A 257,452-nucleotide genomic window follows, 5' to 3' on the forward strand; every position below is an offset into this window, starting at 1 on the left:
AAACAATCTTCCATCATAATGAAGTAGGCTTCATCCTGGGGGTGCAAGGATGGTTCAATATAGAGAAATGAATCAATAATCTACCTTATAAACAAATTCAAAGAAAATATACACATGATCATCTCATTAGATACTGAGAAACCATTTGACAAAATTCAACACTTCTTCATGATAAAAGTCTAGAAAAGATCAGGAATTCAAGGCCCATACCTAAACATAGTAAATGCAACATACAGCAAACCAGTAATGATCGTCAAACTAAATGAAGATAAACTTGAAGCCATCCCAGTAAAATGAGAGACTAGACAAGGCTGCCACTCACTCACTGCCTATTCCATATATTACTTGGAGTCCTAGGCAAAGCAATTAGACAACAAAAGGAGGTCAGAAGATAGATAGAATCTGCCATAGTCATGGATTGACAGAATTAATAGAGTAAAAACGGCCATCTTGCTGAAAGTACTCTACATAGTCAATGTAATTCCCAACAAAATTACAACTCAATTATTTATAGAGTTAGAACGAGTGATTTACAGATCAATTTGGAAGAAAATAACCCCAGGATACTTAAAGCTATTCTCAACAATAAAAGAATTTCTGAGGGAATCACTATCTTTAACCTCAAGCTGTATTAAAAACTGTATGGCATTGGTACAGACACAGGCAGGTAAATCAAAGGAATAGAACTGAAGACCCAGAAATGAACCAATACATTTGTCACTTGATTTTGACAAAGGAACTAAAACCATTCAGAGGAAAATAGACAGCATTTTCAAAAAATGGTGCTGGTTCAACTGGAGGTCAGCAGGTAGAAGAAGGCAAATTGATCCATTCTTATCACCTTGTAGAAAGCTCAAGGTCAAGTGCATCAAGGACCTAAACATAAAACCAGATACACTGAAACAAAGAGAAGAGAAAGTAGGGAAGTGCCTTGAACACATGGGCACAGGGAAAATTTTCCTGAACAGAACACTGAGGCCTTATGCTCTAAGATCAACAATAGATGAGCTCTCAGAAGTGTGGATAATCCTGAGAGCTCTGGGGAGACCACCATTTATGCTCATATTTCCTGGACCAAGAGGACTGTGCCTAGTGCCGTCTGGATACAGGAACATAGAAGCAGACAAAGGCAGGACCCTTTCAGTTTCTGCCTGATCCCAGATCTAAAGGCCAGTTGCCAAGAACACTGACATACCTGAGAATAAAGGTAAAACCAACTATTTTGTTCCAAGCAACCTACTTGGAGGCTTCAGGACCCAGAAACCCAGAAGCATTCTCTGTTCCCTGATCCAGTTGAAAGAAAACAGGTCAACAGGAGTGCTGACACACAGGCTTACAGGAGTATAAAGACACTGTCAGAAAAAGCAAGATAAACTAAGACTAGAGAAAACCTGATAGCGAGAGTTAAGCACAGGAATGTAACCAACAGAAACCAAAACTACTTGGCATCATCAGAGCCCAGTTCTACCACCAAAGCAAATTCTGGATATCCAAACACACTGGAAAAGCAAGAATTGGATTTAAAATCTCATCTAATGAAGACAATAGAGGACTTTAAGAAGGACATAAATAACTCCCTGAAAAATAAAGACAACACAAGTAAAGAAGTAGAAATCCTTGAAGAGAAAACACAAAAATCCTTTAAAACATTACAGGAAAACATAACCAAACAGGAGCAGGAGTTGAACAAAACCATCCAGGATTTAAAAATGGAAATAGAAACAATAAAGAAATCACAAAGGGAGGAAACACTGGAGATAGAAAGCCTAGAAACGAGATCATGAGTCATAGACATGAGCATCACCAAAAGAATACAAGAGATAGACGAGAAAATCTCAAGGGCAGAAGATACCATAGAAAATATTAATACAACTGTCAAAGAAAATGTAAGACACGAAAAGCTCCTAACCCAAAACATTCAGGAAATACAGGACAGAATGAGACTAAACCTAAGGATAATAGATGTAGAAGAGAGCAAAGACTCCCAACTTAAATGGTCAGTAAATATATTCAACAAAATATAGATGGAAACTTCCCTACCCTAAGGAAAGAGATGCCCATAAACAGACAAGAAGCCTAAAGAAGTCCAAATAGATTGGACCAGAAAAGTAATTGTTCCAGTCATATAATAGTCAAAACAGCAAAAGCACAAAACAAAGAAAGAATATTAAAAGCAGTAAGGGAAAAAGTCAAGTAACATAAAAATGGAGACCTGTCAGAATTACATCAGACTTCTCAAAAGAGACTATGAAAACCAGAAGATCCTAGGCAGATGTCTTAGAAACCCTTACAGAACACAAATGCCAGCCCAGGCTACCATATAGAGCAAAACTCTCAATTAATATAGATGGAGAAATGAAGATATTCCCTGACAAAACCAAATTTACACAATATCTTTCTACAAATATATCCCTAAAATGGATAATAGATAGAAAACTCCAATGCAAGGAGGGAAAATGCACCAAAGAAAAGGCAAGAAAATAATCTCACTGCAAGTGAATCAAAAAAAAAAGAGATCCACACTAACATAATACCATCTCTAACAACAGAAATAACAGGAAACAACAATCACTATTTCTTAATGTCTTTTAATATCAATGCACTCAATTCCCCCAATAAAAAGACATAGACTAACAGACTGAAAAATTAAAGAGGACCTAGCATTTTGTTGCAAACAGAAAACATACCTCAGTGACAAAGACAGACTCTACCTCAGAGTAAAAGGCTGGAAAATATTTTTTCTAAGCAAATGGTCCCAAGAAACAAACTGGAGTAGCTATTCTAATATTGAATAAAATTGACTTTCAACCAAAAGTTATCAAAAATAAAAGGAAGGAAGGACATTTTATACTCATCGAAGAAAAAAATCCACCAATATGAACTCTCAATCCGGAATATCTATGCTCCAAATGCAAGGGCAACTATATTCATAAAAAGAAACCTTACTAAAGCTCAAAGCGAACATTGCACCTCACACAACAATAGTGGAAGATTTCAACACTCCATTAGCATCAAGGGACAGATCATGGAAACGGAAACTAAACAGAGACATAGAGAAACTAGCAGAAGTTATGAAACAAACGGATGTAACAGATATAAAACATTTCATCCAAAAAAAAAAAAGAAAGAAGAAACTACCTTCTTCTCAGCACCTCATGGTATCATCTCCAAACACAACTACATATAACAAAGAAGGCCTCAATAGATACAAGAATATTGAATTAATCCTATGCATCCTATCAGATCACTATGGATTGAGGCCAGTCTTCAATAACAACAAAAATGACAGAAAGCCCACATATACATGGAAGTTGAACAATATTCTACTGAATGATAAATTGGTGAAAGAAGAAATAAAGCAAGAAATTAAAGACTTTGAGAATTTAATGAAAATGAAGGCACAACATACCCAAAATAATGGAATATAATGAAACCTGTGCTAAGAGCAAAACTCATAACTCTGGTTGCCTCCAAAAAGAAACAGGAGAGAATATACATTAGCAGCTTGACAGCACACATAAAACCTCTAGAAGAAAATGAAACAATTACACCCAAGAGGAATAGAGGGCAGGAAATAATCAAAATCATGGCTGAAATCAGCCAAGTCAAAACAAAAAGAAATATACAAAGTATCAACAAAAGCAGGAGCTGGTTCTTTGAGAAAATAAACATGATAGAAAAAACACTTAGCCAGAATAACCAGAGGGCACAAAAAGTGTATCCAAATTAGCAAAATAGGGAATGAAAAGGGAGTCATAACAATAAAATCTGATGAAATTCAAAAAAATCATTAGATCCTACTACAAAATCCTATATTCAAAATAACTCGAAAATCTGGAGTAAATGAATAATTTTCTAGACGAATACCAGGTACCAAGGTTCAATCAGGATCAGATAAACCATGTAAACAGTCCCATAACTCTTAAAGAAATAGAAGCAGTTACTAAAAGTCTCCCAACCAAAACAAAACCCCAGGACCACATAGGTCTAGTGCAGAATTCTGTCACACCTTTATAGAAGAGTTCATACCAATATTGACCAAACTATTCCACAAAATATTTACAGAAGGAACACTACCCAATTCCTTCTATGAAGCTACAATTACACATATAACTAAACCACACAAAGATGAAAAAATGAAAGAGAAATGCAGACAAATGTCCCCTATGAAAATCAAAACAAATGTACTCAATAAAATTCTGTCAAAAAGAATCCAAGAACACATCATAAGGATCATCCATCATGATCAAGTATGTTTAATCCAAGGGAAGCAGGGATGATTCAATATATGAAAATGCATCCAAGTACTTGACTATGTTAACCAATGCAAAGAACAAAAAAAATTTAAAAATGATCATCTCATTAGATGCTGAGAAAGTATTTAAGAGTCTTGTAAAGATCAAGAATTAAAGGCCCATACATAAACACAGTAAAAGAAATATACAGCAAACCAGTAGCCAAAATCAAATTAAAAGGAGAGAAATTTGACATGATGCCACTTAAATCAGGAACTACACAATACTACCCACTCTCTCACTACTTATTCAATATAGTACTGAAAGTCCTAGCCAGAGCAATCAGACAAAAAAGAAGGTGAAAGGGATACAAATTAAAAAGAAAGAAGTCAAATATCACTATTTGCAGATGACATGATAGTATACTTAAGTTAGCCCAAAAGTTCCACGAGAGAACTACTAAGCCTGATAAACATTTTCAGCAAAGTGGCTGGGTCTAAACTTACTTCAAACAAATCAGTAGTCTTTCTCTACTCAAAATATAAATAGGCTGAGACAGAAACTAGAGAAAACACCATTCAAGATCATCACAAATAATATAAAATACCTTCTTGTGACTCTAATCAAGCAAGTGAAAGATTTAAATGACAAGAATTTCAAGTCTCTGAAGAAAGAAATTGAAGAAGATCTCTGAAGATGGAAAGATCTCTCATGGACTGGCAGAATTAATAGTGCAAAAATGGCCTTCATTACAAATGCGATTTACATGTTCAATGCAATCCCCATCAAAATTACAACTCAATTCTTCAAAGAGAAAGAGCAATTTGTAAATTCATCTGGAATAACAAAAAAAAAAGGAGAATGAAACTATACTCAACAATAAAAGAACTTCTAGGGGAATCACCATCCCTGATCTCAAGCAGTATTACGGAGCAATAGTCATAAAAACTGTATTGTATTGGTACAGAGAAAGGCAGGTAGACCAGTGGAATAGAATTAAGTACACAAAAATAAACACACACACACCTATGGTCACTTGATCTTTGACAAAGAAGCTAAAACCATCCAGTGGAAAAAGGATAGCATTTTCAACAAATGGTGCTGGTTCAACTGGAGGTCAGCATGTAGAAGAATGTAAATTGATCCATTCTTATCACCCTATACAAAGCTTAAGTCCAAGTGGATCAAGGATCTCCACATCAAACCAGATACATTCAAACTGATAAAAGAAAAAGTGGAGAAGAGTCTCAAACACATGGACACTGGGGAAAATTTCCTGAAAAGAAAAACCAATGGCTCATGCTCTAAAATCAAGAATCGACAAATGGGACCTCATAAAACTGCACAGCTTCTGTAAGGCAAAAGACACTGTCATTAAGACAAAACAGCAACCAACAGATAGGGACAAGATCTTTACCAATCCTACATGTGATAGAGGGATAATATCTAAAATATACCAAGAAAGCAAGAAGTTAGACTCCAGAGAGCTAAATAACCCTATTAAAAATGGGGTACAGAGCTAAATGAAACATTCTCAGCTGAGGATTATTGAATGGCCAAAAAGCACCTAAAGAAATGTTCAACATCTTTAGTCATCGGGGAGATGCAAATCAAAACAACCCTGAGATTCCACCTCACACAAGTCAGAATGACTAAGATGAAAAACTCAGGTGACAGCAGATGCTGGCAAGGATGTGGAGAAACAGGAAAGCTCCTCCATTGTTGGGATTGCAAACTGGTACAACCACTCTGGAAATAAGTTTGGAGGTTCCTCACAAAATTGGATGTTCTATTAGCTGAGGTCCCAGCAATACCATTCCTGGGCATGTACCCAAAAGATGCTCCAACATACAACAAAGACACATGCTCCACTATATTCATAGCAGCTTGATTTATAATAGCCAGAAGCTGGAAAGAACACAGATGTCATTCAACAGCAGAATGGATACAAAAAAATGTGGTACATCTACACAAGAGAATACTACTCAGCTATCAAAAACAATGACTTCATGATATTCATAGGCAAATGGAAGTAAATAGAAAATATCATCCTGAGCTGGAGCCCGAACATCACTGATCCTGGCCCACAGCTCCCTGCACCCAAACCCCATTGGAGAGAGAGCTCACCTCCCAGACAAGTCGGAACTCCTGAGACTGCACAGCAGTAGATACCACCAATACTGCACAACCTGGCCCACATCCCTGGTTCAAGAGGAAACTGTATAGGGCCTCTGGGAACATGAAGATAGGGGCACTCAAGCAGCAGACACCACCCAGATCTGAAGGGAGCCAGTCAACAGCTCCCTGCAGCAAAATCCCTTGGGAGGGAGAGCTAAATCTTCAGAGGGGCAGAAACGCCTGGGAAGCCAGAAGAGACTACACTCTGCCCACATTTCTGACTCCAGAGGAAAATACCTAATGCCATCTAGGACCCCTGTGCACAGGGGACCCAGAAAGAGGCGGGGCAGGCACTTCTGGTTGCCGACATCACAGAGAGCTCAAATGCAGCCCCCCAGAAGTGACTTCAGCCCAGGTACCAGAGGTAAGACTAACTTTTCTGCTCCAAGTAACCTGCCTGGTAGACTCAGGAAACATGCCCACAGGAAAAGCTGAAGACCAGGAGACAGGAAAGACTACACGCCTGAAACCAGAACACTCTGTTCCCATAACTGGCAGAGAGAAAACAGAAAAACAGGTCTACAGCACTCCTGACACACAGGCCTATAGGACGGTCTAGCCACCATCAGAAATAGCAAAACAAGGTAACACCAGAGACAACTTGATGGCGAGAGGCAAGTGCAGGAACCCAAGTAACAGAAACCAAGACTACATGGCATCATCAGAGCCCAATTCTCCCACCAAAGCAAACACTGAATATCCACACACCAGAAAATCAAGATCTATATTTAAAATCACATTTCATCATGATGATGGAGGACTTCAAGAGAGACATAGAGAATTCCCTTAGAGAAACAGAGGAAAACATAAATAAACAAGTAGAAGCATATAGAGAGGAATCACAAAAATTCCTGAAAGAATTGCAGGAAAACACAATCAAACAGGTGAAGGAATTAAAATTGGAAAGAGAAGCAATAAAGAAAGCACAAAGGGAAACAACCCTGGATATAGAAAACCAAAGGAAGAGACAAGGAGCCATAGATACAAGCATCACCAACAGAATACAAGAGATAGAAGAGAGAATCTCAAGAGCAGAAAATTCCATAGAAATCATCGACACAATGGTCAAAGATAATGTAAAACGGAAACAGCTACAGGTACCAAACATACAGGAAATCCAGGACTCAATGAGAAGATCAAACCTATGTCCAATAGGTATAAAAGAGAGTGAAGACTCCCAGCTCAAAGGACCAGTAAATATCTTCAACAAAATCATAGAAGAAAACTTCCCTAACCTAAAGAAAGAGATGCCCATACACACAAGAAGCCTACAGATCTACAAATTGATTGGGCCAGAAAAGAAACTCCTCCCATCACATAATATTCAAAACATCAAATGCACAAAATAAAGAAAGAATATTAAAAGCAGTAAGGGAAAAAGGTCAAGTAACATATAAAGGCAGGCTTATCAGAATCACACCAGACTTCTCACCAGAGACTATGAAAGCCAGAAGATCCTGGACAGATGTCATAAAGACCCTATGAGAACATAACTGCCAGCCCAGGTTACTGTATCGTGCAAAACTCTCAATTAACATACATGGAGAAACCAAGATATTCCATGACAAAACCAAATTTACACAATATCTTTACACAAATCCAGCGCTACAAAGGATAATAAATGGTAACGCCCAACATAAGGAGGCAAATTACACCCCAGAAAAAGCAAGAAACTAATTGCCTTGGCAATAAAACAAGGAGAAGAGAAGCACACAAACATAACCTCACATCCAAATATGAATATAAGAGGAAGCAAAAATCACTATTCCTTAATATCTCTCAACATTGGGGTCTAAACTCCCCAATAAAAAGATAGATTAACAAACTGGATATGCAATGAGAACCCTGCATTCTGCTGCCTACAGGAAACAGACCTCAGAGACAAACACAGACACTACCTGAGAGGAAAAGTCTGGAAAACAACTTTCTAAACGAATGGTCGGAAGAAGCAAGCTGGAGTAGCCATCCTAATATCGAATAAAATTGATTTTCAACTAAAAGTCATAAAAAAGATAAGGAAGGACACTTCATATTCATCAAAGGAAAAATCCACAAAGATGAACTTTCAATCCTAAATATCTATGCTCCAAATACAAGGGCACCTACATACATAAAAGAAACCATACTAAAGCTCAGAGCACACATTGCACCTCACACAATAATTGTAGGAGATTTCAATACCCAACTCTCATCAATGGACAGATCATGGAAACAGAAATTAAACAGAGACATAGACAGACTAAGAGAAATCATGAGACAAATACACTTAACAGATATTTATAGAACATTCTATCCTAAAACAAAAGGATAAACCTTCTTCTCACCAATTCTTCATGAATTTTTCCAAAATTGACCATAATTGGTCATAAAAACAGGCTGAACAGATACAGAAAAGATAGAAATAATCCCATGCATCCTATCAGACCACCACGGCTAAAGCTTGTCTTCAATAACAATATGGGAAGAATGCACTCACATACATGAAGTTGAAATAATGCTCTACTCAATGATAATTCCTGGGTAAGGAAGAAATAAAGAAAGAAATTAAAGACTTTAGAATTTAATGAAATGAAGGTACAACATACTAAAACTTTCAGGACACACGAAAGCAAAGAGGAAAACTCCATGCTCTGAGTGCCTGCAGAAAGAAACAGGAAGAGCATATATCAGCAGCTTGACAGCACACCTAAAACCTCTAGAACAAAAAGAAGCAAATACACCCAGGAGGAGTAGAAGGCAGGAAATAATCAAACTCAGAGCTGAAATCAGCCAAGTAGAAAAAAAAAGGACCATAGAAGAATCAACAGAACCAAAGTTGGTTCTTTGAGAAAATCAACAAGATAGATAAACCCTCAGCCAGACTAACGAGAAGACACAGAGAGGGTGTCCAAATTAACAAAATCAGAAATGAAAAGGGAGACATAACGACAGAATCAGAGGCAATTAAAATAATCATCAGATCCTACTACAAAAGACTATATTCAACAAAACTTGAAAACCTGCAGGAAATAGACAATTTCCTAGACAGATACCAGGTACCGAAGTTAAATCTGGAACAGATAAACCATTTGAACAATCCCATAACTCCTAAAAATAGGAAGTCATTAAAGGTCTCCTAAGCAAAAAGAGCCCAGGGTCCAAAATGGGTTCAGCACAGAATTTATCGACCTACATAAAAGATCTCATACCAATACTATTCAAACTATTCCACAAATGAAACAGATGGAGCACTTCACACAATTCTTCTATGAAGCCACACCATTTTATACCTAAACCACAATAAAGACCCAACAAAACAAAGAGAACTTCAGACCAATTTCCCTTATGACTATCAACACAAAAATACTCCATAAAATTCTGGCAAACTGAATCCAAGAGCACATCAAGACAATCATCCACCATGATCAAGTAGTCTTCAATCCAGGCATGCAGGAATGGTTTAATATCTGGAAAAACCACTTAATGGATCCATTATATAAACAAACTGAAAGAACAAAAACCACATGATCATTTCATTAGATGCTGAAAGCTACACAAAAAATTCAACACCCCTTCATAAAAGTCCAAAAAAAGAAGAACGGCAGATACTTTTAAAATACTAAAAGCCATATACAGCAAACCAGTCACTAACATTAAACTAAATGGAGAGAAACTTATAGCAATACCACTAAAATCAGAGACTAGACAAGGCTGCACACTCTCTCCCTACTTATTCAATATAGTTCTTGTAGTTCTAGCCAGAGCAATCAGAAAACAAAAGGAGGTCAAGGGGATACAGAATGGAAAAGAAGAAGTCAAAATATCACTATTTGCAGATGATATGATAGTACATTTAAGCAATCCCAAAAGTTCCACCAGAGAACTACTAAACCTGATAAACAACTTCAGCAAAGTGGCTGGGTATAAAATTAACTCAAATAAATCAGTAGCCTTCCTCTACACAAAAGAGAAACAAGCTGAGAAAGAAATTAGGGAAACGACACTCTTCATAATAGCCCCAAATAATATAAAATACCTCGGTGTGACTTTAATCAAGCAAGTGAAAGATCTGTATGATAAGAACTTCAAGCCTCTGAAGAAAGAAATCTAAGAAGATCTCAGAAGATGGAAAGATCTCCCATGCTCATGGATTAGCAGGATTAATATAGTAAAAATGGCCATTCTACCAAAAGCGATCTACAGATTCAATGCAATCCCCATCAAAATACCAATCCAATTCTTCAAAGAGTTAGACAGAACAATTAGCAAATTCATCTGGAATAACAAAAAACCCAGGATAGCTAAAACTATCTTCAACAATAAAAGGACTTCTGGAGGAATCACTATCCCTGAATTCAAGCAGTATTACAGAGCAATAGTGACAAAAACGACATGGTATTGGTACAGAGACAGACAGATAGAAAAGTGGAATAGAATTGAAGACACAGAAATGAGCCCACACACCTATGGTCACTTGATTTTTGACAAACGAGCCAAAACCATCCAATGGAAAAAAGATAGCATTTTCAGCAAATGGTCCTGGTTCAACTGGAGGTCAACATGTAGAAGAATGCAGATCGATCCATGCTTATCGCCCTGTACAAAGCTTAAGTCCAAGTGGATTAAGGACCTCCACATCAAACCAGATATACTCAAACGAATAGAAGAAAAAGTGGGGAAGCATCTGGAACACATGGGCACTGGAAAAAATTTCCTGAGCAAAACACCAATGGCCTATGCTCTAAGATCAAGAATCGACAAATGGGATCTCATAAAACTGCAAAGCTTCTGTAAGGCAAAGGACACTGTTGTTAGAACGAAATGACAACCAACAGATTGAGAAAAGATCTTTTCCAATCCTACAACAGATAGAGGGCTTATATCCAAAATGTACAAAGAACTCAAGAAGTTATACTGCAGGGAGACAAATAACCCTATTAAAAATGGGGTTCAGAGCTAAATCAAGAATTCACAGCTGAGGAATGCCGAATGGCTGAGAAGCACCTAAAGAAATGTTCAACATTTTAGTCATAAAGGAAATGCAAATCAAAACAACACTGAGATTTCACCTCACACCAGTGAGAATGGCTAAGATCAAAAACTCAGGTGACAGAAAATGCTGGTGAGGATGTGGAGAGAGAGGAACACTCCTCCATTGTTGGTGGGATTGCAGACTGGTACAACCATTCTGGAAATCAGTCTTGAGGTTCCTCCGAAAATTGGACATTGAACTACCTGAGGACCCAGCTATATACCCAAAAGATGCTCCAACATACAACAAAGACACATGCTCCACTATGTTCATAGCAGCCTCATTTATAATAACTAGAAGCTGGAAAGAACCCAGATGCCCTTCAACATTATGTATTTGCTGTATTCTGGCTGTGTCTCTCAGGAGAGATCAACATCCGGTTCCTCTTGGCCTGCACTTCTTTGCTTCATCCATCTTATCTTGTTTGGTGGCTGTATATGTATGGGCCACATGTGGGGCAGGCTCTGAATGGGTGTTCTTTCCACCTCTGTTCTAAATTTGCCTCCCTATTCCCTGCTAAGGGTATTCTTGTTCCCCTTTTAAAGAAGGAGTGAAGCATTCGCATTTTGGTCATTCTTCTTGAGTTTCATGTGTTCTGTGCACCTAGGGTAATTCAAGCATTTGGGCTAATAGCCACTTATCAATGATTGCATACCATGTTTGTTTTTCTATGAATGGGTTACCTCACTAAAGATGATATTTTCCAGTTCCATTCATTTGCCTATGAAATTCATAAAGTCATTGTTTTTCAACTGACCTAAAGCAGTACTACAGAGCAATAGTGATTAAAAAAACTGTATAATATTGCTAGAGAGACAGGCAGACAGACCAGTGGAATAGAATTGAAGACCCAGAAATGAAGTCATACACCTATGGTCACTTGAGTTTTGACAAAGTAGTCAAAACCATCCAATGGAAAAAAGATAGCATATTCAAAAAATGGCACTAGTTTAACTGGAGGTCAGCATGTAGAAGAATGCAAATCAATCCATTCTTATCACCCTGTACAAAGCTTAAGTCCAACTGGATCAAGAACCTCCATATCAAACCAGATACACTCAAACTAATAGAAGAAAAACTAGGGGCCCAGAAGTGAACTGATACCATTCCACAGTTCCCTGCACCTAAATCCCATGGGTAAGAGACCAGGCCACCCAGGAGTGCAGTCATCTTAAGATCACAGGACAGACTGCCACCTCTGCACACTTCTGCCCACATTCCTGGTCCTTAGGGAAACTGCACAGTGCCTCTGGACACAGGGATATAGGAACAGACAGCCGCTGGTATGTGAGGTTCTGGTCTGTGCCCAGGACTGAACTAAACTGGCCAAACAGCTCCCTCCACCCAAATCTCATGGGGGAGAGAGCAGGACTGTCAGAAGTGTGAATACTCCTGAGACCTCAGAGGAGAATACCCTCTGCCCACAATCCAGCACCAAGAGGGAATCTAATAGAGCCAACTGTGCCCACTGAGTGCAAGGACCTACAGGAGCAATCAGGGACAGGCCCATTTGATTTCTGCCAGTGCCTAGAGCTGGAAGACACTCTCCGAGGAGCACCTACACACCTGAAATCAGAACACCTGTTCTCAGGAAAGGCTGAAAGAAAATAGTTCTACAGGAGTGCTGACACAGAGGCCTACAACAGGGTCAAGTCACTCTCAGAAACAGAAAGAGAGGCAAGCACAGGAACCTAAACAACAGAAACCAAGACTACTTGGAGTCATCAGAGCCCAGTTCTCCCACCGAAAAAAATACTGGATATCCAAACACACATGAAAAGCAAGATTTAGATTTAAAAGCGCATTTTTTGATAATGATGGAGGATTTTAAGAAAGACATAAAGAACTCCCTTAAAGAAATGCAGGAAATTACAAGTAAACAAGTAGAAGCCCTTAGAAAGGAAAAACAGAAATCTCTGAAAGAATTACAGGAAACACAACCAAACAGGTGAACGAATAGAACATGAAAATAAAAACAATAAAGAAAGCACAAAAGGAGACAACCCTGAATATACAAAACCTAAGGAAGAGACAGGGGGACATAAATACAAGCATAAGCAACAGAATACAAGAGATAGAAGAGAGAATCTCAGGAGCAGAAAATTCCATAGATATCATCAACACAAAGGTCAAAGAAAATGTAAAAAGTCTCTCTGCACCCAAATCCCAAAGAACAGAGGCACAAGGAATACTCATTCAGAGCTTGCCACACATGTGGCCCATACATATACAGCCACCAAACTAGATAAAATGGATGAAGCAAAGAAGTGCAGAGACAGGAACTGGATGTTGATCTCTCCTGAGAGACACAGCCAGAATACAGCAAATACATAGGCGAATGCCAGCAGCAAACCACTGAACTGAGAACCGGACCCCCGTTGAAGGAATCTTAGAAAGGACTGAAAGGGCTTGAAGGGGCTTGAGACCCCATATGAAAAACAATGCAAAATAACCAGAGCTTCCAGGGACTAAACCACTCCCCAAAGACTATACATGGACTGACCCTGGACTCCAACTGCATAGGTAGCAATGAATAGCCTAGTAAAAGGCAGTGGAAGAAGCCCTTGGTCCCAAGTCGAATCCCAGGGGATCGGGATTGTTGTGGGAGGGGAGGCAGGAGGAGGGATGGGGAGGGGGAGGATTAAGGGTAGCTTGGTTTGCCAACTAGGAAAGGTAATAAAAAATTGAAATGTAAACTAAGAAATACACAATTTAATAAAGATGGATTAAAAAAGGACAGCAGCATAAAATAATTTCCAATATGCTAAGTTCAAGTAGTGTTTTTCCATTCATCTACAGGATGGCAGAGTATTCTCATGAAAGACAGACATAGCAAAATAATCATTTTAGATATTCTGCACCCTTAAATTATTCTTTGACTTCTTCACAGGACTGGTAGAAAAAACACTTCAAATAGAGTAAAAGCAAAAAAATAATTTTAATAATATTTAAAGATGTATTTATCTTTGCATATAAATGTTGTACCTACATGTATGTCTGTATGCCGCATACATGTCTAGGGCCCACACCTCCCAGAAAAAAATCACTGCGTCGTTTGTAACTCTAGTTACAAATGATTTTGAACGAACATGTGGGAACTAGGAATCAAAGTCAAGTCTTCAGAAGGAGCAACGAGTGCTCTAAACCACTGATCCGTCTCTTTAAACCATAATTTCAGTATGTTTGTGTATACAAAGCGTTTTTCCATTTATCCACAGGACGACAGAATAGCAAACCCAGTAAATACAGATGAAGCAAAATATAACTTCAGGTTTCTCTCACCCATAATAATTCTTTTTTTTAAACTTTTTTCCATAAATTCAGTCTTTCAAAGTCCACATAGCATTTTTCTAGTTGTCCACAGGAGGGCAGAAAAAGCCCATCAAATGCAATATAAGTAAAAGTAATTCCAATATTTCTATGTCCGAACTGCATTCCTCCCTTGTGTATAGAATGACAGCATTATGTAAGCCTATCAAATACAGTTAAAGCAAAAAGTAATTTCAATATTTCTACATATAGAAAGCATTCATCTACCATCTACTTCACATGAAACAGCAAGCTCGAAGTACAGTTAAAGAAAAAAATCACTTATTTTATGTGCATCAAGCATTCTACCATTTGACCACAGGATGGAAGCATGAGAGCATCAAATATAGAAGCAACACAATTTCAATTTTTCTACACTGATAAACCACCCCCATTGAAGAAAAGAGGCCTTGTAGCCAAAATGGGAGGTCAGTTCTTCTTGCTCCTGCTCATAACACAATAGGGCATTCAAAAGACAAGTCCAGACTGACATGGATGAATCATTTGCCTAAATGTTCACAAATTGCAAGCCATGCTATAGAGGCTTACCCCACAGAGTCAAATTTTAAAGGCCTACTTAATTCCCCTTCAGGAAACAATCTTTCAAAATGAGTTGGTGTAGAGTATAAGTAGTAATGGGTGTTCCAAGACTGAACTTAAGAGTTTCCATTGTTAATAGTACAGTAGCTGACAACAACTCATGACAGCATATAGTCCCTCTGACAAAGGGTTCCAAATGCTTTTCACAGAGGCTATGTGTTATCAAGAACTCTGTAGTGATCTCTTATCTTTGGTGATATCCAGTTCAAAAGGCACTTAACACATTATTACTGACATGGTTATACAACAATTCCTGTACAGATTATTGATGTAATAATTATTCTAATTCCTATATTCATCTGGGGAATCTAAAAAGGCAAAAAAAAGAAGTGTTGTACTCTTTTCTAATCTACACCATACAAAGAATTATCTTGGGCCACTTATCATATACATAAACATTAATGAAAGGAGTTGAGGAAAAATGGAAGATGTATGTATGGATTTCACATTAGGAAAGTACTCATATGATAATCCCAATTATAAACTATGCTATTCAGAGAGGTTTTTAAAAATCATTGAGCAGTCCAGGATGGAGATAACTAATATAGAAAATGAATCTGCCCCTAACCTGATATAACTGAGAGCAGAGGTAAGACCACCACTTCTACTCAAATACCTGACCTAAGAGGAACCCAACCAGAGCCCTCAGAACACAGGAACCAAGAAAGAGCCCAGAACAGGACCCCACCAGTTTCCATCTGCACCATGGTGCTGACCCTGTGCGACAGCTCTCCATACTCAAATTCTACCCTCAGAGAACTAGTCTCCCAGGAATGCTGAGACAAAAGATTACAGGAAGACACAAGCCATAGTCAGAGAAGGGAATACCAGATAACACCAGAGGAAACCAGATGACAAGAACTCAGGGTAAGAACCTAAGCAACAGAACCAAGGCCACATAAAACATAAGAAACCAGTTCTCGTGGTTTCTAGCTGAGCCCCAACCTGCTGATCCCAGCCCACAGCCCTGCTCCCAAACCTGTGGGTGAGAGAGCTCATTGCCCAGACAGGTGGGTACTCCTGAGACTACAGGGTAGGAGAGACCTCGAGTACTGCCCACCCTTGCCCAAATCCCTGGCCCAAGAGGAAACTGTATAGGGCCTCTGGGAACAGGAAAAAAGGGGCACTCAAGTTGCAGGAACGCTGTGGTCCAGGCTATGGTCCAGACTGTGCCCAGATCTGAAGGGAACAGGTCAAACAGCTCCCTGCACCCAAATCCTGTGGGAGGGAGAGCTAGACCTTCAGAGGGGCAGACATGACAGGGAAGCCAGAGGAGACTACACTCTGCCCACATTTCTGACTCTAGAAGAAAACGCCTAGCGCCATCTAGGCCTGCTGTGCAGAGGGACCCGAGAAAAGGCTGGGCAGGCCCTTCTGGTTGCTGGGATAATGGAGAGTTGAAACACAGGCACCTAGGAGCAACTTCAGGCCCGGGAACAGAGGTAAGACCAACTTTTCTGCTCCACGTGGCCTGAGTGGTAGACTCAGGACACACAGAGGCAAAATTCCCTGGGACCGGACAATTCTGGTTTCTAGCTGTAGCCTGAACCTCGCTTATCCCAACCCACAACTCCCTGCTCACAAACCCCATGGGAGAGAGAGTTCATCACCCAGACAGGTGGGCACTCCTGAGACTGCAGGTCAGAAGAGACCACCAGTACTGTCCACCATTGCCAACATCCCTGGACCAAGAGGAAACTGTATAGGGCTTCTGGGGAGAGGAAGATAGGGGCACTCAAGCTGCCGGTTCCCTGCGGTCCAGACACTGCCTGGATATGAAGGGACACAATCAAACAGCTCCCTGCACCCAAATCCCATGGGAGGGAGAGCTAAACCTTCAGAGGGGCAGTCATGCCTGGGAAGCCAGAAGAGACTACACTCTGCCCATATTTCTGACTCTAGAGGAAAAGGACTAGGACAAAACGGCAACCAACAGATTAGGAAAAGATCTTTACCAATCCTACAAATGATAGAGGGCTTATATCTAAACTATACAAAAAACTCAAGAAGGTAGACTCCAGAGAGCCTAATAAACCTATTAAAAATGGCGTACAGGGCTAAACAAAGAATTCTCAGCTGAGGAATATCAAATGGCTGAGAAATACCTAAAGAAATGTTTAACATTCTTAATCATCAGGGAAATGCAAATCAAAACAACCCTGAGATTCCACCTCACAACATTCAGAATGGCTAAGATAAAAAACTCAGGTAACAACAGATGCTGGCAGGAATGTGGAGAAAGAGGAACATTCCTCCATTTTTGGTGGGATTGCAAACTGATACAACCACTCTGGAAATCAGTCTGGAAGGTCCTCAGAAAATTAGACATTGCACTACCTGAGGACCCAGCTATGCCACTCTCGGGCATATACCCAAAAGATGCCCAAACATATAAAAAAGACACGTGCTCCACTATGTTCATAGCAGCCTTATTTATAATAGCCAGAAACTGGAAAGAACCCAGATGCCCTTCAACAGAGCAATGGATACAGAAAAGGTGGTACATCTACACAATGGAATACTACTCAGCTATCAAAAACAATGACTTCATGAAATTCATAGGCAAAAAAATTGAACTAGAAAATATCATCCTGAGTGAGGTAACCCAATCACAGAAAAACACACATGGTATGCACTCACTGATAATTACTCAGACACCAGAGAGCCAAATAACCCTATTAAAAATGGGGTACAGAGTTAAAAAAAGAATTCTCAGCTGAGGAATATCGAATGGCTGAGAAGTACCTAAAGAAATGTTCGACATCTTTAGTCATCAGGGAAATGCAAATCAAAACAACCCTGAGATTCCACGTCACACCACTCAGAATGGCTAAGATCAAAAACTCAGGTGACAACAGATGGTGGGAAGGATCTGGAGAAAGAGGAACACTCCTCCATTGTTGTTGGGATTGCAGACTGGTACAACCACTCTGGAAATCATTCTTGAGATTCCTCAGAAAATTGGCCTTGTTACTACCTGAGGACCCACCTATACAACTTCTGGGCTTATACCCCAAAGATGCTCCAACATACAACAAAGACACATGCTCTACTATGTTCATAGCAGCCTTATTTATAATAGCCAGAAACTGCAAAGAATCAAGATGCCCTTCAACAGAGAAATGGATGCAGATAATGTGGTACATTTACACTATTCAGCTGTTAAAAACATTGACTTCATGAAATTCATAGGCAAATGGATGGAACTAGAAAACATCATCCTAAATGAGGTAACCCAAACACACATACACACACACACACACACACAAAACATTATATGCATTCACTGATATTAGCCCCAAAATTCAGATTACCCAAGATACAATCCACAGACCACTTGAATCTCAAGAAGATGGATGGCCAATGTGCGCATGTTTCCATCCTTCTTAGAAGGGGGAACAAAAATATTCACAGGAGGAAATACTGAGACAAAGTTTGGAGCTGAAGGAAAGGCCATCCAGAGACTGCCCTACCTGGGCATCCAGGACATATATATACAGCCACCAAACCCAGACCATTTGCTGATGCCAAGAAGTACATGCTGACATGAGCCTGATATAGCTGTCTCCTGAGAGGCTCTGCCAGAGCATCACTAATATAGAGGCAGATGCTTTTGGCCAACCATTCAACTGAGAAGAGGATCCCCAATGGAAGAGTTAGAGAAAGGACTGAAGGAGCTGAAGGGGTTTCCAATCCCTTAAGAACAATACCAACCAACCAGGATGCCCACAGACTCAACCACCATCCCCAGAGTACACATGGATAGATCTATGGCTCCAGCTGCATATGTAGCAGAGGATGGCCTTGTTGAGCATCAATGGGAGGAGAAGCCCTTGGTCCTTCCAAGGGTTGATGTCCCAGTTTAGGGGAATGTAAAGGCAAGAATGTGGGAAGAGGTGAGGGGGAGACCCTCATAGAAGGACAGGAATGTGCAATGGCAAAGGCAGGTTATGGATGGGAAACTGGGAAAGGGGATAACATTTGAAATGTAAATAAAAAATAACAAAAAAAGAATCTACAAATGGGACCTCATAAAATTCAAAGCTTCTGTAAGTCAAAGGACACTGTCCTTAGGACAAAATGGCAACTAACAGATTGAGAAAAGACCTTTACCAATCCTACATCTGATACAGAGCTAATAGCCAATATACACAAAGAACTCAAGAAGTTAGACTACAGAAAACCAAACAATCCTATTATAAAATGAGGTACAGAGCTAAATAAAGAATTCTCAAATGAGGAATATTGAATGCCTGAGAAGCACCTATCAAAATCTTCACCATTCTTAGTCATCAGAGAAATGCAAATCAAAACAGCTCTTGGATTCCACTTCATACCAGTCAGAATGGCTAAGATCAAAATCTCAGGTGACAGCAGATGCTGGCAAGGATGTGGAGAAATAGGAACACTCCTCCATTATTGGTGGGATTTCAAGCTTGTACAACCACTCTGTAAATCCTTCTGGTTGTTCCTCAGAAAATTGGACATTGCTACCTGAAGACCCAACTATACTATTCCTGGGCATACACCCTAAAGATGCTCCAACATATATCAAGGACATATGTTCCACTATGTTCATAGTATCCTTACTTATAATAGCCAGAAGCTGGAAGGAACCCAGATGTTCTTCGACATAGGAATACCTACAGAAGATGTGGTCCAGTTACACAATGGAGTACTATTCAGCTACTAAAAACAATGAATTCATGAAACTCTTAGTCAAATTGATGGAACTTGAAAATATCATCTTGAGTGAGGTAACCCAATCACAAAAGAACACACATGGTATGCACTCACTGATAAGTGGATATTAGCCAAATGCTCAGAATACTCAGGATACAATTTATAGACCACATGAAGCTCAAGAAGAAGGAAGACCAATGTGTGTGGATGCTTCAGTCCTTCTAAAAGAGGGAACAAAATTCTCATTGTAGTAAATACAAAGTGTGGAGCACAGACTGAAATCAAGGCCATCCAGAGACTGCCCCACCTGGGGATCCAGCCCGTGTACAGTCAACAAACCAAGACACTATTGCAGATGCTAAGAAATACATGCTGACAGGAGCCTAATACAGCTGTCTAATAAGAGGCTCTGCCAGAGCCTGACAAATACAGAGGCGAATGCTCACAGCCAACTATTGGACTGAGAACAGGGTCTCCAATGGAGGAGTTAGAGAAAGGATTGAAAAAGCTGAAGGCATTTGCAACCACATAGAACTAACAACAATATCAACCAACCAGATACCTCAGAGCTCCCAGGGACTAAACTACCAACCGAAGAGTATACATGGAGATACCCACAGCCCCAGCTGCATATGTAGCAGAGGATGGCCTTGTAGGGTATCAATGGTAAGAGATGCCCTTGGTCCTCACATGGCTAGATGCCCCAGTGTAGAGGAATTCCAGGGCAGAGAAGCAGGAGGGAGTGGATGAGAGCACCCTCACAGAAGTTGGGGAAGGGGAAGTGATGGGGGTTTCTGGAAGGAAACCAGGAAAACATATAATAATGTAAATAAAGAAATGTAAATAAAGAAAACCAATATAAGAAATGAAAAAAGAAAAGAATCAAAACAGCTACTCCTGGAGATATAGCCGCTTCATGGAGTGCTTGCCTTTCATGTACACAGTCCTGGGTCCCATTTCCAGTACTGCACAAAAGGTCCACTGAGGTACACACGTGTAATCACAACATTGGAACATGAAAGCAGGAGGACAAGAGGTTTTAAAGTCATCCTTCACTATATGTATTTTTTGCCAGCCTTGTTTACATAGGATCCTATTTCAAATCAAATCAAATCAAATCAAAACGTTAAGCAGCAAAAAAATAAAAATAAGAATAAAACAGTGTTACTCAACATAGACGAAAATCTATCAAAGGGAAAACTTGAAGAGTAAGATTAAACAAAGAGTGGAGTAGGAGTGCAAGATGAAGGAAGGACTATGAAGAGGGACAACTAACACTAAAAGCCATTGGTAAAACAATATTGAAACATATATATATGAGAGGAATCTAAATGGAGACACCAAATAATAGGGGAGAGGTTGCCCTAACTAGACTCTTAGGCTATGAAATAAACTTTCCAGTGCCAAGTATAGGTTACAGCTCATTGACTTGTTGTCCAAAGGACCCTACGAAAACTTTAAACATCATAGGCTATTGGTTACTCTCTACAACATGATGGTAAGGCCCTATTGATAAAGACAGAACTTACAGATGTTATCAAAACAAAGCTGAAACTGGTGCCTAACTAGGAGCTTCATTCCTAATGACTATTGATCATAGTGCTGGAAGGTTCTCTGCACACTCTCAGAGGAGAAAAGCCATAACCAGAATCGCCAAGCTACAATCCCTGCAAGCTATAGCAGTTACCTGGTACAATACTAGCACAAATGTTTAGGCTCAGTTTGTTCTTCGAGCTTAATATTATTGTTGACTTAGAACAAGGATCCTATCATATCTTAGAGTTTTATTGTTATGAAGGAACAATATGACCAAGGTAACTTTTATAAAGGAAAACATTTAATTAAGACTGGCTTACAGTGTCAGAGATTTAGTCCGTTATCATTTTGGCTGGAAGCATGGCAGCATGCATGCAGACATGGTGCTGGAGAAGGAGCTAAGAGGTCTACATCTCTACCCAAAAGCAGTCAGGAAGCTTTTTTCATACTGGGTGGAACTCAAGCACTAGGAGAACTCAAAGCCCACTCCCACAATGATATACTCCATCAAGGCCACATTCGAACACATGGGGGCCAAACCTATTCAAACTACTAAGTATCATAATACATTTTAACTACTCTAAACCTTCATGTAGAATGTTGTTTTACACTTTGGTAATGAGAAGAAAATGGAGATCCAAATGGAGTTTGTCCGTACAGGAAACAGCACAGTGGTGTGTGAGTTTTCTGCATTGATTTTTATCCACTGAGCAATTTTAGTCAAAGACTCTTTCCACCTCTGGTTCACCTATTGTCACGGATAAACCACTGCTTCCTATTGTAGATGACAGAATTCTCTGAGACATGAAACAGAAGCAAACACCTCTGAAACTCATAGAGCTAACAGAGTTTGATTTTCTCAATCTATAATTGTATTTTGGGATTATGAATATTCTGCATATTCCATCAATTTACTGAATATCTGGGGATTGTCAAAAATACTCATTTCTTTATAGTTTCCTTTAGGAAAATGCCCAAAAGACATACAGATATTCTCTTAGTTGTTCTATTGCTGTGAAAAGACACCATGGTCATGGCAACTTCTATAAAAGAAAGCATTTAATTGGACCTTATTTTCCGTTTCAGTGGTTTAGTTTACTATCATCACAGTGGGAAGCACAGTAGTACGCAGGCAGACATGGCACTGGAAAAATAGTCAACAGTTCTACATCCAAATCCACAGGCAACAGAAAGAGAGACTCTAGTCTTGGGATGTTTTGAACCCTCAAAACCACCTGAAGTGGCACATTTCCTCCAACAAGGCCACATCTCCTAATCCTTTTGACTAGTGTCACTCCCTAGTGACCAAGTATTAAAATCTATAAGCCTATTGGGGCCATAACTATTCAAACCACCACATTTCACTTACTGGCTCCCATAGGCATATAAACCATATCATAATGCAAAATGCAACATCGAAACCTCAAACATCCATCATTAAAAGTCCAAAATTCAATCTCTTTTGAGACTCAAGGCTATCTCTGTTTTTTGTTGTTGTTGTTGTTGTTGTTTTGTTTTTTTTTATTAACTTGAGTATTTCTTATATACATTTCGAGTGTTATTCCCTTTCCTTTCGGGCAAACATCCCCTCCCTCCCCTTCCTTTTTATGGATGTTCCTCCCAACCCCCCCCCATTGCGGCCCTCCCCCAACAGTCTAGTTTACTGGGGGTTCAGTCTTAGCAGAACCCAGGGCTTCCCCTTCCACTGGTGCTCTTACTAGGATATTCATTGCTACCTATGAGGTCAGAGTCCAGGGTCAGTCCATGTATAGCCTTTAGGTAGTGGCTTAGTCCCTGGAAGCTCTGGTTGCTTGGCATTGTTGTACATATGGGGTCTCAAGCCCCTTCCAAGCTCTTCCAGTTCTTTTCTCTGATTCCTTCAACGGGGTCCTATTCTCAGTTCAGTGGTTTGCTGCTGGCATTCGCCTCTGTATTTGCTGTATTCTTGTTGTGTCTCTCAGGAGCGATCTACGTCCGGCTCCTGTCGGCCTGCACCTCTTTGCTTCATCCATCTTGTCTAATTGGGTGGCTGTATATGTATGGGCCACATGTGGGGCAGGCTCTGAATGGGTATTCCTTCAGTCTCTGTTTTAATCTTTGCCTCTCTATTCCCTGCCAAGGGTATTCTTGTTCCCCTTTCAAAGAAGGAGTGAAGCATTCACATTTTGATCATCTGTCTTGAGTTTCATTTGTTCTAGGCATCTAGGGTAATTCAAGCATTTGGGCTAATAGCCACTTATCAATGAGTGCATACCATGTGTGTCTTTCTGTGATTGGGTTAGCTCATTCAGGATGATATTTTCCAGTTCCAACCATTTGCCTACGAATTTCATAAAGTCATTGTTTTTGATAGCTGAGTAATATTCAATTGTGTAGATGTACCACATTTTCTGTATCCATTCCTCTGTTGAAGGGCATCTGGGTTCTTTCCAGCTTCTGGCTATTATAAATAAGGCTGCAATGAACATAGTGGAGCACGTGTCTTTATTATATGTTGGGGCATCTTTTGGGTATATGCCCAAGAGAGGTATAGCTGAGTCCTCAGGTAGTTCAATGTCCAATTTTCTGAGGAACCTCCAGACTGATTTCCAGAATGGTTGTACCAGTCTGCAACCCCACCAACAATGGAGGAGTGTTCCTCTTTCTCCACATCCTCTCCAGCATCTGCTGTCACCTGAGTTTTTGATCTTAGCCATTCTCACTGGTGTGAGGTGAAATCTCAGGGTTGTTTTGATTTGCATTTCCCTTATGACTAAAGATGTTGAACATTTCTTTAGGTTTTTCTCAGCCATTCGGCATTCCTCAGCTGTGAATTCTTTGTTTAGCTCTGAACCCCATTTTTTAATAGGGTTATTTGTCTCCCTGCGGTCTAACTTTTTGAGTTCTTTGTATATTTTGGATATAAGGCCTCTATCTGTTGTAGGATTGGTAAAGATCTTTTCCCAATCTGTTGGTTGCCGTTTTTGTCCTAACCACAGTGTCCTTTGCCTTACAGAAGCTTTGCAGTTTTATGAGATCCCATTTGTCGATTCTTGATCTTAGAGCATAAGCCATTGGTGTTTTGTTCAGGAAATTTTTCCAGTGCCCATGTGTTCCAGATGCTTCCCTAGTTTTTCTTCTATTAGTTTGAGTGTGTCTGGTTTGATGTGGAGGTCCTTGATCCACTTGGACTTAAGCTTTGTACAGGGTGATAAGCATGGATCGATCTGCATTCTTCTACATGTTGACCTCCAGTTGAACCAGCACCATTTGCTGAAAATGCTATCTTTTTTCCATTGGATGGTTTTGGCTCCTTTGTCAAAAAATCAAGTGACCATAGGTGTGTGGGTTCATTTCTGGGTCTTCAATTCTATTTCAAGGCTATCTCTTACTAGTAACCCCTGAAAAATCAAAATCCAAAAGCAGATGGCATACTTTCAACATACAATGTCACAGAATATACTTTACATTCGAAAAGGAAGGAAAGGGAGGAAATACTGGAACAAAGCTGGACAAATTCCAAACTCTGTACCCCCATATCTGATGTCAAAGTGCTCTTCGATTTCCAACTCCTTTGAGCTTTGTTGACTGCAACACACTTCTTTTTGTGGGTTGGTTCAATTGCCTGTTACTAGCTCTCCTTGGCAGGTATCTCATGACTCTGGCATCTCCAGTAACTTGGGTTCTCCAACATAATACAGGTTTCACTTTCAAAGCTTCATGAAGTATCCTTTCTTGGCTTCCATGCAGGGACACCCCTAACACATGCCTGGCCTCAGCAGCTTTTCCTTAGCCACTATGATTGTTTAAATAGGAATGTCCCCTATAGGCTCATAGATTTGAATACTTGGTCACCAGGTAGTAGTACTATTTGAAGACAATAAATGAGTATCAGACCTGAAGATGAATTATGACCCAGGTAAAACGTAACTAATTTTTTTCTACCTTCCTTATAATGTATCTCACAGAAAACTAAAATAAAGATATTTTTAAGTAATCAATCTTTTTATCATTTTTAAATAAGAAATAAAGCTTTGTGTGTATATCAAGGTTTCCATCTGTCTTAGACAAGGTTTCTATACCTGCACAAAACATCATGTCCAAAAAGCAAGCTGGGGAGGAAAGGGTTTAATCAGATTATACCTCCACATTGCTTTTCATTACCAAAGGAAGTCAGGACTGGAACTCACACAGGGTAGGAATGTGGAGGCAGGAGCTGATGTGGAAGCCAAGGAAGGATGCTGCTTAGTGGCTTGCTTCCCCTGGCTTGCTCAGCTGTCTTTATTACAGAAGCCAGGACCACCAGCCGAGGGATGGCACCACCAAAAATGGCCCTCCCCCTTGATCACTAGTTGAGAAAATGCCTTACAGCTGGATATCATGGAGGCATTTCCTCAACAGAGGCGCCTTTCTCTGTGATAACTCAAGCTTGTGTCAAGTTGGCACACAAAATCATCCAGTACACCATCACTGAATCAGATGACCTTTGTCTATGTCATAACGATGCTGACCTGTCTTTTAAATAAACAGTGGAAGAATAGACTAGAAGACAGTGCATCTTGACTTTCTTGTGATCACAGGAAGACCTGGGAAGTAGGCCATATCTGTGAGGCTGTGGATCCACTGGCAATGAGTAGGTTTCAGTCTGTGGTTGAGTAAGATGTTACTCAGAGACAGATGTCTATCTACTGAATCAAGTGCTTTGTTATTGTGTTAAGTGATGTGTATGGGCTCTGGCACCTAAACACTTAGCAGAGTAAATTGTGTAGACTCTCCAGTGTTACTATGATCATAGCAATTTTTCATGAATAAGTGAATATCAAATTCCCTGCCACTAAGAATGCATTAATTTGGGGATATCGTTTTGGAGGGGGTCCAAATAAACCACATCTTTGTCCCCCAATAAAAAAATGTATCTTTATACACAATCATTTGTCAAAGTTGGCCTATTACTGGGGTATGCCTTACATTTGACAAGTTCCACATTGCTATGGGATGGTGATGGGTGTGACTTAGACAGTCTCTGGCTGTCTAGGATAAAGCTGAAGTTTTGGCTGTACCCCCTAGATGAATCTAGGCCAAATCAGAATTAAATATGTTGGATTCAAGGGCTGAAAGGCCAGAACAAAAGGTTCAATGTGCACAAGAGGAAGCCTAAGGAAGACCACACATTTCCTTGGCCTCCCAGATAGCTGTGGACAGGAACTTTGTACTAGCCACAAGAATCTCTGCAGGAGAATGCAGTACACATCCATTAACCTCATCCATACAAAAACAACCCAGTCCACAGCTGTTTCTAGAGCAGTCAACATTTGCAGAACCATCATTTGCCCTGGTGCCACACAGCAGGTGCTTCATCTTTGAGATCAAGGAGTGGCTCGTTGTAATGCTGCTGTCAAGTACTTTTTACAGCTTCTAAAATATCATAAGGAGTGGTTGAGTTTTGTTACCATCTTCAACGTTGAAAACTGTGTAATCACACAACAGCCCTTCATGGGATTTTTCCTTGGGTTTGAAGTAACCACACAGTCATTCTTGGCACATGCAGTATGCTGCCTGTAGAGGACCAAAGGGCCAAATAGATATTACAGGGTTCAGCTCTCACCTCACTCAACATCCTATAACCTTATATTCTGTCTACTAAAAATTAGAACGTGGAGCCAAGTGACATGCACTTTGTCAAATGTAAAGATCTGTTTTGTTCTTGTTTGTTTGTTTTTTTTCTCTCTTTCTTTTCAAACTTTTCATTCCACATTTTCTCTTCATTCATTTTCTTGCTGAATGCAAAAAAACTGTCTCACTCATACTTTGGCTTCTTCAGGCTTTTTTTTTGTTTGTTTGTTTTTTGTTTTGTTTTGTTTTGGTTTTGGTTTTTTTGGTTTGGTTTGGTTTGGTTGTTGGGTTTTTTTGTTTCTTTGTTTTTTCTTTTTACTATCTCTACCAGCCTGGTGTAGTTTGTCATTATTTTAAGCAACACTGACCCTTCTATTTGCTACTCTATGCCCCCACTCCTCATACTCTTAAAGAGAAAATTTACCTGTGCATCATAGCTCATTTGTTTCTAAAGAAAACCAATGGATCATATTCAGAATATGAAATAAATTTCTCCTAGCACCTGTGTAGTTCCATGCTCACAAATCTCAGATTTTTATTCACAATCTAGCCAAAGAAAGGGAGAATAAAAAGTCAAAGTAAAGTTAATTTTCTCTTACAGCCTCTACACTGGGAGTCTGAGTTAAGATTAGATATATTATAAAGAATCTATTTACAGGGCATGCCTGTGGGCATTGAGTTCCACACTGTGTGAAATGTTTGAAAACAATCATTTATGGGCTAGGAACAGTGGTATACACCTTTAATCCTGCCATCCAGGAGACAGAAGATCTCTGCTAGTTCAAAACCAGCCTGGTCTACAGGTCAAGTACCAGAACAGCCAGGACTTAGGAACCCTATCATAAAGCAAGCATCTTATGGGTACGTTTTGTATAGCTGTCTCAATCATATATGTTCCTTTATGCTCTCTCTTTTTTTTTTTTTTTTTTTTTTTTTTTTTGGTTTTTTGTTTTGGTTTGGTTTTTCTACAGTGTTTCACTTTGGGTGTCCTGGAACTTGCTTTGTAGACCACGCTGGCCTCTAACTCACAGAAATCCACCTGCCTCTGCCTTCCAAGTTCTGGGATTAAAAGTGTGCACCACTGCTACTACCCAACCCTTTATGTCCTTTTAATGAATTGATGTTCTTGCATTTAATTAGTGAATGGATGTAAGCATTCCTGTGATGAAGGCTGTCTCAGGGCTTTACTGCTGTGAACAGACAAAATGATCAAAGTAACTCTTACAAGGACAACATTTAAGTGGGGCTGGCTTACAGTTCTGAGGTTTAGTCCAGCATCATCAAGGCAGGAAGCGTGGCAGCATCCAGGAAGACATGGTGCAGGCAGAGCTGAGAGTCCTACATCTTCATCTAAAGGCTGCTAGTGGAAGACTGACTTTCAGGCAGCTAGAATGAGGTCTTAAAAGCCCACACCCACAGGGACACACCTTCTCCAACAGAGCCATACATCTAAATGGAGCGACTCCCTGGGCCAAGCATATTCAAACTATGATATTCCACTCCTTCTCCCCCCATATGCTTGTTTCAACACATGAGTCTATTGGGGAGGTATATCTATAGCATAATTAAAATGTACATTTAGTCCAACTTCCAAAAACCCCATAGTCTATAGCAGTATCAACAATGTTAAAAGTACAAAGTTCAAAGTCTCTTCTGAGATGCATCCAATCATTTAACTGTAATCCTCTGAATCAAGACAGGAAACCAGCTGGGCAAATTCCAAACGTTGCATATCCATGCCTGATGTCAAAGCAGTCTTCAGATCTCCAACTCCTGTTTGATCTTTGTTGACTGCAAAACACCTCTTCTCCTGGGCTGGTTCCACTTCCTGTTAGCAGCATTCCTCAGAAGATATCCTATGTCAAAAATATTGGGGTCTCCAAAGCAATTTCAATGTTACAGTTTCTTGTTTCAATGTTTGAAATCCACACATGATCGTTTGGGTTCCTCAAAGGGGCTAGCATCACAGCTCCAGCTCTGCCCTCAATGGGACTCTAAGCTTAGGTTAATCCATTCCATGCTGCTGCTGTTCTTGGTGATCATCCCATGGTACTGGCACCTCCAAAACACTGGGGTCTTATCCTGTAACTAGGCCTCACCCATAGCCTCTCATAGGCTCTCTTCATGGTACCAAGCCCCAAAACCTTTCCATGATCCCTTTAGTTTTAGGCCATCAACTACAACTGAGGCTGTACCTTCCATGGCCTCACAGTGCCCAGACTCAGCTGCTCTTCATGACCCCTTCATGCCTTCAAAACCAGTACCACAAGAGTGAATCTTACACATTACCAAGTCCAGCTGCAGCATGAGCTTGATATCTCTGAACACAGCTTCTTTCTGTTCTCAGAAAACACTTCCCAGAAGATTTCACCTCTGTGATGCTTGGTCTCTTCTTAATCATCTCTAATTGCTTAGCTGCAGTTAACCAGCACCAATTGTCCAATAGTCCTTTCTATTCTGGACTCTAAAGCCAGAACCACATGGCCGAAACTGCCTAGTTCTGCTGCTTACAGGAGCTGGAAGATGGCCCCCTTATTCTAGTACATTGTCACTAGCTTTCAGTTTTATTGAGTATTTTTGTGTCGATATTCATAAGGGAAATTGAAGTTCACTTTATTTCCTAGTTCTTTGTATGGTTTAGGTATAAGCATAACTGGAGCTTCATAGATATTGTTCCTTCTGTTTCTATTTTATGGAATACTTTAGACAGTATTGGTATGAGGTCTTCTATGAAGGTCTCACAGAATTCTGCACTAAACCTATCTGGTCCTGGGCATTTTTTGGTTGAGAGACTTTTAATAACTGCTTCTATTTATTTAGGACTTACGGGACTGTTTGGATGGTTTATCTGATCCTGATTTAAATTTGGTACCTAGTATCTGTCTAGAAAATTGTCCATTTTATCCAGATTTTCAGGTTTTGATGAGTATAGGCTTTGTAGTAGGATCTGATGATTTTTTCTAATTTTCTCCTTTTCATTTCTGATTTTGTTAATTTGGATACACTCTATACTCTGGATAGTCTAGCTAAGGGTTTATCTATTTTGTTGGTTTTCTCAAAGAACCAGCTCCTGGTTTTGTTGATTCTTTGTATAGTCCTTTTGTTTCTACATGGTTGATTTCAACCCTGAGTTTGATTATTTCCTGCCCTCTATATTTCTTGGGTGCATTTGCTTCTTTTTGTTCTAGAGATTTTAGATGTGCTGTCAAGCTGCTAATGTATGCTCTCTCCAATTTCTTTTTGGAGGCACTCAGAGCTATGATTTTTTTTCCTCTTAGCACTGCTTTCATTGTGTCCCATATGTTTGGGTATGTTTTGCCTTCATTTTCATTAAATTCTAAAATGTCTTTCATTTCTTTTTTTCTTATCTCTTCCTGAACCAAGTTATCATTGAGTAGAACGTTGTTCAACTTCCATTTATATGTGGGCTTTGGTAATTTGGTATTTTATTTTATTTTTTGGTATTGAAGACCAGCCTTAGTCCATGGTGATCTGATAGGATGCATGGGATTATTTCAATCTCCTTGTACCTGTTGAGGCCTGTTTTGTGACTGTTTATATGTTCAATTTTGTAGAAGGTCCCATGAGATGCTGAGAAGAAGGTATATCCTTTTGTGTTAGGATGAAATGTTCTATAGATATCTGTTAAATCCATTTGGTTCATAACTTCTGTTAATTTCTCTGTGTCTCTGTTTAGTTTCTGTTTTCAAGATCTGTCCATTGCTTTGAGTGGGGTATTAAAGTCTCCCACTATTATTGTGTGAGGTGCAATGTGTGCTTTGAGCTTTAGTAAAGTTTCTTTTATGAATGTAGGTGCCCTTGTATTTGCAACATAGATATTCAGGATTGAGAGTTCATCTTGGTGGATTTTTCCTGTCATGAATATGAAGTGTCCTTCCTTATCTTTTTGGATAACTTTTGGTTGAAGGTTGACTTCATTAGATATTTGAATGGCTACTCCAGGTTAGTTGATTTTCTTGGCCTTCCTATGGAGTTCCTATCCTCTTAGGGACTACAATCCTTCCTCCTATTCTTCTATAAGACTCCCCAAGCTCCATCTACTCTTTGGCTATGACTGTCTGCAAACTTCTGAGTCAGTTAGTGGGTGAATCCTGTCAGAGGACATCCATGCCAGACTCCTATTTGCAAGCATAATAGAGTATCATCAATAGTGACAGGGATGTGATGGGTCTTAAGTGGGGCCAGTTATTGGTTGGCTATTCCCTCAGTCTCTGCTCCATCCCCAATCCCTGTATTTCTAGTAGATAGGATAAGTTTTGGGGTGAAAGTTTTATGGGTGGGGTGGTATCCCTATCACTTTACCAGGGTTCGTGCCTGGCTATAGGAGGCAGCCTCCCTAAGTTCCATATCCTCAGTGCTGTGAGTCACAGCTAAGGGCACCCCTCCCCAATGATTCTTGGCTGCCTCTCCTATCCCGGGTCTCTTCCTGGAGATTCCCCCTACATCCCACTTCAGTTACAGATTTCCATTCATCCTTCATTGCCATCTGGTCATCCCCCAGGCCCCTTCCCATCCCCAACTCTGAAACCCCCCTTCCCTCCAACCCACTTTCACTCAGTTCCCTACCTCCATCTGCCTTCCTTGACCATTCCATTTCCCCTTCCAAGTGAGACTCAAGCATCCTTTTTTGTTCCCCTCTTCCTGTCCAGACACCTTGCATCGGTGGAGTATAGAATGGACATCCTGTATTTGATGGCTAATAGCCACTTATAAATGAATACATATTGTGCATGTCCTTTTAGGACTGGATTACCTCACTCAGGATGACATTCTGAAGATCCATCCATTTGCCTGCAAAATTCATGATGTCTTTGTTTTTCATAGCTAAATAGTATTCCATTATGGAGATGTGCCACATTTTCCTTATCCATTCTTCAGTTGAGGGAAATCTGGATTGCTTCCGGCTTCTTGCTATTATGAATAAAGCTGCTATGAACATAGTAGTCCATGTGTCCTTAGGGTATGGTGGAGTATCTTTTGGATATATGCTCAGGAGTGGTATAGCTGTGTCTTCAGATAGATCTATTTCTAGTTTTCTAAGAAACCACCAGATTGATTTACAGGCTGGTTGTACAAGCTTGCAATCCTACGAGCAATGGAGGAGTGTCCCCCTTTCTCCATATGCTCATCATGGTATGCTGTTGCTTGAGATTTTTATCTTATAGACATCCTGGTTGGTATAAGGTGGAATCTCAGTGTTATTTTGATTTGCATTTCTCTAATGCCTAAGGACTTTGAACATGTCATGATACGTTTCTCTGCATTCAAGATTCCTCTGTTGATAATTCTTTGTTTAGCTTTGTACCCTATTTTTAATTGGGTTATTTGGGATGCTATTATTTAACTTCTTGAGTTCTTTATATATTTTACATATTAGCCTTCTGTCAGACGTAGGGTTGATGAAGATCTTTTCCCAATCTGTAGACTACTGTTTTGTCCTTTTGACAGTGTCCTTTGCCTTACAAAAGCTTTGCAGTTTCATGAGGTCCCATTGATCTTTGAGCCTGAGCCATTGGTGTTCTGTTCAGGAAATTGTCTCCTGTACCAATATGTTCAAGGGTATTTCCTAGTTTCTATTCTATGAGATTTAGTGGATCCAGTTTTGTGTTGAGGTCCTTGATCCACTTTGACATGAGTTTTGTGCAGGGTGATGAATATGGATCTGTTTTCATTATTCTACATGTGGACATCCAGTTAGACCAGCATCATTTGTTAAAGATGCTTTCCTTTTTCCATTGTACAGTTTTGGCTTCTTTAACAGTAATAAAGTATCCATAGGTGTGTGGGTTTATTTCTGCACCTTTGACTTGATTTCATTGATCAACGTGTCTGTTTCCGTACACATACCATGCAGTGTTGATCACTATTGCTTTGTAGTACAGCTTCTGGTTAAGAATGGTGATTTCTCCCAAACTTCTTTTATTGAACTTCAAAACTGTTTTTGCGATCCTGGGTTTACTATTATTTTTTCCATATGAAGTTGAGAATTTCTCTTTCAAGATCTATAAAACAATTTTGTAAGAATTTTTATGGGGATTGCATTGAATGTGTACCTTGCTTTGGGTAAAATATCTGTTCTTTTTTTTTTCTCCATCTTTATAAAATTGGGTATTTCTTAGTTACATTACAACTGTTATCCCCTTTCCCAGATTCCAGGTCAACATCCCTCTAACCGCTCCCACTCTCCTTCTATATGGGTGTTTCCCTCCCCATCCTCCCCCGATTAACGCCCTCCGCCCAACAATCAGGTTCACTGGGGGCTCAGTCTTGGCAGGACAAAGGGCTTCCCCTTCTACTGGTGCTCTTACTAGGCTATTCATTGCTACCTATGCAGTTGGAGCCCAGGGTCAGTCCATGTATAGTCTTTGGGTAGTGGCTTAGTCCCTGGAAGCTCTGGATGGTTGGCATTGTTGTCATGTGGGTCCTCAAGACCCTTCAAGCTATTCATTCCTTTCTCTGATTCCTTCTAACAGGGTCCCATTCTCAGTTCAATGGTTTAATAATGGCATTCGCCTATGTATTTGCTGTATTCTGGCTGAGTCTCTCAGGAGAACTCTACATCCAATTCCTGTCAGCCTGCACTTCTTTGCTTCATCGATGTTATCTGGTTTGGTGGCTGTGTATATGTATGGGCCACATGTGGGGCAGGCTCTGAATGGGTGTTCTGCCTCTGTTCTAAACTTTGCCTCCTATTCCTCCCAAGGGTATTCTTGTTCCCCCTTTGAAAGAAGAGTGAAGCATTCACATTTTGGTCTCTTTCTTGAGTTTCATGTGTTCTGTGAATCTAGGTTAATTCAAGCATTTGGGTTAATATCCACTTATCAATGAGCACATACCATGTGTGTTTTTCTGTGATTGGGTTACCTCACTCAGGATGATATTTTCCAGTTCCATTCATTTGCCTATGAATTTCATAAAGTCATTGTTTTTGATAGCTGAGTAGTATTCCATTGTGTAGATGTACCACATTTTCTTCATCCATTCCTCTGTTGAAGGGCATCTGGGTTCTTTCCAGGTTTTAGTTATTATAAATAAGGCTGCTATGAGCATAGTGGAGCATGTGTCTTTGTTATATGTTGGAGCATCTTTTGGGTATATGCACAGGAGATGTATAGCTGCATCCTCAGGTAGTACAATGTCAATGAGGAACCTCCAGACTGATTTGTGAATGGTTGTACCAGTCTGCAATCCCACCAACAATGGAGGAGTGTCCTCTCTCTCCACATCCTCACCAGCATTTGCTGTCACCTGAGTTTTTGATCTTAGCCATTCTCACTGGTGTGAGGTGAAATCTCAGTGTTGTTTTGATTTGCATTTCCTTTATGACTAAAATGTTGAACATTTCTTTAGGTTTTTCTCAGCCATTCGGCATTCCTCAGCTGTGAATTCTTTGTTTAGCTCTGAACCTCATTTTTTAATATGGTTATTTGTCTCCCTGCAGTATAACTTCTTGAGTTATTTTTATATTTTGGATGTGAGCTCTCTTTCAGATGTAGGATTGGTAAAAATCTTTTCCCAATCTGTTGGTTGCTGTTTTGTCCTAACAACACTGTCCTTTGCCTTACAGAAGTTTTGCAGTTTTATGAGATCTCATTTGTCAATTCTTGATCTTATAGCATAAGCCATTGGTGTTTTGTTCAGGAAATTTTCTCCAGTGCTCATGTGTTCGAGATTCTTCACCAATATTTCTTCTATTATTTTGAGTGTATCTGCTTTGGTGTGGAGGTCCTTGATCCACTTAGACTTAAGCTTTGTACAGGGTGAAGAGAATGGATCAATCTGCATTCTTCTACATGTTGACCTCCAGTTGAACCAGCACCATTTGCTGAAAATGCTATCTTTTTTCCAATTGATGGTTTTGGCTCCTTTGTCAAAAATCAAGTGCCCATAGGTGTGTGGGTTCATTTCTGGGTCTTCAATTCTATTCCACTTGTCTATCTGCCTGTCTCTATACCCATACTATACAGTTTTTATCACTATTGCTCTGTAATACTGCTTGAGTTCAGGAATAGTGATTCCCCCAGAAGTGCTTTTCTTGTTGAAGATAGTTTTAGCTATCTTGGGTTTTCTGTTATTCCAGATGAATTTGCAAATTGTTCTGTCTAACTCTCTGAAGAATTGGATTGGAATTTTGATGGGGACTGCATTGTATCTGTAGATTGCCTTTGGTAAAATGTCAATTTTTACTATATTAATCCTGCCAATCCATGAGCATGGGAGATCTTTCCATCTTCTGAGATCTTCGATTTCTTTGTTCAGAGGCTTGAAGTTCATATCATACAGATCTTTCACTTTCTTGGTTAAAGTCACACCGATATATTTTATATTATTTGGGACTATTACGAAGGGTGTTGTTTCCCTAATTTCTTTCTCGGCTTGTTTCTCTTTTGTGTAGAGGAAGGCTACTGATTTATTTGAGTTAATTTTATACCCAGCCACTTTGCTGAAGTTGTTTATCAGCTTTAGTAGCTCTCTGGTGGAACTTTTGGGGTCACTTAAATATACTATCATATCATCTGGAAATAGTGATATATTGACTTCTTCTTTTCCAATCTGTATCCTTTTGATCTCCTTTTGTTGTCTGATTGCTCTGGCTAGGACATTGAGAACTATATTGAATAAGTAGGTAGAGAGTGGGCAGCCTTGTCTAGTCCCTGATTTTAGTGGGATTGCTTCAACTTTCGCTCCATTTAGTTTAATGTTAGCTACTGGTTTGCTGTATATGGCTTTTACTATGTTTAGGTATAGGCCTTGAATTCCTGTTCTTTCCAGAACTTTTATAATGAAGGGGTGTTTAATTTCGTCAAATGCTTTCTCAGCATCTAATGAAATGATCATGTGGTTTTTGTCTTTCAGTTTGTTTATATAGTGGATTACGTTGATGGTTTTCCGTATATTAAACCATCCCTGCATCCCTGGGATGAAGGCTATGTGATCATGATGGATGATTGTTTTGATGTGCTCTTGGACTCGTTTTGCAAGAATTTTATTGAGTATTTTTTCATCGATAGTCATAAGGGAAATTGGTCTGAAGTTCTCTTTCTTTGTTGGGTCTTTGTGTGGTTTAGGTATAAGAGTAATTGTGGCTTCATAGAAGATAAGGAAGGACACTTCATATTCATCAAAGGAAATATCCACCAAGATGCACTCTCAATCCTAAATATCTATGCCCCAAATACAAGGGCACCTACATACGTAAAAGAAACCTTACTAAAGCTCAAAACACACATTGCACCTCACACAATAATAGTAGGAGATTTCAACACCCCACTCTCATCAATGGACAGATCATGGAAACAGAAATTAAACAGAGACGTAGACAGACTAAGAGAAGTCATGAGCCAAATGGACTGAACACATATTTATAGAACATTCTGTCCTAAAGCAAAAGGATATACCTTCTTCTCAGCTCCTCATGGTACTTTCTCCAAAATTGACCATATAATTGGTCAAAAAATGGGCCTCAACAGGTACAGAAAGATAGAAATAATCCCATGCGTGCTATCAGACCACCACGGCCTAAAACTGGTCTTCAATAACAATAAGGGAAGAATGCCCACATATACGTGGAAATTGAACAATGCTCTACTCAATGATAACCTGGTCAAGGAAGAAATAAAGAAAGAAATTAAAGAATTTTTAGAATTTAATGAAAATGAAAGTACAACATACCCAAACATATGGGATACAATGAAAGCTGTGCTAAGAGGAAAACTCATAGCTCTGAGTGCCTGAAGAAACAGGAGAGAGCATATATCAGCAGCCTGACAGCACACCTAAAAGCTCTAGAACAAAAAGAAGTAAATACACCCAGGAGGAATAGAAGGCAGGAAATAATCAAACTCAGAGCTGAAATCAACCAAATAGAAACAAAAAGGACTATAAAAAGAATCAACAGAATCAAAAACTGGTTCTTTTAGAAAATCAACAAGATAAGATAAACCCTTGGCCAGACTAACCAGAGGACACAGAGAGTCTGTCCAAATTAACAAAATCAGAAATGAAAAGGGAGACATAACAACAGAATCAGAGGAAATTTAAAAAATCATCAGATCCTACTACAAAAGCCTATATTCAACAAAACTTGAAAATCTGGAGGAAATGGACAATTTCCTAGACAGATACCAGGTACCAAAGTGAAATCAGGAACAGATAAACCATTTAAACAACCCCATAACTCCTAAAGAAATAGAAGCAGTCATTAAAAGTCTCCCAACCAAAAAGAGCCCAGGTCCAGTTGGGTTCAGTGCAGAATTGTATCAGATCTTCATAGAAGACCTCATACCAATACTATTCAAACTATTCCACAAAATTGAAAATATGTAGCGCTACTTAACATATCTATTCCTTTGAGATAGTGTCACTGTTCGGTCCTGGCTAACCTCAGACACACAAAATCCACCTGCTTCTTCCTCCTAAGTGCTGGGATTAAAGGAATTCTCCACAACACCTGGCTTTGGTTTAAATTTTATATTTTTTGTTTTTGTTTGTTTGTTCGGTTGGTTGGTTGGTTTGTTGGTTGGTTGGTTGGTTTCAGATTTGTTTTTGGTTTTTGACTTGTTGATTAACTTCATTTTGATAGTTGTCTTAAATCTATATCTTTCATAGGGTCTGGAGAGATTTCTCAGCCTCTGAGCACAGGCAGCTCTTCTGGAGGACTTAATTTCAACTCCTAGAACCAACATAGCATTTAATAGTTATCTATAACTACAATCCCATGGAATACAACACCCTCTTCTATCATACACATAGTTCATAAATATGTACATGTAGACAAAACATCCATACACATAAAATAATAATAAGTTGTTTTAAAATAGAATGTCCTTCATGTCACAATGTGCTCCCAATAGATCCTGTAGATCCTGTATCTTTTTTGGAGCTGGGGACCGAACCCAGGGCCTTGTTAGGCAAGCGCTCTACCACTGAGCTAAATCCCCAACCCCCAGATCCTGATTTTTGAGTAATGATGGATACATGGATGTCAATCATGGAATGTTTCAGGGAAGCAAACCAAGGTAATAATTTAAATCTTTAAGAAAGACTCCAGTTTTGGGGCTAGAAGGTAAAGAGCAATTGCTAGTTTTTTATAGGACCTGTGTTTGGTTCCCATTACTCACATGATGGCTAACTGTCTCTTCTAACCTTTGTGGGCACTGCGGGCATGTGGTACACAGACATAAATACAGACAAAACACTCATACACTTAAAACAAAAAAATTAATCTTTTTTTTTTGAAAATGAGACTCCAATTTTTTCAGTTGCAATGCTTTCTATGTAACTTGTCTCATCCATAGTAACACAAGCAAGACACAGCTTGTGGCTCATTAGAAGAATGATATGGACAAGACAGGAAACAATTGTGGTACACAGGATGATGGACTTTATATATTTGACCTGCTAGACTGTGAAGTTATTGCTCAGCAGAATGAGGTTTGTGGAAATGTCTTTAAAGACATCATATTGGAAATAGCTGAATTCATACATTCTACTGTAACCTACACAATGGTAGATGGTGAGGAGGGTAGCGATATCTCCCTTCAAAATGAGGAGAGTGAACTAGTTAAAGGCTGTTTATGGGGTAAATAAATTGACAATAAATGGGATAGTAAACAGAATTCCTAATAGAAAACCTCAATATTTTCACCAAATTACCACACAACACTTGCAGCTATGCCTGTGATAGCAGAAGTTCTCAGACACCAACACAAACCTCTGGCTTTACATCTCAGTTCTGTCTCTCCACATCCCTCTCACCCCTATCGCACTATTTCCTCCCTCCATTATCATTTTCATAACCATCATCACTTTCATTTCTCGACAATGGATCATTGCCGCTACCCCTTCCCCAACTACATCACCATGCAGTCATTTTCTGCAAGAAAAATGGCACAAACGTCCATGGTATGTGGCTAGAAATATAGTTCAGCATTTAAAAGTATTTGTTGCTCCTCCAGAGAAACTGAATTCAACACCCCATACCCATATGGTAGCTCACAATGTTTTGTAACTCCAATTCCAGGGGATCTGACATTCCCTTCTGACCTCTTTGGGCACCAGGCATAGACATACATGCAGGCAAAGCACCCACACATGAAAGATAATTTTTTAAAAAACTACGTGTCACTGTAACACTTATTTGTCTACTCCTTCAATGATCTGGAATCAACACATCTGATGTGCATGCTTCTGTCTGTAGGGCCTAATTCTGTATGCCTGGCAAATGGCTACATGATGTCCTGTCAGAACATTCCCATCTCAGCTCACATGGGCAAACTTCCATAAGAGCCAGTCCATGAGGGTCAGGTGGTTAATTTAAAGGGATTGTTTTAACTAAATATATCTGATTTTCAGAGCAATAAGGTTTCTTGTGAGTTTCAGAACCTGATTTATCAATGACTGTCAAAGGAAAAATGAGGATGGGGACGGTCTGGGGTCTTTGAAGAACAGGTTAGAGGTGAACCAGACAAAACCAGCTGTAATCAAATGGCAAGGTTGGTCCCATGAAGATAATAGCAATAAGTGCTAGTCACATTCTCATGGTGGACATTAAACCTACCCCTAGAAGCACACCAGTGTCACCCCTCAAAGCAGTCCTGCCAGCTGCCAACATCCTCTTCAGGTGTCTCTACATCCTATCCCTTGAGACCCAGCTTGTAATTCAAGATCGTGGAGAGTCCTGGGATTGGTTCTGTTTGCATGTCTCTGGCAGCAATGGATGCTGGAATACCAAATAGTTAACCTCTCTCCTTATAGAATGATGTGGAAGAAAATTCCCATACAAAAGAAGCTCCTAATGCTAGAGATGGGGTGTCAGAACTCTACTGAGATTAAAAATACAAATGGCCCCCAGGATATCTCTTTAGCATCTCCTTCAGAACACTGAGCAAGGTGAGTGTAGTCATTCAAGGAAGATGCATCAGTATTATGTAGAAATCACTAGGCAGCAGCTACCGCCAGCACCAGGGTCACATTATTTGTACAGCTTTGTTACCCCAAAAGTACAAATGCTAAAGTTTCACTACCTTTTGAGAATGCAAGAGTCCTAATGTAGATAAGATAGATGACACATAACAGAACTGCCTGTGATGTGTTAAGTGTTCATTGTTTTTCTATATATATACTAGAATGGTTTATAACCTTAATGCACGCGGCAACATTTCTGCAAAGAACAAAAGAGAAATTATGTGTATCTGTGTGTGTGTGTGTGTGTGTGTGTGTGTGTGTGTGTGTGTGTTGTATGCATACAAATGTACAGATGATTAGATTTTAGATTTTTTTCCTCTCTTTTATTGGATATTTCTTTATTTACATTTCAAACGTTATTCCCTTTCCCGGTTTCCCCTCCTAAAACCCCCTATCCTATCCTCACTACCCCTGCTCCTATAAGGGAGCTCCCCCATTCCCTCCTGCCTCCTCACCCTGGCATTCCCCTACACTGGGGCATCAAGACTTCACAGGACCAAGGACCTTTCCTCCCATTAATGCCCAACAAGGCCATCCTCTGCTACATATGCTGCTGGAGCCATGGGTCTCTCCATGTGTACTCTTTGGTTGGTGGTTTAGTCACTGGAAACTCTGGGGGTCTAGTTGGTTGATATTGTTGTTCTTATTGGGTTGCAAACCCCTTCAGCTCCTTCTGTCCTTTTTCTAACTCTTTCATTGGGGACCTCGTTCTCAAACTTTTTTTCCAGATAGAGATAGCTAATTCTTTTCCTCTTGTTTTTTTTTGTTTTGTTTCTGTTTTTATTTTGTTTTATTTTAATTTTGTAAGATGAGGTCTTAGTAGCCCAGCCTGCCCTTAAACTCCCTAGGTAGCTCAGACAGTCTGTGAACTCAAAGCAATAGCTCTGTCTCAACTTCTCTAGGTAGTATGACAGGTATGAATCACTGTGCCCAGCTACACTATCATCTTAACTGAAAAAATGGCAAGAACACAGCAATAATCAATCATAGCTCCAGGGAGTTATTAGGCTATGTCACTACTTGACACAGCATAGGAGGGACAGCTATATTAAAGATATGATGCACCCCCACCTTAGTGGCACTAGAAAAAGACTTCCTTCATACATCAGTGCTCTGATCCCAGTCCATCCTGTTGAACTTATCTCCTTCACCATCCAGACTTTCCAGAAGACCACTGGCTACAGGTTATTTGGACAGAATCCATGTCAAAATGGAGTTGGTTGTTTGGACAGAATACATGCCAAATTGGAGTTAGTCACAATGACTTTATTTAACTATTTTCTTAAGAATTTGGGTCTGGCACTTAAGCATTACAACTGGCCTTAGTAAAAGTCCAAGAGGTAATTAAAAGTCAAGAGGTGACACTGAATGTTCTAGAGGAAATTTTCCATGTCCAAGTTCTGGTGTGTTGTTTCTCACAGCATAAAGGCCATCCTCAGTGAGCTCCTCTATGGTGACCAAAGTGGAATTTGAAGGATGCTACATCTTGGCAGCACTGTGATAGGAAGGAAGGCAAGAACACAATCCAAAACAACAAGACACAGAACCTGAAAAACAGGGGTGTCTGGCCCCCATCCCATCCATTCAGAGATCCCCCTGGGCTTGGGAAATGGAGTCAACTTCCTTTATGTTGTGGGACCCAGTTGCAGTATGGATTTCAACAGTGCTAGCATCCGAACCTGAGGAGGAAAAGAGCAGGTTATGTTAGGGCTGAGGTTCTAGAAGATTTGGTCTTGTTTTGCTATCACAGGGTCACATGTAGACCAGGATTGCCTCAAAGTTGATATATATTCAAGAAGGAACTTGAACTTCCAAGCCTCCTGAATCCCCCTCAAAAGTGCTAGAATAACAAATATGTATCATCATATTCATTTTATATAGTGGTGGAAATTGAACTCAGGACCTCACATTAGCTAACCAAACACTGTACTAAGTGAGCAACATTGCCAGACTTAAACTTCAGAAAATGCTGCTAGTACTCAACAACAAAATGAGACTTTATCTTTCTTTTTCTTGAATAAAAGAAAGAATAAATGAATGAATCTTAGTCAAATATTAACATCTAATGCCAGGTGTAGTAGCACACACTTTAATTCCTTCATGAGAAGTCAGGCAAATTTCTATGGATTTGAGCCTAGTATACATAGCAAGTTATAGGAAAGCCAGGAGTACATACAAAGATCCTGTCTCAAAAAATAATTAACATCAATATTGCCTATGCATAAGTGTAAATAAAATGAGGGGGAAAAACCTCTACATCATCCCCGTGATTGTTTGTATATGCTTGGCTGGTCTAGGGAGTGGCACTATTAGAAGGTGTGGCCTTGTTGGAATAGGTGTGTCATTATGGGTATGGGCTATAAGACCCTCATCCTAGCTGCCTGCAAGCCAGTATTCTGCTAGCAGCCTTCAGATGAAGATGTAGAACTCTCAGATCCTCCTGCACCATATCTGCCTGAATGCTGCCATGTTCCTGCCTTGGTGATAATGGACTGAACCTCAGAACCTGTAAGCCAGCCCCCAATTAATCTTGTCCCTATAAGAGTTGCCTTGTTCATGGTGTCTGTTCACAGCAGTAAAACCCTAAGACACTCCCTTACTTTATTTAATCTATTCAGAGAAAAAAATGAAATGAACCCTATAGAATCATTTCAGGCAGCTGACACATGGTTCCAAGGGAAATGTGACAGTTTAATTAAGGTGCCCCTGGATCCTTGGATGTACCTGAGATGTACAAAGGACATAGTCCATCCACAGCAAGTTGTGATAAACAGTGGGATCTCCTGTCTGGCTACGTGCACTCAGCTCCAGAAAGCCCCAAAATGGAGCAATCTCTGTTTTCTGCAAAACTCGCTCTTGTCCTCATATACAGTGCCACCAGTTTTCTTTCACCTTGCAACCCCCATCCTTCAGCACACCAAACTATCTCTCTATCTATCAAGGGGCTGTAATTTAAACAAATATCAAGACACACAACAGCACATGCCTGGTAATGCTTTGCTAAGCCAGTTTTCTTGTTCTGATGATAAACTAGAGCCCTAGATACAATGAGTAGGGGACAAATGATGCTTCTCACATGGCATAGTACACACATCCAAATAATCTCTGAGTTATTTGGTGCTCATTTCATAGGAAGCTGAAGGAAGGAGACCTTTCTCTCTGGCCTTCATGTCTGGAACCTGTGAGCGTAGGAGAGGGAGAGGGAGAGGGAGAGGGAGAGGGAGAGGGACAGGGACAGGGACAGGGACAGGGACAGGGACAGGGACAGGGACAGGGAGCTGTATTTGTCTTCTAAGAGCCATTGCTAGGTTTTCTTCAGAATAATTAATTTTGTAACTTATCACATTCTCTCTTTAGTTTCCAGGTAAGAAGTTCAAAGAAAAATCAGTCACACAATTTGAGTAGCCTTGTGTGGCTCATTTCATCTGGCTTTCCTTGGATCCCATCATTGTTCTCTGGTCCTGTTCTATTTTTTTACTAATCAATTTCCCCTTTGTTTTAGAACGTGTCATGACTTACAGACAGCAGTCACAGCACAGTACAAAGGGTGGGAAAGTAAGCTCAATAAGAAAGGCAAAATAAAACATTCTCATCAATGGTCACTCTGCAGGTCTACTTAATCACTTGACTAGCACTCCTTCCTTCCGGATAGCAAAATCCTTTGGAACAATAGCAGACTTATTCTTCTGCTCCCAAAAATACCCAGAAGAACTGGCTCTGAGCCAGGGTAGGAACTGGGTATGGAAAATTCAAAGATGGAAGTAATGAAGCAAGGGAGCCTTTCCCCGTTTGCACAGGCAGTCTCTAAGCTCCACCAATGGACCTTGCTTACTTTTGTAGCTTCGCCTATCACTCCTGTCATCCCTCAGGCATTCTAATCTACCTCCTCCTCTCCTTCTAAAAGGTATGGTCCTGTCAAAGGCCATTCCACTGCTCTTTTTCTGCCTGCAATGCATCTTTGAACTTTCCCATGACTCTTTGTGTTTAATTTTGGTCTCAATTCAGAATGTTACCTCATCCACAGAGAAACTTCTGGGTTACCCTATCAAAAATACTAGTTCCCTACCTAACTTTCTTACCGATTAGCTGTTCCTATTCTTAATAAATTAGGTATTGAAGTCAGAGCCACTTACATGTTGAGCAAGCTCTTTTCATTTGAATTCTATCCCCATCACCCTAAAGAGTTCTAGTTCATCATATTTATCACTATTTGGATATCATATTACATAATCACTGTGGGCTTTCTGCATTTGTTTTCTTTCTTCCTCTAGAATGGAATACTCAGTAAACATATTGAGTGGATATAGTTGAGTCAATGCCTCAACAGCAGTGAGATGAGCCCTTGGAAGCTAGAGCAGCATTAACGTTGATGACCTATGGAAGGCAGGAAGAATAACAGTTTGAACAGAGGCAAGCACCATACTGAAGGAATACTCTAATGCACTTGGGTCACCCACTGTAGCCTGTTAGGGAACCAGCAGCCAGAACTTCCCTAGGGGAAGATGCATCTAAATGGATTCAGGCATGATGAACACAAAGTAAATGTGATCCCCTCAAGGAATCTAGAGGAAGGAATGAAGAAATGATGTTTGGCCATGGACCCTAGAGCCAGGTCCAGATTTTGAGTGTGGGTGCAGCCATGGGTAATAGAGGACAACCATCTGGCTAGAGTAGCCAGGGAGCAGCTGGAAAGTCTTTTAAGAGCTTCCAGAATAGCACTGCTGCAGGAGGGGCTGGCTGAAGGCACTTGAAAAAAATCTGATTCTCACAGGGTCAGCTGAACTATGAACTCATCTCGGGTGCATGAGAACTCATGTGGGTTTTTGTGGTTTTTGTTTTAAAAAGACCCAGCTGAGTATCATAAGGTGGCTTGTGATCAAGGTCTTTGCTGCGGATACTCCCCCATGACCTCACACTTGAGGACAAATTCCCATGGCTTTGTAAAGTGTCCGGTCTTTCACTCCTTACACCCATCTCCATGGAAAACAGTGATGCATAAGATTCTCTCAAAGGCAAAGCTGCAAGAATAAAACCACCTTCAGGTAGCTCCATTCATCCTAAGTCACACAAGGATTTGTGCTCTGGACTCTAGCAAGCCTGGATGGTCTTGGGGTTTTTTTTCTGCCTTGTAACGCTCCAAGAAGAGAAGGTGTTGACAGAGCAAGACTCTGGAGACAGTGCAGCATGGCTACTAGGGCATTGACTAGTTCTCTATTGATGCAAAGTCTGCTGATATCAGGTGACCATGACCTCATGATATCAAACAGTCAGCCCCCAGCAATGATGTTGTGTCATCACAAGCCCAGAGTAAGAGGACCAAGCAATAGTTCTTTTTATGATATAATGATATTTCATTAGATGGATATGCACCCTTTTCCAAAAACCTCCAAAACTGAAACATATTAAACCTTTCCTTTTAAAAAGTAGTTTTCTTCAGAAACTTTGTTACTGCACAGAGAAGTAACTAAAACATCACTAGACCATAAAGGACAATACTAACCAAAAGAGATGTGGAAATCTTTTTAAATGCACTATAATACCCTAAGAAGCAAAATACTTAAAGTGATTTAGTTTCTTCATAACAGCTTTCCTTGTTCTTTGCAGTTCCATGTATGCAAATTCCTGCAAAGAGCCACCATACAAAATGGTGGTGACTTTTTCTTAGGAGTCATTTTAATTTAGCTATTTTCAGGGTGAGGAAGTGTAAACTTAAGACCTTCACCAAACCCCCACTTCTTATACTTTTGCAGGAAATGTTTTGGTTAATTTTTCCTACTTACTCTGTGCTTGAAGAATGCTTCCAAAAAAAAAATAAATAACCCAGAAAATAAGCAAACAACACATCACTGTGGATTCTTAACTGACAGTTGCCTTTTCCTCTTTTCTTTGGATTAATTAATTAATTAATTAATTAGGCAGGGTCTGTTGTTTTCTTTTGTATATTTATAGTACAGGGGGGGGTCGAACTCGGGCCTTATACATGCTAGTCAAATGCTCTTACTGAGCTATACCTCAATCCTGATGACTGCCATTTTTACAAAAATTCTTTTTTCTTTTAGAAAGGTTCTCATTTGCTTTCCTCTACCTCCACATTTTTTCTCAAATCAATACTTCTGCAGGGTGGTGGTGTTGCAGACTTTAATCCCAGTAATTGGTAATCAGGGTGCTAATACACAGGGGCAGGTTCAAATTCTGTGAGCATGAGCCTAGCCTGGCTTACAAAGCAAATTCCAGGACAGCCAGGGTTTTGCACAGAGAAACCCTATCTTGAAAAACACCAAACCAAAACAAAAAATCAACATTTTCAATGATTAATTAATTAATTGAATAGAATAATAATTTAACTGTTTTGAATTTGTCCAATAAACTATAAGGGCAGGGATTATGGTCCTTGCTGCAAACCCATGACAGCTCCTAATACAGGGCTTGATGGAGTTCTTTACAGTCAATAGTAGTTGCTAGAAATTTTTCAGAAAATAAATATTTCCATACTGTAATATGTTATTGAGCCATAAAAGAACCATATGCTGATGTGTGCTACTGGATAAATCTTCAAATATTTAGGGTATAAAGTAAGACAGAAAAGGACAAACACCGTACAATATGATTATAGGAAATTTGTAGAACATTCATACACAGAAAAATTCGTGGCTGGCAGGAATGGAGAAGGCTGAAAGTGAAGCTCAGTTGATAAATTGCTTGCCTAGCAGGCAGAAAGCCCTAGATTCAACCCATCACCTTGTAAACTGAGCATGGTGGTATACTCTCTTAATCTCAGCACCTGAAAGTGGAAGCAAAATGATCAAGAGTTCAAAGTCAGCAAGAGCTATATAGTGAGCTTGAAGCCAATTTGTGATACATGAGACCCAGGAGAAGGGAGGGGGAGAGGGAGAATGAATAGGGGGAGTTCACGACTGTGTCCACAGCTTCCAAGTAAAGTTCTGGATTTATTTATTTATTTATTTAGGCAATGACTGGACAACTTCATGAATACACTAAAATGCACTAAACCTTTAAAGAATAAATTTGATGATATTTGAATTATATATCACAGTGGATTCTCTTCCCTACCCTACCCCCACCTCTGGACTGTAGAGGGGTCTCAGGTCTTCTTTACTCTGCCAGAACCTTTTCCTTTGCTTTGAAAGGAATTGAAATAGGATTTAGGGACATGGTTCTATTGTGTAGCAAAAAGTTGGCATTGGTAACATACCAGGTTACATTCAAAGCACTTAAAAAAAAGAAGCAAGATCAGCAACAAAGAAGGGATCCTAAAGACAGAAGTCATTATGAACAGTGGTTCTGTTTCCTGTTGGATCTTTGTGCATTGTTTTAAAGATTCTAAAAGCTTTCAGCCTGTGAGCAACAGTACTAGGCTGGACGGAATAGAAACAAGAAGGGTCTGATTAATGCTGTTTGAAGTGGTGGAAGGAAGTAGGGTGCAGGGACCAGATATAATGGGGTTTATTGTTATTGTAGAATTTTATTATAGTGTCAAAAATGGCTCAGCCATTTTGAACCATCAGGATGGGAATTCGGACACACATAAATAATTCTAGATGCAGCTTTTTACTCCTGACACCGTGGTATCAATAACTTGGCATGCTGACAGCAGTCTTAACTACTGGGGCAACATTAGAAGCCTAAAGGCTAGGGTGTGGCTGGAGCTGCAGCAATAGCCCAGCATAGATGAGACCCTGCCTACCACTGCAGCATAGTCAGAGAAAGAGAAAGTTCCTAAACACACAGTTTCTGTCATGTAGGTCCATCCAGGAGAGCTTCTCTGTTTCCTTTACAGCTCCCTAGTACAACCACACAATACCACCTCAGGACATCAGGTCATAGATTTATCTAGATGTTTTCTCAGCCAGACTTGTCCCAGGAATGAACCTTCTTCTGCATATGTGAATAGCAAGAAAGGCAAAGAAGATTGAAGTCCTCTAACCAATTCCACACATCTTTCCTCAAAATGTTCCTCCGTCTAGTTTGGTATAGTTTGTTAGGACTGTGAATTGTCTTTGGCTCTGTGTGTGTGTGTGTGTATGTGTGTGTGTGTGTGTGTGTGTGTGTGTGTGTGTGTACATGAATATCTATGTATCCCAGATATTATCATGTTCAAAAATGCAAGTTTCTTTAAGCTTTTGCAAAGGAGACATTTTTCTGACCCGAGGGACACTAAGCCCACAGAAGGTTTTTGTTACTGTGTAAAGAGTTTTGATTCTCACACTCCAGGGAGATGAGAGCAGAGAAGCTAATAAACACTCTAAAGTGCATAGCACAGGCAGCAGAAGGTAGAAGCAGCTAGCCAAGGATAAGGGATGCTGCTCTGAAAATAGTATATGATAAGGAGTATATGATATGATAGGAAACTAGACGTTTCCTATCCATTCTCTGTGGGCTAGCTGAGGATAGGCAAGATTGCTATGACGTTCCTGAGTAAGTTTGTTGTTGTTTAGATTTATTTTTACTTGTGTGTATTATGAGTACATGTGTGCATGTGCCCACCCAGACTAGAAGAGGTCATCAGATCCCCTGGAGCTGGAATCACAGGTGATTGTAGATCGCCAATATGGGTTCTGAGAACTAACCCCCTAAGTATTTTTAAATCTTTCTCCTTAGACTGCCAGAAAATTGTAGCAACCAACTAGCTGGACCTGGTGGTATGTTCCTGTAATACCATAATTCAAACAGCTGAGGCAGAAGGACTGAATGTTAGAAGTTAGCTTTTGTTTCATAGTGAAACTCTGTCTTAAAAACAAATGAGGGACTGGAGAACTGACTTAATCGTTAAGAGCACTGACTATTCTAGAAGAGTCCTGTTCAATTCCTGGCACTCACATGGCAGCTTGCTTTCAGTTCCAGGGATCTGATCCCACCTTTTGGCTTCCATGGGTACTGGGTATAAATGTGCTTCACAGACACATGCAGGAAAAACAACCATATGCATAAAATGAAATAGATTACTAAAAGTGAAAATATATAAAAAATGAAAAATGGAAGAGGAAATGCAAGAGTATAGTGACATGTAAGTTTCCCATCAGCAGCTCCCTATTTAATGGACTTCCAGGGAATTCTGGGACTCTGCAGTTCACTTTTCTTGGAATAAAGCATTACCTTCAGACAAAATACTCAGCACCTCATCAGAAGTGTGCCCCCCAACACACACCACCTTCCTGGGGTTTTGATGGGGCACACAGGACCCCTCAGGGGTCTGGTATGTGCCCTCAGCAGCTGAGGCAGTCATTGTTTCCCACTGAATCACCATCTTGGGAGGATGGACATCCAGGCTGCATCCTGTCCAGCCATAGAAGGCCAGAGACAAGAGAAGTCCTTGAGATGGATTCAATATCCCCTAGGAAGGAGGGCAAAAGAATACATTAAGGTCAAAGGAGTGTAGAAAAAGTGACAATCTTTAGTCACCATAATCATAAGTTCTATGCTGGTATGCCCAATAGACTGATCTTCCTCTGAAACACCCATACATATAAAATAAAGTAAAAATAAATCTAATAAAAAGAAACAAAAAAAGAGTAACAGTTTAATGCTGTGGAAAAAAACTTCAAACGCCTCAATCTCTAGGCCACAGTGACTTAACAGAGATTGCCTTACTTTTATTCATTCTTTCATTCAATCACTCACTCACTCATTTTGCAGTACTGAAGATCAAGCCCAGAAACCATTGTCACCAGGCCACATTCCAGCTCTAAGCCTGTTTAGTAATACAATGACAGAACATAGCATGGCAGTGCATGGGTTATAATGGTAGTCCATAAACATTGCACTGGTTATATATTTACACATCGTACTTTGAATGTTTTTTTTCCATATCAATTTTCTTCTTTCCTTTACAAGAAGAAAAATTCAGTCTAGATTAGCCTACCATAAACCATAAATCCTGGCTGCATTCTGATGCGCTTGAGCTCCATGGATATCTGGTTGCATTTTGCTAGTAAAATAAAAGACATTATTTAGATGATATTGACAACCAACTTGATGGAAAGAAATGATCCAGGTGAAGAAAGCAATTCAGTGAAATCTAGTGACTTTAACTGTGGTCTATAAGTGTATCAGTTCTTTGTGGCAACATTGATCACTTTTAGTAAGAACGAGTTGGCACCAAGACTTTAATTGAAACACAATCTTCTCTTGGTCTAATACAGACCTCAACCAATTCCGATAGAAACATTCCTCATCACATCAAGGTGTAAAGTTTAGCCCTGTATCAACCCAGAAACCATTCTCCATAAGAGAGGTAACCTTAAAGACTTTTTCTTTCCTTCCTTCCTTCCTTCCTTCCTTCCCTCCTTCTTTTCCTTCTTTTCTTTCATTTTTTGAAAAGTAACTTAACCTTTTGATGCCATTTTGATATTTTATCTGGAATTTGTGTGTGCTGGAGGATGGGGGAAAGACAGAAGGTAGTCAGAGGACATCTCTAGGAGTCAGTTCTCTCTTGTGACCTTGTGAGATGCAGGAATTAAATTCAAGTAGTCAGAGCTGAGCATAAGTGCCTCTATTGCTGAACTATCTTACCAATCCTGTGGTAGTTTGAAGGAGAATGGCTCTGTAAGCTCGTAAGTTTTATTTCCAGTTGGTGGGATTATTTCGGAGAGATTAGAAAGTATATATTTGTTAGAGGAGTGTCATTGGCAGTGAGCTCTGAGCTTTCAAAGCCCTATGCCATCCCCAGTGACCTTCTTTGCTCCCTTCTTGTGGATTAGGATGTGAACTCTTAGCTGCAGTTCCCAGACCATGCCAACATGCCTACTTCCATACTCGTTGCTATGACGGTGATGGACTCCTATCTTTCTGGAACTCTAAGTCCCCCAAAAACCTTTCCTTATATAAATTGCCTTTGTCACAGCATTTTATCATAGCAGTAGAAAAATAACCAAGCCCTTATGTGGGGTTTTAAAATGTTAATCTTTGTAGGTCACTGGAATGTAAAATAACAAGATGAATATATAAGCTGCAGATAATTTAGAACTCTCCTAGGAGGGCATTTAAATAAATGTCCCTGTGCCAGGGGGATTAATACCACAGAGATTTGCTGTGTTCTGTATGGTACTGATTCATTACTGTTTTTATAACAATCTTTTTGGGGAGAAGGCAGAATGGGTCTTTCCAAGACAGAGTTTCTCTATGTGACCTAGCTGTACTAGAACTTGCTCCGTAAGAGGATCTATGGTCAGTCTTTAGCACCCACGTGGTGGCTCACAAATGTCCGTACCAGCTGGGCACAATGCAACATGTCTTTAATCCCAGAGGCAGGCATATTTCTGGGTTCCAGGACAGCCAGAGCAACAAGGTGAGACTCTGCCTCCATCTTAAAAAACAAAAAGAATTGGTAACTCAAAGGAATCTGGGCATCCTCTTCTGGTTTCCTAATAGGCACATAGTGCATATACATATACACAACCAAAATGTTTATACATACAAAATAAACAATGTGAGTGATTGTTCCTTTATTTTGCTTAGCCTGGTGATGGGATGAAATATCAGGCGTGTATGGCTTAAATATTTGAAAACTGAACACATAGCTGGGCATGATGGTACATGCTTACAATCCCAGCACCTGGACAGGCAGAGGCAAGGGAATCAATCACTGAAAATTCGAGGCCACCTGAGTCTACATTATGTGTTCTGGGTCAGCCAGGGGTATATAGTGAGACACTATCTCAATAACAATAACAAAGTAAGAAGGAAGAGGAGGAGAGAAAAAGAAAAACTGGCTAAATCTTTCTTTAAAAAAAGAAAATTAAAACAAAACCTTGAACACTTCTTATTTTCATGGTATAATATATAATTGTCATTAAGGTTTTTAAAAAATATGACTTGCTGACCTATTTTCTGTTCATTTCTTGAGGGGATACCTTACATTGTCTCAAAGATTTTCCTTCCAGATTCTTTCCTTTGGAATTCTCACGTCACATTTTGGGAAGTAAAATAGCAAGTTGGCATATCCTTCTCACTAGCACAATCAACAACAAATACTAGAAGAAAAGTTACCATGCAATTAACACCAGCATTATTTTGAAAAACCGGGTCTTGATCACAGCCCCCATCAGTCTCTCATTCTCCGTATAAACACCTTTTCGTCCTTTCAGTAAAGAGGCCACTGTAGGAGTGTAGAGGAACATCAGACAACATTCATGACTTATAGTAACTCCATAACAGAGAAGAAAACCAAAGCAGATATGAACCTTTATATACAGCCAGAAAAGCATGAAGTAAAACCCATTACTGACAGTCATTACATTATTGCACCTGGTGTCCTTATAAACATGAAGGCCATACATATACACAAACACATGTACATATATACATATATATATACATATATACATACATATATATATAATTAGATACTTTCAATTTTAAATAACTTTTTATGTATGTGATACTAGTATGGCCTTATGCATGCTAGGCAAGTGCTCTACCACTACTTCAGCTTGACTTACCATGCCCAGAGAATTGCTGCATAACTATAGCTTCTCCCAGTGTGAACATCATGCACAAATGCAGGACTTTTGTACAACTGAGAAATTAACCCTGGTAATTCATTAATTGAACTCCTGATTTTATTAGTACTTTATTAAAATACTGTGTTTTTAAAGGCTTTTTTATCCACCCCAAAATAATATGCACTTATTATTTTAGAATATTGAAAAAGTTAATATTTCTCCTTACAGAGAAGTTAAAATAAATCTTTAGAGAAGAATTAATGATCCATTGTACCACCTCCATATATATATTTGAACATTATTGTATTTGGCCCAAGGCATGTCCACTTTCACTTTGATAAAACCACTACTTGTATATAATTTCTGAAACAAAAAAATCCCTATTTCCCCAAATGCAATAAAATACTCATCCAATTATAAGATTCCTGTACTAATAATAGACTTTAAAATTGATTTTATTAATTCTATAACCAAGGAACTACAGAGATACCTCAGTGGTTAAAAGCACTTCTGCTCCTGTAGAAAATGGTTTTGGTTCTAGTAACCCATTGGTAGCTCACAACCACTGGAAATTTCAATTCCAGAATCTGATGCCCTTTTTTGGCTCTCGTTATAATACTTGCCCATAAACTCAGGCAGGCACACATAAACATAAAATAGTAAATAAATAAACATTTTTCAGTTCAATCAACAGTTGATACTTCAGCATAAATAGTATTTTTAATGCCTACATTTAAAAGAAGATAGGAAACATTGCATCTAAAGTGTCAGTAGTTTATCACTAGTGATAGAGTTTAAAGCACTTTTCTTTTGAGATTTCTACAAACAACTTCTAATTCTTAAATGACCTTTCTTTGAAGATCAATGTACAAATAAATGCCTTAATTCACATTCTACCTAAGAGATGCACAGAAGCATAAGACAAATGGGCACTTACTCTGTCTTATGGTCACTTGAGGAGGTGGTAGGACTGAGATATAGGTCTCTAGTCCTAGCCATAAAAGGCATGTCCCTCTGGTGACCCACTACCTCCCTCTAGAGTTTTGCCATTGCAATGGATTTGTTTCCTGTGCTCCCACATCCTGCTTCCTGCATCTGACAAAATGCATAGGTCAGTGGGTGCATAGGAATGACCATAGTCCCATACCTCATCCTTCCTCTTATCTACCTCTTGCTCTATCTACTTCGTTGCCTCTGCAGTTTAAAATTCACCTTCAGTCCTTTATACTGAGGCAGACCCTGGAGGCCTAGCATGAAGGCTCAATTAAATTCATGGTCATTAGCTTAAGCAAACGTCCTTAAAACATGTGAAATAAATAAGTAAATAGGTTCATTTCACTTATTAAATACAGTCAGTTAGTCCAGCCAAATTCTGCCCCTGCCTTTTTTGTTTAACGTTTTTGAAAGATGTGTTTACTTTGTGTATATGTATACATTGTTACTGAAACTCCAGAAGAGGGCATCAGATCCCATTACAGGAGTTGTGAGCTACCATGTAGTTGCTGGGAATTGAACTCAGGACCTCTAGAAGAGCAGCCAGTGCTCTTAACCACTGTCTGCTCATGTCTTTGAAGAAAGATGAATAAAGTCAATTATCATCTGTAATTCAGAAGGAACAGCTGTATTTTTTTATGTTTCCAAGGCATGCAGATGTACTCAATGTCCATAAACCAAGAGTAATCCTCCCAAGATTTACCTGAAATCACTGTCTTGTGAAACAGGATCGGGTTGGCCACAAGGACAAGCATAAGTGGCAAGTATGTGGTGACATAATGGGGGATGGCATGGTCCAGGCCTCTCTCACACCTTAAAAGAAGAATATCAAAACATTCTCCCTTAAAGAAAACCTTTAGCTGAGATGGGATGCTTACCTGGAAGCTGGGATAAGAGGCTAGAGCAGAGAAGGAAATGCATCAGTCTGTTCCTGACTTTGTCCAAAGGTAATCTGACTTATTTTTCTTGTCTGAAAACAAGTAATGCATTACAGAGTGATGAAGGAGATGGGTCATATTCCTGTCTCATAAATGGCAGGAATGACAGAGCATCCCATTGGGGGAACCTTTTAAAGACCTTCTGGGAAAACAAAAGAATGCAAAAAAATTCTGGAGTGGTAGGTTCTCTCTGTACTGGGTCTCTTCGCAGTTACACACACACACACACACACACACACACACACACACACACACGCAAACAATTCAAGTGGAGGTGGAGACAAATGAACTCATTTAAGTACTAGGCTTTGAGTACTTGCTATATGGTCTTCCCCAGTAACATTAATAAAATCCACTCCCTATCCGTGAGCAACTTAGAAACTAAAAATATAGAAATTTAAGATTGGGCTGGAGAGATGGCTCAGAGGTTAAGAACACTGACTGTTCTTCCAGGGTCCTGGATTCAATTCCAACAACATGGTGAGTCATAACCATCTATCAGATCGATGCCCTCTTCTGGTGTGTCTGAAGACAGCTATAGTATATTTATATATAATAAATAAATAAATCTTTTTAAAAATGAAGTTTAATATTTAAAAGTTGTGTGATGGTGCAGGCCTTTAAACCCAGCACTTATGAGGCAGAGGCATCTTTGAGTTTGAGGCCAGCCTAGTCTACATATCGAGTTCCAAGACAACTAGAGCTATATAATAGAGATACCCTGTCTCAAAAAATAAGATTTAAAATTAAATATGTTCTTATCATTGATGACAAAACTCTCAGCAGTTCTTTTGGGGGCAATTAATAAGAATTTCTACAAAGTAATCACAGAAATCACTGGTCACTTTAACATGTAATGGAAGGCCATGCATTCATGTTATAAAGGTAGGATAGAGCTGAGAAATGGCTCAGAGATTGAGAGCACTTGTTGTTTTTGCAGAGGATATGGGTTCAATTCCTAGCACATATATATGTGTGTGTGTGCACATGGTATACATACATACCTAAAGCAAAACACTTATTTATATTTTTTAATCTAAAAAAAGAAGGTAAGAACTATCAGCTAGGACACACATGATGCAAGAGAAAAAAATAGCTGAGAAGTGAGAAGTGAAGCCAAAGTAGGACACAGGAGAGCTCAGGCACAAAGAGAGAGGTCAACAATCCCCTATGATGTCTACTTCTAGTATAAATGTTCTTCATCTTTGAAGGCTAAATGTGGTCTGGAAAGTCAGGGAAACAAGAGAAGGGGGAGAAGAGACTCTGACAGAAAGGTAGAAATAAAATGACAGATGAAAGCAAGGGCATACTTAAAGAATTCCAGGGTTCCAAAATGTGGGTAGCACAAGACTAAGAGGTAATCAAGAGTAAATCCAAGACATCTACCAAAAGCATTTGAGTACCCAGGGACTCCTTGCAAGCCCTGAATCAATGGAATTCTTGAGCTCACATTTTTTGGGGGGATTTTCCAGGTCCCACAGGGAAGTACATGAGAAAGGAAAGGATTTTTCAGTTAAATGTATTCTTCTCTAATAGATATACACTGTTGTCTGTTTGTTATAAGTTCTCCAGAAAGCAGACTACACCATGAGCCTGCACAGAACTCCCTGAGAGTACTCATAGTTGATAAGGTGTAATGGTTTAAATGAGAAATGTCCTTCACAGGCTCAAGTAGTTGAACACTTGGTTCCCAGTTAGTGTTCCTCCTTGCTGGAGAAAGTATGTCACAGGGTGGTCTTTGAGAGTCTATACCCTTGCCCTACTTCCAGTTCATTCTCTTTGTTTTATGTTTTTGGTTAAAGATGTGATATCCCAGTTTCTTGATCCTGCAACCATGGCTGCTACTTGCTTCCATGCTTTGCTGCCCTGATGGACTCTTACCTCTCTGGAAGAGCAAGCCCAAATAATCTCTCTTAAGTTACCCTTAGTCATGGCATTTATCATAGCAATAGAAAAGTAGTTAATAAAAAAGGCAACATCAAAGTGGAGGCATACATCCAATTAAGAAACTGAAAGCAGTCAGTTTCTATACTATGGGTCAGCGACTTATCACAGAGGAAAAGATGGTTCATATATTTCGACTTCAACTTCTGCCTGTAACTTCTGAGATTCTGTCTCTGTAAAATCAAAAGACAGCCACAGACAGCACACAAACAAATATAGCTGTGTTCCAATGACTTTATTCATGGCACATAGACAAAAGGGCAAGACTTGCATCAGGAGGGCTCTGCTGTACTGGGCCCTGGTTTAAACAATCGCTTAAGTCACGAGACACTGTTTACCTCTGTCTGCTTTTCCATGTAAATTTAGAGGTTTTCATGCTTAGACCTTGCAGGGCTTTATAGAGTGTCTTCCTTTTGTGGTGAAAGGGAGTAATCTCGAGGCCTCGAAATATGTTAGCAAAATTCTCTACCACCAAGTTACCTCCCCTGCCCCTCTCATTTTTTTCTAGATGGATTAGTTGTAACAGCTTTTCATTCCCTACTAGAGGCACACAATAGACTAGGAACTATGAGTAACTGGGCTTACCTGGACACAGAAGGGTAATAAAGCATGACTGCACCTTCCACACAGAGCAGCACAGGCAGGCCCCAGGCCATGATGTGGTACAGCAGGATGGTGCTAGGAGAAAAGAGAAGAGGGGTGGCAACAGCTAAGAGGCGATACAAGGCTACCCAGTGGAAATGACTAGATTAAGTTCTATTCTGTCCAGAGCTTCCTGTGCTATTGGTAAGGGGGTTGTTGGGTTTACATTTTTTGTGTTTTCCAAGGTGAAATTCACATCACATAAAATTTGTTATTTGAAAGTGAACAATTTCAAGATACTTTTTGCATATACACAGCCATGATGTTACGTTTAACCCATCAAAACTATCTAGTTTACAGAATGTTTAGATCACCATAAAATACCTCATTTCTCATTAGTAGTCACTGCCACTCCTTCTGAGACAAGGATGATTAATATATGCTCTGTCCTGTGGGAATTGTCTGACTTCTAGATATTCACACCGGTAATAAGACACTGCATGGCTTTACGTGTGTGGTCACACAGCATGTTTCTCACACCTGAGTAATACACCATTATATGTGGAAAGACCCCATGCTTCACCTCCATATACCCACCAATGAAAAGTTTAGACTGTACCTTTTGGCTCCTATGAATAGTGCTGCTATAGGGCATGTACACCTTCTTCAGCTATTTGAGTTCTGTTTTGATTCTGGTGTGTGTGTGTGTGTGTGTGTGTGTATGTGTGTGTATCCATGTGTGTGAAATTACTGGAGTTAAAGTGGTATCTTACGTGTTTAGCCAGCTGATGATGTCTTCTTAGAGTGTGCAGTCAGTTAGTTTCTGACTCAGCTGGACCCACAGGCACTTCATGTTTAACTGTCTATAATCCAGCTCTTGGGATCCAGGTGATTCCCTTTTTTGACTTCTTCAGGTATCTGTAGTTACTTGCAGAAGCCCCCAGACAGTCACACACATATACACACAATTAAAAATAAATAATAAATAAAGGGGAGGATGTACATCTTGCATGGAAATCAGACAAAGACTGCAATCTGAAGGCTCAAACCAAGACGCTGTATTTCAGGACCTGGTGGGAAACTAGACAGCTCAAATTCTCCAGGCAATCGAAGGGCTTCCTTTTCTTCCTCCCTCCTTTGCACTTCCCATTCCAGGCATAGCTCACATTCCTGCCATATCCTTCCTTTATGTTTATGCTTGCACATACCCACCCAGTCTTACTCCTGTAACCCAATCTCCCAGATTGTGGTGGCATGGTCTTCTAGGTGCTACCAGCAACTTTGGAGAGTGGCTTCACACAAAGCCGGCTGATTCCATGGAGCCAGTGGACAACATTCAAATAGATGCTACTTTGTGATTGGGTAAGCATGTTGGGCTCTGTCAGTCACACACACTAGCTGCCACTCAAGATTTAACAGGATATGGAACAAATAACATCCATGTCTGATTGAGATTCTGACTTTGAAGTCTAGCTATGTGAATGGAAAGTAAGCCCGTGAATCAGAACAGGAGACCAGCACCTACACTAAGCAGGGAAAGAAGCAGAGGCTGGCACACAAAGCTCCTAGAGAAGAACTGTTCTGTGCCATTTGTCTGGGAAAACACAAGGAAATGACTCCAGCATATTTTGTCTCCCCTATTGTTGCCAGTTCCTGGAGTGGCCATCCGCTGGCCTCACAGGGGCAGGAAGCTGGAGGGGCACAGCATCAATGTTAGTATTGCCAGAGGTCTAGGCTGTATGGAGTCAGCTACCTCAAAGAAACTCTCAATACAGGGGGACTGTATTGTTGATGGCAGCAGGATCTGCTCATTCCACCACACCCTTCCCATACTTAGGGCCACACTGGATGAATTTACAGAATGATGAATGAACAGTCCAGGATGAAAGACCAACCAATTCCGTGACCACCCACACTTTCATTTCTTTTGGCAACAGGTTCTCACTATTCAGCCTAAATTGTCCTCCAGCTACAGATCCTCCTGCTGAGAGGATCTGATCCTGCTGAGGTGCTTGGGGATTACTCAAGTGTGCCCCATGGAGACCTGTACTGTCATTTTCTTACAATACCATACCTTTAGTCCAAGGCCCTTTTCAAGATCTCAAGCCCTACCTAGGTATTGTTTGAAATCATGTATTTCCACAGAAGAGGCTGGTGGACAGCATCCAGAATTCAAGCTTCATCTATCTTAGTGCCTTTCTTGGGATACAAAATTAAAGCCTCTACCTGCCAAAAGAAATCAGTGTGTCCAGGATCTCAAGGGACATGAAGTTGGCAGCCACATTTGCCAGGATTGAGACCCTGCCTGGGAATTCTGAATACACTCCCCTACCAGTCTTAGTCTCTCAGTGGCCATCTGTAGAAGCAGCTACAACCATTACCCTGGACACCAGCAGACTCTTCAAAGGGAAGGATAGAGGATGGAAGCTTTGGAAGTGACACTCCCAAACCTGGTTCATTCCAACCAGTGAGAACACACCCACACATTGCCTATGGCTTCAAGAAGTAGGACTTGTACCAGGCACCAAGGTGAGACTCAGTCTCTCCAGAAACCTGGCATCTTTATTACCTATGCTATGCGCCCTGTTTCTCTATAATGGGGAGATCACTCCATTCCTAACAGTGTGTATCTTAACTCTGATGAAAACTTGCCCTTGTAAAGTTTTCTGGGGCTTTACATCCCATGCAGTAACTTTTTACATAATAGGGCATCCTCAGAAGCCTCCTCTGCCCAGGTCTTCTGGATGCCAGCAGCATCTTCTCCTCCTCCCTCCTCCTCCCTCCTCCTCCTCCTCCTCCTCCTCCCTCTATCCTCCTCCTCCTGCTCATTCTCCTCCTCTTCCTCCTCTTCCTCTTCTTCCTCCTCCTGCTCATCCTCCTCCTCCTCTCATCCTGCATGTGGGAATGAATGTTTGCCTCAAAATTAATACCAAAGCCCCTGAGTAGTAGGGAAAAGGATAAGATCCCAGATAATAAATAGGATAAAATTAGCGTGGGATGATATGGAGTGTGAGGCCTCTCACTTAGCATTCACTTCCAAATCTTACAAATATTTCATTTCTTCCTCCCTCACGTTTTGTTTGTTTATTTTGGTTTGGCCACTTGAATTGAACCCAGAGTCTTGAATATATTTGCTCTTCACTTGAAATTCCCAACAACCCCTAACTATTTAATTTCCCAAGTTACTCATTTACAAGGTTGTAAGAATCTTGATGTTTTGAATTTGCCATTGGTATCTTACTAAAGTGAGCTGTCCTCTGGGAATAGGGCCAAACTTCTATAAGAGAAACGCTCAGGAGGCAGAGGCAGGAGGAGTCTAGGCTCAAGGGACATCCTAGATTTCATAGTGAGATGAAGTGTTCAAAAAATGTTAATATAACAATGAGCAAGCATAGTTATTTCTGGATGGAAATCCAATTGACAGGCAGATATATGGTGTAAGCCACACTGTGAAGAACCTTTGAACGTGCAATAGTCTGTCCAAATTTTGCTCAAAGAACCAGCAAAATACCCCTTTTTGTGTTCCCAGTAAATAAATACCTCCGTCCTGCTGATCTCCTGATCACCAAGTATACATCAACTGCATAGCAGAAGAGCCACCAGAAGCAGGCACTGTACAACAGCTGGATCCACATCTATAATCAACAGGAGTTCAGCATCAAAGATTCAAGCAGCAGGCATGAGGTGCCCTACTCATGCCTAAAATGAGGAGCAGACACAAGTTTTCCTGGAATCATGAGTGAGCTATCCCATATGAACACATTCTCTGGAATTCAGAGTGGCTATGACCAATACAAGTATGTATGTATATAAAATATTTAATGTATTTTTAAATATGTTTCTCTAGAAAACCACATTCAATATATTTTTCTCTATAGCTGGCTTTGATTGAAACTGTGCACAAATTATGGAGAGGGTATATATGTGTGTGTAAGGGGAAAGCTTAGACACTGATTGAGTCACTCTTAGATTTCTGTGTCCATCTGTACTCCAGGTAGATTTAGCATCACACTGACTCCTGGTCTTCAGGTCCAGGGCAAGACCTGAGAATTGCATTCCTCACAACTCCCAGTGTCTGCTCTGCTGACTTTAAAGACCACCCTGTAGGAGGAGCAAAGGGAGGAAGGTGAACAAAGGAAGGTAACTTACTGCACTCCCGACACAGAAAGCAGTAGGCCAAATGTCTGTTCCATTCATATTGGAAATGTTTTCAATGAATTCTGGGTAGGCTATCACCTGTGGACCTGATAACAATTCCTGTATGAGGAAATTAGATAGGAAATCTACATGTTCTAATTCAAATCAAGAAACAATCTGGTTGCTTTTATTGGGAGGAATGTCAAAAAAAATAAAAAGAAAAGAAAGAAAAAAGAAAAACAGAGACATTTGCATAATGATAAAGAAAGAAAATGAAGGTAACAACTGATATATTATTTACTGTCAGAGTTGTCCCAAAAACGCTGATATCTAGTCAAACCATAAGCAGAAACAGCATTGTCCCTCCTTTGTTTGGTGATTAGAAATTATAGCATCACTAGCAGATCTATATTCTTCACCTGTATCTTTTAATATCCATGTAAGGTACTCATATAAGAAACTGGAGAGATGCATTTGTACTACCCATAACATATGTAATTCTATACACATGCACTGAGTAATGCACTACTGTGGGGTTCCTAAACACTTCAAGCCATATTGCCTAATCACTAAGCCAGTCCTAACTAAATAATTATAATAATAGTTTTTCTGAAAGTGCTAGAATTGTTGCAATCTAGCTCTTCTTCTCCATAAAGGTTAGGAGGAGCTAGGCATGGTATTGGGGATCACACTTTGCAGCTGAAGCACTCAGGCAGTGGCTCATGAGTCAGCCACACCAATGGCCTGTCTTGAACTAAAAACTGAACAGAAGGCCTGTGAGAAAAGCACTCATATTTTATATATTTCAGAAGAAGGGTCAGTCCTCAGCCCTCTCCTGACTTCTGTCCCATATCTTCCACCTCATTTACCTGATGTTCTGAAGGATGGTGTCCTTTTCCTACTCCTCAAGATATTTAGAGACCTCTGTAGTTCAAAATATTCAGGTTACAGGACTAAATTGAATTGATGCTGCTATCTACCTTGGGAACATCCTTAAGGAATCAAGAAAACACCAGATTGAATTATCCTGCACTAAAAATGATTTATCCCTCATGGAAAGAAAAATAGCTTTTCTAAATAAGAAAAAGTGACTTGGGATTTATAGAATATTCATCTGAACTCATACTCTTCAGTAAATCCAGTCACATTTTTGTGACTCTTGGCAATGGTATAAGTCAGGTCTGGGCCTTGGCACAATCAGCCACCTGTATCCAGGGATCTTCTCAAGGTGAAACACACAGGAAAATGAACACAGGACACAGAACCATTACCTCAAGGACAAACAGCAATGATTCAAACTTCAGTGGCATGGGGAGATCTTTCCATTTTCAGAGCTTCTTCAATTCCTTTTTTCAGAGACTTGAATTTCTTGTCATACAGATCTTTTATTTGCTTGGTTAGAGTCACACCGAGATATTTTATATTATTTGTGACTATTGTGAAGGGTGTCCCTAATGTCTTTCTCAGTTGAAAGATCTCCCAAGTTCATGCATTGGCAGGATTAATATTGTAAAAATAGCCATCTTATCAAAAGCGATCTACAGATTCAATGCAGTCCCCATCAAAATCCCAACTCAATTCTTCATAGAGTTAGAAAGAGCAATTTGCAAATTCATTTGGAATAACAAAAACCCAGGATAGGGAAAAATATCATCAACAATAAGAGAACTTCTGGAGGAATCACCATCCCTGACCTCAAGCTGCATTACAGAGCAATAGTCACAAAAATTTTATGGTATTGGTACAGAGACAGGCAGGTATCAGTGAAATAGAATTGAAGACCCAGAAACGAACCCACACACGTATGGCCACTTGATCTTTGACAAAGGAGGTAAAACCATCCAATGGAAAAAAGATAGCATTTTCATCAAATGGTACTGGTTCAACTGGAGGTCAACATGTAGAAGAATGCAGATCGATCCATGCTTATCACCCTGTACAAAGCTCAACTACAAGTGGATCAAGGACCTCCACATAAAACCAGACACACTCAAATTAATAGAAGAAAAAGTGGGGAAGAGCCTCAAACACATGGGCACTGGCGATAATTTCCTGAACAGAACATTAATACCACTTCTGGGCATATATCCAAAACATGCTCCAACATATAACAAGGACACATGCTCCACTATGTTCATAGCAGCCTTATTTATAATAACCTGAAGCTGGAAAGAACCCAGATGTCCCTCAACAGAAGAATGAATACAGAAAATGTGGTACATTTACACAATGGAGTACTACTCAGCTATTAAAAACAATGACTTCATGAAATTCATAGGCAAATGGATGGAACTAGAAAATATCACCCTGACTTAAGTAACGCAAACACACAAAAAAATACCATGTATGCACTCACTGATAAGTGGATATTAGCCCAAAAGCTCAGATTACCTAAGATACAATCCACAGACCACATGAAGCTCAAGAAGAAGGACAACCAAAGTGTGAATGCTTTAGTCCTTCTTAGAAGGGGGAACAAAAATATTCCTAGGAGGAATACGGAGACAAAGGTTGGAGCATAGAGTGAAGGAAAGGCTGTTCAGAGACTGTCCCACCTGGGGATCCAGCCCATATACATAACAGCCACCAAACCCAGACAATACTGCTGATGCCAAGAAGTGCATGCTGACAGGAGCCTGATATAGCTGTCTCCTGAGAGGCTCTGCCAGAGCATGACAAATACAGAGGCAGATGCTCACAGCCAACCATTGAACTGAGAATTGGGTCCCCATTGGAGGAGTTAGAGAAAGGATTGAAGGAGTTGAAGGGGCTTGCAACCCCAAAACAACAACAATACCAACCAACCAGAGCTCCCAGGGACTAAACCATCATCCAAAGTGTACACATGGACAGACCCATGGCTCCAGCTGCATATATAGCAGAGGATGGCCTTGTCAGTCATCCATGGGAAAGAAAGCCCTTGGCCCTGACAAGGCTTGATATTCCTGTGTAAGGGAATTTCAGCGAGGGAAGACAGGAAGAGGTAGGTGATTGGGCTGGGGGAACACCCTCCCCATAGAAGCAGTGGGGAGGGATGGGATAGGGGGTTTATGGACATGAAACCTGGAAAGGTGATATCATTTGAAATGCAAATAAAAAAATCCAATAAAAATACATATATGTAAGAAAGAAAGAAAGAAAGAAAGAAAGAAAGAAAGAAAGAAAGAAAGAAAGAAAGAAAACTGCAGTTGCCACATGGATACAGCACCATCAAGAAATTCAAAGCACAGACAGAATTTGTGTCTTATTTTAACAGTCTCACTATGGCAGACCATATAGGAAGCAAAATTGGTTTTAATTATTTTAAAGTGCAAGTGGCATTGGTGTTAAACTGCACAAATTTTTTAGGTCTTGTTTTTGCTTGTTTGTTTGTTTTTTGTTTTTTGTTTTTTTTTTTTTTGGTTCTTTTTTTTCGGAGCTGGGGACCGAACCCAGGGCCTTGCGCTTCCTAGGTAAGCGCTCTACCACTGAGCTAAATCCCCAGCCCCTGTTTGTTTTTTACTGGAACCTAACAGACAGAAGTGCACCAAGTCTGGAATTTGCTTCCAATTAATGCACCCAGGAAGGAGAAAAAGAAGGGGAGGGGGAAAGTCTGCAAAGGTGGGGGAGGGGCAAAGTCTGCAAAGGTGGGGGAGGGGCATCTGGGGATTCAGGATACTTCCTTATAATTATAGACTATCTTCATGTATATTGGACAATTTCCACACTAAGCAGATAAATACAAGTCTGGTTAAAGCTCAGTAAAAGTGCATTATACTCTAGTCGAAAAAAGGATAGTGGGGAATTCTGCTAAAACCAGGTAGTTAACTATAAATTTTGGTTTGGTTTTGATTTGGTTTTGTTTGGTGGATCATGGTGTCTATTTCCAGCTTTGTACTCTGTCCTAGCAGGGCTAACAGGGTCTCAGATCGGCAGATGCTGGACAGTGCTGGACTCGCATAAAACTTTATGTAAATTAATGAAGCACTCACATGCCATCAATCTTCTCTGGAGGAGCTGAAAACATTTTAAAGTGTTTTAAAGTGTCACTCTTGACAAAGGTGTCACAGAACATGCATCACCAGATAGCACTTTTTATACTTGAGGGGTTAGAGATAGAACTGCTTGGTAGAGCTTTTATCCAACATGCACAGGGCCTTGGTAATTTCAACAACAGCTCAAAAGACAGTTCTTTCAGATTCAAAACAAAAAACAAAGACAACAACAAATAAACACATAAGAAAGCACATGCATAATGATGACTGTCTGTTTTGCCTCACTGAGGTAACCATGAACCTGCTTTAGTTTTGTTTCTGTTTTCCTTTGTTTCTGGATTTTACATGCACCTGCATGTCTATGGTTTCCCTAATAAGCTCCACTAACAAATTCAACAGGATACCAATCACTCTGCATAATTCTCTAATACTATCCACTCACCAGGTTAATTGCTCCAGTCCTGCTCACCCAAGGGTCACTCACATATCTCAAGCTTTCAATTGTCCCCAAATTTGGGCTCCCCTCTGAGACCATCTCTTGGCAAGCAGATTTGAACAGTGAATTCTGTAGCCTGCATCCTCAAGCAAAACCAGATCCGAGAACCCTGCCATTCCACCTACAAGCTACATATTCTAGCCCGAAAACAGTTGGCTCTGCGCCCTTACCCAGGCAGCCAAGCAAATCACAGGCGGTGGCAGCACGAAGGATGTGGACTGAGGCTGCTGGGGTTGTCGCAGGCGCCCTGTGACCAACAGATCGGCGCCCTGTTAAGAACCTGAAGGGCCAATGGCTTGCCAGGCGGAGGCATACTTCTTAACCAGCACATGGAACACCCGCAGTTGGAAGGTCCAGGACCAGCTATTGGCTGCATCCACGAAGGGCAACAGAAGGTTCCCAGGCGCAGGAGCCGTGGTCTTGCTTGCTCAGGGGACCGGTCTCTGGTCTGCAGAACCCACAGCTTTTCCTGGTCAGGTGCTGGGCTGATGAGAGAGATTGGGCGTCATGTGCTCTGTGCCTCTTCCCGGACCTCAGCCCTTACGCTGCAAGGGCTCCTGGCTCCGTGGGGGCGGTGTGCCCTCCTCAAAAGCCACGAGGTCTCACGAGGTTAATGCTGGATATTCAGAGGGAGAGATGGGGGAGGAGCGCCAGAAATGGGCAAGGGGCAGCAATTTCTCCATCCACCAGGCCTTCCTTGTACTTTACCTCCTGAAATCCTGTAACCCCTAACCTGCCATTTTCGCTTAACTGGTCCCTCTTAGAGATATATTCCATTAATCAGACAGTTCCTGTTTCTGTGACATCTTCATGTGATGCCTGAGATACAACATAGTCATATTCATCCACTAAGACTGGCTTATCTGAACACATCCTTCCGAACAGAAACAGTATCCATATCCCACTTTCTCTGTGGCCCTTTCTCATGGAAACCCACAGAGACCTTCCATTTAAATTGGAGACATCTTTAGTCCATTTTAATTGGAGGCAAAGGCAAGCCTGCTCTGTGAGTTCACATCCCATCATAGTCTGCATAGTTGAGTTCCATGCCAGCTGATACTAAACAGAGAGATCTTGTCTCAACAAATATGGCAGCAACAACAAAAACTAAAAGGGATATCAAGCACCAACTAGAGTTTACCTTTATATTTTTGAGACAGGGGCAACTTTATGCCTCAGGCTGACCTTCCAGACCCCACACTTGAATCCATTTTGCTCTGTCAGGTAAAGCTAATTAAAATGATGTACTCAGGTTCCAAGAAGAAACAAAGGTATAGCATATGAACATAGGGAAGCAAAATAAAACAAGGAAATATGTGAGTATGAAGCAAATGCTTAGTCTCAGAGATGAGCAACTTAAAGGATAGATAGAAGCCTAAAAAGAAAGAAAAGAAAGATCTGAGTGCACTGGAGGAAAGAGAGGTCCCCCAGCATTTTTTCCTGCTTGTTCTTCCAGTATAATACACAGCTGGGTCCACCTTACCACATCCTGGTGGATACCAACTTCATCAACTTTTCCATTAAAGCCAAACTGGACTTGTGCAGTCAATGATGGACTGTCTGTATGCCAAATGCCTCCTTTGAGACACAACAAAACTGTGAGCCTCCAGTAACCTATAGTTGTTCAACAGGGAAGGAGTATCAGATGTGTTTCCCTGTAAGTCAGCAGATATCCATGTCAGCTGAAGACCTATAAATGATTATGCTTAGGAGGGTGTGTTAAGCTGAGAAGGAAACCAGAAGTGAAGTCATACACCTGTACTCCCAGCATTCAATAAACAGTAAAATCGGATTCAAAGTCAAAAAGAAATCTTGAAGATTAAAAATATCACACCAGGGCTGGAGAGATGGCTCAGTGGTTAAGAGCACCGACTGCTCTTCCAGAGGTCCTGAGTTCAAATCCCAGCAACCACATGGTGGCTCACAACCATCTGTAATGAGGTCTGATGCCCTCTTCTGGTGTGTCTGAAGACAGCTACAGTGTACTAATATATAATAAATAAGTAAATCTTTAAAAAAAATCACACCAGTGAACACATGAACAATTAATAAAACAAAAATGGCATTATTGTTGATAAGGATAACTTTTAGTGGTGTGAACAGGGATAAAAATATCAAAGTTGCTAAATATTCCCTTAATACAAAGTACATTAGAGAGCAAGGTCCTAACTCCTCAGTTCTGTGAATGTGAAGAAAGGGGAGGAAGCTAGAGGGAAAAAATAAGATTGAATCTTGAAGAGTTTGGATTATGAGGTTTAAGGAAAGACACCATCTCCATAATATGGAGCAGGTGAAGCAGTGAGTGCTGAGATGGAACTGTAGTAAGTTATTCAGGAGCTGAATGTAAGACAATTATTCAGTAACGATACTATATAGAATTTTCAGTGTGCACAATACATCCTTGTATCAGAAGACGATACTGAGACTTTACTACCTAGAGCAGAGAATCAATGTCTGGCTTCAAAGGAAAGACTGACTCCTACTATTGGTTTATAGGACTGGTGACCTCAAGCTAAAGGTAGTCCTAATATACATTTTATAAAACTCAAACCAGGAATATAGCTCAGTGGTAGAGTGTTCGCCTAGCACATATGATGTCCAAAATCTAATATCCAGTACCACACACACTTGAAGTACAAAGCCAGAGAAACCTAGGGCTAAAAGGTAAGACAGGAATGGGAACTGGAAATACAGAGAGTTTAATCACACTTGAATGATGTGCACATGATTTCTGGAGGTTTTCCAGCACTGCCCCACCACACACCAAAAAAATCCTAGGCCTCCTAAGAATTATATTAAATCCTTTCTGCCTATGTCTTAGAAATGAAATTTAAAAAAATAAATAAACCCAGATGACTGCACACCTGTTTTCAATATGGTTGATAAAAAAGAAAAATGGTACACTACCACCCTAGGCCAACTGACACTGTTCATTAATGATGAAAAAGGACCAAGATGATTACCAGAGGGATGGGAATTTTCCAAGTTAAAGCCTCATGTTTACTCAGGTTACTTCTAGTTTTGCTCTACCCAGGTTTATTGGTATATGCCTTTAATCCCAGCTCTTGGGAGGCAGAGGCAAGCAGACAAAGCCAGCTAGGTCGACAGAGTAAGGTCCTTAACCAATAGGGCTACCAAGAGACCTTACTCCAGGTCTCCTCCTTAAATCCCTCCCTGTACCTGCTAGGTCAGTGCCCTTTAAGAAGCCCCACTTCAGGCTGGAGAGATGGCCCAGTGGTTAAAAACACTGACTGCTCTTCCAGAGGTCCTGAGTTCAAATCCCAGCAACCACATGGTGGCTCACAACCATCTGTAATGAGATCTGATGCACTGTTCTGGTGTGTCTGAAGGCAGTGACAGTGTACTCATATATAATAAATAAATCTTAAAAACAAAAGAAAGAAAAAGCCCCACTTCACTCAAGCTTTGTCCCTCTAAAGAGCTCTTGATTTCTATCTCTCCAAAGTGTCCCAAGGTCTACAGAGGACAGTGCTCACTTGTCTCCACACACACATATCCCTTACACAACAAGCTCCATAAGCTAATGCACATGGCTTAATCTCTGACAAAGATGAAGAATCTGGCAATTTCCATACTTGAACTATAAACAGAGAGGTTTCATGTGGAAAGTGTACTGTGCAGAAAATAGCCACAGGAACAGAACATGATTTCTTTTAATTGGATTTTTTTATTTACATTTCAAATGTTATCCCCTTTCCTGGTTTCCTGTCCATTAAGCCCCTATCCCATTCCCCCACCCTAAGCTTCTATGAGGATGTACACACACACACACACACACACACACACACACACACACACACACACACCTCCCCACTTCCTGTCCCTGACATTCCCCTACACTGGGGGAGAGGGGTACAGCCTTGGCAGGACCAAAGGCTTCTCCTCATATTGGTGCCCAACAGAACATGATTTTTAACCTCTCCCCTTATGCCAGAAAAACTATCCAAGTAATGCACACAGTTAAATGATATCAATTTTATTAAAACAAATAATTGATGTTACACTGAGATTGGTTTTTATGTCCATGGCTGTTTTATCTTCTTGTATGTATGTACATCATAGGTGTGCCTCACCCTCATGAAGGCAAAATGATGGTATCTACCCATCAGATGAATGGCAGAGATGGTTGTGAGCTAACATATGGGTGCTGGAAACTGAATCTGGGTTCTCTGGAAGAGCAGCAAGTGCTCTTAAGTCTGTTTTTTTTTTCTTAAGATTTATTTTTATTTTATGTATGTGAATACATTGTCTTATACACACCAGAAGAGGACATAGAATCCTTTTACAGATGGTTATGAGCCACCATGTGGTTGCTGGGAATTGAACTCAAGACCTCTAGAAGAACAGCCAGTGCTCTTAGCCTGTAAGCCATCTCTCCAGCCTGCAGCAAGTGCTCTTAACTGCTGAGCCATCTATACAACCACTACATTAGGATTCTTAAAATACTTATACTTCAAAATTATTCTCAACTTTATAAATAACTTAATTCATATTTAATTATTACCTATACTATATAAATGTTCAGCTATAAATTGTAACTGTAATTAAATATTATTTTTATGTTCAATCATCTGTGATATATACAGTATATTTAAGGCACCAGTTTCCCTTACGAGGAAGGTAAAGGTTACAGGATCCATTGAGTAGAGGCAGAATGTCTTAGTCCCCCTTGTGTAGATGAAGAAGATCACAGATCCTTTTAAACAGACAGGAAAATCATAGCTCTCCTTAGGCTGAACCAGAAGGCCTGAGGCCCCCCCGGGGAAAGGTTACAGGATCCATTGAGTAGAGGCAGAATGTGTTAGTCCCCCTTGTGTAGATGAGGAAGATCACAGATCCTTTTAAACAGACAGGAAAATCATAGCTCTCCTTAGGCTGAACCAGAAGGCCTGAGCCCCCCCTCCCCCGGTCAAGAATGACTTCAGAGCAGTCCAGAAGCAGTCTAGATGGACAACAGGCTGGTGAGAAGTCCCCAGGTAAGTCTCTTCCTTGGGCTTCTGTTCAGATGCTCATGTCTGGGAATAAAAACAGGGCCACTCTATTTGTAGTGACCAGCTTGAGAGCAGATGGTGTGGGATCTAGATTCTGCTGGCTTCTCTTCGCAATCCGAGATCTCAAATCAAAGCAGTACATCTCATTTCTCTTTTCCTTTGGTGCACTGGCTCAGCTCCTTTAGTATCTCTTTGACATACTTGGAGCTGGGTAATTGAACAGGCTGTCTGGACATTGAGAGACAAAGATTTGGCTTCTCATGAGACCAAATACCAAGGAGCTCCTTAGTATTTCTTTGTACTGGTTCATTAATAAGTTGTGCTTCTTGACTGGATCTGTCCTTAGGTTCATCCACTAGCGCAGTCTCAGGGGCTGTTGTCTCTAAAGTAACATGCTCTCAGGACTTTGATGTTTGGAATAAGGACTTTCTTTCTGAGGACTATAGACACTGTTGGAGGGAAAACTCCCAAGACTTGACTGATGGCTGAGTTTGGTGCACCAGCAAAGCCACATGAAGTACTCAGGAACCTCTGTCCTTAGGTCCCACATGGGCCAGATCCACACTTGTGGACACAAGGCAACTTGGCAGCCATAGGCACCCCATGTTCTCTGAATAACTTTGGACACTCAGGACTGTCTCTTCCTTGGTTGCTCAAAGGATAGGGCGATGCCTGCTGACATAAGGACATTTATAGGGATAGCAGCAGTTGCAGGTGCCCAATGCAGCATGGATGACAAGGGGCATGCAGGAGGACCCTGTGACCTCATCTGCACAAACAAGACCCCCAATTAGTGACATGAGGACACTAAGAATGACAAGGAATACCCATCCTTTGTCCTTCCCTTTGCCTTTCCAGACACTGAGCTCAGGGCAAAAATCAACCTCTATTCATACACCTGACACTGACATAACAGGCAGAAAATAGAAGTGTTCCTTCAGATAGCTACTAACAGAAAGGCATCAGCTTTCATCATTATAGGCTTAGATGCTCTTAAAAGGATAAACAACTACTCTTTAGTAAAGATGATTGACATGTGTTGCATTTTGTCAGATGGAGATTTATGCCACTTTTCACATCTTTTTTGAGACATTCCAAATATATAGCCTAGGCTGGCTTGGAACTCTTTACCACCACTCTTGGCTCATCCTCCTGAAGACAGGGATCACAGGCATGTAATCAGTTATTAGCATCATGTAGTCATATTATCATTTTTTGCAGTTTAGACTTTAATGAAATAGCAAAAGCATCCAGGGTTTGTTTTACCATTGGAATTGCTGGTTTTAATAAGGCTATCTATAAATCTCAGTCTGCATCCATTCACATGGATGACTTCCTATACAGCCAATATCAAAATCAAGATGGAGCAAAAGATTGTGTGCCCCATCAGTCAAAGTCTGAGTGGTAAGGGCGGTAAGAGTTTAATGAGGCAGTGACAAAAGGGAGCAATTCTATCTGGACCAGTGTTTTGAGGCACAATGGAGAGCTAGTTGCTGATGCAGGACAATTAGATCACTATCACTGCCCACTCCCTGATAAATTCCATTTAGAAGGTGATTCCGTATCTAATAATTGTCACCACCCAGGAGATTTTGAAGACAGATCTTAAACAGTATTATTATTATTATTCTTTTAAAAATTTATCTATTTTATGTATATGAGTAAACTGTTACTGTCTTCAGACACACCAGAAGAGGGCATCGGATCCCGTTACAAATGGTTGTGAGCCACCATGTGGTGGCTGGGAATTGAACTCAGGACCTCGGGGAAAGCATTCAGTGTTCTTAACTGCTGAGCCATCTTTCCAGTCCCATGATTATTATTCTTAAGATGGTTTCATGATAACAATGTCACCAGGTAAAAGTCTGTTACCGTTAGGGATGGAATTTCTTATAGTTTTTAATTCTTCTGTATCCTATGATTTTGTTTCTCTCTGTGCAGCCTCATCTACGAGCAGGCTACTGGAATCAATCTGTCTGATTTTCCTCACCATAGATACCTAATATAAAGTGCTTATAAAGTAAACCATAAGAAGAGATTAACAGGTAATAATAAAATGCAATTATGACAATGTTCATAACAAAAATAATGTAAATGTGCTCTCTTGAAATATTGTATATGTGTACTTGGATTTTATGGTATCTGAGAGCATGAAAACGGAATCCTTAAAGAGTAGACTACTATTTTAGAGTGTTGCTTTGCACATGGATAACGTTTCACAATCTGACTTTGACATTACTGGGGAACTTCTGTACTCATTAAAAGATGTATGCGTTCTATTCCTAAAGCTTCTCAACTTTTCCATGAAGGACATTTTTGTCAACAGGCATCCTTTATTCCAGAGTCTTCACCTGACAAAACCCCACACTTCCTGCCAATCTCCAAGATGTTTGGGGCCAGCATGAACTACATAAGACCTTCTCTCAAGAAACCAAAAACAAATAAATAAAACAAAAGTGGGCAATAGCTGAAACAAAAGCTCTATTTTGTATCTTTATGTAGCTCTGGATGTCTTGGTTCTTGTTGTATAGACCAGGCTAGCCCCAAATTCACAAGAGATCTGCCTCCTTTTGCCCCATGAATTCTGCTCAACATATTCACTTATTTTTAAAATTCATGATTTTTTTTTTTATATAAAGTGTCAATATTAGCTCAAACTGGTCTGGAATTCAGATTGTTCTCAAACTCTGTATCCTTCTGCTTCCACATCTGGAGTACTGAGATTATAAGAATGTCCTACCTTGCCCATCTTCTATTTACTCTTTCCTAGTTGCAAGACAGGTAGCCTGTCAGTTGGGATCATTTTAAAAATTCATGTAGCTCACATTATATTTTTTAAAACAAAAGGGCTATGGCTTTATGCTCCCTAGGCTGTCTGTCATAAACTCTTGGACTCAAATGATCTTCCTGCCTCACCTTCCTGACTCACCTCAGGGGTTTGGCAACCAATCTGACTCACATATGTGACATATTAAAGAACATGCTGTGGAGGCTGGCAAACAGGAGGTTTTCATGATTTCTAGGACATCCCTAGGTCACAGCAGCAAACTCAGGGAGATTGGGTTATATTGGAAGATCTATGTCATCAACAGATCATATCTAAATGATATGGAATTGCAGAATCTCTAAGGGTTACCTGTTTTCCCATGAATGTTTAGGGTAAACATACCCCATCCAGAGAAATCTGTCAGTGAGACTACTGAATGGTGGCACTAGGCAAGCCTTATGTTCCCTTGAGAAAAACACGTCTTTCAGAAGAGGCCTGGGTGCTCTAACCAAAGCAAGTTATAACAACTCTCTGGGTCTCAATGTTTTTATTTGTACACTGGGGTGACAGATATATTCACATGTTTGCTAAAAGGTCTTGTGCACCATGTATCTTACATACATCAGGTATTCTGTGAAGTGAAGATAGTTTTTCCTTGTGGGGGCTTTCTATTTCAACACAGAGCTGGGCCCAATATACAAACTCTAAATGTGAAATGTGAAGTACCCTGGTGGTAGTTATGGACAGACTACATGGACCCTCTTCAGTCCACTGTATAGCTCCATAGCTCTCTACAGAGATTCATAAATATTGCAACTAACATGATTCTACGTGAAAGCCTTTCAAGATCTGATTGAGTAGATGAGGAGAGTATTTATGATTTTGTTTTATACTGACAGATCTGCAGCTAAGGTAATTCCAGTGTTTGCAATGATAGCTTGTAGAACCCTGGAGTAAGGTGACAATGGTCAAAAAGGATAGCTTCATGTTGTGGAAGTCTTCCTTTAACCGCCCTCTTACTTTCTGACTCTGACAGTTCTCCTGCCACTCTGAAATCATAGGAATACGGGGTAGATTAAAAAGAAATTAGTCTTGCCTTATATCTGTTTTTTGATATTAAGTTTCATGTTTTCTACCATTGACTTGCATTTCCAGCCCCCTTGTCTTATTAGATTAATTTTTATATTATGTGTATGCATGTTTGCCTGAATGTACATATGTGTACTATGTACATGCCATGTGGTCAAAGAGGCCAGGAATGTGTATTGGCTCCCCTGGACATGGAGTTATACATGGTGATGAGTCACCATGTGAGAACTGAGTCCTGGTCCTTTGGAAGAGCAACAGATACTCTTAACCACTGAAACATCTTTCTGGCCACTCTTGGGCAAAAAAATACTATATTAGAAATTGTTGTAAATAATGTAGCCATATTCATCAATTTAGCACTAAATTAAAGGACATTCGTAACAAAGTGTGCCATTCAGGCTGGAGAGATAGCTCAGAGGTTAAGAGCACTGGCTGCTTTTCTGGAGGTCCTGAGTTCAATTCCAGCAACCCTGCAGGGGTTGCTCACCAATCATCTATAATGAAATCTGGTGCCCTCTTCTTGTGTGCATGTGTGGGATGATGTCATCCTACAGGTGAAACTTCTACAGGATAGAATGGGCCTGTCATTGGGCGGGGAAAAGGAAGGATGGGTGTGAGAAAAAGTTTGAAGGGAAGAGGGAGGGAGAAGGGAACAGAAGAAGAAGAGACTGCAGAAGCGGCTGACAGAAAGAACATGGAAACTGATGTTAAGATTTCACTCTGGGTATTTACAGATTGTTATGAATGTTCTTGAGGGATGAATGTGTATAGGGCTTTGTATGTTTAGGTGGGCAATTATATCTTATCAATCGGATCAAAGGTTATTATGTTATGTGTTCTTTCATGTAGAGAATTGAATTTGGGAGAGTGTGTGGGATGCCATGGAGTTGGGATGTGTGCTTCTTGTGAGATATTTAGCAGATATCTTGGGGCACTGTGGTGCCGGACCCAGAGCAGGTAAAAAGACTGTTTTATTTTTTATAGTTTTACAACATGTACAGGCATATATGCATGAAGAACACTGTATACTAAATAAGTAAATCTAAAAAATTGTGGATTCTATGCTCAAAAAACATTTTGAGTATAGGTCTTCTTTGTTAGAAGAAAAACCTAAAATAAATTGAGCTTCATTTCATAAGGATTAGCTAATTTTAAAGTCTTAACATTTTTATTAATGTATATTAATTATGCAAAATAAATTAATTTATGACATGGGAAGAACAGTAATGGCGCCAGTCACAATCAAACTAGATGGGCCCCTCCATTCTTTGCACATCATTCTATAGACAGAGATCTATGAATACTGCAAGAAGATCCTGTGTGACGTCCTTCTGCCATCTGATTGGGCAGAAGCAGGCATTTAGTATGTTGTTTTATCACTGGTAGATCTGCAGCTAAATTAATTCCAATGTTCACAATAAACCCAGAGTAAAATGACATTTTCTTTCAGTGTTGTTGACTGACTCCAACACAATTCACTTGCTAGGAAAAGACTTCAGCACTAAGCTGTATTCCAGCTCCATTATCACATTTTCATATAGATTAACTATTGATTAAAGCCTGAAAGTTGGTTAGTTTGCCTTTTTTTTCATTTCTATGGACAAAGCAAATTATACAGAATTACCTAGGATTTCACCTCCTTTCTCTCAAAGAAAATAAATGTCAGAATATGGAAATGAAGTAGAAACTTGTAGCTCTTGCATCCATGGATGTAGAGACTCCTCCTAGGTTACTACCAGCAAACCAGAGTATATGCTTGCCTTTGTGCTTCTTGAGTAAACTCCAGAAGGAAGAAGCCAGAAACAAAATGTATCTCTCCCTTTCCAAGGGAAACTGAATGTATCAGCTAATACATTCTAACTTTAAGAATCCCAGTCAAATTGGGTGTCCTTGTGTGTGTTTTTTTGGGTGGGGGTTGCTACTACCAGGAATGTACAAGACTGATAAAAGTAGAGCAATGGGGGGGGTTGAGATTTAGCTCAGTGGTAGAAAGCACTTGCCTATAAAAGTGCAAGGCCCTTTGTTCAGTCCTCAGCTCCAGAAAAAACAAAAAAACAAAACAAACAAACAAAAAAACAAAACTAGAGCAATGGTTTCTGATTTCTGCTTGCACCCTGAGATGACCCAGTCCCACAGCTCTCTGTACCCAAATCCCATGGTGGTGAGAGCTGGACTCTCAGAAGTGCAGACAATCCTGAGAACTCAGGGTAGATCACCATGTCTGCTCACATTTCTGGCCCAAGAGAAACCTGCCTAGAGCCCTCTGGAAAGAGGAACCTAGGAGCAGTCAGGGAAGGAATCCTTCCTGTCACTGCCTGTACCCAGAACTGGAAGCCAGTCTCCAGGAGCTCTGACACACCTGAGAACAGAGGTAAGGCCACCACTTCTGCTCTGAGGAAACCGCATGGAGCCCTCAGCACACTGGAACCCAGGAGCAGTCTGGGACAAGATACTGCTGGTTTCCACCTGTGCCCAGAGATGACCCTGTAATACACAGCTCTCTTTACCCAGAGATCTGCCTGGGGAGAAAGCCTGTTCCAGGGAGTGCTGACACAGAGCTTACAGTAGGGGTTAGGCCACTTGTCCAGAGTACAAGGGGAAGCAATACCAGAGACAACCAGATACTAACAAAGGCAAGCACAGGAATATAAGCAACAGAAACCAAGACTACTTGGCATCATCAGAGCCAAGCTCTGTGACCAAAGGAAATACAGGATAGCCCAATAAACTGGAAAAACAATATTTGTATTTAAAATCACATCTCATGAAGATGATAGAGGATTTTAAGACCAACATAAATAACTCCCTTAAAGAAATATGGGACAACACAGGTAAACAAACAGAATCCCTTAAAGAGGAAACACAAAAGTCCCTTAAAGAATTGCAGGAAAACACAGCCAAACAGGTGAAGGAATTGAACAAATCATACAGGATCTAAAATGGAAATGGGAAAAAAATAAAAGAAATCACATGGGGAGACAACCCTGAAGATAGAAAACCTAGGAAAGAGATCAGGAGTCATAGATATAAACATTACCACAAGAGATAGAAGAGATAGATACAAGAGATAGAAGAGAGAATCTCACGGGCAGAAGATGCCATAGAAAACATTGATACAACCATCAAAGAAAATGTAAAATGCAAAGAGCTCCTAACCAAAAACATCCAAGAAATCCAAGACACAATGAGAGGACCAAACCTAAGAATAATAGATTCCCAACTTAAAGAGTCAGTAAATACCTTCAAGAAAACTTCGCTAATCTAAAGAAAGAGATGCCCATAAACATACAAGAAGCCTACAGAACTCTAAATATATTGGACCAGAAAACAAATTCCACCCATCACATAATAGTCAAAACACTGAATGAACAAAAGAAAGAAAGAATATTAAAAGAAGTAAGGGAAAAAAGGTCAAGTAACATATAAAGCAGACCAATCAATTTTACAACAGTCTCCTTTCACCCCATACAAAAAGGATGATAGATGGAAAACTCCAACACAAGGAGGGAAACTACACCCTAGAAAAAGCAAAAAAGTAATCTCCTTGCAACAAAACCAAAAGAAAAGAGCCACACAAACATAATTCCACCTCTAACAACAAAAATAACAGGAAGCAACAATCAGTCCTTAATATCTCTTGACACCAATGGACTCAATTCCCCGATAAAAAGACATAGACTAACAGACTGGATATGTAAACAGAACCCATCATTTTGCTGCATTCGGGACACATTCCTCAGTGACAAAGACAGACAGTACCTCAGAGTAAAAGGCTGGAAAACAATTTTCCAAGCAAATGGTCCCAAGAAACAAGCTAGAGTAGACATTCTAATATCCAATAAAATTACTTTCAACCAAAAGTTATCAAAAAAGATTAAAAACTTCATACTTATCAAAGACAAATTCCACCAAGATGAACTCTCAATCCTGAATATCTGTGCTGCAAATGCAAGGGCATCTACATTCAAAAAAGAAACCTTATTAAAGCTCAAAGCACATATTGTATCTCACCCAATAATAGTGAGAGATTTCAACACCCCACTCTCATCAATGGACAGATCATGAACACAGAAACTAAACAGAGACACAATGAAACTAACAGAAGTTATGAACCAAATGGATTTAACAGATATGTATAGAATATTTCATCCTAAAACAAAAGAATATACATTCTTCTCAGCATCTCATAGTCCCTTCTCCAAAATTGACCATATAATCGGTCACAAAACAGGCCCCAAAAGATACCAGAAGGTTGAAATAACCCCAGGCATCCTGTCAGATCACCACAGACAAAGGCTGGTCTTCAATAACAACAAAAACAACAGAAAACCCACATACACATGGAAGCTGAATAATACTCTACTCAATGATAACTTAGTCAACGAAGAAATAAAGAAAGAAATTAAAGACTCTTTAGAATTTAATGAAAATGAAGGCACACTTAAGAGTTCTAGAACAAAAAGAAGCAAATAGATATAAGAGGAGTAGAAGGTAGGGAATAATCAAATTCAGGGCTGATATCAACCAAGTAGAAAAAAAAAGGACTATACAAAGAATCAACAAAACCAGGAGCTGGTTCTTTGAGAAAATCAACAAGATTGATAAACCCTTAGCCAGACTAACCAGAGGGCACAAAGAGAGTATCCAAATCAACAAAATGAAAAGGGAGACATAACAATAGAAACTGAGGAAATTCAAAGATTCCTCAGATCCTATTTTTTTAAAAAAAAAAAAAAAAGCTTATATTCAACAAAACTGGAAAATCTGGATGAAATGGACAATTTTCTGGATAGATACCAGGTACCAAAGTTAAATCAGGATCATATAAACCATCTAAACAGTTCCATAATACTAAAGAAATAGAAGCAGTTATTAAAATCTCCCAACCACAAAAAGCCCCGGACCAGAAGGGTTTAGTGCTGAATTCTATCAGGCCTTCATAGAAGACCTAATACCAGTACTCTCCAAACTATTTCACAAAATAGAAACAAAAGGAACACCATCCAATTCCTTCTCTGAAGCCACGATTGCACTTATTCCTAAACTACACAAAGTCCCAACAAAGAAACAGAACTTCAGACCAATTTCCCTTATAAATATTGATGCAAAAATGCTCAATAAAATACTGGCAAACCAAAGCCAAGTCAAAACTATCAGCCATCATAATTAAGTAGGCTTCATCCCAAGAATACAGGGATGGTTCAATACATGGAAATTCATCAATGTTTAATCCACTATATAAACAAACTCAAAGAAAAAAAACCCACAAGATCATCTCATTAGAGGCTAAGAAAGCATTTGACAAAATTCAACACCCTTTTATGATAAATTCTTGGAAAGATCAGGAATTCAAGGCCTATACCTAAACATAGTAAAGCCCATATACAGCAAACCAGTACCCAACATCAAACTAAATGGAGAGAAACTTGAAGTAATCCCACTAAAATCAGGGACTATACAAGGCTGCCCACTCTCTCCCTACTTATTCAATATAGTACTCAATATCCTATCCAGAGCAATCACACAACAAAAGGAGGTCAAAGGGATACAAATTAGAAAGGAAGAAGTCAAAATATCACTATTGGCAGATGACATGTATACTTAAGTGACCCCAAAAGTTCCACCAGAGAACTACTAAGCCTGATAAACAACTTCAGCAAAGTGTCTTGGTATAAAATTAACTCAAAACAAATCAGTAGCCTTCCTCTACTCAAAGGATAAACAGGCTGAGAAAGAAATTAGGGAAATAACACCATTTACAATAGTCACAAATAACATAAAATACCCCAGTGGGACTCTAACCAAGCAAGAGAAAGATCTGTATGACAAGAACTTCAAGTCTCTGAACAAAGAAATTGAAGATCTCAAAAGATGGAAAGACCTCCCATGCTTAAGGAATGGCAGGATTAACATAGTAAAACTGGCCATTTTGCCAAAAGAAATCTACAGATTCAATGCAATACCCATGAAAATTCCAACTCAATTCTTCAAAGAATTAGAAAGAGCAATTTACAAATTAATTAGGCATAACAGAAATCCCAGGATAAAAAAAACTATCCTCAACAATAAAAGAACTTCTAGGGGAATCACCATCCCTGACCTCAAACTGTATTACAGAGCAATAGTGATTAAAAACTGCATGGTATTGACACAGAGACAGTCAGGTAGATCAATAGAATAGAACTGAAGACCCAGAAAGGAACCCACACAACTATGGTGACTTGATCTTTGATGAAGAAGCTAAAACCATCTAATGGAAAAAAGATAGCATTTTCAACAAATAGTGCTGTTTCAACTTGAGGTCAGCATGTAGAAGAATGCAAATCTATTCATTCTTACCATCTTGTACAAAGCTCAAGTCCAAGTGGATCAAAGACCTCCACATAAAACCAGATACACTAAAACTAATAGAAGAAAAAGTGGGGAAAAGCCTTGAACACATGGGCACTGGGGAAAGTTTCCTGAACAAAACACCAGTGGCTTATTCTCTAAGATCAAGAATCGACAAATGGGACCTCATAGAACTGCAAATCTTCTGTAAGGCAAAGGACACTGTCATTAGGACAAAAGGGCAACCAACAGATTGGGAAAAGATCTTTACCATTCCTACATCTGATACAGGGCTAATATCTAATGTATACAAAAACTCAAGAAGATAGACTCCAGAGAGTCAAATAACACTATTAAAAATGGGGTACAGAGTTAAACAAAAATTCTCAGCTGATGTAACAAAAGACACATACTCCACTATGTTCATAGCAGCCTTATTTATAATAGCCAGAAGCTGGAAAGAACCCAGATGCCTTTCAACACATGAATTGATACTGAAAATGTGGCACATCTACACAATGGAGTACTACTCAGCTATTAAAAACAATGACTTCATGAAATTCAGAGGCAAATTAGAAAATATCATCCTGAGGGAGGCAACCCAATCACAAAAAACACCCGTGGTATGTCCTCACTGATAAGTGGATATTATCCCAAAAGCTCGGATTACCCATGATGCAACCCACAGACCACATGGAGTTCAAGAAGAAGGATGACCAAAGAGTGGATGATTCAGTCCTTCCTAGAACAGGGAACAAAATTATTCATAGGAGTAGATATGGAGACAATGTTTGGAGCAGAGATTGAAGGAATGGCCATTCAGAGCCTGCCTTACCTCAGTATATATCCCATATACATACAGCCACCAATCCCAGACAATATTGCTGATGCCAAGAGGTGCATGCTGACAAGGAGCCTGATATAGCTGTCTCCTAAGAGGCTCTACCAGAGCATGAGAAATACAGAGGGAAATGCTCTAAGTCAACCATTGAACTCAGAATGGGGTCCTAATTGGAGAAGTTAGAGAAAGAATTGAAGGAGTTGAAGGGGTTTTCAGCCCCATAAGAAGAAAAACAATATCAATCAACCAGATCTCCCAGAGCTCCCAGGGAATAAACCACCATCCCAACAGTACACAGGGATGGACCTATGGCTCCATCTACATATATAGCAGAGGATGTCCTTGTTGGGCACCAATGGGAGAAGAAGCCCTTGGTCTTGCCAAGGGTGGACCCCCAGTGTAGCAGAATGTGTGGGTGGAGAGGTGTGAGGGAGTAGGTTGGTGAGTGAGGGAGAACCTTCATAGAAGCAGGGGGAGGGTAGATGGGATAGCATGTTTCTGGAGGGGAAACTGGGAAAGGGGATAACATTTAAAATTTAAATAAAATCCCGTAAAACAACAAAAAAGAAAAGAAAGAAATTTAGGAAAAAGGGATGATCCTTTAAAGGGCAACCTGACAATTAGTATATAATGAACATAAACTGTAAGGGACACTGGGTGTCGTGAGTCCCTCTTGTCATTCCAGTGCTCCAGAAGCAGAGGCAGCTGGGTGCAGAGTTGGATTACACAGTAAGTTCCAAAGTCAGCATGAGCTACAGAATATGACCTTATGTCAAAAGAAGATAAAGAGATGGAGGAAAAGGAAGAGGATCATGAAGATTTTGATGGCTCTATACAGTAATGATAGATTCATGAAAACACTGAAATCCCTGTGTGGTGCTTTGAATGAGATTGGCCCCCATAGGCTTGTACATTTGAATACTTGGTCTTGGAGGTGTGGCCATGTAAGAGGAAGTGTGTTACTAGGGCCAGGATTTATGGTTTAGGTTTCAAAACACTCCTGTCATTTCTGGTGTTTTCCCTCTCTGTCTTGTGGTTGTAGGTCGATATGTGAATTCCAAGCTGTTCCTTTAACTAGCCATTATGGACTCTATGGACTCTAATCCTCTAAAACTGTAAATCAAATTAAATGTTTTCTGTCATAAATTGCCTTGGTCATGGCGTTTTATCACAATAATAGAAAAGTAACCAAAACAGCTGGGCGGTGGTGGTTTAGGCCTTTAATCCCAATACTTGGGAGGAAGAAGAAGATGGATCTCTGAATTTGAGGCCAGCTAGCCTGGTCTACAGAGCAAGTTTGGACAGCCAAAGTTATACAGAAAAACCTCTCAAACAAACAAACACAGCAACAACAAATAATAATAAAAAGAAGATAGAAAATAATAATAATAAAAAAGTAACCAAGACATTCTGCCTCTGTTGTATGATGCTTCTGGTCTGTTTGAAAAACTGACTTGAGTTGAGCTTCCCTATCCTTCACAGTGAAAGAGCCTAAAGGTGTTCTTGGTCCAGTGTTCTCCTGGTTGTCCTTGTTTTCACCTCCCAGTACCATCATGTGCTAAAAGTATATGGATGGAACAGCCTCCAGCTATGCATACAAACATTAATGGAAAAAAATAACTTTTTCCATCTGTAAAGCATGTAAACTCCTATCAGTGTATACATTTCTAAGGTGGGCTAGTTTCACGGAAATGGAAAACCAGCAAAGTATTATTAGGCATGGTGGCTCATACCTGGAATCACAGCACTTGGGGAGACTCAGGCAGGAGAACAGAAAGGAATTCAATCATCTGAATAATTTCTAAAATTAATGAAAAAAATGTAAAGAGTAGCGAACTTTCACTAACTTCAAAGTACTAATTCTTCCTTTAGGGATATAAACGGAGAACACATTTTAAAAACTTGAGGCAAGATAGCTCAGCTGGGTTTGGTTCCCAGCACCCACACAGTGACTCAAAAGGATCAGTGACTCCAGTCCCAGGGGGTCTGATGTTTGCACTTTTTGGCCTCTTGTCTGGCACGCACATGGTGCTCAGACATACATGAGGCAACTCGCCTCCAAACTTGAGGCACAATTTTATGAACATAAAGGGTAAGGATTGAATGGGAAAAAAGGCCTCCTAAATTGTGACAAAAGTGTCAACCGGATGGATGCCGTTTATTATGTTTGCCTGCTGGTAGCACAGAAGGGAATTTGCAAGAGTGGGAAGGCCCTCAAAGGATGGGGTCCAGAGTCCTTTTGCTGCAAGGAATTGCCCAGAGCATTAACCTTAGGGCCAGAGTTTTGGGATGTGCCTGCGAGTGGCCTAGGGTCAGGCATTCTGCCGTGCTGATGGCTCTCAGAACAGCTTTTCCAGAGTCCTGGCGCTGGAGCAAAGGTGCGGCCATAAAGGACAACGGGAACACTAGGGCTTCACCTGTGCAGTTGCTGTTCACTGGCTCAGTAGGAGGCGCTGGGTCGATTCCGTTCCCAGTTGGAAGGGGCTGGCCTGCAGCTACTCTGTTCCCAATCGCCTCCAGGTCCCGCCTAGTCCGGTTTGGACACTTCCGCCACCTCACCTGTTGCACCCGGCCTCCCCGGCGGCGCCTAACCCTCCCCGAGCCCATCAGCGCCTCTAGAGCTGGGCGGGAGGGACCATGGAACCTCACGCCTGACCAGGTCCAGTTCGGGCAGGTTTCGCTGGTTCCGGAGAGCGCGCCCCAACCCCTAGCGGCTGGGCGCACAAGAGAAACCCCTTTGGACCTCAAGCGCAGTCAGTGCGAAAACCCAGTGTGCGCGCCCCCGCCAGTGCCGGCTCCCGGGGGCGCGCCTGCCCCTCCCCCTCCCCTACCCATGCTGAAGAGGAGCGCGCCTGCTCCGCCCCCTCCCCGTTCCTCTCCCCGCGCCGTTTTCCGCGCTCCCTCCTGGTCCGGCCCGCGCAGCGCTTTCCAAGTTGCAAAGCAAGTTCAGCGGTGGCCGGCGGCTGTAGTGGCGGCGGTGGCCCAGACGCCTGGAGGCTCCTAGGTGGTGGGCCCGTTCGCGCTTGCCGGAGTGCATGGGCGTGGACCTTAGCGACTGGAGGGACTGAGCGTGGAGGGGCTGAGCGCCCCGCGTCATGGAGGGCGCCGAGCCCCGTGCACGGCCCGAGCGCCTGGCTGAAGCTGAGGCGCGGGCGACCGACGGCGTCCGTCTGGTGGAGGTGCAGCTGAGCGGCGGTGCCCCTTGGGGCTTCACCTTGAAGGGCGGCCGCGAGCATGGTGAGCCTCTGGTCATCACCAAGGTAAGGCTACTTCGGGGTCTCTGCCCCGTGACAGTCCGGAGGTAGTCCGGACCCAGAAGGCTGATCGGAGTTTCGGGGCGCTGGATGGGACGTCCGGCTCGCGGCCTCGCTTTCTGGGTCGCGTCTGCCGGAGTCACCTGTGGGTACTGGGTTCTGTTCAGCCCTAGGTGTACGGTTCCAGCTCCATCCTAGCCGCCCTCGGGCGCTCCTAACATTGCTAGTAGTTTCAATGGCTCCTGTTCCGGGTCTCCTTCCCCTCCCCCTCTGGAAAGGGCCTGGCAATCCCCTGTAACTCCTGGCCTGTGCAGCGGTGGACCTACACCTGCAAGGCTGCCATGAGATGAAAGGGAAAAAATTTCCTGGATCCAGGGAGAGGGTACAGCTTTCCCAACTTTTGTTTGCTTGTTTAGGGTCTCCAGTTGTCACCCTTTTGATCTGTACCGGTTTTCAGTCTGAAACCCGCACTAGAAGCCGCTGCCAGGCAGCTTCACGATTCCCTAGAGCTCATCAATATTTGCTGACTTTCGGCTTCCTGTCCTACGTCCACGCGCTCTGGAAATCTACCAACACTTAAACTTTTCAGAGTGCTTTTAAAATAGAATTTAAGTTCTGATAGTAAGGAAGGATACCTTACTTGGAATTAGCAAGCGTGTGGGGTGTGTGTGTGTGTGTGTGTGTGTGTAGGTTGCTTTAGAATTGGTATTCTCTTAAAATCCATCTTGATACTTACCAACTAAACATGTATAAACCTGTATAAACAAACAACAAGCCAATCTCTCAGATGTTCTGGTTAAAAAGGGCCCAGTTCTCTAAGCACAGTTGAGTCTTACCAGTCCTAAGGGCAAAGTCTCCTTTAAAATGCAAATATTCCTGGCTCCTTAGAGGTGTTTGAAGGTGTGAAGGTGACTTACAAATTTCCTTATCTTCCCACCCTCACTAAAAGCATGAAGAGTTTGGTGGCTCCACTGCTCATGAATTTGAAAAGTGATTTTGGTCTTCGTGTTCAAACAGCAAAAGACCTGGCATGGATCAATCACCCCTCACCCTGTTACAAATTTAGCCAACATGTAATCCTTTATATCAAACTGGATTCTTTTTGTTTGATTGTGCCATTCGAGGGAATCAAAGCCCCAGGGCATTACACATGCTAGGCAAGTTCTGTGCCACTGAGCTACATACTGAGTCCGAGTCTGTGCCCTCACCCCCTTTTCTTTTTGGTCCTGGGGTTGAACTCAGCCTTGCCAGTGCTAGGCAAGTGCTCTTCTCCCACTGAGCTATTTAGAGCCCCAGTTTTTATTTTTGAGACAAGGGCTTACTAAGTTTCACCAGCTTACCTTGAACTTGCAGTCCCTCAGCCACCTGAGTGCTAGTATTACAGGGGTATACTACTACAGAGAATCTCATCTGTGGCTTTCAAAAATGCTTACTTTTGTTTCATGTGCATTGGTGTTTTGCCTGCATATATGTCTATATGAGGGTGCCAGATCCCCTGGAACCGGAGTTACCAAGCTGCCACATGGGTGAGTACTAGGAATTGAACCTGGGTCCTTTAGAAGAGCAGCTAGTGTTCATCTGTGCCTTTTAATTAAGGTTTTAGAGGTCATTGCTGATGTAGTTAAAAATATATCAGGTAAAATCTCTCCATTCTTTTACGTTTCATATTTTTTGCTGCTGTTGTTTTTGTCTTGTTCCTCCTCTGAGACAGTCTTTTGATCTATTCTTGATATGGCTTAGAGCTCTCAATCTTTCTACCTCGGCCTTCCAGTTACTGGAATTTCAGATATAATGGCTCCATGCTTGGCATATATTTGTTTTCTTCCCCTTTTGATTTCTTTCTTTCTTTTCTTTTTCTTTTTTGAGCTTTAGCCCCATGTATTCCAAGCATCTGGTCGTGAGATTTCTGTGTAGCTCAGAGATGACATTGAACTCCTAACCCTCTTGTCTGCTTTCCCATTGTACTGCCACATCTGGCATGTACTTTTAAAAAACAGCACAACAGGATTTCACATATCTCCCTCACACTTGTTTGTATACTAGATGGAATATGTTAAACATCACTTAGTATGAAATTTTAGGATTTTTAAAACAGTATTTTTAGATTTATATATTTTACTTATGGATAGTTTTACCTGAATGTGTATATGTGTCCTCTGAAGCAAGTGTTCTTAACTACTGAGACATCTCTCTAGGCCCTCCTAGCATTTGATCTTTCACTGTATAAGCGCAAGTTGGAGGTTATTTTAAATGGAAAGATTTGCTAGAGGGATTTTTGTCCTCCTTTATACAAGATAGTCCTTGTTTTACAAAACTCTGCATGTTTGGTGGCTTCCTGGCTAGGTCTCAGCTTTTTAGAAATGGAAGTAGGTGCTGGTCAAACTCAGCCATGCTAAGCTGTACTACTGAACTATATTCTTATCCATGCATAATTTCTCACATGCTTCATTATAACTGAAAAATTATAGGTTTGTTGCTTAGGATGGATAGGACTCAGAGCAACTTAGGGTTTTTGTATTTTCAGCTAAGAGTGAAAGACCACACATAAACAGTCATGTGCTGTTGCTCCTGTGTTTGTACTTTCACCACATGTTCTATTGTGTAGAATTAACAGTATTTCAAATATTTGTCAATTCTTTAATATTAAGAATATTAGTGGATCGGCCCAGCAAGATGACTCAACTCTTAAAGGCACTTGTCTCTAAGCTTGATGACTTGAGTTTGATTTCTGAAACCCCATGAGCACTGTGGTACACAAACACATAGTAACACCAAAAACAAAAAGATCATCAGTGGTGTTTGCTTACAGCATGAAATCTGGTAACTGTTTGCCATATTATTTAAAAATGATGAAGAGTTGGGTGGAGAGATGGCTCAGTAGGTAAGAACATTGGTGGTTTAACGTTCCATTTCAAGCACCCACTCACATGGTGGCGTACAACTTCTGTAACTCCAGTCCTAGGGGATCTGACACCTTCTTTTGGCCTCCACAGGCAATGTATGCATGTGTTATACAGAACATACAGACATACATTCAGACAAACATTCATACATGTGAAATAAAATTTCAAAAAAATGACAGAAACATGTCTATTTATAGCCACTTAGAAGTTAGAAATAGATTGTTCTGTAGATACTAGTAGAAAATTGTTCTTTGCTTGGAATTTACTTTAATCTAAGTTTTTACTTTTCTAGTAGCTACCGAAATGTCAATGAAGCCTATTAAATATTTTTTCTGAATTTTTTCCATTTAAAAAAATTATGCAATACTTACATGTTGGATCCTTGCTGTATCACAAGGGTTTTCTGTTTAATTTTCTGTTAATTAGAAATATATTATTTTTATAGTTATATTATTTATTCATTATAATTTTAATTCTGTTTATTAATAATTTTCTGTTTAGCTGATACTGACTTGGGAGTAGCTTGCTCTAATTTAAGAAGGCACATTCTTTTGATAATAATGTGACTATCACTTGAAGATCTCTTATGAGCACATATCTTAGAACTGGGACTGGCTGGAGATGTAGCTAGTTGGAGTGCTTACCTAGCCTATTCAAGATGCTGAATATGATCTTCAACACCGGAGGACAAAACAAGACTAGAAGAGATAGTAAAAATCAGGCTGATTCAGTACTGGTTTTTAGTTGGAGAGGTCTCATTGGTCCAATTGGTAAATTAACAGCTATGACCAAGTAAAGGTAAAATGGTAGACTCTGAGGTCACAGACATGGCAAGTCCTAGGCAGGACCTTGAAAGTCATACTCTGATCATGAATATCTGTCTTGTTTTCTGTCCAGCTGATGCTATCTGCTTGTGACTGAACTCTCTTGCTGTGTTATTTATACTGAGTAACTGGATGCCATCTGTAGGGTGACAATTTTTCCATCTTGGCACCATTGATATTCTGTTGTGGGGGTCTCTTCTGTGCACTATAGTCCATTTAGCTACTTTGTCTTCTACTTACTGAAGGCCATTGGCACATGTCTCCAGGTATAACAATCTGAATGTCTCCAGACATTGCCACATGCCCCCAGTCTTCAGTTATGAATCATTTGTTAGGCTCATGGTGTATCACCTTTTCTTTTAAAGACTTTGAATTTTTTTTTTTTAAATAGTGGCCTTTTGGTAGTGTGTTTGAAAGCTCTTGGCATTTCCAGTGTTTTCATGTAGGTCTGTTTTTCTTTTTGAGATGAGCTCTTGGCTTAGAGAAAAGGCTTTATTTACACAGTAAAATGCAAACAAGTACTTGCTTCATCTGCATTTTTGTAGTTGGAAAAAGGAAATAGAGAGCAGAGACTCCCCAGAACTGTGTGCTTTATGGGCAATCAAAGTAGATGCTGGAGGAAGTCTGATTTTTCTCAGGATCTGGTTTGAAGTTAAAGGACGTCAACTCTCCCAGAAGAGTAGTAGCATTTGTAGAATTTCAGATGTATGCCTGAAACTCTACAAGACCTCTGCTGAAAGATGGTGTTAGGAGTCATAACTTCTGAGTATATTTCTAACATTGCAGCTTGAAATCTTATTACCATTAGCAAAACAAAAACAATCAAAGTGTGTGTGTGTGTGTGTGTGTGTGTGTGTGTGTGTGTACTCCACAAAAAATGAAAACACATTAAACTTATTTTTTTCATTTTGATATGGCAGGAACAGGAACAACCTGCAGTTTCTAAGAGGTATCATGTCATGACTTGGTAATATTCTTTGAGAGTATTCATGTGTTCAGAAATTCTCAGGGCACCAGAATATTACACAGTTAATTTTCTATTTAGCTGACAGGCGTTTGTAATTAGGTGAGCCACTGGGTTGTTCTTATTCCTGGCCACCCCCTCCCCCTCCTGCCTTTTTCCCCTTACATTATGGAAACGGCTTTACAAGTGCTCTACCACAGAGAGACATTCCTAGGCAAGTCTTGCTGGTGTCACTTGTTTCTTTCTTTATCAGTTTAGCCACAGTGGGGGAGGAGACCAAGCTCATTTCTATGATGTCACCCACTGGAGATTTTCATCTGCCAGCTGGGTATCAGGAGGCCCCCTGCAACCTCAGGAATGTTTATCAAGGAAGAAGGAATGAAGCCCTGGCCCTGGCTATTCATCATTTATTAAAGGCCTCTATCCCCCTTAAGAATGCCAGAAATTGTTAAGAACACTTTCATCAGGGTCTGGCCTAGCTTGGCCTTCGTGGGAAGCTCCTTTGAAAACTTAGTTTTCAAATTGTCTTTGGGAATACAACTCTCTTGATGTGCATATTTGTGTATGTGTACTACAGTGGTGTAGGATACTTGGAAGTGTTTTATAGACAAGAACACGCAGATGGTGATGGGTATGTGTGTGAGGTCTACTGTGTAATAATAATACCTTAGTGATTGAAAAAGGAGTCCCCAGTTTAGAGGCAGTGTGCAGTTAAGATCATGGTGGCCTGAGACCAGAGATGTTAGAATAGTAGCCCAATGGTTGTTCCTTGTGCCCTTTTGTGTTGGTGTTTTTTTTTTAAGTTTTATTTTTATTTTATTTACATAAGTGTTTTGCCTGCATGTAGTGCACAGAGAACAGTGTCCACAGAGGCCAGAAGATAGGTGGATTGAGAATTACAGAAGGTTGAGAGCTGCCATGTGGGTAATGGGAATAGAACCTGAATTCTCTGCAAGAGCAGCTGGTGCTCTTAATCAGAGTCATCTTTCCAGACCGTGTTTATTGTTGAGACAGAGTCTCCATAGAGCCCAGGTGGACCTGAAACTTGGTATACAGAGAAGGATGACTTAAATTTCTTGTTCTCTTGGCTCCAACTAGGTCTTTTACAGTTCGGTGTCTCCACAGCTATGGGGTATGGTGCTAGGGATTTTGAGAGACAGTGAGGTACTTTACCATATGAGCAACATCCCTATTCCCTATGTTTGATTTTGAGTCAGGGTCTCACCAAGCTGGCCTGGAAATCTGTGTCAAATTGCTTGAGTCTCTGAGTGCTAAGATTATGAGCGTGTGCTATTATGCTTAAAAGTTTTTTGTTTTTTGTTTTTAGTGGTGTTTGTTTTTTGTTTGTTTGTTTGTTTGTTTGGTGGTGCTGGTGGTGGTGGGGTTGCTGGGAGTGGATCCAGAGCTTTCTAAAGGCATGAAGTTCTAGTTGAAGTTTTGAAAGTGGGAATCATTGAATTTAGCCGTGGAAAGATAAATGTGAACTTCTGTCTGGATCTTGGCTTATTTCTGTGTGCCACACAGTTCACAGCAGGCCAAACTACTACTTTGTTAGTGCTTGAGAGAGCTTGGTCTCCTCCCCACCTTCCACCACCACCACCACCCCCCCACCCCCCCACCCCCGCCTCCTCACACTAGGGTGCTAAGGTCGTATAAGTCCTCAGAATTGTAAAACCATCTCTATACAGTGGCAATCACAACAGGATTTGGAGTTATTAGGATGAGTGTAATTCTAAAGATCTATTTGTAGTGAAAATTCATAGTCTGGTTAAAAAACACTAGGTAAGTTTTCTTTCATGTGCTGAAAGGCCTTTTCACTTGAGAGACTTGCCTTGCCAACTGGCTTTCAAATATATCTTTATTACCCCTTCCAGCTTGCAAATTAACTTGGCCTTGTGGAATTCTAATCCTTGTTCCTTCAGAGATGTTTTAGGCACAGGGGGTGGGGAACCAGGCACAGTGCCTAAAGATGTAGTCCAAGGTCTTATAGCTGGAGGCTTTCAGAGTCATGGAGGATTCTCCCTACGGGAGGCACTAGATGTGACCTATAAATCCAGAGGCTTCCACCATTACAAAAACCTATAAACCTGAGCTATGCCCCACACTTCTGTGTTGTGCTGAATTCGGTCTTCCTGGCTGAGATAGGAATATTGCTTAACATGTCCTAACATTTATCTCTCGGGAAAATAATAAAGGTAGCAAGCTAGTTTGTCTAAGAGCTACATGTCGAATAATAAATAGTAGTTTTCACTTAGACATAATGAGATGTTTTTTTAAGCACTTGTATATTTCATGGTTCTTTACTTAGGAGGACTTTTTAAAATGCATTTTGGAATTATCTCCTTGCAGAAGTTGTTTTGTGTCAGCATGCAAATAGACTTGGATTTATGGCCAAACTCTTAGAAGCAAAGGAGGAAAGTCCTGGGGTCTGTGGAACTTTTCTTTGCATGCTAGGCAAGGAGGAAACATTCAACGAGATTAATTTCAGGGTATAAAGGCTGAATAGACTTTTTATTTAGGCTATCTTTGACTTTCAAACACTAGAAAGGTGTGGGGCCAGGCCTTATAGGAGGAATTGTACAGGATTTGGAAGGTTAGGCTCTTGATATATGTATGCTGAGAATTTTAACCCACAGGAGGATTCTGAAAGAGTTCTAGTAGGACTTTAAAACATACAGCTGAATGAAAAGTGAGGGGAGTTGGTAATGCCTAAAGATATGACTCAGCTTTCTTTTTATACTGAAAAATATTTTTCATATAGTTTATTTTGATTATGTTTCCCCCTCCCCCAATCTCCAGCTCCTCCCAGTTCCTTCCCACCCCTCTACCAACCCACTTTTATGTTTTCTCTCTTAAACAAACAAAAACAAAACAAAAAAACTAGATACACAAACCAAAAACCACAAAAACAGAAATCAAAATAAACAAGCAAAATACTAAGACAAAAAATGTCTAAACAAAGCAAAATGAGACAAAAAAATCTATAAACAGAAATCAAAATAAACAACAAAATACTAATAAGACAAAAATGTCTAAACAAGCAAAATGAGACAAAAAAAATCTATAAAAGCACAGTTGAGTTTGTTTTGTGTTTGCTAACCCCTCCTGGATTTGAGACCTTCCCTCATGTGTGGTTAATATATCCACAGAGACTCCTTTGGAGAAAGCTGATTTTTTTTTCTTCTGCCAGTGGTGTCAATTGTGGATAGCTTCTTGGTTAGGGGTGGAAGATTGTGTCCACTTACCACTCAGGGTCTCAGTGCTAGGTGGGACTTGGGTAGGCCTTGTGTGCTCAGCCACTGGCTCTGTGAGTTCACACGTGCATTGTCAGGCCCAAAAAAACCCATAAATTGCTCAATCTGTGGTGCCTGTTAGCATTCCAAAGGGCATGCTGGCCTCCAGCTCTCAGCATCACAAATACCTGTGACTGAGCATCCTGGCTCTTCTCTCCTTACCTTAAACTTTTAGCTCACAGGCTTCTCATTGCTCTGTAATCCTGCCATTTGGGTCATGCATCCCCTTGGCACCCCCTCTTTTCCTCCCCCTGCCCCCTACAGACATGTTTGGTATACTACTTTGTCCCCCTGCTCTGGACTCTTCTAGATGCCTCTAGATGTTTCTTCTTCTTCATAACTGTAGTAAAAACCTTCCTTCAACCACACCTTGGAACCACACTATGTCTTCACTTTATACATCTGGTGGCAAAACTCCTGTTCTCTTCTCTCTCTCTCTCTCTCTCTCTCTCTCTCTCTCTCTCTCTCTCTCTCTCTCTGTGTGTGTGTGTGTGTGTGTGTGTGTGTGTGTGTGTGTGTGTCCTGTTATATCTGGAAGACACTGATTCCCTGGAGTTTTCATCACTTGCCTCTTACTACCTTTCTACACATAGATCACAGAGCCTTGAGGAGAAGGATTTGATGAATCAATCCCATTTAGGACCAATGGCTTCAAAATCTTCCCATTGTCAATCAAGTTGTGGTTCTCTGCGTTAGTTCCTATCTAGTGTAAGAAGATGCTTCTCTGATGAGGGGCAAGCAAGGCACTGATCTATGGGAGTAGCAATATGCCATCAGGAGTCATTTTATTGCTCTGTTCCTTTAGCAGAATAGTATTAGGTTTCCCCTAGGGCCATGACCTAGTCTTAGGTTATTAGCCACTTAACTAGAGTCAGGTATGAGTTCTAGCTCATGGAGTGTTCTTAAATTCTACCAGAAAGAGATTGGTTACTCCTATATGTGTCACTATTGCACCAATTTATCTTGCAGACATGTCACTGTTGTAGGTCACAGAGTTTGTAGCTGGGAGATATTGATGATGCTTTTAAAAAAAATCCAGTACTGTGAAGACTAGTAGAAATGAAATGAAGCTTCTAGTTAGGCACCAACTTGACTTCTCCATATCTAGTGACATATGTATCATAGGATCTTACTATCAGGTTGCATGGTTCAGCTTTGAGTTGGGTTCCCAGTTCTTAGTATCCATGTGAGGCAACTCAAAATTAACTGTAACTCTAGTTCCAGGGGCCCTTGTGCTCTTTTCTGGAGTCCATCTATTCCTGCTCTCATATGTACACACAACCCTCCTAAATATACATAACTAAAAGTAATACAAATAAATCCATAAAAAAATATTTGGTCGGCATGAGGTTTGGGTGATACAGTGTTTCCCTAGAGTGTGATGCCTTTAGTTCAAAGAAAAACAAAACAATGTAAGTATTGAATTCAAGGAAGGTCTATTTAGACTTGGGAAAATGTGTATTAGTGGAAGGATGATAGTGCATTGCTTAAAAACCAAAGCCAGATAGTGGTGGACATAGACAATCCCAGCACTAGAGAGGCTGGAGTAGGAGGGTGGTAAGTTCTTCTCTGGCCTGGGGTACTTAGTGAGAGCCTTAAAAATTAGGAGATGAGAATTTAGTCAGTGGTAGAGTGCTTGTACACAGGTATGAGATGCTGGGTTTGATCTCTGGCCATTTTAAGTGTGAAAAAAAAGATAAAGGAAAATAATTGAATATGCAAAGAAAAGGTACCCCCTCCTGTCCTGGATGAGGAGACCATAGGCTGTTTTGTATTCTTAATTCTAAGAGTATTAAGTTTCAAGCAATAATGACTGCCTGTATTGGAGAAGGAATGAAAACAGTACACAGCTGACTGGCTAGGAAGGGCAGTGATTATCTTTTGGCCATAGGTGATTTTTAAGATTTTCAGATCAAAGGTAAATTATGAAGGCCAGGGAAAAACCCAAGCAGGGTTGATTCTGTGTCCTTGAAGATCAACATTTTTACTTATAATCAGAAGAAAGGAAGCAGAGATGCTTGTGGTTTTGTTGTTGTTGTTGTTGTTTGCTTGTTTTGTGAGGCCAGATATTGGTGTACATGGAAAATCCCAGCACTGGGGGAGGGTAGAGTAGGAGGGTGGCAAGTTCTACTTTATCTTGGCTACTTAGTGAGACCCTGAAAATAACTTCTATCAGAATGACACGTAGGCAAGCCTGTAGTGCATTATCCTGATTGGTTATTTGTGGGGGAGGGCCTAGTCCACTGTAGGCAGTGCCACCCGGCAGGAAATCCCAGGGTTTGTGTGAGAAAATGGGCAGAGCAAGCCAGTAGGCAGCAGTCCTCCACGACCTCTGCCTCAATTTCTACTACCTCCAGGTTCCTGCTCTGACTTCTTTTCATATGGCACTAATACCTGTAAGATGAAATAAACCCTGAATTTATTTTGCCCATTTTGTTTATCACAGCAACAGAAACCAAACTAGAGCACCCTGAGAACTAGGTCAACAACTTTCAATGCTTATATTAGTTTATGTTTTTTCTTTGTTGTGGTAGAAATAGAACCCAGAGCCTCATATATTCTAGGTTGTTATCTCCCCTACTGAGCTATATCCTTAATTGCAAAGATTTTTAAAGTTTGCTTTCTATGTTTACTTTTAGTATTAAGGCTTTACTTTTAGTGTTGAGGATCAACTTACTGCTGTGTCTATTCTACATAAGTGTTCCCCCACTGAGTTACACCCTAGTCATATGATTTGAATGGCAAATGATGTCACTGCTAGGCCTATGGGAAGGAGAGAGTACAGATATATTGTGATTATTTTTTCCTGTATAAGATTGCACTTGGGAGACAGAAGCAAATGTATCTCTGAGTTTGAGGCTAGCCTGGTCTACGGAGGGAGTTCCAGGATAGCCAGGGCTGTTACACAAAGAAACCCTGTCTTAAAAAAAGAGAGAGACAATTTTATTTCATTGCTTAATTTCTTCTGCAGTTATTATTTGTTTATTGTAAATCCTCAATGATGACACATCTCTTCATATATTTTTATACACACCAAAGTAGCTTTTCTTCACTTTGCAATATTTGGTGTTTTCTTCACCATTCTCCATTTTCTGCAGTGCATAATATTATAGAAATGAGGTCTGGTTCATGATCTGTTCTACTTTCTCTATTTCGTCTCTCTTATTTTTCAATTACTGGTGGCTTTGATCTTGGGAGATTTTGTTTAACCTTATCTTCCAGTCCTTCCACTGAGTTTCAGATTTGTGGCTTTATTTTGTTTTTCAAATTCCAAATTTTATTTCAGGGTTGTTCCTTTTTTTGACACCATACAGATTTTATTTTTTGACTAATTCTTTTGTCTAATAACACTGAGTTGGTTTTCAAAACTGTCCATTTTCCATAAGGATTTTGTTTCTGGAGTTGGCTTTTATTATTTGTTTGGCCTTCTTTCTTCCCTGACAGAAGTTTCTGGTGCTCTTTGGACATCTACTGGCATTAAAGAACAGATTGCCTTGAATAACATATAGAGGCCCTGTGTATGCATGAGTGACCCAGTGAGACTTTTTCTGGGAAATCCTGGAAGCCCAAACCTTTTGAGATTGACCATATCCTTATCATATAGTAACTTTTGCACATATTTTTCTGTAAGTGGACTGCAAGGTGCAAGGCTTACAATAGAAGAGATCCTTCCCTTGCTCAGCTGAGTGAACAAGACAGAAGAGTAATTGTTTTCCATATTCTGGCCATTGTAGTTCCAGCTTGAGGGAAGCTATCCACTAGTAATAAGTTGTCAATGCCTGCTTGTGTTCAGAACTAGTTCTTTCACTTGGTCCTTAGCCTTTTTACCCCTCTGCCCTCCAGTAAACGTAGACTCATTTCTGTTTTATTGTATTACTGTGGGGGATTTACATGAGTCAGCATGTAAAACTAGTTCTAGTCAACTTGAATTCATTCTCTTCCTCCTCTCCCCTATTCAACCCCGATTCATTATAAAACTGAGAAATTATTTTTAAAAATCTTATGTATACTTCTGTCTTAGGGTTTCATTGCTGTGAAGAGATACCATGACCAAGGCAGGCAGAATTTAATTGGGGATGACTTACAGATTCTTTTTGAGGTTCAGTTCATTATCATCATGGCAGGAAGCACTGCAGCCTACACACAGCCGTGGTGCTGGAGGTGCTGACAGTTTCTATATCTTCATCCAATGAAAGCCAGGAGCAGATAGTCTTCAGGTAGCTAGGAGGAGGGTCTCAAAGCCCAACCCTGTGACATACTTCCTCCAACAAGGCCACACCTACTTCAACAAGGCCACACTTCCTAATAGTGCCACTCCCTGGGACAAGCATATTTAATCCACCATAATATCAAAGTACTTTTTTACTGTAGACAGAATTCGAGCAGAATTTTGCATGGTATAGAAATTTAATATGTTCCAAGGTGGTTTTGTTACTGCTTGTTAGTATGGGGTTCATAGATAAATGCATTTAAGTTAAATATACATCCAATTTAGGGATGTTCCTCGGTGGTAGAATGCTACCTAGTGTGGGCAAGGCCCTGGGCTTGATACAAAGCTGCAAATTATAGATACATAAAAGTAAAAGCTACATCTAATATTAGCTTCAGTCTATTGTTTGCATTTTATGCAGACCTGAAATGATTATTTTCTTCTATCCCTCCACAACTTAAATCTTTAACATAAAACTTATTGTAATACAAATGAACAATAACGCATTTTGCTAATTTTATAATAATATAAATATTCTTTCAGATCAACAGGAGTTGTTAAAGGTGATATTTTGTTAAGGTGAATGAAAGTAGTGGGAAGGATAAAGGCTAAACGTGCTTGTGACATCAGGCTACATTTTACCCAACTCTTTTTATTGATTTGTAATAGAAAATCATTCAAAGAGGTGGATCCACAAGTGTGGTGTAGGTGTGCTTTGTGGAAAACTCCATGTAGCTGCTTCCTAGTGTTGGATTACATTTCTCAGCTTCCTATGCAGCTAGGTATGGCTGTGTGAACATCTTACTCAGTGAAGTCCAAACAGAACTAATGTCTGCCATTTATGCCTGCCCCCACCCCCAAAATTTCCCCTCTGTTTGGTTGAGATAAAGTCTCAGAGCAGAGTTTTATCAAAATAGGTCCTTGACTGACTAATGAGGTGGTTTCCCAGGACATAGTGGCCATTCACCTAGTACTACTACTGTATGAGCAGCATGATCATTCACCACACACACACACACACACACACACACACACACACACACACACACACACACACACACACACACACACACACATATATTCTACATGAAATAAACCTGCAGTGTGTTTTGGTTCCTGGATTGCTTATTAAGTCAGATTGTTTTAACAAATGAAACCCTGCTCAAGGGACAAAATATATCATGCTTTATACCTGTGTAGGAGGACATGATATTTTATTTTGTTGGAACAATCACAGTGGTTGTCCAGTTAGCACACAGCTTATTCCCTACATACTTATTATGTAATGTGAGACTTCCACACCTGTGGCTTCTTCAACTCTAGCCTTTCCTTTTACTCAGTAATTTAAATTTCACCTAGTCTTGCTTTTCCTCCAGGTCTGTAGATGCTTACTTGGGAATTCTGTAGAGGAAGAGCAGGAAGCTGGGTGAAAGCTTAGGGTAGGTAATTAGCCCTCAGGTAGGACTGGATGATGTAATGGTGTTGGAGTTTGTACCTTTGACCTGGCAGTGCTGTCCTTTTCTTAACCACATGGCTGTAAGTGCAGAACTTGTTGCAGGGAAGGCTACTTGTTAAGTGGTCATTAACGGAGCTGCCTTCAGCAGATTAGCTAATTATAATCCTGAATGGCAGACTTTTCTCCCTTTAGGAATAATAGCAGCACATAGACACACATGAGTTGGATCAGCAGTGTGAAAGTAGATAAGGTTGAGGGCCCCAGATATCTGGGGAAGGTGTGAGGAAATGCTAAGGAAGTAGCAGAAAGTCCTTCCTGCATTTGTGAAGTAGGTAAAGGTAGTTCTTTGTCTACAGATCCAGATTCTGTATCTGATGAAATTTTATCTCTGTGTTAATTGTGTATATGGTTGTAAATTTGCTAACAGCGTGATATTTATCAGTGTTAATTTTACATATGTTTGTAAAGAAAGTTGTGTGCATAGTGACATGTTGGTATTTTAATATTGCCTGGAGCTATAGTTCATTGATAGAGCACTAGCTTCACATGAGCAAAGAGTCTTGGGTTTGATCCATAGTCAGCACACATAGACAGACACAGAAAATACATTGATTAGTAGCTTAAACATAACATGATCCTTGTGGAAGTATAGCTATATTTTTTCTCTACTCAGGAGTTCTGTGCTGAAAACAGTATAAAACTTAATCATTAAATGCTTGAAGATAATTATCTTAAGAATCACATTGTCAAGCTGGGTGTGGTGGCACAGAAATAGTAATTCTCAGCCCTTAGAAAGTGGAGGCAGGAGGATCAGGAATTCAAGGTTAAACTTCTATTATATAATTAGTCTCAGGCTGTATAATGCTATACCTCAAAAAGGAAAACAAACACACAATAAAAGAATTAAACTGCCAAATCTTTGGAATCAGAAGACAGATCAGAAGAAGTTTACTTTGTTCACTCTGAAATGTTAAGAAATTACTTTTGGGACTAGAGAGATGGTTCAGTGTTTTCAGCGCACTGAGTTTGTTTCTGAGCCAAATGGGAATCATTATTTACCTTTTCTGGTCTCCTGGATTGTAAGCTTGACTATAGGTTTATTACTAAATCTAGAAATCGTCTTTGATAATTCTCTCTCATTAAACTTCTATAACCAGTTGATCATGAACATATACTCGTCACATAATCAATCCTCCTGTTGAGATGTTAAGAAATACCGATTTATTGACACAGGTGGAAGGGCATGGACACACCACAGAAAGGATTCCATCTAAGTGTCTCCTGATGAACCAGTGAGTTTGTTGGTATTTTCCTGTTTTAGCTGTTTCTGGTGGGTGTGGATGTGATTGGAGAGAGGTGTGGTCCAGGATAAGGCTTCTGATGAGAAGCCGTGGCCAAAGGAAAGGTCTTGGAACAGCAGGACCCAGCAAATATAAAGTTAGAGAGACTGATAATGAGATATGCTTGAGCGCAGGGAACTGAGGTTTTGTCTTGGACAAATCCAGGAGGCGCTTTATGGTAAGGATTGTTATGAGAATTTAAACAGTTTACACTTCTTTCTGACCTTGTAGCTCTGAAAGCATTCTGATCTTGAGTTGTAGGAATTTCTTTTAGTACAGTTATTCCTGACCTTTCTAATGCTGTGGCCACTTAATACAGTTCATGTTTTGGTGACTACCCCAGACATAAATTTTTTTTGTTGCTACTTCATAAGTGTAATTTTGCTCCTGTTGATGAATCATAAATATCTGATATGTGACCCCAAAGAGGTTGTGACCCACAGGTTGAGATCCATTGCTTAGTTTAGTAATTAAAGTTTAGTATTTATGGTCATTTTGCACCATCTCAAATTGAAGGTGGACAATATGGAATCTGAGTTTCTTTCCTTGGGGTGAGTAGGAAAGGAAGGCCTTATGAAGAAATGGTTTTGTCTTGTTTGTTTTATTGAGACAGACTTTCGAATAGTCTAGGCTGGCCTTGAACTATATCTCTCAAGTGTTGGGAGATAATAAACTCCAATAAATTTGTTCTTTATAGAATTAGGGGTCATTGAGTACATTATAGAGTTTGTAGTTTTCCTGTGAATATTTCATTTATGTGTTTGTTTTTGGCTTTCTGTGTGCTGGGATTTCAGTTATGTGCCACCAAGCCTATCTTAATTATTTTTTCCTTCATTTATTGATTTTTTTATGTATGCTTTGATGGAACCCAGAGCCTTATGAATGCTAGATACTAGGCAAGCACTCTACACTAAGCTACTCCCTTCCTTTTCCCCCTTATTTACTTTTTGTTTGTAGTATATGTGTGTGTGCATGTGTGTACTCTTCTGTGCATGCTCATGTGGAGGCTGGGGTTGACTTTAGGCATCCTACTGGGATTCATCCGTCTCTGATACCCCAATCCCCATTGCTGGGCTTACATGAGTGTGCCATTATACCTAGCTTTTTATGTGGGTGTGGAATATTTCATCTCAGGTCTTCATGTTTGCCAGCAAGCTGTTTACTCACTGAGACATCTCCTCAGCACTTCATTTATCTTTCAACTCTGATTTTGTAATAAGTCTGCCAAGAAGTTTGGCTGAAGTTGTTTATGTTTAATAGGTATGGGTACAGGCTCCAGTGTCCTGGCAAAGGTCAAACTAGGTGGTCAAAAGAACAAGGCCCTAACCTGGGTCTTAGAGCACATTAATGTATAACTCTTACTGCTCTGTGTCTTAAAAATGCAGTCTTTATTTTTTCTTATTTTTTACTGGATTTTTTAAATTTACATTTCAAATATTATCCCCTTTCCTGGTTTCCCACCCATAAACCCTCTATCACATCCCTCCTCCCCTTTCTTCTATGAGGGCGTCCCCCCACCTAACCACCTACCCCTTCCCACCTCCCCACCTGACATTCCCCTACACTGTGGGGGGGGGGTCCAGCCTTGGCAGGACCAAGGGCTTCTTCTTCCAACAAGGCCATCCTCTGCTACAAATGCAGCTGGAGTGATGGGTCTGTCCACATGTACTCTTTGGATGGTGGTTTAGTCCCTGGGAGCTCTGGTTGGTTGATTCTGTTGTTCTTATGGGGTTGCAAACCCCTTCAGCTCCTTCATTCTTTTTAAACACCAGCTTTCAAGGTGCAAAATAAAATTCCCAGGATTTTATGAAATGCCATGTCCTCAACCCCCTCACCCCATTTGTTTTTTTGAGACAGGATTTCTCAGTGTAGGCTGGCAATCCTGGGACTCTTTGTGGACCAGGCTAGCCTCGAACTTACCGAGATCCACCTGTCTCTGCCTCCCTAGTAGAGTGCTCGGATTAACGCTGTGCACCACAAGTACCTGGCTTCTCTCACCCATTCTTAGCTCTGTAAGAAGTACCAGATGTCTCACTCTAACGTTAGATAGATGTGCTTGGGATGTTTCTAATATCCAGATGTACTAAAGGTATAAATTAAGAACCAACAGCCTATGTAGCCAGAAATAGCTATGGACAATATAAAACTGAAATGATTATGTACCAATTAAACTTTAGTCACAAAAGTAGGGAGTTGAGTGTGGAGCTGTAGAGATCTCAGTAGGTAAGAGCACTTGCTGCTTTTGCAAAGGACTCTGGTTCAGCAACCAAGTAGCAGCTCACAACTGTTTGCAGCTTCAGCTCCGCTGGGATATCTGGCCCCTTCTTCTGGGCTTCGTGTACATGAGGCATGTATGTGGTTCACATATAGGTAGACATATTATTACTCAAAAAAAGGCAATGGGAAGGATTTGATGTGCTGATATTAAGCAGTGCATTTTCACTGTGGTTACAGCAACATTAATATCCACTGAGAATCTGTTAGGATAAAAACTTTTGGACCCTGCTCTAGAATTAATGCACTCCATAAGCAGAGTATTCTACTACTGACTAGTTTGAGGACTATTGCCCTAAGGAGGTAAGGCCATTTGATGGAGAATCATCACCATCATCATTTGATTTTTTAAAAATGTTTTTATTAGCATATTTTGTACATGCTAGACTTCATTATATTTTCATATATGCACATAATGTATTTTGATCATAGTCATCTCTCTCCCATAACACGTTCTAGTTCCCTTTCCACTGATTCTCTTCCTCTTGCCAACTAGTCCACTTCCTTTTTTATGCCTTAAAAATCCATCTTTTTGATGACCCATTGAATTTAATTAAGGTTGCTTACAGAAGCATGGATACTTTACCAGTAGCTATACCACTGAAAAAAAACTTTCATCATTACCTGTAAAATTCATTAACTGCTGCCATATGTCCTTAGGTATGAGTGTATTCTTCCCCTTGTATAGGTAATCATAGTTACTTTGAGTTCAAGAGATAACCATTCCTATCATGTCTCAACATTTTATTCCATACCATCCTCTTAAACTCTTTTCATCTCATCTTTAATAGTGTTCCCTGAGACTGGGGGTGGGGGCGTGATATAGATGACGCATTTATGGCTAAGCATTCAATAGTCACTTATTTTCAGCACATTGGTCAGTTATAAGTCTGTAGTTACTACTTCCCGTTGAAAAGGAAAAAAAGAACTTCTCTCACCAAAGCTCATAGTATCAGTAATATAAGGAAATAAGCATAGTTATTTTATTTTTTAGGTTTATTTTTAAAGCTCTGTGTGTGTGTGTGTGTGTGTGTGTGTGTGTGTGTGTGTGTGTGTGTGTGTGTGTGTGTGTAGGCATGTGATTACAGGTTCCTATGGAGGTCTGTGGCATTGGATTCCCTTGAAGCTGGACTTAAGGGTGGCTTTACGCCACCTAACATTGTTACTGGGATCTGAACAGGGGCCCTCTTCAAGAGTAGTAATTTCTTTTTAACTGCTGAACCATTTCTCCAACCCTAAACATAATTATTCAGAATATCATTTCAAGAATAGGACATATCCATTTCATCATTAGATTTTTTTAAACTCAGGATCTCTTTTTTTTTTTTTTTTTAAAGATTTATTTATTTTATGATGTGGAGTACACTGTAGCTGTCCCTCAGACACACCAGAAGAGGGCATCGGATCCCATTACAGATGGTTGTGAACCACCATGTGGTTGCTGGGAATTGAACTCAGGACCTCTGGAAGAGCAGTCAGTGCTCTTAACCGCTGAGCCATCTCTCCAGCCCAGGATCTCTTTGTTTATCCTGAAATTTATAGGGCTAGGATTAACAGTGTGAGCCACCAAGTCCAAATGAGATAATTATTGACACGTGCAAGAAAAAAATGTTTTCTGGACCCTAGAAAGTTAAATTTTAGCAACTGGCCCAGATGATCTGGTACAAACTGGAATGAGAACTAATTTCTAGAGAGTTGGTTCTGAAGCACACTGATTGCTCTTCCAGAGGACCCAAGTTTGGTTCCCAGCTCTCATGTGGTGGCTCAAAAACCATTGGTAACTAGTCCCTTCATAGGCACTGCACAAATGTAATACACAGACATACATGTAGATAAAGCATCCATAAACATTTTTAAAATAAATAATTTAGAAGCAAACAGGAAGTGTCAGGGAACCTTTTCTAACTACAGATTTCACTTCAGTTGAGGTCGTCTGCAAGGAAAATTATGATGTGGAAAACTGGAGTCGTATGTGGCTTTCTTTTGTCACATGAACTTTACTCAGAGTAGCTGTTCCAATATCTTCATTCATATGCCTATACACGTGACTTTACTTATCCTAGTACTTCAGTGTATTCTGAAGTGCTGGAGAGGCTAGAATTTTGATGTGTGAAAGAAAATGGGTTGAGGAATGCTGTTCAGCACCATTTACACTCAGGGACTTGCATAGGGAGTGCATGGACCAGATTATTGACTTCAAGAGAAAATAAAGGCAGTAAGATCATGAATTTGAAGTCAGACTGGACTATTTGGTGAGTATCAGGCTAGCCTGGGCTATCTATGAGATACTGTCTCAAAGAAAGATGGACCCCCTCCTCCACACACAGATTCAAGGGCTGACCAGCATATGGAAGGTCCTGGGTTCAATCCTCATAGAGAAACAAAAGGTTTATATTTTATTTGGATTACAAAAACCCTGAGTCTTGGCCATTCTAGGATCCATGTATTGTCGGTTACTAGGATCACCAGGCATGCATTTCTTACAGTAATCATTGCTAAATGTTTGTGCACATCTGTGTTGGTTGGTCCTGGATCTGACCCATATTAGACTGGCCTTTTGGAAGAAAGATAGGTGTTTTTTTTTAAGAGGCCTCATCATTCCATACTGACTGCTGAAGGGATCTGGAGAAAAGAGGCAATAGCAGGCAATAGCAGGTGAGGTAGGAGGAGCAACACCCTTTTTGAAAGGCAGTAAGAACCATGGAAAGTTTTTTGTTTTGTTGTTGTTTTCTGTTTGTGATCAAATCTAGTATGCTAGTCACATACTGTACTCACCTACTCTGCCACTGACTCCAAGTACCATGGACAGTTTTTTTTTTTTTTTTTTGGTTCTTTTTTCGGAGTCAGACCAACCCAGGGCCTCATGCCTTTAGGCAAGTGTCTACCACTGAGTTAAATCCTAAACCCCCATGGACAGTTTTGCCAGGATGTGGGGGCTAGAGCCACTGGTACCAGGTGTGAACAGATATAGGGGTGTGCAGAGCACCAGGAAACCTTGGGCTGCTGGGGAGAAGTGTCCAGGGATTCAAGTGTTACCCCTGAGGCACAGGTAGGAACACCTGACACTTGATGGAGGATGCTCTGTGGCTTTAAGAGTCTGCTTCCTTTGTTTAATTTCTCCTGTAACCCATGCTTGGTGGAGGCCAGGGCTGAGTAGGGTTGGTCACTGGAGTCCTGGCTAGTAGATATGCTGCGTACCATGCACTCAGACAGATAGGTAGCAGTTCCTGAAAGCTCTGGATATTTTGATAGAGGCCACAGGCCAAGCCTCTTATTTCTTGTGCACACCTAAAGAAAGGTGCTTAGGTGCCCTCATCTGGGGGGCTGAGCCACCCTAGGCATTGTCCTCCCTAGAGATTCATCTCACAAGAAAAAGTGCATTTTCTGTACCTGGGGTTCCAACAATCACCAAGAGGATGGAAATTGAGATCCCTAGATCCCCGAGCGGTGGTTTCAAGGTGCACTGACCTTTTGAAAAATAAGGATTATTACAGAATAGTTTTCTAGGTGACACATTTGGGTCACTTTGATATAAAATTTCATTTTACCCTCCTCATGTTTTTACTTATTTACCTTATTTTAATATATTTATTTTTGAGATAGTCTTACTATGTAGCTCAGTCTGGCTAGAACTTGAGGTACTCTTGTCTTCCCCTCCCAAATGCTAGGCTTAAATTTCCTTTATTTAAAGGAAACACTGTAAGTCAACAAAGGAATTAGCAAAACATGAGTTACCCGTTAGTATTCTGAAATAGATTGAGTCTCATTCTGTTTTCTTTTGAAAATAGCTTGCAGCCAACTTCTTTAAAGTTGGAGACTGAATACTATAATTATGATTTCAGTAACACAAAAAGTGACAAGATAGATAGAGAAGCTGCCTGTCCCTAACAGTTAAAAAATGTATCAACCAGTACTAGCCAGTTGAGGCAGAGGCAGGCAGATATTTTGAGTCTGGGCTGGCCCAGTACTGGAAACATAGTGAGTTCTGGCCAGCTAAAACACAAAATGTAACCTTTTTCCCTTAATTTTGTTTCTTCTTGTGTTGAAGATGGGAAGTTGGTCCTTGTATATGACATGTTTGCTTCTATCACCGAGCTTTAGATGTAGCCTTTGACAAACTTTTTTTTTTGTGGAAATGTGTGTATCTTACGGGATTATAGAAGAACATGGGCAGAAGAGACCTGTGTGTTTAGCAGAGAGAAAAGTAATTCAGTGAGTCTGCTTGAGGGAAACCTTGGCTATTAAAGCCACTGCATTCAACTGTCAATGCTTTGAGGACCCAATTCCACTACTAATGCTTTAAGCTAATTTGTTATGGTAATTTACAGAACCCAGTGTGAATATTAATCACTATGGAACAGTCATTCATCCGATGAACCACCTAATTTTGCAAAGATCAGTAACTACTTTATTATATATGGCCATTGCCAAATTACTTGCACTTTGGAATGAAAGCTCATTATTTTATGATGAAATACATTTTCTCAGTGTTTTGTTCTCAAGAATTTCCTTTTTACTTTTTCATTTTGAGACAGGGTCTCATTTAGCTCAAGTTGGCCTCAAACTCGCTTATGTAACTAAGGATGAGCTGATCCTCTTGCTTTCATGTCCCAGTTCTTAGGGTTGCAGGCATGTGCCACCATGCCTAGTTTATGTGGTACTCCATGCCAGGCAAGTACCCTACCAGCTGAGCTAGCACCTCTCTAGCCCTAAAAGGTAGCACTTGAATTTCCATCACAAGAAATAAAGTGCTTACATGTGTTGTTTGTTTTACTTTCTAATAGTGTAAACTTAAGCCACTAAAACCTAATTAGTTTGTAGCAGTTACTTTTCGTAGGGTCAGGCCAGCTCATATGTTAAAACTATGTTTCAGATGTAAGTGGAGAAGTAACTTAAGGTTTTATGTTTTATTTTTTCAGTGCTAGAATGTAATCAGAATCTTGTACTTGTTAGTTAAAGAACTCTACCATTGATCCTCATCACTCGCTCCAACATTAATGTGTTTTATTTTTTTATTTTTTCAAGGAGTCCCATGCTGGCTTTGACAAACTCACCATCCTCCTGCCTAGTACTGGAATTGATACCTAGCTGCAGTATTTAGGTTTTTAAGGGAATGAAGTTTGCATACATTCTAAGTTTTTTCTTTTAAGTTTGAACAACAATATAAAAAAGGAAATTTGCAGCGAGAGCAGAGAGCATGTATAAACTTAGATAGGAAACCTCCACACATTTGCCTCCTTCCTTTTCCATCTTATTCTTCTTTCTTTTCTTTCCTTTCTTTCCCTGCCCCTTCTTTCAACTTCCACCCTCCATTTCAAGAAATCATTTACTTGGATAAAGGTAATTTCATGAAACCTCTTAGCGAGTTCCTAGATCTTCCCTTAAGGAACATGGAGGAAGGCAGGGAAGCAGTCTGGGTATTGGAATGTGGCTGCATGGATCAGCAGTTTGCTGTGCCTCTATGATCCCAGCACATAAGAATCTGCCCTTTTGAACTGTGCAGGGTCTTGGTTGGGCTGGGCTGGGCTGGGCTGAGCCTGGCAGTATGTCTGTTTTCTCCTATTAGGGGTGTTCAGTTACTGCTCAATACATGGAAAACAGTGAGAAAAGCTCCAAGATAAATGTTCTCCAAAGTCTCCAGTGGAGTGGTACATCTTTCCTATATTCTCAGGACTGAGTAATTGAGTAAATGAATGACTAACTGTGCTTGTGAGGGGTGTTTTTAGGAAGGCAGTTTTACCTTTGCGAATGAAGTATCTCATTTTCACAAACAAATAATGTAAAAACTGCAAAGGTTTTTCCTAAGTAAAAGTTCACTATGCTTGTAATAAATTTGGATAAGTCTCCTTAAATATTAGACTACTTGGAATGGTTTTTAAGGTATCCATCTAGAAAATTTAAAAGCGGAGCCAGGGAGATGGCTCTATTGGTAAAAGCACAAGACTGAATGTGATTCATGGTAGGAGAGAAGTAATTCCTCCTGCAAGTTGTCCTATGACTTGTAAACATGTAGCATAGTATACATGTACACTTTGCTTGTCATATACACATAAATAAATGTAATACCCCCTACTTTTGTGATGTCACATTTATATAAGTGACTCTAGAATAAAATGAAAAGACTCATGACCGTGTGTATCATTTCTGGGGCTGGAGTCCTAGCTATATAACTGGGCAAGCTTTCTACTGTTGCTCCACCCCTGTCCCTGTGAGACTATATTTAATATCAGCTTCCTTGCCTGAGTTCCCTTACTGTTTTGTGACTCCTAGTACAGGCCCCTGTTTGTTGTGTTGTTACTTCTGCGGGAGGGGGGTATGCTAATCAACCTATGACAGGGTGAAATTTTAACTGTAGCAAAAAACTTTTGGTTCTCATAGCATTGTGAAAATCTTGTGGGATTTTGTCTTTATAAACTCTACTGAAGATGAGAAAATTAATGAGTGGGCGTTTAAGAGACAGCTACATTGTAACTTCTCTCCTGCTTCCTGTGTTTACCTCCAACACTGATAAAAAGGCAACCCTATATAGTTTATCTCAGGAACTTGAGTGTCAAAGACAATGTGCCTCCCTTAGGAAAAGGGCATTTCCTAGCCTTTTTTTAAATTGGACATTCTTGTTCAAGTTGTATTTCTGGTACCAAGAGAGGGTTGTGTGAACATTTTTCAGCAAGGCAGATAAGTTCAGAATGGCTTCCCTTTTAGTCATCATTCATCCACCATTCATCAGAGTCTTTAATATTATAGTCACTTGAATATTTTTATTTGTTTGTGTGTTTGCTCACATGTACACACTAGGTAAGGACCGTAGAGGTCAAAAGACAACCTCAAATCCTGGTTCCTGCCGTCTGCTTTGTTTAAGACAAGGTTTCTTGTTCACCACAGCATATGCCAGGCTAGTTGGCCCATGAATTTCTAGGTAGTAAGCACATTGGGATTGCAGATAACTTGCTTCTGCATTTGACTTTACATAGGTTCTAGGGATCTGAATTCCAGTCTTCATGGATGCATATAGTTATGCAAGCCATCTCCTAGTCTTTCTTGGTCTCAAGCCTGTAGCATGATTTGGAGGTGGTGGGACCCTTAAGAAATGGGACCTCATTAGAAAATAGGGCAGATCATTGGGGACATGTTCTTGAAGGGGATAGTGGGACTCTCAGTCACTTATCTCTCTTTGCTTCCTAACAGCCTTGGGGTAAGGAGCTTGCTTTGGCATGGGCGCTGTCACTTGGAACCAAACGTGGGTCCTCCAAAGGAACTCTATACTACTGAGCCATCTCTCCAACCCTGAGTAGCCTTAATTCTTGATTGAGGTTAACAGCTAAACACCAAGCATTCCTTGCAAAACATAATTAAAATTTATGGCCACCTGGCTATTGGCCCATTCTGGAGGCCTGAATATATTTTCTGTGCCAAGAGACCATGTTCTCTTTGTGCCTGGCATAGTGGCGGAGTGAAACTTTGTCTGGATTCTAGTGACTAAGGGGTGACAGGAAAGGAAAAGAACACTCTGCTGTGACTGAAGCTGGTGGGTCTTAAAACATAAAGAGTTTCAAAGAAACCAGGCAAAGGAGAAAGCAGCAGGTCTGGAAAGTGAAAGGTACTGCTGGACTGAGAGGCAAAGGACCAGAGTCTGCATTTACAAATGCCTTGCAGCATGGAGAGGGGCTCTAGGGAGAATGTCTGTACATGCGAATCCCAGGTCCTAACACAGATTTACCTAGTCTCAAACTAGGGATTAAAAACTCAGCTTGCATACTGATGAATTCTAGGTTAGACTTTGGGAATGTCAACTTTAATGAGCCCTGTTCCTTAGTCATCCAAATGATGTTGAAACTTACATGTCTCTGGATTCTTCTAAAGTTTATAGCATTTCTAAAAATAGCACCACCAGTTAAGAAACCAAGGGTTTAAGGCATGAACCTATAGGAAATAGTTCATATTCAAAGCTCAACAACATTCACTCTGTATAAGTGTATATACAAGCATATGTATATATGTGTATTTTTGGAATTAAAGACAAAGTCTTACTGTGTTGCCTAGGGGCTCAAATGACCCTGTTGCCACAGCCTTTCAAAAAACTAGGACTACAGACACAGGCTGCCTTGCCTGGCTTCTTCTTTTATATTTTAGCATCACTGGTACTTGGTGGTTTAAACAAAGTCTTACGTATTTATTTCAGTCTGTCATCCAATCATCTATCAATTCACCTACACATACAGTTTTAGAAATGACAATGCAATGACTATTTCTATTTTGAACAGGCAAAACCAAAACCATAGCCAGGTATGGCATAAAGATGACCTTAGAATTAAATAAGAGGTAGAAATCAACACAACAACCTTTCATGTTGATTAACCTTAAAATCTTTCTGCATAGATAAAAGTCTCCTAGTCTTTACATATGTATCCAGTGCAATAAAGAACCTTCCCTTGTACTTTTAGCTCCATCTCTTTCCTTGGTGCTAGACAGGTATTGTTGCCTCTCCTGTTGGCCTGTTTTCCTGTAATTTCCTTGTGTAGTGTGTTCTATACCTCACTGGGGTAGCTGCCTACAGAGTGCTACATGCTTTACTTGAATCACATGTGATAGCTAGACCACCTCTAAAATCTGCTATATCTTTTTCTGTTTGCACCTAGGATTGTCCATGAGGTAAGCGGCAGCACCCACCTTCAGGGGAATAGAATCTGTAGGTTTTCCTTTGGTAGCCATGTTTGAAGATGCTGGATTGGAAGTTATCCAGAGAGGAATGAGGGCAAGGGCAAGGAGGAGATAGAGGGAAGAGAAAACAGGAACCATCCAGGAGGATGGAAGAGGATAGGCAGAGGAGGGACCAAGTGAAGAGGAGAGTACAATGAGTAGTATAGCTCTCCAGTGCCAAGACATAAAAACGACTAGAATCCTTTCTGAGGGAAGGTTAGTGCCCTAGTGTCCCAGTTTCCTTGTGACCATCTCCCTCGTGCCCATTTTTACAAATGCCCTGGTGTTGCAGCAAGTTTACTTTGAGCCTTTTGGGGAGTTGAGGAAGTGATGGGGCAAGGGTTGTGAGATTTTTGAGATGGAGACTAAGCAGAAAGAGTTCCAAAAGCCTGGAAATCATCAGTGTCTGAAAGCCATTAGCACACAATTTGAGCATTAAACTTCTTAGAAGTATGCAAAGCGTGTCCTGGGACTTTCCTTGTTAGAGAGCTGTTCTGGGGAAAGGGAGAGGAGCTGTTATCAAGCAGCCCTGTCTGTGCCTGGTGCTGTCTGATTCCCTCTGCACTGACTGGATTTGTTCTGAAACTCCACCCAGCACCTGCTGTGGGCAGCCTCCTCCATTGGGAGGTGGGTGCTGGTGTTTCTAGCTCAGTCAATCAAGGTCATGCCTTAATCCCCACAGAGGCCAGCTGATTTTTCAGAGGATGAATATGTTCTGTGGAGAGAAGGTTTTATTATGTTAACTTGACAGACTGCTCAGTGAGGGGGAAAAATACAGCTGACAGTGTTTACTGTAAATACATTGTTGTATTTTCATTTCCTAACTGAATGTCAGGAAATTGGGCACACAAGTTCTATGACTTGTGATTTGCTTCTAAAGATTAGAAGTTCATAGGAGAAAGGGTATGTGGTACATTGCTAGTCATGGGTCCTTGCTTCCCTCCCTCTAGCAGTCTTAATGTTTTGAGCTTGCTGTTCTAAGGGAAAGAGACCCACAGCAACTTGATTCACTTTGTCCCCTTAACTATATTACGAAATACAGAGTGTAGTTGAGAAAAGCATGTGGTTTACCAAGTTTTAGCAAATTGTTGTTAATAATCTTGAGTTGGTATAGTCCCAAAGACTATGCCTGGTGGAAGGCTTATGTCTTTTAGCATAAGCATATACTAGAATTTTGATTTTAGAAACCACGTCTCTGGAAGGTCCCTAGACATGCCTGAAGGACTGGATAAACAAGCCCACATTGTTCCATCCCCCCATCCCCCACCTCCACTCTGCCGGGTAGTTTCTATTTGGAGGATAAACAATACTCACTGACTTTAGCTGGTAGGAACTGGAGTTCTCCATTGTCTCAGGTATGAGGAGAGCTTTGCTATGGAGCCCAGTCTGGAAGCCTTGTTGCAGGGGTTGGGAGGGTGAACATTCACCATAGCTAGTGCAACTTATGGAGGAATTGTATTGTCCTGCAGCCTGTAGATCTGGAGAGGACCAGGAAGGGTAGCATGTAGCATAAATGATGCCAGAGCCCTTGTCAGCCCCCTTCAAGACTCGTAGGCATGCTTGGTGGCACAGTTCTTGAGTTCCTTTATTCAAAATTCAGTTTTCCAAGGCAAGTGACTGCAAGTGAAACAGGAACCATATCTAGCAGGTCTCCTTTTTAAACCAGGGATGAAACTTTTTCTGCAGCACTATTTACATAGTCCAGTGTTTCTTAACCTTCCTAATGCTGCAGCCCTTTAATACAGTTCCTCATGCTGTGATGACCCCCCTCCCCCAACTATAACTGAAGTTTTGCTACTGTTGTAAAGCATAATGAAATAATTTTGGAGATAGAAGCTTGCCAAAAAGGACCATGATCCACAGGTTAAGAACTGCTGCCATAGTCTGTGTCTTTTTTGGAATCTGTCTTCCCTCTGTAGCTGCCCTCTGTAGTCTCAGGTGGCATTTCTCTTTATTTCCCTCACCCCTTTGAAACAGGGTCTCCCTTCAATCTGTCTCAGCCTAGATCCAGATACGAAATCTGTTCAGTGCTTTTCTTTCTTCCAGAATTTTATAGGGGCTTGTAATTTTTACAATATTAAGTTCATTTGTTCTTTGGGTGCATGCACTACTAGTACTTGAATCCAACCCAGGCCCTAAGATAGATTCTTAGTCCTCTTTTTGATTTTTGACACAGAATGTCACTAAAGTTGCCTAAGCTGGCTCTAAACACAGTATGTAGAATAGGCCCACAAGTTTACTAGTTTTAAGTTTAGTGACTTAGTAAATTCGGAGTTTGTGCAACCACCACAACACAATTTCAGAACATTTTCATCCCCCTTCCCAAAATGATGCTTTATTCTTGTAAAGCACTCAATTTTTCTCCTGCCTTAGCCCCAGTCTGCTCTTCAACTCTATGGACCTGCTATGGACATTTCCTGTAAGGAGAATCATATAACATTGACTTTTTGTGTCTAGCTATTATGTAGCACTGCACAGTCAAGTTTCTTGTATATTGCAGAAGCTTGGTAGTTCATTTCTGCCTCGTACAGAGTATGTATCTCTGGTGTGGATAGACCACCACTTGGGGGGTCTCCTTCATCAGCTGATGGACATTTTCTTTGCTTCAGTGGACTCTGAATTATCTGTTCCTGTGAGTAGTTTTCCAGCCCCCATGGGTACACTCCTGGGAGATGGCCCAGACTCTGGGAGTAAGTGAGCTCTGTAGCTTGTGGGAGTGATGTCATGAAAGTTTTGTGAATATAAACTTTATCCCTTGTGTCAGGATGGCTTTGTGTGTGTGTGTGTGTGTGTGTGTGTGTGTGTGTGTGTGTGTGTGTGTGATAGTGTGTGTGTGTGTGTGTGTGTATTCTAAGATGGTTGGTGAAATTTAATAAACCAAATATGTGAAAAATGTGTTTCATGTTGCCTCTCTCTGACCTCAGGAAGTAGCTCTCAATTTTTGTCATATGGAGAAAAATCTGTAACATCATTAATCTGACAACGGAATGGATAAAGCCTTCTGCATATTCTTGGGAGATAAAACACATTGAACCCATTTCTTGTCCTGTTCTGCCCTTCTGATGCTGTAGAATGTGGAAGAGGCTTAGACAAAAAGGCCTTGCTTCAACAGCAGCAGCAGTTTTACTGTAGTGTGGTTGGTAGTGGCCTGTGCTATGCAGCTGAACTCTGTTAGTTTTGTATAGTTCTCTTTGATAGAGACATCAATAGGTAAGTAGGCACATGTTAGACCTGGTCATGTGCCCTGTGCTGTATTTGCTTTCTCCAGTAGAATGCTGTCTGGTGTCCCTGTGCACAAGCTCCTCTTAGCTGCCTCAAAACCTCATTATTTCGTTCCAACCCTGAGCTCAGCGTCTGAATAATGAACAGCAGCCCTCCCAAGACATTTCATGAGCTAGTCAGGACACCTTCAATGTGACATTGCAATTGCCTCTTCCAGCCTTAGACAGTGGATGTCCTTGTCGCTGCCCTTGTTTTGGGCCCTTTCTCATAGCAGGGCTCAGTTAAATGAGCAGAGAAGCTGGGATTCAGTGATTCCAAACAATACTATAGGGAATTGGAGCGCTGACTATACTTAGGGTTTAAATATGGGCAACTGGTTGGAGTTGGATTAGTGCTGACATCCAGGAAAGCTGCAAATGGCATATAAAAGGCTTGTTTATGTATAGCTTATTAGCATGTTTTAATTGCAGTGAGTCTTGGGTGCACAAACTTTTGATACATAGATAAATCATAACAACTAAGGGAAAACTCGAGGTAATCTGCATGAAAGAATCTATGTAGGGAATAACTATAGTTAGCATTTGTTTTCCTTGAGGAATGCTTTTGGTGTGGGGGTGACTCAATATGTCAACCAGACTTCTGAATTTGATCTTTCAAACTTGGGTTAGAGTGGACTGGTATACACACCACTGTTCTCCAAGCTTCCATAGGAAGTCGAGTGCAGACCTGAGTACTCCAGCAAGGTGAATGGAAACAAAAGACAAAAAAATTTAAAAAAATACTTTTCAAAACAGGGTTTCTCTGAGTAACAGCCCTGTCTGTCTTGGAATTCTCTTTGTAGACCAGGCTGGCTTTGATCTCACAGAGATCCTTCTGCCTCTGCCTCCTGCCTGCTGGGATTAAAGGGTGTACCCTTTAATGCCTGGCAAAAGACAGAAACTTTAAAGAAGAGAATTTTAAAATCTCTGCTCCATTTTTTCTTCAATTGTATAGAAAACATTTCATTTTCTAGTTCAAGAAGCCTACCTGGTTCTTTGCAACAGCATCACAAAGTCATAAATAAGAAATTACTCATTAAAATGTAGCTTCTAGCTACATTGGTGATATATACTTGTTATCCCATCACTCTAGAGGCAGAATAAGGACGATCATGAATTCAAGGCCAGCCTGGGTGACAGTAATTCCAAGCCTCCATGGCTTACATAGTGAGACCCTGTCTCAACATAGACAGACAGACAGACACACATGCACCACGAACACACACACACACACAGACACACACACACACACACACACACACACACACACACCTCACCTATAGCTTATGATCTGCTAAGACTTCACTTTTAGTCTAATGAGAAGAAATCAGAAACCAAATGAAAACCAGATGCATGAAAAGAGCCGCATCTTTTTCCTGACTGAAATTTCACCAGGAGCCTTTTGGTGTAGAGATATGCATCACAGAGCAATATTGAGTTACACTGAGTATTAATTATTTCTGTCATTTCCTAATTGGTGTCTAAGACAGCAACAGCTGATGAGTGTGTGTCCTATAAGTACATCTGAATGGGCGATGCAGTGGAGAGATGGGAACAGTTTCCCATGTGTTCTTTTCATGGTTTTGGGTGAACTGTATGCTAGAAATTGGTCATTTTCTTGTCATTCGCATTTCATAACCAGATGTGGAATCTGACCAGAAAGAAAATCTTGTTTGTTCATCTGGCTTATCTGAGGGGCACATCCCTCCCTCCATTCGCACGAGACAGTAAGGAATTATGTTCCTTCCCCTTGATCATTCATCCCCAACCTGAATGTATGTCCTGCCATAATAGTTAGTATACATTTTCCAGAATGTATAAAATATGGTTTTCTGTCTTAGAGATAGAGTCTCACTAAACAAGGTGGCCTCAAATTTACTGTGTAGTTGAGGCTGGCATTGAACTCTATCCTACTGCCTCAGCCTTTGCTGTGATTACAGGCCTTCTGTACCACTACATTCTGCTTAGATTTTTATGCAAATGTAATCCTATAGCAGGTCTTCTTGCTGGCTTCCTGCACTCAGTTATTACTTAGAGGCTTGCTCTTGTTAAATTGTATGGTAGTGCACTGTCAGGTTGCAAGTAACAAGCTGAATGTGGTAATTTTCTTTTTTAAATATTAGACATTTTAAAGATTTATGCTTATTATTATAGTTGTGTGTCTGTCTGTCTATCTGTCTATATTTGGGTATGTGAATATAAGTACAGGTGTTCAAGAGGCTGAAGGCATTCTATCCCCTGGATCTGGAGTTACAGGATTTTATGAGCTGCCTGATTCTGATGCTAGAACCTGAACTAGGACGCTCTGGAAGAGCAGAAAGTGCTATGAACCACTGAGCTATCTCTCCAGCCCCTAGAATTAATTTTAAAGAGACAGATGAAAGGAAATCTAAGAAAACTCCCTATGTTTGTACAGATTATTTCCTTCTCATTGAGGCAATATGATGCTTCTTTTTCTTTCTTTTTTAATTTTAGATGCTAATGACTAAACCTAGGTCTCTCTGCAGGGTAGGCAAATAATGTGTCACTGATCTGTGACTACAGCTGTTTACCACTCTGGTTGGTGGCATGAACCTGGGAGAGTAGGGCCTAAATGTAATAGCCAACTTTATTCAGAGCATCAGATAATTTGTACTCTGAGGGTTAAGAACAAAGTCACCTGAGCAAAGTGTACAATCACAAGGACAAGCTGCATGTGGCAAAACATATGACTAACAACAGCTGAAGTAACCTCATTCCTATCCACTACACCTGGGAGGAGCACAAAAACACATTCCAAGAACAATTCCATGTTTTTGAAGAAACAGAAGTCACAGGACTCTTGTTTTTTTGGAGCTTTCTCACAAGCACTCAGAATTCCCCTCACATGACTCCATTGTTGAACCCAGTTTCAACATTCAACCTTGCTATTCCCAGCCTTTCTTTTATTTTCTTTGATTCCTGCATTCATTTGAAATGTCATGGAACACTAACTGTAACTTTGACTTCATTTTCCAAGGTCACATAAGATTTGTATTCTGCCAGGTTGGAGACAAGATCTGCAGTTTAACACCCACAGAAGGACAAGAGAATTTTGGAGCCCTTAAATAGTGCAAAATTAGGGTATATATCTTAGAGTACTTGCCTATTACAGCAAAAGTCCTGGATTCCATCCCAACACTACCAAGGGGAAAAAGATATTTTTTTTAATAAAAGGTGAAAAGGTAACTTAGAGAATACAGGGCTGCATACTTCTTTTTAGTAGACATCATTTCTTCCATCCAGGTATTAGACCAGACCCTGCTTAGCTTCTTAGATTGTGTTCTGTCAGTGTGATGGCCTAGAGAAAAAAATAAAGCATTTGTAAGGAAGATACTGTTTTATATTAGTTTTTTAAAAGTTGAAAGAATGTCTTTATATATGCTAAAAGAACAAGACACTTAGTTGTAAGAAAAGACATTGATCATTAAACTAAAAAATAGAGTGGATTCTTGTTTCAAATTCCCATGAAGGTATGACAGAAAATACAACTTTTACCTCAGGATTCAGATCTCTTACTGCTACTGCTGCTGCTTTCACTGTTGCTAAGTGAAAATAGACTCAGAGGACTTAAGAATTGGATCAGCAGTTAAGAGCACTTAGCTACTCTTGCAGAGGTCCCAGGTTTGATTTCTGGTACCCACATAGTGGCTCATAATTATCCCCAACTACAGTTACAGGGTGACTCTTTTGACCTCCTTGGGTACCAGGCATGAACATGCTATTCATGCTTACATGTAGGCAAAACACTCAATACACATAAAATAAATCTAAAAAAATAAAAATAAACAATCTAGGAGTTTAGAGTTCTATGAAGTCTTCTACAGGTCGAGAATGCTGATGTTGTAAGGAGCTTATAGTAGAGCAGTTGCTTATAGTTGAATGTAAAAACTGCATGTACATTGATAGTATTTTAAAATTGCCAAATGTTGGTTTTGAGGTTGTTGAACATGAGTGCTCTCCTTGCACTCTTCATTATATTTTATTATAATTTAGGACTCTTCTGTAGCCAATATTTAACTTTAAGAAACAGATAAATGCACCCAACTTGGTTTGCAATACAATTTTCTCCTAAAAGCTGCTTATTCCTGCCTTCTTCACCCTTCTCATAGTCTTGTTTCTTCACAGCAGGATCTTGTTGTATAACTTAGGCTGTCCTGGAACTCAGTGTGTAGCCTGGGTTAGTTTATTTAACTTAGGATTTTTCTGATTCAGCCCACTGAGTCTTAGAGGATTACAGGCATATGCTTCCATGTTGGACTTAGATTTTTTTTCTTCCCCTTGTAAAATAAAATTCTGTGGGCCATTAAGGTGGCCCAGCTGGAAAAGGCACTTGCTTGCCGCCCAGTCTGACAACTTGAATTCAGCCCCCAGGACCCACATGATGAACAGAACTGACTTCTTGAAATTTGTCTTCAGACATTCACATCCATGCTGTGGCATGCATGGATGCCCCCCTTTAAATAAATATAATTTTATTTTTAAATAAATTTTAAACAATTAAAAATAAAGTGTATCCTCCATGACAATGGGAAGTAATATGTATGGATTTTATTAATGTATAAATTTTATGTTATTTTATGTCTCCCTCCCTTTTTTGTGGTATTGGACACAGAACGGAGATAGTGTGCATGTCATACCAATAAGTTACACCCTCATCTATTCTTGTTGTGATTTATTTACCTTGTCCATTTGGGTCATATTAAAAATTTGCTGCTGCTGTGTTTGCCTTTTTAAAGACAGTCTTACTATATAGCTTAGGCTGTCCTGTAACACAAGGTCTTCCTGCCTCTGCTTCTTGAGTACCGAATTATAGGTACTCGAGTATTGAAATTATAAGCATTAACTGCCATGCTTGACTCTACTGTATTTCAATATTCAAGTTTCATGTTGTTATTTGACAATTTATGAAGTAGTAAACATAGTTAATTATGCTTTTTTCAATTATGACTTAGATATGTTTCTCTTAATTCATTTTTATTAATTTATTGTGTGTATGTGTTTGAAAAAGAGAGACAGAGACAGAGAGACAGACAGACAGAGGCAGGGAGGGAGGGAGAGAGGGAGGGGAACAGAAATGAATACACACTTTTCAGGAGCTGGTTCTGTCCTTCTACTTTGTGGGGACTGAGGCTTGTATTCAGGTTGTCAGGCTTGGAGGCAAATGCTATAACCTGCTGAACCATCTCACCAGCCCTCTTTCTAATCTCTAAAACATCATACATTTACAGCTTGTATAGTTTTTCTTTCGCCAATTGTCCTGGAGATTAATGTGAATTATTTGTTTTCCCTTTGCTGAGGATGGAACATAGGACCTTTGTACATGGTAGACTAGAAGCTATGGTCCATTACGACACACACAAAGCCCATATGTGTTTTTATTTGAAGGAATTTCTGAAGACTCATGGGATTCATGGAAATGTCTTTAAAATACAGTTGCATTTTCTCTACATCACCCTCGGCAGTCTCTATTCTGCCTATCCTCCTGGCCTTGAGGTAATTTTCTGCTGCAGAGTACACAGTGGTCTATTTCTAAGGTTGAGTCTAGAACATGGTGCCCTGCCACACACTCCAAGAAGCCCTGAACTTTCTCTTCCTTGTTTTTGAGTCTGTAACCAGCATCTTTGGTAATGAGTAAATGGCTGTAACTTTCAAAAGGTTTCCCACTCTTCCTCTACCCAAAAGAAAAGATTGGGAGAACCAGGGAGGTTTTAGCTGGTAATTAGTTACTTGGTTTCCACAAGAAAGCTAGCAACCAGGGTTTAAGAATGCTATGTTACATTCCATAAAGGGGGTGAGGCAGGAGTAGGATGCTCTGGACTTTTTCCAGTTCTGACTACCCTTCTCTTCTTTGTTTCCCTGACTGCCTGCCTTGATGGCAGGGTGGCCTATCCTAAAAAGGGAAGGGGCAGGGAAATAGAAGAAACTGTAATTTGCTTCTATAACCCTCTGGGGTCTCAGCTATATCCTTTCCTAACAAGGTCCCACCCATCAGGGAGGTAGGTTGTAAGTGCCAGCCCTGAACAGGAGCACACCATTCCTGGTCCTCTGGGGCTGGGTTTTCCATGGCTGAGGAAAACATAGTACCGAGTTGAGTTCTAAGTCCACACTGATTTCCATTATTGATACTATATTGCTATTGTATATGCCTGTAGCAGTCAACCAGTGTGGACACATTGGTTGCCATGAGTGGAAGCCCATATTTCATTTATTTGCCTTATTTATTGTTTTCGTTTTCTTTGTTCTTTTGTTTTTTAAAGAACATTTTAATAAAACTTTTAATTATGTATGTATGTATGTATGTATGTCTCTTCATGTGAGTGGGAACACTTGGAAACCATGTATTGTATACCCTGGAGTTAGAGTTATAGGCAGCTGTACCAAGGGTATGAGTGCTTCTAGCCAAATGCAGATCTTCCAGAGTATACTCCTGACTGACAAATTCTATGTAACCTTCTATCTCTATTTTTTTTTTTTGAGATGGCATCTTGCTTTATAGTTCAGGTTGATCCCAAACTTTCGAACTTTCTGCTTTAGCCTCTTTAGTAAGCCACCACACTCTGCACTCTACCTTCTTCCCTTCTCTTTCTCCTCCCTCTTCTTCCCTATATCCCTCTTTCCCCCCTGCTGGAAAAGGAACCTAGGATCCTGCCCATGCTAGTCAAGTGTTCTATCCCGGAGTTATAGTTCTAACACTTTCAAGTTTGTTCTCCCCCACCTTTCCCTCCCTCCCTCCCTCTCTATTTGCACCTTTCCCCTTCTCTCTGCCTGCCTTCTCTTTTCCTTCCTATCATCTCCTGTGCAGTTTTTAATCAATTTGATATGGCTCAGACTTAGGCTTATTTGGGAAGAGGAAACGTCAGACGGGAAAATGTCTCCATCCACATTGTCATAGGTAAATCTATAGGGCATTTCTTTGATAAACATGATTGGTGTGGGCAATGGGGGTGAGGTTGGTGCTACCCTTGGACAGCTGGTTCTGAATTGTGTAAGAAAAGCAGGCCAAGCAAACCAGGAGGAGCCAGTAAGTAGCACTTTCCCATGGCTTCTGCTTCAGTTCCTGCCCTGACTTCTATGGATGATAGACTACAAGCTATAATAGAAAACAAACCCTTTCCTCTCCAGGTTGCTTTTGGTCATGGTGTTTTAATCACAGCAGTAGAGACCTAACGAAGATGCCTCTTCTCCCTCTCTTTTCTTTTCTTTTCCTCTCTTCTATCTTTCTTGGATTTCATATGGCCCAGGATAGCCTCTAGATAATAGGTAGCCAAGGATGACTTTGAGCTTTAGACTTTCCTGCTTCTAATTCTGTTTCCTGAGTGCTGAAATTATTTGCCTATGCCACCTCACCAGAACTGCTAGAAGTTCTGCTGATTGAATCCAAGGCTTCGTGTGCCCTAGGCAAATACTGTACTAAGCTACATCTTCTGCTACCAAGTTTTCTTAAATTTAAGGAACTAGTGACAAATTTTATAGTACCTATGTTTTATATAATTGCTTTTTGATGATAAAATCTCTTCAAGGGAGAAAATTAGTTAATTTTTTTCTGAAAACACACTGATGATAAATGATGCTGAGTTTGGACAGAGTCAAAGAAAATTGTCTCAGACAGGAAGGTGTGCTAAGTACTATATCCTGTAGATATGTGCTTTTGTCTTCGTCTCTATTGTTCTGTCTTAAATATAAACATTTTAGGTTTCAAAATTGTGCCTGAAATTCTATAGTAAAGTTGTATGCTGTACTGGCCCAGCTACTCTCTTATAGAATTTTGTTTTACACAGCCAACCTGACAGTGGGGTTGACAAGGCAGTCCATTCCTGCATAACAACAGTTGGCCAAGTGTTTCTGTTATGGGCTTGGTAGCATATTTTTAGATTTGAATGGCCAATACAGCTCTGTGTCAGACATTCAGGTTTGTGGTAGCAGCCACAGAGTGTACCTGACTGAATGAGTGTGACTGTCATTAAATAAATCTTTTTTTATAAACATAGGTAGCAGACTGCTTTTGATCTCATTGGTAGTAGTTTGCCTACCTTGTTCTCTTGCAGAAGTGTTTGCTCCAGTGACTTTATTTTCTTGTTTTTGCTTTTCTAAAAGTCTTTTTCTTTGCCCATTTGACATTTATTTATTGGGAAATATTTCCTGATTTTTAGGGAGCTAAGGATTCTGATCACTAAGGAATGTTGTTGTATGACTTTTCCTGGGGAGTATGTTTCTTTTTATCCAAGATAGTCAGGGCAATGCCAAACCAATGATACTATTTCATTTAAGTCCACTTTGGTGAACGTTGAGGTTCCTCATAAGAACATGGGTGACTCTCAGGCAGCTATATCAACAAAAAATCCCCACACCCCAGCATGAATGATAACTCACAAAAACTACATCACTGCAGTTTCCTGTACAATGTACAGACAGCCACACCAGCTGAAAAATGTTCCCTTCCCAGAAATTGTTTACTGCTTATTTAATTTTGGGCAAGATCCTGGTGAGGCTTCTAAATTTCTTGTAACTATCATGAGTCTCTTCTCTTTCTATGGGGAAATGTTTCAATCCTAATGAAATAGTTACAGAACAAATTTTGGGGATGTTTGCAGCCATTCAGTCAATCTGATCAGTTATCAAGACAGCAGTTAATTGGGCCACCATTCTCCAATTGCAGCCACCCTGATTCCTGCAGCTTTTGAAATTTTATGTACAGGGGTGTGGGTGGGGGTGGGTTGTCTTTTCCAGTTAGTCTTTCCTCTTGCCCCATTCTTGGAAAATAGGCAGAGGGACCTTTATTGTTAAGAAGGATGAGAGAGGGGGTGGCAGACTCAGGACCCAGTGTCAACTGCTGTCTGTTCATACCAGTTCTTCACTGTATATATAGAATCCCTGCCAAAGTCATCCTAATTTCCTTTCTGCCCCATTCAGTTCCTCAAGACTCCTATCTCATCAACTCTGCTGATGATAGGCCTTCTTGGGGTCTGGCAAGATGTCTCAGTGGGTACTGGTGCTTGTACAGAAAATTGACCAGAAACTTTTGCATCAGGTAGTCTGGAATACACAGTACAATGCTACAGAAACAGCAAGTTGGAAAGAGAAAACTGACTCTAAAAAGTTGTCCTCTGATCTCCACACATGTGCCATGGCACATGCATGTCCACACATACATATTCACAATAATAGTAATAAATTTAAAAAATTTTAAAGTTAGAGCCAAGCATGGTGAGACATGCCTTTAATCTCAGCACTTGGGAGGCAAAGTCAGATCTCAGTGAGTTCTAGGACTGGCAGGGCTATACGGCCAACATCAGTGAGTTCAAGGCCAGACTGGTTTATCTAGTGAGTTTTAGGACAGTCAAAGCTATATAGTAAGACTATTTCTCTATATAAAAAACAAAATAAACAAACCTTTTGGGGCTGAAGATAGCTCTGTAGGTTAAAAGCACTTGTTGCTCTTGCAGATAATCTGTGTTAGTTACCAGAACCCACATGGCAGATTATAACCACCCCTAACTTCAGTCCCAGGAGATCCAACACCTCTTCTAACAGCCTCTTTTGATATCCTGGACAGGTTCATGGACATGATGCACATACATACATACATACCTACAGGCAAAATAGTCATAGACATAAATAAATACAAAAGAAAAAAAGATAAATCCTCTGGAATTAATGGAAAAATGTTACTCCTGACCAACTTTCCTCTACATCTTAAAGAATTAACATAGCTGTGTAACTTGCTACCCAGATTCAGGACTGGAGATGTGACTTGGTAGGATACTTGCCTAATGTGCAGAAAGCTCTGGGTTCCATCCCCAGCACTGCTTGCCCTACCCGACCAAGCAAACCAAATCAAACCAAAAACAAATCAAAAAACAAAAAAATAATAAAGAAGAAAAGAAAAGAGAACTTATGTATTAATGTTCTAGAATCTTTAGCTCCATTTCCCCAATGGGAAATTTTCATATGGCTAGCTCTAGGAACAGTTTGAATTTATATATCTCATGTAGATATTTATGTTACTGAAGTTAAGTTGGATATCTTTTGAGAAGCTTGTTGTATGTGTATTTAAGTGCTAAATGTTTCGGGATATAAGTCTTGAGGGGCTGTGGATGTAGCTCAGTGGTAGAGTATTTGCCTGTTAAGAGCCTAGCAAGGCTGTAGGGTTCAATTCCCAACACAGCTCAAACAAAAACAAAATGTGTGTGTGTGTGTGTGTGTGTGTGTGTGTGTAAAAATGGATGCTTTCAATGGTATTGATTTACAATCAAAACCAGTGTTTGCTTAGAATTACTGCAAAGAAAGGGGTGATACTTTTATGTTCTGTGTTTCTTAATTGCTTTCATTTTCCCTTTAGTACCCCCCATTTCTAACCTGTTGAGTAACTGATAACAAATGACAAGCCACATACTACTAGAACTTTGATATAGTTGTTGTTTGTTTGTTTATATGTGTATATGAATGATTTGCCTGAGTTTGTCTGTGCAATATGTTGTATTCTTGGTGCTTGTGAAGGTCAGAAGAAGGTGTCAGAATCCCAGAATTGAAGTCACAGATGTTTATGGGGCACTATGCAAGGTACTGGGAACTAAATCTAGGTCCTCTGCAAAGTCAACAAATGCTTAGGTCTTGACACAGTTATAATTCGAGATTTTTAAAGAGTTTGTTGGTTTGTTTTGAGACAGGGTTTCTATGTAGTTCAGACTGTAACTCACTATGTAGCCCAGGCTAACCTCAAACTCATCATCACCCTGTTTTTGCCAAGATTATAGTGATGTGCTACCGTGTCTACTATTTGTCTAATCTTGAAAAGGAAACCAGATTTGTTTTATAAATTACCTGTGAAGTAAGTTAGTAGCCTGTTTCTATAGGGATCCATATCTCCTTAAAGTAGGCAGTAGGATTGGGGTGGGGGTGCGTGTCTCATTTTTAGAGAGTTTGCTTGCTTAACAAGTAAAAAAAAATCCCTAGATTCCATCCCTAATATCACAGCAAAAGAAGTGTGTAGGATATGGGAGTTGAGGAAGGCTGGTGCGGTAGCTCATATAGCTTATAGTGCAAAGCTGGGTTAGATCATCAGCACCAAATGAACTGGGTGCATTACTTTAATCCTAACACTTTGAAGGTACTAGGCAAAAGGCCTATAAGTTCAAGGTTATCCTTAGGTGATTAGTTTAAAGCTGGCCTGGTCTAGATGAGACTCTGCCTCAAAAGAAGGGGGGAGGCCAAGAATAGGTCAGTGTTCATTGACATTTGGCTTATCTATCTCCCTTCTCCATAGTAACCCATTTTCTTTCAAAAGAGATGTTTCATTGGTGGGTCTTGGCAGGTCTTTTATCACAGCCACAGGGTTAACCTACCTCCCTTTGCAGCTTCCCTTGTACAGACTGCTTTGTTTGTTTGTTTGTTTCGTTCTTTCTTTCTTTCCTTTCATTGTATTTTTTGTCAATTCAAGACAGATTTATTATTTTTAGTATAGTGTTTTTAAAAACCACCAATAATAAAAACTTAAATGTGATATTCTCTAGGATAAATAAAATCATACTATAGGTCCTATTAGGTTTCATATGTAGGAATAACATTTATATTATTTAGTATAAAAATTTATATTTAAGAATTCCAGGGGCTGGAGATGGCTCAGTGGTTAAGAGCACTGACTGCTCTACCAGAGGTCCTGAGTTCAATTCCCAGCAACCACATGGTGGCTCACAACCATCTGTAATGAGATCCGATGCCCTCTTCTGGTGTGTCTAAGGACAGCTACAGTGTACTCATATACATAAAATAAATAAATAATTCCTTAAAAAATTCATTTTAAGAATTCCAATGGTCTTAGTTAGGGTTTTACTGCTGTGAACAGACAAGGACAACAATTAATTGGGGCTGGCTTACAGGTTCAGAGGTTCAGTCCATTATCATCAAGATGGGAACATGACAGCATCAGGCAGGCATAGTACAGGAGGAACTGAGAATTCTACATCTTCATCCAAAGGCTGCTAGCAAAATACTGACTTCCAGGCAGCTATGACTAAGGTATCAAAGCCCATGCCCACAGTGACACACCTACTCCATCAAGGCTACACCCCCTAATAGTGCCACTCCCTGGGCCAAACAAATATAAACCACCATAGTATTCAAGACTCTGAGCAATTCCCTACCCTGGTGTGTGTGTATGTGTGTGTGTGTGTGTGTGTGTGTGTGTGTGTGTGTGTGTGTGTGTGTGTGTGTGTGTACAGAGACTGATAGTAGAAAGAACTGTTAAGATGTAGGTCTTCTGCAACTACAAGATCTTCAGAACACTGGGGTTACAGGCACATGACTCGGCTATGATATTTCTATTGTACTCTAAAGTGTGTACCCATGTGGGGGTGAGTGTAAATGGTTGTATATCAGCTTTACCATAAGTGGCAAAAGTTGGGGTGTGGGCAGTTCACAAGTTAGGTGATGAGCAGATTAAAAGCACTGTACTCCTTTGGGAAAGCTCTGTCAAATCTGCAGATCAATCAGTGGGTAAATATGATTGTTGCTAAGCCCGAATTTCAATTCTGTTAACTTTTACCCACAAGGTAGAGGGAGAGGATTCCCAAAGGTTGTTCTCTGATGTCCACATGAGTGCCTCCCAGTGCACACAAACACAATAGATAAATAGTCTTAAGAGGCAGATGGAGGGAGGTACTTGGGAGGAGAGTGGGTAGGGGGGAATGGGGAATCAGCATCAGATGTAGAGAAGGATGTGGTTGGGGAGGGACTGCCAAGTGGCCAGGAAAATGAATGAAATCTGCCACTGATAGGGTGAGAAGGTGGAGACATCTCCAGGGTCTGGGATAATGGAGGGACCCAAGAATCAATGGGGGTGACCTTAGCTGTGACTCACAACATTGGAGATATGGAACCTGAGGAGGCCACCTCCTGTATCCAGGCAGGAAACCAGTGGAGTGATAGAGCAGGATATTCATGAATTCTACCACCTTGATCTTAGGCCAACCAGACTAAATAGCAAGACCCTGTCTCAAGGAAACACTCAATGATTTGTCATTAACGTTTTTAGCTTCTTTTTCCTTTGTGTTCGTGGGACAAAAGGAGGGAAATGGAGTGCCAAAGAGTTGATTTGGAGACTTCAAGATGGGTTGGAGCCAGTATATGGCAGGGTCCTGGCAGCAAACAAAATGGACCATTTTATGGTCACCAGGGGCATATTTGGAGTCCCTGCTTTGACACCAGACATGGAGTTGCAGAATTTGGAGTTTGCCCAGCTGGTTTCCTGTCTTGCTTTGGGGATTAAAGTTAAGTGATTGGATGAATCTCAGAAGAGACCATGAGCTTTGGACTCTTAACATTGTTGAGACTGCTATAGACTATGGGGACTTTTGAAGTTAGAGTAAATATATTTTGTGTTATGCTATGTTTAGGTATGGCCCCCATAGACTCATATGTTTGAACAAGCCTATGGGGGCCAGGGAGTGGAATGTTAATTGTTTGAATATGCTTGGCCCAGGGAGTGGCACTATTAGAAGGTGTGGCCCTGTTGGAGTAGTGTGTCACTGTGGGTATAGGCTTTAATGCCTAGTTCTAGCTGCCTGAAGTCAGTATTCTGCTAGCAGCCTTCAGATGAAGATGTAGAACTCTCAACTCCGCCTGCACCATGCCTGCCTGGATGCTGCCATGTTCTCACCTTCAGGATAATGGACTGAACCTCTCAACCTGTAAGCCAGCCCCAATTAAATGTTGTTGTTATAAGAAGAACACACACAAAAAAAAAACCAACAAAAAAAGAATTCTAATTGTACTTGATTGTAATTTCAAAAAATATTTTCTTAAGATACCTTTTTAATCTCCTCAAGCCTGTATTCATAAAATGATGAACTTAATTTTTTAAGAATAAAGACCACGTAACACCATGATGATTTTATTTTTTTTAATTTTAAAAGAATTTTATATTTAAAACAACTTTCAAATTTTAATATAGTTTTGATCATCTTACCGTCCTCCAAGTTTGTCCAGATCTTCTATACCCACCCAACTTTAAGTTTTCTCGAAAAACAACCCAGAAAGTCAATATAACAACAAAATACCCCAAATCTAGAAAAACACCCCCCATTGGAGTTCATTATTTCTTGGTCACCTATTTCTGAACATGAGATCTGCTCTGGAATGGTTGATATACCCAGTATCATTCCATTAGAGAAAACTGATTTTACCTCTCCATTAGGTATAAGTGATAGTTCTGTTATTAACCTTTACCCCAGTGGCTTAGTTTGTTTCCTTCCTTCCTTCCTTCCTTCCTTCCTTCCTTCCTTCCTTCCTTCCTTCCTTCCTCCTTCCTTCTTTTTATTCACTTATTCATTATTAAAAAAAAAACAACAGAGAAGTTTAAAAAAATCCATCACAGCAAAATTGGACAAGGCAAAGTAAGAGGAGACAGTGTGTAAGTGAAGAGACCCTAGGGCATATCTACCTAGGCCCTGTGCTTGCTGCATCAGTCTCTGTGAGTTTATATGCACCTTAATCATATTGTTTTAGAGGGCCTTGTTTTTTGTTTGTTTGGTTTTTTGTGTGTGTCCTCCATCCCCTCTTGCTCTTATACTCTTTCTGTCTCCTTTGTAAGGTTTCCTTGATCTCTGAGGGGACAGATTGAATGGAGACATCCTGTTTAGGACTGAGTGTTCCAAGGTCTCTTCTTCTACGCATCATATCTGGTTATGGGTCTCTATATTTGTTTCTGTCTGCTGCAGGAGGAAGTTTGACTGATGATGGTTTTAAAAGGCACTAATCTCTGAGTATAGCAGAATATCATTATGAGAAAAAAGTTTTCTATTTTTTTTAAGACCAGTATTATTTGGTTTTAGCCTAAGTCCTAGGTTATCTAGTCCCACGTTGTCAGTCACCCTAGCATTATCAGGTATGGATTCTATCTTATGCACTAAGCTTTAAGTCAAACCAGATATTGGTTGGTTATTCCCACAAGCTTTGTGCCACCATTGCATTAGCATATCTTATAGATAGTCCACCATTGTGCATTAAGGGTTTGGGGTTGCTTTAGTGTTTATGTTTCTCTTTTGGTAGCCTGCAGAGTACCCTCTAGTAGCAAAGACACTAGCACATAGAGGCAAAGATCCTATGTAGGTATCAGCTCAATTTCCCCATGTTCAATGAGTTGGGTAGGTGTGGCCTTCAGCAATGTGTCCTTGCCATCAGTTTGTGGACAGCAACCTATAGTCTTGGCAATAGTCTGGGTTGTTTAGGGGTTCCCATAGGAACTCTTTGGCCCACAACTCAATTTTAGATGTAACCCAAACCCGGAACTGGAAGTTTCATTTGGTAACAAGAGATAACCATTTGGGACAGTGTCTTCCATTACTTCATGATTTCATTTAGATTGCCTTCATATATGTATATATTACAGGAAGTTTCTACTATATTTGTTTGCTATATTATCCCTCAAATGACCCTTAATTTTACCTGTCTCTCCCCATACTCCATTCCACTACCCCTTCTCCCCTTCCTATTCCCACTTGATTCTCCCATTGCAAACCCCCTACTCATCCATAGATAGTGGGTTCTATTTCCTATTCTATTCCCCTTTCCTAATGAAATCTATCTATTCCCTCTAGTCCCTTACTCTATACTTATTCTCTATGGTTCTATGGAGTGTAGCATGGTTATCATTGACTTAACAGCGAATATCTACTTTTAAGTGAGTACTTACTACACATGTCTTTCTGGGTTACCTCACTCAGGATGATGCTTTTTAGTTCCATCCATTTGCCTGCAAATCTCATGATGTCGGTTTTTTTTAATAACTAATACTCCAGTGTATAAATGTACCATATTTTCTGTATCCATTCTTCTATTCAGGATATCTAGGTTGTTTCCAATGTCTGGCAATTATGAGTAGAGCAGCAATGAACATGTTTAGGAAAGTGTGTCTGTGGTATTGTGAAGCATTTGTTGGGTATTTGCCCAAGAGTAGTATAACTAGACCTTGAAGTAAATGAATTCCTATCTTATTGAGGAACCACCACACTTATTTCCATAGTGGATTATGAGTTTGCACTCCCACCAGCAATATAAATGTTCTACTTATTAGACATCCCCAACTCCTTGTCTGTTAATTGTTTTGTTGATTTTAGCAATTTTGACATATGTAACATGCTTAAAGTAGTTTTGATTTGCATTTCTCTGATGACTAAGGATGTTGAATATTTCTTTTTTTAAAAATTTTTATTAGATATATTTCTTTACTTACATTTCAAATGTTATCCCCTTCCCAGTTTCCTGTCCATAAGCCCTCATTCCATCCCCTCCCCATCCCCCATACGTGTATTTCCTCTTTACATCCCCTTACTGCCCCCCCATATTCCCCTGCACTGGGGTCCAGCCTTGACAGGACCAAGGGCTTCCCCTTCCACTGGTGCCCCAACAAGGCTATTCTCTTCTACATATGCAGCTGGAGCCCTGGGTCAGTCCATGTATAGTCTTTCAGTAGTAGTTTAGTCCCTGCAAGCTCTGGTTGGTTGGCATTGTTGTTCTTATGGGGTTGCAAGCTCCTTCAACTCTTTCAGTACTTCCTCTAATTTCCCCCAGGGGGTCCTGTTCTCAGCCTATTGAGAATTCTCATTTTAGATCTGTTCCCATTTTTTAAATTGGCTTATTTGGTTTTTGCTATATAGTTTCATGATGTATTTATATGTTTTGGATATTAGCCCTCTATCAGATGTGGAGTTGATAAACCTTTTCCTGGTCTATAGGCTGCTGCTTTGAACAGCGGCGTCTTTTACCTTGCAGAAGCTTCTCAGTTTCAAAGGGCCCCATTTATTAATTGTTGATTTTAGTGCTTGTGCTAACAGTGTTCTGTTCTTGTGCCAGTGAGTTCAAGGCTATACCTGCTGGTCCAGCATGGCTGCATACAGGGAGGTGTGACACAATTCCTGCCCTTGGAGCATCATCAGGCCATCGATCCCATGATCCCACACGTGTTGATGGTTGCTGTTGCCCCGAAGTTGATCTGCTGTCTTTACTACTATACTTTCAATCTTTCTCTCTGGGGAATCTACTTCCCCCACATTATTCAGAGCCAATCACACCATAGTAATCCGAACAGATGTAGTTTTCAGGAATGAGGAATGGAGATGATTGTGAGGCTGTGGAGGATGAGGAAGAGGCCTTCTTCTTGGGCTTTAGGGCCATGGGAAAGGATCTAGACAACATAAGAACAGAGGCCATAAAAAGCCTACATGGTCCTTTGTAGAAATAGTTCATCACCAGACTTGGCCTTGAATGTGGAATCATGAGGAGATACATATACCCTCCAGTCCAATGACTGCTGCATTAATTAGCCAGGGTGAATTTGGGGACATCAAGAATAGAGAGTTAAAGCAGTCTCAAGAAGAAAAGGTATGGATAGAAAAAGTAGGAAATTACATTTAGGAATAAATAGTATCAGAAGGAGAGTGCATGCGGCTATGGGATTGCTAGGATAAGGGAATGAAGATTAGAGAATTAAATGATAATGTACAAGTATATAGGAAGTTAGTACTCTGTTTTTCAAGCTGACTGAAGAATTGTAGATCACAATGCCTGGAAAGATAATAGAAAGAGCTAACCATTTTACTTACATAAATTCAAAACTTTGTGAAGAATAATTATAACCTTAGTTAAAAGTCTGTCATTTTTCTGCTCTGAAAATAGTTACTAGAGACCTCTGTCTTTTGTATCAGGAAACTGGAAGATCTGTACCCAGCTACCCATGAAGAACTGGCTGTGTAAACCTGTAAGGAAATGTGCTTTTGCTTTGTGTTTAGTTCTGCTTTAAGAAAACAGAGGTTGGGACTATTGATCCAGGACACATATAGTTTATGTAAATCTAAGAATTTTTGACAATTATTAACAATGATCAAAGCCTTGATCATGTAGCTTTAGTAAATAAAAGACTGGGTTCAGGCTCTGGTTATTAAACCGAAGAATTAAGCTGAAGAACATAGCTGATGAGTAAAGAATACTGAGAATTGTCAGAAAATAGAGTACCTGAACTAGCATCTTGCATCTACTACTGACTTTGAGACATTATTTAATCAGCACCTTTCCTATTTCCACCCTTTCTCAGGACCCAACTCACACTGAGGCTAGATATCGGTATATACCCCCGTGCCTATGAGTTCAAGGCTATACCCTTTTCTCTTCAGTCAGGTTCACTAAATCTGGTTTTATGTGGAGGACTGTGGTGCATTTGGAATTGAGTTTTGTGCATAGTTGGTAAGTATGTATCTATTTGGATTCTTCTACATGCAGACATCCAGTTAGAACAGCACCTTTGCTGAAGATGCTGTCTTTTTTACAGTGTATGTGTCTGGCCTCTACCAAAAATCCAGTACCCATAGGCCATTGATCAATGTGTCTATGTGCCAATATCATGTTGTTGGTTTTTTGTTGTTGTTGTTGTTGTTGTTGTGCTGCTGCTGCTGCTGGTGGTGGTGATACCTCTAGCAGTTCCTTTATTTTTCAGGATTGCTTGAACTATCCTAGGCTTTCGTTTCTATATGAAGTGTAAAATTGTCCTTTCATTATCTGTGAAGAATTGTGTTGGAATTTTGATGGAGATTGCATTGAATCTGTAGATTGCTTTTGTTTGCCAGGATGGTTGGTTTTACTATGCTGATCCTACTGATCCATGAGCATGGGAGATCTTTCCATCTTTACTTTCTTTCTTCAAAGACTTCAATTTTTTTTTTTAAAATCATACACACCTTTCACTTGTTTGGGAAGAGATACCCCAAGGTATTTTATATTTGAGGATGTCGTGAAACATGTTTCCCTGATTTCTTGTTCAAACTGTCATTTGCATATAGGAGGGCTGATAGTTCCTTGAGTTACTCTTACATTCAGCTACTTTGCTGAATTCCTTTATGAGGTGTAGGAGTTTCCTGGTGGAATTTTTAGGGTCCGTTACATATACTGTTATATCATCTGCAAATAAAGATACTTTGACTCTTTCTAATTTGTATTCTTTTGATCTCCTTACATTGTTTTATTGTTCTAGCTAAGACTTCAAGTACCATATTAAATAGGTATGGAGAGAGTGGATAACCTTGTCTTGTTCTGGTTTCAGTGGAATTGATTTGAGTTTCTCTTCATTTAAGTTGATGTTGTCTATGGGCTTGTTGTAAACTGCTTTTATTATGCACAGGCATACTAAAATATATTTTTATGCCCTTTGTCTCCCTAATCTCTCCAGGAATTTTATCATGAAGGAGTGATGATTTTGTAAAAGGCCTTTTCTTCATATAATGAGATGAGCATTTCTTTCTTTGTCTTTCAGTTTGTTTATATGGTGGATTACATTTATTGAATTATGCATGTTGAACCATCCCTGCATCTCTGGGATGAAGCCTACCTGATCCTGTTCCCCTTTTCCCTTCACCTTCCCATCTCCCACCCATTTTCCTCCCTCCCACTACCTCCCGTGATTATTTTCTTCTCCCTCCCAAGTGGGATTGAAGCATCCTTACTTGGGCCCTTCTGCTTGTTAACCTTGAATTCTGTGGATTGTATCCTGTGTATTCTGTACTTTTATGGAGGCTGATATCCACTTATTAGTGAGTACATACCATGCAAGTCTTTTGGGTCTGAGTTACTTCACTCAGGATGATATTTTCTGGTTTCATCCATTTGCCCGCAAAACTCATGATGTCCTCCATTGTTAATAGCTGAATAGTATTTCACTGTGTAAATGAACTACATTTTCTATATCCATTCTTCTGTTGTGGGACATCTGGGTTGGTTCCAGTTCCTGGCTATCACAAACAAGGCTGCTATAAACATAGTGGAACATGTGTCCCTGTGGCATGTTGGGGCATCTTTTGGGTCTATGCCCAAGAGTAGTACAGCTGGGTCATCAGGTAGATTTATTTACAGTTTTCTGAGGAACCTCCAGATTGATTTCCAGGGTGGTTGTACCAGTTGCAATCCCACCAGGATTGGAGGAGTGTTCCTTTTTCCACATCCTCACCAACATGTGCTGTCACCCGAGTTTTTGATGCAAGCCATTCTAATGGGTATAAGATGGAATCTCAGGGTCATTTTGATTGCATTTCTCTGATCACTAAGGACTTTGAACATGTCTTTAGGTGCTTCTCAGCCATTTGAGAGCACTTTCTTGTGAATTCTCTGTTCATCTCTGTACCCCATTTTTAAATTATTTTATTTTGTTTTTTGAAGGTTACCTTTTTAAATATAAGTACTCTATCAGATGTAGGGTGAGTGAAGATTTTTTTTCACAATCTGTAGATTGCAGATTTGTCCTATTAACTATGTCCTTTGCCATACAGAAACTTTTCAGTTTCATGAGCTCTGATTTATCAATTCTTGATCAGAGTCTGAACCATTGGAGTTCTGTTTAGGAAATCACCACCACCACCACACATGCACACCAATGAGTTCGAAGCTCTTTACCACTTTCTCTTCTATTAGATTCAGTGTTTCTAGTTTTATGTTGAGGTCCTTGAATCACTTGGACTTAAGCTTTGTGCAAGGTGACAAATATGGATCTATTTTCATTTTTCTACATACAGACCGCCAGTTATACCAACGCTATTTTTATTGAAGGTGCCTCCTTTTTTCCATTGTATATTTTTGGCTTCTTTGTCAAAAATCAAGTGTGTAGGTTTATTTCTGGGTCTTGAATTCTATTCTGTTGATCAACTTGTCTGTCTCTGTAACAATATCATGTAGTTCTTATGAATTTTGCTCCGTAATACTGCTTGAAGTGAGGAATGGTGATTTCCCCAGAAGTTCTTTTATTGCTAAGAATTGTTTTCACTATCCTGGATTTTTTTGTTTTTCCATATGAAATTGAGAATTGCTCTTTCTATGCCTTTTTTTTGTGAAGAATTGTGTTGGAATTTTGATGGGGATTGCGTTATATCTGTAGATTGCTTTTGGCAAGATGGCCATTTTTACTATATTAAATTCTGCCAATCCATGAGCATGGGAGGTCTTTCCATCTTCTGAGATCTTCAATTTCTTTCTTCAGAGACTTGAAGTTCTTGTCATACAGATCTTTCACTTGTTTGATTAGAGTCACACCAAGGTATTTTATATTATTTGTGACTATTGTGAAGTGTGTCATTTCCCTAATTTCTTTCTCAGCCTGTTTATCTTTTGTATATAGGAAGGCTTCTAATTTGTTTTGAGTTAATTTTATGTTCAGCCACTTTGCTGATGTTGTTTATCAGCTGTAGAAGTTCTCTGGTAGAAGTTTTGGGGTTGCTTCTATATACTATCATATCACGAGCAAATAGTGATACATTGAATTCTTTGCCAGTTTGTATCCTCTTGATGTCTTACAGTGGGCAGCCTTGTCTTGTCCCTGATTTTAGTGAGATTGCTTCAAGTATCTCTCCATTTAATTTGATATTTGCTTGGACTTGCTGTATATTGCTTTCATTATGTTTAGGTATGAGTCTTGAGTTCCTGATCTCTCCAATACTTTTAAATTGAAGGGGTGTTGTATTTTGTCATATGCTTTTTTCAGCATCTAATGAGATGATCATATGATTTTTTTTCTTTGAGTTTGTTTATGCAGTGGATTATGTTAATGGATTTTCGTATGTTAAACCAACCTTGCATTCCTGAGATAAAACCTAGGTCATGGTGAATAATGGTTTTGATATGTTCTTGCATTTGGTTTGTGAGAATTTTATTGAGTAGTTTTGCATATTCCTATATTCCTAAGGGAAATTGGTGTGAAGTTCTCTTTGTTTGTTGTGTCTTGTGTGGTTTAGGTATAAGAGTAATTGTGGATTCACAGAAGGAATTAGATAGTATTCCTTCTGTTTCTATTTTATGGAGTAGTTTGAGGAGTGTTGGTATTAGCTCTTCTTTGAAGGTCTGGTAGAAATCTGCTCTAAACCCATCTGGCTCTGGGCTTTTTTTAGTTGGGAGGTTTTTAATGACTTCTTCCATTTCCTTAGGGGATATTGGACTGTGTAGATAGTTTACCTAGTCTTGATTTAAATTTGGTATATGGTATCTGCTAGAAAATCATCCATTTTTTTCTAGATTTTACAGTTTCGTAGAGTATAGACTTTTGTACTAGGATATGATGTTTCTTTGAATTTCTTTAGTTTCTGTTGTTATGCCTCTTTTCATTTCTGATTTTGATAATTTGGATACTGTCTCAGTGCCCTTTAGTTAGTTTGGCTAGGGGTTTATATATTTTGTTGATTTTTCACAAAGAACCAGCTTTTGGTTTTGTTGATTCTTTGTATAGTTCTCTTGGTTTGTATTTGGTTGATTTCAGCCCTGAGTTTGACTATTTCCTGCCATCTACTCCGCTTGGGTGTATTTGCTTTTTTTTCCTAGGGCTTTTAGGTGTGCTGTTAAGTTGCTAGTGTAGGATCCCTCCAATTTCTTTAGGAGGGCACTTAGTGCTATGAATTTTCCCTTTAGCACTGCTTGCATTGTATCCCATAAGTTTGGGTATGCAGTGTCATCATTTTCATTGAATTCCAGGAAGTCTTTAATTTTTTTCTTTATTGCTTCCCTGACCAAGTTATTATTGAGTAGAGTGTTTCAGTTTCCATGAGTTTGTGGGTTTTCTGGGGTTTTGTTGTTGTTGAAGTCTAGCCTTAGTCCATGGTGATCTGATAGGATGCATAGGATAATTTCAATCTTCTTGTATCTATTGAGGGTTGTTTGTGACCAATTATATAGTTAATTTTGGAGAAGGTACCGTGAGGTGCTAATAAGGTCTATTCATTTTTTAGGGTAAAATGTTTTGTATATATCTGTTAAATCCGTTTGGTTCATAACCTCTATTAGTTTCACTGTGTCTCTGTTTAGTTTCTGTTTCAATAACCTGCCCATTGGTAAGAGTGGCGTTGAATTCTCCCATTATTATTGTGTGGGGGTTTAATGTGCTTTAGGGCTTTAGTAAAGTTTCTTTTATGAATGTGACTGCCCTAGCATTTGGGGCATAATGTTCAGAATTAAGACTTTCTCTTGATGGATTTTTCCTTTGATGAATATGAAGTAGTTTTCCCCATCCTGCTTTATAACTTTTGGTTGAAAGTCTATTTTATTGGCTATTTGAATGGCAACTCCCCCTTGTTTCTTGGGATTATTTGCTTGGAAGACTTTTTTCCAGCCTTTTGCTTTGAGGTCGTGTCTATCTTTGTCATTGAGGTGTGTTTCTTGTATGCAGCAAAATGGTGGATCCTGCTTGCATATCCAGTCTGTTAGCTTATGTATTTTTATTAGGGAACTGAGACCGTTGATATTGAGAGATATTAAAGAGAGGTGGTTGTTAGTTCCTGTTATGTTTGTTGTTGTAGGTGGCATTATGTGTATATGATTCTCTCCTTTTGGTTTTGTTGTGAGATGGTTAATTTCTTGGTTTTTTTTCTTTGGTGTAGGCACCCTCCTTGTGTTGGAATTTTCTTTTTGGAATCCTCTGTAGGGCTAGATTGGTACATAGATATTGTTTAAATTTGGTTTGTCACGGAATATTTTGGTTTCTCTATCTATGATGATTGAGAATTTTCTAGGGTTGTCAGTTGTGTTCTCTTAGGGTCTGTATGACCTCTTTCCAGGCTCTTCTGGCTTTTAGGGTCTCTGTTGAGAAGCCTGGTGTAATTCTGATAGGCCTGCCTTTATATGTTACTTGGATTTTTTCCCCCTGTATAGCTTTTAATATTCTTTCTTTTTTCTGTGCATTTAGTATTTTGATTATTATGTGATGAGATGATTTGCTTTTCTGGTCCAATCTATTTGGTGTTCTGTTGGCATCTTGTATGTTTATAGCCATATCTTTGTTTACGTTGGGGAAGTTTTCTTCTATGATTTTGTTGAAGATGTTTTTCGGTCCTATGAGCTTGGAATCCTAGCTCTCTTCTATTCCTATTATTTTTAGATTTGGTCTTTTCATTGTATCTTGGACTTCCTGGATGTTTTAGGTTAGGGGTTTGTTATGCTTTGTATTTTCTTTGACATTTATATCAATTTCTTCTAATATATCATCTGTGGCTGAGACTCCCTTTTCCATCTCTTGTATTCTGTTGTTTATGCTTCTATCTGTAGCTTCTGACCTCTTTCCTCGGTTTTCCATTTCCTGGGTTGCCTCCCTTTGTGATTTTCTTATTGTTTCTACTTCCATTTTTAGGTCTTAGACTGCTTTGCTCAATTCCTTCACCTGCTTTTGTTTTCCTGTATTTCTTTAAGGGATTTATTAGTTTCTTTTTTAAGGACTTCTACCTGTTTACCTGTGTTTTTCTGTATTTCTTTCAGTGAGTTATTTATATACTCCTTAAAGGACTCTTATCTTCATGAGATAGGATTTTAGGTCAGCATTCTGGTTTTCAGGTGTGTTGGGGTATCCAGGGCTTGCTGTGCTGGAACAACTGGGTTCTGGTGATGCCAACATATATTGGCTTCTGTTGCTTATGGTCTTGGGCTTACCTCTTGCCTTCTTGTTATTTCTGGTGTTAACTGGCCTGGGTGTCTCTGTCTGGAGTCTGCCTCCTGTATCCCTGAGTTGCTGCAGTCTCCTGGGTAGACCTTTGTCTTTGGGGTCTTCAGAGGGACATGCAAGTCAATGATCTGTTACCCTGGCTGGAGCAGATTTCCTTGAGTGCCTTCAGACTGGGCTCTGTTGGCCTGGTTGCAACAGATCTCTTGGGAGGCCTTCAAACTATGAGGTCTTCAAAGGGACAGGCACATTGTTTAAATGCCCTGGAGGAAGGAGCAGTTTGGAAGGGAATTAGAGTTTGAATAGAGGGGGTGTGTCTGGAGTACAGGGCTCCTGGTGGGGGCGGAGTCCCAGCTGCTGTGGTTATTTGGGAGAGTCCCTTACCTGCTGCTCTGGGTGCAGCAGATCTCCTGGGAGGCCTCTAGACTGTGGGGTCTTAAGAGGGGCAGATAAGCTGGTGATCTGTCCCGGTCGTAGGTGCAGGCCAGAAGGGGAGATCTCTCTGTTTTATTTTAATGTAGTCACTTAGTTCTATGTACTTGACTCTTAGAACTGCCTTCTTTGTATCCCCTACATTTGGCTAAGTTGTGTTTTCATTTTCATTCAAGTTTTCAAAGTCTTTAATTTATATTTTAATATTTTACATCCCATTTTTCATTCAGTAAAGACTTGTTCAGATACTTCGGGTTTTTTGTTTTGTTTGTTTGTTTTATTTGTTGAGATTGATTTTGTGTCTGAATATTTGGTTACTTTTTTAGAAAGTTCTGTGAGGTGCTGAGGAGAGGGTTTGTGTTTGGGTGAAATCTTCTGTAAATATCAATCAGGGCCATTTCTTTTATAACTTCAGTTAGCTCCCACATTTCTCTGTTTAGTTGTTGTTTGGGTGAGCTGTCTATTGGTGAGAGTTGGATATTGAAGTCTCCCTCTATCAGTGTATGAGATTCAATATGTGATTTAAGCTACAATAGTGTTTCCTTTACAGAGTTGGTTTAGGACATAGATGTTAAAGGTTGTAGTGTCCTCTGGATGGATTTTCTTTGATGAGTGTCTTTACATTTCTCTTCTGATTAGTGTTGGTTTGATATCTATTTTGTCAGGTATTGAAATAGCTACACCAGCTTCTTACGTCTGTTTGCTTGGAATATCTTTTTCCAGCCTTGTACCCTGAAGTGATGTCTAGCTTTGATGATAAGATGTGTTTCTTTATTCAGCAGCAGGATAGATTCTATTTTCCCACCCATTCTGTTAGCTCTCTATCTTGTTTTGTGGGGGAACTGAATCTGTTGGTGTTGAGAGATATCAATAACCAATTCCTGTTAACGTTGGTGGTAGTGGTACTGTGTGCGAATGGCATGTGTTAGGCTTGTCCTTGGACTTTGTTTTCTTTTATATAATTAACTTCTTTAGGTTGGAGTTTACCTTCTAATACTTTCTATAGGGTTGATTTTGTAGATATTGTTTAAAAAGTGTTTCATCATGGAATATTCGTATTTTCTCATGTTGATTGAAAATTTTGCTGAGTATAGTAGCTTGGGCTGGTATCTGTGGTCTACTAGAGTCTGCAGCACACCTGTCCAAACCTTCTGACTTTTAAACTTCATTGAGAAGTCGGGTGTAATTCTAATAGGTCTGCCTTTATATGTTTCTTGGCCTTTCCCCTGCAGCGTTTAGTTGCCTTTGTTCTGTACATTTAGTATTCTGATTACTTTTTTCTAAGAGGACATCGTTTTCTCTTTCAGTCTATTTGGTATTCTGTATTCCTCTTGTACCTTGATAGATTTAAAAAATTATCTCATGATTTTATTGAAAATGTCTTCTGTGTCTTTAAGCTGGGGTTCTCCTTCCTCTATTCCTATTCTCAGATTTAGTATTTTTATACTGTTCCACATTTCCTAGATATTTTGTGCCAGGGATTTTTAGATTTAATATTTTTCTTGACCAATATATCTATTTCTTTTATTGTGTCTTCAATGTCTGAGATTCTCTTGTCCATCTCTTATATTCTTTTAGTGATATTTGCCTCTGAGTTTACTGATTGAGTTTGTACATTTTTTTTTTAATTTCAAGATTTCTCTCAGTTTGAGTTTCCTTTATTGATTCTATTTCCAGTTTCAGGTCTTGATCATTTGTGTTCATTTCCTTCCACTGGTTGGTTTTTATAGGTTTCTTAAAGGGATTTATCCATTTCCTTTTTAAAAACCTCTAGCATTCATAAAGGCTGTTTTGAGGCCTTTGGGGGGTGTTAATTATGTTGTTATGTATGTTTTTGTTATGTATGTTTAGTTTAGTCTAGTTATTCAGGGCCTGCTGTGGTAGGATTACTGTACTCTAGTATAGACATGTTATCTTGGCCATTGTTGATTGTGTTTTCATGTTGTTGTCTAGGTATCTGGGATTAGTAAGACAGGTTAATGTGTTTCTGGGTATTCAGACTTGAAACTAATGGGGATGGATTCAAGGTGGTAATGGGCTTTGCAAGAGGGAGGAAAGCTAAGTGTTTCACTAAGATCTTCATGGTTAGTGCCCTGCTGTTCTGACAGGAGTCCTGATTAATTATTTAACCTTTGACAGTTCACTTTTGGTTTAAAATTAAAATTCTTCACTTGAGAATAGTAGATTCCATGTAGTTGTAAAGATGAGGGAGATGCCATAGACCCGGCACCTAAACTTCCTTCTCGTTACCAGCAACAGCACTTCATCAAATTATTGAGGCGAATAGAAGTCTGTGCATTATCATTCCCCAAAAGATTCCACCTCTCTTTTTTGCTCTTTTAGTCCCTTTTCACCACCACCATCACCACCATGCCTAAAACCTGTCCTCATTTTGTAACTGTATTTATTTCAAGAATATTATGTTATGTGAGTGGGATAGTACAGGATGAAAAGCTTCAAAGTGGGCTTTTTTCATGATAGTTGATTCTCTGGCTATGTATCTGGATTTTACATTATCTACTGTGGCAATGCCACCTCTGGGCAGGTAGCCCTGCATTGTATAAGAAAGCAAACTGAGCAAGCCATGAGGAGTAAGCCAGTAAGCAGTGTTGTTCACTAGTTCTGCTTCAGTTCTTGTCTCTGGTTCCAGCCTTGAACTTGTATCCTAACTGTGATTGGGATATGTAAGCCAAATAAATAGTTTTTTTTCCCTTCAAACTGCTTTTGAACATGTTTATCACAGCAATTGAAAGCAAACTAGTACATTAGTTGGAATGCCTTAGGTCATTCTTTTGTTTCTTAAACTCCTTTCTTTAACTCCTAGGACTTCCCTCTTTGCCTGGACAGAGAAGAAAGGAAGAAGATGGCAATGGGTTCACAGAGCTTAATGTCCATATCTTACCTAGTCATACTCTGGAACATGTCTTGCTTGCTTTTTTTTTTTTTTTTTTTTTAATACTGCAGCCTTCAAGACAGTGCTGTGAAGTCTGATATTAGTAGAGTCTTTTCTTTGGAAAAGTGAAATTTGGGGGAATGTTCTCAGTTGGCACTTTCAGTATCAAGTAGACAAAACCCTGAAAAGCTAGTTAGCATAATGGACAGCTGGTATTTAGACAGAGACTAGTCAGGGCTGGCTCCTGAAATGATTGGGTTCCTCAGCCATTCTTACAGTTACTTTTCACCTGGAATGTATCAGTGTGGCAACAGTGTTTGCCAGGAGTACATACAGGTACACTCACTCTAAAAATGCTGTACTTTCCTTTGTCAGATTCCATTGTGTTCTTTTCACTTCTGCCTACTGACAGACACCACTTCTAGCTTCCATTTGGACAGACAAAAAGTTCAAAACATTAGGTCATAAAACTCTTAATCAATTTTCAAGCATTTAGATACATTTAACTGCCGAGGGTGTTCCATGAGGGATTGAAGTCTGTATTAACTCCTTTAGTTTCTAGTTTTTAGTTGGCAAGTTTGCTTTATTAGAAAGAAGGCTTCTGTTCCTTTATGAGTTATATATAGTCTGAGGGCTGGGGTGTAGCTCAGTAGAAGCATGTGTACTTCACATGTGTGTGGGCCTGGGTTCTATTGCCCAGCACCATTACTTCCTCAAAAATATTATTGTCCAGAAGAAAGGGCTTGCTCATTAAAAGCAGCCTCTTGTGAAGCTGACCAAGATATATTGGAATGCAAAGCATGACTAGTATGTGGCTGAGCAGTTAAAAAACTTTGGAGCAGGTTAGTGCCTATGAAAAGGTTTATGAAATTGTCAGAAAAAACAAAAACAAAAACAAAAAAAACCCTTCAGATAACCTCCCAGCAGGACATCAACTAATGCTGTAAATGAAAACTAATTTTTTCCCTATGCTTTGCTTTTAAGAAGTACATTCCAGGGTTGGGATATAGTTCAATGGCCTTCCTTGTCAGTCCTGTTGTGACTGGTCTAGCATGTGTTTACTGGCTGTCCTGGCATGTGCTTACTTCTGGAATTGAATCTAGTCCCTGCAATTTATTCTCAGCACTATAGCAAAATAAATGAATCTACGGATGAAGAAGGCTCATTTATTCTTCTTTGTATTTTGATTGGATCATAGGTACAATGTATTGCTTTCTGATTTCTCAGCCACCTACGGGAAGTTTCTATTTGGGTTCTGTCTAGCTCCTTGCCAATTCTGTGTAGCATGTGAGGCTTCATTCATTCTTACTGCCATTGCTTTGAAGCCTTGCCTTAAGCTGGGTGGGCAGCTTTTTCTCTTGCTATGCATCGTCCTCCTCATCACCTGCCACATTTTATATTTATGAAGACAATCCATATGAATTCCAGTTTTAAGGGTGGTTGAATTTGACCCACAGTAAAGACAACAACTGTAGTTCTAAAACCTTAAATACAAAGGAAGTCTTTGTAGCACTAGTGATAGCTTCCCACATGGAAGGCAAGTATTCTACACTGAGCCTTATCCCTGCCCAATAGAAGTCTGTTGTTTCACAATAAATATACAGTTGAAATTTGGAAGCTAGACACCCTAAATCAAGATGTTAGCAGGGCCACACCCTTTTTGGATGCTCTAGCTGGGGTCCTTTCTGCCTCTTTCAGCTTCTTGTAGCCCTAGGCATCCTTTAGTTTGTGGCTCTTTTACTCTAATCTTCACCTCCATCATGCATCTAACATGCATTTATGTCTGAGTTTACCTCTTACAGCAATTTAAGATGAGTTCATCCTAACTAATTACATCTGTAATGATAATGTGTCTAAATAAGGCCACCTTCACGTGTTCTGGGGCAGAAACTTCAATGTACTTCCACCCCATTTTTATTCTGCAACATAACTTTTTCAGTGGCATATAAACTTATAGCAGAAATAATACATTTTTTTCTTGAGAAAATGTTTTCAACATGAACATAGATCTCAATGAGTTTGTAGAGTCAAATCTTTGTAATTACCTATACAAAGAAACGGAAGACATGTTCTGTTAACCTTTCCCCCTTGTCCTATCCACACCTTTCAAGGAAGTCCTCTGTTGGATATTGTCTCAGTGTTCTTCTAGCACGGTTTTATTTTAGATTTTAATCTGATCTTTGCTGACACGTAAGCACAGGGATGTGTTGGTTCCTCTTTTTGCCTTTTTCTGCAAACCCGTGCCCATCATAAATTAAACTGAGCCTTAATTCAATTACAGACTGGCTGTTAAATAACTCAGGCTTTAACTCATTAGGAGGAAGTAGGGTATAAGTTAGGCCATGTACACTAACAATGATGAAGGTATCATGCTGTGAGCCAGGCCTTATAACCTGCATGGCTTCCTGGAAATTCTATTTGTTGTAAAGCATATTGTTATAGAAAAAATTGCATTTTGAATAATTGGATTGAAGCTAGAGATTCTGTCATATTTTTATCAAATAAATCTACAGTAAGACCATTTATATTCTAAATGTGAAAAGGTCACTCCTATCTGTCATTGTCACCTTGGACTCTGATAGACTTTTACTTATGCTTCTGTTGTGGCTGTATGAGTGGCAGGAGAGGACTGCAGCTCATAGCCAGTCCCACCCCCATGTCACACAGTCTGAGAGTTGAATTTAGCTGGGAAAGACTCTGACCTACCGGTAGGAGTTTTATTCGTCTACATTTTCTTCTATTTAAAAGCCAAAAAGTCTTTTCTGTTCTTGTGGAAGTCCCATACACATGGTAACTATGACAATAAGTCATTTTTCTTTATGATCCTTATTTTACTTTCCTGGAGAATTGAGAGAAAAATTCTTTTGCCATCATATTTCAGGTGTGTGTGTGTGTGTGTGTGTGTGTGTGTGTGTGTGTGTGTGTGTGTGTGTGTGTGTGTGTGTGTGTTGGGTGTTGTTTCAAAACAAATTATCTTACTATGTAGCCCATTCTGGCCTTGAACTTATAATCTTGCATCAACCTCCTGAGTAACTCATACTACTGTGCTGATATGAGCTACCACACTGGGCTGAAAACATTTTATAGTATATAATGAAAACAGTCTGTATTCCTTTTTGAAGATGGAAAATTCCCCAAATATTTCCATATTAACTCTAGCAGATGAATGTATAGTTGTATATAAAAATTTGTCTCTAAAAGGACTGAATGAGAACAGAACAGGACATAAAATAAGGTAAGACTATTGTCAGATTAGAAAAAATGAAAATGAACCAGAAATGGCTTTGAGGCTTCAGTTTTCTTATGTCATGAAGTTTAAGCCCAACTAGAAGAAATGATGGCTCTATTCATAGGTGTGTATTGGCGGGGAGGGGGCGGGGCACTCACAGAGGCCAGAAAGAGAGGGTTGGGTCCTCAGGAGCTGAAGTTAGAGGTAATTGTGAACCACTTGCAGTAGGTACTGGGAATCAAACTAAGGGCTTCTGCAAGAGCAATAAGCACTGTTAACTGCTGAGCCATCTCTCTAGCCCCAGTTTTCCTTTTTATATCCACTCAAACTGTGGATGAACTTAGAAGAAATAAACATATCATTAGGGAAGGAGAGTTGGCTGCTGAGCAAGTCAGCATAGGGTGTCTCGTTTTTGTTTAGTCTTGTCTTGGTTAGTGTGGCATAAATTTTAAGTACCTTGCTGTGTTTTAAGTGACAGAAGAGTTACAACTTAGATAATAGTTAGGCTATTTTTGTTTGATCTAGTATCATTTTTGCCTGGACAAATAATACTAGTGAGATGAGAACTGTCTTAGTTTTCTTGAAACAAACAGATAAAGAACAACAAAAACTGCCTTCATATATTTCCATTGCTCTTAAAGAAATTGAACTTTAAACATTAATTCTTAAATATTTTAAGTTCATTGACTCCATAGTCTACTAGATGTAACCAACCATGAGTCACAAAAAAAACCTAGAAAAAAAAACATGTACAGACTTTTTCCTCTTGTTATTACTTTGTAAACAACATAGTGTAGCAACTATGTACATGACATGTGCATTGTATTGGATATTTATTGATGATCCAGAGATGGGTTAAGGTATATGATAGGCCACGAATAGATTGTATGTGTGCACTACTCCATAGTATATGAGGGATGTGATGATCCTCAGACTGTGCTATTCTCAGAGGATACTAGAAACACTGCCCCCTCCATCAGAAAACAAAGACAACTGTACATTTTCTTGTTAGCAGGAAATGCAGGCATTAGATAAAAATAGAAATGTAATAATGCCATTGGAGGGGGTAGATGTAGGGTAAATTTGATCTATTTTTACTCGTATTCATCTATTTATTTATTGGCGATGCTGAGGAGACCCTACAGCCTCATCCATGTTTAGCACACTTAACCCATTATGTTTTACTCTTAAAGAAAGCAAAACTAACAACGTTGTCTTTGCTTTTTTCCTCAGCCACAATAATAAATTCTACTATTTTATAGTTCTAATTATAAAAGTAAGCAAAGTCTTACCATCTAGAACTATTCTCATTGGTGTGTTTTGAAAGAAAAAAAAAACAAAACAAAAGCTTAAGCTAGGCTTGGTGGTGCATGCTTTTAATCTCGCTCTTAGGAAATGGGTTCAAAAAAAATCAAGGTCAACCAACAGCTACATAGTAAGTTCCAGGTCAACCCGGACTGCATGAGACCCTGTCTCCAATAAATAAAAATAAAATATCAAAAAGCAAGTATGTAAGCTAAGCATGTTGCACATTTGTAATATCAGTATTTTAGAGGCTAAGGTAAGAGGATTAGGAGTTTGAGGCCAGCCTGGGCTTCAGAGTGGTACTGTGTCCCCCAACAAACAAATAATAAATCAGTAAGTAAATAGAGCTAGAAACCATCTGAAATATCAGTCATTTCTGGGAAGAACTATTCTAACTACCTCATTTTTAGGTAGATAGTGGGGATTCTGGACCAGAAATTTTTCTGGAGTCCTGCTGCTTTGTCTAGCATGCCATACCTGGGCCTATAGCCCTTCAAATCTTCCTTGTTGCCAAGTAGCTGCTGCATGCACAGGTATCTGTATCCTGTCTTAGTTCAAGGACAGAGCAAAGAAATAGCCCCCAAAGTCCCTGCCCTTAGATTGCTCTGCAGCTTCCAGCAGTTTTCTGCTCTTCTCTTTGCATAGTGCAACTCTTCCCTCTGCAGAGGATTAAAACACTGGAAAGCAAAGGTCTGGGAATTATCACAGAGAATTCAATATTAGTGGTAAGGGAGGGAGAGGGAAGACTTCCAAAAGACACAATCAAGGATCACAGGGAAGGAACTTGGACATGAGTCAAGCTACAGGGAAAGGTCAACTATGAAGAGTCCTGGACATTTGAATGATAAATTGAGGACAAAGAAAACAAAAAGGGAAAGTGAAGTTTACCTTTTTAATAACAAACCATTCTATTAAGGAACTTGAGCACCTTGAGGTGCATAGATGATTAAAAACCCATGGGTATTTTATATCTGAGAATAAGTTTTGAATTAAATGATCCAGCCATGGACATGACTTTATGGTTCTTTTGTATTACTGGGATTTAAAAATAATGTAAGGCTTCCAGCAGTGAACAATGACCCCCAGCTACCAACCCCTTTTAAGATCGTGCCTCCCTGTGTATCCTACACTGATCTCAAATTCATGATCTTTCCATAGCCTCCCAAGTACAGAATGACAGATGTCTGTCATCATACCCAGCAATATAATACTGCTTTTGCAGGGTGAGATGGAATAGAGAGATCATTTCTTTTGAAAGGCAATGTAAACATTTGAAAACTGTATACCCTGTAAAATCTAGATTGTTAGCTGGAGACACCTGCTCCCCCATAAAGTTATTTCTCTGAGGCCCTGGGTAGTGGCTATGGCTTCTGAACAGAGGATCATGCCATTGCCTTGGGGTTGTTTTGTACTCCCAGCCACGCCCCCTTGTGTTCACCCTTCTAACCCTGTAAACAGTTGCATGTCAAAGCCAGAGCTTTAAAAAAAAAATGTTTGTTCTTGAAAAATATCACCAAAAAGTTTTCCCAATAAAAGATAGTGTTTGTGAATAGTAAGAGCATCTTATTGTAGTCAAAAGAAAGAGGAAGACTGGGGGTGGTGGTGCCTATCAAGGGAAGTCCCTGTAGCTCAGTTCCCCCTCCCTCTTTCCTTCTTACGTGCACAGCCACAGTGCATTCAATTGTTTAAGAGCAACACATCCTTTGAACTAGCCCTAGGATGGGAATGTCCATTAAAAATAAACAGCTATGTGTCCTGAGCAGCTGGAACTCTATGTTCTAACAGCCAGCAGTTCCGTTTCCTGTCTCTTGATTGTGTATCTGTTCTTCCAGATTGCCTTTGTGCTTTGAAAACTGCAGATTTCAGTAATCCTAATAATCTTATGGAAGCAAGCATTTAAACGGCCTGGCTCCTCTTTACCCAAAGATCTGTGAGAACTGCCTACACACAGAAGCATTGTTGCTAGATGGGTAAAAAGCCTGTTGAAAAGCTAAATATTTGGAAAACCTTCTTGAACAGCCATTGTGGTGTATGGTGTTTGGGGTGGTGGTGGTGGTGTGTACCCACCCTACCCCTTTCCCCCATCACATTGTCCTAAGATGAATACTAGGCTACAGTCAGGAACTTTCTTTATCTTTGCTGATTCTTTCCTTCTACTTCATCCTTCCCAGAAATGTGGTCAGGACATCTGTACAAGAGAGGAGAAAAATATAGTTATATTAAATTTGGTCTTTGTCCTTAGAAAAATGCTGGTTGTATTAGAGCTCTTTTGTCACTGCAACAGACTATCTGATAAAAATAACTCAGTGGAGGAAAGACTTATTCCAGTTCCTAGTTTCAGAGGTTACAATCAATGGTCATCTGGCTCCTCAGTTGCTTCTGTATCTCTGAACATTATGACAAAAGGGTGTGGTGGAACGGAACTATTCATCTCACAGTAGCCAGGAAGCAGAGAAAGGGGCACAGGATCAGGTCCCTACATGATATATCCCATCTAAGTCATAACCTCACTACATCAACTACACCTCACTTTCCAGTAAAGATAATATATTATGAACTCACCAATGGCTTATTTTATGATTAGATCAGAGCTCTCGCAACCTAGTTACTTCTTAATTGCTCCACAAGGAAGGACCAAGCCTCCAGTACATAAGGTCTGGGATTCTCTTGGCTGAATGTGAATGGGCCAGAGTAATGTACATTTCAGTAATAAGTGGGCCAGTGTGTCCATCATTATTGAGGTGTGCAACAGCGAGACGAATGGTGACTAGAATATCAAGGACTTACTTGCATGGCAATGGTAGAACAATGTTAAATATGATGGCCCCACTTGGCCTCTCCAAGCTTTTAAGCATTTTGCTACAGACCAGAAGGAGACTGATTTGTGTGACTCGGGTTACTCCCTGCTTCCTGCCATGGTACATAGGAAGTGACTTGACTTTGGTTTTTTTTGTTTAGCATGAGCCACTCTAGATATCTCCAATATATCATTTAACATAGTTGCTCGCCACTGGGAGAGATTGTGTCTCTCAGGAAGTATGTGACAGTGTCTAGAGAGCTGATAGCAGTAGCTAGCAGGTGAAGGCTGAGGCTATTTAGCAGCATAGGACATCCATTCTGCCTAAAGCAAAGAGTGAGTGACCTGGCCCCAAGTGTTATCTGTGCCGAGGGTGAGAAGCTTGGTTTAAGGTAAGACATTCTGTTTGACTACTGTAAATTTTTACTAACCAAATATTTGGGTAAAATAGCCACTGTTGTGTTCTTACACTCAATATTGGTATATACATTCTTCTGGGACTCTTTGGTAAATATAATGGTATGACTTGGATCTTAAAGGCCCTTTGAGGTCCCTGTATTAAAAGTTGCTGATATGTGGTACTAACAGGAGATGGTAGAACCTCTGGGAAGTGGTATCTAGTAATTGGAAGATAGGCCATTGAGGACATGCCCTTCTTGACTGACTTGAAGTGAACAGATATGTTCTATTTACCAGGTGCTCCTGCTACCCTGTTTACTGCTTTGTCACAGCTCAGAGCCAGCCTTTCAAGTGATTCTCCTAGGCATTTTGTCATAGTTTTGGAAAGCTGACTGTCACACATCTATACACATAGCTCTGCTTATCTACTATTCTCTTGTGCATTATGTATCAGGCTATTGAACTGTATATGCATATGTAAAACTGGTTTCATATGCTTTTGTCCTAGATATCATGATCCTAGTACCATTCTGAAGTTGGACGTTGCCCCACATTGCTGGCCACATAGACTGTCGATGCACAACTGAGTACCCAAGGACAGGGACCTTTTTCTTTCGAAGTGTAGTCAGGAAGCAGAGGCACCAAGGGTTCTGAGACAAGGGAATTTTAAAAGCATTAGAAACTGATGTGATGGGAGAAGGGTCACAGGCAAATAGAGGGCATTTGGGCTGGTTATTCCTTAAGTAAGTTGAACTGCTGATGGTTGTTAAACAGCCCTTGCGTGTCAAGGTAAAGAAGATGTAGAGCAGTGGAATATGAAAACGGATTGGATCCTTCTGGGCCCCTCTGCATCTGTCCATCGTCCCGTGTGACTGTGACATGACCTTTCCCATCTGTTGCACCACCTCTGCCTTGGCAGCTTCCTCTTTTGACCTAATGAATAGAGATCCTTGAAAACAGTTTTCCTGACCCATGCACAGTCTCTTCCTTCAGAGAGCCAGCTGGTAGATGTGCACGTATTCTTTTCTGTTACCCGCTGGATTGTAAGTACAGGATATTTAGACCGTGACATTTTAAAGAGATTTGTATTAGCCTAACAAATTACCTACTCCCCTCCCCCTCCACAGTCTTTCTGTGTAGGCTTCAAACTTGCTATGTAGTTTGTATCTCAGCTGGCGTCTAACACTTAATCCTCTGCCTCAAACATTTTGAGTGTTGGAATTTCAGGTGATCTCCATCATATCCAACAAAATCAGTGGCTATGCATCAGAAGATGCATAGAAGGTTTTTTAGTTTTCTTATGTCACCAAGTATGGAAATCAGGTCCTTGTCAGGGCTAAATAAGTGCTCCACCACTTAGCCCTATGCACTCCCCCACCCCCACCTCCAGCTATTAGGTAACCTTTAATTCACAATTCACAGGGGAAATGGGACCTGGTTTCTACATAATTCACTTAGGCTAAACTTTTCAAAAGTCACCCCACTTAGAAATTGCAACTTTTGTGTTTTCTGTAATGTTATACCAACTGTATAGAAAACTTACTGTGTTTAGACAATACAAATGCATAGGATAACTGGAGTTTTTGTTTCAAACCTTTCTAAAATAAAGGGTTTAGGAAACATTCTACCTAAGTAACTTTGGAATAATGGCTAATGGAGAGGTTTCCCTTTCCACTAAGCTTCTGATGTTCTCATGTTATTATCAAGATCTTTGTAAGTTGCCCCTGAACCTGAGAGTAGGGCTGTCTGAACTTCATTTCAGTCCACCCCACCCCCTTTTCTTTTTCTTCTTCCCTCTCCATACCACTTTGTTTAGTTATCGAGATAAGGTCTTACATAGCCCAAGATGACCTGAAGCCCACTACCTGAGGATTACTTTGAACTGTTTGCCATCCTCCTACCTCTACCTCCCAAGTGTTAGATTATAGGCACACTCTACAAAGCCCAGCTCCCTGTCCCAATCCGCCATAAATAGATTATAACAATAATAGTGATTTTTTAATAAATTTGTATAATACTTGGAATTTGTAGCATGGTTCCTTTATCTCAGTTGTATTCTTTTTTAATTTTATTTTTCTTGGATATTTTATGTATTTACATTTCAAATGTTATCCCCTTTACCCCCTCTCCCGTACCCCCTCCCCTCCCTTGCTTTTATGAGGATGCTCCCACTCCCATCTCAACACCCTGGTATTCCCCTACACTGGGGAAATGAGCCTTCACAGGACCATGGACTTCTATTGTTGCTAGACAATGCCATCCTCTGCTACATATGTGGCTGGAGCCATGGGTTCCTCTCCATGTGTACTCTTTGGTTGGTGGTTTAATCCCTGGAAGCTCTGGTGGGATTTGGTTGGTTGGTATTGTTGTTCTTCCAGTGGAGTTGCAAACCCCTTCAGCTCCTTCAGTCTTTTCTCTAACTCCTCCATTGGGGTCCCCTTGTTCAGTCTAATGGTTAGCTGCAAGCATCCTCATCTATATCAGTAAGGCTCTGGCAGAGCCTCTCAGTAGACACCCATATCTGACATCTGTCAGCAAGCACTTCTTGGCATCAGCAATAGTGACTTGGTTTGGTGGCTGCATGTGGTATGGATCCCCAGGTGGGGCAGTCTCTGGATGACCTTTTCTTCAGTCCCTGCTCTACTCTTTGTCCCTGTATTTCCTCCTGTGAGTATTTTGTTCTCTCTTCTAAGAAGGAATGAAGTATCTACATATTTAAAAGTGGGGTACAGAGCTAAACAAAGAATTCGCAACTAAGGAATTCTGAATGGCTGAGAAGCTCCTAAAGAAATGTTCAACATCCTTAGTCATCAGGGAAATTCAAATCAAAACCACCCTGAAATACCAGTTGTATCCTTATAATTGACCTAGAGTGTTTTCTGGTTTTGGTAAATATAAAGTATCCCAATCTTGTGTAGGATGACCTTGAACTGACCCTTCTGCCTTCATCTCCTAAATGCTGGGATTTTACAGGCATGTGCCACCACACCTGGCTTTGATCCCAATCTGACATAAACAGATTGTAACAATAACGGTGGTCTTTGAGTATATTTAGTATTATGACTTTGCAACATATTTTCATTTTATCTTACCTTTATCTTCCTGATTGTCTTAGGGTGTTTTCTTTTTGCTCATTCTCCTTTCTCTTCCTTCTTCTCTTTTTTTTTTTCCTTTTCCTTTTCTCTTTCCTTCCATTTCCCCCAATTGCCTTAACTTTCTTTCCTTTTCTTCCGTTCTTCACCCTCTTTTTTTTTATTTGAGGTAGGATCTATGTAGCAGCTCAAGTTAGTCTTGAATAGAACAATGTAGTTAAGGATGACTTTGGACTCTGGATCCTTTTGCTTCCTACCTCCCCAGTTCTGGGATTATGGGTATTTGCCACCATGCCTGGCTAGTTTTTGTTTACTTGCTTTTATTGTTCCAGTGTATTGAGATTTGGTCTCATTGTAGTCCAGGCTGGCTTGGAGCTCCCAGTTCTCCTAAATAAGCCTCCCAAGTAGATGAGATTACAGCAGTGCATCACCAAACCCAGTTTAGACAATCAGTTTTTGGATGACCAAAGTGAGATTAAAGAAAAGTAACTTTTTTCCAAATCCTGTACAAACAAGTCTTAAGTCCTATTTCCCACCTTAATGTTTTGTAAGCCTTCCATGACACAACCCTTTTTCTACCTTGCCACCTGTTTATTTTTTCTTCCTCTGTGCCATCAATGCTGGGTATCTGGTCATGCATTTGCCTCAGAACCTTTATCAATTAGTTTTGGGTAACAAACCATACAGAAATTTAGAATAAAGATTGCTTAATACAAACTCAGAATTTGGGTGAATTGGCTGTGTTATTTTCTGTCTTGTCTCTATAAAAGTAAACTAGAACAGTTGCCGGAGACCAGGGGTCTTACAAACCAAAGACTCTATGCCTGTGGTTCTTGATAAAAAAAAATCCCCGCTCATGCACCTATAGTCAGTTTCAGGTTGCTGAGGTTGAGATTGCTGAATGTGTGGTTAGTTTGAGCTAGTCTTGGCCCTATAGTGGACTCATCATTTAAAATGTAAATCAGTAACTAGCAAAGCTATTTTTGATTTTTTGATTTTTGATTTGGCATAACTAGTAAAGAAAACTCAAAACAAATGTGAATAGCATATAAAGAAGAGGGCAGAATCTCCAGGATATGTACAAAAAGAGAAATCTGTCTTCCCTTCTCCAGCACCCCGAAAGCTCAGTGGTGTTTGCGCGCACGTTTGTGTGTGTGTGTGTGTGAGAGAGAGAGAGAGAGAGAGACAGACAGACAGACAGAGACAGACAGAGACTGTGTTTATGTCTGACTGTCTCCTCTCTAGGTAGGGAAGACAGGGCCAGAGGCCCACTGGCAATCAGGAAATTGTCCTGTAGCTGTTCTCAAAGCTCACTAGTAAAACTGGCTAGATGCTCATGAAACTCACTAGAAGATGTCACAAAATCACTGGAAGCGCCTATAGCAATGAAACCACAAAGGCATCTTTGAGTTTTTTTGCCTGACCCATAGGACTGGTCAAGAGGAAAGCATGTGAGATAAGGAAGGGAAACCAGTCTTCCCTTGGTGTCCCCCAGGGTGCTAATGAAAACCACTGGGAACATGTTCCCAGGTGGGATAATTTCTGAGCCTGTGTGTTTCACTGTCAGGATGTACTTCGACTTTGGAGGTCAAATAGATTTTTTTTTTCCTTCCTCCCAGCACTGTTTGCCCTATAAATAAGCCTTTTTCTTTCTTTCTTTTTCTTTTTATTTTGTTTGGTTTTAAAGTTGAAAGTTAAGGATTGCTAACTGGTAGTGCTGCTAATTAGCAGTACTGGAAATCACATGTTTTTAAAATCCTTTGTTCTGAAATACAACTTTCTCAGAAAGAAGTTGTTTTCTGGGATTTTATTTTTCTGACCTGGGTGTCTCTTGAGCAGATTTTTATCTAGCACTGTTTGATACAATCTTGTCCTGATAGAGATTTGCAAATTGCACACTGTAGTCTTGGAAAGCTCACCTCATCGGAGAAAGGGTCCCTGAGGCATAGGCTTTATGCCCATCATCATGACTCTTCATGAGTCCTTGCCACGGACATAAATGGATCTCTGCTTCCTAGTCTATCCTACCTGGCTGCTGAACCTGCTTCTCTGCCTTGCAAAACTTTGACCCAGTGCCTGGTTCTCACAGTCAGCAGAGCAGTCAGCTCCACTTTGCTCACTAATATCTGTCAGCACAGCCCCTGGATCTTGTACTCACCTTGGGAGACTGAGGCTCCATAGGCACTTCTGCTTTCCATTTTGGTAGCTACATAATCCTGCTCTTGTACCAGAACTTGTCACCAATTCATCACCTTCCTTTTAAACATTTCATTTACCTGTCTCTGATACTCCATCCAGACACATCTGCCTCTCTGTGTCTTAGGGCCAAGTATAACCTGGGCCTCATTTCAGGGATGGATGAAAGGATTATTAGACCTCTATATTATCTTTCCCTGAAGTCCCACCTTAATGGCATTTCCCAACCTGTTAAACACCCCACCCCCGACCTGAGTCAAGCTTCCTTTCTGAAGGAACTGAGACCAAACAGAATGAGTAATGGATTTAAGAAGACTGGGAAGTCATTATTCTCCTGTGTAACAAAAGGCATGGCCTGGTCATGCACTTTAGGCTATTCATTGAAAGGTAAAATATTCTGGAGATAATTACAGCTGATAACCTGCAGGTGTGACTCACATTTTGAAGCGTGATCTCAGACTCATAAAACAGCAAAGTTGCTCTTCCCTATTTCATTCTGATTACTGGGCATGTGGGTAGGTTCCACTTCCCCAAGCTCAGAATTTGACTTCACCATGAATGGCAAGCTAGGTCTTCTTTTCACCACCAGAGTCCTGCCTACCTTAGTTGTCTTTATACTGTGGAGATGTCTTGACCTCTGTCAGGATCACTGAAAAGGTTTCAGGGGTGGGTGTTCATAATGCCTGCACTGTCTCCTTGCCCTGCACTTAATTCACGGTTTTGCTGTATGTAGCCTAGGTTGTCACCAAACTTGCAATTCTCCTACTTTAGCCTCACGCCCCTACTGCCAGGATATCAGGTGTCTACCACCATGCCTGGTTTTTGCTGCTCTATTCTTTTCGTTGAAGACATTTGTCTTTATTCTAACTACAAGGTTAATATCCTGAAGCAGTTGTTTTCATCTTAAGTTCACACTTGACTTCTCTGCCCTCATGCATCCACCCCCACTACCTGAAGAATACTGCCCACATTCTGCTTCAAGGTCAAGTTCTCAGTCTCCTCACTTTCTGCCCGGATCCTCCTACACTCCTAAGTATTCTTTACACTGCTTCCCCTGACTCATCCCTCTGGCATGCCTCCATTTCCTGTCTGCATGTTTCTTCATGTCAAGAAGAATGTCCTCCCTAATCCTGCTGTATTCCTTTCAAGTTGCTCTACACATTTTGTTTGTAGAGCTTTTACATCTCCACTTTGAACCTGAGGTGAACATGGCCCTTCATATTTCCATTATACTAAATTATAATGTTTCATCCACATTATATTGTTTCATCCACAGTATACCTGGTTACCTATAAAATTCATATTCTTTTTGTCTTCCCCAGACTCTACTTTTTACTTATAGTAAAATGTCTATAGTTTTGACATTGGTAGTTATAACCCACACTCTTACAAACACAGGGCTAAAAGTGTAACAAGTATCGTGATGCAGTTCTGTGTTTTCTACTTTTACTTTTTATTTATTTACTGTTCATTTGTTTGAGACAAGGCCTCACTGTGTTCTCAGGCTGGCCACAAACTCATAAATCTTTGTCTTAAACTCTTGAATTCTGGGATCACAGATGTGTACCACCCATGCCTGGCTCACTCTTAACCACAGTCATTATTCCTTGAAAATTGGTGCCAAATTTAGGTTTGTTTTCTAGTGTAGGAATGAATAATAAGTCCAACTTGACAGCTTGAGATAGCATATGAATTTAGTATAGAATGGAAATTGATAATGGATTTTCTTTTTTAAAATTGTCCTCTTATACTGATCTGGAAAAAGATGTCATTCTGTTATGTCCAAAGTGAGCAGCAGTATTCACATAGCAGGGCCCAGCAACTGAACCTGATTTATGAAGCATGATGAAATACTGTGTGCTTAGATGTTATCAAGGACCATTTCACTACTACAAAACAAAGCAGAAAATACATAACAGGATGGACTCCTGATCCTTTGAGACCAAGGAATTTATCCCAGTTTGATGTGGGGAATAGTTGACTTTTCTGTTGACCACATGTAGGACTATTTCAGCTACCAGTAGAAAACCTCAGTAAGGGTTTTGTGTACTATTAAATATAGCACATAAACTTGATTCAGGATTAATTCCACCTTCTGGAGCCAATTCCTTTAGGGTCCAGGAGGGAATTGTTCTTTAGAAATTACTTATAGGTTTATATAGCCTGTTCTTCATGGGTAGCTGGGTACAGATCTTCCAGTTTCCTGATACAACGGACAGAGGTCTCTGTAAAACTATTTTCAAGCAGAAAAATGACAGACTTTTAACTAAGGTTTGTAATTATTCTTCTACAAAGTTTTAAATTTATGTAAGTAAATGGTTAGCTCTTTTCTATTATCTTTCCAGGGCATTTGTGATCTACAATTCTTCAGTCAACTTGAAAACAGAGTACCAACTTTCCCATATACACTTGTACATTATCATTTAATTCTAATCTTCGTTTTTCCCTATCCTAGCAATCCCATATAGCCATGCACTCTCCTTCTGATACTATTGGTTCCTCAATGTAATTTCCCTACTTTTTCTATCCATACCTTTTCTTCTTGAGACTGCTTTAACTCTCTATTCTGATGTCCACAAGTTCACCTGGCTAATTAATGCAGCAGTCATTGGACTGGAGGGCATATGTATCTCCTCATGATTCCACATTCAAGGCCAAGTCTGGGATGAACTATTTTACAAAAAGGACCATGTAGGCTTTTTATGGCCTCTGTTCTTATGTTGTCTAGATCCTTTCCCATGGCCCTAAAGCCCAAGAAGAAGGCCTCTTCCTCATCCTCCACAGCCTCACGATCATCTCCATTCCTCATTCCTGAAAACTACATCTGTTCGGATTACTATGGTGTGATTGGCTCTGAATAATGTGGGGGAAGTAGATTCCCCAGAAAGAAAGATTGAAAGTATAGTAGTAAAGACAGCAGATCAACTTTGGGGCAACAGCAACCACCAACACGTGTGGGATCATGGGATCAATGGCCTGATGATGCTCCAAGGACAGTAATTGTGTCACACCTCACCTTGTGTAGCCATGCTGGACCCGGCACTATACATTATATTAGAAAGCTGGATGTGGTGGTGGCAGTGCAGGCAGGCCTGAAATCCCAGCTACTTCAGAAGCTGAGTCAGGAGAATCAAGGCTACCTTGGCTATATAATGAGCTCCTTTCTCAGTGAATGAATGACTGATGAATGAATAGTCCTGGGGACATAGTTCAGTGTGTCTGGGTTCCTTCTCCCATACCAGAAGAAAGAAAGGAAGAAAAGGAAAAATGGTAATTAGGAATATTAGAATCAGACTGCTTAATGGGCATGAGGTTTCTCTTGGGATCAAGGAAATGTTCTGAAGTTTGATGGTGACTATAGAACTCTGAATGAACTGAAAGCTGTACAAATATATGGCTTTTATGAGTGGATATGTGAAATTTGAATTACATCACAAGTGCTACTAAAACGAGGTACGAATTAAGGTATGAAAAATAATTACCAGATAGTAAAAACGAACCAGAATTATTGTTAGCATGAAGGAATTTCAGAATATGAATCTGGTTTGTCTTTTTTTTTTGTATATGGGTTTTTTGAGTCTTTCCTAATAATCTAGTGACCTTGTGCAGGGACCGACAGGATGAGTGATGCTGTTATAAACCCACATTGGAATAATGTAACCCTGGTCTTTCAGTAGGAATAGACTCAGCTTCCAGGGCCTGTTTGCCCCAAGATTTCTGGATCTTTTTACTCCTCGGTTATCCTAAAACTGTGACCTGCTTCAAACCTGCACATACTCAATTCCAAGCTGCATTAGAGGACCTTGCTATGCCTCAGGAGTATTCACAGAACCCTCTTCTCTGTTCCAGATCGAAGAAGGAAGCAAAGCTGCAGCAGCAGACAAGCTTCTTGCTGGAGATGAGATAGTGGCCATCAATGATGTCACTCTCTCAGGGTTCAGACAAGAAGCAATTTGCCTGGTGAAAGGCTCCCACAAGACCCTCAAGCTTGTGGTCAAAAGGTAAGATGTGTGCCTCTTCTGTATTCACCAAGACAAACAGAAAGGCATGGAATAATAAACTGCTAAGCCTATGTGGATTGTCTATATGTTAGAGATCTCTGTAAGTGCCAGCTTAAAATTATAGTTTTCTCTTATTAGTTTCTGAAGATTGTTCCGGGATCCCCCTCTTGGAACCAGATCCTGCACATGCGTCAGGAAATGCAATTGTATTTGTTTATAATCTAGGCACATCCTCTTACATGCTTTAAGTAATCTCTAAGGACCTAAACTTTTCTTTATATATATATAGGAGTAAAAAAATTCCACTTTAGTAATTTTGAAAAAACAAATGTAAAATGACTTAGGCTTATAAAACCAGAATTTACAGTTGTCTGTCAATAGTCAAAATATAAATCATAGAACCATTTTGATTTCAAATCCAAAGTAACTCTCAAGTTGGTTACAGAGTCACTGTCCCACTCCCCAGGAAGAGTCCAGCTGCTGACTGTATGCACCCCCACCCTACTCAGACGACTTCCCCTCCTGTTCCAAACCGTGCTTCTACACTTCAGCCACACCACATAAATAGTAGACACATCTCCCTTCTGTGACACTCAGAAAGATGACATATATCCCCCTGGCTCCTACCAACCACCTTTCTTTATAAGGACCCTGGCTCCGACCAACCACCTTTCTTTATAAGGACCCTGGCTCCTAGCATTGAGTGACATCCATTTTCCAGACTCCATAGGTAGTCTTCTCTTGGCTCCATTCCAGCAGGACAGGACCTAAACTTTCAAGTTGCCATGACAAAATTACCTGACAGTAACAACCTCGAGGAGAAAAGATGTCTTCTTGACTCAATGATTTCAAGAGATTTCTGCCCATCACAGTAGAGAAGGACTGGGTTTATAGTGGCAGAAGTATTTTTGCAGACTCCTTCATAGTTTTGCTGACCAAGAAGCAGAAGAGATGAACCGGAGCTAGAGCTGAGCTAAAACTCTCAAGGGCTTCTCTTCAGTAACACTCTTCCAGTAGTCCCACCCCCACCTGGTTAAGACTCTACTGCCTTCAAAGCACAAACTGTGGGGGAGAGTCTGCTCCCAGTAAGGGGACTATATTGTTGCTTATTGTTCATAGAAGGTGGCGGGCAGGTGGTTTTGATTATTTTTGTTTGTTAGTTTGTTTGTTTATTTGCTTTTCGAGACAAAGTTTCTCTGTGTAGCACTGGCTGTCCTGGAACTCACTCTGTAGACAGGGCTGGCCTCAAACTTACAGAAATTTCCTTGCCTCTGCTTCCAGATGGTGGGATTAAAGATTGGTGCCACCACAACCCCCAGCCAGATGTGTCACAGATGCAAATAACAGATACTAGGTTCATAGTACTGTGCTGCAGTTCTATGTTCCTACAAATTAGATTGGGAATTAGCACTTAGATGATTCTAGGAAGGTGAAATTAAGGACATGATGCTTTTATGTACAGGATAACAACAGTACCCCTTGGTGCCATGAGAAACTTATATCTCTTTTAGAATCATCGTAGTTATTGATTTAATTAAAAAGTTAAATTGATGGTGGTGCATGCTTTCAATCCCAGTATATGTGAAGCATAAACAGGTGGATCACTGTGAGTTCAGTGCCAACAAGGCTTTGAAACATGTATAATTGTGCTTGTCTCAAAAATAGTTAGGGCAAACATTTACTACAGATTTTATCACACACCGAAAAACATACTTCTACAGAGCAACTCTCCCTTTCCCTCCTAGACAGCCCCTAGGTTTTAGCTACAAGCAGAATCCAAGGTAGAAAGAGGTTCAAGGATGAGTAAGGAGTGGTTGGGGAGGTGGTTCAGTGGATAAAGCACACATGTCTGAGGACTGGAGTTCAAATCCCCAACATTTGCAGAACAGACAGGATCCCTGGAGCAAGCTGGCTAGCTAGATTAGCCAAATCTTTGAGCTCTGTATTCAACCAGAGGAACATTTCTCTCCTTCAATATATAAAGTAGATAGTGATTAAGACACAAGATAACAAACTTTAACTTTCACATACCATATGTATAGTCCAACACATGGGAGCCCTTGTACACATGCACAAAATAAATAAATATTATCAACCCTCATTTCTAAGTAGGATATGTTTTAAATGCCTTTTGTTTATGTTTTGGCAGTGCTGGAGATCAGACCCAGATCCTGCTATGTGCTAAGCAGGTGCTCTACCACTGAGTTACAGCACTTCCAGTCCTAAATACCCCCTTTACTTAGTCCTTGTAGCTCAGAATATACAATCCCAGAAGGTGGTATATGAGTTATCATCAATATATAGTTCCTTGATTACCTCATGACTCCTCAGAAGGAAGTTGTCTTAGTTTGGTTGCTATTGCTGTAATGAGACACCATGACCGAAGCAACTTGAGGAGGATAGGGTTTATTTGCCTTCAATTTCCATATTACTGTTCATCATTGAAGGAAATCAGAACAAGCACTCAAAACATGGCAGGATCCGATGCAGAGGCCATGGAGGGATGCAGCTTGCTTGCTCTGTCTTGCTATAAGAAAGCTCAGCCAGCTTTTTAAATAGAAGCCAGGACCACCAGCCCACGGGCAGCACCACCCACAATGGGTTGGACCTTTCCCTATTAATAATTTTAAAAATGCCTTACAGCTGGGTCTTATAGAGGCATTTTCTCAGTTGAGGTACCCTCCTTTCAGATAGCTCTAGTTTGTGGCAAGTTGACATAAAACTATCCAGTACAGAAGTCCTTTGTTGTCATGAGATGCAATTAGTCTTGGTCAAGTGATGATCATGGGAGGATGCTAATTCTAGAGGTAAGACTAAGAATGACACATCGCCTCTGGGAATTGTCATTGCCTCTTAAACCCTCAATCTTTAGTTGTGGGGAACTGGAACTTGCACTCTTTGAATAACTTGACTTTTGAATGGAGAAGATACAAGTTTCAAATCCCTACAACTTTTAGCACAGGATATTTTTTTCCTTCGATACAGGGTCTCAGTGTATAGCCCTAGCTAGGCTTGAACTTACATTGTAGACCAGGAAGCCCTTTAACTCAAAGGGCTTTACCTACCTCTCTACCTTTGGTGTGCTGGAATTGAAGGCATGTACCACCACACCAAACACAGCAAGAGAAATTTGTTTTTCATCAGAAGGTATGCACAAAAACATGAAACAGATTTCGTAGTCCACTTTAGTCCACTTCTTTTTGGTGTCAAATCTGGTGTTTTAAGTGTGTGTGTGTTTCTGTCCATAGTTGTATTGTTTACTTTGCATTTCTGTAATTATGAGGTAAAGTAGGCATTGCTACATATATTTCTTTTTTTTTTTTTTTTTTTTTTTTTTTTTGGTTCTTTTTTTTTCAGAGCTGGGACCCAACCCAGGACCTTGTGCTTCAAAGCCTACAAAGCTCTGCCACTGAGCTAACCCCAACCGGGCTACATATATTTCTTAATGTGCTTTGTATAATTTGTTTGTAATCTGGAATTATATATCTAAAAAGGATATCAATAGGTAAACTAAAGCCTATTTAAAACATGCCAATGCCACCTAGGAAACAAAGAGAGGAGATCATAGAGCTTTTACTGGCTGGTATAGCCTAAAAGATATGTAGAAGATTTCAGGAAGCAGAATTAAACTTTTCTCCTGAAGGGCTGATGGAAGCCATTATGGAGAACTCCTGTTTTGTATTCTGCACAGTTTCCTTTAAGTAGGGAGTGTAGGCAATTATGTGCTTTAAATAAATAAAACTGAATAGTTTAAGTAGCAAAATTTTAAAACAAAGCAGTTTATTCAAGCATTTATTTGAAATATATTTTAATAATATACTTAGTGTTTCAAATTTTTGTAAATTGTATGAATTGTAAGTAATAGGGGTATGTATTATTCCAATTTTATATGGGTCTGTTTAGAGATATGAAGACATTTCCCAAGCTGGTAAATTAGTTAATATTAGGACTTGGGCTTGTTTCTTAGTACATGGTGAATAATTATTGTTAATCTTAAAGATAAACACAGTAAAGCCTTGTAACACTCCACAGTATTTTATTTCAAATGAACCAGTTTTTAAAAATTCAGCATGTATTCATTCACTCTTTTCTCCAGGCAACCACTCTATCTGCTGTACCTGTGGATCAGTTAGCATTTACTAGTATTTTATATTTTATATTGAGTTCCAAGATGGAACATGCCTTCTCACAATAACTTCAAGACCTGGGATAGCTCCATAGTAAAGCAGGCGCTCAGAATCTCAGGCCCAGGTTGATTCTGAGCACCCAAAGAAGAGTCTAGCTCACAAAAAGTCACTCTAAAACTGACTCCTAGCTTGTAGCTGTTAACATTTGAATTGTTGTCACTGCATAGACTCCCCTCCCCTTAATGACAGCTGCTCCCTGCTTTTATTTCCTGTGTTTCTTTTATCTTAGTGTGTGAGGTAACCAGGGGACCAGCCAACTGGAATGAGATTTCAATAGGCCAGTTTCACAAAGCAGTGGCATCTTATTTCACAGGGCCCCAGCAGTCTTGTCCTCATTGAGAAGCAGTGCACAGACAGTAATGCCTGAAGGGACATGGTGATATCTGTATCCCCAGTGAAGATTCTTCCACAGACAAAGGAGAATGGTTACTTTTCTCCGGGGTGGCTGGGAAAGAAAAGAACTTCAACTATCATCTCCAGCAAGAGCACATGTCATGATGTCCAGGTGGCATTCGGGCTCATGAGCAGTAGAGTGGGGTGGAAGATTCTATAGGAGCCAGATCTGTGGGGCTGCGACAGGTTGGGTCTAGTATGCCTACCTTGTTCTTTGGTTTCCAAGGTGTTTGATGGTTCACAGTGTCCCTTTGCAGTGCTATGTAGTTTTGGGGGTTTTGGTATATATTGGTTTGTCTCTATAGAGTTCTTACGTGCTTTGTTCTTCTCACTGCACAGTTCTACACCTGGTGATTTCATGGCTAAAGCTGACATGGAACTGGGCTCTAGGGTTTTCACAGAAGGCTACAGACTATTTTGTTGGGTAGCAGTATTGGTTTGGCCACTCAGTTGGATTAAAAACAGAGGGAGGCAGACACAAGGATTGAGAGAGCTCAGCCTGGCCTAGAGTGAGTTTAATGACACTTTGAGTAGTTTATTTAGATGCTGTCTCAAAATAATAAACACCAAGAAAGACTAGGGGATACAGCTTGTAATTGGAATACTTATCTAGCTTATGTAAAATCCTGAGTTCAATTTCCAGTACTACCAAAACCACATCATAATGTACCCATGAACCCTAGGGAAATTTTCTTTTAAATATTACATCATAAATTTTATAAGGCTGATATATTTTCAGTCTTTTTTTTTTTTTATTTACAATGAAGTATACCTGCCGTATTTTAAATCTTACTCTGGTAGTTTCTGTGATCCAGTCCTTGATTGCAAGCCATTTTGTTGGGGACAAGGCAGGGTAGGGTTGATTCATGTTACTTGTTGCTTTGCTGGTAGCCATAAACCATTATATCTCCTAAGCTTTCATTCAGTAGCAGATTAACACCAAAGAGGAGGCTTTTCTTTTTTTTTTTATTATTATTAACTTGAGTATTTCTTATATACATTTCGAGTGTTATTCCCTTTCCCGGTTTCCGGGCAAACATCCCCCTCCCCCTCCCCTTCTTTATGGGTGTTCCCCTCCCCCACCTCCCCCATTGCCGCCCCTCCCCAACAGTCCTAGTTCTGGGAGTTCAGTCTTAGCAGGACCCAGGGCTTCCCCTTCCACTGGTGAAGAGGAGGCTTTTCTTTTGCGGGAAGCTGTAAGGGTTAGTCAGCCTGCATCAGATGGTTGCATATTTTGCAGAAACCAGGCTTCAAAAGCTGGACAGTGGTCTTGCTTGCTGGGAGCAAGTTTGTTGCACCATACATCATTCTCAGATGTTGCAGAGTTTCATTGCCTTCAACTTCAGACTGGTACCCTGTTGTGCTCCCTCTGCCCTGGCCTTATGGAGCTAGTCTTGAGAGAGGAGAGTGGCCGAGTGCCCTGGTGCTAATTATTAGCACAGATGTTCCTGTGAGTAGCTACTTGCAGTGAGCAGTATTGCAAGAGTGATGCTAACAAGACAGCAACAAGTCCTTTGTCTCCTATTTTTCTCTCTCTTTCCTTTCTTTTCTTCCTTTTCCTTTACTGATATTTTCTTTATTTACATTTCAAATGTTATCCCTTTCCTAGTTTCTCTGGAACCCCCCTATCCCATCCCCACACCCCCAACTCCATGAGGGTGCTCTCCCCCACACCTACCCACCCACTGCCTCCTACCTCCCTGCCCTAGCATTCCCCTACTTTGGTGCATCCAGCCTTGACAGGACCAAGGGCCTCTCCCATCACTGCCCAACAAGGCCCATATTCTGCTGCATATGCAGCTGGAGCTATGGGTCACTCTTTGGTTGGTGGTTTAGTCCCTGTGAGCTCTGGGGGGTCTGGTTGGTTGGTATTGTTGTTCTTCCTATGGGGTTGCAAACCCCTTCAGCTGCTTCAGTTCTTTCTCTAACTCCTCCATTGGGGTCCTTGTTCTCAGTACAATGGTTGGGAATTCTCCCAGAATACTCTTGGGAGTGAGGAGTTTCTAGGGGGGTCAAGCGAAATCCATACTTTAGGGTAGCTTGCTATTGTTTGCTAATGGCTAGAGACATTATTTCTATTCTGTGAGTTTCTGGAGGCATGCTGTTGTGCTTACTTCATTGTTGATGCAGAGATATTGAACTTTATACCCTTATTTGTTTGCCTTTCTTCAGTATTTTCTTTATTAAAGTCAAGAAAAGAAGCAAAAATACATAATTCATAGGTGTTTTATCTTGAATTTGGACTTGTATGTAGCTTAAGTAATTTAATCAGATGAATCTCTGAAATATTTCATTTTCTAGGTCAAAGTTAAGACTTGTTTTTCATTATTTCTTCATTGTAAAAAATAAAGAACTAGACCTTTATGAAGGCTGCACGAATACTGTAACCAAGGCGTGCAAATGATATTTATAAAGTTCAGTGTGGCAGAAGTATTGTCTAGTCTGTCTTAGTGATTAAAAGAGACATTATTTTGAAAACACTGATGGCTTTTGGTAATATACAATAGATTTTATTATGACATTTTCTTGCATATAGTTATCACTATACTTTGCCTTTTGGTTTCCTCTGGTGCTGAGGAAGAACCCAGAGCCTTTTGACGCTGGTAAGCATTTTACTATTGAGCTACGTCCTAACCCCATTGATAGTTTTAATATATTAAGAGACACGTATTTACTATATTAAGAAAGACACTAAGAGAAACTGTATTTTTATTTATTTCAAGTTTCTAAAGGAACTTGTTTCTTTTTGTTTAATTTTTGAGGCAAAGTTTCACTAGGCCCAGACAGGATTCAAACATGAGATCTTTCTACTTCTGCTTTCCAAGTCTGGGATTCCAGATGTGTGCCATGGCACTCATCCCAGAGGAACTATAAATTGTATAACTAGCTTTACAGGTTATAAATTATGTTGTTTTGAGATCTGAGGAATTAAAGTGTAAATTGTAGCATTAACAGTACAGTTTATATTTTTATTTGTGGTGCTTTACTGTAGAGTCATATTATACACCTATATTCTTCCCTCAACTTATATTCTTTTTTAAAAGGGTTACCAGTGATGAGATTTACCTAACACAAAGGACTTTACTTTAGGTATAAAGATTTCTCTATATACAGTTGAGTTGTAAAGAGATGTTTGCTCAAGAGATTATGGAGTATTCTCTCTTGATATATGGGAGTGCCAGGACCTGCAGCCCGGCAGACACCAGGGATCCTAACAACTTCTCAATGGATTTGCCTGGGCAGGAAGCCCATGTTTTGGTTATGTCCAACATGTTCCTCACCTTTGTTATTACTTGTAGGAGACCCATGACTCTCAGAGGTCTCTGTCCCACCCTTGGCTCTGTTTTGAGGGTATCCTCTTTATCAGGGCTGACTACTGGACCTAGGAAAATGTACTTTTGGTTTTCTCACTAAGGGCAGGGAGAGGTAATATTGGTAGAACTGTAGATGGCTGCCCAGTAGGTCGCCGAGACTGAATAAATGTCACCTTTGCTTACACTCATTCCATCAAGTTTACTACTACTAATCCCTTGCTTGTCTTTTGGGGAAGGAAGCAAACACACCTCTGACCATATAGAACCTTTGTTTTCTAACAAGAGTTTCACCTTGCATTTTGTTCCCTTTGATTTTGCATCATCTGCTTCATTTCTGTAAGGAAAGTGTTTATGGTATGAGAACAGCCTAGTGTGTCTCCCTCCTGACCTCTTAAATATTTGCTCCTCTCCCCACTGCTTAAATATTTTCTTATCTTTGCCACTCAAGATACTTGTATAACCCAATCATTATAAAAACTATTTAGAATAGGTGCCAGTGAAGTAAATTTTATATAGCCGTTTCTTGATAGTTAAATTCAAAACCTTTTTAATTTAGTGAAGTTGTATTGTTAAGGCTTTTATTGATGTGATTATGAAATGTCTGACTAACTCAGTTTATACTGGGCATTGTGGTACATGCCTATAAATTCCAGTTCTCAGAAGGCTGAGGCAAGAAGAGTAAGAGTTCCAGGCTAGCCTAGACTGTATAAGGTGACACTCAAAAATACAAATTAACGACACAGTAGAAAAAAAAAGGCCACTTGAAAATTATCTTTCTATTATGCAGCTAAAGAATTGCAAATATCATTTCAATTTAAAAGATGGGGTCAAATGACTCCTGTAATTGACAAAACAACATTCGATGTTCTTTTTGCTTGTTTCTAGACCTTGGTAATTTACCTCAGCCCATACTGTGTGCTGTAGGCCTTACCGAGGCACACCATATAATTTTTAAGCAAAACAATGCACCAATAAAATTTTCTATGGGAAATGGAATAGTCCGAAACAAAGCTCCTGCTGCTGCTGCACGAGGCGCTGCTTTTGCAGTTAGGAAATTCACACCTGTCTACACCAGCAGAAACGGAACTTCACCCTCCTTATTAACAGCGCTTTTCAAGACTGATAAGGTGGTAGCTTTCATGATGTCATACCATAATAAATAAATAAATAAATAAATAAATAAATAAATAAATAAATAAATAAATCCTGGGGAAAAAAAGAAAAAATACAAATTAACTAAACCTAAATAAATAAATAAGTAAATAACTTGGGTCCTTTTGGTTATAAGACTTTTAGTATTCTTTCAGGTAGAATAGTTATTATGGCTGGTGTAAAGAGATGATAAGTATCTGACCTCCACTATGGAAAATGGCTGTATTACTTTGTCTGTTGGTATATATTTGCTTGTCTGTAGCTGTAGTGAAATGACATAAACAAACAACGACAACAAAATCCATAAAAACAAACAAAAAGCATACAGTTATTTCTTGAGCATCTTCTCTAGCTTGAGTTTCTAAGTATAACCAAATATAAATGTTGTTGATTTATTGTCATTATTGCTGTTTTCAGTTTACAAAGTGGAATTTGGGGCCTTCTGCATACCAGGCTAGCACTCTATTCCTGAGCCATACCTTCAGGTCTTGGAGTTTATTAAAGTTAAGGATAGAGAGGGTGTTTTGTGGCTTGGTTCTTTTTCCAAGAAAAGGACCATTCATCCTCATTGAGCAAATGTATAATAAAATAGGTGGCAATTTCCCCATAGCTACTTAGCTCTTATGGATGTAGAGTGACCAAATATGTGAGGTATTATTTAACAGTTTTTCAACTATAGAAACATTGTGAAGAGTGTAAATTAATAGATTTCTTGTAAATGTCAGTTAATTGATTTTGGGTTTTTTTTTTTCATTATAAGATGGGGTCTCAGATATCCCATGTTGGCTCAGTATGCACAACCTGAGGGTGACCTTGACTCCTAGTCCCCTTGCCTCTGTTTAAAGTGTTGGAACTGCACATTTGTGCCTCCAGACCTTGTTGCAAATGTCATTTAATCAGAGCAGCATTTGACTATTCACATTCATCCTGCAGCAGTTGGCTGGTTCCTCCACCTCCAGACAGGCTCTTGCTTTATTTTCCAGGCTGCCCTTAACCACACTGTCCTCCTGCCTTCACCTATGGTGCATCAATTACACATGTATACCCCCATAAACAGTAGGCCTATTCTTTGTATTCAACAGACTTGGTGGTAAATTTTGTGGAAGTCTTTTATTTTATTTTATAATGGAGCTCTTATCTCATGGTAGAGATTCAACTCACCAATTTTTTGCTACATGGTGATGCTAATATCAGTCTCTTATGTTGCCTTCCTATGTGTTATGTATCTTGTGTATATATTATCTCTATTTCTTGGTCCTTCTTCTAGAAGAACCTTCTGAATTCTCAAATAACATTCTATCTGTGGATACTGAGCATAACTATAAGGTCTAAGAAGGAGATTTCTGTTTTGAGACAGGCAAGAGAGCGAGGATCTACTGTATGCTTGGATGAAGGTGCTTTTTATTGCTTGTGAAGAATTAGGGGAGTATGTGCAGTCACAAAATGCCAGCTCCATTCTATTGTCTTCCCACCCTGGGCCTTCCAGAAGCATCCTGCTCAGCTGTGCCTTCTGTGGGACTTGTCCCTTGGGGTCTTCTTACAGCCACCCCAACCCCCATCCCTGGTCCCCAAACCGGAAAGTTTCCCACTGACATTTCTATAGTCACTGAGATCACCAGGGTATTTTCAGTGCATTTCCCTCTGGACCTTTATAGCAGGGATTTTCCAATGTCTACCTCTTTATCTCTACTGAGTTTTTCAAAGACGTGAACTAGATAAGATTCCTTTTGTAAAAGTCCTGGATTGGGGGAGGGAGGATGTCTCTGTTTCCCTAAGACTCCTTCCCTCTAACCTTGGAGGGCACACCCATATTCATAGATGTCTTGGGAAATGACCTACATAATCAGCTGTAGCTCTGACATACTGATTGAGCGGCTTTTTTTTTTTTTTTTTTTTTTTTGGGGAAAAGGTCTTGCTATGTAGAAAAGGCTCACCTCAAACGTGTGGGAATCCTTCTGCCTCCACTACCTCAGGGCTAGGATTATAGATGTGAGTCACTATACCTCATTTTGTGTCTTTGTTCTTATATATAAGACTCATTAGCTCTACTGTTACTCCTTAGGGCTGTTTATAGTAGTTATATTAATGACAGCACATTTGAATGCCCTTTGTTTCTTAGCCAACGTTATCTGTTCATTGAAGTGAGGCCAGGGAGTTGTACTGGAGTCCTTTTAAATGCTGCTTGATGTTAGGCAGCTGGAAATCATGTTATTGATCAAAGTGGCTTGGATATGGAATGCAGAGGATAAAGAGCTGGCCTTTCTTTTTTTCTTTGCTTTTTCAGTATTAGTAAAAGGTTGTGACAAAAGGTAAGAAAAATGATAGTTTGTTTGGGTGTACTGGGTATGGTATGAGTTTATTCTGTAACATTCTTTCAGCAGTGGGAAGGAAGTATGATAGGGACAGGATGGAAGACCCTAGAAGCCGTTTCCTTGCTCTGGCCAGTGCTGAGATAAGGGAACTGTACTGGCTGGGAAAAGAGAACTGTGAAGCTTTCATCCTTTGACTGCAGCTGTTATTGCTGAAGATCGGCCTTTGATGACTTGTATTAGTTTCATCTGCTGAGTGTATCGGGACATTTGTATCTTTCCTGGATTCTTCTAATGTATAAAAGCATGGACTCTTTCACTCATGTCCCAGAGGACCAGATCTTATCACGCACCATGCTCCCATTCACAGCATGGCATTTTCTGCAGCACTGCCTAGGAAAGAATGTACTGTTGTGTTAATTTCCCACACAGTGCTATAAAACAGTCAACATTTCTTTCTTTTCCTTTCTTCTATTTATTATTTTGTGTAGTTTGTAGTTGCCCTTGAGTCACCTGTGCTCCCACAAGTAGCCCCAGTAAACTCACTGGTACACTAAGCTGGACTTGAGTAGAATTATTTTTGGTTTATCATCATTGGGGTTAATAGGCATTTGCTCATGTCTTCCCAGAAACCATCAATCATAAACGCCCTTTCTTCCTGCTTTCCCTCTGCCACTCTAGGAGTCACAGCTCTGTGTTCCATCTCAGGGGCACTTGGTAAAACTGACTTAAGTTTGTATTTTCATCTAACAGCTGACTCAGTCATTGAAGGACAGCTCCACAGTTTGTCTTTGTTTGTTTGTTTGTTTGTTTGTTTGTTTGTTTATTAAGAAAGGGCTATGCTGTGTATCACAGACTGGCTCTTGGAACTTTCCATGTAGCCTAGGCTAGCTACAAAGTCTAGATTTTCCTGAGTGATGGAATTAGATGCCTTTACTCTCAGACCAAGCTACTTTTTTTCTTATAGTAGATAAAACAGTGTTGTCATCAAAAGTGCTCTAACATATCTTTTATAATATATGTTCACTTAACTTGCAAGCAACACACCAGCCAAGCAGTTAACATCATTCCAGTAAGTTCTACTATCTGGAATGCTCGCAGCTGAATGGCCTCATAAAAAAACATGGGCCACAGATGCTCTAATTAGAGTGGTAAATCAAGAGGAAATGCTATCTGTTCTGAAGACAAAAACTGTGGGCTGTCCTTCAATGACTCCTGACTCTGGGCCAGGTCTTCGTTGGCTTGAGAATTCTTTTATCCACAAAGTGGACACCTCATTTGATGCTGCTAGACCAACCTACCCCCCCGATAACCCAAATAACCCTTGGCTAAAGTTAGACAACCTGAGAGTGTGGAAACATTCTTAGAAAGGTGGGGCAGCAGCTGGTAGTTGGGGTTGGTGGTAGTAGAGAAAACACCTGGCAGGTTGGCCAGAACTGTGTAGCCCCTGGAAAGCAAACTGGCAGGAGGTAGTAGAGAGGCAATTTTAGGGGTTCTTTGGAAAGTCAGTTGTGTTGAATGATGTTTTGCTGGGGCAAACACATGAAGAAACATTTCATTAAAGTGGACATAGTTGAAAGGCTAAGGCAGACTCATGAAGGAATGTTTCACTGAAGCAGACAGAAGAGAAAGGATGTTCTGATAAAGCAAGCACATGAAAGGACACGTGATGAATGCTTTTTGCTAAGGACACACATGTATTGGTCCACCTTACATTGTGTAGTTGAGCTGCATTTATCAGGACTCCATAGAAAGAAACGCACCAAAAAACCTTCTGGTCGTGTGCTGCAGTATCTTGCTATTTCCTCACTCAGGCTGATTGTCAGAGTGATGTCTGCTGAGAGAGACCTATGTGATGCGGCAAGACCCATGGAGGACACGTGATGTTTGGAGGGATATAAATAGGACTCTACGACAGTGATGGAGAATGAGCTTGGCTTGCTGGTGTATCCATGAAATGTTTGCAAGTGGATTGAGCTGTCACTGCTAACCTATGAAATGAACTGCTGGTTTCCAGACAACACAGACAGGAATTGCTCTTAAAAATGTTTCTAAAAGGTCTTCTCCCATATCCTTTCTTTCTCACTACATCTGGTGGATGATGTGCTAAAAGTTAAAGTAAAAGTTAAAGTGTTTAACAACCATCATTAAAATAGGTTTGAAAAACTAAAGTTTCAAGGTAGAAACTAGAGGCTTAGGTAAGAAAAGGCAGGGGTTGGGGATTTAGCTCAGTGGTAGAGCACTTAAGTCCCCTGGGTTTGGTCCCCAGCTCAAAAAAAAAAAAAAAAAAGAAAGAAAAGGAATGAAGTTTACGCGTGAAAGCCAGAGTCCATTCTACATGAAGCTACTTCTTTTTTTTTAATTGGATATGTTCTTTATTTACATTTCTAATGTTATCCCCTTTCCTGGTTTTCCCCCATCCCCCCTTCCTCTGCTTCTATGAGAGTGCTCACCCACCCACCAACCCTCTCCCTCCCACAACCCCACCCTGGCATTCCCCTACAATGGGGAAATGAGCCTTCACAGGACCAAGGGCCACTCCTCCCATTGATGCCAGACAAGGACATCCTCTGTTACATATGCAGCTGGAGCCATGGGTCTGTCCATGCGTACTCTTTGGTTGGTGGTTTAGTCCCTGGGAGCTCTGGGGGGTCCTTGCTCTTCCTATGGATTGCATAGGCAACTCCTTCCTTCAGTCCTTTCTCTCACTCCACCATTGGGGTCCCCATGCTCAATCCAATGGTTAGCTGCAATAATCCACTTCTGTATTTGTCATGCTCTGTCAGAGCCTCTCAGGAGACAGCTATATCAGACTCCTGCTAGCAAGCACTTCTGGGCATCTTCCATAGTGTCTAGGTTTGGTGTCTGTATATGCCCAGGTAGGGCAGTCTGTGGATGGCCTTTCCTTCAGTCTCTGCTCTACACTTTTTCTCCTTATTTCCTCCCTTGAGTATTTTGTTCCCTCTTCTAAGAAGGACTAAAACATCAACACTTTGGTCTTCCTTCTTCTGGAGCTTCACGTGATCTGTGAATTGTATCTTGGGTATTCCGAGCTTTGGGGCTAATAGCCACTTATCAGTGAGTATATACCATATACCATGCCTGTTCTTGTGTGATTACCTCACTCAGGATGATATTTTCAAAATCCATCCATTTCCTTGTAAATTTCATGAAGTCATTCTTTTGAATATCTTTTTAATCTGAGTAAGATTCTATTGTGTAAATTACCACATTTTGTGTATCCCTTTATCCGTTGAAGGATATATGGGTCTTTTACAGCTTCTGGTTATTATAAATAAGGCTGCTATGTACATAGTGGAGCATGTGTCTTTGTTATATGTTGGGGCATCATTTGAGTATATGCCCAAGAGAGGTATAGCTGGGTCCTCAGGTAGTACTACGTCCAATTTTCTGAGAAACGGCCAGATAGAGTTCCAGAATGGTTGTACCAGCTTGCAATCTGACCAAGAACAGGAGAGTGTTCCTCTTTCTCCAGATCCTCATCAGTATCTGCTGTCACCTGAGTTTTTGATCTTAGCCATTCTCACTGGTGTGAGGTGGAATCTCAGGGTTGTTTTGATTTGCACTCCCCTGATGACTAAGGATGTTGAACATTTCTTTAGGTGCTTCTCAGCCATTCAATATTCCTCAGTTGAAAATTCTTTGTGAAGCTCTGTACCCCATTATTAATAGGGTTATTTTGTTCTCTGGTGTCTAACTTCTTGAATTTTTTGTATATATTGAATATTAGCCCTCTGTTGAATGTGGGATTCATAAAGATCTTTTTCCAATCTGTTGGTTGCCATTTTGTCATAATGACACTGTCCTTTGCATTACAGAAGCTTTGCAGTTTTATGAAGTCTCATTTGTTTATTCTTGATTTTAGAGCATAAGCCATTGTTGTTCTGTTCAGGAAATTTTCCCCAGTGTCCATGTGATCGAGACTCTTCCCCACCTTTTCTTCTATTCCTTTGAGTGTATCTGGTTTTATGTGGAGGTCCTTGATCCACTTGGACTTGATCTTTGTGCAAGGAGATAAGACTGGGTCAATTTGCATTCTTCTATGTACTAACCTCTCAATTTGCATTCTTCTACATGCTGACCTTTAGTTGAACCAGCACCATTTGTTGAAAATGCTGTCTTTTTACCACTGGATGGTTTTAGCTCCTTTATCAAAAATCAAGTGACCATATAGGTGTGTGGGTTCATTTCTGGGTGTCTCTATACTGAGACCATACAGTTTTTATCACTATTGCTCTGTAATGCAGCTTGAGTTCAGGGATGGTGATTGCCCCAGAAATTCTTTTATTGTGAAGAATAGTTTTCACTATCCTGGGTTTTTTGCTTTTCCAAATGAATTTGCAGATTGCTCTTTCTAAGTCTATGAAGAATTGAGTTTGATTTTAATGGGGATTGCTTTTGTCAAAATGACCATTTTTACTATATATATTAATCCTGCCAATCCATGAGCATGGGAGGTCTTTCCATCTTTTGAGATCTTCGATTTCGTTCTTCAGAGACAAAGTTTTTGTCATACAGATCTTTCACTTGTTTGGTTAGAGTCATTCCAAGGTATTTTATATTATTTGTGACTATTGTGAAGGGTATCATTTCCCTAATTTTGTTTTCAGTTGTTTCTCTTTTGTGTAGAGGAAGGCTACTGATTTGTTTGAGTTAATTTTATACCCAGCCACTTTGCTGAATTTGTTTATCAGGCTTAGTTCTCTGGTAGATCTTTTGGGGTCACTTAAATATGCTATCATATTATCTGCAAATAGTGATATTTTGACTTCTTTTCCAATTTGTGTCCCTTTGAACTTTTGTTGTCTGATTGCTCTGGCTAAGACTTCGAGTACTATATTGAATAGTTAGGGAGAGTGGGCAGCCTTGACTAGTCCCTGATTTTAGTGGGATTCGTTCAAGTTTCTCTCCATTTAGCTTGATGTTGGCTATTGGTTTGCTGTATATGGGTTTTACTATGTTTAGATATGGGCCTTGAATACCTATTCTTTCCAGGACTTTTATCATGAAGGGGTATTGAATTTTATCAAATGCTTTCTCAGCATCTAATGAAATGGTCATGTGTTTTTTTTTCTTTGTCTTTGTTTATATAGTGGATTATGTTGATAAATTTCCATATATTGAACCATCCCTGCATCCCTGGGATAAAGCCTACTTGGTTATGGTGGATGATCATTTTAATGTGTTCTTGGATTCGGTTTCCATGAATTTTATTGAGTATTTTTGCATTAATATTCATAAGGAAATTGGTCTGAAGTTTTCTTTATTTATTGGATGTTGTGTGGTTTAGGTATAAGTGTAATTGTCACTTCATATAATGAATTATGTAGTGTTCCTTCTGAAGAGTATTGGTTTTAGGTTTTCTTTGAAGGTCTGATAGAATTCTGCACTAATCCCATCTGGACCTGGGCTTTTCTTGGTTGGGAGACTTTTAATAACTGCTTCTATTTCTTTCAGGGTTATGGGACTGTTTAGGTAGTTTGTCTGATCCTATTTAACTTTGGTCTAGAAAGTTGTCCATTTCATCCAGATTTTCCAGTTTTGTTGAGTATAGGCTTTTGTAATAGGATCTGATGTGTGTTTTTTTTTTTTTAATTTCCTCAGTGTCTGTTGTTATGTTTCCCTTTTTGTTTCTGATTTTGTTAATTTGGATACTGTCTCTATGCCCTCTGGTTAGTCTGGCTAAGAGTTCTTTTTGTTGCTACTTGGTTGATTTCAGCCCTGAATTTGATTATTTCCTGCCATATTTTCCTCTTGGGTGTATTTGTTTCATTTTGTTCAAGAGCTTTCAGGTGTGCTACCAAGCTTTTATTGTATCATCTCTCCAGTTTCTTTATGGAGGCACACAGAGCTATGAGTTTTCTTCTTAGCACTGTTGTCATAGTGTCTCAAAAATCTGGGTATGTTGCCTTCATTTTCATTAAATTCTAAAAAGTCTTTGATTTATTTCTTTATTTCTTCCTTAACCCAGTTGTCATTGAGTAAAGCATTGTTCAGTTTCTATGTGCATGTGGGCTTTCTGTTGTTTTTGTTTTTATGAAAGATCAGCCTTAGTCTGTGGTGATCGAATAGGATGCATGGGATTGTTTCAATCTTCTTGTATCTGTTGAAGCCTGTTTTGTAACAGATTATATGGTCAGTTTTGGAGATGGTAACATGAGCTCCTGAGAAGAACATATATATTCTTTTGTTTTAGGATGAAATGTTCTAAAGATATTTGTTAAATCCATTTGGTTCATAACTTCTGTTAGTTTCACTTTAACTCTATTTAGTTTCTGTTTCCATGATCTGTCCCTTGATGAAGTCTTGTTGAAGTCTCCCACTATTATTATTTGAGGTGCAATGTGCTTAATAAACTTTATTTCATGAATGTGGGTGCCCTTGCATTTGGAGCACAGATGTTCAGAATTAAGAGTTCATCATTGTAGATTTTTTCTTTGATGAGTATGAAGTGTCCTTCCTTATGTTTTCTGATAAATTTTGGTTGAATGTCAATTTTATTCGATATTAGAATGGCTACTCGAGCTTGTTTCTTGGGGTCATTTGCTTGGAATACTTTTTCCCAGCCTTTTACTCAGGGATAGTGTCTGTCTTTGTCAGTGATGTGCATTTCCTGTATGCAGCAAAAAGCTGGGTCCTGTCTCCATATCCAGTCTGTTAGTCTATGTCCTTTTATTGTAGAATTGGGTCTATTGATCTTAAGAGATATTAAGGAATAGTGATTGTTGCTTCCCGTTATTTTTGTTGTTAGAGGGGGAATTATGTTTGTGTGGCTATCTTCTGTTGCTTTTGTTGAAAGAATATTAATTTCTTGTTTTTTCTAGGGTGTAGTTTCCCTCCTTGTGTTGGAGTTCTCCATCCATTATCCTTTGTAGGGCTGGATGTGTGGAAAGATATTGTGTAAATTTGGTTTGTCATGAAATATCTTGGTTTCTCCATCTATGTTAATTGAGAGTTTTGCAGGATACAGTAACCTGGGATGGCATTTGTGTTCTCTTAGGGTCTGTATGACATCTGTCCAGGATCTTCTGGCTTTCATAGTCTCTGGTGAAAAGTCTGGTGTGATTCTGATAGGCCTTCCTTTATATGTTACTTGACCTTTTTCCCTTAATTCTTTTAATATTCTTTCTTTGTTTTGTGCGTTTGGTGTTTTGACTATTATGTGATGGGAGGAATTTCTTTTCTGTTCAATCTATTTGGAGTTCTGTAGACTTACTTTGTTTGTGTTCATGGGCATCTCTTTCTTTAGGTTAGGGAAGTTTTCTTCTATGATTTTGTTGAAGATATTTACTGGCCCTTTAATTTGGAAATCCTTCTCTCTTCTATACCTATTATCCTTAGTTTTGATCTTCTCTTTGAGTTCTGAATTTCCTGAATGTTTTGGGTTAGGAGATTTTTGCCTTTTACGTTTTCTTTGACTTTTGTGTCAATGTTTTCTATGACATTTTCTGTCCCTGAGATTCTCTCTTCTATCTCTTGTATTCTGCTAATGATGCTTGCATGTATGACTCCTGATTTCTTTCCTAGGTTTTCTATCTCCAGGTTTGTCTGCCTTCTTGATTTCTTTATTGTTTCTATTTCTGTTTTTAGATCCTGGATGGTTTTGTTCAATTCTTTCACATGTTTGGTTATTTTCCTGTAATTCTTTCCAGGTTTTATGTGTTTCCTCTTTAAGGGCTTCTACTTGTTTACCTGTGTTGTCCTGTATTTCTTTAAGGGAGTTATTTATGTCCTTCTTAAAGTCCTCTGTGGTCATCAGGAGACATGATTTTAAATCCAAATCTTGCTTTTCTGTTGTGTTTGAATATCCAGTATTTTCTTTGGTGGGTGAACTGGGCTCTGATAATGCTAAGTAATCTTGGTTTCTGTTGCTTATGTTCTTGTCCTTGCCTCTAGCTCTCTGGTTATCTCTGATGTAATTGGTCTTGCTGTCTCTGACTGGAACCTGTCCCTCCTCTGAGCCTGTGATCTTAGTTGTGTCAGCACTTCTAGGAGACCAGCTCTCTCTGGCCAGGATTTGGGTCCAGAGAGCTGTGCCACCAAGTTAACTCCAGGATGCTGATGGGAGCCTGGAAGGAGCATGTCCCCAGTTCCTTTGTGGTTCCTGAACCCTGTAGTCTCCTGGCTGGTCCCTCTTTGGCCAGAATGTTCCTCTAACCTATGGACATAGGAGTGTCAGCACTCCTGGGAGACCAGCTCTCTTTGGGCCGGATTTGGGTCCAGAGAGCTGTGCCACAGGGTTAACTTTGGAGTGTGAAGATCGAGTGAAGGCATTCTTATTTAAAAAAAAAAAACTGTAAATGTGGGTAAATTACCAGGAGCCAGAAAAATGCCCATCTCCCTTTCCCTGGACCTTCTGAAAGCATCCTGCCTTTTGTGGGCCTTGCCAGGGGTGTGTTTTGTTTGTATATCTCTCCAAAGGTTGTGGGCTCTCTTTGCTACTGTTGATGTAACTGAGGGCCAAGTAGTTTTAGCACATTTCCATGTTGCCCTTTTTATGAAGTAAGGCATAAGGCCTTTGTAAATTTTGCCTCTTATTTCATATATTCTCTAAAACACTAACCACTCTTCATTTACTCTTAGTATGTACAAACAGCCCCCTAACCTGCCTGATCACTATTTCAAGGTAAGCGAATGTTCTGAGCTTTTCCTCAGGCATCTAGAAGTCTGAACAGCCAGGCCTCCTTACCACTTGCAGAACTAATTGGGACAGGACAACCAGACCCAGTTTTTATTTTGAGGAGGTACAGATAGTTACAAAATAAACCTAACTCATATGTGACTGTTCATTTTTTGAGGAGAGTGAATGATTCTGTATTTACTGTGAATAACAAAAATTTCATTGAAATACTTATGAGCTGGGCTTTGTGGTGCTCAATCACAATTTTGATTTGTATAGCATGTTCCAAATCATCCCACGCTGTGCAATAAGAGATTCTCCCCATCTCCAAGTTTGTTTGTTTGTTTGTTTTTTTAAATCACTCAATGCCAGTTTTTGTACTGGTAAACTGAATCCTGTTCTTTAAAAATAAAATGTATCCAATATCGGGCTAGGGAATTAGTTTAGTGTGTAATACACTTGCTATACAAGCATGAGGACCTACGTTTGGACCTCCAGTGTCTATGTAAAGCCAGATGCAGAAAGTACATGCCTACAAGTGTTCCTATAGCAACATGGGAAGTTGGACAGGAGAATCCTAGGCTCATGGGCCAGCTAACATAATCATGTGGAGAGACAAACAAAGCCCTGTCTCAAACAAAAGGCAAGCAAACTCTGACATCCAAGGTTGTCTCTGAACTATACATGTATACTGTAGCATGTGTGCCCGCACGTACCTACACAAACCTGCACTGGCATGCAAACATATATGTGCATGTACACACACAAAGACTGTTTCCAAGTTGGACATGAAGTTATTTTTTTAAATGATGTAAATTCAGTTGTTGTACATTTAAGGCAGTTGATTTCAGGAAAAGTTACTAGAGTATCAACAGTAAAATCTTTCTTGCTCTTTGCATGATCTAGAAACTGAGTACAAACTCAGTGCTGTTAGCCACTTGCTCTTTGTCTCTTCTGCTGTGGCATACAGTGGGTTATATCTGTGTCCTACCCTGTACCCATATTACTAGGGATCACTGGTTTTAAGCCCATGCATGGGAGGAAACAAGAGAGCCTTGTTTGTAAGTGGATGTCAAATGTTCTTGACACCTGAGAATGGGTGGAACTAGTGGGCCAGTAGGTGGCATCAGAGAACATACCATTTCCTCAGAATCGTCAATGACAAGCTAGCTAGCCTCTAGATGCTGTTTCTTATTAATACAACCCCAGTTGTTTCTTGGCATCTGAAATGCCAGCTTGCCTGATGTACTTGATTCCAAAATGTGTTCATGGTATACCAGTAAATTCAGAAGATGTGAAAGCAATCACATGCACTTTAGGAAAATTTTACCGGAATATAGCTCTTTTCTCTATATATCCTCATTTGTTTATTTAAAAAATAGTCCCCATAAGCACAGTAACCCTAACTCTTTTTGACATCCTCACTATTCTTGTTATCTTCATTTACCCCTTCTTACTCTTTGTCTTTATTGGTTTACCTCAAACAGTCCCACTAAGATCTTAGCTGCTGACTATGTATTGAAATTGGCATATCTATTGTGCATTGTCTTTTAAATATCAATAGTGCATCTCTCTCTCTCTCTCTCTCTGTGTGTGTGTGTGTGTGTGTGTGTGTGTGTGTGTGTGTGTGTGTGATGTATATGTGCACTGTTTAGTTGTGGAGGCTAGAGTAAAACCTTGAGACATCCATGTTCTTCCATCTTTATGTGGCTTCTGGGGATGGAACTCAGGGTCTCGTGTTTGTGTGGCAAGTGCCTTTTTTCCAGTCTTGAGTCATCTTCCTAGCTCTGTGTATTGTCCTTCTGGATTGTTGTACAAACTTTTCAAAGATATATTTCTGTCTTTTCTTAGTCCATTCCCTCTAGACTTAAAGAACCTCTCCCAGCTAACACACACACACACACACACACACACACACACACATACACACACCCCTCCTAGGTGTGGTGGAGAGCCCTCTTCCATAGTTCTGGATCTGTCATGCTAACTAATGACTCTTACAAGGCTTTCTTCAGAGAAAACATTCCAAAACAGCCAGGAAGAAGTTACAGGCTTCCTACAACCGTGCTCAAATTCTTTAGAACATTATTTCTTCCCATTCTGTTATCTTTATTTTAAGAAATAAGTGGGGTCTTATACAGTGAACTCAGGCTTGCTGGGAAGTTACTATGTAGCCCAAGCTAGGCTCCAGCTTACATCAGTCCTTCTGCTTCAGCTTTCTGAGTGCTGGGATTATAGGTAAGAGATAATACACCTGCCTCCATTCTGTTACTTTCTGGTTACCCAAAGCAAGCTCACATTGAAGGAGAAGAGGTACAAAGACAACTAATGGGAGGGTAGCAAAGCTGTTATGGCCACTTTAAATTTTTTTTTTTGCCTTCTTTATCTATATATTTAGAAAACAGGCAAATACAAAAACCAAAATCCAGAATAAAAGAAAATAATAAAAAATAAGCAAAAGAAATGCACACACACACACACACACACACACACACACACACACACCATAAAAACAGAAAATTGTAAAACATAATGTTCAAGCAAAAGACAGTAAGATAAAAAATACTCAAGCAAGCTAATGTAAGATCTACAAAAACACAACGAGTTCGTTTCGTTTCGTTTGGCCAATCTTCAACTGGGCCTGCTTTTGAGTGTGGTCTATATATCCAGTAAGACTCCCCTGGAGAAGGCCATTTTTTCCCTTTGTAAATGGTTGTCAATTGGAGATAATTTCTTGGTTAGGGATGAGAACTCATGTCCACCTCCACCTCTTTGTCCTGGGACGGATCTGGCTTGAACCTGTGCAGGCTTTGTGCATGCTGTCCCAGTCTCTATGCGTTCACATGTCCGTCAGTCCTGTTGGGCCTTGGTGTCATTCATCCCTGCAGACTCTTATGATCTTTCAGCCTCCTCTTCCACGTAGATCACCAGGCCCTGAGGAGAAGGGTTTGCGGAACACATCCCATTTGGAGGCCTGTGTTCCAAAGTCTCCTCTCTGAATATAAGCCCATTTGTGGGTCTCCATATAAGGAGTGCCCATTTCCTGAAGAGGGAAGCCTGATAATGGCTGAGTGAGATACCCGTCTATGGTTATGGCACAATGTCACCAGGAGCTGTTTTATTGCTTGGTTTCCTCTTAGGCCAATGACCTACCTAGCCTCATGTTCTCGGCCACTCGTGCAGTGTCAGGCCTGGGTTCTACCTCACAGAGTGGCCTTTCATCCGCTCAGGTGCTGGTGGGTTCCTACCACAAGTATTCTGCTACCGTTGCACAGGGTATTGTGCGTGCAAGGCAGCACTGTCACTCTCAGGGTTTGTAGCTCAGTTTCTGTTTGTAGGTTGATGTCTATATTTAGGTGAGGGCTGGCACAAATTAGGTCAAGGCCATGATTGGACAGTAAAACAGTAAGTGTGGGCAAAATTTTGGTAAAGGCGAGAGAGAGAGGGAAAGTGAAGAGAATCAAGATGGAGATGGAGAAGGGCGGCCCAGATCCGGGTGGTCTTAAATGGCCAGTGGTAGTTATCGTATTTCTTAGGGGATGGACTTTTTTTTTTTTTTTTATTAACGAATATTTCTTATATATATTTGAGTGTTATTCCTTTCCCGGTTCCGGGCAAACATCCCCCCCCTCTCCCTTCCTTATGGTGTTCCTCCCCACCCTCCCCCATTTGCACTTCCTCCCAGAACAGTCTAGTTCACTGGGGTTCAGTATTATGGGACCCAGGGCCCCTTCCACTGGTGCTCTTACTAGGATATTCATTTGCTACCTATGGGGTCAGAGTCCAGGGTCAGTCCATGTATAGTCTTTAGGTAGTGGCTTAGTCCCTGGAAGCTCTGGTGGCTTGGCATTGTTGTACATATAGGGTCTCGAGCCCCTTCAAGCTCTTCCAGTTCTTTCTCTGATTCCTTCAACGGGGGTCCTATTCTCAGTTCAGAGGTTTGCTGCTGACATTCGCCTCTGTATTTGCTGTATTCTGGCTGTGTCTCTCAGGGGCGATCTACACTTCCTGCACTTCTTTTGCTTCATCCATCTTGTCTAATTGGGTGGCTGTATATATATGGGCCACATGTGAACAGACTCTGAATGGATGTTCCTTCAGTCTCTGTTTTTAATCTTTGCTCTCTCTTCCTGCCAGGTATTCTTGTTCCCCTTTTAAAGAAGGAGTGAAGCATTCACATTTTGATCATCCGTCTTGAGTTTCATTTGTTCTAGGCATCTAGGGTAATTCAGGCATTTGGGCTAATAGCCACTTATCAAATGATTGCATACCATGTATGTGTTTCTTTGATTGGGTTAGCTCACTCAGGATGATATTTTCCAGTTCCAACCATTTGCCTACAAATTTCATAAACTCGTTGTTTTTGATAGCTGAGTAATATTCCATTGTGTAGATATACCACATTTTCTGTATCCATTCCTCTGTTGAAGGGCATCTGGGTTCTTTCCAGCTTCTGGCTATTATAAATAAGGCTGCGATGAACATAGTTGAGCACGTGTCTTTTTTATATGTTGGGGCATCTTTTGGGTATATGCCCAAGAGAGGGATAGCTGGATCCTCAGGCAGTTTAATGTCCAATTTTCTGAGGAACCTCCAGACTGATTTCCAGAATGGTTGTACCAGTCTGCAATCCCACCAACAATGGAGGAGTGTTCCTCTTTCTCCACATCCTCGCCAGCATTTGCTGTCACCTGAGTTTTTGATCTTAGCCATTCTCACTGGTGTGAGGTGAAATCTCAGGGGTTATTTTGATTTGCATTTCCTGATGACTAAAGATGTTGAACATTTCTTTTAGGTGTTTCTCAACCACCGGCATTCCTCAGCTGTGAATTCTTTGTTTAGCTCTGAACCCCATTTTTAATAGGGTTATTTGTCTCCCTCGGTCTAAGTTGGTCTTACCTGTGGTCCCGAGGCTCAGGTTCGCTCGCGGGTGCTGCCCACAGGCTCTCTCAGTGGCAGCAACCAGGAAGATCTCTGCTGCTTCTTCCGGGGGAGCCTCCAAATCCACCAGGGTTCAGATGGCCTCAGTGTTTTCCTCTGGAATCAGCATGTGTGAAGAGCAGTCTCTTCTGGTTTAGCAGGCGTGTCTGCCTCTCTGGAGGTTTAGCTCTCCCACTCCAGGATTTGGGTGCAGAAGAACTGTTTATCGGTCTGTTTCCTTCAGGTTCCGCCGGTGTCTCAGGCGGGGCTCCTGCCTCACCTGGAGCCCCTCTCCCTTGGGACCCCCAGGGCCTTACTCTGAAATTTCCTCTTGGGCCGGGGATGTAGGCAGGGGTGAGCAGTGTTGATGGTCTCTTCTGCTCTGCAGCCTCCCAGGAGTGCCCACCTGACCAGGCAGTGAGTATCTCTCCACGGGTTCTGGGAGCAGAGACTGCTGCGAACCAGGATCCGGGGTGTGGACTTCAGTAAACACAGGACGTGCCTGGTCCTAGAGGGAATCTGCCTCTGTTGTCCCGATTCCACCCGGCAAGTCACTTGCAGCGCCACTTTAAATTTACTACACATTTTGTAAAAAAAAAAAAAAAAAAAAAAACACATTTATTGCTACTATTTTAGAATTTGCTTACTAATAGTAGTTTTGCTAAACATTGCTCTCCCATGGCCTCAGCTACTATCTCAAGGCATTCTAATAGAGATGCAAATAGTGTCATCATAGGTGAGGCATTTCCTTTCCTTAGCCATATTTTCCCTTCCCTCTGCCCTCATGTTCAGTCAGTCTAGTTCATTTTTCTTATCAGTTAACTGAAAAGAAAGATATGTCAATTAACTGAAAAGCTATAGATATTATAACATAGGAAACCCCAGCAGAAATGAACTGCATGTAGTTAGAGCCTTACTTCTGAAGATTTTTAGGAATTCTGTGAGGTACATTCCTGATTTTGTAATTCCTTATTACTTCAGTGGTATGATAGAGTTGTCCCTAGTACCTGTAAAATGATCATAAGTCAACATTTTTTTGCTCCTTGCATACCCATTAAGATTATACAAGTAGGAGCTGGAGAGATGGGTCAGTGGTTAAGAGCACTGACTTCTCTTCAAGAGGTCCTGAGTTCAAATCCCAGCAACCATATAGTGGCTCACAACCATCTGTAATGGGATCTGATGCCCTCTTCTGGTGTGTCTGAGGACAGCAACAGTGTACTTAAATAAATAAATAAACAAATCTTTAAAAAAGACTACAAGTCATTAAAAGGTTTGTGTTATAATGCTTTTCAGTTTTATCTTAGAATATATTCTTTACTATATAACACCCTTTTTTGTTTGTTTTTTATATAACACCCTTTAATATTTTTTTTTTTGCCTGTGGGAGAAAATATCTAGTCTGTTAGTTACCTAAACCTGTTCTGTGGATTCTTTTGACATTATTGACTGGCTCAAAAACTGTCTACTGTGAGGTCATTTCTATCTTAAGTTGGAGGTTTGAGAGATAAGGGTAGCTTCATGCAGTGACTTTGGAGTTGAAGGGACTTTGGGTGGATCTCAATGTTTGTGGTATTCTCTTGCATGTGTTGTTGTTGTTTTGGGGGTTCTATGGATCAGTTCCAAGGCCTCATTCATACATAATCTGTCTTAAAAAACACTCACAAAGAACAATAACAAAATAAGAGGTGGAGATATAGCACAGTTGGTAGAAGGTTGCCTAGTATATAGAAAACTCCAAGTTCTATCACCAGCACTGCATAAAACTGGGCTTAGAGGTGCTCCTGAGGATTTAGGGGTAGAGGTACTGGGATCAGAAGTTCAAGGCTAGCCCTGGGTGTATCAGACATTGTCTCAAAAATGTTTATAACATTTCTACCTGGTAAACAATAATCTTATCCATTTATGGAGAAATAAATAAAAACTAAAGGTGGTTTTAGAGCCTATCATTTCCACTCTGAATCATAGCAATTTGGTCATTAGCGACCATCTGACATAATGTGCATGCCCATATATTGTAGAAGGCAGCTATAAGCCATGTGTGTCGGGTGGCAACAGATTAGTTTCCTTTGTTGGGTCCTGCTATTGTCCTGGACAGGAAGGAGTGTGTGAAGTCCCTTTGTCTGCATTTCTTTCCAGGAAAAGTGATCCAAGTTGGAGGCCTCACTCCTGGCATGCTACCAAGTACTTCGATGTCCACCCTGAGCCAGCAGTCTCAGTGTTTCTGAACTCCAGCAATTCCCCTTCCTGGAAGAGCCAGCACCAGGCTAGGTAGGTACTGTTTCACAAGTCCAGACACCATGTAACTATGACATTCTGTGAGTACTCAGAGATTCAGAGTTTTGGGACTTAATTTCAGAACAGTCAAGGCTACTGATCCTCAATTAGGATTTGAACTGAATATTTCACTGAGCACAGAAACATCTGACAATAGAAAATTAAGTGGCAAGACAAAGGATGAACGAGCTTTTTTTCTCATTTCTGAGTGTTTCTTTTTCTTTATTGGATTTTTTAAATTTACATTTCAAATGCTAGTCCCTTTCCTGGTTTCCTATCCATAAGCCCCCTATCCCATCACCCTTCCCCCTTCTTTTTATCTTTTTTTTTTAATCTTTTTTTTTCTTTTTTTGTTTTTTCGGAGCTGGGGGACCGAACCCAGGGCCTTGTGCTCGCTAGGCAAGCGCTCTATCACTGAGATAAATCCCCAACCCCACCCTTCCCCCTTCTTTTGAGAGGCTATTCTTCCTCTCCAAGCACCCCCCTTTCCTGACTCCCCGCCCTGACATTCCGCTACACTGGGGGATCCAGCCATGGCAGGACCAAGGGCTTCTTCCATTGGTGCCCAACAAGGCCATCCTCTGCTACCTATGCAGCTGGAGCCATGGGTCTGTTCATGTGTACTCTGGGTAGTGGTTAAGTTCCTGGGAACTCTGGTTGATTGCCCTTATGGGGTTGTAAGCCCCTTCACTGTCTTCAGGAGTCCTTTCTCTAATTCCTCCAATGGGGACCCCGCTCTCAGTTGAGTGGTTTGCTGCTGGCATTTACCTCTGTATTTTTCATCCTCTGGCAGAGCCTCTCAGAAGGCAGTTGTATCAGGCTCCTGTCAGCATGCACTTTTTGGCTTCATCAGTATTACCTAGGTTTGCTGTTGTATCTATATGGGCCAGATCCTGAGGTAGGGCAGGCACTGAATGGCCATTCCTTCAGTCTTTGCTCCACACTTTGTCTCCATATCCCCTCCTATGAATATTTCTGTTCCCCCTTTTAAGTAGAACTGAAGCATTCGTGGTCATCCTCCTTCTTGAGCATCATGTGGTCTGTGGATTGTATCTTGGGTAATCCGAGCTTTTGGGCTAATATCCACTTATCAGTGAGTGCATACCATGAGGATTTTTCAGTGCTTGGGTTACCTCACTCCGGATGATATTTTCCAGTTCCATCCATTTGCCCATGAATTTCATAAAGTCATTGTTTTGATAGCTGAGTAATATTCCATTGTGTAGATGTACCACATTTTCTGTATCCATTCACTCTTTGAAGAACATCTGGGTTCTTTCCAGCTTCTGGCTATTATAAATAAGTCTACGATGAACATAGTGGAGCACGTGTCTTTGTTATATGTTGGGGCACCTTTTGGGTATATGCCCAAGAGACGTATAGCTGGGTCCTCAGGTAGTTCAATGTCCAATTTTCTGAGGAACCTCCAGACTGATTTCCAGAATGGTTGTACCAGTCTGCAATCCCACCAACAATGGAGGAGTGTTCCTCTTTCTCTACATCCTTGCCAGCATTTGCTGTCACCTGAGTTTTTGATCTTAGCCATTCTCACTGGTGTGAGGTGAAATTTCAGGGTTGTTTTGATTTGCATTTCCCTTATGACTAAAGATGTTGAACATTTCTTTAGGTGTTTCTCAGCCATTTGGCATTCCTCAACTGAGAATTCTTTGTTTAGCTCTGAACCCCATTTTTCGATAGGGTTATTTGACTCCCTGCAGTCTAACTTACTGAGTTCTTTGTATATTTTGGATATAAGGCCTCTATCTGTTGTAGGATTGGTAAAGATCTTTTCCCAATCTGTTGGCTGTGATTTTGGCCTAATGACAGTGTCCTTTGCCTTATAGAAGCTTTGCAATTTTATAAGGTCCCATATATTGACTCTTGATCTTAGAGCATAAGCCATTGATGTTTTGTTCAGGAAATTTTCCCCAGTGTCCATGTGTTCGAGGCTCCTCCCCACTTTTTCTTCTATTAGTTTGAGTGTATCTGGTTTGATGTGGAGGTCCTTGATCCACTTGGACTTAAGCTTTGTACAGGGTGATAAGCATTGATTGATCTGCATTCTTCTACATGTTGACCTCCAGTTGAACCAGCACCATTTGATGAAAATGCTATCTTTCTTCCATTGAATGGTTTTAGCTCCTTTGTCAAAGATCAAGTGACCATAGGTTTGTGGGTTCATTTCTGGTTCTTCAATTCTATTCCATTGGTCTATCTGTCTGTCTCTGTACTGATACCATACAGTTTTTTTTTTATCATTATTGCTCTATAATACATCTTGAAGTCAGGGATGGTGATTCCCTGAGAAGTTCTTTTATTGTTGAGGATAGTTTTCACTATCCTGGATTTTTGGTTATGAATTTGTAAATTGCTCTTTCTAACTCTATGAAGGATTGAGTTGGAATTTTGATGGGGATTGCATTGAATCTGTAGATTGCTTTTTGGCAAGAAGGCCATTTTTACTATATTAATCCTGCCAATCCATGAGCATGGGAGATCTTTCCATCTTCTAAGATCTTCTTCAATTTCTTTCTTCAGAGACTTGAAGTTCTTGGCATACAGCACTTTCACTTGCTTGGTTAAAGTCACACCGAGGTATTTTGTATTATTTGTGACTATTGTGAATGGTGTCATTTCCCTAATTTCTTTCTCAACCTGTTTATTCTTTGAGTAGAGAAAGGCTACTGATTTATTTGAGTTAATTTTATGCCCAGGCACTTTTCTGAAGTTGTTTATCAGGCTTAGTGGTTCTCTGGTGGAACTTTTGGGGGTGTCTTAAGTATACTATCATATCATCTGCAAATAGTGATATTTGACTTCTTCCTTTTCAATTTGCATCCCTTTCACTGATTGCTCTGGCTAGGACTTCAAGAACTATATTGAATTAGTAGGGAGAGAGCGGGCAGCCTTGTCTAGTCCCTGATTTTAGTGGGATTGCTTCAAGTTTCTCTCCATTTAGTTTAATGTTAGCAACAGGTTTGCTGTATATTGCTTTTACTATGTTTAGTTATGGGCCTTGAATTCCTGATCCGACCAAGACTTTTAACATGAACGGGTGTTGAATTTTGTCAACAAAAATGTATTAAGTCTTCTATGAAGGTCTGATAGAATTCTTCACTAAACCCATCTGGTCCTGGGCTTTTGTTGGTTGGGAGACCTTTAATAACTGCTTCTATTTCTTTAGGAGTTATGGGTTTGTTTGAGTGGTTTATCTGATCCTGATTTTAATTTTGTACCTGGTATCTGTCTAGAAAATTGTCAATTTCATCCAGATTTTTCTGTTTTGTTGAATATAGGCTTTTGTAGTAGGATCTGATGATTTTTTTTAATTTCCTCAGTTTCTGTTGTTATGTTTCCCTTTTCATTTTTGATTTTGTTAATTGGGATACACTCTCTGTGCCCTCTGATTAGTCTGGCTAAGGGTTTATCTATCTTGTTGATTTTCTCAAAGAACCAGCTTTTGGTTCTGTTGATTTTTTTTTTTTTGTATAGTCCTTTTTGTTTCTACTTGGTTGATTTCAGGCCTGAGTTTGATTATTTCCTGCCTTCTTCTCCTCCTGGGTGTATTTGCTTCTTTTTGTTCTAGAGCTTGTAGGTGTGCTGTCAAGCTGCTGACATATGCTCTTTCCTGTTTCTTTCTGCAGGCACTCAGCGCTATGAGTTTTCCTCTTAGCACAGCTTTCATTGTGTCCCATAAGTTTGGGTATGGTGTGCCTTCATTTTCATTAAATTCTGAAACATCTTTAATTTCTTTATTTCTTCCTTGACCAAGTTATCATTGAGTAGAGCATTGTTCAACTTCTATGTCTATATGGGCTTTCTGTCGTTTTTGTTGTTACTGAAGACCAGCCTTAGTCTGTGGTGATCTGATAGGATGCATAGAATTATTTTAGTCTTTTTACATCTTTTGAGGTCTGTTTTGTGACTGATTATATGGTCAATTTTGGAGATGGTACCATGAGATCCTAAGAAGGTATATTCTTTTGTTTTAGGATGGAATGCTCTATAAATATGTTAAATCCATTTGGTTGATAACTTCTGTTAGTCTGTCTATGTCTCTTTTTAATTTCTGTTTCCATGATCTGTCCATTGAAGAGAGTGGAGTGTTGAAATCTTCCACTATTATTATGTGAGATGCATTGTGTGATTTGAGCTTTAGTAAGGTTTCTTTTATAAATATAGGTGCCCTTGCATTTGGAGCATAGATATTTAGGATTCAGAGTTCATCTTGGTGGATTTTGTCTTTGATGAATATGAAATGTCCTTCCTTATCTTTTTTGATAACATTTGGTCAAAAGTCAATTTTATTTGATATTAGAATGGCTACTTCAGCTTGTTTCTGGGGACCATTTGATTGGAATTTTTTTTCCAGCGTTTTACTCTGAGGTACTGTCTTTCTTTATCACTGAGGTGTGTTTCCAGTATGTAGCAAAATGCTGGGTCCTCTTTCCATATCCAGTCTGTTAGTCTATGTCCTTTTTTTTGGGAATTAAGTCCATTGATGTTAAGAGATGTTATGAATAGTGATTGTTGTTTCCTGTTATTTTTGTTGTTAGAGGAGAATTATGTTCGCATGTCTCTCTTCTATTGGTTTCATTGCAAGGAGATTACTTACTTGCTTTTTCTAGGGTGTAGTTTCCCTCCTTGTGTTGGAGTTTTCCATCCATTATCCTTTTTAGGACTGACTTTGTGGAAAGACACTGTGTACATTTGTTTTTGTCATTGAATATCTTGGTTTCTCTCCATCTATGTTAATTGAGAGTTTGCTGGTTATAGTAGGCTGGGCTGGCATTTGTGTTCTCTTAGGGTCTGTATGACATTTGTCCAGGATCTTCTGGCTTTCATAGTCTCTGGTGAAAAGTCTGGTGTGATTCTGATAGGTCTGCCTTTGTATGTTACTTGACCTTTTTCCCTTAATTCTTAATATTCTTTCTTTGTTTTGTGCATTCTGTGTTTTGACTATTATGTGACGGGAGGAATTTCTTTTCTTGTTTCTTATTTGGAGTTCTGTAGGCTTCTTGTATGTTTATGGGCATCTCTCTCTTTAGGTTAGGGAAGTTTTCTTCTATGATTTTGTTGAAGATAATTACTGGCCCTTTAAGTAGGGAGTCTTCAATCTCTTCTATACCTATTATCCTTAGGTTTGATCTTCTCATTGTGTCTTGGATTTTCTGGATGTTTTGGGCTAGGAGCTTTTTGCGTTTTACATTTTCTTTGACTATTGTGTCACTGTTTTCTGTGGTATCATGTGCTCCTGAGATTCTCTCTTATATATCTCGTATTCTGTTGGTGTTGCTTTCATTTATGACTCCTGATCTCTTCCCTAGTTTTTCTATCTCCAGGGTTGTCTCCCTTTGTGCTTTCTTTATTGTTTCCATTTCCATTTTTAAATCCTGGTTGGTTTTGTTCAATTCCTTCACCGGTTTGGTTGGGTTTTCCTGTAATTCTTTAAGGGATTTTTTGTTTTTCCTCTTTAATTGCTTCTACTTGCTTACCCCTTACCCGTGTCGTCCTGTATTTCTTTAAGGGAGTTATTTATGTCCTTCTTAAATTCCTCTATCACCATCAGGAGTTGTAATTTTTAAATCTAAAGCTTGCTTTTCCTGTCTGTTGAGATATCTAGTATTTGCTTTGGTGGGAGAACTGGGCTCTGAAGTTGCCAAGTAATTTTGGTTTCTGATGCTTAGGTTCCTGTGCTTGCCTCTCACATCAGGTTGTCTCTGGTGTTGGCTGGTCTTGCTATTTCTGACAGTGGCTTGACCCTCCTGTAAGACTGTGTGACAGCACTCCTGTAGACCTCTTTTCCTACAATAGGAACTGGGCACAGAGAGCTGTGGTACTGGTTCAGCTACGTGCACAGACAGAAACTGGTAGGGTCCTGTCCCATACTGCTTCTGGGTTTGTGGGTCCTGAGCCCTCCATGCGGGTTGCTAGCAGCAGAAGACTTGGTCTTACCTCTTCTCTCAGGTGTTTCAGTACTCTGGAAGACTGGATTTCAGGTCTGGAAGCAGGCAAAAACTGGAAGGGTCCTACCCCTGACTGCTCCTTAGCTTCTTGGGCCTCTTAGGCCAAGATTGTGAGCAGAAGTGGTTTCTCCCCTGAACTCTCACAAATGTCTGCAGTTCTGAGAGTTCAGTTCTCTCCCCCACAGAATGTGGATACAGAGACCTGTGGGACCATTGTGAGTGTTTCTTAAGGAAGCTTCAGTTTTTATTCTTCTTGTGGAGTCCTATGAGACTGTCAACTGTGACATCAAGGATTTGGTGGTCTGAATCCAGCAGGTGGGGTTTCCATTATATCTCTGTTTTCTCAGCTCCTTTTGAAGATATATCCATGCATTGCCAAGCAGGTAATATTTATGGGGAGAGTTTACTGTGTCTACATCTACTTTTCAGTACTCTACAAATGCTAGTGATTAAATGTCTCACGTATTCTGATGGAAGCATGGTAGTAATGATGGCTGGTATGATTTTTGGCATGTGTTTATTGTGCATGAGTATATCATCATGGCGCTATGAATTATATGTATTATATGTATTCTATGTGCTTTTGTGCCTGTGTATGGCTGTGCATGCATGAGCATATTTGCACATATATGCATCCGTGTTATTTTATGAATGTATGTTCATGCAGTCCAGTATGTATATATGAGTGTGCAAGTATAATTTTGTGTGTGTGTGTGTGTGTGTGTGTGTGTATGCTTATAAATACAGTGCATGTCTGTATGTGTTTGGAAATAATATTAATATCTTTTATCTTTTCATTACTTTTTGTTATATATTAATTTTACTTGTTGACACAGGGTCTCATGTAGATCAGACTTGCTTCAAACTATGCATCCTAGACTGGCCTTGGACTTGATCTTCCTGTCTCTTTAACTCCGAAGTACTAGGATTATAGGCATGTGCTATCATTTGTGTTCAAATTTTCTCTTAATTTTTAAAAAATTATTCATTTTACTTTTAGAAAACAATTCTATTTTCATCATTTTTAACAATGTATATATGTGTATTTGAGTGTGATTTTGTTACTTAGGTGTGGTGCCTGCAGAGGCCTGAAGATTTTGGAACCCTGGAGGTAAAGTTATAGGCAGTTGTAAAATGTTTCTCTGTAAGAGTAGTAAGTGTTCTTAAATGTCAACCCACTTCTCTAGCCCTCTTATTTCTAGCATACAAAATAATGGTTTCTTTATATTTTAATACACATACATTGTTGTACTTTGCTTATGTTTACTAACCATTTTTCCATCCCAGTAGCCCCCACCTCCGTCTCCCTCTCCCTCTCCCTCTTTCATTCTGTATAAGAAAAACCATGTACCTCCCACCCCCGTACCATTTCCCCAACTTCTTCATCCTCCTTATTTTTGAGATAGGGTCTCACTATATGTGTTCTGGTTAGTCTGGTAATTGCTAAATAGACTAGATTATCCTTGAACTAGTGACCATCTTCCTACCTAAGCCTTTCAGGTACTGGGATCATAGGTGTGCACCACCATATCTACCCTTTTTCCATCCCCAAATAGAGATGGAACCTAGAGCCATTTGCATAATAGGCACATGTTCTACCAATGTTATGTCCCCAGCTCAGCAATTCCTCTTTTTACAACCATCTCAAATTTCATTGAGTCTGTTAGTAAATGCCTATCTGAAAGCAGATTGAAGAGTATAGTGCTTAGTAATGTAAAGGAAGTACTTCTCAAATGCAGTATTACATGATATTCACAACAACAAGACTGGATGGTATTTAGTTTGAAAAACCACAAATTCTCAACTGAGCAAGAAAACAGGGTGAAAATATGCTTCATATTTCCTCATTGTAGTGCCTTGAATGTAATAGAATCTTCCACTTACCAGCTTAGCCAGTCACCACATTAGAGAAAACATCTATGCTAGTTACATCTGTGTATAAACTGAGCTTTGTGCTATTTGTATCCAAATGAATTTATGGTAATGAATAATCTAGAACATATTCTATTCATTAGGGACGCAGTCTGTCCTTAAAGAAAATGCTATCAAAGCCAAGTGGTTATCTGTCATCCTCGGATGACTTAGCCAGGTCTGTTTCCTGTTTTTTCCATGCCTGCTATTTTCTTTCTTATCCTTACTCTCCTCTAACATAATATAGTCACAGTTTTTTTTTTTTTCTTGAAGCATGGAAAGTCCGGCTTTAAGGATAACATTTGGCATCCTATGAGTAGTTTTGCAAGGAAGAGTCTTACAATCATATATGCACAGTGACTATTCTGTAGAATAATCTCTTTCTCAGTTTATTCATTACCCTGTTTTAGAAACAATCCTGACTAAGACTGTGTGATATGAGTGTGCATGTATAGACCAAATGAGACTGAAAGGTTTAGTCCTTCATCTAGGCAGAGCAGCACATGATTCTGCTGGTAAAGCCTATTGCTTCTTGTCTCAGTACCCAACTGAGAATTTAAGAATGTAATTAAATATTTGAGAATGGAAAAGAAAATGTTCCTGAAATTTCTCATGTAATTCTAAAGTTGTTCTCATTTGATGCTTCCTTAAGATGAATTGTGTGCACCACAGCCTGTGGTATAAGGGGTTATTTTCACTGGCTTTGTTAGTTGTTCAGTTTGGCTCTTGTAACACAAGATGTAGAAAGAAGAGCATGGCCGTGTTTCCATAAAACTTTATACATTGAAATTTGAATTTTATCTAATTAGGACAATCAAGAGAAATATTCCTGTTTTCTTTTCCTCCAACTATTCAAAAATATACAAATAGGTTCGAGCATAGTCCCTACTTTCTCCTCTAGCAGATTCTCAGGGTATTCGGGCTTCTGTTGGGGTTCCTGGTCCATTTAGAATTGAGTTTTTTGTAGGATAAGAGTAAAGACTCCACTTTCATTCTCGCAGCTATCTAGTTTGACCAGCACTGTTTGTTGAAGACACAGTCTTTTTTCCAATAGATTTATTGGCCTTTTTTCTCACAAATTAGGTGGCTGATGGAGTATGGGCAGATACGTGGGTCCTCAGTGCTATTCCATCGATAAATATGTCTGCTTTTATATCAGTATTGTGGTGTGTTTTTGTTACTATATCTCTGTTGCACAAGTTGAAATCTGGGATGGCGACAACCTCAACATTTTTGTTGTTGTTGTTCAAGATTATTTTAACTATTCTGGGTGTTTGTATTTCCCTGTGAAATTTAAGATTGTTTTTTTCAATTTCTGTGAAGAACTGTGTTGGAATTCTGATGGGAATTGCACTGAGTCTGTAAATTCCTGTTGGTAGAATGACCATTTTCACAATATTCATACTACCAATTTGTGAACATAGGAGGTTATTCCATCTTCTGGTGCCCTTCTCAGTTTCATTCTGCATTGTCTTAAAGTTCTTATGATACAAGTCTTCCACTTTCTTAGATTTATTCTAAAGGATTTTTTATTTTGTTTTGAACACTATTATACATGCAATCATTTCTCCATTTCTTGGTGCATGTTTGCAGTTTTTATATAGGAAGGCTATTGATTTTTATATGCTAATTTTACATCCTGCTACTTAGTTGAAAGTGCATTTATCAGGTATAGGAGTTTTTTGTGGAATCTTTAGAAATAGAATCCTATTATCTCCACATAAGGGTATTGTGACTTCTTCCTTTCCTTTTTGTATCTCCTATATCTCCTTCTAGCTAAGACTTTAATTGCTATACTGAACAGAGAAGAGTAGGGCAGAGTAGATGTCCTGTCTTGTTCCTGATTTTAATGGAAATATTTTCAGTTTTTTCCATTGGGAAGATGTTGGCTATGGGCTTGGCTTTATTATATATCCCCTGTGTTCCCAGACTCTCCCAAGACTTTTGTCAAGAATGAATGTTGAATTTTGTCAAAGACTTTCGCTGCATCTGATGAGAGATGTCATGTGGTCTCTATTTTTTGAGTCTGTTTATGTGGTGGATTATGTTTATTAACTTAGGTATGATGAACCATCCCTGCATCTTTGGGATGAAGGTGACTTGGTCATGGTGGATAATCTTTTTCATGTGTGTTTTTGAATTTGGTTTGCAAGTATTTTTATTGAGCTTTTGCATTCATGTTCTTTCAGAAATACATTTTTGTTTGTTTGTTTGTTTGTTTGAGTCTTTGAACGTTTTTAGTATTAGGGTAATACCGTCTTCATAAAATGAATTTGAAAATATCTTTGTTATGGAATAATTTGAGGAATTGTTGTTTCTTCTTTGAAGTTTTGATAGAATTCTGTACTGAATCCTTCTGGCCCTGGGTTTTTATAAGTTAGATTTTGTGGTTGGTTGTTTTTTGTTTTTGTTTTTGTTTTTTTTGGTCAAGGCTGGGTCTCACTATATAGTCCTGGCTGACATGGAACTTGCTCATGAGACTAGACTAACCTCAAACTTACATCCCTCTGCCTCTGCCACTTGTTGGGGTTAAAGGTGTGTGCTATCACACCCAGCTAAGTTGGAAGAGTTTTTGCTTCAATATCATCACATGTTATGAGTTTGTTTAAATTATTTCACAAGATGACTTAGTGGGTAAAAGTGCTTACAGGGCAAGGTGACTTGAGCTCAATTCCTGGAACCCATACACAGGCAAAAGGAAAGAAACAGTTCCATGAACATTGTTCTCTGATATTCTACACACATGCCACTACACATGCTTGCATGCACATACAACATGTATACATTCATACACAATAAAAAATTAAGATTTTTTTTAAAGAGCTAACAACCATTCTTAGTTCATGAGCTGTCATTTTCCAATCCCTGGTCTTTACCAATGATGGACCATAGATATGTTAATTCAGGCACTGCCTGCATCACTCTGGGCATTAGTTTAAGAAAATGTAGTGACATTGAAAAGGATTTTTTAAAGTCACTCAGTAGTTTGACAATCTTTTTAGTGTGCCCTCAGAAATGCCCTCTTCTCCCAGTTCCCAACCAGTTACTATTAAATATCCTCCTCCTCTGAGGAGGACCAGCTATACTCACAATGCTGTTATCCTCAGACCTTGCTCTTTGTAAACCTTTCTTTGTGCTTCTTCTCCTTGTAGTTCTTCCTCCCATGATTTATCTGGCTCATGGGAGCACACCAGCCTACAGCGCACTTCTGACCACTTCAGCTCCATGGGCAGCATAGACAGCCTGGACCACAGCTCCCAGCTCTACCCATCTGGTCACCTCTCATCTGCCAAGTCCAACAGCAGCATTGACCACCTGGGTGGCCATAGCAAGCGAGACTCGGCTTATGGCTCCTTTTCCACCTGTTCCAGCACCCCTGACCACACCTTGCCCAAGGCTGACGCCTCATCCACTGAGAACATTCTCTACAAAGTTGGCCTTTGGGAGGCCTCCAGGCCAGGCAGCAGCCGACAAAGCCAGTCTACAGGTGATCCTCAGGGACTACAGGACAGGCCATCGTCTTTCTTACCTAGGGTTCCTGGTAACAGTAGTAAAAGCCCAAGGCCGGAGGATAATATTGAGCCCAAAATAGCAACTTCTGGGAGATCCAATTTTGGGCCTGTCTGGTATGTTCCTGATAAGAAAAAAGCCCCTTCTCCACCACCTCTTGGACTTCCTTTGCGCAGTGATAGTTTTGCTGTGGCAGCCAGGGGCCATGAAAAGGCTCGGGGCCCTCCATTCTCAGACTTGGCCAGCATGCAGCACTTTACCACCCTGCCTCATGTACAACCCCGGGGAGACCGCAGAATGGAAACTACTGATCGACAGTGGAAGCTTGCACACCCAAGCAGTGGCAAAGAAATAGGTAATGTGGGTTACCAGCCAGAAGGCCACCTGGATTGCCGTTGGCTATGCTCTGATGATAGGGTAGGTAGGGCCTCAGCGGCTCCAGGAAGACACCAGTTCTCCCTGTCCAGCACAGATGTGCACTTTCTGAAGTCTTACCATGGGAGCCAACACCCACAGCCGTGCAGTGACGAGAGCCCAAGATTCCCCTCATCATCAAGGGAATTGCTTCGTATAACTCCTAGTGGATGTCTGCAGGAGCCTCCTGAACTGTCTCAGGATGACAACCCTGCTCAGGTGAGGTGGCCCGGTTCTGTTAACCAGAAGCTAGATGACAGAGGGCGGAGCCACTATTTTTCTGTGCCCCTCAGGCAGCCTGTGCACGGGAGTGCCCATGTTGTGATACCCCGAAGTGACTATTGGCATTCAGACACAACTCCTGTGGACCTTGAGTATCCTCTCTTACGCCCAGACCAGAGGGGCTACCCACAGCAGTATGAGGAGACCCCAGCCTCTCATGAGAGAGGCGGGTATCAACAGCTAAATGCAGGGATTGAAGGCTGCTGCTCAGGAATCCATGAGCCTCCTAGAGCCAGCCACACTGTGAGAGCTGGTCTGCAGTGTCCTGGCAATGACTTCAAGTTAGTGGATGCAGAGAGTGGGAGAATTTCTCGTCAGAGAACACCCATGCTGCACTCTCTGACCCAAGATGGTGCATGGAGGCCCGGGAACAGCAAGGATTGTGGAAATGAGAAGCCACCACTGCTTGATGCCCAGGTGGGTAAACCCACACGGAGGAGTGACCGTTTTGCCACAACACTAAGGAATGAGATTCAGATGCGCAGAGCAAAGCTACAGAAGAGCAAAAGCACAGTGACATTAGCTGGAGATAGTGAAGCTGAAGACTGTGCTGGAGACTGGAGAGCTGATGTGGGGGCTGTTCCAGAAGGTTCCTTCCCCAGCACCTATAAAGAGCACCTGAAGGAGGCCCAGACACGTGTTCTAAAGGCCACCTCTTTCCAACGCCGAGATTTAGATCCCACCCCAGCAGATCAGTATCCAGGACCACCAGAACATAAGACTTGTGACCACAGTGCCTCATCTTCTTTATCTTCTTTCCCTGGGGAGCCAGACTCTGCCCCTCGCCTCTGTGAAGCAGGTCTGGCCAAGCCACCCTCTTCTGCAGGTGGTGTTCCCCACATTCTTCGAATTGGAGGCCGGAAACGGTTCACAGCAGAGCAGAAACTAAAGTCCTATTCTGAGCCAGAAAAAATTAATGAAGTGGGGCTTTCAGGGGACCACAGTCCTCATCCTACTATTAGGACATCTGAGGATACTGTGGGTACATTTGCTGATAGGTGGAAGTTTTTTGAGGAAACAAGCAAATCTCTCCTCCAGAAGCCAGGCCATAGGCAAGCTTTCTGTGGGATCCCAAGAGAAAAGGCTGAGAGGCCTCAGACACAGGGCCATGAGTGTGAGAGTACAGAGCCCTGGTTTCAGAAGAGGTCACGGGCCACCTCTTGTGGAGAGATCCTCAGTGAAGACAGAAAAGTAGAAAAGGCCTCAGAGAAATTGAACCCACCCAGAAGGCTTGGAACCTTTGCAGAATATCAAGCATCTTGGAAGGAGCAGAAGAAATCTCTAGAAGCCAGGAGTTCTGGACGATACCATTCAGCAGATGATATTCTGGATGCTGGCTTAGATCAGCAGCAGAGGCCACAGTACATTCATGAACGGTCTCGTTCATCACCGTCCACAGATCACTATTCACAGGTATGTAGCATACATACTTAGCTTGCACTGAGCACCACCTTAAGATTCTTAAGGCATACCCAACATATATGATGACTCACTACAGTGCAAGAGTGTCACTTCTAGTTTGAAAGATAAGGGGATGAAATGGCTTTCAGCACTATCATTTTAAGTGCCATATGTGTGCAAAAACATCTCTTTCTTTCCAGCTCCCTCTTCCTTTTCCCTTCACTATCTTTGTACTTAATTAGCGTGTATCTATTCTCATGTTAAGCAAATAATTCTAGGTGTTGGGAGACTATAGGAAGCTGTCTCTTTATCTAGTGAAGTGAAAATGGGTGCTTTGTGTAAACATATACTAGCCATTTCTTTAAAGATTTTATTGTCATATATATATATATATATATATATATATATATATGTATGTATGTATGTTTGTATGCCATGTGTTAATGCCCATGGATCCAAATGGATCCCCTAGAGGGCTGGAGTTACAGTAGATTTTTAAGGGGCCTAATGTGGGTGTTAAGAACTGAACTCCAATCCTCTCCAAGAATAGCAAGGATTCTGTTTAACCATTTCTCTAGCAAACCCCGCCCATCCACTTTTTAAATATTGATATGGAGTGGAGCTAAAAATAATAAAATTTAAAATTGATGTCATTTACTATCTAGTATTTAGTCTATTTATACCCTCCACCCAGTTCCTAGGGTTGAAATTTATATTTTCTTTTTAAAATTTATTTATTTTTATTGGACATTATATATATTTACATTTCAAATGCTATCCCCTTTTCCCCCTCTCCCATCCTCCCTACCATTCCCCCCTCTCCTCCTCCCCCTGCTACTGTGAAAATGTCCCTCCCTTCCACCCACTCCCCTCAGGTAACCCAGTCACAAAAAAATTTATACTTTCTAGACAAGCAGTCTACCAGGGATCTATACCCACAATTGTCTTTTCACCTCATTTTTCTTTTTTGAGACAGGATCATTTTACAATTTGGACAAGTCTTGAACTCGTGGTCCTCTTTTCTCAGTCTTTTTGAGTACTCTAGATTATAGAATTTTGCTTTGGTAAAATGCATTAGTGATTCATTAACCAAATCCACTGTTTTTCCCCTCATAGTGCTGGGAGTAGAACCTAGGATCTCATGATTATTAGGCTATATCATCTTAATTGAACTATGCCCAGCATACCAGGCTCTCTTGCACTATTTTAAGGTGACAGTTTTGACAGTTTTGATGTTTGAGTTAAGTTTGAGCTTCTTAGAAAACTATATATTCTTATCAGTACTTTAGTGTCCAGAGTTAGTCACTTTTCCTGTGCTTCTCTTCTTCCTCTGTTTCTCTGTGCTTTTTCTATAGATATGACCTGCGTGGGAGAACGTTATAGTACAGTATTAACAGCCTCACTTTCTTATAAAAGAAGTGCTAGTAACTTTCTTAGCCGATAGCCAACATGTGCATGGAGGGACAGTTGCCTGTTGCTTTTGGCATTTGGTCCTGAAACTCCATGCAGACCTAGGGAGAGCTTGTTTCTGCTCTTTCTAGAGCTTATTTATCCACAATTCAGAATGATCTCTGAGAACTCTGTGCCTTCTCAGTTAGGATTAAGAATCCCAGCCCCCACAAGTCCTAGACTGTGAGGTTTCACAGTAATGACTTGTGACCAGCTGTCTTTTATTGTGATTCTTTTAGCCAATTGTGTCACATGGTAACAGCTCTCACATAGGACTTCTGTTTCCTGCTTAGAACTGAAGTAGATGCAGGGGTCCTGGGTCAGTGGTCTCAATAAAGTGCCTTGTAGAGATGAAGAGCCATGCCCTGTGACCAGGTCTCAAGCTGAGGCAACAGGGCTTACCACAGACATTGTGAGACAGGCACACAAAGTGAACCCACAAATGAGGGGTTTCGTAATAACAGCTGTCTTAGGCATGCAGGCAGTTTGATGACTCCGTGTCTTATGGTGTTGTTCTTCACAGGAAGTGCCTGTTGAACCAAACAGGCAGGCAGAGGACTCTGGTGGCCAGAAAGAAGCACTTCTTTGTACACTGCAAGCTGAAGAGGGATGCTCTGCTCCAAGGTATGTAAATGGTGGATTTTGGATTGCTGAAAAGTTGTGTTGAGGGTGACCATCTTTGTGGAAGGTTAATGCTAGGTTAACAGAATAAGTCTGGGTTTCACCAATTGAGAGTGATTTCTATCATCACTGAGATCTTAAAGTTTAGAGGAGAGAGAACCTGTGGGTTCTACAGCTCTGCCCAGAGAAGCTGGGCAGTAATAGCCTTTAGTGTTCTAAAAATGGCTGTTGTAATTTTCTTTAGTAAAATGCTTTATGGAGACAAAATAAATGTCCAGCTTAACATCCTTGAACAAAGTACTTAACTGAAGGGATACTTTTACTGTCTGGCACACAGCTGTGTTTGTGGGCCATGGTCTCAGAATTGTCACAAAGTGTTTTGGCCAAGTTTTCTAAATTGGGCTTATTTAATGAGTTAATCTGAGCTTTAAAATAGAAGTCAGTTGACTCCCCAGAGAGAGGCAAGATACATGTTGTAACGGTGTGGCTTGAAACAATGAATTCCAGATTGTTGGAGTAGATAACTATTGAGCTGTGCAAAGGATGAATTTGATTAGATGTGTATACATTGTGAGCTTGCCCTTTCTGTGGAAGGGGAAAGTGAAGAGTGTATATTTGCAGGTGTAATATAACCCTGTGTTACAGGGGCTGGTGGAAGGATGGAAATCAGCTTGTACTGTAGTCTATCTTGAGTGAAGATTTTTCTAATGCCTATGTTGCTATGTTTTCTAATGCCTATAGATTTTTCTATATCCTATGTGGCTGATGTGATATGCAAATAAAACACTTGACTTCAAAGCTCCAGGTTCCATTTGCAGAAATAACCAATTTAGATGAATACTCTCAAGAGCTTTATGTAGTAGGGTCTAGTTTCACATGTTTTCCCACTAACTGTTGTTAGCCCTATTCAAAAGTATCACATGTTTATGTGACTCTGAAGTGACCAGATTGATACTCTGTGCGCCTACCTCAGAAATCCCTGCAATTACTTAACAGTCTGCATAGCTAAACCGATGTACCCATGGGTAAGAGAGGCTGCTGAATAATCCGCCTACAGAATTTAGCAGTGTCTGAGGAGGACAATTAGAGCTTTATTCCTGGATTCTGAGTCAGTCACGTGCTAAGCACCAGCTGTGCAGGGTAGGGGGTGCAGCACACTGCTATGTATAGAGAATGTCACCATGGACAGCTATAATGTGCATGTGGTGTGTGTGCACATGTGATTATGTATGTCAGTGGCACTGTCAGAGCTCACAGGGATAGGAAGGGAGGAGGGGCCCTCTGCTTTATTTATCATGGCTGTGTCTTTCAGCTGACTGCTTAACTACTCTGAAGAAATTAGTTCCAGTAGCAATCTGCTTTTGAGTTACAAACCTAGCAATTTTCAAAATTCTCTCTCTCTCTCTCTCTCTCTCTCTCTCTCTCTCTCTCTCTCTCTCTGTGTGTGTGTGTGTGTGTGTGTGTGTGTGTGTTTGTGTTTAAGGGTGGCAGGCCAATGAAAATTTCATTTTCAGCTTTTTCCAGATTATACATTTCTGGTGGGTCAGCAAGAAAAAAATGCTTAAGACATTTAAAATATAATAAAAAATAAGGGTGTTGCAGAGGTAGTTCATTGGTTAAGAACATTGATTGCTCTTTCAGAGGACCCAGGTTCAAATTCTAGCACCCACATGGCAGCTCACAACTGTCTTCTGATACCCTCATATAGAAATATATGCAGGCAAAAATATCAATGAACTTTAAAAAAAAGAATAATAAAAGTAAAAGACAGTTTTTAATACAGAGATATAAAGATACCTAGTATCCCTACACAGGTTTAAATAAACATGAGCATGTGTCTGTAAGAAATTAATTACTAGTCTGCTATTTGATGCTTGGTTTTTATTGCATTCTTTTTTTTTTTTTTCTCCATTTTTATTAATTTTGGGTATTTCTTATTTACATTTCAATTGTTATTCCTTTCCTGATTTCCTGGCCAACATCCACCTAACCCCTCCCCGTTTCTCTATGGGTTTTCCCCTCCCCATCCTCCCCCCCATTTCCGCCCTCCCCCCAACAATCACGTTCACTGGGGGTTCAGTCTTGGCAGGACCAAGGGCTTCCCCTTCCACTGGTGTTCTTACTAGGCTATTCATGGCGACCTATGTGGTTGGAGCCCAGGGTCAGTCCATGTATAGTCTTTGGATAGTGGCTTAGTCCCTGGAAGCTCTGGTTGGTTGGCATTGTTGTTCATATGGGGTCTCAAGCCCCTTCAAGCTCTTCCAGTTCTTTCTCTGATTCCTTCAACGGGGGTCCTGTTCTCAGTTCAGTGGTTTGCTGCTGGCATTCGCCTATATATTTGCTGTATTCTGGCTGTGTCTCTCAGGAGAGATCTACATCCGGTTCCTGTCAGCCTGCACTTCTTTGCTTCATCCATCTTGTCTAGTTTGGTGGCTGTATATGTATGGGATACATGTGGAGCAGGCTCTGAATGGGTGTTCCTTTTTGCATTCTTCTTAGATAACACAGAAACATTGAAATAGACATTTTTATTTGCTGGTTATTCATCCAAATAGAAATTTATCAAATAGAAATAACTCTTTTAATTTAAAAATTTCTAAATTTTTGAGATACAATGTCACTTCATACCCAGAGACTCCCTGCATAGAGTAGCACAGGTTGCTATCAAACTCATGCTGATCTTCCTACCTCAGAACTTGGTGGGGTTTCAGGGGTGAGGTGTCACATGCAGCTAGTAACATCTTTTTGTGTGTGTATATAAGATCCTGTAGGACCTTACCAGGGAAAGAATTATAAGTATTTATAGCTAAACAGAAAGTACATAATCTTAGAGGGAGATGCTGGACATACAGAATATGCCTGTAATCCCAGCACTCAGGCTGAGGGGGGAACTCATAAATTCAAGAGCAAGACCTTTTCTAGTATAAACAAACAAAAAGGTACTTGGAACATCAGAAATCAGTGGGGGAGTCTACTGGTTAAGGGGAAAACAAAACACTGGGTAGCTGGGAAGGCTGACCACAAAATGGCAGATCCAGTGGCATTTTCTCCCCTCTATTACACCTGATCTTGAGCAGCCCACTTCACTTGTTCCGACTGTCTGTTCTGAAGATATTTTCCTAAAGGTTCTCACTGTTCTATGGGATTTCAGACTGAATACTCAAGCTTATTACAACCAGCAGGCTCTGTTTCTTGCAAATGCATTCAATCATTAACTTGAGAGTCCCTTAAATGTTCAGTATCTGATTTCTTAAGAGTTATCATTTAAAAAAAAAAAAAACATGTTCTCACAGGATCTAGTGAGATGGTTCACCTGGTTAAGACCCCTGCCACCAAACCTGTAGACTAGAGTTCCATCTTTTTGAATACATAGTGAAAGGTGAACTCGCTCCCTCTGTTGTCCTCTGATGGTCATGTTTGTAGACTCCATCTCCTTGCTATATCTTCTGTCCTCATTTGTTTACATTGTGGGTTTCTCTGTTCCTAATCTCTAGTTCTTACAAGGACACCAAACAGATTAGTTTTGAGCCACCCTAGTGACCTCATTTCTCCTTAACCACCACTTTAAATGTCTTGTTTGCCTACATAGTTATACTCTGAGATACTGAAGATAGGACTTCAACACATTACTTTGGAAGGAGGTCTCAATTCAGGTCCTAACACTAGGAGAGATGCCCCTGCCTTTTCCACGTACCTTTATGCTAGTGAGTTCTATTCCTGTGTCAGCTTTCTCACACTCACAAGTGAAAGGAAAGCACTTACAATGAAGAGTAATAAAAGCTTCTGTCTTATATGTGGTGGCAAATGGGACAGCAAGATGGTAGTTGTGGACTTCAGAACACTGTATTACAGCAGCCTTATTGTATAGCTCCCAACTCTGTTCAGTAATGCTGCTTTTCAGAGTTTGACTTTGTAAGACATTTCTCTTGGTTAAGAATATGATGTCTAAAAAAAAAAAAAGAATATGTCTACTTCCTTTTCCATCCTTTCCTCCACCAGAACTCCTTTTCTCAGTTCTTCGTTAGATAATTTTGTTTGGCCAGGTGTAATTGGCTTCCTGGAATTCCTAAAATGCTTTAAATTCTACCCTTTCTCTTTCTATTTTTCCATTTTATGCCACTACTTTCTAAATTAGCCAGTCATTAGTAGACACTAAGGTTAAACCTCAGCCAATGAGGAACAGGTAACCCTACTCCTGTATGTTAGGGATAAAAGACTGAAGCCATCTAGGCCATGTGTGCTGCTATCCTACTAACATTATTCTGGAGCATAGCAGCACATCCTTTTTGCAAAAAGAAATGACCAGACTGACCTACTTTCATCTTGTTCATGTATTACTTCTTGTGACAGCAAAATTCTTTTTTTTCCTTATACCCTCAAAGTAGATGCCCATTATATTACAAACAATGATATCCTTTACCAGTTGAGATATAGGGTAGAGAATGATATCATGAATATATTTCCTGTTCCTTTGTCCTGCTCTCTGGACTCCCCCCTCCTCATTCCTGATAGGCAGTTTGGAAGAACAGGATTTTAATTTTTTATTACTGTTTATCAGACAAAGTTCCTATATAGATTAGGTGCCAAGTAAATGGTTGGTGAATGAATACATTAGTGAATTGATAGATGGGTAAGGGAACAGACAAATCAACCAGTCCTTGGGTAGATGGATACAGAGAAGGGTAGGTAAATGGATGAATGGTTAGGCATTTGAATAGATTAGTTGGCAGATAGAAGGATGAATGAGTTGATTATGGATGGATATGTCATGAGTATAGTCTAGAGCTCTTCAATTAGATTCATTTTCTCTGCCAGTCAAAGAAGTAAAAGGCAAGAAAAATGTGAGCATGACAGGTAGCAACAAACAAGAACAAACAGAATCAGCAGTTGAAAGGCATTTAATGGGGGTGAGGAAACAGGTTTATGCAGCAGACGCACAGAGAAAAATGACCTTCTAAAGTCTGGGGGAGGAAAGAAATCAGGACACCCAAAATCCAGTCTGTTCACAAAAGGGCTAGGTATTTTTAAAGTCTCTGAAGAGTTTTTCTCCCCTAATTTAGAGTCTGCAGTTTGAGAAAAGGTTAATAGGCCCAACTGTTGAGCCAGGCCATCAGCAGGCACCCTACTGGCAGGAAGAAAGCCCACAAGGTCTTGAAGGTCAGGCTTTTGTCTCAGGTTAGGAGGTTGAGGAGGAAACAAACCATCTTAGAAGCTCACCATCTTTTAATAAGTAGCTATGGCATCTCTCTATCTGATGGCCTACCAAGGAGTTTGTCTAACTCATAGACCCTCAAGTAGATGGTTGTTTGGATGGATAAATAAGGGGATGATGGAGACATGGGTGGGGGATGCTAGACGGTGAATGAGCAGACAGAAGGAAGAATAGGTGAGTAGATGAATAGATGGTTTGCTGCTCAACCTTCCTTGAGTCATTGCTAAGCATTCCATGGTAGTACATGTTCTGTGTTGAAATTTTACTAAAGATTACTAACATTTAGTTAAATGCTAGTAAGTGAAATGGGCTTCACTATCTACACTTGTTCCAAAGTTAAGACATAAGCATCTCTGAAGAAATCATTAAACTGACTTGTTTCCCATAATCATATTTTAACCCTTATAAGAAAATTAACATACTACATTTGGTTTTTGCTCCTCACGTTTAGCCTCTTCTGTAAAGATAGTGTCCTAGGATATGCTACAAAATTGGGCTGAGATGAGGTCTGGGGATGACCACCACAGCTGGTCTGCCACTGCCTTCAAAATTCTATTTTATCCAGATAAGGGAAGGAAAGAACTTAGTCCTATAGAGCTACAAAACTGAATTCATGTGGGGGGGATTCTTTAGAGACATTTTGCTCTAATATAAAATGCATTAACCAGCAAAGCAAACCCACTTTGGGTGTTTGCTCTTGAGAGGGAACTTAGCGCGTAGAAATTATTTTGAAGACCAATTTCCTCTTTAGAAAACCAGCTTCTGCCAAGTGGATTTTGGAAGTAACAGAGATTGATTATGGGAGAGCTCTACCCTATGTTCATGGCTTTAGGGCAGATGTTTATTGTCCCTGGCCTTCAATTAGCTGTCCAGCGATTGCAGCCTGCCTTTTCTAAAGGACTGTGCTAGGTAATTATGCATCCAGTGCTGGGTGGGTCAGGCTAAAAAGGTGAAACTTAAGCTTGGAAGATGAGGGATAAGGGAGGGTGGACAGGGATGAGGGGCCAGAACTTCCATTCCACAACACCAGGCAGAATTCTGAACTGAAGCACTCTTTCTGAATATGCAAACACAAGACCATCGTTCCAAAAATGAAAAACAGCAACTGCCAGAAAAAGACAGAGGCACAAGACTGGTTGGTTGGTTGGTTGGTAGGTTGGTTGGTTGGTTGGTCGGTTGGTTGGTTGGTTGGTTAGTTTCTTGAAACAGTGTCTCTTCATGTAGGCCCTGGCTGTCCTGGAGCTCACTCTGTAGACCAGGTTGGACTCACACTCATGGAGATCCACCTGAGATTAAAAGTGTGTGCTACCACATGGGCAGACTTTGTTTTCATGTCTGTTATTAGTTCCTCTTCTCATTGCTGTGACAAAAATATTTGAAAAAGTGGCTTAAGGAAAGGTGTATATTGGTTCATAGTTAGAGAGGGTACTATTCTCAATGGTAAGGAACTCACAACAGCAGGGGCGTGAGGAATGTGAGGCAGCTTCACTTTGTGTCCATAATCAGGAACCAGGAGAAAAGAATACTGCTGCTTAACTCACTTTCTCCTTTTATTCTGCCCATGGGATTACTGCCCATACATAGGGTGGATCTTCTTCTCAATTAACCAATCTAGAAATACCCTTATAGATATTTGGTTTTCAGAGTACTGAAAAGTAGACTCTAGAAGCAGGCAGCCACTTGTGGGTATATTCAAGAAGCTTGGCAGACTTTTCCCTTTGCTACTTTCTCTGTACGTTAGCCCTTGTATAGTAGAGCTATAAACTATTAGGTCTGTGGCTGATCTTTAGGAAAGCAAAGTCCATTGAACTTAAGCTATCTCATAAGACAGCTACAGGAATTGGAACTCTTGACTTCCCTTGACATGCATAGGGTTTGTAGGTACACACATGGGGGGAGGGGGTACGCATCCTGGATGTTATTTGTTTGTAAATTTACCTTAAATCCCAGCCTCTTAAGTTGTGGGTCATAACCTCAGGCTGTGTGTGAATGTGAGTCACAAGACCTTGATAAGAAAAAACAAAGATTTCTAAACATATACAAACCAAAACCATATTAAAAGTCAAATGGGTAAGAAATCTGAAGTGTTTATGGCAGTGCTGGCCCATGGTGTATGTATCTCATGACTGTGCTGCAGCCTTAGTTCTGAACACACAGCAAAATATACTTTTCATTGCACATTCTGTCACAGTGTGCATTGCCAGCAGGCTTTTCTTGAAATACCTTGACTCCAATTTGAGAGTGCTATATAGAATATATTTGGAAAGGAAAGCAAAGGACAAGGAGAGACAATATATGAATAGGGATCACAGTAGCTTAAGAAGTCTCTCTGTCAGCTTTTCTCAAGGGCACAGCCCTCAGTGCTTTTGTTTTTTGTTTTGTTATATTGAGATAAAGTCTTGCTATGTAGTCCACCTGGCTTGGAAATCACCATGTAGCCTTAGCTAGTTGTGAGCATATAATCTTCCTGCCTCAACCATCCAAATAGCAGGATCCCAGGTGTGCACATCATTCTATCTAGTAGGAAATGAGCCCTTTAAGCTGACATAAGTTTTGCAGTTTGCTTGCATACAAGTTTGCCAAATTGTTTAGTGGTTTATAGACCAACAGCTATAGAGAGAAAATAATACAGGTTTTATGTTTATACGTATTAGATAATACAACAAAAAATACTACCATGTGTATAATTGATTCAGAATATGTCAGTCCAAAAAATTAGTTTAATGGCTTACCAGGAATAAGAGGGGAACGTGGACAGTTAGCAGGACTGAAAAATCTTAGAATGATACTACACAGTCTATAAAAGGGTTTGAGCATCTTATAAATTCTGGTAATTATGCCTTATTCTAAGAGGTATGTGTATATGGAAACCCACATATGGAAACCTGTATGTCATAAAAGTACTTTCCCTTTAGAAGTAAAGAATCTCCTTTAAGAATTCTTTTGTGTCCTCTTTTTTTAAATAGCCCACCTGTTCTGATTTATGCTGCCTATATACTAATGGGTGTCAGGCTCCATTGGCATGAAGTTGGGAGGGTGGTATGAAGTGGAAGTCGATCTGGGTGGAATTAAGTGTAGGGTAATGGGAGGTAAGTATGATGAAAATACGTTTTGGGCATGTATGATGTTTTCAAAAATTATTTTATTTTTTTAATGTAGTTTAAAATTGTAACAATTAGACTCGGGGATACCTTAGTGTGTAAAGGTACTTGCTATCAAGTTTGGTGACTCAGTTTGACTTCCAGTATCTATACAATGAAAAGAAAGAACCAGCTTCTACAAGTTTATGTGGACCGATGCTGTGATGTTAATCTAATACTAATAATTCAATCAGATATATATGGAGAGAGAGAGAGAGAGAGAGAGAGAGAGAGAGAGAGAGAGAGAGAGAGAGAGAGAATATGAGAATGAACATATTTCTGAACTACAGCCCACACCTAAGTCTTAATCCCATAGGAAGGACCAGGGCCACCTTAAAGACTGGTTGGGGAATATCAAAGGTGGGTAAACCTGGAAGAGATTGAAAAGGAAGGAGATGAACACATACACACAAACAAATAAATCCAGAACCCACAATGAGGACACATATCAGGGCCCCTGAATGAATCAAGCTGGAACATTTGAAGCAACAAAATAAAGTAGTGATGGTTATCAGCCAACGTGTAGAATAAATTCATGGTGCTTACAAAAATGAATGAATAAATTAATATATGGGCAATAGACAAGTCTATCATGTAGACAAAATGTGAGAACACTCTACTCTCATGATTTTGATCTAAAGTATCTCCCAGAGTTACTATGCTAAAGGCTTGATAGCAAACTGATGGCTTTTGGGAAATAACTAGCTCGTGAGAGCCCTAACCAAGTGAATAGAGTACTGGGGGATGGTAGAATCTTTGGGAGCTGGGTGTGATTGGTGGAAGCGGGTTATCTGAGTGTATCCTTGGCTATCTTTCCCTAAGTCTCCATCCTCCTTTCTGCTTCCTGAATGCTATACAATGATAGCATCATGTTTACTAGAGGTGCTGTGATATTTTGACCTTACCTTATGTAGTTGACCACAGTGATATTTTGCCTCACTCAGGCCCAAAGCAAAGCAATGGAATCAGAGTAATCTTGGATTGAATCTTTGAATCCATGAACCAAAATAAAGCCTTTATCCTTTAAGTTGTATTTTTCAGATATTTTGTTATAGCAGTGGGAAAATTCAGTATGTCTACCCTCAAGAAGGTGGAGCATAACTCTGGGCCTTCAGTCATTTGGTAACATCCTGTAGAAGAATGCAGGCTAAAGAATACAGAGAAAGCTTACAGATTGACCACATGATTGGATTGATACCAAAGAAATAAGACATGTTAGCATTATGTACCCTTTGTATGGTGATGACAAAAATAATTTACCTCTGTAGTCTTTACCCAGAAATTCATAGACACAATCTAACGGGGAAAAATCAAATGAATAGCATGTTACAGGTGCCTGAAAAATCCTCAAAAATATCAAGAACACCAAAACAAAGGGAACAAAATATCTTAGACTACAGGAAAAGCTGATCACCTCCTACTGCTGCTTACTTCATACCATTGAAAAGCAAAAAGGGAAGGGGTGGATTTAGGACAAGATAGATTCTGCAAGGGCACACCCCCAGTGTGCCTAGTTACAACCAAAAGGATCTACTACCAAATATTTCTGTTGTTTAAGGTATGGTCCCATTATGTAGTCCTGGCTTGCCTGAAGCTCACTCTGTAGACCAGGTTGGCATCACTCAAAAAGGTCCTCCTGCCTCTGCCTCCTGGGTGTCAGAACTAAAGGCATGTAGTACTGTTCAAACACCACCAGGTAGGTATTTTGAACCATTCTGGAGGCTAAAGTCCAAGGTTAAGGCACTAGCAGATTTGGTGCCTTTTGAGATCTCATTTTCTGGCCTAAAGAAAAATATTTATACTTTGTTTTCCCACATAAATTCAGTAATCCCTCTAATGAGATATACACTCTCCTGAACTTTTACTCCCCAAATGCTCTACCTCCTAGTTCTTAAGAGGTTAAGGTCAGTTAGTTGGTTGGTTTTTAAGAAGGGTTTGACTATAGCTCAGATTATCTATGAACTCACAATCTTCCAACCTCACCCTCTGCTGTGTGACATTGTTCCTTGAGAGATGTGAACAAATGTCACTCATCCCAGATAGGGATCTGATGACAGACCAAAGTACAAAGAGTGCAAAAGTCAAACTTGGTCAACCAGTGACATTTAATGGGGTTATTTACAGGAATATGGGTGAGGGGTTATTTTCAGGAACAGAAAGATCTCAAAGACATGTGCATCACCAAAGCCTATCCTGGCGTGGGTAACAACTTATAAAAACTGGAGACCTGGAGCACACAATACAACTTACAGGCATCAAGTTGGAAAGTGTCTTTTCCAGGCAGCTCAGTAGTCTTGAGAGTCTTCTAGGTAGCTCAACTACTCTCTACTTCTTCCAGGCTTGTCTGAGTCTTCTCAGCAGCCTTTATTGTGTTTATACTTGTGAGAAGGGAAAAGCCCAGTGTATGTAGTCAGCTCCAGGGACTTCCTGAAGCTGTTGAGTCTTTTTTACATCCTGTTTTAACAAGCTTCCCTATAGGTTGGAGTGTTTTACTGCCTCTTAGAATATGCTCCCTTTTTGTATTCTGCATCTTAAAGAGTTTCCCTCTAATAAAAGGTCTTTACCTAGTAAACTGCTACACAACAGCTTCACCCCGAATTCTGACATTATCCATTTCATCTCCACATCTGCATGGTTATGCTTTTAACATATGCATTTGAGGGGAGGGAGAAACTTTCAGTGTTATAACACTATCATGATGAAAGGGGCTTAAGAAAACATAGTCACTATATACAATGTGGTGCCTGCCTGGGATCCTAGGCCAGGAAAGGAACAATAATATATGATAATTAGTAAAATATAAAATAACTTATAAAATATAATATTATTAAAATGATATAAGACTTTAGTTAATATTAATGTATTAATGTTGAGGTGCTCATTAGTACAATAGGTAGTGCATCAGTCTCAAAATATTGGTTGATTAACTGGGATAAATACATATCAGACTATTTTCCATCACAACAAAATGATTGAAATGATGAATTTATAAAGGAAAAAATATTGCTTTAGCTTATAGTTTCAGAGGTTTCCACCTACATTTGATTACATTGCTTTTAGGCCTCTGATGGAGCAGCACATCATGGAAGAAAGACATGATGGTAAAAAAAAATTCATGGCAGCAGAGTGGGAGAAAGAGGGAACTGGTGTACTACAGTCTCCTTCAAGTATATAATCCTAGTGACTTAACTTCCTTTGTGGAGGCCCTGCTACCTAAAGATGCTTCCATTTCATAGTAGGACTGTGAGAGATACATAAGATTCAAATGACAGAATACTATATCATACAAATCTGAAGCTTAGTAATAGAGGACACTTGGTCTATTATATGGAAACTCGTTCCTTTTTAACATTCTATTAATTAATTTGGTCTATTATATGGAAACTCGTTCCTTTTAACATTCTATTAATTAATTTTTTTATTTGAAAATGAAATATTTGTGTTAGGGATATACCCAGTTGGTAGAATACTTGATTAACACTTTAACATGTACAAGTCCCTTGGGAGAGGAAGGCAAGGATGGGGATGCTAGGGAGGTGACATCACTGTATATGATAATACATAAAATACTATGTGGACATGAAAAACAGTGGAAAGAGTATGAGCTTTTCAATCAAAAATACAGGTTCAAATCTTTACTGTGTGTCTGGCCACCCAGATTTAATAACCTCTTATAAGCCTTTCTTGTAAATTTAAGCATTTAGTGGAATCCAAGTTAGTATACCACAGAGATATCTATATATCATTGTCCACTGAAACACTGTTCACAGTAGCCAAATTATTAAATTGGCCTGGGTATCCCATAAACAGAATAGTAAAGAAAAATGTAGGCTGGTGAGTATATATATTTTACTTGGTCACAAAGAAAAATGAAATCATGTCATTTGAAGAGAAATAGATGAAACTGGAGATCATTGTGTTTAGTACAATAAGCTATATCAGGAAAAACTTTTTCTCGTGTGGCAGCTAGATTAAATACATACACACGTATATGCATATGACATGAAAGTAGTAGAAAGGTTAGTGTTTGTGAAGATGAAGGATAAGAAAGGGGGTAAAGGAAGATAATAGAGTATTTGCACAAACTATGTAATTTAAATCTATAAAAATATAAGAATGAAACCGATAATGCTGTAAAAGTGAATATGTGCTAATAAAAAGGTAAATGCTTAATGGATATAATGTCAATAGACTAGCAGTGTACTACATTGGCGGCTGCAAAATAGCATGTTATTTGGTGAAATGAGCTGGAGTCTGAAATGATTACTGTGTATTGAGAAGAGCTTTATGTAAACAAGCTGGAAAAAGAAAGGCCTGGTGGCTAAACCCAGGACTCAGATGTTGAGAGCTGTCTAGGTGGGAAGGAGCTATGAAGAAAATTTGTGAGGGGGCAATTTCTGTTCAGCACCCATGGTTGGGGGCTGTGGTCAGAGTGGAGGTGGGGCAGAGTCTTTAAATGCAAGTCATTGTGATGCGATGAATTGAGTGAGTTGGGGTCAGTCTGGTTGCTTTGTCTTCTTGCCCCAGTGCCCTTGCACACAGGAAAAGTTCTGAAACACTTTGTTTTTTAGTTGATGGATTACATTCCTAATGAGTGTGTAATCAGTGTAAGAATATCCACCAACATAAAATAGGCTATTGAGTGTCTTCTTTAACTTCATTGTAGTTGTAGAGTTGGACGTGTATGCCTGTGATAGCCTTGGTGAGAGCTCTTAAGTAGAACTCATGAATGACATTTTTGCAGAGGGCTCTTCTTCTATATTTTCCACTTTTTAGAAAACAGAAAAAGAAAGGAACCCCCGCCCCGTGCCTAATAGCAGTTTTAAAAAGAGAAGCCTCTTACAGATTAATAATGGGAAGTGTTGGGAATATTCCCTGAGACCAGATACACTGGTTTTTGGAGTTGACAGCACCTTCATAAACTTGTGCATCACAGGCAGCAGGCTCTGATATTCCAGCTGTTGCCAGCATGCCTTCGTGACTCCACAATGCTGTAGGCAGCAGGATTCTGCGGTGGCAGAGGCGGGCTTTGGGTCCCTGAAGCACTTAGCTGTCTTTGCAGGCTGAATGAGCCACAGTCTACAGCAGCAAGCAGGGATGCAGGTAAGAGACTCTAGTGCTCCTTCACAGGGTATCTTATCCTTGAGGGGAACTGTTTTAAAAAATCACTTGTGCTATTTGAGAGGGGGGTGTAGTTCCTAATGCCTCTTTTGTTCTACAGCATTAAAGGGCAGGTTGTTTGTCAGCTCACAATGGCGTGGGTCTGATCTGGCAAGATCTGCAAACATTCTCATTGTTTATTGTTCTGTCTAAAGATGAAAAATCATGCAAATCGGGGTTCAGATTCTGGATGGAGCGCTCTGTAAGCATGCACACATGTGAGAGGGGGCACATTTGTCCATGCTGCGTGCATGTTTAAGGACACAGACAGTTTTTGCAGCCTTGATTTTTAAAGCTAGATGAAAGCACATTGAAACTGAAAGCTGCCGTTCCTAACTGGTGGCACTGGTAGCCTTTTCTGTGTGGAAAAATTGCTCTGTGAGTTCTGCACATGGATGAGCGGAGTATGCAGGAAGGAGGAATCTGTGAAGACCTGTCTGCATTGCCGTTTCTTTTTCAATAGCCATAAGATGCAGGCATTCTCACTCCTGAGACACTGAGTGTGGACACTGAAAAAAATGGTGAGTTAGCCACATCCAAATTGGGGGGTGGTGAGGGAGTAAAACCAGGTGTGCATGCTTGGTCATGCAAACGGTCCATGTGTACATTCACACAGCTTGCTAGCTGCAGTGAAAAAAAAAACTATAGGGAGAAAATGGAATCTCTGTGGCTTTTAATATTTTAGTTCCTATAATTTATTATTTGTTTTGATCGTGTTAATGTTCTTTCTTTAAATGTGTTATTATACATGTGATTGCATTTTCCATTCTGCCTCTTTCATTGTGATTAAAAATGCAGGTTATTATTTTGGGCCATGTTGCTAAATGATGAATTGCTTTTGCTGCAGGCAAGGAAGCTTTTGAATTTGTAGAAAGAATGCCATTTTCACAGGGAAATTACTGCATAGATATCTCTATACACAAATACATACACTATCTGAGTCTGTATTCACTGACTCATGGGAATAGGTGTCATCTTGAATTGCACATTTAGGCATTGATTGTGCCAGTGCAGAGGCAAAAAAAAAAAAAAAAAAAAAAGGAGGAAAAAAGCAAATTAAGAGGAAAGGTTTTCCCAAATCTGGTAGCATTTAACTAAATAGCTTGCTGTCTACTGACTATATTTCTTAAATGGTTGGAAAATAATTTAAGCGTAAAATATTGGAAAAAATTTGAATGGTTGGCATATTTTCTGGTTGAAGTAGATATAAATATTTTTGAAGATTTTGTCATAGGGGAGAGTATTGCTTTTATGGTGGAAAAGGGGACTAGTCTATATACTTTATTGTACATAGTAGAAAAAACATTTTATGTATACATATGTGTGTGCATGCACACACACATACCTCCTTAAGGAGAAAGTTTGCAGGGACATTCTCGTTCATTCAAGCATTCACAAAGGTATTTTTGCAACATTCTGGAAATAATCACTAGTGTGTTTCAACTAGATGGGTTACAGAAGGCTTCTGCTACCCAGCTGCTGTGACAAATGACTTAGTAACTGCCTGTTAACTGCTGCATGCTTTGCACAGACTGGCCACTCCCCCAAAGTCTGACTTTGGATGCTGGAGGTTGGGGAAGGTAATAATTTATATGGCCTTTTAGAATGCATTTATATGACGCTTTACTGTTTTAGATTGTGTGTGTGTGTGTGTGTGTGTGTGTGTGTGTGTGTGTGTGTGTGTGTGTGTGTGTGTGTGTGTGTGTGTTGATCATGGGTGGGGAGCCACAGAAAAAAGCTGGCATTTTATGTCTTTCCCTTTTCTTGGACACTAGAGGTTTTACCTGGCTTCAGCTAGAGCAAGTTAGCAGTCGGATCGTATCATTGATAGGAGGATTGCAGACATTTCTAGATGTCCAAAGATATCCAGAATCTATTTAATTATTCACCTTTTTTACCCCCACCCTTTTAAAATAAATTTTTAGATAGAGTGGGAAGATAGCTCAAATTAATATAAACAATTAAAGAGAGAAAATTAAAACCATCTTTAATCCCCTCACCCAGTAATTCCACTATAGAACACGAAAGTGTGTGTATTGAAGTCTTGTTTCGACACGAATATATAATTTGCATATGCAGTCATTCTCCACATAATATATGCAAACTGCCTTTAAAACATACAAAAACATTTTATATGTAGTATCACTGGTATCCTAAGATATGAGAAATCTGTCTTACAGTATAGACTTTAAAGCTGCTTCTAGCCATTCACAATTACAAATAATACTTTAGTAAGCATATTGTACTGAGACAGCCATACATTTCCAGGTAGATTGTCTTAAGACATGATAGATAGGTATTTAGGAGACATCACCTTGTGGACCTATGAAGAGTATCATTGTTATTTATGCCTCATTCACCAGCAGCTTAAGATTGTGTTTTTCTCACAATTTTACCAATATTACACATTAATTTGGAATTCTGTGGTTTATTGAGTAACCCACTCTTAATATGCATTTCTTAGGGGCTCTGGAGAGGCAATCTTTTTTGTATATTTATTGAACTTTTTATATTCATTGCTGTTCACATTTCTATTAAAAGTGGGCCTTTCTTAATCACTGTTATTTAGGTAACAATACATTTGTGCAGTATGGTGTATACTTTTCAAGCATTTACAGTTGGTTAGGGTTAGATTATTTCTAACCTTAACCACTTGTTATTGAATCCTCTTGTTGTGGCCGACATTTGGTGACTCTCTAGTACCAATTCTGTGTTTTAGTGGCCACCAGCTTTTAGCAACTATGTGTTATTGTTGCCAGTATGTAGTTAACCAATTGTATGGCATTACATGCAACCATCTACACTTCTGTCAATTCTGAAATGGTCTATAATGCTTTGAAAAGAAGAAAGAGTGACTAAGGATGATGTTATGTTGTATTATAAAAGAAATGGAGAACTCAGAAGACAGATTTAAATCCTAGCTTAGAACAAATTTCTTGCTTCTGGTAGGGCTTGCTAACAGTTTGTAGGAGATTGAAGTGTTCAAGTCTTAAAGGACAGTGCCATGTCCCATGTACTCTGCTATGTTCTTAGTCTGCAAAGTATTTGGTAAATGAACTGGCTATTCTGGGGACTTGAAAAATGTTTGTGATCCTAGCATTTGTAGTTGCTAAAGTAGGAGGACACTGAGTTCAATGCCAGAGTGAGCTACTATGCATTAAGATGCTGTCCTAAACAAACAAAAAAAATTGAAAATTGGAAGAGGGATTCAAGCTTGATCTGAGTGCTATAAACCAGTCATCATCTCTGTGGTTGACCCAGGTCTGTTCCTTCACATAGTTTCCCAATAGACCACAATTAAGCAAACCAGACCCCAGCTCCGAGGATAATCCTGATTCTTTGATAATAGGATAAATGGTATATTACATTTAAGATGTAGTCATTAGATATATACTCCTCTTTCTGACTCAAATGGTAGGTCTCCAACTGATTTTGCTATAAACTTTGACTACATTTCTATTAGTAAATCTCAGTAAATTGTACTGTGTGCAGTCTCGGAATTTTCAGCCCCTCTTTTTTTCTTTTTCCTAGAAAATATGTAAATGGATGTTTTACATGCATATATGTATGTATGTGCAGTATATATATATGCATGTATGTATGTTCATTATGTATATTCCTGTTGGATTCCCTGGAACTATAGTTATAGATGTTTATGAGCCACCATGTGGGGGCTGGAAACCAAACTCTGTAAGACCGACAAGTACTCTTAACCACTGAGCCATCTTTCTAGCTCCTATCTGTTTTCCCCCGATGAGCCTCACAGTATTTTCGGGTAGGTTTTCCTAGGACCAAATGTTCCAGAGCAGTATATTCTGATAAAACTTGGTTTATAAACCATGTAGCACACCAGCAATTTAATGCCCATACTTTTTCTAAATGAAAGGGACATGCCAAACCAAAGATTAAAATTTCAAGTTTGCTAATCCCTGTTGTACATAGGAAGGCATATGCTAAAATTTTAAATTCACAAGTGGCCTGGCCTGGTGCTGCCAAGCATTTAATCTCAGCTACTTGGGAAGCTAAGGTGGGAAAATCTAAATTCATGTCCAGGTTGAGCAATTTGTGTGAAAATAAAAGGTAGAGGTTTGGAATTATAGCTCAGTGGTAAAATGGTTGTCTCCTAGGCCTGAAGCCTTAGATATTTACAATTCCCAGTATTGTCAAAGGTGAAATAACAATAACAACAAAGTGTGTATGAATTTATCATTTGTATAAACATTGTGAAGGATATAAGGAGAATGTTAAGGTTAGTGATATACCCCAATTGGTTGGTAAAGCCTAGCATCCAGCAAGTCCTGGGTTCAATCCCAGTACTTCATAAACTGGGCATTATGGTGCACACCTGAATTCCATCATTCAGGAGTTAGAAGCAGGAAGATCAGGAGGGAGGAGACAAGTGAAGAGAAGAATGGAGAGAATGAATATGTATATGAGAATGCCAGAAGAAGGGATAAAAGAGTTTATGTGGTAGAGAGTATGATGAGGTTTAAAAAACTTCTTTAAAAACAAACTTTCCTGGCCTCTTTAAATCTGGGGCAGTGTTGCTCCCCCTAAGTGGAGCTCCACAGATATCATCTTGAAGATTTATCATTTCGATAAACAGGGCTCAGGCCCAGGGCTCAGGAAGTTGTTCTGACTGTAAGAACATGGGTAGATTCCCCCTAGACCTGGTGCCAGGGCGCATTCAGTGTCACCATTTTTATAGATAATGATTATTTCCTTTGGAAGGGATATTCAGAGCCAAGAATTAAAATGCCAAGAACATACCTTTTTTTTTTAAGATTTATTTTATTTATTTATTTTATATATGTGAATACACTGTCACTCTCTTTAGACACACCAGAAGAGGGCATCAGATCTCATTACAGATGGTTGTGAGCCACCATGTAATTGCTGGGAATTGAACTCAGGTCCTCTGGAAGAACAGTCAGTGCTCTTAACCACTGAGCCATCTCTCCAGCCCCTGAGAACATAGCTTTTAATACCCACATGTAGTAGGCAGAAAAGTGGGAGAGAAGGAATTTGAGAGGAGAAGTTGTGAAAAACATATTCTTAGTTTTTTCCTTAACATCCAAATTGCTTGGAAGACTGGTTTTGAAATAAAATTGGAGAGGTGTCATCCTTCACTATTCAAACCCTCTGCCAGGCCTTCTGACTAAGTTTAAGAAGAGCCCAGTTTCTTACTACATCAAATCTTGGGACCAGGTATGAAGAGATAGAGCTACAGAAATGAGAAAGGCCTTGCCATAGAGTCTCAGAATGTGTGCTATAAAAACATACATAATTCACTGGGACACTTGAGCAGCAGTTACAGATTATAATCTCCAAATTCAGGCTGTTTTGTGCATAAGCGCATGATTGTGCACATGTATTTGTATGCATGTGAGGTGCACATGCATGTAGAGTCCAGAAGCCTATGTCAGTGTCTTTCTTGATCATTCTCCACCTTATTTTGAGACAGTCTCTTAACTTACAACTCATCAATATGATTCATCTGGCAGGCCAGTTGAGCTTCAGGGGATCCTCTTGTCTCCAACCCTACCCCCAACATTAGGGTTTTACACACACACACACACGCACGCACTTGCCACGCACGCACATGCACGCACACACACACCACACACCACACCACACACACACACACACACACACACACACACACACACACACATTGCCCAGCTTTTGCATAGATGCTGGTAATCCAAATGCAAGTCCTCATGTTTGCACAGCAGACATTTTCTCAGCCCACTCCCCTGTTTAAAAATGACTGTATAGTATTAAAAAGTCAGTGCCTGCTAATTTGGGTTTGCATCATCTGTGAGTGATGTGATTTCTCTTTTAATCCGTCTTCTCCCCAACCCATTTAACCACAAATGATTTATCATTTTTCTAACTCAACTTCATTACTACTTGGCATCTGAGTCTCTGTAAGCTAAAATGAAATCCCAAGGAAACTGCAAACCTTTTTATCCATCTGTGAAGACATTGAAAAAATAAAACTCATCTGGCTTTCTAAAGTAATTGCTTTTCCCACGTGGCATGAAAAACTCAGGCTGGCATAGAGAGAAAAGCTTTAGCCAGGAGGCATTGTAGTAAACACACGGCCAAAGTCAGGATGCTTCTGGGCTTGTGTTCTCCCCAAAGTACATCCAGCAAGACACAAGAGTTGGAAGACTGTCTATGGTAGTGTATGTCTGCTATCACAACTACTCAAGAAGTTCAGGCAGGCTTGCCTGGGCCACATGGAAAGTTTGAGATCAATCTTGACAGCAAAGTGAGACCTTGTCTTAAGCACCTCTCTCCTAAACCCCCAAATAAAAACACAGGAAACTGTTAAATGAAAAGATCCAAGAGTTTGAACAAAATTTGCAGAAATAGTTATCTTCCTTGTCATCATAAGCATAATGTATCCGTTATTATAGCAAGTATAGGTTAATCATCCCTAGTTCACAAACTTAAAATCTGAAAATCTTTTGAATTAGAAACAGTGCCCACATAACGCCACAAAAGACAAATTTCTACATTTGACCTCAACATTATACTAAATGCAGGTACACTAAGAATAGTATATTAAGATTATCTTTAAGCTCTGTGTGTGTGTGTGTGTGTGTGTGTGTGTGTGTGTGTATGTTTGTATGTGTGAAACATAAAATATATGTGTGTCTATAAATATAAGTGCATGGCAAAAGTTAGCATTATTGCATTCATGTTTATAATTAAGTTCGTGTGTGTGTGTGTGTGTGTGTATGAATGAAAATAGTCCAAAAAGTCTTTTAATTCCAAATTCAAATATGTCTTCCCCCAAACATTTGAAATAAGAGCTACTCAACCATGTTGTTTCCATGCCTAGAAACTGGACAGTCAGAGGATAATCAGACAGTCGTATTCTACAGCTGCTTGTACTCTGGAAAGTCTGATGATTAATTGGAATTTCTAAGATTGTAACTGGCATCATTAATCTTAAATGTTCGTGCTCTTTAAATGTTTCTGATGAACTCTGTGTTTTTGTTGATTGGTCAGTTGGTTTACTGACTGCCTCTTTGGTGCTCTAGTGCCATATACCACTTCATTTGACAGCTATGAGATGCTGTATTGATGGAAGAGCTTCCTGCTTATTCTTGAACAAAGAATTTATGTGACTGCTAAGACTTATCAGGAATGAGGGAAGGGTGGTGAGAAATACCAGGAGTTCACCTGGGAGACTTGTTTGTGGAATGGCTTAGGTGTCTTGTCTTCTAGCTGCCTGACTTCTATACAGAGATCTAACTGATATATCCTTCTAGGCTGTAGGACAGCTTAGTTATCTGTGATTGATGATGAATAAGTCTACTCTTTGCTGAATCACTTTTCTCTTTCCCACAGCTAGAGGAGGTATATTTCCTGGATGCCACATTCAAACTATAAATATGAAACTAAAGAGAACATGGGACTTAAGCAATGTTGACATTCTCCTTCATGGAAACGCAATGGTTTCCAAGGCAGGGATTCTGGGTTTCAGCCTAGTTGTTCTATGAGTTAATTAGGCACTTTGCAAACAAATTGGACAGCTAGCTCTCAAGTGTGACTCTCAGTATAGCCACAGTATAGAACTGCTCCCTATTCAGAGAGAGAGAGAGAGAGAGAGAGAGAGAGAGAGAGAGAGAGAGAGAGAGAGAGAGTGTGTGTGTGTGTGTGTGTGTGTGTGTGTGTGTGTGGTGGGTAGGTGGGCAGGCAGGTGGGTAGGTAGATAGGTGGGTGGGGGATGTGTTGATAATAGAAGTATAAGCCACATCACACATGTAAAGGTCAGAAGACAACCTTAGATAGTGGTCCTCACCTCCTACCTTTTTGTAAACAGATTCTCTTATTGTTTCACTGTTGCATATACCAGGCAACTATCACACAAACTTTTTAAGAATTCTCCTGTTCTCTGCCTCCCACCTCAACATGGAAGCAATGGAATTACTGGTTCTCAACACTTACACAGCAATTGCCTTAGCCACTGAGCCACTTCTTCAGCCTATATTGCTATTCATGACAGTTATACTGTAGATTACAGATATGTGTAAGGCATGTTAGCATTTTGTATCATGCTTTAATGAAAGGAAGAAATATCTCGGTGTCTTAGTTATTTTTCTATTATTGTACCAAAGCACCATGACCAAAGCAACCTATAAAATGAAGTGTTTAATTGTGGTTTAGGGGGTTAGAGTCCATGATAGTGAAACATAAGCATGGCAGCAGGAATATCTCAGAACTCACATGTTCATCTATAGTTAGGAGGCAGAGAGAGAACACACTGGGAACAGGCATGGGTCTTTTGAAACCTCAAAGCCTGCCCCCAGTGACACACCTCCTTCATCAAGGCCACATCTCCTAATCCTTCCTAAACAGTTCCACCAACTAGGAAACAAATATTCAAGTATGTAAGCATAGGAGGGCATTCAGATTCAAACCACCACACTCAGCGTTATCATCTGTTGAAAGTTTGTTCGTTCTGCCTGAGTTTTATATATTCTGTCCAGATTGTGTCATTTGTGTCTTAGAAAACACAATGTTGTATGGTGATTTTGTCATGGAGAACAATGGCTGGTTCTGTTCACCTACAGACCATCTGTTGCATCTGTCTTTTTAGATGCATAGCTCAGAAGAATTCCACACACATTCTCATATTGTGCCATAGGATCTCTGTGACTCAGCACTTATAGCTACCCAGTTAGCTAGTTATTAGTATGTTTTAGATGAGAATGAATCACTTACCCAGCCTAAATATCAGTGGCTAGGACTCACAGGGAAACAAAGTCCTTAAGTCATCTCATTATCTCGTGGGTTGCTGTTGTTGGTTTGGTTGGGGTTTTTTTCTGTCTCTATGGATATTCATTCCTCCCTCCTACCCTTGTCCCTTTCCTTCTTAGTTAAGGTCTCCATATTGCCAAGCTGTACTTGAACTCAGTATACAATCAAAGGATGATGCTGAATTCTTAATCTCCTGATCCTCCTACCTCTGTCCCCTAAGTGCTTGGATTATAGGCCTATTAGACTTTTATTTCAAAAGTATGAAAAAGAGGTAAGCCTGCTATTCAACAGGCTGAATCAGGAAAGATGGAAGGTACATGACCTACTTGGGCTATGAAATGAATTTAAGGACAATCTGAGCAGTTTACTTAGACCCTGACTTAAAATAAAAGGGAGAGGGGCAAAGATATAGCTTTAGTGATAGGGCAGATGCACAAAGCCCTGGTTCAAGTCTAGTCCCCCCCACCATCCCACCCCAAAAGGCTAGATAATTTAGGTATGTGCCTATAATCTCAGCACTTGGGAAGCTGAGGTAGAAGGATGGTCAGTTTGAGCCCAACATAGTATCAATTTTTGTGTCTACATATATACAGACACACATATACATGTATAACATACAATACAGTAGGGATACATAGGACAGCATACATACATATATGCCATATAAACACCACTGGCATACATGTACATTTACATAAATATCTGCACAGATGATATGCATAGCATATACAGTATACATCTATTTATAAATATGCCTATATTCAAACATATCACAGACATGCCATACTAGACTCTGCATTATATATCTCTTGGACACCATTAAAAACATTGATTTAATTTGGTTTCAACAGAACTCCAAATTGCTACATTTTAGTCCTTTCTTATTGTGTATATCTGTGGCCTGGTTTACTAGATTCTTACTAACTCCGATAGTTAAAATTAGTTGGTGATTTTATAATGTTGGTTCTGAAAGCTTGAACTGGAAAAGGGGCAAGAAAAAAAAGAGAAGGGCAGTTGTGAGTGACTAATGTGAGTGACTAATGCGTAGATTTTAAGCAACAAATTGGAGTTCATTTGATTCTGGTTATATAATACAGTGGCTATTTATCAAATAATACTAAGTACCAGGATCTTTTGACTGAGAGCATGGCTACTACATTTCAGCAACTGCAGGGAAAGCAGTTCATGTATATTCCAACTTTTATGAAGTGACGCAGGAAACAGCTAACACATGACTTGCTCTTCTCAGAATGCTTCCTCAGTTTGACAGCAGTTTAATGTCCTATAATGGGGGCCCTAGAAATTAAGATCCCTGAAGAAAATACCTTGCTGGGAATCAAAATGACCTTTACCTAAAGCCCTGGTTTATCTCCCTGTTCCTATAACTGGTACCACACAGCTCATATGTACACGTGCATATTTCTTGTCCTTTGTTTCTTCTTTTATGTAAATTAGGATACTGCTGTGAACGAGGTAGAGACATACTGAGAATTTCTTTTTCCCTGATTTTGTCCAGAAATATATTCCCTGATTTTGTCCAGAAATTCATTTTTCCATATATATTATATATAATGAATGAATGCGTGTGCTCACTGATTCAACTAAAAGTTCAGAAAGAACTAGGCTTTATGACTAGGAGCTGCACTAATCGGAGTTTTGCAACAAAAACAGTATTAATCTAAGTATTGTTCCCTAAACTGTCTACTACTCTGCTTAATATACTTTGGTGAAACTTCAAACTAGAAGCTTCTGTGAATGTCTGTATACTACAAATAGAAAATGGCACTTCTTTGAGATTTACTTGTCTCTTTGCTCTGGTAAGTTTAGTGCTTTTTGTTGCAGTTTGTTTTCTAAACAGTCTTTAATCTCCTGAGCAGTAACACAAGCGTGCCTGCCCTCCAAGATGGCTCACGAGGATCTAAGCCTCGTGTTTTGTTTTCTTGGTGATATCAGGAAAATTGGGGTCCCCTCATTAATAAAAGAATTAAGAATGGACTCAAACAGAAGCTTGAGGGCAATTTCATTCGACTTTAAAAGAAATGCAGGGCAGGCAAGCTATAAACTTAAGCAGCTATGCAGACAGGGGAGAATGGAGGAGAGAAAGAAAAAGCCACACTGATTGAGTTAAACCAGTATGGAGGTCAACCACATGGTGGGGAGCAGAGCTTTATAGAAAGGATGAAAAGAAGGGATATAGCTTAGTTGGTAGAGTATCTGCCTAGAAAGAATGAAAATGTCAAAAGTAGTAGAGAAAATATATTTAGTCTTTGGCCAACATTGAAAAGAGAAGACAAACAGCAAAAGAAAAAGTTACACCTAAGTCAGGCAGACCCTATAGAACCTCATAGCAGCTTGTAGGGACTACAATGGGGAGCAGGAATTCAGGGAAGGAAAAGTACATTATCTAATAAAAAAGCTATTTCTTCTATCATTTTTAGCACAATTTTAAGAAGAACCCACCCTCTTGAGGGATGGTTCCTTAGCTAGGTCAATAACCTGTCCATTAATGTTAAATCTCTACACAGGCCAAAGATTTCATCCTCTCTACCAGAGAAAATAATTTCCTCTGAGCCTTTATTGCTGCCATGTCATTAGAATATCAGTTTGTACCACCATTGCTAGTGGAGTTTAACTACTTCTGTTTGCAGGGATTCCGGGCAGCAGAGAGGCATTGGCTCTTCTCTATTCTGGAACATGTTAACCCAAGAAGGGACCTTCCCCTCCCATTTCCCCAGGACACAACAGGGTTATCATCCACAAGGCAGGGCGCCCTGCAGATCTCACCTACAATACCCTGATATTAGTATACATCACATGCAGATTGTAACAAGCTCAGAAGTTCAAGTACTCTAGGTATGAAACGGGATGGGTTCCTCTTTTCAGTGACTGGGATATATGCTCTCATTGCTACTTATACATGCTGCCCTTGTCTGAGTCAGTAGCAAAGTTTTCTTGGTAGTGTGCTCCTAACCCTACCCCTACCAACCAACCTAGGGCTCAAACTTAGGGCCTTGACATATTATGCAAGTATTCAACCACTGAGCTATATACTCTTATTCTATTCCTCAAAAATCAACTGATGTTTTTGAAACTACTCACTTTGTAATCCAGGCTGGCTTTTAACTAGATGCTTTCCTTCTGCATTGGCCTCTCAAATACTGGGATTATATGAAACACCATACCCAGCCCAGAAGTCAATTTTAGACTGAAAATTGCTCTTTTCCTTAAATCAGAGGTTTGTTTTTCTCCTTGGGCTTTGTTTGGTGTGGTGTGTTGGCAGAGTCACTGCACACTGAGTTGTTGCAAGTTTTCTAGTAGTCAACCCATAGGCTTTAAGAATGGCATAGACAATCATACATCCAGACCAGCTTCTATGTGTGTCATAGGCAGGCAGGCCTATGTATGTATGTATGTATGTATTTATGCATGTATGTGTGTGTGTGCATATATATATATATATATATATATGTGTGTGTGTGTGTGTGTGTGTGTGTGTGTGTGTATGTGTGTGTGTGTGTGTGTGTGTGTACATATATATGTTCATATGATATGATAGTAAAGGAAAAGCTCTGTAAGTCATAGCTGCTTCCAAAATGAGCAATTGTTCTTCTCATTTCTCAGGTCTAATTTTGGTTTTATGACTGAATTCATTCTTGGCCCATCTTAGAAAGGCCTATCCCTGTGTATATGAACATTTCCCATATGCCATTTAAAAATATTACAACTTGAAGTAAATAGTCCCAAATATATATTTGGATCTGAAATTTTTTACAAAATTATGATTTTTCTTTTTTTTAGAGAGGGTATTTACTTTATTTTTAGGGGGTTATTAAAGAAATATAGTTGGTATATATATATGTATGTCCATACCAGATCTATGTATACATGTCATTAATGCCTCATATTCCATATATAACATGTTCCACATATAGCCTAACATTTAACATGTATTACAGATCACAAGTGGCAGTGGGCACAGGTGTTAGAAAATGAGTAGTCTTTAAAGTGATCCAAGAGAAAAGATCCTATTTGGAATTTTTGCCTAATTTTTATTCCATCATCTTCTAGACAAGCTGATGCTCAGAATTAGGAAGTCAGTCTGAGAACATTGCAGGACCTACTGAAACAGAACTAGCTCACAGGTCAATCCCATATTGCCTGAATTGTCCCACTCCCAAGAAGACCCAGAGCTCCACAGGAGAGCCTGGACTAATCTGGAATATACATACTCAGAAAAGTACACACTGGCAGTCAGGACCCCAAGTCCAGGATCCCCTTTCACCCCTGCCTGCTCAGAAACACACTTTGTGGCCAATGAGCATGGCCCTGTACCCTAAAGAGGCAGCCTCACTTTAGAGGCCTTCACTGACTAATCTTGAGCCCAGGAAGTACTAGGGCCTAGACAGCACACCTTCCCCTGGCTGTCCACAAGTCCTTAACCAACATCATTTACTGAGTCCATGGATGTATATGTGTGATACAACTGGCCCTCTCTCACAGCTCCTCTGTGCTCAGCAGTGCCCAGCCGCAAGACAGCCAGCATGTGAATGAGGACCCAACTTCCCCTCAACCAGAAGCCCAGCTCTCGTCCAAGTGTCAACACTTACAGACATCAACCATGGAAACTTCTCGCTCCCCTTCACCTCAGTTTGCCCCACAGAAGCTGACAGACAAGCCTCCCCTGCTTATCCATGAAGACAATTCAGCAAGGTATTGTCCTGTGACAGCATGCTATGTATTTATCCCATGCAGGCTTCAAGTGTTTGTTGCTGGAGCCTTGCCGCAGCTTCAAACACTGGGGTAAAACTCGGTCATGGAAAATTGTGTGAACAATGAGACATGGCTCAAATGACCAGTTGTGATTTAGTGACATCATGATCCCCTTTGTCTGAACTTAATGCGTTTTCATTTGCCTTTCTCTCTGAAACATGCCTATTATGCATGTTTTGCTAGTGATCAAAATCAGATTTAGCCTAAGTATAAGATCTTTAGGTAAAGTTGAGTAATGTCCATTTATTTTCATAGTCTTTAAAATACTCCTCCCTCTGTTTTTGTTTGTTTGTTGAGACAGACCTTGCTGTATAACCTGGATTGGTCTTGAACCCACTATGTAGCCTAGACTGTCTATGTAACCTAACCTTTCTTTGAACTCCTTATCCTATTGCCTCTAACCTCCAAAGGGCTAAGATAGCCAAGGACTCTGAAAACTGAGCTACATCCTTGCTTCTCAACCTACCCCCATTAAATTCTGGAATAACTTGGATAGAAGGCCAAGAGCCATGGGTTATCTACCCCTTTTCAAGTTATTGGCCAGTGAGGTCTTATAGAATGAATATAACCATAATAGGTTATTGTTATTGCTCTTGGTTACCTTCCAGAACTTCATGCCTATTGCCTATTGTAGAAGACACCACATACTTGAATCATAAAACATGGAGAAAACAAGTTGGTAATGACATTAAAGCTTCATTCCCACTGGCTAGCTTTGATAGTATAAGAAGGTGTTGAGGATGATACTAGGGGAGTAATCAACAGCCTTACCCAGCTTTGAACTCTGGGAATTATAATAATAATGAACTGACAAGTGACAGGAATGTTAAGGGAGGATTTAAGACCTGTTTCACGAAGTGGAACTTATGTCTCCTACTGTTAACAGTGCCATATACTGTAGGAAAGAACTATTATAATTCTTCTATGTGGACATAGCATTAAACCCTCCCTTAAGTACTTGTCTGTATTGGGAGTTCAATGCCCATTTTCATAAGAATATTAAACAAGTCTGTATAGGTTAGTACATCTCATAACCTTCTTTTGTAATAGATAGCTATTAACACAGTGATCTACAACTTTAAAACATGCAGAAAATATGAAACCTAAGTTTTCAACGCTATATGGACTATCCATATCACACCTCCTCTTCCCAAAGTTCATTGATCCTTGTGGAAGAGTAGCAGAGGTAGTAAACAACTATAGTGAAACTGATTTCCAGACAGAATAGAGCACTTGTGCGCATGAGCTCACAGTGGTTTGACTGAATACACAAGGTCAAGCCACACAAATCCCAGCATAAACGGAAGTCAGGCTCACAAAGTCCCATCCCCTGTGTGAGAAGCTGTTGGCAGTCAGTGGCTGCTGGGAGAGGGAGTCAGTTCTCTTTCAAGATGTGGCCCATGAAAGGTTACCTATGCTCCATTAAATAGTCTTATACCTATGCACATACTAACAGCACTAAGTGAGCTCAGTAGTTTGAAAAAACAAAACCAAACACATAAAATTGAGAAGGAATAGTGGAGGCATGTGGGATGGATTTAATGAAAACATAAGTATGTATGAAGTTCTCAAACAATAAAAAATAAGTTTAGAAAGGACATCATTGATGTAATTGCATCTCTGTCTTAGTTAGGTTTCTTCTGCTATGATAAATACCATGACCAAAAGAAACTTGGGGATGAAAGGGTCACTTGCCCATCACAGTTTACAGTCCACCATTAAAGGAAGTCAGCAGAAACTGAAGCAAGAGACCTTGGAGGGAGAAACACTACTGTTGGCTTGCTCCCTGGGCATAATCAGCATGCTTTATTATACAACCCAGGACCTCCTGCCAAAGTGGGCTGGGTAACCCCCACATCAATCATTAATCATGAAAATGCTCCAAACTTGCCTATAGGCCAATCTGATGGAGGCATTTTCCAGTTGAGTTCCCAGTATAACGCATGGTATCTCTCAGAGGTGGCTTTAGGTATCAATATGTGGGAGACACATGGAACACATGACAAAACCGTAGAGTGGAACCTATAGGTGGAGGTGCTGCACAATAATTCTAAACACAGCAACTCTTAATATGTTTTTTAGGGCCATGGAGGAACACCCAGGCACCTCTAGTATGCAACAACCTACTTGTAGATTTGTGGTAATTCTGTCTACTGATAATTTTTTTCTACAAAGAGAGAATGAATAAATAGTGCTTGATGCACTTGTATTGCCCTCAGAATAAAAACAAGAAATCAAGGAGTATAGCCATAGCTCAGACCATAGAGCATTTGTCTTCCCAGTACAAGCCCTTGGGAGTTCAATGCCCATTTTCATAAGAAAACAAAAATGAATATTAAACAGGTCTCATGTCATTCAGGATCTCTTCGTCCAGTGCCTATAGCTGTGTGGCAGAGTTTGAGTTGGACTGCTGGTATCCAGAAACCATGTGAGAGGTCAGATGAGGACAATTTCCAACCTCTGCCTTGTCTTTCTATTTGGCTGGTTGACAGTGGGTCTTTGTGTTGTGGGATCCCTGTGTGAATCGTGGGTGGAAATCTGTGCATGTCAAGATTTCAGAGGACAGCCCTTGTCTTTGCAGAATCGAGCGGGTGATGGACAACAACACCACTGTGAAGATGGTGCCCATAAAAATTGTGCACTCAGAAAGCCAGCCTGAGAAGGAAAGCCGCCAGAGTCTCGCTTGCCCAGCCGAGCTGCCCGCACTGCCCAGTGGGCTGGAGAAGGACCAGATCAAGACACTGAGTACATCAGAGCAGTGCTACTCGCGCTTTTGTGTGTACACACGACAGGAGGTGGAAGCCCCTCATAGAGCCCGCCCTCCAGAGCCCCAGCCACCTAGCACCCCTGCACCTCCTGTCAGAGATAGCTGTTCCTCTCCTCCCTCACTCAACTATGGGAAGGTCAAGGAGAAGACCGTGGACGACTTGAAGTCTGAAGAATTAGCCAGAGAGATTGTGGGAAAGGACAAGTCTTTGGCTGACATCCTGGACCCCAGCATGAAAATCAAAACTACCATGGATCTGATGGAGGGAATTTTCCCCAAAGATGAGTACCTCCTAGAGGAAGCTCAGCAGCGGAGGAAGCTGCTCCCCAAAGTCCCCTCACCCAGAGTCACAGAGTACAAGTAAGTAGATGGCATACACCATAACGGCTTGTTTCTCAGTTCCTATCTTACAGGCTTAGAAGTGAAAGTAGGGACTTAGTGGTGTGTTCATATTCATGACTGCTTCTGCAGAGAGGTGATGGTTTGCCTTGGGGGGGTCCTCGGAATTTATCACTGTTTGGTAAGATTTAAAATTACCATACCTGGATTTTAGCAGAGGCAAGATGATGCCCACCACAGCAGCTAATGTCCTTAACTTAACAGCTGACATGATTCTGGCAGTACCCACAATCTCTCTCCAGTTTTGTCTGTCATACTGGAGAACAGGGCATTCCTGCCATCTAGTGGGAAGACTACTAAAGACTACTAAAGATCTTACAGTGCATGAGGCAGCCCCTCTGCTGATATGAGGCTGTCTACCCTGTCACCCATCTTGTGTCCATCATCTACTCTCTGTATTTAACATGCATATCATGTGCCTGTCCATTCATTTGTTTTTGAAGTAGGGTCTCTCTAAGAAGCTTGGGCTCCCTTAAACTCAGCCTTCTGAGTGCTAGATTTTTAGGATCTACCACCACACCTGCCTATCTCCCTTTCACCCCCTTCTTGATAATATTGAAATAGAACCCTGGTCCTCTTATATACTAAGTAAATTTGTCATCACTAAGTTATAAGCCACACCCATTTTATTTTGTTTTGAGACAAGTAGACTGGACTGACTTTGAACTTAAAGCCTTCCTGCCTTAGATTCCTGAGAGCTGACGTTGCACATATGTGCTACTACACGTGGCTGTTTATCTTAGGTTGGTCTATACAGCTATCACGTAATCTTTACATATATTTAATCTGTGTGTCTTTTGTCTACCTGCCTTTCACCTACTTTTAAAGCACATTACAAAGTCTGCCTCTAGTTGAAGAATGCTATATTGAACAGCATTTTCTTTCATTCAAGATGGATTTTGTGTGTTTAAATTTCAGCTACCTAGGGCTGAGCATGCACCTCAGAGGTTAAAGTACTTACCTAGAACGCGTAAGGCCTTGGATGTAATTGAAATTACTGATAGGATAAGAAAAGCAATTTCGCTCTCTGCAGGAGACATGTGACTATGTGACAGTGTGTAAAGACATTTTTCTTTGCTATATCTGGGGGGCATGCAGTTGGTATCTAGTATATGGAACCCGAAGGTTCTTTTCAAGATTCAGCAGAGCATAGGATGGCCCAACACACACACACACACACACACACACACACACACACACACACAAACAACATTTTTAAAAATTAAAACCCTGTAGCATGGGTTGGAGGCAACTGGGCATGAGAGTATTTGCCCAGTATGGAAGGTTTACAGTTTCTAACTTATTACTGAAAAACAATGGCAGCAATGAATAACAGTCTATGACTCTTGTGAGTATAAGTGGAGAAAGTTTTTTATTTTGTTTCTTAAAATATTTTGGGCTCAACTTTCTTTTCTCATTTCCCTAGCTCTTGTCCTTCTCTCAGTGCCATTTGTTACAACCTAGGTACTAGGTCCAAAAGTGTGCCTGTGTCACAGCTGATTAAAATTAAAATTTTGGCCTCTTCACCCAGGAAACAGGACCCAGGTATGCCAGGGGTTGTGTCCTTGGCCACAAATTCTACCTATTATAGCACATCAGCCCCCAAGGCAGAACTGCTTATCAAGATGAAGGACCTACAGGAGCCTGAGGTATTCAGCAGGTGACTTGGATCATGACCTTTCCATTAAGAAGGTAAGAAAGAAGCACAAATCTGATGTCAAGTCAATAGTTCCAACTCACAGCTATTAAGGTAGCTGAGGCAAGAGAATCATTTAAGGCCAGGAGTTCTGAACCAGCCTGGGAGAAATAGTAAAATCTGCCTTTATACAAACAAAATTCTCTGAGCATGGTGACTAATGCCTGTAATCTCAGTCAGGAGAGTGACAAGTTTCAGCCAGCCTGGGCTTTACAGTGAGATACTTCTTCAAAAAATAAAATAAAAACAAACAACCCTTTCCTCAAAATTGTATGCTGGGTCACTGAAAGGTAGCAGGATCACTCATTTGTCACCTCAGCACAGATGTATAGCATCTCTGAGGGCATTTGTGCTTGCTTTTCATGGAAGAAACGGGCATGAATAAGCTGTTCATGCTTAATTCTGTTCTAATCCTTCTACAAAACCCTTGAGGATCCAACTGTAGACAGACTAGAGAAAGGAGCCCTCTGTAAGGGACCCTATGTTCTCATAGGAATTATATAAGGCCACCAACAACAACAAAAAGATGTCTAACTGCCTGCTTTTGGAAATAGGTTTTATTGAAAACATAGTTATGTTCATTTGTTTACATATTAACTATCACTAACCATGTAACCTACAAGGAATAAAGTTTCTCCTCTCTAACCCATAATGGGAAAAGTTTGCCAACCCTTGTTATTCTACATCAGGTATCAGACAGTTGGAACAGGGTGAATAAATAGAAAGAAATAAGTGCCAGATTGTAGAGATCCAGAGCAATGTCAGAGCTCAAGCCCCAAAAATGAGTGCTGTGTGAGGGAAAAGTGAAGAAGGTGTAGATGCCCTGTGGGAAGAGCTTAGTGGTGTTTGGGCGAAGCAGCAGAAGATAAAGCTTCAGCTTTTTGAAGTAGGAAAGAAGGTTGGAAATTAATTCAGGATCTTATTATGTGGCACCCATGGCAGTCACTGCAAGGACAGTGTTACTTCTATTGCTGCCAACCTGGTAATTTGAAACATAGTATAGATTGATCTTAATTATGTTGAGAATGTTAGGAAGTGTCATGAACTATTTATACACTAAAAATCATTTCAGTGTAAAGAATGATACAGTTTTGTATTCTGGGAATTAAGTATAGAAGTGGGTGTTTGGTCGCTCAAAAGACCTTGAATTAGAGCATTATGTATTTTACTCTAGTTGCATGTCCATATTTTTAAAAACATCAACATCTTCAGTTGTTGACCTCATAAAACAGAAGTCACGAAATTTGAAGCATTTTAATTTAGGCCACACTGTACATAAAAAGAACTACTTTCTTTACAGTTAAGCCTTATTATTTTGTACTGCAATGCATTTAGAAGTGCATACCCTGGACAAGTTCATAGCCCATTGGGAGAATGCTTACCCAGCATATATTAGGCCCTGGATTCATTCTCTAACACAGTACCCTACAAAGTATATCAAAATATCTTTAAAATCCGGATGTGGTGGCACATATCTATAATCCTAGCATTCAAGAGGAAGAGGGGAAAGGATTAGCACAGGTTCAGGGTCATTCTGGGATACATAGCCAGCTTGTGCACCATCCAGGCCTACATAGCAAGTCTGTCTCAGAAATGACACCCCCAAAAAACAGTTTAAAAAATTGTCTCACCCACCTTGTCTGTGTAGTGTTCTACCTGTTTGCTCTGAAAGGCACCAGGTGCTAGAATACCATGTCACTAGAAGCAATTACTTTGAGTATAAGTGAATCACAGTTTGAACATTTTTTATGTTTTATTAATTTATTTTTGGACACAGACTCATATTATATAGCTCAGGCTCACCTATAACTTGTTATGTAGTCCAGGCTGGACTTGTTGTCCTCCTGTTTCAGCCTCCTGGGTTCTGAGATTACATACCTGCAACAACACACCCAGCCAGATTTACATTTTTAGATAGTAAAGATTAATTTGCCTATTCATCCACCTCATTCTCTACCCATGAATTATATCCCAATCCTTCTTTTAATTAAAACAAAAGAGTTTGTGTACATGAGGGGTAGGGTTCTTTGTGTGTGTTGAACACATCTTTGTATTTGGTATATTTACTTTAGTTTTTGAGACACAGTCTTACTACATAGCCTTGTCTGGCCTGGCACATCAAATGTAGCCCAGGGTGGTCTTAAATCTCTTATAGTCTTCTGCCTCAGCCACCTCAGTGCTAGACAGACATGAACAATTATATCCAGCTCCACATTTTATTTTTACTTTTGCTCTTTGAAAATCAATGCTTGATAACTAGAGAGATAGCTCTTGGGTAAAATGCTTGCTATTGAAGCATAATGATTGCAATTAATAACACAAATATAAATATATATATATATATATATATATATATATATATATATATATATATATAATGGGTGTGGCAGTCTGCCTATAATTCCAGTGTTTAGGAGACAAAGACGGACTCCACAGATCAAGCCGACAACATAGAATAACCAATTTGTTATTGTCTGGTTTCAAGTGAGAGACCCTGCTTCAATAAAATGACAATCAAGAATAACACTCATGTCAGTCTCTGACCTTTACATACATACATGCACATCATATACATATACAATGGATTCTGGGTACACCTATGATCCTAGCATTGAGGCTGAAACAGGAGGACCATAAATTGTAGGCCACCCTGAACTTTATAGAAAGACTATCTCAACAACAATAACAATAAAACACCAGAAATAAAATTATTGCTTTAAGGTTAGGGATATAGCTCAGTGACAGAGTACATGACTAACATGTAAGAGGTCCTGGGTTTGATCCCCAGGACTACACACAAAAATAAAAATAGCAGTAAAACATCCTTTCAATCAGTGCTTATCAACCTTCCTAACTGCTACCCTTCATACAGTTCCTCATGCTGTGGTGACTTTCAACCATAAAATTATTTTCATTGATACTCATAACTATAGTTTTACTACTGTTAGGAATCATAATGTAAATATCTGTGTTTTCTAATGGCAACACTTGTGAAAAGTTATTCTACCCACCCAAAGGAGTCACAACCCATAGAGTGAGAACCACTGCTTTAAATTGCTTTTGTAGCAGGTGGACTATAGTGTTATTGTTTACTGGTCCGTCTGAAGAAGATGGGGTTCAAAAACAATGCCTGGTGGTGGCTAAATCCACATTACCACACACTTAAAATGGTTAAAATAATAGGTCTGTATATTTTAGTGATGTGTGCCTAGGATGAATAAGGCCCAAAGTTATATCCCCAGCACTGCAAAAAAGAAATCAAACTTGAAATGGTTTCTGGTACATAAAATTTTCCATTGTAACATCTGGTCAGATCAAAGGCAGTAAATTGCACGGAAAGATGTCTCAGAACGTCACAGACATTCCCTTACATGTTACTTTCACCTTTTTTTTTTTGATGAGGTACTTGACAGACCACTTTAGAGAAGGACAATATCTTGTTAACCATGGTTTCATAGACTGAATACTCCCATAGTAGTATGACATGGTGGAGCAGAGCTGTTCAGCTCATCACAGCTAGGATGTAGAACAAAATAGCAATAGGAAGAACAAGATGCAGCGCCTCAGATCATGCCCATTGTGTCAGTCCTGCAACCAGTCTTCACATTTCACAGTTCCACTACCTCCCAATAGTTTTTTCTAATTCTGAAATGGTAGATGGATAAAAACACTAATTAGGTCAGAGCTTCAAGATCTAATAGTCTTTGAAAACATCCTTCTAGACACATTCTGACCTGTACTTCATGACTCTGCTAACAAGTTTTCAGTCTAGTCAAGGTGACAAGATTAACTGTCAGTGTTGTGATAAAGGTGTGTGCCGCCACTGCCCAGATCATTTATTTATTTTAATGGTGCTGAGCCTGGAACCCAAGACCTCTTAGATACTAGGCAAATACTTTATCACTGACCTATACACCAGCCCTCTTTTTGTTTTTTAATATATTTATATATACGCATCAGGGTTTATATATTCAGTAAGTACAAACAATTTCTTTTAACGTGTGTGTGTGTGTGTGTGTGTGTGTGTGTGTGTGTGTGTGTGTGTGTGTGTGTGTGTGTGTGTGTGTGTAGGGGGTGCATCCACATACCATAGCACATGTATGGAAGTTAGTACAATTGGTATGAGAATGGAACTCAAGTCATCAGACTTGGCAACCAGCACCTTTATCTGCTGAGCTACCTCTTTGGCGCATATAAACAAGGAAGCTTATATTTAACCAGGAGGCCTTCTCTTCCCACTGGTTTTATACACCGCTCCTGTTATTATTTGATTATGCAAAGACTAACACACCCAATCTGGCTAAATTCTGCCCCAGCTATATGTAATTTTGCTACACTTACTTTGAACACCAGATTGGGATCATCCTAACAAATGTCCCCATGCCTCCCTGTGCCCTACAGCAAGAGCTCATCGACAGTATCAGCCGCAAGCTGCAGGTGCTCCGAGAAGCACGTGAGAGTCTGCTAGAGGACATCCAAGCCAACAATGCTCTCGGGGATGAAGTGGAAGCCATTGTGAAAGATGTCTGCAAGCCCAATGAGTTTGACAAGTTCCGGATGTTCATTGGAGACCTGGACAAAGTGGTGAACCTCCTGCTGTCACTGTCAGGACGCCTGGCCCGTGTGGAAAATGCACTTAATAATTTAGATGACAGTCCTTCTCCTGGAGATCGGGTACATGCAAGCACATCTGTCTGGGAAATGGGAAGTGATGAGAATCCTTTCAGAGAGGCTGTGCTTAAAGTGTTAAGAAAGTCAGCTCTTAGAAGCCTCATACTATCTGCATGGCCTGCGTACTATCTAGAGTATGATACTCTGATACATCTGAGGCCCATTCTCTTGGTTTCCTTTCAAATGACAGAACAAGCTAAGGAGATGCAGGGAATCAAGAGCATTATAAGCATGAACCACCATGTGTACCCTCAGTTTTCTTGTACTCAGAAGAAAAGTATCTTCCTTACTGGCTTTATTTCATAGGTTATATTTTAGTCAAACTCTACATTCTTTACATACTGTGGAATTTAACATTGTTATTAAGGAAATACCTACCATACTCTCCTACCACTATCTCAGAAGCCTTCAGGAACCTATGTGGTTTCAACAGCCTGAAACACATTTATAGACCCAGTTAATGTCTGCTTATCTTCGATTGAGTAAGTAGGCCTTACGGCCTCTTTCCATGAAAATATCTTATTCGATTTGAGCTGGAGAAAGCAAAGTGCTCTCTAAAGTTTGTATGGTTGTGGGCATGCCAAAGAGAGTTTCTGGTTCAGGCCACATTCAGTAACAGGTAATAGCCCCTCTTTCCTGACCTCTTTCTCCGAGTCTCCATGTGAAGACATTGAATGCATTCATCTCTTTCTTTTCTTAGCTTCCTTCATCTTGGAATTGGTAGGGATTCTATTGTGTTTAAACGTAAGCAGTGATTGTGAATTTTATGTGTTAGAGACATGGTTGCCTGTCCCTCAACCCCAAGCAGGACACTGTAAGAAGTTAAGGGCTGTTCCATTACAAACATCCCAGCAATTCTGTCTTCTGTATCTTGCTTTTCTGGTCCTTTCTTTGTCTTTGTAGTACCTCTAGAATCAATCTTTGTGTGTATGTGTGTGTGTGTCTGCACATCCTTCTCCCTCTCCTCTTCTCCCTCTCATTCTACAGATTTTACTCATGGTCTCACTTAGACTAGGAAAACTCTCTACCACAGAGTTGTAGCCTCAATATTATTTGTGCTTTCTGCCCAGCCTCCTGAACAGCTGATATTACAAGCCTGTATCCCCAGGCTCACCTTTTTATAGTATTCCTCCTTTTCAATTTTGGGACTAACAGGCACCCAAAATCCTTTACCCCTTTGAAGCATGTCAGAATTTTGTAGTTGCTAGTCCCTGCTTTTAAGGCAAATGGGAAGAAGATGGCACAGTCAGTGAAAGGGAACCGAGATGACCTATGAGTGGCTTTTGGGAGGGGCAGGGAAGGAAGAACTGTAGAGAAGCTAGTCACAGTTACATGTAGACCACATCCTAGTCATTCCTATGGGGATCCCATGTGACTTCAACGTTTCCATGGATATCTATGAGATAAGTCTCCAAAAGCTGCAGTGGTTTTAAGGGGTTAGCTAGTCTCTGCTTCAGTCCTGCCTCAACTGGACTTTCTGTTTCCCTCTCCCTCAATAGCAGTCACTGTTGGAGAAACAGAGAGTCCTAACTCAGCAGCATGAGGACGCGAAGGAGCTTAAAGAGAACCTGGACCGTCGTGAGCGCATTGTGTTCGACATCCTGGCCACCTACCCTCAGCGAGGAGAACCTGGCTGACTATGAGCACTTCGTGAAGATGAAGTCAGCCCTCATCATTGAGCAGCGAGAGCTGGAAGATAAAATCCACCTGGGTGAAGAACAGCTCAAGTGTTTGTTTGACAGCCTGCAGCCTGAGAGAAGCAAATGAGCGGCCCATTCCTGCAGAAGGTGGACACAGAGCCTTGGAGATTAATGCCTAGGACTACAAGAAGAGTGAACCCAAGCCTATTTGCCCATCTCTGGAGAGTCACACTCTGGAGCCACAAGGCTAGTAAAAAAGCAATAATGTCCTGCTAGTATGTGATGATTTATTTATGATTTTCATTTCTGTTGGTTTGCTAAACATAGTTTCTCGTATCACATGTGATGTCAGAAAATGCCAGGTTTTGCTAGTCAACAAGGGTTCCCTAGCACTCCTTCGCAGCAGTGGCACCATTGTTCCTTCCTTGTGTAGATGCCAAATACATCCCTATGGTGCATGAGAGGAAAGACCCTTGTCATTTAGCCAGGCATGGGCTGCTGTGTTTTCTGTCCTTATTCATTTAACAATGTGAGCATTCATCATTCTGTCATCATGACATTCTCTGACCCAGTAAAAATCAGTGATGATAATTTATTGATGTGTGAAAAACATGAACAGGTTCCTAGTAGTTAAAAACTAACTTTAAAATGAACAACCTACATAATGAATTCATTCATTCCAAGATTAAAATGATCACATAACTTGTGTGCATATTTTGAAACACCCCATATAGCTAGTATCCTTTTGCCACATCTTAAATAATTTCTACCTAAGTGATATTAATTGGTCAAAAGTGTGTCTACTAACAGTGTTATTGCTTGCTCTTTATTTCCTGAGACCAATGAAATATTTTGAAGTTTCCTTCCCCAGAACACTAATTTGTGTACATGATCGTTAATAATGCATGATCTTTAATGATAATCGGTGGTTTATCTCTTTTTTTGTCTATTACCATGGGCCACATGCCACGTACCTTAAGACTTAAGATTCCATCCAATGGTCAGAGGTCCTGTGGAGTGACTACTGCTTACATTTGAAACAGAGTTTTGTCCTTGACAAATAGAGTGTTACTCATTAAAGCTACAATGTCATCCTGTTGGTTTCCAGTTGACAGGACAGAGATCGGGAAAAGACATTTGTAAATGGTGTCTGACTTGTTGCTCCTTTTGTGTTTGCTATTTGTTTTAGAAGAGTCTAACTCAGATTGGCTTCAAACTCCCTATGTAGTCCAGTGACCTTGAACTCCTGGCCCTCTTGCCTCTACTTCCTAATTTATGGGTTTAGCAGCATATCCTACTTCATGGCTTCATACATCTGATAAAGGATCTGTATAAAGAACTTCCAACACCCAATAGTAGGAATGGTTTGAAAAAAAAGTGGGCAAAAGACTTGACTAGACACTTCACCAAAGAGGATATATGTATGGCAGATAAACACATGAAAAAATGTTCAGTTACCAATGGCGTGTATAGCTTATGTTAAGTGTTTGTAGATTTGGTGTAGTTCAAATGCTGTTTATGTAACTAAATGCATGGTGAGTGATGAGCAAGTCCTCCTAGTGACTTGATATGTAGGCATCATTAGTCTTTGTTCTATCAAGGGATCATTTAATTCATATTTTCCCCGGAGATTGCAGCAGATACAAAGATTTCCCTCTCTTAGCAGTAGCCACACCTTTTCCAAAATACACATGCATACTTACATCCATGTGTATGTGCATGTGTTCACACTCCCACACACAGTTGTCTTAAAGGACCAGAATCTATGCTTCTTGAGCCAGAGGAACAGATATTGACAGCATAAGCTCTGGTGAAGATGACAGTGTCCTCCAAACAGCTGAGTCAAGATGGGCGAGCTTCTGTACTGCAGACCATGGATGGCATGGTTGAATGTGTATCACTGTCAGTCAAAAGAAAATCTTGCAAAAGTGTCAATTCCTATTAATTCCTATTAAATGAAGCTACGTCTGCCTATTGAAGTCCCTGATCTGCCACTGCAGCCTCTTCCTCCCAGTTCGTCATCCCTTGCTGTGAATGTGGATCATGTCAGAAAACATGATGCTGGCTCTCCACAAACTTTCCAAGGAATTGCAGACTATTTTGTTTTTAATTTACACCAAGCTATTTACCTGTGGTTCTTTATCCCCAAATACAGTGTTGTGGACATTTTAATGATGTGTATAACATGTGAGTAATGGAACTTTGTTTGTCTGTAACCTGCCTTTTCATGTTGCTTCAAGATTGTTATGGGAAACAGTACGTAGTGTTCAAGCATGCTTGTAATGAAACACATAACAATTATGACCTTCCTATCCATTCCCTGCTTGCCTGTTCCGTGTCTGATTAGCGGGGATCCAAGAATTCCAGAGAGTCCATATACATATGTCTATGAATTGTGATATTACTGCATAAGAAACAATCTGGTGCTAATGGTTGGTCCTTGGCATGCAAAGGCGTGGGCATGGGCACAGCTATGGAACTCTCTGTACATATACTGACCTTGCCTGTGGTCAGCTTTTGTGACTTTACCCTGAACTCTACCCTGGCAAATATGCACATTGATGCTTGATGCTTACCACTTATCAACATATCCTCTTGCTTGACCTTAACAAAATAAATAGTGTCTCTTCAAATGAAAGAAGAATGTCTTTATTTACCACAGTATAGCCTTGTAAAAAGAATAAAAATAACAGCACTGGCTGGGCATGTAATCCACAGAAAAGGGATATAACCATGGTCCCTGAGTTCAAATAGTAGCACTCCTCTAGAAAATATCCTAAGCCAGGCACAGTAGTGACACCTGCAACTCCAGCATAGCTGGACCCACAGCACAGTTGTTCCTTCTATATACTGATACCAAACATCCCTAAGGGGCATGGTAGATAAAACTCTTGTGATTTAGCTTGATGCAGGCTGCTGTGTATTTTGTCCTTTCTATGTCAACAATGTGACCACTTATCACATCTGTCATAATTCTGTGACCCAGCAAAAAACAATGGTAATAATGTTTAGGAATATAAATGGTTTCCTAGTGGTTAAAAACACAACTAAAATGAACAACATACACGTTGAGTGTACTCAAAGACTAAAATCTTAAGTGCATTAACATACTTGCATTAATGCTATTTTTAAACTAATGACATTATCCTTTGTACTACCACTTTCTGAGCAACCTTTCTGATCTTTTTAGTCTCCCTAATGGCCATGGCCTGTCCATTCTAGTGATCTCTTGCAATCTGGCTTAACTCCCACAGCTTTCTCTCTTACCTTATTTGGCACATAAAACTAGAAACATAGGGTTCTTTGAGGGGTTGTAGTAGTAGGAGTGGGTCTAAAATACAGTTAATCTGTTGAATCTGATGTTTGCTAAGCACAAAGTACCTTGTCTGATGGGGACTTTGGTCTGAGCAGTGTGTTATCCCCCACCTGGCTCATCTTGGAATCTCAGAAGCAGCACACTACTTTAATTCAAGGGTTAATGTTTATTCTTTTCAAAGCATTGTTCTATAAGCTACACCATAATACCCATTTTCCCATAGACAGAGGCAGAGTGAACAACAGTTAAAGGCCAGTCTTGGCTACTCAATGAGTCTGAGGACAGTGGCCTACATTAGACCTTGTCTCAGAATAACAGCAAAGACAGTACACCATGTCAAGCCTGGTTGTCTAACTTACCTGATTCCCTGGGCAGCAAAGGGCATCAACTTCTAGGTATATGCAAGCTGAGAATACACTAGCCCATGTTTCCATGGCTTAAATCTCTTACCTTCATCCACAAATTTAATTATGTTCTTCATGTAGCTACTTGTTGCCAAGACTCTGATGGGATGGGCATTTCCTACTATCTCAGAAGCAGCATGCATAATCATTCTTACTCTATGCTTTTCTGACCATGTGCTGCTTAAAGTATCAGTTCTGGTTGTTTGGGTGTTTTGTGTTTTATTTTTGGTTTGAGTATGTGTGTGTGTGCATGTGCACGTGCTCATGCATTTTGTTTTGTTTCATCCTTTTCTAGGGCTGATTTTCAGTAGATCGCAGCCAGGAGCTGCTTTGCTATGCATGAAACCCTGACCCAGAAGCAGGTTGTCTAGGAATGGTTTAGTGCCAGGTTCCACATGAACACACATTAAGCATGACAGTCGAGAGGGCAGCCCCATTTCCAGAGACTAATGGCTCTCCTCACCGGACCCCAATCCTGATGCCCAGTGATGGGGGGGGGGGACCTGCCCTGCGAAGCTACAGCAGAAATCACTGTTTGGTCCCTCCCTTTGGAGCTTGGGGAACCCCTTGGAAGAGGGGAAGAAAAGACTGTAGGAGTCTGAGGGCAGGAATAACACCAGTAAAACATGGACCACTGAATCAACTAAGCAGGGTGTATAGGGGCTCACAGAGACTGAAGCAGCAAACACAGGGCCTGCATGGGTCTGCACCAAGTCCTCTCCTTACAAGTTGTGTCTATTAGCTTGGTGGAACAGGTGTAACTCTCTTTTGCTTGCTTTTGGGACTCTCTTTACCTCCTGTTGGACTGCCCTGACCAGAGTCGATGTGAGGGCTTCTGCTTTGTCTTACTGTATTTTGTTTTGTCACATTTGGTTGTTGTCTCTTGGAGGCCTGCTTGCTCTTTTTTGATGGGAGACAAAGAGGGAGTGGATTCAGAGGAGGGAGGGGCTGCAAGGAGTGAAGAGAGGGAGAACTGCAAAGAGGATCTATCGTATGAGAGAAGAATCTATTTTCAATATTAATTATATTTCATTAAATATTTGCATTGCTTTCCCCCCCTCTCCTTCCTCCCCCTAGAATTTCCCATATCTCCACCACACACTGTCAAGCTGATAGCCTCTTTTTCTTTGACTATTATTGTTCCATATGCATGTCTGCGCAAATACATAAACACAGCCTGCTGGGTTTGTTTTTGTTGTTTGTATATGTTTTGTTAAAAACAAAAATTAACATTCTTGAAAAGGAAAGGATACCCAAGCTTAGTTGTCTGAGATTCTTTCTATCATTTATAAGTGTCCCTACTTTTTCATTTACTAAGAGGCAAAAAGATTAGTATACTAAATCAAAACAAAATAATATGGAATATTGGGTACTGCTTTTGATAAAGACCAATGATTTTTGTCAGAGGATGTGAATGACATACTCAATCTTAAAAACAATTTCTGTTGTTGTAAAAATATAAAAACTAAAAAGCTGTCTTTTACCCACTCTAGGTCTGGCACTATAGTGCCCCAAGATATCTGCTGGATATCTTAATTCTCAGTCAGCAAAGCCTCTCACCCACTTTGCTCCATCCCAAATCACACTGCCAAAGGCCTGTCTCTCTGAGCTGTCAGCAATCTCTCTACCAATCTAGTTCACAAGGCATGTTTCCATGCCAGAAACACACATCCCAACTCCATGGCGGCCCAGACCAGCCGCCACACCCTCCATTACACTTAAATCTACACATGAAAGAACACACAACACAATAACCTTTGGCCCAATTGATAAGATATAATTGCCCACCTAAACATACAAAGCCCAGTACCATCCACCACTTAAGAACATTAATAACAACCTGTAAATACACAGAGCGGAATCTTAATGTCATCTTCCATGTTGTCTACCAGTTATTCTCCCTGTCCCTTCCGTCTCTTCCTCCTTCTGTTCCAGTCTCCTCCTCTTCCTTCAAACTGTTCTCCCTCCCATCCTTCCTTCTCCTCCAATGACAGGCCTCTTCTATCCTGTACCTGCCCTCACCTGTATTTTACAAATGGAGAGAAGGTTCTGGTGAAGTCACTGAGTCCTGAGTATGTGACTAGGCAGCCATCCTTGGGGCAGTAGAATTAGCATCAAAATACAGATTATTGCAGGGCAAACCACAACATTTCTCCCTTTTTGTCCAGTTAAAAGGCCTTTTCACTTATATATAAATTGAGTACAATTATTACCATGCTACAATTTATAAAACATACGATACACTCAACACCCAGTCCATCAATTTTGTCCATTAACTAAAGCACCTTGTCATCTATCCTAAAAGACTAAAAGTCTATACCTGACTTATATCCTGGTTTGAGATCCTGTGCCATCTGAAAAACCACCTTTCAAATGTATTATCCTTCTCAATGCTAAACAGCTTGGGTTGTCTACAAGACTACCAGTCTTCAACCATGTCAGAAATCTTTGAATGACCAAATATCTATACACATAGGAAGTCTAACAGGGCTTCCAGAACTGAGAGGCTGTAGAAACAAATCTCCACTAGCACAGTTCCCTGTTAGCAACATGTGAGCGACAAGTCTTCAGCCTTCTGGCCCAAAATCAACTGACAGACTCTTGAAATGCAGATTTTTCAAAAAGTACAGTCATTGTTTACACAAAATTATTTGTATTTTAAAAATTCTTTTCAGATAATATGTTTCAGGGCTCAGGGAACCCTGTGGAAGAGGAGGTAAAAGGAGTGTAAAAGAAGAAATGGAGGTCATCAAAGAAACAAGGCCTTCTAAACACCAGTGTATATACACACACACACACACACACACACACACACACACACAGGAACTCATAGAGAAGAGATTATGGTAGCATGTTCATGGCCTGACAGGTTCAAGACAGATGGAGTCCCTACACTGAGAGGTGTACCTAGGCTTCAATGCCTAAACAAGACATTGTCTCCAAATACTGACATCACTTTCAAAAACGAAAAAGCAAGAAAACAGAAACAAAACAAACAAAAATACCTCCAGTGGAGTTTAAGTAGGTATATAAGCCATTGTCTTAATTAAGGTTTTAATGCTGTGAACAGACACCATGACCAATGCAAGTTTCATAAGGACAACATTTAATTGGGGCTGGCTTACAGGTTTAGAGGTTCAGTCCATTATCATCAAGGTAGGAATATGGCAGCATCCAGGCAGGCATGGTGCAGGAGAAGCTGAGAGTTCTACATCTTCATGTGAAGGCTGCTAGTGGAAGACTCAATTCCAGACAGCTAGGGATAGGGTTTTAAAGCCCATGCCCACAGTGACACACCTACTTCAACAAGGCCACAACGACTCCAACAAGGCCACACCTTCAAACAGTGCCACTCTATGGGCCAAGTATATACAAAGCATCACAATCATGCTTAAGGGTATGCCCAGAAGAGTAGATGACTAACACAAAAGAAATTCAATGGCATTTTTGGAGATCCCTTGTCTCATAATGTCATGTCAGGGCTTTTTCTTTTTAGAAATAATACCTTTTCAAAAAATTTTTTATTTTAATTTATTTTACCCTGCAGATCCTGTATTTACGTGTGTGTGTGTGTGTGTGTGTGTGTGTGTGTGTGTGTGTGTGTGTGTGTGTGTGAAGGAAGAGAGAAAGAATAAGGGTAAGCAAAGAGTGAGCTTCCTTCTCCATGCCCTTTACATAGGCTGCCAGCAGAAGGTACGGCCCAGATTAAAGGTAAATCATCATTCCTCAAAAGATGTGGCTGAAAAATGTGCCTTCCAACTTCAAGTTATTTACTTAAGAAAAAAATCCTTTGCAAGTATACCCAACCATTAGTTTTATTTAATTCCAGATGGTCAGATGGTCAGGCTCATTCTTGACAGTCATGCTGTTTGTGCTTTCTCCTTATCATTTTTACTTCTAACTACCATCAATCTGAACTGCTGGATTCATTCAAAGGATGCTGAATTTGGTTAGTATTTGCTGGTGTCAATCCTGCATTCCAACAGACACTAGCTAAGCTGGGAGTTAACTTAAAAAAATCATTAACAGAATGTATGGGCAGATCACTTTTGACAAAATGAATTACAAGTGTACATTTATAGTACAAAACCCATCAGGTACTCCATTGAAATATCTCAAAACCCTTTGAGCTTTGAGATCTGACTTGTGTGAGAGAAAGCTCTTTTTGGTGGAAATTTTAGAAATAATTACATGTTCTTAAGTGTCCTTGCTTTGTTGCCTATAATTTGGATAGTCCTCAGATTACAAGCATAAATAACTGAAAGAAAGCCAGATCCTTCACCAGGTCTTCAAAAATTTCTTGCTTCTTTCACAGGAATTGAAAAGGATCTGTGTCTTGTTTCTGAATGTCATTCACCCCTCTGATCTATTTTCGGGACCATTACTTTGACTTTCCTGTGAAGGTACACACAGGGCTACTAGAATAGCTTGTACGAAAGTAGTTGGGTTTGGTAAGGTGCTTTTTCCTCGTGTTTCATAGTTGTTATTGTTTAGTTTGAGTGTTGGGAATTAAATTTAAAGACTTGTGAATGAAAGGCATTTGCTTTACCAGTTACCAGCCCCTCCAACCACTAACAGGAATAGTCTGTGACTATTGACCTCCATGTACACAATGGGGGTACATAAATGTGTGATGATTCATTGAGATGTATGCTTAACATGTGTAGCTTTTCTTCTTTGGAAATTATGCTACACATAAAATATTAAGGGAAAAGAAGGGAAGCATAAGAAAGGAAGCCACGTTTGCTGTAATCTCTCTGCTCATTTACATCTCTGGGTCATTTTGACTGTGTGCTTACAATGTAATGCAGAGTTCTCTGTGACCTTGACAGGCCTTTTGGAAGCAAGAAGGCAGTTCAGTTCCACATGATTCAGTAACCAGTTTTGTTCCAAACTCCTGGAGTCTGACCTCAAGTGGTTTATTTTAGATATATTTAAGCACACCATAATTTGGTGAACATGATTTCAGTGATAATTAACTTGATCCTGAGCATACAACAAGGCATACATAAATCTCTTTGAGGAACAAAGTAAGCTAAATATAGGTCACACGTGACTACATCAAAACTCTTTGTAAAGTCCATAAAGATAGAGTCCATATTTAGGATAAGTGTCTGGGAGACAATATAGTGCCAGAAAAATCTCTAGCCACAGAGATAGAGCAAAGGTCACCAGGTTAGTGAGCACAGTCATGCTCAATCTTCCCATATAATAGGTATTACATTCCTTCCCTTGAAGGCACAACTCTGTGCCATTAACGTTTTAGGTTCCCTTGAAGCTTATCTGTAAGCACAAATACCTCTGTGCCTCCTACAGTATGGGAGTTTCTTGAATTTTGTATATAAGAAAAACCAAAATTGTATGTACATACAATCTTTAGCATAACCAGGTCACAGCCACATTGAAAATAAAATTCAAAAGGAGAAGATGGAGATTTATGTTTGCAGCAACAACAAAAATTCTCAGATCACATTAAGAGCTATAAACTATCAATATCAAACCATGGTTTTTGTGTCTCAAAGAATTCAGGATATCCAGGTTGGCCTGATTTTTTTTTCAGTGAAGATATTTGACTTTTATAGCAGGACATCTATGGGGTGGAAAACCATGCCAGGAAGTTTGGTAAGGTAAAGCAGGTTGAGACCTGGAGACTCAGTGGGCATAGCATACACTTGAGTCTTAGGCAACTCCCAGCTCCCTGCCAGACTCCTGACTTAGAACAGGTGCCATGCTTCTTAGATAAAAGAAACATGTCCTTACTACCTGAGGACCCAGCTATACTACTCCTGGGCATATACCCAAAAGATGTTCCAACATATAACATGGACACATGCTCCACTATGTTCATAGCAGCATTATTTATAATAGCCAGAAGCTGGAAAGAACCCAGTTGCCCTTCAACAGAGGAATGGATACAGAAAATGTGGTACATCTACACAATGGAGCTATCAAAAACAGTGACTTCATGAAATTCATATGCAAATGGATGGAACTAGAAAAATATCATCTCAAGTGAGGAAACCCAATCACAAAAGAACACACATGGTATGTATGTACTTAATGATAAGTGGATATTAGCCCAAAAGCTTGGAATACCCAGGATACAATTTATAGATCACATGAAGCTCAAGAAGAAGGAAGATCAAAGTATGGATGCTTCAGTCCTTGTTAGAAGTGGGAACAAAATTCAGGAGGTAGAAGATGGGAGGGACTTGGGAGGAAGAGAGGAGGGGGAGGTGGAAAAGGGGGGGCAGGATCAGGATTTGGAGGAGACAGGGATGATATACAGAGGGTCAGGAAATTGAACAGAGGTATGTAGCAATGGGGGATGGAAACCTGGGGGTAGCCACCAGAAAGTCCCAGATGCCAGGAAAGCAAGAGGCTTCCAAGACCCAACAGGGATGAGATTAGCTGAAATGCTCAACAAAGAGGAGGAGAACCTGTAGAGACCATATCCAAGGCCCCCAGTCATCTCCAGATTTTTAACCCAGAATTGCTCATGTCTAAAGGAAATACAGGGGCAAAGTATGAGCATAGACTGAAGGAAAGGCCATCCAGAGCCTGCCCCACCCTGGGGATCCATCCCATATACAGACACCAAACCCAATCACTATTGCTGATGCCAAGAAGTACATGCTGAAGGGAGCCTGATATAGCTGTCCTGAGAGGCTCTGCCAGAGCCTGACAAATACAGATGCAGATGCTCATAGCCAACCATTGGATTGAGCATGGGGACCCCAATGGTGGAATTAGAGAAAGGACTGAAGGAAGGAGCTGCTTATGCAATCCATAGGAAGAACAAGGGCCCCCAGAGCTCCCAGGGACTAAAGCACCAACCAAAGAGTACACATGGACAGACCCATGGCTCCAGCTGCATATGTAGCAGAAGATGGCCTTGTCTGGCATCAATGGGAGGAGAGGCCCTTGGTCCTGTGAAGGCTTGATGCCCCAGTATAGGGGAATGTCAGGGCAATGAGGTGGGAGTGGGTAGGTGGGTGGGGGAGCACTCTCAGAGGAGCAGGGGAAAGGGAGATGGGATAGGGGGTTTGTGGAGGGGAAACTGGGAAAAGGGGTAACATTTGAAATGTAAATAAATAAAATAACCAATAAAAAGAAAGAAAGAAAAAGAAACGTCCTATGGGCATGTATGCTCAAAACAGAGTTCTCAATGCTAATGAGGTACCTAGAGGCCTGGAAGGCTTAGCCAATAAGCTTCCCTTCCCAGACATTCCTCCCTGTAAATGGTATTTAATCTCAAGCCTGCCCTGAAAAGTGGGGTATGGTTTTACATATCCATTTTCCGCCATGACTGTTTAGAACCATGAACTGTCTCTTTTCATCAAGATCTGCTGTGGAAAGCCATGAAGAAGGCCTTCACCTACAAAGACACACCCTAATCTCCAGTAGAAAGCCTGTCCCTGCTCCTAGCTACAATAGCCACCAAGCCTGAATCTGCCAGACAAGGACATCATCCCTGCTGGGACAAGCTGGATCTCCCCTTCCCACCTCCCCTCAGCTCCCCAGGCTAAGTGCTGTCCCCGGCATGAGGGCCCCTGACTCCATTCTGTGCTCTCCCACTACTCCAGCTGTACCTGGATGTCCAAGAGTCTGAGAACTCCACTGCCCCGGCCTTGTCACAGGCCCAGGGACCCCGGATCCAGTTCTGGCTTTCCCAGGTCTCAGTCTGTGCTTCCCCATAGCCCAGTAACTGCACCTGCAGCCACGTGGGATAAATAGAATCAAACTCCCTGCTTTTTGCCTCCCCAAGCAGCTGTGCCCTGTGGCAGAGCTAACAGGCCTACAAACATATTTCTATCCACTGTGGGATTTCTTTTTTAAGGAAATAATAATTATGTAAGGGTATGCACATGCTGCAGCATGCATATGGAAGTCAGAAGGCAACTTTTTACAGTTGGTTCTCTTTCTACTTTTATGTAAGGGATAGAACTCAGGTCATCAGGATTTGAGAAGCACTTTTACCTACTGAACGATTTTACCAACCCAGGGCCACTTTGTGGAATCAGTTCCTGCTTTCTGTCATGTGGGTTCCTGATTATCGAGATTAGGGCAAATGCCTTTATTCACTCCACCATTACACCTACCTAGGATTTGTTTCTTATGCATTTTTTATGGGTCTCATAAATTATAGTAGCTATTTGATTCATGACTTCAAAAATAAATTTCTTTTCTACAAAGACTGATCAATTTATTAAAGATATATTAAACAGATTCATGTATTTTGGAATGTATTCATTGCTCAGAATCTGCCATCTAAGCTCTAGTAGCCATGGAAACAAAAGAATGTTTACAGTTATTTCTTATAGTTGGCAGTCACCAACATTTGGACTTAATAGAAGAGGCAAAGAAGTAAGTATTTTATACTTTCCATGTAATTTTTAATCATCCACTCTCAATTTCATAGGGTCCTAAAGCTAGAGAGACCCAATGACACATGATTAGGTGTCTGTCTGAATACCTTAAATGCCTGTGTATCTATGAGGGCTCTGAGGTTATGTTGCCATTACATCTACAACTACACAGGTAGTTTCTTGAAGTTGAGTATACAAATTAACCTCTCTGTGTTGTTCCTATCTATAAAATGGGGGTGATAATAGTGTGGGTATCATTGGAGGATCAGGAAAATCAGATGGGCTAATGTCCCTGAAGTGTTTAAATGACTCTCAAGATAATCACAGCTTAGGCTAGGAAGGCAAAGTTTGTGAGAGCCTATCAGCCAGCCCTTGATCTGAACTGAAATATCTGCCTAACAGTACTTCTTTTATTCAAGGTACTTCCACTCTTCTTGTGAGTCCATCTGTGGTTAACATTTCCTGCTACGGTGTAGTGAATTTGTAAATCTGTCATCTTCCAAATGGATCACTTCACCTACAAAACAAAAAGGTAAAAATTTAAAAATAAGTTATATGGAGGCTTCCTAAATTGGATCGTTAAGAAATTTAGGCCTCCACTCTTGGTTTTCAGACATGGGGATCACAAAATTCTGCCAAGCTAGCTCATTTATCTTGCATGACAGCATTCTCCACTGGTTTCCAATTGTGCTTCAAAACCTGCAGTCCACTGCCTCAGAATGGCCTTGCCAAGGAAAAGATTGTGAGCAGGGTATTATTTAAGCCACTATCAGTTGCATCCCCATCTTGCTGATGTAACTTCCCAAGTAGTGCAGTTTGTGTATTATCCGAGTTAGGAAGCACATTCCCCAGAGACTGTGGAGTAGTGGGGAGCCAACAAGGAAGGTTTCCTGGCTAGGAGATCCAGTATGTAAGCCCTTCACATCTTTTGTATAGGCAATGACAATGACATGATCCACATGCCTAATAGCTAAAGAACTATGCTTCCTTCCTTTTGGCTTAATGAATTAGTGGGATTCCTCAGTGGGATTTTTCCATTTTCATTATTGCTACATCCAAATATTTGAGTTGACAAATGATTAACATAGTTGCTTCACAGTGTTAATGAGGAGTGTAAGTTTTTGTATCAAAGAAAATATTTGCTCAGCCAAAATACTTCAATATACTTTATATGTTGCACCTAAATAGAGCCAATTATGTTGAGTAAGAAAGGCTACAAAATGGACATATTTATGATTCCTCATCTTCTACATCCAGAGTTTAGTTTTGTGACCTCAGTGCATCATACATGTTAGTTAGGTCATCACTACACCACCAAGCTGTATCTCCCAGTCAGTTTCAAATAGAAGCTTAAGATTTTGCTCACTCTTGTTTAAACTATAAAGCATCATGCATACATTTCTTTAGAAATGTACACATTTTAGGGAAATGTGCAAACAGGAATGTCCATGGCTACTCCACCAATTGATTTGCTTAGAGTTTCTAATTTTTGTGCAAGTTTTATGTTCCTCCTTCCTTGGCTATTTAAAGATGTTATGTCTTCTTTGGACACAATTGGGCATTCCATTTTTTTTCATGTTGCTTGTCTCTTTCAAGATCATATATATTTATCAACTCTCTATAATAGTCATATAATATTCCACTACCATACTAGAGAAATCACAATTAAACTGAGCATTTTCTGCTTTACTTACTGATTTACATAATTAATTTTTTCTGTTTTGGAAACTGTACTGAAATAAATATCACTTTATATAAGATATTATTAAACTCTTATCTCTTACTATTAATTGCAAGAAATAAAATTCTGAGTAAACAAATGTGAACATTTCAACTTGTGAAAGGTATTGCCAAATTGTTGTCTAAAACATATTATATCGGGCTGGAGAGATGACTCAGTGAATAAGAAGAGCATTGGCTCTTCCAGAAGACACCTGTTCCCCTCTCAGTACCTACACCATAGCTTACATCTATCTATAACTCCAGTTCCAGGGGATCCAATGCCCTTTTCTGGCCTCCACACAAAAGTGGGGCACCAGGCATGGATGTGGTTCGCAGACATATGTACAGGTAAATAATAAAATAATTTTAAGAATCTTATAATGGCTACTCCTGTCACAATCATGGATTTCTTTTGTTCTTTCTCTAAAAAGATTTACTTTAGATTATGTGTCCCTATGTCTGTGTAGATATGTCTGTGGATATGTGCATGCAAGTACAGGTCCTTGTGGAGGCAGAAAAGGCCATCAGATCACTCAGAGTTATAAGCAATTGTAAGCCACCCAGTGTAAATGTTGGAAACTAAAATTGCATCCTCTGTAAGAACAGTACACTCTTTACCACTGAACTGTTTCTCTAGTTCTTCCTATATTCTTATCTATAATATTTAGATCATTTAAACACAAACTTTGAGATATCAGAGGCAAGAATGAATACTTCATACTTGAGAAACCATGACTCATTCTGTTTTTCACACTTTATGTTCCTACTTGAGTCGATAATTGTCCTGTCTCATCTTCAGATTTGCAGGGTTGAAGGAATGGATCTTCATATTGACTGGCTTCCTCTGCAGCCTTTTATCTTCGGGCCTTGGCATAATCCTTGCAAGAAGCAAATACTGGCGCCTCTGGGAATTCAACAGTAAGGTTGTCCAGTTTGTGTACATCGGACTGTGGGAGGCTTATTACCATCAGGAATTTAACATCTCTGGGTCTGCAACCAGAATTCTGATGCACAGCTCTATCAACTCGACCTGGACCATTTCACCTGAATTTCAGTACTCGCAGAACCTCATATTGCTGGCAACGTTAATAAAGCCTGTTGTCCTGGTTTTCATCTCAGCAGCCATTAGGGTCAGCTTTACCAAAGCCTCATTACCATACATTCAGATAGTTTGCTACAAGTGCTCTGTCTTAATTCTGATCATCAGTAGCCTTTGTACCATTATTTCAGTGACCTGGAATCATGTGGTAGAACTCTATGGCAAAAGCACCCTTGACTTTCCACCAACCTTTCCAGTTAAGAAAGAAGCCCTGATAAAGAAACACAGCACCCTGTTTTTCCAATAGGGCTCCTGACAACCACCCTGTCACTCCTTGGTTTGTTTACGTTCCTCATTGAGATCAGGGCATTGAAAGTTCAGAGTAAGCTGAATGCCCAGCATGCTTCTAGACAGGCTGGTCAAAATGTCTGAAATATGAGCTCTGAAATTTGCAACATCTGTCAGGAGACTCGTCGAAGAAATTTCCCAGTTGCACACAATACTTGTGTAGTCATCAATTTATTTCAAATAAAACATCAATTTGCTTCCTGGGTATGTGTGTCCAAAGTGATATGTTCCCCTGCCTGTCAAATGTGTTCCTTTCTTTAAATGTTTCACATCCTAAATTCTGCAGGCCATGGTCGTGTCTTCAAATGCTGCCAACAGGCAATAGCAGGCAAGAGTACAGTATAAATAAGTACATGTTGTCTAAATAAACACAGTGAATCCCAAGTGAAGGAAGGTTTGTAAGCGGGCACCTCAACACAAAAAATGAACCACATTCTTACGTGAAGACACTTAAGTATTCATCTCTCCAGAGGATAGAGATGTACCGCTTAGCCTAGTGCCAAGTGATATCAGAAGCAGGTGTCAGATCCTCTGAAATGGGAGTTACAGATGATTGTAAACCACCATATTAGTGCTGGGAACTGAGTCAAGGCCCTATGCAAGAGCAACAAATACTCTTAGTTGTCAAGCTATCTCTTCAACCCAGTTTCTTACTGTTTTGTTTGTTTAATTTAATTTTTGTTTTTTGAGACAGGATCTCACTATGTAGCCTTGACTGGCCTGGAACTCACTATGCAGACCAGGTTGACCTCCAGTTAGTTTACCTAGACCCACCTGCCTCTAATTCCTGAGTAATGAGATTAAACGTTTGCACCACCATGCCTGGTAGCCAGCCCAGAGTCTTAAAATTTGGTTCTTTGGTTTCCATAGTGGAGAGGTCTGTGGACCCACTGAGATGTGGGCAGTCATATGGAAATAACTATTCATATAGAGACAAATCTGCTTTCCTTCTTAGGGCTGTTTTAGTCCCAAGCAAATCTAGAGTCAGTCTAAAGTGCTGGGATTTAAGACATGTGCCACCACTGCTTGGCCTATTCTTGGCTCTTTTAAGCCAGTTTCAGTAAATATTACTGTAAGTAGGTAAAAATAAACATAAGGATTTTGATAATCAATTATCAAACATATATCATTCTTAAATGCCTCCACAAACCTTGTTCAACTAAGAACTTCTATGACTTCACTTTGAACCTTAATGGTTTTTGTCCTCTCCTTTCATCTTTTATTCTTAGGACAAAAGCTTTGTGTTATGATAACAAATCCATCCTTATGTAAAATATTCCTTTATCTTTTTAACCCTTTGCAACAACAAAAATATATCCACAGATGCAAACCCTTCCCAGCAATTCTTTTTTGCCTACTTACTGTTGGTTTCTTGCTGCACTTCCCTAACAAGAATTGAGCTCAAATTGCATCTATGGCTCATGGTGACAAATTAAGATTACTTGTACACATAGGTTTAGCTACCAAGCAATTTTTTCTTTGTAAATCTCAAAGTCCCTCTCTGCTTGGATTTTTAAACACACACACACTTTGCCCTGTGGTGTGAAGGTTTGAGTGAGAAATGTTTCTCATACTCTCAGGTATTTGAGCACATGGTTCTCAGTTAGTGGTGGTGTGTTGGGAGGTAATTCAGCCTTGTTGGAGGAAGTTGATTGATGGGAGCAGGTTTTGAGAATCTATAGCATTAGCCTACATCCAGTTAGCCGTCCTCCCTCTAAGCCTGCTTGAGTTTAATTGAAGATAATTGGAGGTGTGAGTGTTCAGCTTCCTGTTCCTGCTGCCATGCCTGCCCTTTGCTGCTATAAAAATCCCTCTGAAACCGTGGGCCCAAATAAACTCTACTTTCTGTAAGTTGCCTTGCTCAGGGTGTTTTCATCACAACAACAGAAAAGAAAGTAATAGATGTAATCTTTTTTTTCATCTTTATTAACTTGAGTATTTCCTATTTACATTTGGATTGTTATTCCCCTTCCTGGTTTCCAGGTCAACATCCCCCTAACCCCTCCACTTCCCCTTCTCTATGAGTGTTCCCCTCCCCATCCTCCCCCCATTACCACCCTCCCCCCAACAATCACGTTCACTGGGGGTTCAGTCTTGGCAGGACCAAGGGCTTCCCCTTCCACTCGTGCTCTTACTAGGATATTCATTGCTACCTATGAGATCGGAGCCCAGGGTCAGTCCATGTATAGTCTTTAGGTAGTGGCTTAGTCCCTGGAAGCTCTGGTTGCTTGGCATTGTTGTACATATGGGGTCTCGAGCCCCTTCAAGCTCTTCTAGTTTTTTTTCTGATTCCT

The 257,452-nt window shown here is 40.2% G+C and overlaps 2 protein-coding genes and 1 pseudogene across 2 annotated transcripts; 2 read left to right on the forward strand and 1 right to left on the reverse strand.

Moving 5' to 3' along the window:
- Positions 1–41,381: 41,381 nt before the first annotated feature.
- Gpr143 (G protein-coupled receptor 143) lies at positions 41,382–66,396 on the reverse strand. Its single transcript, XM_032890187.1, is given in 10 exon segments — positions 41,382–41,810; positions 49,246–49,483; positions 52,152–52,246; positions 54,289–54,398; positions 57,053–57,145; positions 60,590–60,684; positions 61,199–61,286; positions 61,288–61,306; positions 65,827–65,973; positions 66,390–66,396. Coding segments are annotated over 10 exon segments (987 nt in total). The 3' UTR covers positions 41,382–41,715.
- An 18,162-nt stretch (positions 66,397–84,558) lies between these two features.
- Positions 84,559–242,598, forward strand: Shroom2 (shroom family member 2). The gene is given in 12 exon segments (XM_032889695.1): positions 84,559–84,955; positions 158,829–158,980; positions 186,036–186,167; positions 197,203–199,669; positions 201,630–201,730; positions 228,518–228,727; positions 231,369–231,914; positions 233,485–233,601; positions 233,603–233,645; positions 238,051–238,323; positions 239,820–239,933; positions 239,935–242,598. Coding segments are annotated over 12 exon segments (4,473 nt in total). The 5' UTR covers positions 84,559–84,790; the 3' UTR covers positions 240,088–242,598.
- Positions 242,599–251,842: 9,244 nt separating this feature from the next.
- Positions 251,843–255,355, forward strand: LOC116888824 (annotated as a pseudogene).
- The last annotated feature ends 2,097 nt before the right edge of the window (positions 255,356–257,452 follow it).

The sequence above is a fragment of the Rattus rattus genome, chromosome X (genome assembly GCF_011064425.1).
Source record: "Rattus rattus isolate New Zealand chromosome X, Rrattus_CSIRO_v1, whole genome shotgun sequence".
Taxonomy (NCBI): Eukaryota; Metazoa; Chordata; class Mammalia; order Rodentia; family Muridae; genus Rattus; species Rattus rattus.